General features: G+C 37.7%; 3 protein-coding genes across 4 annotated transcripts; 1 reads left to right on the top strand and 2 right to left on the bottom strand.

Moving 5' to 3' along the window:
• Positions 1–21,629: 21,629 nt before the first annotated feature.
• si:busm1-57f23.1 (uncharacterized protein LOC368621 homolog) lies at positions 21,630–43,418 on the bottom strand. The gene is made up of 4 exons (XM_039750833.1): positions 43,206–43,418; positions 42,904–43,055; positions 27,159–27,260; positions 21,630–21,795 (listed from the first exon to the last, which is right to left on the bottom strand). Exons 1-4 carry the CDS (start codon positions 43,297–43,299, stop codon positions 21,715–21,717), a joined length of 429 nt encoding a protein of 142 aa, XP_039606767.1. The 5' UTR covers positions 43,300–43,418; the 3' UTR covers positions 21,630–21,714.
• A 13,782-nt stretch (positions 43,419–57,200) lies between these two features.
• Positions 57,201–120,413, bottom strand: rassf6 (Ras association domain family member 6). Of its 2 annotated transcripts, none has more exons than XM_039750832.1 (11): positions 120,391–120,413; positions 113,136–113,225; positions 105,488–105,566; positions 94,293–94,435; positions 87,999–88,096; positions 86,313–86,506; positions 72,878–72,979; positions 69,836–69,887; positions 69,357–69,475; positions 63,796–63,893; positions 57,201–58,081 (listed from the first exon to the last, which is right to left on the bottom strand). In XM_039750832.1, exons 2-11 carry the CDS (start codon positions 113,192–113,194, stop codon positions 58,006–58,008), a joined length of 1,020 nt encoding a protein of 339 aa, XP_039606766.1. In that variant the 5' UTR covers positions 113,195–113,225; positions 120,391–120,413; the 3' UTR covers positions 57,201–58,005. The 2 variants fall into 2 exon arrangements, with proteins under 2 accessions (XP_039606766.1, XP_039606765.1); XM_039750831.1 differs by lacking the exon at positions 120,391–120,413 and adding an exon at positions 120,198–120,384.
• A 20,942-nt stretch (positions 120,414–141,355) lies between these two features.
• Positions 141,356–272,895, top strand: musk (muscle, skeletal, receptor tyrosine kinase). Its single transcript, XM_039750830.1, has 17 exons — positions 141,356–141,550; positions 180,338–180,464; positions 196,078–196,229; positions 198,818–198,945; positions 212,135–212,276; positions 215,092–215,216; positions 218,762–218,921; positions 225,563–225,569; positions 229,411–229,674; positions 230,337–230,509; positions 233,422–233,445; positions 236,112–236,200; positions 244,343–244,502; positions 245,742–245,922; positions 250,569–250,760; positions 263,850–263,998; positions 270,248–272,895. The coding sequence occupies exons 1-17, from the start codon at positions 141,472–141,474 to the stop codon at positions 270,928–270,930; spliced, it is 2,835 nt and encodes a 944-aa protein (XP_039606764.1). The 5' UTR covers positions 141,356–141,471; the 3' UTR covers positions 270,931–272,895.
• The last annotated feature ends 5,671 nt before the right edge of the window (positions 272,896–278,566 follow it).

The raw sequence follows: 278,566 nt of genomic DNA, 5'->3' as shown, positions 1-278,566 counted from the left end.
AAGAAAAGTATGAGAATTAGCAGGGAAATCTTGCTAGTGCTCTATAAGGAAGCACAAAAACTATATTATCAGAGAGGTGCATATGATATGATTTACATTGCTTTTCAGAAGGCTTTTGAAGATGGTTTTGACTAAACTAAAAGAAGGGGGATTTTAAGGTGCAGTTTGCAGTGGGAGGCAAAATTGGCCTAATCGTTGGAAGCAAACTGCAGCAAAAAAACTTTTTTTCAGAGATTAGTGTAGGGGTGCGGTGGGCTGATGCCCTGCCAGGGGTTTGTTTCCTGCCTTGCGCTCTGTGTTTGTGGGGATTGGCTCCAGCAGACCCCCCGAGACCCTGTAGTTAGGATGTAGCAGGTTGGATAATGGATGGATGGATAGTGTTGGGGCTAGTGCTCATTTTAGTACACATAAAATAACAAGCTGGTAAGTTTTGCAGATGATACCAAACCAGATGGAATGGTAGATAATTTAGAATCAGCCAAATCATCATAGATAAACCTGGACAGAATTCAGACTTATGTTAAGATTCATCTTATTTGAATTTGTAGTAAGTGTAAAGTATTATACTTCATATTATTCCTCCACTGTAAACATGTTACAAATGAATACACAATGGGAGACTTAAAACTCGACTCTCTTCTATGTGCATGATGTGGTGTGCGTGTACCTGTCGGACCTCATCTGTAACACTAGAGAAAGTCCAAAGAAGAATGGTTAGGTTGATTCTGAGACTACAATATATGACATAAAAAGAACATGAAACTTTCAGTTTAAGCAAACACAGATTAAGAAGAGACATGGTTGGCATGCTCAGAATTATGATGGGAATTTATATGGTCTTCAACAATAAGAAACAGATGACAACTGGTTACCAATAAACTTTACATAAAATTTAGAAAGTTTTCTTCACATAAAGCACAATAGACACATAGAATAATGCTCAAAACTGTTGTCAAGGAAGGTGTCGCCTCATCTGCAGGTTGAAATAGATGTTGAGGCTGAATATTTGATTTAAGACAACGGGCAGAAGGATATATGTGTTTACAGCTTAGCTCATTGGCATGGTTATACTGTAGTCCTGAGGAAAGATCACACATTGCTTTTCACAATGTACATGTTGGGGATGATTTACAAAAAACACTTGTCACAGATGGCTGGGGGGGCAACGAGGCCGGGACACCTTGGAGGACTGGAGGAGGGCTTACGCCTCCCTCAGACCATGCGGGGGCGATCACCCTGGTGCCTTTGGTGGCCATGGGTAAAGGGCTTTAAAGCTCAACCCTGTAGGGGCCCGTGGTCACCGCCATGGGGCGCCCCAATGCCTTGGGGATCCTGGACCTCAGCCCTTCCACCACACCTGGAAGTGCTGGGGGGAAGACGAGCAGGGACACCTGGAGTGCTTCTGGGGATGCAGCCGGCAATTCCGCCACACTGGGGCATGTCGGTTGGAGATTGCTGGAACACACCTGGAGCACATCCGGGTGATTATAAAAGGGGCCGCCTCTCTTCATTCAAGGCTTGAGTCGGGTGGAAGAAGGACAAAGCTGGAAGGCGAGAAGTGGAGGGGGCCTGAAGAGACAAGGCAAGAGTGTGAGGCCTGGACTTTGGGGGAGTTTAGGGTTGTGTGGCATTTAACTTGTAAACAGTAGTTTGTAAATAAAAGTGTGGTGGTGATTTACAATATGTCTGCCTGTCTGTGTCTGGGGCTTAGTCCACGCACTATTGAAAACTTGATGTGCAGGTTCAGAGAACACACCATGGGAAAAGGGCTGTGTTATAGCAGCTTTCTTCACCATATTTATTTTTCTTTGTTTTTGAGATGCCATTTTGTTTTAGCCTAATCAACACCAATTTGTCTTTTGGTTCTATGGGCATTGCCATCTTGTTAAGGTTTCCATTACCATGGCCATCCACATGACAGTGCACTGTTTCATCATAATATCATGTCTGTTACCCAGTAAAGAACGTGATTCTTTATTTTGGTTTGTGATTCTTGACTCTGTGTATTGTTTACACGTTTTGGTTTTGCTTTTGACTTTGTTTGCTACTGCTGGAAAATCTCAGCAATGACCTTTAGCCTCAATTTAACAACTATCCTTAAGCTTAACCCTCTCATTCTCTCAACTCTTAATCCTTCAAATATATTTATTCTATTATATTCTGTCTTTAAGGATATGACTACTTAATGTGTTAATTATTATTTTTCAAGCTTTTGTGTTATTTCAGTTAGTTTAGTTTATTACTTGTTTTTTATTATGTACTGTCTCTTTAAAATGATGTCTGCTCCTTGCTCTTCGTGGGTGGAGCCTCTGTAGGTGGGGCCAACCTGCTGTCACTCCTCCTATGGCGTTATAAGCTGGCCAGAGAGAACAATACAGTACTGGTTTATTGAGTGATGTAAGGAGTTTATTTGAAGCTACCTTATTTGGATTTACTTGTTTTTGTGATTATGTTGCGCTGGATTGTATTCTTCAAATTGTGTATTGGAACTTGTAAGCTTTGGATTGCATTTTCTGCAACTTTTTTTTAAATAATTTTTTTTGAATTGTTTATTTTTTTAAAACAATGTAGAGGAGAACAGGCTATTTAACCCAAAAAACTTGCCATTCCTATCTACTTATTCCATGTATCTATGGTTTTCTGTGTAAAGAAAAAGTTCCTAATGTTTGTGCGAAATTTACCCTTAACAAGTTTTCACCTGTGTACCCCGTGTTCTTGATGAACTCGTTTTAAAATAAAGGTCTCTATTCCCTTCGGAATTTTAAACACTACAATCATGTCACCACTTAATCTTGTTTTGCCTAAACTGACAAAACTCGTCTCTTTTAGTTTTTTCTACTATTTCATGGAATGTACCCTTGGAATCAGCCTGTTCTCTGTACTTTTTATAGTGCTGATCTGTCCTTTTTGTCTCCTGGAGACCAAAACTGCACACAGCACTGCAGATGAGGCCTCACCAGTGTGTTATAAAGCTTGAGCATAACCTCCTTGGACTTGTACTCCACACATTGTGTTATATAACCTAACATGCCGTTAGCCTACATATTAGCTTCTGAACACTGCTACGTATTATGACTCCTAAATCTGTTTCTCGATGTGTACTCTCGATTTTCAGACCACTTACTGACCACCATTTTTACTTTCTACGTGTAATACTTTACATTTACTTACATTAATGTTTATCTGCCACCAATCTGCCCAAGCCCATATGCTGTCCAAGTCCGTCTGTAATGATTCAACAGATCAGAGATTATCTGCCAATCCACCAGCCTGGTTATCATATGCAAACTTAATCAGCTTGTTAGTTATATACCTATCCAAATCATTTATATATATTAAAAATACCAGCAGCTCTAGCACTGACCCCTTAGAGACACCACTCTTAACATCATCCAAATACTAATAAGGTTCCTCGCATCATAACCCTCTGTTTCTTGTGTCTGAGCCAATTTTGCACTCATCTATAAACAACACCCTGAACTCCCACTTCTGACATCGACATTGTCAACTTTCTTGAAAGACCAAGCAAGAACAGAAGAAAAATATCGGGTTGCAAATGTATGCAAACTGCTGCATTTGAAGACACCGAAAAAGCCGTTTTCATGTGCTTCAGTGATGCTCGTTCAAGAAATATTCTTATTAATGAGGCACTCATTCAAGAAAATGTGAGGTTTCTAAACTCTCTTGGGACCTCCCCCAGCTGGACAACACGCCAAAGAGCATCCCAAAGTGCGATCACTGTGTCTGTGGAATACTGTTTATCTGTTGCAGGGGCAAAAGCAGGCTCACAGCTTGGCTGTGGCTCTTCACCGAAGCAAACAGAAAAGATCTCAATGGGTGATGCAAGGAACATTGTAAATGCACGGAACAGGATTACTTGGCTACTAACCAGGCCACGACCCTGCCTGACTGCTGTGTCTGAGTATAGGAGAGTGGCAGATTACACTACAATAAATAATCGTGCCGTTCTTGTTTCAAGCTGAATAAAGCTGGTTTTGATAAAGTACTGAGACTCAGCCTCATGTTTTGGGGTGTAAGACAGGGACTTATAGCGCCAACGATCTTTTAGGATTCACTTCTGTGGCGCTTCACTGAAATGTTGTGAGCCTGTTGTTGCCCTGCCCTGGCAATGGCACTTCAGGATGCACTTCAGTGTGACATTCCCTTTCGGTGGGGTGGATCCCAAACGAGTTCAGAATCTTCACAATATGAAGAAGAAAAAAAGGATGATTAGGCTTCTGATTGATAACTGTGCTGCCCACAACATGCTTCCGCATTTAGATAATGTTCGCGTTGAATTCTTCCCACCCAATTGCACTGCAGTGCTTCAGCCATTGGGTCTGGGCATCATTCGCACCCTGAAAGTGTATTATCACAAGGAAATGCTGAAAAAAAATTATCGTCAGCATAACTTATAGACAGGAGAAGATGAAAATTAACATGAAAGAAGCTATTGAAATGATTGCAAACACCTGGATGCAAGTTAAAGAAAGCACTATAGCAACAAATGCAAAATCTCATTACAATGAAATTTTCATTACAACAAAATATTTTTTAGGTCCCTGGCAGTTCATTGTAACAGAATATAACCTATATTTCATCCAAAGTGCCTCCTCTGGCTGGTGTACAAATTCCTTTTTTAATATCTTTTTGTTATTTTTTTTATTATTTTGTTTATGTTAATAGTGCTATTTATGTTAATTGCTTGCATTATTCTGTAGTTTTATTAGTTTGTTCATTATTTAATTTGTATTTATCTGTGCTTGTGTTGTTTTGTTCCTTGTATTTTTCATTGGTTCCTCACGAGGTGAGGCCACCTGTCCATTTCCATCAACAGACTGAAGCAGTACCCTGCGGTTCATTGAATGCACTTAGTGGCGTTGGTGACTTCTGTTTATTACTGTGCTTTTGTGGATTCCTGAGTTTTGTGACCTTTTTGCTCTGTGTAAAGCCATTTACAAGTTTTTGAAGTGGCTTGTTGAGCTTACATAAGGTACTTTCCCATTGCAGAAACTCAGAAACTTGTGTACCATTCTCACTGTAGCAACTGCAGGTTATTTGTAGTTCCTTGTACTTTTTTACCTCCTACTCCAGGGTATAGGCTTTTCATTTAACCAAGAACTATCATGGTTGGGGCTCTGGGAATGTGAATGGATTGTGTTGACAGGTTGACCACAAGCACTAGCTCCATCTATTTTTAAATCTGAATTTCATTACAGTATTACTTAAAGAATGAATGAATAAACATTTAAAGAGTATTATTAAAATTACCTTTTACCTTGAGTCTTTTTTCATCCTTTGAATCTTGAATCTCTGAAATCCAAAGTAAAAGTCATCTTCTTTTACGCTCCAGGTTTCCTTTGTTTTTTTTAACACTGTCAATTAATTTTGAAAAGCTATTCTCTGAAATACAGTAGCTATAATTTCACGTGCGGTAACATACAGCACAACAACTAACAACACCTTGACCTTCATTGTTTTAGTGGTACTGCTGTGAATTGAAATGATGTTAATAGTTTAACCTATGACCATTGCATGTTACATATTTTGCATGAAGGTTGCAATACTTGTGCTGTGGTAGGACTATAACACACACAAATGGTCCAGGGCCTACATCATATAGGAACTCATTGGTTCCCGAAATCAAAGTTCCTACTGTGGGAATGAGCCTATAGTCTGCAACTGGGGTGGAAAGTGAAGTCCTGTGACAAACTAAGATGAAAATAAAAGATGTTATTAGATGATTTGCTTAAATTGGCTGTTTATCTGGCTGTTAGAAAAATTGGATGATTAGATGGACTTTTAATGGTGCCATGCCTCTTGCAAAATACTCTTTTTGACAAGCCTGAGAAAAAGAAAAAACTCTTTAAATCGGTAGACTATTTTTCACTGGCTAGTGTCTCTTTGGATACAGTATGTGTGTCTATGTATGTTGCTATTGGCCAGCGACCTGTGGACATTCGGACAGATAGACATAAAGACATGGCTATTGCAATAGGTGCTTCTTGCATTATATACAAACGCACCTAAAAATGTAAAATTTAAATTTCTTAAAGTACAAAATCTCTAATCAGATGCATAATTATTAAATATCCTCCACGAAAAAGCTGCAGAATATTAACAAAGACTGCTAATAATGCCAATCCCTTGCTGTACAGGGGTCAGAAGTGACAGCACATTTGGAGATGCATAGGGGGAGATAAACAAATCAGACTCTGTGTATTATACTGTGCTTTTGTGTTGTAGTTGTTTAGTGTTGCGTTTTGATATATATATGTTGTGGACACAAGAGGACACTGTTGCTCCTCAAAGCCAACACAACAGACACAAGGCACAAGAGCTTATTTATTTTTAGAAAAACTGTTCAAGAAGCGTTTCCCACCGCCACAAGTAAACAACAGGCTCAGCACACAACTATTCTTCTTTCTCTTCTGCTCCTCCTAGCAAGCTTTTTCCACCTTCCACCCACCTCTGGCTCGTTTCTGTAAGGTTGGTCAATCCTTTTATACTGGCCAACCTGGAAGTGCTTCTGCTGTTCTACCCACATTATCTACAAGCACTTCCAGGTTAGGTGGAAACCTCATGCCATATGGCTGCTCCACTTTCACAGCACCCCCTGGCAGCACCCATGTTACCCAACAGGGCTGAGATATAGAACTCCAAGTCCCATGGTGCCCTTTCACTTATTGCTAGTTTTTGACCATTTGTTGTATTTTGCTTGTGGTTATTGTTTAGTTTACATCTTTTGTTTTTGTGGTATGGTGAGGAAGCACAGTTAGCACTGCTGCTTATAGCTCAGGTTACATTTTTTTGCCACAAAATTCGATCTAGCATAGTTGACAGACACTTTCCTTTCATCGAACTTGCAGAGAAGCAAATTCATCAGGGTTCACTTATCACTACCCAAAATACTCTTAATGGGCATTTTTTTCTAAGCATGTATTATGCTGCCTTGCAAGCTCCTTATTTAATTAACGTGGAGTGCAAGTGAAAGTGTCGTCAGAAAGTGTTTTTTTATTTGTTCAAGTGTATGTCTGTCACTCCTGTTTATTGTAAATTGGTTTAAATATATGTAATTGATTTTGTTTGATTTTTTTTATGAAACAATATTGAAGAACCTAATAATTTCCAATTTCTTTGATCAGCAAAAAAGTCTTTCCATGAAAAGAAAATTACTGATGATATATTTATTGACAAGAATATATACTGTAGCCTTGAGACAAGCCCAGTTTAATCGATTAAACATTATTTTGTCAAAGGTCAAATAAAAAATATCAGTCAAGAGAGCTTATTCATATTGTGAAACTTGTAACAAAACTTTAAATTAATTGAAAGTACCAGAATAGTATGTTCTAACTACACTGTATATTACTTAGCTAAAAAAAAAACTAATACAGTAATATAGCCTAGTTACAAATCTCTGCCTATCCGTTCTCAGCCACAGAAAATGTACAGTAGCATGCAAGAGACCACCTTTACTAGTGTTGAGCGAAGTCCCAAGCGAAGCCTCAGCTCAGATTTGAGGACCCACTGAATTTAAGCATTTCCTGTATTTCTTTAAAGAAAAGACAGTATATGCTACCACTATTCAGTTATAATGATGGCCATCTGACACATTATCAATCATTGCACGCACAGCAACATACTGCAATGGGAAAGTGTCTGTAAACAAGCACAATGTTAAAAACAGAATGACATCACTAACACCTTGATTACAAAGTATAAAAACAAAAAAGTAAATTTTCAAAGAATTAAAGTGTGGAAAAACTATTCATAACAAAGTAAAGTAAATTTAAACTTTAGAATATCCTGACAGTTTCAAAAAGTGGGTATATAATACACCAAAATTAATGTTTCATTAAATTGCAGTTAAGCTGATGTAAAATGCTATATTCTCAATATGACTTTTAAAAATTTTTTTTCTATCTACTTGAAAAATCACAGTACAGATTACTGCATATTTCTTGGTAAGTCTTTGTAGTTAGTGCTTTATTTTTAATGTTCCATCTATTTATTGTACAGTAAGGTAAACAGAGCTCATATGGCAAATGCATAGAGCAGTAAAAGAGATGTTAATAAAAAATAATTATAATTCTACTCAAAGTGCTTTGTATAGTGAATGGGGAGCCACATCAACCACCACAAATGGGCAGCACCAACCTAGATGGTGCGACAGCAGCCATTTTTTGTGCCAGTAAGCTTGCCACACTTTAGCTGTTAGGTGGTGAAGTGTTGAGAGAGATAGCCAGTCAGATTTGGGGGATGATTAGAGGGCAAGAATGACTGATTTAGCCTGGACATAGGGATATACCCTGCTCTTTACCAAGGATGTCCTGGGATCTTTTATGACCACAGAGAGTCAGGACGTTGGTTTTACATCTCATGTGAAGGATGGCGGCATTTTATAGCACAGTGTCCCCCTCACTGCACTGGGGCATTTGGATCTACATTGAGACCACAGGGTAAGTGCCCCCTGCTGGCCCTACCAACACCTCTTCCAGCAGCAACCCATGTTTTTCCTAGATGGTCTTCCATTCAAGTACTGGTTTAGCCTGAACATACTAAGCTTCAGGTGGATGACTTCTGCATGGGGTAAAGGTTTTGCTTATTAATTCTGCTTTTACTGCTCCATTTCATCACTTTATTTGTATTATGATTAATAATAATGTTAATCCAGCAGATTTATTCTGCACAGTATCTCAAAAACAGAAAAATTTCAGTTTGCTGCTACAAGATATTATGTGTATTTCTTAATCTATTTTAGAAATCATTTTAATTGTAGGTTCTCAAAAAAGCTCAACAGTAAAAAATTGAAAGGCAGAAGCTAACCGCGGACAGAAAGCCACCACTGCCGCCTGCCATCAAAGAGCCCTGGTTCACGTCCCGTGCTCTCATTTTTTTTTAGGGTAGAGTGGTGGCTCTCTGTGGGATCTAGGCTAGTAACTCGAAGGTTAACTGTTCGAATCCTGGCAGTGACAAAAGCAATGTTACTCCATTGGGCTCTTGGCTAAGGCCCTTAACCTGCAATTGCTCCAGAGGCACTGTACAAATAGCTGACCCTGCGCTCTGACCCCAAAACTCCATATGTTTCTGGAGACTGAGGTTCTGGAGTTGAGGTATGTGAAAAACAACAAATTCTTAATACAAGAAAATGTATATGGCGAATAAAGGACTAAAAATCACAAAAAAATCAAAAAACCCAGAACCATACACACCCACTCTCAGTAAGAATCACCAGTTACCCTAACCTGCATATCTTTAAGTTATATCTGTATCCAGACAGATACAGGGAGAACACACCAGTTCCACATGAACAGTGACAGAGCTCGGATTTGTTCCCAGTATTCTGGAGCTGTGAGGCAGCTGAGATAAATTGTGGGTCCGGGTGAATCCTGTCCTATGAAATATTAGAGAAGAAGTTAACAGAAATCTCTCTGGCAAACTGTTCTCCTATATTTATATCACTGTATTTCTCTGCCACAATTTTATCTCATTTCTCTTTCTGCTGCTTAAAGAATATAACCTGAATCTGTTTAATATGGGATGATATCAGATCATGTTCCTATTACTCTCAAGTATTGCTCACATTTTTTCTGTTTATAGATGAGTATTTTACTTTTATAGAAGCATGAAGAATATGCTACTTTTTATCTGAGTTAATTACAAAATACTAATATAATCAGTCAATTTTAAATAACTTTAATTGTTTTATAACTTCCATGATGTTTGCAAATTTTGTTTTGAAGCTGTCATATCATTACCACATGCAAAACTACCACATAAAGTTGACTGTGGGTTTGTATGCGAAAACAAGTGTGTGGGTGAGTATGCACTTTCCAGGAATTTGATCTGAACATAAGCAAACAAACAAAGTTATATAACTTATATAAAGTAAGGTCACTGACAGTGCAATGCTGTTGAGAGAGAGTGACACACTTTGAAGGACATGAATTGATTTGTCCTGAAATCTGGGTCATTTATTTTAACAAATGTGACATTTTCATTTCTGCCTGTGGTGTTGAGTATGTGATTCACAATTTAACTGAAAAAAATATGCAGCTTAAAGTTTATATCTTAGAGAAATTGGAAGACGTTGGATTTTGTCCCCTTGTAGCCTTTTTTCTTAAAATTAAAGTGGTTATAATTAACCTTATACTGCTAGGACAGGACAAATCTTTTAGGTATACAATTGGTTGCTTTTCCCTGCACAGCTTCTAAAAAAGTTTTTATAATGTGATGCTAGCAACTGCGTAAGGTACTCCAGTTAAATCTTATTTTAGAGCTAGTGTATAAGATCCTTTTATTTGTGAAGCCATCCATCCATTCACTATTCAACCCGCTATATCCTAACTACAGGGTCACGGGGGTCTGCTGGAGCCAATCCCAGTCAACACAGGACGCAAGGCAGGAAACAAACCCTGGGCAGGGCGCCAGCCCACCACTATTTGTTAAACCATTTTCACAATATAAACTAAACTGTTGTTTGGCACATAAATTGTTTTTTAAAATTATTCAGTTGCTCTTGTTTACATTGTGCCACTTTCTCAGTAACGTCATCTCCATTTTGTGAACCCATTTTTACAAACCCATATTGTTGACTGTTTGCTCTTTATTTATTTATTGAATTTGAGACTTTCAGAACAGTTTTTTGTCTAAATATTCAGCTCTTTGTTTAGTGGATATCTGAATCTTGTGCATGTTTAATGCATTTACTTGCAGTTTTTTTCCTTTAGTTGTCTAAATGTATGTTATTGTCTTTCTGACCTTGCCTGTTGTGATGCTAAGGATCTCCATTACAAACACAAAAAGTTATTTAGAAAATAATCTTCCCTTACATTCCCTCTTAATCTTCTCTAAAGGAACTTTTCAGAGCATTTAATAAAAGGAAATCATGAAGGACAAAGTGAGTGACAAGAAGGTTCAATGACCAGTGTAGCAACTTACAGCCTAAAGTTAATAATTTAAAATCTCAAATATCTGAACCTGACCTGACTGTACAACAATTAATGGTTTAATGTGGTGCTTTGCAGCAGAAAATAAAAGACAGTTTGAACAGGTCTATTATGTATTGAAGTGAGATTCCACCCAGGTGAATATCCTGGGAAATGTTTATTTTCTGAACTCTGTGTATTACAATTGTGGCAAAACATACATTAAATGACCAAAACCTAAGAGAAAAAAAAAACCCCTATTGGAATTATCCAAGAAAAAATCTGCTGGCAGGAACTAATAGTAGGAAATATATCACAGGGTCATTCACGAGTTGGAGAAATACAGCATCTGTGTTTCAATATTAATGATTTTAAGAATGCCAAGATATTCTTTCTCTGGCCAAATGCTATTAGACTTTTTTGAGTTCTCAATCCATGAGATGTTCACCTTTAGTTCATGGTGGTAAATCTTCTGGTCTAGGTGTTCAGTCCGGGCCTTAGCTTTGCTAGTATAGTTGGATCGATTAAAGAACTTTAAAACCATCTGGACCAGTGTGTGTGAGAACCTACCCTCTCCTAAAATGAAAGCAGGCATCTGGAATTCTTCGTCTTCTGCTTTTTTTGTACTCTCACCATGGACTTCATGCAGAGGTAGAGTGAACTGTGAAAGCCAGAAGTATTATTTTTTATTGACCATAGCTGATAATATAGCTTCATTGTTGCAGCAGTCATCCATTTTAAAAAACGATTCAGATTTTTATTTACGTATTTAAAACAGTGTGGTATGTTAATATTATGCTACAGCTAGAGAGTTCTGGGTTTGAACCCTAGATCCAGAAATGCAGAGTTTCCTTGTTTTCAATGTGTCTGTGTGTTTTTTTCTTAAGTATTCTGTTTTTCTTTCAAAACCATATTAGAAAGATTCATAGAATAGAGTTTATTGGTATCTTGAAGTTGACTCAGTATGAGTAAACGTGAGTTTTTGTGCCTCAGTGTTTACTTTGACATACCAAGTGTCCTGTTCAGAGATGCTTCCCTCCCTCTGACTGATGGGCACTGGATTCCCATGACCCTGAACTGAATAATCAGGTTAGAAACGGATAAACAAAAATAGATTTGTTTGGGCTAATTGTTCCTTTAATTGACATGTAATACTTTAATGTCCCCTTGGGGACAAATAAAGTGTAATCTATCTATCTATCTATCTATCTATCTATCTATCTATCTATCTATCTATCTATCTATATACAGAGACATGCATATGTGCACATAATTTTTTCTTGAAATTCAAGTTTGATGTAGTCGGTAATGAGAGAGGCGCCCCATTGTCTTAAATAAAAAAACAAACTTTCAATGAGTTTTCAAATGTGTGCATACAATTTTATGCACGTCTAATATCCATCCATCTATCTTCCAAACTCACTTACCCAGAGCAGGGTCACAAAGAAACTAGCTGCTATCATTAATTGTCTCAAGCTGTGAATTTACAATCCTCCAATTCCAATGAATAAAGTGGATTCTAGAATAAAGTTAAAACATTAACTTCTATAGCTCTTTTTTTTGGAAACCTTTATGCCTAGCTGGCTGGCATTTGTTTACATGACTTCTGCAGTACATTTATGTTGTCATCACAAAAAGCTATACTGTAAAGGCATATTTTAGAAGAAAACTTGAAATCATCCTTTTATTGAGTGATCTTCTATTGTGGTTTGAGATATAAACATTTATATGTTGGTTGTGTTTTAAAGTAACAAGCTTTTTATACTGTACAGTGGCAGAGGAATCTCTTTGCGACACAGTGTTAATTCCTGTACATTACATTGGAAATTCAGCAATATGACTGAGGATATGATTTTAAAAATGTGAACCCTAATCCTTTCTGGTCATGTTGTGTCACTTCAGTCCTTCAGAACAGTGAAGGCAATAAAATTTGGGAATACACAACTGATCTGTCTAATCACTTGTCTAACAGACAAATGTAACTGTACAAATTTGCAATATCATATTGACTCTCCACCCACCATCTCCTAAAAGCCAACAAAATGCCAGGCACAGAAACGTGTTCCTTTGAACCCAATAATAAGACAGTACAGAAAGGCCTCTAATGCTACAAGATGCTAAGGTTAACTAACTCTGGACAAATTTACAATATTCAGGCAGGTTTCAGGTTACGGCTGTCTCGAAAATCCATAGATATGAATGAACGCATTAAACCTAATGATTTTTCTTTTCATCAGAAATTCATTTATTTTACAAGTGACTTCCATTTATACTTACAAACGAAGCAAACTAGTTTTGAAGTAGTTGAATACCAAGCAGACATCACTAACACTGAGACATAGTACTTGGTCACCATTTTCAATCATTTTTTGCTTTCATTTGCATGAGTATCACTTTCATCATTGATGGATTTTCATGACATCAGTATGTATTTTGCGTAGCAATGATGCGGGATGTTGTACTTGTTTAGTATAGAGTAGAACAGTAACATATATAAAGAGAAGAGGACTGGACCTACAACAAACCCCTGAGGTACCTCCACAGGTTACTGAAGCAGTAGGAAACGCTGAACTACCCACATGTACTGAAAACGTCCTGCCTTTGAGGTAATCCACAAACCACTTAAGAGCAGTACCCCGAATACCAACCCAACACTCATCAAAGCACAGATGTACAATTGAAATATATAAGCTGCTTTTTCGCTATTTAGAGATTTTATTTTTAAGTGGAAATTACTCTGTAGAAAATGGGGTGTCTAGAATGATGTTTTCTGTCAGAACTGGCTTTTGTTGTTAACTCAGGTTCTCTTTTCCCTAGTTACACTTATTCTCCAAGTTACACCCTGTACTTGGCTGGTGAGTGACAAACTCAGGTCCACACTCTATGCAGTGTGTGAAAAGTAAACTTCTTAGCCAGTCAAGCCAAAGGAGAACTCCATCAGTTTTAGGTTTTACATCTGCACTCTGCCAACATGCTGTGCATTGTTTTATATTAAGGTCACTTGACCCTAACGGTTCAATCACCTCTACACCTTGAATTCTACCCTAGTTATTATAAAATGCTAAATCTAGATAGATTTTACCCTTCTTTGGTAATTTAACATACTGTGTTAAAAAAGAGTCAATAGTTACATCTAAAAAACATATGGATTAAAGGCCAGAAGTCCACGTGACCATCATCATCAAGTCCTTACATGAGAACTCTGAACAAAATAAGGACTGACCATTTATGTTACGTAGAATGCCTAGAGGGGGCCGGGTGGTCTCATGGTCTGGAACCCCTACAGATTTTATTTTTTCTCCAGCCATCTGGAGTTTTTTAAAAATTTTTCTGTCCTCCCTGGCCATTGGACCTTACTTTTATTCTATGTTAATTAGTGTTCTCTTATTTTAATTCTTACTTTGTCTTTTTTTCTCTTTCTTTATCATGTTATGCACTTTGATCTACATTATTTGTATGAAAATGTGCTATATAAATAAATGTTGTTGTTGTTGTAAAAACCCCTGCCCTTGTACGCCGCTCTTTATAAAGTTAACCTAGTTAATATTTTACTAATGAAAGACCCCCGTCACCATTTTATCCCCATCTAAACTTGTCCTTTTAATATTATTAAAATGCTGCACAGTTAAATTACTGTCTTCATTCGGCTGTCTGTAACACATTTCTAAAATAAGTCTCTGTACCTAATGCTTTCTGATTGAATGCAGAAATCCTCAGTAAGACGTGACTTTTCATCAAATTGAAAAAGCCATGCATTTAAATTTTGTTTTACATAAACGGCATACCCAGTGTTCCTTTTAAGTCTGTCATTCCAATCTTTGCTATTTAGAAAGGTTTAGAAAGATTCCAGTTATCGCTATACTATTTTAACAATGCTCAGCTATATGCTCCAACTCCAACTCACTTATTTTATTTTTGACTAGCAAAATACCTGCGCTTCGCAGCGGAAAAGTAGTGTGTTAAAGAATTTATGAAAAAGTAAAGTAAACATTTTAAAAATAACGTAACATGATTGTCAATGCGATTGTTTTGTCACTGTTATGAGTGTTGCTGTCATATACAGGTGCCGGTCATAAAATTAGAATATCATGACAAAGTTGATTTATTTCAGTAATTCCATTCAAAAAGTGAAACTTGTATATTAGATTTATTCATTACACACAGACTGATGTATTTCAAATGTTTATTTCTTTTAATTTTGATGATTATAACTGACAACTAATGATAGTCCCAAATTCAGTATCTCGGAAAATTAGAATATCAATTAAGACCAATGAAAAAAAGGATTTTTAGAAATATTGGCCAACTGAAAGGTATGAACATGAAAAGTATGAGCATGTACAGCACTCAATATTTAGTTGGGGCTCCTTTGGCCTGGATTACTGCAGCAATGCGGCGTGGCATGGAGTCAATCAGTCTGTGGCACTGCTCAGGTGTTATGAGAGCCCATGTTGCTCTGATAGTGGCCTTCAGCTCTTCTGAATTGTTGGGTCTGGCATATTGCATCTTCCTCTTCACAATACCCCATAGATTTTCTATGGAGTTAAGGTCAGGCGAGTTTGCTGGCCATTCAAGAACAGGGATACCATGGTCCTTAAACCAGGTACTGGTAGTTTTGGCACTTTGTGCATGTGCCAGGTCCTGTTGGAAAATGAAATCTGCATCTCTATAAAGTTCGTCAGCAGCAGGAAGCATGAAGTGCTCTAAAACTTCCTGGTAGATGACTGCGTTGACCTTGGATCTCAGATCTCAGAAAACACAATGGGCCAACACCAGCAGATGACATGGCACCCCAAACCATCACTGACTGTGGAAACTTTACACTGGACCTCAACCAACGTGGATTCTGTGCCTCTCCTCTCTTCCACCAGACTCTGGGACCTTGATTTCCAAAGGAAATGCAAAATTTACATTCATCAATGAACATAACTTTGGACCACTCAGCAGCAGTTTTGTCTTTAGCCCAGGCGAGACGCTTCTGACGCTGTCTTTTGTTCAAGAGTGGCTTGACACAAGGAATGCGACAGCTGTTACCCATTGCATATGTCTGTGCATGGTGGTTCTTGAAGCACTGACTCCAGCTGCAGTCCACTCTTTGTGAATCTCCCCCACAGTTTTTAATGGGTTTTGTTTCACAATCCACTCCAGAATTTGGTTATCCCTATTGCTTGTACACTTTTTTCTACCACATCTTGTCCTTCCCTTCGCCTCTCTGTTAATGTGCTTGGAAACAGAGCTTTGGGAACAGCCAGCCTCTTTAGCAATGACCTTTTGTGTCTTGCCCTCCTTGTGCAAGGTGTCAAAGGTCGTCTTTTGGACAACTGTCAAGTCAGCAGTCTTCCCCATGATTGTGTAGCCTACAGAACTAGACTGAGAGACCATTTAAAGGCTTTTGCAGGTGTTTTGAGTTAATTAGCTGATTAGAGTGTGGCACCAGGTGTCTTCAATATTGAACCTTTTCACAATATTCTAATTTTCCGAGATGCTGAATTTGGGACTTTCATTAGTTGTCAGTTATAATCATCAAAATTAAAAGAAATAAACATTTGAAATACTTCAGTCTGTGTGTAATGAATGAATCTAATATACAAGTTTCACTTTTTGAATGGAATTACTGAAATAAATCAACTTTGTCATGATATTCTAATTTTATGACCGGCACCTGTATATACACACACACACACACACACACACACATACACGCACACAGACACAAACACATATATACATATACATATATATACACATACACATACACACATACATACACACATATACATATATACATATACACATACATAAATACATACACACACACACATATATATATATATATATATATATATATATACACACAGACACATATATATACATATCTACATATATATATATATACTGTATATAGCAAAATCCAGTGCTTCAGCTTAAAGTACTGCTTTTAAATTTTATTAAGAAGAAAAGAAAACCTTTTTAAACTGAGGGAAAATATACCAATAACTATCTGTTAAGGATCTCTTTGTATACCACGTTGTTCAGCACTCTGGTTGTAATATGACCAAGCTGTGCACTGAGCTTACTTTTGAGAATGCAACGTATAGTTTTGTCCAGGAGAAAAGCAACATTGCCTCAAATCAATGGCAACCTTTTGTAGGGTCTGTCCCTGAGACTTATTAATTGTCATCGCGAAGCAGAGCCTTACTGGAAATTTGAGGCATTTGAATTGAAATGGGAGATCAGAGGGTATAACGGTGATGCAAGGAATACATTTAGAGTGTGGTGCTCTGCTGTTTTTTTGTGTAGCTGCCTTCACACAGCTTCTCCGCTGCTTTATAAACGAACGCCATATAAGGCCGTCCTTTCTCCTTGCTTCACGGTTCTGTACTGTTTTATTGTTCGTTTATTACGATTGCCATAGTTATTGTGTAGCTATTTGAGACTTACTTTACTATTCAGGTACCCATTTCCTTTATTTAATCCGTGGCTTGTACCCTATTTTTTGTTCGTTTATTACGATTATAGATATTTATTGATTCCCTTCTTTAGCTGACTGCCTGCTCATATAAGGCGCTCCGCTGGTTTTTTGTGAAGCAGCCTTTACACAGCTTCTCTGCTGTTTTATAAATGAACGACATATAAGGCCATCCTTTTTCCTTGCTTCGCCAAGGAAGCTGCCTTTTTATTTAATCCACGGGTTCTCCGCTGTTGTATTGTTCGTTTATTACGATTGTTATAGTTCTCTTTACATAGCACGTTGTCAGTTCAGCACTCCGGTTGTAATATGACGAAGCTGCGCGAGCTCACTCTTGAGAATGCAACGTATAGTTGTCCAGGAGAAAAGCAATCTTGCCTGAAATCAATGGCAACCTTTTGTAGGGTCTGTCCCTGAGACTTATTACTTGTCATCGTGAAGCAGAGCCTTACTGGAAATTGGAGGCATCTGAATTGAAATGGGAGATCAGAGGGTATAACGGGGATGTGAGGAATACATTGAGTGTGGAGAAACTCTAGAGACAGCGTGTGTATTAACTTGTGGATTTTTCTGTGAGTATTTGGTGGCAGCATGACGAAGTTGCTTCCGCAAGACCGTGTTAGCTGTGGAGCTCAGCTCGGAGCATATATTTTTCCAACCTTGTCAATTGTGTAATGCGTTTTTTGAACAGGTTTGATGCATGGAAGTGATCATTCGTACTGCATTCAGTCAGTTAACGTGAGCTGCTCTCTTGTGTGATGTTGCGATGTCCACGGCTTTATTTAATGTTAGCTAAGACTTGGCACTTAAAAGTTTCTCGCTACAGCAATTTTAACTCCGTTACAAAGTGATCCAAAGTCTCGTTTATACCTCGTGTCTCCTCATTAAACTTGTATCTCGCGAATAAAATATTCAACCAAGGCATGACAAACGGCAGCGGGAGCGTGTCCATAAACTTAATTTAAACTTACGGTTTACACCGTGCTTTGTTTCCGCAGTAGCTGCACTTATGAATAAGCTTGTATGCGTTTTTCTTCAGCGCTCTTTGGGAGCTCTTCCTTCTTTTCTACGTACGGCGTTCACAGTCAGTTCACGTGATTACGTGGAAGGCATGATGATGTGACACGCAGCTCCGCCTCCCACGGCCATCGAGCTAAAGTCCATTACAGTATATGGAGAAAAATATGTTCCAGTTATGACCATTACGCATAGAATTTCGAAATGAAACCTGCCCAACTTTTGTAAGTAAGCTGTAAGAAATGAGCCTGCCAAATTTCAGCCTTCTACCTACACGGGAAGTTGGAGAATTAGTGATGAGTGAATGAGTGAGTGAGTGAGTCAGTGAGTGAGTCAGTGAGGGCTTTGCCTTTTATTAGTATAGATACTGATTCCATTAAAGCAAGCAATGTTTAATGTACAGTATTATTTATTTTTTCGTATTTTTAAATTTTAGCTTGAGATTAAGGTATTATTGTTACTACAGTAGCAGCCAAAAGTTTTAGCAGTGACACAAATGTTTGTTTTGCAAAATTTGCAGTGTCAGTTTTTGTGGTGGCAATTTACATTGTTTTTACTGTATATTATTGTACAGATCAGATCAGATGCATATTAATTCATTGCAAAGAGCTTTATTAGCATAAGGAGTTAACTTTATCACAAAAACCCATTTTCACGTATTTTGGCCCTGGCACAAAATGATCAAGTAAAAATGACCAGCAAGCACCAGGACCGTCTCCTCCTGAGGAATCAGCTACAGAATCGTGTTGCCACCAGTGCAAAGTTTGCTCAGGAATGGCAGAAGATGGGTGTGAGTGCATCTGTGCGACACCTTTTTAATACCTTCTGGCAATCTCTAAGCCCATGTATATACTATTTATATGCTCTCACTTCTGCAAGCTTTCTTCCCCTTCATGAAATTCTAATGCACTTTACGCTGTCTGGTTAAACTTTCCCTTAAGAAACTGTTCCCCACTTCCTAACCCAACACAAATGTCCTCACCTTTAATCTTCTTATATAATACGCTACCATGGCTGTCCATTTGTCTGTCCAGGATTTTAAATCACCTGTAGCTTGCAAACTGTTTGAACTATTGATCTGAAATTGGTACACATTTAATATCCGCTTTCAAAGTGATGATTGACCTCCAAAGTTATTCCTCTTTTTATTTTTATTTTATTTAATTGTAGAATCAACTGTTCCCAGTGACCAGCAGGATGGCCGTGTGGCACATGCGTACGGGCACCATTCTCATTCTCTATCATCTTCGCCATCACTTCCCCTACCTCTTCGTATTTTAAATCATTCTTGAGGCAGATTGAAGGCTTAAGTGCCAGCTTAAGTGAAAAATTAAGGAAAAGTAATTGCAAAACAAAGACTGACTTAATCAGTTTTAACGCAAAAAGATGCAGATGAAAGAAGAGAAGAAGCGGGTCGCTAGGGTGGAGAAAATAAGAGCTGCTCAGGAAGCAGCAAGTGCATCAACCTCTGAGCAAACAAATGCTAAATGTACAGAAAAAGAGGATGAAAACTATAAATGCTCAAGTGAAGTGTATTCTCTGCACGTCATCGTACAGTGCCCTGTTACTGGTGTACATGATAAACTTGAGCTAACTAGTATTTCTTTACTTCCTTACTTATTGGAAATCCTACTCACTTATTTAATGTAAACAAATACAAAGCTGGATAATTATTCATTTATTATTCTACAGCCTCTTCACCTACATTCACTACCTAGATGCACACAAGATAAAAATGCAGATTTTTTCACAAGAGAAGACTTCACATGAAACTAAAAAATGAAGGACACTCCAATATGTTTGCAATTTCAGATAAATAATCCTTTCCTTTTTATTTATTGTTCTTTGTGCCATGGCTTTCCCTATGCAAACTTTTTTTGGCTGTGATACTGTTTGGAGCTATCCCAGGTGAGAGTAATATGAATAATCTGTTATTCTGTAACTTACAGGGACCTGGGTCATAAAGGGAGCACTCGGTGAGGCATTTCTCATGCATTAGTCTTTCCCATTTCTGGAAAACTTCCCAATCTTTTGGTAGGTTTGTTGTCATTTTTACTTTGTGTGTTTATTTTGGACTACATTTCGAGAGTAGCAATGTTGGGTACAGTGTGGAGTATAATTTTCTAGTTCAAGTATTTTTGGTGTTTCTTTCTTGTTTTCTCTATTTTACCATTATGTATTTGGACATCATCTTAATTTCTCTAGAGCAGTGATTCTTAACCTTCTTAACAATCACAGACCCCTTTAAGAATCTGATGAAAGCTACTCATAAAAGCTAAACATAAGTAAACAGCCAGTATATGAGAAGATAAGCTGTGATAAACCATGGAAAATGACAATTAGCACTTGATCTAATGGAGTGGCACAAGATGGCTATCGTGCAGAGAATGATGACACATATCTAAATGGCATACATGGGCCAACAGAAAGTCAAGAGATGCCAAGAGGCCGGTGCTGTAAGCAGTGGCAGGGTGCATTTTCTTTTATTTCTTTCAAAGGAAAACCATTGATTGGGATAAGTGGAAGGGGCTGTATGGTGACCACTATATTTCTTGTGTGATTTTTCTTGCACAACATTTTTCTCGCCGTTATTTTTCTTGCATATTACTTTTCTCACAATTATATAACTCACGCATTAGGTTTAGATGAGATAAATACTTGCAAGAAAAATAATGGTGAGAGATGTAACACGCGAGAAAAATAATGTGAGAAGCTTCACACAAGAAAAATCAACAGTATTGGGCTGTATAGTGAATATTAACATTCATTTTTATCTAACCCTCACGGACACCCTGAAACCCATCCATGAACCCCACGGAACTAGGTTTAAGAACCCCAACTATAGAATTTTTGTGTCTTAGAAAGCTCTTTATTTTGTACTTTATCACCTTATGTTTAAGTTTTTGAATTTATTATTATCATTATTATACAAGCAGAGGTACCCTGTACTGTCTGGGGATGAGGGCACCAGAAAAATTTGGAAGCAAAACACAACTTATGGTCTCCTACTCTACATATGGCTAATTTGTGCAAAATTAAGTGGAGATAGGCTCAACAGTAAGGATTTGCACTGTAAAACTATCAGATCTAAAAGTGTTTTCTATTCAGAACAAAAGAAGTAGAGAGCCAGTGTTTTCCTTGCATTAGTCAAAGATCTGCCATATTTATGATACATAGGCACATTTATAAAAATTGAGAAAACAGCAATTGTATTGATTTATGTATTTAATTTATTGATTGAGTGAGTAAGTAAATCATCTGTGTATGCTTTCATTTTCTCCTTAATTAGTTTGGTGTTCATCTCTTGCACTTCTGGTAGGTTAACTTATACTGTTCATCCGATGGGTGAAACTGTAGATTGAAGTCGCAGTTAAGAACCTGTGATCAAAATAAAAAGGAAGATATTTGTTTTTTACATTGACTTCATTTTTATAGAGAATACAGTTTCATGATCTATTGAAAGAAGGTAACCCTACCTCTGCAGGGTACAAATTTAAACATTATATACAGTATTTCTACACAATTACTATTTGCTAAATATAACAGATTGGAGGTGAATCTGTCAAAAATAAATACACAGTGAATGTGCCATAAGCAAAACTTTGGGCTCTCTGTAATTCAGCCTTCAGAAATACGTCATAAAGTTACTGTAAGAAGAAACAACAAAAACCAAGATGAAGGGTTGGGTTCTCTACCCTGTATTCTTGAAAAATACAAAAGTTATTAATTAAAGTAGACTTAGTGTTACATTTCTTCTCAAAAAACCATGAAAAAACATTGCAATTTTTGGCTTGAAAAATGACATTTTTATTAAATCTCATATTTCTACTGTAAAATGTGCAAATCCCTAAAATTACAAAGTCAGAAGTGTGGAATGTATAAAAATAATACAAATGATGATGATAATAATAATAATAATAATAATAATAATAATAATAATAATAATAATGGTATGGACTGCACACTACACATGTGCAAGTGACATGAGCATCACTTTCAGTTTCAGCAACCATTTCAATTTCACTACCTGAAGACAGATTCACCTCATCATCACTTCTGAAGAGTGGTGTTTCTTACAAGTTGCCATTATGAGGCAATACTCGGCCCTGACCATTACGTAAGGCACACCTATACCATTGCCTGAATAATGACTAACGCTCTTGGCATTTTACCCGAGTAGTCTTCGGTTCTTATGTGAGATGCGTCTTTACTGTTGCCTGAGTGACACTTTTAGCATTGTTTTTATAATGACACTTAGGTCTAATGTTAAGAAGGTCAACAGATCGAGTCCATGAATGAACTGAAATGCATAAGGCAATATCGTGGTTTTAGAGTGATTTGACAGGAAGGGATGTGTTTTGAGAACTGCAGCTGGAAGTGAGGTCACGGCTGGAATTGGAAGTGACATCAGGCAGGGTTTCCTTCTGAAGGTCTGCAGAGGAAAGAGAGAAGGTGGTCCGGTGTATAAATACATTTATTTAAGCCCACTGACTGGATCCCATGTGCATGTGTGTGACAGTGCAAGCACTGATAATCATATTTATGAACATTAGTGCTCCCCTTGATACTCTGCCATGGGTCAAAGGTTTGCCTAGTGGCTTTCTGTTTAGTGAGTGAAGAACACTCACTCTATCCATGGAGAAAGAGGCCTGCAGTTCCCTAGATTTTGCTCTAAAGTTCTTTGCAACTTAATGGAAAAAATATGACTCCCTCTTAGAGAGTTTTTGGCAGGAAGGATAAGAAAAAAGACAACTGTTCTAAATATTACCTGTCTGGACACATTGGCTCTAACTGTACTTTAAATTTTGAAATAAAATTTAGAGAGTACCATGCACGTTTTTCTAGGCATACATTTCTTGGAAATGCACAGTATTTTGAATTTATCATTAAAACATGCATATTGATAAATTGTTTGTAAAGACGACAGGATAAGTATCCTAGATTTATACTTAACAAAAGAGTGTAGTTTAAGCCACGGACTAGCCCTGGTTGTTTGAATTTAATGAAGTGTAAGCGTATCTAATAAATGGTGAAGACTGCATACATCAGGAATTAATTTCCCTCAGACAAGCTGCAAAATATTATTCTAAAAGCACAAGGGAAAAGGCAGAATTGTATTTCTTTTCAGTTAACAGCTTCTAAAGCTAACAAGTAATAGAATTTTTTTTAGATGTAAAACATTAAATAAATCCAATCTCGGAATCAATAAAGAACTCTTTAAAAATATGAATGCCATACATTCCGACTTCAGTTCTCTCCAGATCATACACAGAATACTAAGATGATTTTTGTTTTGAGGAATATTTATCATTCTATAAATAGAATAGCTGCCGTTTTACAATTGTTTATATAATAAACATTAATTTCAGAAATACCTAAAGCGCTAAAGTGCAGGTAAACAGTGAGTTACATTTTCATCAATTAATGTTAAACAGTTAACATGCAAATACTTAAGAAACTACATTAAAAATACAGAAGAGAAAAACAAACTAAATAATCCTTTCAAGTGCAATAGCTTATGTAGATATTAGAATCAATTCACAAGGAAATTAGGATTAAAATGTTCGTAATATAAATTAGAATTTAAGTTTGACTTAAACCAAAAAAAAGTATAATCAATAAAGAAACCTAGGGGTTTAAAAATGTTAACTCTGAATTGAAACTAAGCTTTAGCTTATTGAAGAATAAAGTTACAGTTTAAAAAAATGTTGGCCAAAGGACAAGGCTTAAACCCCACATTAGGTCAGTGTTCTCTTTTTTACTTCTCAAGCATAACCCATAATTATATTGTTTTAAATGTTGAACATAAACACCAACCATCTGGTTTCAGCAATGAGCAAACAACTACTAAACCAATCCCAAATTAAGTCCTAATTTAATTGGTTTCAAAAAAGAAAATCTCATGCAGTGCTTGGCTGAAATCCAAAAACAGCAATGAAGGTATAAGCTTTTAGAGGAGCTCAGGCCAAATCATAACAATTAGACAGCAATATTTTTTTAATGTGTCTGAAATATTTAATGTTTGATTATATTAAACACCAGCTGCATAAACATGCACCATATATGTGTCTTATCTCTCCTGTACATATTATTGCAACTAATTAAAAGAAAACTCACTGAGAAAAGTATACAGTATGTTGTAATAATATGGAAAGTACAGCAATAGGGCAACTTCTTTTGTATGGCACTCACACTACAAGAAATATTACACAACATTTTTAAATTCAAGTGTTGTCTCATGTCATGCACGTCGCATAGGGGACAGTGTAAGGACCTCTGATGATTGTAATTTCCCACCGCTCCAGGGGTTCGTGCTGTGTCCTAATGTCTTCTCTATTCCTCCCTCTATGCAAACTGAAAGATTGACAGCTATAACACCACTGATGTCATTTCCGGTGTCTGTCCACATGGACCTGCCTCTTCCTGCCAGAAGGATTTAAGACCAAAGATCCACCATCATGAGGCAGTTCAATTGACAACTCACATTTGGAAAGATGTCTCTGTTATTATTCCATGTTTGTTTTATTATTTTTTTTTTTTTTCAAATTCCAATTATACGGGATCACCAAGGAGATGTCCCCAACTTTTTATCATAGTCTGTCTAGCCTCTTACATTCAATATTATAAATCGATAAGTTGCAGTACAATCAGTGTGTAACAAATTGCTTTATTCTCTTCTATATATGGAAAAAAGTGTTTTAATTTGTGACAGGAAAAGTTTATAATCTTTTTTGTTTAGTCTTGTAGATGAAATGCTTTTCATGCCAATGAACTCTTTATCAAATCCAAAGCCAACACTTCTAGAATTGTGTTATCACTGTTTCAGAAATATAATGTGCCAGCTAGACAGGTGCAGATGAGCTATGCTTCATTCCAGTACTCAATAAATGGTGTTATGCAGGCGGCTTGAAGGAGTGGAGAGAGATCCAGCTGAAGGAGGACATCAATCGACACAAAGAGAGAATAATAAGAAAGGACAGGGTGAGACAGAAAGATCAGGGATTACTGCAGGCTTGCATTTTTAATAGCATAACAGCAGTAGTGTGACTGATCACTGCTGCAGAGAAGTAAATAAAAGTGACCTTGGGCTGAAATGAAAACTAGTGTTGTGTACTTCATTCAACTTTGCTACATCATAATCTTTTGGGTTTTTTTGGGTGGGGGGGGGGGTATTTTAGAAGCCTGTTTCTGATTAAACTGTTTGAATTTATTCTCAGAGACTCAACGACAGATATTGAGTGCTTATGGCAGTAACAAGATCATGGGTTTGTGTCCTGGGCCTTCCCTGTGTGGAAGCACTTTGAGTAGTGAGAAAAATGCTATATAAATATAAAGAATTATTATTATTTTTATGACACTAAACTGGGTGAAATATGTTTCTCCTTTTTTGTGATGAAATTTTTATTAATGAAAAATGCACACATGAAAATTGGGTTTAGCAATAATTATTTAAAATGTATAAGAATAAATACAAAAGGGCCAATGCTACTTTCTTCTTGTGTCCATCCCAACACATTTTCCCCCACCATGTTCCTTCTTCTCCTTCTATAATACATTACTCTGTTAATATTGCTGTTCTATCCCTCATTTCAGTACATGCTCATTCTGGGTAATGGTTGTTGAGTCCTTTTCACCTCCTTTTAATATGGTGTGACAAATCATCAAATTTGCAATACATATTTTCATGTAAAAAGCTGCCAATTGTTTCAACCTTACATTGACTCCAAAATTATCATCGTAACTGAACAACAGAGAGCACACTCAGCGCCTGCGACAACATATCATTCACTATGACCAGTAGTCAATAGATGTCTTTGAATGCCAATATACATTATGAGTGTACAGAAAACTTTTTCCCGTACAAAGATTTATTTTTAATAAGTGAAGTATACACACTGCACACACAAGACATACAGGGATATAATAGGGATCCTTTTAGGAGACCTTTTGGCTGTAGACTGTTTATAATAATCAAACGTTTTCTGTATGTTGGATCAAGTTAATGAGAACACCATTGCTCTTTGCTATTCAAAACCACTGCCCCTATTTTTAGCACCACCTTTATGAGGCTTTGTATTGGTTTAGAAATGTGACATTCAATTAGTTAATTGTTCCAGGGTAAAGTCATGCAGCCGCAGAGTGTTCAGTGGGGAAACTGGCTGATTGCTGGTTCATGTGCAAGTACAAACATCCTAGCCATTCCTTTTTGACTCTCCATGAGTCGTTAAGCCAAGCAGCTACACCTGCAAAGTTCATAAAAAACTTGAGTATGACAGATAACAGGAAAGCCTGAGACAGAAAAAGAGAGACAAAAAGGGGAAAGAAATCAAGCCTTTGCAGTGGACAGGAGAAAGGCATTTGGGTGGGCCTGCAGGGAATGGAGGGAACAGTGCTGCAGGGGCGGGTCGCTCCTAATGAGCAGTGGGTGAAGGGGGAGTGGCCAAAGGCTACAAGGGTCATTTGACGACTGCTGAGGGATAGTAGGTGGGAGCAACAGAACCAGGCTTTGGACTTCCCAGCCAGTTACCATCTGAGGTATAAAAGGTATTGAAGGTTGGCCCACCATAGGAGGTTGTCCAGCTAAGATGCAAACTGTGAAGTGGAACAACCAACTTTCTCTGCCACCTATCCCAATTACCAATACTATCAATTAATATTTTTATAACTGGTATCATAATAGTTTTGAAACATAACTTTGAAAAGCATTCACTTGTGTGTCAAAAAAAGCACATAAAAAATACCTTTTTTGTCAGTGCACAGGCTTCAAGATCAACTGCCTCCATTTTCTTACACCTGGTTTTTCCAATTCGAGCAATAAGTATATATTGGATAGCATTTGTCACCTTAAAATTAAAGTAAAAAAAAATATATATATATTATTCATTTGAAATACCAAAATGATGAAAATGTGTTAGTTAAAAGGAAAACATCACATTTAAAAGAGAAATATGCCGCAGAAAAAACACAAAATAATAACTAGTTGAACAGAAAGGAAAACCTATCACTTCTTAAGATTTTCTTACACCAGTCTAGATACTGCTTGCAAGAACAGGTGACTCATCCACTTTCCACAAAACCCCCAAACCAAACACTATGCCAAAAACTATCTTCTTCTCACACCTTATTCTGGCTGGACCATCTTACTGCCAGGCTGAACATCTTCAAACCTGCAGACAGAAGTCATTGGCCCTGAACAACTACACAGTATTGGACTGTACTCCTCCAAAACAGGTATAGGTTGCAACAGGAGGGTTGAACTGTTCAAACATGGGAACAAAATGTAATGAAAGGTTAGTAATAAGTGGCAACAGAGCCTTTAAAGTAGTTAAATATAAAAAAGGCAAGTAAACAAAACAGAACCTCTGACTTTTATAACGGTCATGGTTGGCCACTGTTTTTTTGTTGCATTAAAGTAACTTTTGTTTAATATAACAATACTTGCATTGGGCATCAACACAACACACATAAGCAAAACAAATTCCAGATTAATGTAACGTTGGCAAGTCACAAGTAAAAAAATGTGGACAGTAACAAACAATTTCAAATAAGGGCCATGTTCTAAGAGAGAAAATATGAATACCTCAATTTGTTAAAGGTAGTCATTGACTTATGACTTATGGGTCTTATGACCATTGGACTTATGACTGCTATCGCGTCTTAAGGGTAAATAACGGTTTTCGCCACACCAGCTACATATGTCATGACTCATTCATCTTGATATCAGTTTATTGCCTGATGCAGTTTCGACTATGGTTAGTTACATTTGTCATAAAATTGCAGGAAAAAAAGGTAATTGATCTCGACAGAAAAGTGAAAGTGATCAAGCAGTATGAGGGAGGAAAGAAAGCAAATGTGATCGCATAGGACTTTAAGTTATCCCAGTATGTAACCAGTATTCACCACATGCACTGTACTGGCTTTGAATCTGTGACTCATGATGTGCTGCTTCGTGTGACCGCCAAACTCTTTTACCTGTTAATGTTTATTATTAACAGGCTGAAATGTTAAAACAGAAATCATATGAGTGATCAAATTCTGCCGGTCCAATTCCTCCACTTACAGTTAACACAGCAAACACTGGGAGATGCTCACACTGATAACGTAACATAACAGTGAATCGCGAAGTTGTTAAAGGTTTGGCACCCATGGGAACAACAGTAATAACGAAACAAATAAAATAAAAAATTATTTACAAAAAAAAGATAGAAAATCTACACAATATGCTAAGAATGATGATAAAAAAGGATATAAAACAAACAATATGACTTATTACGCAGTACTATTTATTACCGGTCGGTCAGAACTGAACGTGGTTATAACTCGAACACTACCTCTAATTAGACACTCCTCTGACCTGAGGTTAGAATAACATCATCATCATTCTTGCCTATTGCAAAAAGACAATTAAAGGAGGTTGGTGTCAGAAAGGGCATCCAACTGTAAAAATTACTGTTCCATTACTTCCTTTAATGGGGATAAACAGAAAACCTGGGTCAACATGGAAACTGGCTGTTATACTGGCAGAAAATCTGTTACAATGTAAAAACTATTTTGAAGTACTGAAAATATAAAATCATTTTTTGGCATTCTACATATACAAGAATCTGTTGATAACTTGATCAAATCTACTTAGGGCTACCATGTTGCTGAATTATCTTAGAGATCTTGCTCATTAATTTAATAATAATGAAAATGATATACCAGAGTGAGTGAACAATTCCTTAAAAGTAACTATATTGTAATACCTGTGTGCAGAAATACCTTAAATGTCATATCCACTGAAGCTCAGACTTCCACAGGCACTTGCACTAGCCTTATATAAAATTGACAATTAACCACATAAGCACATTATAGAATGAAAATTCATTAAAAATATAGATCCCCTGGAACTTTGAAGAAGAAGTCCTGACACACTGTGCCACAGTACCTCCGTCCTCACCATTTCTGAATATGATTTTTTCCAATTGGCTTGTGCTAGCAATCACTGCCACCAAATTTCATGGACTGATTAATTGACTGATTTTTAATGTGATTTATTCTATTTATTCTAAGAGTCTGTTTACTCTTGCATTCATTTGACAACAATGTGATCATTTCAACAACAAATGAACTCCCTTTGCTTGTTACTGGAAGAACATATATTAATAGAAGAGCAAGTAAGGACTCTGTTAAAAGAACTCACTTCCTTGTCTCGCGTGACGTCAAAGTGTCTTCCGAGAAGATCACATCTTGTCTCCCTTGTCTCCCTCCCAAGATTTTTTTTTATAATAGAGAGATTGGTCTGGTATGAGTCACTGTAAGGAGGGAAGGGCACCTGTTCTCTATCTTACATCTCTTGCTGCCAAAATAAGATTAATTTATTTAAGGTTATTATGCAACATCTTAAAAAATGGAAGAGAGCAATGATAATTGCTGCAATTTTAAAAATGGGAGGTGTATAATGTACGCCCTAGGTATTATGTTTGACCAGAGTTTTTAAACTATGCATTCTGCCTTTCCCAGTTGTTTTTGCATAAATGATTAGGTACAGAAAGAGTCTCCAGTTCCACTTGTTATGCCACTTCTTAGCCACGTTATCATTGTATGCTTTAAACTTTTTATGTACACTGTTTCGGATTTGTGTTTGTACTAAAAAAAACGGATTTGGCAGTGCAAATTGAGCAAATAGTAGACACAGAGACATTACAGAGAATGGGTAAGTTTGAACAAGACTAATGTAAGACAGTGAGGACATATATAGCTGCAGGATATTTAACTGCAGTCAACATAATGCTAAATAAATAAAATAAGTAAATTAAAGCAGAATGCAATGATTTCCAAATCACATAATCCAATATTTTATTCACATTAGATCTCAGAAAACATATCAAATGTTCAAAGTGAGACATTTTATTATTTCATGGAAAATGTTAGCTCATTTTGAATTGGATGGCAGCAATACATCTGAAAAAAGTTGGGACGGGGGCAGCAAAAGGCTATAAAAGTAAATGATACTAAAAAGAAACAGCTGGATGAAGATTTTGCAACTAATTAGGCAAATTGGCAACAGGTCAGTAACATGATTGTGTATAAAAAGAAGACCTTAAAAGAGGCAGAGTCTCTCAGAAGTAAAAGTGGGCAGAAATTCATCAATCTGCAAAAAAATGTTTCTACATATTGTGGAATTGTGTGTAATGTCCCCCAAATGTAAAATTGTGTGGATTTTGAATATCTGATCATCTACAGTACATAATATCATGAAAAGATTCTGATTATCTGAAGAAATTTCTAAGAGCAAGGAACAAGGACGAAAATCAGTATTGGATGCCGGTGATCCTCGGGCCCTCAGGCTGCACTGCATAAGCACTCAGTTCAAAAGCCTGCGACTCTGATGGTGTGGGGGTTCATTAGTGCCTATGGAACTGGCAGCTTGCACATCTGGAAAGACACCATTGATGCTGAAAGGTACTGTACATACAGGTTTTAGAGCAACATATGCTTCCATCCAGATGAAGTCCTTTTAAGGGAAAGCCTTACATATTTCAGGAAGACAATGCTGAACCAAATACTGCATCTATTCCAACAGCGTGGCTTTGTAGTAGAAGACTCTGCCTGCAGCCCAGACCTTTCACCAATTGAAAACATTTGGCACATCTTAAAACGAAAAATACAACAAAGAAGACCCAAGACTGTTGAGCAGCTTATATCCTATTTCAGACAAAAATGAGACAATATTACTCTACCAAAAGTCCAGCAACTGGTCTCCTCAGTTCGCTGACATTTACAGACTGTTGTTAAAATAAGAGGGGATGTTACACAGTGTTAACATGGCCCTGTCCCACCTTTTGTGAGACGTATTGCTGCCATTAAATTCAAAATTACCTTATTCTTTTCTTAACATGGTACAATTTTAAACATTTCATATGATTTATATGTTCTATTGTGAATAAAATATGGTTTTATGATATTTGCAGACCACTGCATTCTGTTTTCATTTACATTTTACATAGCATCTCAATATTTTTGGAATTGGGGTTGTAAATGAATGAAGCAAGAATCAAGCTTTAAGCATAAAATAACTGTAATTAAAGGTCTGAAAATAAAAGGAATAAAGCAAGAAAACACAAGAAAAAGAAAAGTAACTCAGGAACAATGTAATGAATCAGTGCAAGGAATTTGCCCAAATAATTTGGGTAGAACAGACCTCAACGACAGTAATCACTTGTGAAACAGATGTGGCAGTGGAGCACATTATCACTGTTTGGTGTTTATCTTTCTCTCTGTCATTTAAACTTCCTGCCTGGCATTCCTCATTACAGGGGAGATTAAATTTCTCATATTTTTCCAAAACCCATTTTTTAATGGACATGTAACCAATAATATGGTCAAATCCAAATATATTTTATATCCAACTTACTGGAGAACAGTAAGTTGCTTAAAATAAATATAGTGTATAGAAATACAATATGTAGCATTTATGCAACATACTGTAGCTGTTAGTTCTTGCATCTACCTGTTTATTGCAGCCACTAAATGTTCAAACTCATAGTTTCATTGATTACAGTAAGAAATTACTAAAATGAGAAAATCTTTCCACTTTCCTTTTTTGCAAATAAGGCACAAAGAAGATAAAAAAAAGTTTTAAAAAATTTAATCAGTGGTTTGCACTATTTACCAACCTTTATTATGACTATGGACGTGTATTTTTTAAGCAAACTGAAAAAAATGCTTGAAAAGGGGAGAATAAATGTAAATATGTACCAGAGCAAGTTTACATACAGGGTGGGGTGTATTCTTAACAAAAATATCTGAATAAAGAATAAACTACTTGAAATAAGGTACAACCTTATTTGCCTTTTGCATGTAAAATCAAATGTTAGTTTAATCTGCCACTTTGTACACAGAGAGCTTTTGTGAATATAATTTTCTCACTACAGGGTTATAAAGAAGCCAAGTGTAAAATAATGAGAGCATGTTTGCAGATTTGAGTACAAAGGCAATAGGGTACACTCCCACTTTCCCTCATTCATCTTTACCAATGGAACAAATATGTAAATATTCTTTTTAATATATCATATGTTGTGGCCCCAGGAGGACGTGAGGAGGGCTTGTGCCTCCTCCAGACCGCGAGGGGGCGTCCGTCCTGGTTCTGTTGGGGGCCACGGGTTGAGGGCATGGAAGCCCTTCCCTGTAGGGGCCCGTGGTCACCGCCAGGCGGCGCCCGATGCCGGTTTATCCCGTCGCGGTTGCCGGTCGGGCTGGAGCCCGGCCGGACGCTTGAGGACTGGAGGAGGGCGAGTGCCTCCTCCAGACAGAGTGGGGGCGTCCGTCCTGGTTAGGCAGGGGGCCTCGGGTACAGGGCTTGAAGCCCAGCCCTGTAGGGCCCCGTGGCCACCGCCAGGCGGCGCCCCGGTGCCTAATTATCCCGGGAGCCCGGCACTTCCGCCACACCAGGAAGTGCCGGGGGGAAGACTTTGTGTGGCACCCGGAGTGCTGCCAGGAAGACAGCCGACAGTTCCGCCACGCTGGGGCGTGCTAAGGACGGAACACCTGGGGCTCATCCGGGAGCCTTATTTAAGGGGCCGCCTCCCTCCAGTCATTGGTGGAAGTCGGGAGGAAGCAGACGGAGCTGGAGAGAGGACAGGAGGCGACCAGAGGAAAGGCACAGTGACTGTGGGCCCTGGACTTTTGGGGAATTCGGTGCTGAAGGCACTGGGGTTACGTGAGTGCACGTGACTATATAGCTTGTATAGTGCATAATAAACAGTGTGTGGAGAAAAATATGTCGTCCGTCTGTCTGTGCTGGGGCCAGCGTTCACAGTGGCGTAGTCGGCAGGATACTCCGCCTGGGACAAGGCGGGGACCTGGGTTCAAACTATCAATTTCTGTGAACGGCCCGGCGCAGCAGCGGACCCCACACACTGGCACGCGAGCGCCCGCACAACCAGCGCTGAGCGTTTCACCCAGAAACCGCCACCGGACAGCGGAATGGCTTTCCCCGGGTGCGGAGGAGGACCCGACATCGCCGGGCGCAGCGGCTCGAAAGTCGCGCTGTCGGGGCGGACAGCCAGGCGGCGTCGCTACGCAAAAGGCCACACCGAGGCGGGGGCCTCGGCATGAACGGGATCCGGGAGGTGAGTGCCCTGCCCTGCAATAATCGGCCCTTCGGGGTCGGTTTTACTTTATTTCCTACAGGGAGGGACGAACCGGATCCGCGTCCGTGGCAGGAGCGCGCCGGGCCGCGGGCTGTCGGCAGCGCGGCGACGGCAGCAGCAGAGAAGGCTGCGGAATCGGAGCCGCTGCGGCTCAAGGAATCGCCGCAGCCACAACGCGGCGAAGAGGCACGTCTCCGCACTCGGAGCAGGGGAGGCAAGATGGCCGCGGGCGGAGGTCCCGCCGCTGACAGGCACGGGATTGGCCGGTGTGTCTTGCGTGCCCGCCGATGATTGGATAGAGGCGGGCCCAAGGAATGCCAGTCCCGTGTCAGAGAAGAACCCGATTGGGCCAGAGGGAGTGGCCCAGAGGAGGCAGACGTCGCGTGGAGCCGATCAGCAGGTAAGCTCACCGACGTCTGTCTCTCTCTATCCACCAGCGGCTCATCGCGTCTCGGAGGAGTCCCTTCGGCCCGTCGAGTCGTCATTTGAGGAATTGCTGCGTGTTCTCGTCGCTCAGTGTGAGCAGCTGATGGAGACGGCGGTCGCGTCGAGGGAGACACCGCGTGAGACGGAGGATCGGCGCGGCGCTGGACCCGGAGGCAGGCAGAACACGGCGGGAGTGGTGAGTGTTGCCGTTCCCGTAGAGCAAGTGGGGGGGTTCGCCGAACATGGCCGTGACCGATTACGGGACGACCGGCTCTGAGTAGGCAACCTCCCAACAGCGGACGCGGCGGAGCAGACGGCTAGCGAGGCTGGGAGTTCAAACACGCAAGGGCTGGTAGGATCGGGGCTGCTGAGTGCCCTGGGTCCTAGCGCCCTGTGCTCCAAGCCCGCAGCTGTCTCCTGTCGCTCTGCCTGGACGCAGACGGGGCTGGATTTGAGCTTTCGTTGTGCTCAGACCCAGACCATCAGCGCGTCCAAGAAAAGAAGGAGGAACCGAAGGGTGAATGCCGGTTCCTCCGATAGGAGAGACGCGCGCTGGGTGCGCTGCGTCCGGAGAAGGGCCGTCCTCTGGATGGACAGAGGAGATCCCCTGGGCGGCTGGGCGAGCTGCCAGCGAGAGCGGTGCCGAGGCCGACGAGCGGACGGGCATGGAACCTGCGGTGGAGGACTTCAGCAGGCAAGTTGGGGACTGTCGGAGGGGGCAGGAGCACGGTCGGTACGGAGACCGACGGGGCGCTCGGGTGAGTGTCCTGGCTGTGCTTCTGGCCCTCTGTTCCTTTATTTTACAGGCCCGAAGCCCCGACGAGCGCTGAGGCCGACGTCGACAGGGACCTGCCCTCCTGGAACGGGCCGCTCCGCGGGAGTGCTCCACGCCGGGAGGCCTACAGTGACCCGCTGGGGGGAACAGCGGGGGCGAGAGCGGCGCAGACCACAGGGGACGTTTGCGCGGTGAGGGTGCCGAAGACAGATGTCCCAGGGTGCCGTGTTGGACCCTGGGGACATAGTAGGACCCTCGCTGGGGACGTGCTGCCCTTTCGGTTGTGCCGCTCGACCCACGTGTCCTCGCTAGCGGTGGGCACTGTGGCCCCGGCCGGGCTGGAGCCCAGCCGGGGCGCCAGGAGGACGTGAGGAGGGCTTGTGCCTCCTCCAGACCGCGAGGCGCCCGTCCTGGTTCTGTTGGGGCCACGGGTTGAGGGCATGGAAGCCCTTCCCTGTAGGGGCCCGTGGTCACCGCCAGGCGGCGCCCCGATGCCGGTTTATCCCGTGCGGTTGCCGGTCGGGGCTGGAGCCCGCCGGGGCGCCTTGGAGGACTGGAGGAGGGCGAGTGCCTCCTCCAGACAGAGTGGGGGCGTCCGTCCTGGTTAGGCAGGGGGCCTCAGGTACAGGGCTTCGAAGCCCAGCCCTGTAGGGACCCGTGGCCACCGCCAGGCGGCGCCCCGGTGCCTAATTATCCCGGGAGCCCGGCACTTCCGCCACACCAGGAAGTGCCGGGGAAGACTTTGTGTGGCACCCGGAGAGCTGCCAGGAAGACAGCCGACACTTCCGCCACGCTGGGGCGTGGCTAAGGACGGAACACCTGGGGCTCATCCGGGAGCCTTATTTAAGGGGCCGCCTCCCTCCAGTCATTGGTGGAAGTCGGGAGGAAGCGGACTGAGCTGGAGAGCGAGGACAGGAGGCGGCCAGGAAGAAAGGCACAGAACTGTGGGCCCTGGACTTGGGGGAATCAGTGCTGAAGGCACTGGGGTTTGTGAGTGCACGAACTTAACTTGTAAATAGTGTATATATTAAACAGTGTGTGGTGCAAAATATGTCGTCCGTCTGTCTGTGCTGGGGCCAGCGTTCACAATGTTTTACTGATTTCAAAATTAGCTAGTTTAAACGTCTGGAAATTAACTATAGACTTGGGCCTTCTTTATGTATTTCTTCATTAAAAATTGAACAGTGCTTTTTCTCAATAAATTATAATTCCATTTTTTGTTTTTTAACAATTTTATAACACAAATTTTAGTGTACATAAAATGATGAAAATTAATTTGAAGAAATAAATGGCTTTCAATTGTTGTTGCTTTCATAAACTTTTTTTAATGAACACTTCTCATTCAAAGGCTATAGACAAGACAATCTCATTAAAGGCTATAAACGATTATTCATCTGTGTGCAGTGTGGCATGTTAAGAGCCTTTTATATGCTGGTAAAGTGGCTTAGGAATATAAAGAATTCACAGGCCTATTACAGAATGCACCTCTCACCTTTTCAAAATTATTTTTTTAGTAGACAACATTACACAGATGAAAATCCACTTTACTGGTGCTTTATAAATGTTATTAACAACAAAATATTTCTTATAGTCTTGACAAGTATGAGTAAATATGTAATAGATGCATTTTTGCAGTACCTAGACTAAAGTGTTATTCTTTTTTCATCATATTATTTTTCATTCAATTAGCCTTTATAAATCTCAGTAATCTTGTAAATGTGTCCCTCCCTGGCCTGGTCCAGCCACGTGGGTCCTCAACAATGAGGATCCTGTGAGCCGAATCACCCTCTGGGAATCGAACCACATGGCTGTGGTACCATATTTTATGCTTCCTCACAATGCAGGTAAAGTGCCTCATGCAGGACCATGTGAGCAACTGCTCGTTTGACACAAAGTCAAACCAGTTCTACCCAAGGATTCACTAAAGAAACACAAGTACCAAAGGAGTCCACTCTTCATCTCAGGACACTGGATAGCACACTCACAAGGCCAGACACTCAGACTCCTCACTCAGTCTCTCAAGAGCCACCATTGACTCTGCGAAGATCACAGCATCATCGGCAAAGTCAAGATCAGTAAATCTTTCTTCATCAATAGATGCCCCACAGCCGCTGGACCATACGACCCTGCAACACCCAGTCCATGCAAGCATTGAACAGGGTAAGAGCAAAAACACAACCCTGATGAATCCCAGAATCAACTGGGAAAAACGCAAAGGTTCTCCCTGCACTCTGCACAGCACTCACAATACCAGTGTACAGGCTGGCCATGATATTCAGCAGCCTTGGGAGGATCCTGTGAAGTCTCAGAATGTCCTATAGGCCAGCTGGATTATCTGAGTCAAATGCCTTTCAAAAATTGACAAAGGCTGTAAAGAAACTCTGTCCATATTCACGTTTGCAGATCCATGAGAACCCTCAGTGCCAGGATATGATTGATAGTAGAATTCTTAGGTATAAAACCAGACTTCTCTGGTCACTGGTAGGTGAGCAAGTGATCACGGATCCTATTGAGGATGACCCTAGCAAGGAACTTACCTGCCACCAAGAGCAACATTATCCCCGTGCAGTTGCTTATCTTGGCGATCACCCTTGCCTTTCCGGATAGGGATGACAAGTCCTGTTTTCCAGGGATGACACCCATTTCCCAAATGGAAAATAAGATTGTTTGCAATGCAAGGATAACAGCCTTACCACCAGCCTGGAGTTCAACTTGGATATCACAGATCCTTGCAGGCCTTTACTACCGCAGCTGGTTCACAACCAGTGAAATCTCAGTTAGATTGGGTGGTTCACAGCTAAATGGAGGATCAGCCTCAACAACCAGATCCAGAGATATCCAATGTCGTAGCCGGAGGATCAGCTTTAAACGGCTGCTCAAAGTAACCAGCCCAGTGGGTCACAATTGCAGTGTCATCTTTAAGGACCATTCCGTCACCCACCCTGACTGCAGGAACAGATTTGGATATGTGAAATGCTTTGATTCCTCTGTAAGCAGGACGTTGTTCACTAGACCATAGATAGTGTGTCACTTGCTCATAGATTCCTCTAACAAACACCTCCTTATATGCCCTCAGAGCCCTCGCAGCCATCCTTCTCAGTTCCATCAAGCCGTGTGTTGCAACTCCTCTCGATGATATCCAGGGTGCCCTGTGAGATGAAACATCTCCCTTTAGGAACACCAACACAACACAAACCTCAGCAATCTTCACTTTCTTGCCACGGAAGGTCTCCCACATTACATTAGGATCAGCAGTCACAATCGAGTTTGCTAGTTCCTCATGTAAATTGCTTGCAAACTCATTAGAAATGAACTGAACTTGGAGTGCGGCCAGGTCCAGTCTCGTTCTCCTAGTAGATGGTAGCCTACTGGACATAAGCTGGATCTTCAGAGTAGCAACAACAAGTCTGTGGTTAGAACTCACAAACTGGGCACTTCTTTAGACCCTGCAGTTCTGTAGAAGCCTCCACTGTCTGCCCAGAAGGATGTGATCAATCTCCTTCACCAGTATTGGGGTACGGAGTTCAACAATGCAGTTCAGGAGGCTAGGACCTGGCTCCAGCGATCCGCAACCCCTGACCCTTTACAAAGTCAAGGAGCATGGAGCCACTTTCACCATAGTCGCCAGACCCATCTGGACTGACACAAACCTCATAGCCAATCAGCTCGTGGGCACCCATCAACTACAGAGTGAAGTTTGCAAATAAAATGTCTCCCTGACGGAGACATCACTCACTGCGGTTGAAACATACACTGAGGAAACAGACGAGGCACCCAGAGAGTGTCTTAATCTGAGTTTCATAATATGCTTATTTATAGGAGTGACATCAGACAGCATTAGAAGGAACCAATCTGCTACAGCAACAGCTACTCCCTGACTATGACAGCCATCAGAGCGACCAGACCAATTAAAGGTGCACCCAGCTACAGAGATCTGGTCGATACCAGGTCTCTTCACAACAGAGAGTACTGCCAATGACATGCAGAGTTTAGGATACTTCTCCAACAGCAGAGGAAGATGGTCATCATGTTGGATGACACGCACCTACCCAGATGAGATGCCTCAAATTGGGACCCAAGTGCTGCTGTTCAGCGGGTAACACCTCAGCACCACACTAATTCTGATCCCCAACAGGCCTGACCCCATTGGCTCTCTGAAAGTTTTGACTGTTCTGGGGATGAGGCTTCTGAGGGCTTTTCCCCATCACCTTTATAGTGGCAGCAGCTTTCCTATGGGCAGTAGTGTCTGCTGTTTCGGAGCTGCATGAAATTTTAACTGTGGCTAGAATGCCAATCCTGCCACCAACCCCCAAGATTTCCCTGCAAGCTGGAGGACCGCTTGCAGGGCTAGATGCAGTTTAACTTCATACCTATACTGCAGTTTAAAAACACATTCACTGCACGGATATAATTGCTGCTCTACTGCCAAGGCCACTACCATGAAGGAAGTGCTAAGTATAACCAGGAGGTGTTGCATCTAATTTAGCTCCCCTTGTAAAGAGCAAAAATGTCAATCAAACCTTGAAATTAGTGAAGCTTCATTACCAGGACTTGCACAAAATTCAATACCAGACCTTGCCCTCCTCTATGAATCATTGCAAGCTCCAAAATCCATTAAAAAAAAAGTTATTCATCTTTACAAATGCTCCTCCTGAAATAAGGAACCTGTGAGATCATGTATTTCTGTGGTTCATTCACAGGTGACAATTATGTTCACAACGCTTGATTCTTTTCATATCATAGAACAGGAGCAATGAATAAAAAAAATGACTTGAAAATGACTGCACACTGCAAGAGACAGATTGCACCATGATAAAGTCGGACAATGCACCTCACTCAACGTAGTTTTCCTTTTTGTCACACCCCCTGGTGGTGTGGGCACCCCAGGGTGGGAATCCTTGGTTTATTTCTCTTCCCATGATTCACAGCTCACTTTGTTACATTGTGTAAATTGTATATTTGTTACAGTCTCCAAAGATGGTGATGGTACATTTTAGCAGATTGTCTGAAATGCTGAACTGGTTAGCAGGCTAATGTAGTGGTGTGATGCAGCCACTAAGTAGTGTAGAACATTGGTTCTCAAAATATTTTGATCTTGCCAAAGTCAAAAATATGAGTGAAAACCTATAGCCAGTAGTGAGTATGTGAGCACATATATTTATATAATAAATAATGGTGGTGGAATTCAGCCAGTGATCCTTCATGACTCCTCAGCCTTGAAGATAGTGTCACAATAGGCAGATTGACAGCATTCATGCAGCAGAAGTGGGCTGTATCAACAGCTCTGAAAAATAAGGGGTTTAAGGGAAACTGGATGCTTCAGGGTAATGTCAAGTTTTTAAAGAAACACCCATATAGTGGTAGAGTTGGTTTGACTACAGAGAGTTCAAGTCTAAAGAAGTGTTAAGAGCAAAAACAGAGAAAGAGAGAGTGAAAGAAGGTACTGTACGTTCACTCCAAGCAGGCAGGAGTGGAATAGAAATAAAAATTATTTTGTGCAAAAAAAGGTTAGCTTCATGGTGAATGTTTCTGAGATGTTCTATGTGGCTAACACAGAAATTAATTTCCGGGGTGCAAAGGTGGGAAAGCTCCTTAATTGTCATAAATAAGCATGCAAATGTAATACAGGCCTGAAAAAGGAATCTTGCATGGTGTCAAAATTCCACATCTTGGTGCTTGTTATAATATTGTTAGCTATATAAATTTCTTACATTACACTGCTGATAACCAAAAATGTACTGTACTTATGAAGGTAATTTATGACTGTTAAAATATAAAATAATCCAAACAAAAATAGCTTATGAATGGACTGACAGGCATTGTGGTGGTGTAAAATATGGATTAAGACTGGAGCTGATGCCATTTAATAAACTTTAACTGACAAAGCTGCAGCAGATTAATGCTAAATATAAATATAATAAATACTGCTTTGGCAGGCAGACAAATACAATATAATATGGAGTGGACTGTATGCTGCTGACCACAGTTCATGTCTGATCTTTTGTCAAATTCCAGTGTCATGCTTGTTATATAAATCGATGACTCTGAGTTAGATAAGTGTGAGTGAACATGGAAGTGTGAGTGTGCTCTACAATGAATTATCATGGCATTCAGTATAGGTCCTTTTAATTGAACTCTGTCAACTGAGTATAAACATGAAATACTCCTCTGATGTCACTCACATTTCTTAGAGAAGTAGTAAATGTTAATTAAAGAAAACAAAAAAACAGACAAAGACAGCAGTTTGACAGCTGGAGCAAGGGAAGCAAAAAGAAAAGAAACTAGAAACTGCATTACAGGACAACACCCAGCTGAATTGCACAGAGCCATTTTTGGTTTGTAGAAATAGATGAGTTGTTCATCCAATATGGAAAATTCCAAGAGGGCTAGGTTAATGAAGAATGACATTCTGTGGGCTGAAACGGCAGAGTCACGACATCCCCAGCAGGTCATCAGTAGGGTTGTAGCGATTTAAACCAGAGGAATTACCCACTGCTTGAGCATAGAAAGGGGGAGAGTGGAGAAATCCAAAGGAGGGAGAACCTAAGATGAAAGGGGGTCATGCACAGAGAGAATTGAAAAGAGATAATTGTCAAGATAGGAACAGAGAGGAGAAACTGCGGGACACTGTCAGAACATGTGGAAGAAGTGCATTTTAAATCACAGTATACAATGTCTGCCACCAAACCCATTAAGAGGGGGAGGACGGGTGATTATATGGTTGCACCTGATGCAATTTAGAAACTCTCTGATTGCCCATAACCCTGTACTAGAAAAAATATTCAGATGTAGATGAATGGATATATGAATTATAGTGAACTTCAGATTACTTTGCTCTCTGTTCACTTTTCCTCCTCAGCTGGGTTGAGTAGACCACACTTTCCTCAGCAACTTGCATGCCATTTTGTGACATACAATTATTCCGATGTGTCTTCATTCAGTGGGCCATGACCCCTAGTAAGAGGCACCCAGGGGAAAACTTAGTTATATGCTGAAACTAACTGGCTTTTCTCAATCAACAGAAGAAGTGTTCAAGTTTGAGGTCCTCATATATTGCTTAGCTTCTCATTCTTTCAGGAAAAGTGAGCCTAGCAACCGAAGAATAAACTTCATTTAGGTCATTTGTAATTTCAATCTCACTTTTTCAGAGTTTTTGAATGAGCTCTTATTAAACACTTCATTAATATCAACATTCATTTACCATACTGAATTGACAATACATGTTTTTCTACTAATGTATCAGTTCATTAGTTTTATAATCCTGTATTGCTAGAGGGTACTTAATATTCCATAATTACATTAAAAAAAGTTGGCAGATCTACAGCTACTGTAAAATTACCAGGCGTATTCTAAATTGGATTTGTGAGTGCATATTAATGTCTTTGAAGCCTCTGTGTTAGACTACTGTCCTGTCCGGGGTTGGTTCCTACTGTGTGACAAAAGCTACTGAGACTGGCTTTGTTCTCCTGAAATTCAGAACTGGATTAATCAAGCCAGGGAATTTTATGCCTTTTTAGTGATGAAAACTAATGCTCTCCGAAAATATTGAGAGAGAGAGAGAGACATGGAGTACATGGAAATTTGATTACCAAAGGAAACATCCATCCATTTTCTTACCCGCTGAATCCAAACACTGGGTCACAGGGGTCTGCTGGAGCCAATCCTAGCCAACACAGGGCACAAGGCAGGAACCAATCCTGGGCAGGGTACCAACCCACTGCAGGACACACACAAGCACACACTAGGACCAATTTAGAATTGCCAATCCACATGTCTTTGGACTGTGGGAGGAAACACGGGGAGAACATGCAAACTCCACGCAGGGAGGACCCTAACTGCGAGACAGCAGCGCTACCACTGTGCCACCGTGCCGCCCCCAAAGGAAACATTTTTTTTTTTTGAGAAATATGTATACTGAGGAAAATAAGTGGTGTGAATGAGCCAGTCATCATCTTTCAAATTTCTTTTCTTCTGTTTTTATGTTCATCCTTCCTCTGACTTCTATTATTGTCAAAACTGGTGTACAACCTGAGATAAATACAGTGGAATTTAGTACTAATTAATTTCAGTATAAATTTGTAAAGCTTGTATTTCTTTAACTATATATTTAACTTTGTGAGTTATTTGGTGCTGGTTGGACGATTTGATTACCTGAATGTTTGCTGACACAACCTCTGTGAGTCTAAAGTAGTTGGTGCCACGAAATATCCTGTTGAATTCCTCCACGGCCTTCTTGGCAGCCTTTTGAATTTCAGGGCTCTGTGGATCTGCCTTCACTGGGGCACCCAAGAGATGCACTTTTTCTGAGGGAATTTAAGAAAAAAAAATTTACTTTTTTGCAATGTGCATGATATAATTACCCATTTTTATTTTTCTGTTTTTCACACAAACAAAACATTTTTCTTCTAGTTAAGAAATTTTGAATAATGATTAAATAGAAAGAGAACACTTACCACTTTGGATTGCTTCTATTTCAGCCTCTTGTCCAAAAGAAATAGAAAGTACCAAGGTGAAAGAGAAAAGGAAAAGATACAGCTGTGTAGCCATGTTTCTCTCTTCTCAGTTGCTCTACAAGACTAGAATCAATTTAGGAATGTTTTATTGGGCTGTGAAATCCCCACCCATCACAAACAAAGTAGAACAAATGACTAAGTGTGTAACTGCTGCTTTGGTAGTTCATGGCTTAAAAGTGAGCCAACAGCCTTATGCCTGGTAAACACTCACCACCTATAATTAAATGCAGATTCCTAGGCAATGACGTCTGTTTTTCATTGGATGAAGAGATGAAGAGATTTATTTTCGTCTAAGGCACTGTAACAACAAATTATGAGCATACAGTATGTATTAATTTATGCTGACTAATAAAAAAGAACCATAAACTTTAAACCATTTGTGGAAATCTGTTCTATGAGTGATAAACAGGATCTTATATGTTAAATTTTCATGAATATTCTGATGCTTTCTCAGTCATTTTGTACTGATCTTTAAATGAAAAAACAAGCAATAATAAAATCTATCTATCTATCTATCTATCTATCTATCTATCTATCTATCTATCTATCTATCTATCTATCTATCATTATGCATGCGCTCCAGAGGGTCCCCTTCCAGGTTTGCCTAAAGTAAGTACTACCACCCCGGCATGAGAGGGGGCGCTGTCGCTAACAGTCTTGTCTCCTTCTTCCCTCATACTTTCAAGAAACCGCCCCTTCAGGGCACTGAAGCAAAGGAAGTCCCTAATCTTCTGATCCACCAGTTATAAAAGGAGATCACTCACAGAAGGTGGTGCCTCATTTCAACGCTGAACTTTCTTCTTAGCAGACAGACCTAAGTCAAAATTAATTAGACTGCACAACAAAGGTTTCGCACCTTGAACACTGTTGGGTGTTTCTTATAGATTTTTGGGGGCTGATCACGAATATCAAAACAAAATGTAAACATCACGTACCGTTTCAGAGAAATCTTCAGTTTTGTCATGATTTTTTCTTATATTTGTATCCAAACATTTTCGCTCCCGTAAGTGACTTATCAATAACGGTTTGAGCAGCCTGGGCATGTCCACGCATTGAATCAGGCCAGGCTGGAAGCTGTTCTGTGTAAGTTGACATCCTGGGCATGCCTGGGCAGGTCTGAACGAGCTTGACGCTGTCTCAGCATGCTATAAAGGTGGCTTGCATACACCGATCCTGCACATTTGGTTTATATAGATAGTCAATGTGTATGTATAGTATCAGTATAGTAAAGTATAGTATCTGTAGCATTATAACAGTATGTAAGCTTGATGCTATAGACGTTTTGGTGTCAGGTGATATGTCTGATCAATATCGTAACAGCCGTGATACATTCTGCTATATCTGTGGCGAATATACACTTGCGACTTAGAAACTTTGGATGACTGCTTTTGTGAAGAAAGCTTATCATCTGTATTTTGGCTGCAAAATTGGTGATCAAGACAAGGAAGGGGCACCTCACATTTGCTGTGTGACATTTTCTGTCAGTCTTAGAGCCTGGCTCAGAAGCACTTGAAAGACGATGCCGTTTGCTGTTCCGATAATATGGCTAGAACAGAAAGACCATGTGACGGACTGTTACTTCTGTTTGACTAATGTGTCTGGTTTCTCTGCCAAAAACAAGAAGTCAGCTGAATAGTCTAATCTTCCTTCAGCAATAAAACCCATGCCACATGATGACAGTCTTTCAATTCCGAAACCACCAGAAGATTGGACCTGAGACGAACCAGATGAAGAAACTGCCACAGTGACATTGACCGGGATTTTTAACTGTGTTCATCAGGCAATCCCCATCTGATAACACAGTCCGACTTGAACGATTTGGTCAGAGATTTGGGTCTGTCAAAAGCAAAAGCTGAGCTGCTGGGTTTGAGACTGCAGGAATAGTGTTTGCTGTCACCAGGTATGAAAATTTCTGTGTTTCGAGGCCGACATCACGATATAACCAAATTTTTTGCACAAGTCGACAGTCTCTGTTTCTGTGGTGACATTGAAGGATTGTTCTCAGCCTTGGGTTGTGATCACAACCCGGAAGTGGGGCGTCTCTTCATTGATTTATCAATGTTAAGCCTGAAAGCTGTTCTGCTACAAAATGGCAACGTTTATCCTTCAGTACCTGTTGGCTATTCAGCACACATGAAAGAAACATATGAGAATATGGAGCTGTTGCTGAAGCACGCCCAGTATAGCAGGTACAACTGGAATATCTGTGGAGATCTTAAAGTCTTTGCTCTGTTACTGGGATTGCAGCTCGGCTATATAAAGTACTGTTGTTTCATCTGTGAATAGGCTAGCTGTGCCAAAGAGTCACACTATTCTCAACAGAACTGGCCACTCCATAAAAGTTAGTTCCAGGACAGAAAAATGTGGCACATGAGATCGCTTGTTGACCTGGCAAAGATATTTTTGCCTCCTCTTCACATAAAACTGGGACTCATGAAAAATTCTGTGAAAGAACTGAACAAAGAAGGCGAAGGTTTTTGTTATTTAAGACAGATGTTCCCAAAAGTAACTGACGCCAAGATCAAAGAGGGTATTTTTGTTGGCCCCCAGATCAGACATGCTATGAGTGACAAATGGTTTAAAGATCTGTTAGCTGGGCCGGAAAAAAAATTCCTGGAAAGCCTTCAAAGACATTGTTGACCGTTTTCTGGGCAATTACAGAGCCCCAAACTACATTCAGCTGGTAGACAAACTTCTCAAAGCATACAAGACAATGAAGTGCAACATGTCACTCAAGATTAATTTCCTCCACTCACACATGGACTTCTTCCCTGCAAATCTCAGTGCTGTCATTGACATTGCTACGATGGAGAAACGATACCAAGGCAACTGGAATCTGTCAATGCTTGCTGATTACTGTTGGACACTGCAACGTGATGCACCAGATATTGAATACAAAAGAAAATCAGGAGCAAAATACTTTTAATTTTGCTAAATTTAATAGCTTATACGAAATATAAGCATTTGGCTTTGTCCTGCATCTTCATTCACCCCACTATCTATCTATCTATCTATCTATCTATCTATCTATCTATCTATCTATCTATCTATCTATCTATCTATCTATCTATCTATCTATCATGTAGTGTTGTTCATTTTAATGAATATTTCATACATACGATATTGCCTCAAATTTCTATCTACTGTATCTGTATTTGTGTCAGTGATGGAAAAAACTGACAGAACACAAACCTTTTTCTGACATCATATATGTATTCTTGGCTTCTGTTTTACACTTTTTTAGGGTCCTTGGTTTGATTCCCCAGCTTATTGCTGTACAGTATGTGTGGAGTTTACACATTCTCCTAGTGTAGCTTTTAACTTTCTGTAGTTTTTCCCAAAATCCAATAAATGTTCTGTTTAGGTTAATTATTAATTCTAAACAAGCCCTTTAGAGTCATCATTCAATGTAATGGACTGGCAACACATTCTGTGTCCAAAGCTCTCACGATAAGTTCCAGTGCATTACGGAGCTAAACTGAAAAGTGGGTTTAGAAAATGGATGGATATTTTGGTTTTAATAGTAGATATGTAATATGTATATATAGTAGACTAGTGTACACTTCTAGTAACGTTTGTAGGTATTCAAAGAAAGTTTAAGAGAAAAATGGTCACTGTTGCAGACAATGCCAAAATCAATACATTTCCAGTCACTAATTTTGAGGACGTTCCTTCTACATGAAATAAACAAATCAGTACAAAATATGAATGCATCATAAACCAAAGTAACACACAGTCAGTCTGACTGGTTTCCTCTTTATTTTATTTCCTTTTCTTTTCATCTTCACTCTAATGTCATAGAAGACAGATTGTTCAAAGATACTGAAATTAAATATTGGCACAAAGTGTAAGCACATGTTCTTCCAAAGCAGATGCTGCTAGTTAAAAAAGTTGGGGATGCATAATATGGCTGGGCGGTTCATGGAAAATATGGTCTAAAACAAGCTGCTAAGTTAATGTTCATGTAATAAAAAAAACATAAAATGACCACAATATATGAAAGGAGGAGGTAACTCAGCAACAAGATGAGGAAATTACAATAAAGTCATTGTCTCCTTGCAACCAAAAAGCAGTGAACACTATTAATAAAAATCGAATACTGGGATATATCTAACCAGGCATTAAAAATTATCATTCTTATTCTTATATAAAAAAGATTTAATTTCATCTGAACTACACAATGCTGTTTTTGTCACCACACTATAAAGCATACTGATCCCTTGTGGGTCTCCAAACATAACTGTTGAGTATAGCTTTTGTTCAATAAAAAGTATTATTATTACTAAGTGAACATACACTCCTCTATGCTTTGTCTATTAGCATTATCCACAATTATAAAGCAAAGATAACATTGCTTTACATAACCTTCTCAAACCTACTTCATTCAATTCAGGGCTGTTGGAGGGTAAAATTAAATTTTTTTTTCCAAACTTCTAGATGTATTTGTCTGACATTACAGACATTTATGCAAATAATAGTCTGGTGAATCATTTTGCTTAGAGCCTGAAAGATCATTTTATTCTTGGAGCCTCCTTAGCAACAAAGCAGACATTTTTTAAAAATATAGTATAGTGACAAATAAAGCAGGTTATTTTACTTTCTAAACCTTTGACTTTATGCTTAAACGCATAGACTCAAATAAAATGCTTAGAATAATTGTGGTCAAAAGAAAAGAAAAAAAAAATACTCAACAATCTGAGTGAACAGCTGAATTTTTTAAACAATACCAGTTTAGCTTCAAATGTTATAGTAGTGTAGTACACTGGAGAAAATTGTGGTAGTAAGAACAGAAACATTCACCCCAGAGTTTCAATAAAGACCCAGTCAAACGTGCCAGTTTAAGTAGCCTTTACTAGGCAGTCAAAGTGCCAGTTGTACAGCATAACTTACCAGTACCATTGCCAGTGACTTTGTAGCACTTCATAATATAAAGACTAGCAATTACAAAATAACACTAGTTAATTGAACATATTGTAACGTCCCAGGCAGGTTGAAGGCCTTTTGGACTGACTGTTGGGTCCAATTGAAAGAGGGTGGAGTACAGTGTGGAGGACTGACAGAGGGGGTATGATTGACACGGAAAGGGGGCGTTACCTGGGATGGAGGAGATGGGAGGAGGATTGGGGCTTGAGGGAGAAGGGGCTAGAAGGATGGTGTTGTGGGATTATGAAGTCGGCGTTTTTATTTTTCTGTTTTTGCTTTTCTTTAACAACGTCTCTTAGGACCACAACTATGACAGAATTATAGGAGACTGTAAATAGTTCAAAGTGAAAGATGTTCATTTTTTTTTTTGCTGTTACAACCCTGTGTTTTTTTTTCTTTCCTGTTCAAGTAAACTGTTCTGTGATCCTTACTTCGTCCTTCTGTTTTTTCTTCTTTTCGAACCTGACGCAGAGGTCACTACAATATAATAGTTGATAATTAAATAACAAATATTTAACACAATACACAATCTACTAAAGTTAGCAACTTATCTTCTAAAAATTTATTGCAGCTTTGGGCTTATATAATCTACAGCAATGAATGTTCAACATTTAAGAAAACAAAATCAAACATAATAATTTATCAAACATTATGAAATGGCATGTGTATAATATGAACGATAGCCAACATAACTTTTCTTTTTTGATCAAATCTTTATAAAGAACCAAGTATGAATTTAACAAATATAATTCTTAATCACTTTTGATGGAAACACCAATCTCCTCAACCTTCCCTATTCCTCAAGCCGTGCATATTTGGTAATTAATTGTACAATCAATACTTTGAGCAACAGATGTATCACTGGGGCGTTGTGTAATTAAGGAGAAGGATTTTGGCATTGACTACTGGACATGGGACACCATATCAAAGATACCAAGTTTTTTCAGTTTTTAGCAGTTTCTGGATGACTGTTTAGTTTCTGTTTAAAGCACATTTAAAACAACCAACGCTGACCAAAGTACTGTACATTAGAATAAATAAGGTAAACATAATTACATTCAAAGACAGGAGAAAGATAAACAAAAGACATAAAACACAGCAAAATATGAAAGGAGCCAATTGTAATTAAAAGCCAAAGAAAAATCATGCAAATAATTAAGTGACACTATCTTATTTCCTCCCACATTAACTGTTTCTCCCTGTCTCCCTCTATTATAGTGAGGTGTCAATTCTGTTTACCAAAGCGTAGTCCATCTAAATGTGCCCACCTATAACCATATTACAAGAGGCACTGAACCTGACTGACACATGTCATCTAGATGGTGTGGATCCTGAATGGAGTTTATTTAAAGCTTCTGTGGATTGAGTCTCATGGTTACAAGATGCTCCATGGTAAATACTGTCCATGGGGCCTAGTGTAGTCTATTATGGCCTGATATCCCTGTTCTCTGTGAGGTCCTATAAATTTTAAAACAAAAGCATCATGGATTGCACTTTCTCTGAATCTCCCACAGATCATTTTGCCAAGGTTAAGTCTACTAAGCGTGCAAGGCTCTGGACAATATTATTGTTAGACTTGCTGTTAGATGTAAAAAAAACAACCAATCAACCAACATTACTCAAACAATCATTAAGCTTTGAACGAGCCTATAAGGTAGAGTTATAGCAGTAAAGAAATTATGTAAGAGGTGAAAATAAATAATACAACAATAACATTTATTTTTATAGCATATTTTCATACAAAAGGTGTAGCTCAAAGTGCTTTACAAGATGAACACTGATACTCCTTAATCTGTAAATAAAATAGTTTATGATATACAGTTAGGTCCATAATTATTTCGACAGTGACACAATTTTCATAATTTTTGCTCTGTACACCACCACAATGGATTTGAGATAAATCATTATGTAATTGAAGTGTACACTTTCAACTTTAATTTAAGAGGTTTACCAAAAATACTGTACAAGCTGTTTAAGAATTACAGCCATTTTTCTGCATAGACCTCCAATTTCCAGTGACTCAAAAGTATATGTTTCATAGCCAGGTGGGAACAGTTCCATCATTATTTCATTAATTACTAAGCAAAAGGTGCGGAAAAAGTTCCAAGTGTGGAATCTGCATTTGGGAGCTGTCACTGTGAACTTTCAATATAAGGTCCAAAGAGCTGTCCATGCAAGTAAAAACAGTCCATCATTAGGCTGAAAAAACAAACAGACCTTTTGAAGAGATAAAAGAATCACAAGGAGTGGTCAAACCAATCATTTGTTACATTCTTCAAAAGAAGGAACACACTGGTATACTCAGCAACACTAGAAAACCGCAGAAGACAACTGACTGTGCTGGATAGCTGCAGAATTCTGTCCTTGGTGAAGAACTCCTTCACAGAATTTAGACAAACCAAGAACAGTCTCTGGGAGGCAGACCTATGATTCCCAACGTCTACAATCAAGAGAAAACTTCATGAAAATAAAGACAGAGGCTTTATTGCAGAGTTCAAAACACTAGTAAACCTCAAGCATAGGAAAGAGATATTAGACGGTGCCAGAAAACATTTTTTAAAAGACTGTCCAGTTATGGGACAATTTTCTTTGGACAAATGAAGCTAAGATCAATATGTACCACAATGCTGGAAAAACAAAAGTATGGAGAGCAGAAGAAATGACTCATGATCTGATGAATACCACATCATCTCTGAAACATGATGGAGGCAGTTTTATGATCTTGGCTGCGAATGGAAGTGGGTCACTGGTGTTTATTGATGATATGACTTCTGGCAGAAGTAGCAGGATGGTTTTTGAAGTGTACAGGGCTCTACTATCCAGTCAGATTCAGCCAAATGCTGCAAAAGACTTATAGGAGGACAATGGGTCAAAACATACTGCGAAAGCAAACATACTGCTTTTCATCACAAAGTAGTGGAATATTCTTTCAATGGCCAAGTCAGTCAACACAGTGACCTCAACCCAACTGGACATGCATTTCACTGACTGAAGACAAAAACTGATGGCAGAAAGTCCAACGAACAAGCAGCAACTGAAGACAGCTGCAGTAAAGGCAGAGCAAAGCATTACTAGGGTGGAAATGCAGCACTTGGAGATGGCCATGGGTTCCAGACTTTAGTCAGTCATTGACTGTAAAGGATTTTCAACCAAATATTGAAAATGATCATTATATTTATGATTATGTTAGTTTGTCCAAATACATTTGAGCCCCTGAAAATATGGGAATCTATACTAATAAAAGGCAAAGCCCTCACTGACTCACTCACTCACTTACTGACTGACTCACTCACTGACTCATCACTAATTCTCCAACTTCCCGTGTGGGTGGAAGGCTGAAATTTGGCAGGCTCATTCCTTACAGCTTACTTACAAAAGTTGGGCAGGTTTCATTTCGAAATTCTACACGTAATGGTCATAACTGGAACCTATTTTTCTCCATATAATGTAATGGAGTTGAGCTCGATGGCCGTGGGGGCGGAGTTTCGTGTGACATCATCACGCCTCCCACGTAATCACGTGAACTGACTGTCAACATAGTAGAAAACAAATAAGAGCTCCAAAAAGCGCTGAAGAAAACATGCATTATACAATTGAGAAGGCAACGAAACAATAAGAAGCGACCGAGTCACACATATAACCATTTTTATGAGTACAGCTACTTTGGAAACAAAGCACGGTGTAAACATAAAGTTTAAATTAAGTTCATAGACAGGCTGCCACTGGCGTTTGTCATGCCCACGGCTAATGCGGGATACAAGTTTAATGAGAGGACGCAGGATATAAACGAGAGTTTTGATCACTTTGTAAGTAAGTTAAAATTACTGGTGAAGGGCTGTGCTTATGCAAATTCCGAGAGACTGTCTTTGTGGGGGGATTGACAGTTAAGGTGGGTGGGAGAGTCACGTCATCATCTCCCCTCCCATTCACCTCATTTTGCTGTGAGCTGAGCTCCGCAGTTAACGCAGTCTTGAGGAACCAACTTTGTGACGCTGCCACCAAATACTCACAGAAAAATCCACAAGTTAATACACACGCTGTCTCCAGAGTTTCTCCACACTCAGAATCCTCCAGGCACTACTTACAAAAGGTTACATTGACAATCGTGTTACGTTATTTTTGAAATGTTTCCTTTTCTTAGCACAAGCACAGCTGAGAAGCTTCGATGCATGTGCTCCATAATGCGTTAAAAAATAACGCATTTAATCAAACTTTGCATTGCAAGCAAAGGGGAACTTCTGTCAATGCATGATTTCCTGGTACACCGATTACTTTGATGTCCACATCAGAGCCACAAAAATGTCGGAAGAAAGCGCGTTGCTATGACTGATTGGAGGTAAATTTCATTTCAAAAGACTACCCGACGGAAGCCTTGATAAAAGCGTGGTTTTGTGCACATATATATATATATATATATATATATATATATATATATATATATATATATATATATGTATATATATGTGGATGTATATGTATATATACTGTATATATGTGTGTATATGTATATATATGTTTATGTGTGTGTGTATATATATATATATATATATATATGACAGCAACACTCATGACAATGACAATGTCAATCATGTTACATTATTATTAAAATGTTTCCTTTTCTTTTTCATTACTTCTTTAACACACTACTTCTCCGCTGCGAAGCACGGGGATTTTGCTATATATATATATGAATGACCTCCAAAGAGCGCTGAGACTTTTGATCACGTGAACGTGTCTGCAAAAAGTGGCCTCTCCTGCCCTGCAAAAGTCGAGCAGCCGGCGTGCGTGCATAGCTGTGCCGGCCTTTGAGACGCTGACTGCGCTTCTGCCTTAAGTGAAAGTGAGCACTTTTAATTTTTTTCCTCCTCCCCCTGAGCTATAGCCCAGACAAGTGCAAACACGGGACCCCTTTTCTACACCGCGGCAACTAATATTAAGGCGCTTCGCACTTTCTTTTGCACATATACGATTATTAGGTCGTCACCTTGGATTATGAAGACATGCACGGGAGTGGAGGACCAACAGTGCCATCACAGCTGATTAATGGCAGAGACATCTCACCAGTCTACACAAGACCCACCGTGACTGTCCCCAAAAGGCGCTCATATCGTCAGCGATCTCTCTACACTATATAAAAGAAAAAGGCAACTTTCCTTTCTTTACACCTTTTTTCCTTTTATTCTAAACCAAAGCCTTTCTCTCTTAACACTGCAGAGGACACAAAACAAATTTTCTTTAATTGCTGGTAATGCCGGTAAGGCACATTACCAGAGGCAGAAATTTGGATGTTCACATAGCAAATGTAATTTCTATTCCACAGCCGTCGTGTATCGCCTTTCAAAAGGGATCTACTACCGAGAGATGATCCATATACATTTTAGCTGCTGTTAGTACTACTTACCTGTTGTGTTACACCGTGTTTAAAATGTAGTTTACCCGAAACCACTCCAGTAGTGCTCAATGTAGCTTTACTTCTTAAAACATTATTGTTTTACTGTTTAATAAATTATAGACTACATTTTATTATTTTTATCTTCCACTCAGTGAACAAAGCTATACACACACATATAGACACATACATATATATACACATATATATACCTGTGTGTATGTTTGTATGTATGTGTATATATATGTATATATATATATATATATACACACACACATACATACACACACACATATATAATTTGTGTGTGTGTATGTATATGTAGACTCAAACCAATTATGACAGCAGCAATCCAAGCTGTGAGAAAACACTAAAAAGGTGGCGTGTCAGACGTTGTGGTATATTTTCTGATGCAGCTAGACGAAAACAACTTTGTGACCCTGCCGCCAAATACACAAAACAATTACATTGACAATCATGTTACGTTATTTTCAAAATGTTTCCTTTTCTTTTTCTTTACTTCTTCAACACACTACTTCTCCGCTGCGAAGCGCAGGTATTTTGCTAGTCATGTATAAAAATGCTCATACACTATTTTTGTTAAACCCCTTGAATTAAAGCTGAAAGTCTTTTGCTTTGCTTTGATTTGTTTCCAATCCATTGCTGGTGGTGTATAGAACCAAAATTATGAAAATTGTGTCACTGTCCAAATACTCATGGGCTGGACCGTTTACAGCACATTGCAAATAAAGACCTACAACAAAGTACAAGAAACTGTATAATCTGGTGAAATAAATTTTTTAAATAAATCTGGTTATAAACTGTTACTATATAAAACATGCACACAGTCGCTCAGAAGGGGAAATCAGCATAAATAGTACGATTATTACTATGCCTCTAACCCATTCTTTTATTCAGTTTTGTCATGTTATTTTTTTAATATTTACCCTTATTTAGTTGTTATGAATTGTGGTTACTGTTTGATTTCTCTCTCTGCTCTAATACATTTTTGTGGGACTTTTATTTTTATCTTTAAACTATAGACCATGCTAATTTTTCTTTCACTTTCATTTTGTAATTTTGTTAGTACTGATTTTATTATTATATTTATGTTATATTATGATGCCATTTTTTAATCTTTGGGCACAACCACCTTGTGATCTCATTGCTTAGATGTTGTCTTTCTTAAGTTGTCGCAGGGGATGTCAAAGGGCCAACGCTCTTTAAGCAGAAGTTGCTGGTGTTGAATTATTCTTTTTTTGCAATTCTTTAGCAGTGTAAGTTCCAAAGTTCACATTATCCTTTAAGTGTCTTCAGCTAGTACATTTCCAGAGTACAGCTACCATCCTTGAGTGAGTGCCCAAAACCTATCACAGGGGTCCCCAACTCCGGTCCTGGAGAGCCCCAGTGGCTACAGGTTTTCATTCTAACCTTTTTCTTAATTAGTGCACTGTTTTTGCTGCTAATTAACTTTTATTGAATTAATTTTAATTATTCTTCATCATTCCTCTGAAATGCTTCATTTCTGTCCTTGAATGGCACCCAGACAGAAACGAAATGTGACGTGAGTGAGCCAACAGAAGACCAAATAAGTCAGGGCCTCAAACTCCAACCAATTTCACTCCAACTAGTTGCTTACTTACAGTAGGTTCTGATTCTTGTTGTTAATTAAACTTATTCTTTAGTTCCAAGGCGGGTTGCTCCTCTTGTTGTGCAATAGCATACACTTGTAAAATAGTTTATTTTCTCTTTTCTAAGAGCTAAGTTAAAATGTTTTGGGGACCTGAGCAGATCAGTATTCTTGAGACCTTCACCTTTCTTTATTTTCAGATATTGTATGATGGCTACAGCTGGTCATGTTTTGGCTCATTTTGTATCTCATTATTGTTTGGCTACTAAGTAAGGAAAAAGAACAAATTAAGAGGTCTGAGCCTTCAAGGGCAAGTCAAATATATTTTGTGGGTACTTCTTTATAGATTCCTCGATTTCTTGCTTTGAGACTTTGATTTTCAAATCTGTATTGGGTTTTATTACACAATTGCTTGTCTCTCTGGTTTTGACCACCACTACTTTTCTAGTTACATCTTCATCTATGCTACTTTTTCCCTTGCCTTTTTTGGCCTGCTGTTTCCCTAACATTGCAGTAGAACATTAGTCATCTAAGTGTGAGGTTTTTCAGCAGTTTAACACCTAAGTGAAAAGGAATTAGCTAAACAAAGTCTTACTAAAACAGCTTAAGCTGTAAACTGCTTTGCTAAACAAATAAGCAAGCATGCACACAGTGTCCCCTGTGGGCAGACCATGGCCAGTGTGAATTTTGGGGGCTACTACAAGGGAACCCTTAGCAAAGTTCCCCTACTCGACTAAAATGGGTTAATCAATGGCAGTACAAGTTCAGTAACTTCCTTTTTGACCCAGTGATGATTTGGTAATGCTGACCAATGTAATCACTAACCCATAGTATCCTACTTTTCAATGTTGCCGCAGAAAAAGTAATACATTGAATTATTATTTTCAGCAGGTTTTAGATTTTGATTGTAGAAGTATACATAATTTAAATTACTTCAACAAAGTATTCTTTTTATATTGGCTAAAATTGCAGAATTGTTTATATATTATTGGTAAAGTTCACATATTCAGTGTTGTAACACTGCAAAAAAAAATACAAAGGCACTTTGTGTTTTGCAAGTATAAATAGTTTAAAGCCACATTAGGATTGTGTTTTATTGTTCCTTTTCTTATTAATGAATGCATTGTAAATCTTCATAATTACACATAATTTCATTGATAAAAACCAACTAAACCTTAAAAAAAAGTTTCAAGAAAAGGACCAGTAAGTGGCATTGCAGTTCTAGTGCTACTGCCTCACAATAAAGGGTTCATGTTCCAAGTCCTCCCTGTTTGGAGTTTGCATGTGTGCGCTGTGTCCATTTTGATTTTTTCCAGGTGCCCTGATTTCCTCCCACAGTTCAAAATCTCGCAGGTTAGCTGGACTGGTGGTGCTAAATTGGTCCTATGCCCCTATGTGTGAGCGTGTTCACCCTGGGATGGATATGGTGCCCTGCCCAGTTGTTGATCCTGCCTGTGCCCATTGCTTTCTAGGGTGCCTGGCAACACTACCCTGGTATAGAAAATAGCAGGTTGGACTAGAAAGGTATGAACTTTCTTCAGGTTCTTGGCCAAATTAGGGCTCCCTGCCTTTTTGCCCACACTGGGCTGGTATTTTAAGGCCAATGTGCAAATCCCATTTGGGCCACTGTTGGCTGCCTGCATAGGGCCAATATGTTTGCCCACACTAGGCCTACTCTGGTCCAATGTCATTTTGTTTGTTATGTACCTTCCTGATCCGGTGATAAGAACCAGTTATTTTGCTAAAGAACCTCCCTGAAGTTAAATATGTTGACTTTCTTACTATTTATATACTTAGCATCTAAATGGTAAGAGCAAAATCAATATCTGTTGAATTTATGGGAGCAGGTGATCAAGCGGAGAGAATTTTTAATTACCCTCAGTGCATGCTCCTAACTTATCTCTCTCTTTCACACCATGAGTATGTGTGCCCCATGTGGTAGTGTCATATGAACACTCCTTTATACGTTTTACACAAATGGTGGCATTTCGTGTGTGGATGCTATAAGAATGGTCAAGTGTGTTAATTACACCATTTTTCTTGTTTTCATCATAAATTATGTTTGCCACCAGTAGTGAGGTAACAGAAGTGGTCAAATGGTACGGTGTAGCCAAAATAATATTGAGTTACGTGTCAAGAAAACAGCATGTGTTGAAAGATAACTGGGGAAAAATCATTACATCAATGGCTATGTTGCAGAAGCAGAGGAAAATGTCAGGCTTCTGGGTATCTTGACAAGAAAGCTCAGTGACTGTTTTTCTTTATGAGACAGTTTTAGTAATTTCAGCATGTCATAGGAAGATTCAAATAGTTTTTTCACTTTCTCCATCACAGCGTGATATGGCAATAACTAGGTAAAGGTGATATACAATACAATAAACAATGAGAGAGGGTAAGAGAGAGTGTAGTATGTGACCTCCCAAAATCTACAGTAGTCACCTCCCCTTTGTGGATTTTTGCAGACTGAGTGGAAAGGTGAAACCAATAAGATATTTTCTGACTGTTACAGTTGTGACCAAAGGAGGGCGCTCCGCTGCCCAATCTTGACACAGGCAGGCGCAGACACATATTATTTGGATATATTTCAATGAAAATTATTTAAATATACAAAATGTAAAAAGTAAAACAACTGTAAAAGCAACCAAAATGACTTAAATTCTTCTTTCAATTGCTGCCATTATTTAAATAACACAATCTATTTTACAATAAGACTGCTACTTTAAAGAAGCTTTGAAATAGTATATTACAAACAATTGTCACAGAATTATCCATCTTGCTTTTTGATTGCAGACCATCCTTTATACAGTTGTTTCAGTCTTTGAAATAATTTTTAAATGAAGATATTGCCTGATGACTTCCTTTTGCTGAGTGTACCTACAAAAAATGATATAAAATAATTATTATGCAATGTATAATATGACGTAACACATTCCATAATGATATACTACACCTTCATAACTTCACATACATAGAAGTATAATTTTATAATTCTTTTGGTTTTAAAAAAGTTCCACTTTTATAGAAGAGGCATTCAAGGACCATAGTTTCCATATTGATAGTTCCACGCCCAGTTAGACAATTCATAAGTCTGTTTTGCGTGAGAAAATGACTTAGGTGTGACACTTCACTTTGAGCTATTTTTCTTTAATATTTATGTGGTTTTGATAAAGACTAAAATATCTATTTGCATTTCCATGTCCCTTTATCCTATGAAATTTCCTCTTTTTTCTTTCCTAAGAAATGTCAGTGAAATGACACATAGCCCCTTTCTTGTAAGTTTATAACCTGCCAGTTGTCTTTGAGATAATACCAGGGTAAAAAGCTGCAGCATAGTTAGCAAGTAATCCTTTCTTATCTGAATGCCATATTTATCTGTATCATAAAATGCTAAAGTCTGTATGTCCAGTCCCTCAGAGCAATCTGACTGGTCAGATTCAATGTGGCAGCTGTCAAATGCAGATGAGATAAGAAGTGCAGGGGAAGGGAGGCTGACACATAGGGGGATACCAAAGAAAGGGGTAGGAGAAATGTTGAGAATCACCTTGACACATGGGAAGTGTCTGTGAGAATACATACAGTATGATGTTTTTACAGCGGGTAATGAGGGCCATGTCTATAATTTGGGGTAGCCAAAAAAGAGAAAGGAGATGAGCAAGGCATTTAAAATGACAGATTCTGAGGAGTAGGCCTTATGGGAACATGACAGAAAGAGGAAGTTCCAGCCAACACAGGATGAAACACACAAGGATACTGAAGAAAGGCACACATAAGTGTAAGAGATATCAAATATTAAGTATTTTTAAATGTATTCGATCACTTGATATCATCATGAAATGTAGCTAGTTATAAATAAAACAAAAACCTATAGCAATATGTTTTTAAAATGATGGTTCCTTTGTGAACAAAATGTGTTGTATTTCAGCACAATGTTTGCAGTTATTACTTTTGTTTAGCAATATTAAATAGTATTTCCTTTCTGAAGAAGAGTGAAAATAAAAGACAAAACATTCAGTAAAACGTCTGATGAAGCCAATACAGCTGACATGTTGAGTCTCTAACCTTCTTTCCTCTTGAGGGTAGAAATAACCTTTAACTTTATTTCCTTTGCAGATATATGCTGACACAGTCCTTCACTAAATTTCTGTTATGTTGTTTCACCTGAACAAAAAGGAAGGAAGATGCAATAGATACAGCCAAATAGGAAATGGCATCAAAAATTGGTCACTAATTAAGAAAATTGTTAGAATGAAAACCTGCAACCACAGTAGCACTTCAGGACTGGAGTTGGAGAGCCCTGATCTAGAGATCATAGTGGAAACGTACTCAAATATGTTTCTCAAATATGGCATAAAAAGTATAAAACATTCTTATCACAATAGTTGAAATTGTATCTATAATTGTACCTCCTGGTCTATAAGCATTTTAAATAATTACTTTGAATATTTGTTTGCAAAAGAAAGGAATCAAGGCTGTGCAGTTTTCAATTGCAGGTTTCCAAGGGTGTTATGGAATTACTAAAGAAGAATTCATTGGCTTCTTTATTGCCATGAAAAGTATTTGCTTCCTTAGTGAGTCCTTTTATTGCAAATCATTGAGAATGACTGTTTTCAGGTCTTTAACCAAAATCTAATATTAGATTAAAAAGGGCACTTAAGGAAACCAATACATCTTTTATTTAAGTCTCTTACTGCATGAATACAGTATTCAAATATCAAGTGGCACAGTGTGAAAATGTTATTGGCCCCATGTAGGGGAAAATTATTTAAAAATTCCTGTTTGTTTGACTGTTGTAGGACATCCTGACTTCATTTGTACTAGCACATTTAAATTAGAAGATGAGGTCATAAATAACATTTAACATTTGTATTTTGTTCTCTGACAAAGTTTACATATAAGAAATCTTATTTTATGAACCAGATATTTACTTCTGACTTTTAATGATTAACTATTTTGGGACCTTTGAATGGTATTTAATGGCAGAGGAGTCTTACTAGTATAAAACATTTATGTATATGCTGATTGGTATAACTGAAATGCTTCCTAGCTATTATATATAAATGAATCTAACTGTTAAGGGAATCTTTTCTGTTAAATTTCTTCTGTCTGTCGTGTTGCATTGAACAAGAGCACATGGGGCTCTATCAGTTGCTGTAAAACAATAATGTCTGTTATTGAGTTAATTTTTAACAATGACTCAAGGTTTTTCTTAATATACAGAGTATTTTTAGCAACAGCCCCTTGGTCTAAATAATAGTTGGCACCCACCTTTAGCTGCTCAGACTATAACCAAACATTTCTTTAAATTCAATATGAGTCGTTCAAATTTCTTGCAGAAATGCTTTAACTGAGAACCACTGGTAGCTTTTCAAGAATCAGCTCTTCATTTCCGTTCCTGTTGCTGAATCTGTATTGTATTAGGTCTTAACATTGACTAGACCAGTCCTAAATTTTAAAGTGGTATCTTTTCAGGCATTTTGATGTGGACTTGAGTCTGTGTCTCAACTAGCTACATGACCTAACTATGCTTCATCTTCACCTCACAAACAGACAGCCAAAAAGTTTCCTGATACAGAGTATAATTTATGGTTCCTTTAACTATGACACATTGACTCTATCATCATGGTGTTCACTATTGGCATGATATTTTAACTGTGAAATGCGTTATTTGCTTTTATGCTGGAGAAAATGTGACGCATGTCAACCAGAAAGTTTCCTTTTTGTCTAAAATGTCTATAAAACTTTCTTTCTAAAGACGGGATCATACAACTGTGTCCTGGAAAATGAGCAAAAGCAAAAACCTCACAATATGAAGAAGAAGAAAAGGATGATTCGGCTTCTGATTGATAACTGTGCTGCCCACAACATGCTTCCACATTTAATGTTTGCGTTGAATTCCTCCCACCCAATTGCTCAGCAGTACTTCAACCATTGGATTTGAGCATCATTCGCACCCTGAAAGTGTATTATTGCAACGAAATGCTGAGAAAAACTCTCATCAGCATAACCTGTGGACAGGAGGAGATTAAAATTAATGCGAAAGAAGCTATTGAAATGATTGCAAACACCTGGGTGCAAGTTAAAGAAAGCACGATAGTGACAAATTCAGAATCTTATTACTATGAAATTTTCATTACAACAAAATATTTTTTAGGTCCCTGGCAGTTTGTTGGAATTTTACCTATATATATATTGAGCAGGGTTAGCCATAATCAAGTCTCCCTGTGTTCAGTCACCTAACTATGATTACCCTTAGTTGGGTTTATCTAATAATCAGTTTTTTTACAAAATGTTCATTTGTTAAATTAAATAAGCTTTAAAAAAGTGTTCACGTAAAGATCCGAAATCATTCAGTGTTAAATGATTGCAATAATAGAGGAAATCAAGAAGGGGCAAAGACTTTTACATAACAGTGTATATGTGCTTTAAATAGCATTTGCTTGGTTTCTTAATACAGAGTACCTTCAATTTTTTTATTTCTCTTCTCTTTAGCAACCTTTATAACGTTAAAAATATGACTGTATTTTTCATAATTAAATAGCTCTTGCAGACATTTGTTTAAACTGCAGTTGCTTTAATATTTTAATATTTCAGTAAGTTATTCTGTGCATGTGCCATATTTTGACGTATTTGTTTCTACTTTCAGTCAACAGCCGCTCAAACACCAGAAAACATTTCTTGCATGAAATTCATATTTTGAATAAGCAAACACACACAGACATGCACATAAATCAATGGCTTTGAAATACCATTTGTTTTTTAATTTGATGAAGGATGATGTAGGTGCTGAAAAGGGCAATGCAGAGTAAACAAAGTATAGAGAAGGACAGCATGGGAATTGCAAATATGATCTTTCAAAAAAGTCTTGTACTGTAGGCAATTTAAAAAATACATTTATGACTGTGGATGTGTGGATAATTGTGTTCTGTATGTTCCATTGTTGGTGTTTGTCTGGCAAATGGCACTGCTAGGATATGCTTCAGTAGCCTCCGCCTTTTAATTTGGATTCAGTGAGTTAGAAGATGTGTGAATGGATAAACGTTATTTTTTTGTCTTCATAATGAACACTGATTGGTAAAGGACTGTGATTAACCAGCTATTTTCATTTTAACACATCAAGTAATTCTGCATTTCTCAACTTGTGGGACATGACAGTTACTGCTGTAAAGGCAAAAAAAAAAAATTGACGGGGAATCTTTGCAAAAACACAAGCATCCAGTAGGTGGCAGCAGATCACAATAAAGTATAAAACAGCTGCAACATCAGTTAATCACAAGACTACAGTCAGATAATTAGAGGCGATGCATGCCGAGCTTAACACTTGCACTGGAAACATGTTTATTAAGCATGCTGATGTACAGTACTTCTGCTTTCAGTGTTTGCTCATTTAGTATGGAGACATTATTCTGGTATTTAGTGGAAATAACTGTGGAAATTAGTAAATTACATTATTTCCTTAAACATTTCTCTTAATGGAAGTTATGACACACACAAAATGAAATAAAAAATGAAAAAGATAACAAGTTAATATATATTTTATATATACATTTTTTATATAAATGGTCTTTATTGTTGTTTATATATATCCATCCATTATCCAACCCACTATATCCTAACTACAGGGCCATGGGGATCTGCTGGAGCCAATCCCAGCCAACACAGGGTGCAAGGCAGGAAACAAACCCCGGGCAGGACGCCAGCCCACCGCAAAGTTTACGCACACACCCACACACCAAGCACACACTAGGGGCAATTTAGAATCGCCAGTGCACCTAACCTGCATGTCTTTGGACTGTGCTCAAAATATAAAAAAAGGTTGGTATTAAGATAAAATCTGCTTTGGCTTGGCAACCTGATACTAAAGTAACCCGTTATCAATAGTTTTAACTCCTTTATAATAGGCATTATAAAGGCATTATAAAATGCCTTTTTTCACATATTTGACTAGAGCAAACTGGTTTTCTACAGACTCATTCTAATTTAATTGGTGCATCTTCCTTTAAAGTTGCAATTTAAAGGCAGCAAATACTAAGTGACTTCTCTTATTGAATCAGAAATATAAATAACCCTCTCCATTTCTTTTTCTTACTTTTATTTCTGATATGTTTATTAATTCATTTTCCAATACCAGCTTATGTCCAAGCTCAAAACTCATTTAACTGTAGCTCTGTATTCAGCAGCCAAGTGGGAAGTTCAAGGCCACATGATAAAAAAGCTAGAAATGTGTTTGCAGAGCAAGTTAATTATATGTCAAAACAGGTGTAGTACAGCATATCTAAAAGGCACTGAAGACTGACAATTTTTATATTTTCTACATTTACAAATGATTGTTTCAAACTATTCCTAAGAGTTTAAAAACTCTCATTTTTGTTCCTTCGCTATATGTTTCTCCTAAAGTTTAGAAAAATATGATCATTCTGTCCTTCATTGTATTCATTCAAACATCAATTCAGCGAGTGTGCCAGTATTTACTGCATAATATGTTTTTAAGGGCTGTAAAAAAGATCAATTTATTTCAGACTCATTTAACTTTGTCTTTTTCTGGGAATTTTGATTAGGCTTAAACTCTGTATTTAATATATTTCTCTTACTTGCTGTAAACCTTCTGAATCTCTTTAGTTTCTTCCTCTTTTAGCTTTTCAAGAAATTCCTTTAAAAATGGAACGTCAAACCTAATGTACTGGGCCACCTGAAAAAATGTACAGTTAGAAAAAAGAATTAGTTACATTTTTGAAAGAAAAACGAGAAATTTATTCCTGATGCTATATTGGTAAAGAAAATCTATTAATAAAGGTAAATAAATATGTCATAAAACTGAATGTATAAAATATTTCTCAACATTTCCAGTGCATCTTTTAATAAATATTCTGTTAAAAAAAGGTTTGAATGATGTTACTTAAAAAGAGGCATGACACTGCACTATAAGTCACTGTTTAGAATACCTGCAAAAATTTAGAAAGAAGGATTCTGAGTCAATTTAAAGGCAGACAGCATATGTTCCATTGGCAGCAGTTACTGGTTAATAAATGAGTTAATGGTTGGAACACTGTGGCCCTTCAGGATCTGAGTTTGATATGTTGCCATAGACGCTACCTGTGTTACTACTAATGGCAATAGCAACATTAAAAGAAAGAGGAATCATTTTCGAAAAAATGTAACGCTATGCCCCACCTCACCAACAGTCACCTTCACAAGGCCCTAGAGAGCTCCAATCCTCATATTATTGCAAAGCCTAAAGACCCACAATTAACTACTAACAAAAGTTTACCATTTACAAAAAAGCATGTATCTAGACATCTCTATCTAGACCTCTCTTTTAGGTTTTGTTGATGTAGAGACTGAAATGAAAACAAAGCAGGTCATGTGATGGTTAACTACACTGAAGCTCCGCCCTTCATTCTGCCCTTTCTCTCTTATTTTGTTGCAGTTAATTCCTCAGGTGTGTTTCTAATTATGGTGGCTAACTAAGGTTTTGAGGAAAGCTCCGTTCTAGCTCTTAGTCTTCACTGAGGCACTGAGTGTTTCCACATTCTGAATTAAATAACAGAAGTTGTAATAGATTATAAAAATGGGTCTTTGGGCAAATGAGGCAAAATAAGTATTAGAAAATTGATTATCATTGGAATAAATATTGTCAGTTACGGATTCTTTGCAAACAAAAGTCCAATGAAGTTGAAGTTAAGAATTAAAAAACAATGATTACTATTACAAATCTTCAAAAGCTATAATATTCAGTACAGATGCACATATTTACTTCCGTAGTAAGAGTGTTTTTTTAAAATACCTGAAAACTGAATGATTTAGTATTAGGACAAATTGTTTCTTTAAACTAAAGTGTTTTCATCATGCATCAAACATATAATAGTAACCCACTTGTATAGTTAATGGCTGCAATACCATGTCATAGGGAAACTGTTTCACAAAGGAGAAATACCCACCTGCCAGGAACAGTCTCTTTCTTTCACTGTCTCTCCCTTTGTGTTTAAAATTGGCAATTGTAACCCTGCCGGTCCTGTTCGTCAAGTATAAAAATCTATGATCATCTTGCTTAGCAATTCAAGAGCTGGGAGACTTTTACCACTGTTAACTGTAGAGTTGCTGACAATACACTGATGGGGAGCTTTGTCATATGCATAAAATAATCTTTACTTTTTCCTTCTTTTGTTTCTTTTAATGTTTTTTCACTATTAATATAAACAGCTTATTTGTATTATTTGAATTGACATAAAGCATAATCACAACAAGTAGAAGACTTGCCAGTATACATTATCATGGCACGTTTTGAGGTCCTGTGTGATAAGTCCATTTTTCCTCATTAACACAGTAATAATATTCTTTAACTTTTTTTGTCATTTCACCTCAATCTCACATTATTGGAGAAGGCAGGATTTTCAATACAATCAGATATCAATCAATAATGATGATTAGAACCAAATATCCATCCATCCATCCATTTTTCAACCCGCTAAATCCGAACACATGGTCACGGGGGTCTGCTGGAGCCAATCCCAGCCAACACAGGGACAAGGCAGTAACCAATCCCGGGCAGGGTGCCAACCCACCGCAGGACACACACAAACACACCCACGCACCAAGCACACACTAGCGTGTAATTATATCCGGCCCGCGAGATCATTTTATATACTGTATTATTGTTATTAAAGCCCGAGTATATGAAGTGCTGGTAACACAATAAACTACAGATCCCATAATGCAGCGCTTCAGCTGCCTTGCCGAACACTTACCGCGTTAATCAAGTCTACCTTATGATGCTGCAAGTTATTGCGAAGCTAGCTCACACGATGCTGAAGAGAAAAGTTGATTCTGAAAATAGAGCCTTTAAAAACCGATGGGAGGCTGAGTATATGTTTACTGAACCCGTGTGTCTCCATTACAGAATTTAATCTAAGACGGCACTATGAGACAAAACATCAGGGTAACCTGAATGCAATGCAGAAGATACAGAAAGCAGCATAATTAAATAAGAATCTGACACTTCAGCGGACGCTTTAACCCGTGCACAATCACAAAGTGATTTCAAGTGAAGCTGCTTTTATGGGAGACACAAATGCACCAGTGCAATTTGCCCCACTTTCCCTGTTGCCAAGTAATGTTAAACCAAGTCGTCACTACGGTGTTCCCAAATACGCACTTTGCTGATAAACTGAGCGCACTGAGTTTGCACGGCGCTTTGGTGACTTCGAAGAACAAAAAAAGTCCGTCTACATGCGGCTCGAACCTTGTTTTGTGCATGTTTGGTAGCACATATCTGTGTGAGAAGCTCTTCTCAGTGATAAAGACTAACAAAACAGCACACAGGAGACGCCTCACTGATGAGCACCTGCAATCCATCCTGAGAATCTCCACAACACAGAACCTCACACCAAACAGAAACGAACTTGTGGCCAAAAAGATGCCAGGCGTCCAGCTCTAAAATGACATATGAGCAAAGACAACTGAATGATTTGATTTGTTATTGCTGAAAGGAACACATTTTATTTATATTTCTAGGTTTTGTTATGCAGCATGTTCATATTTGAATTTGTATAATTTTGAAAGGATATATTTTATGGAGAGCAAAATCTTTGGGATATTTAAAATCTAAGTTTATTTTTATATAAAATTACATAAGAGTAAAGAAATGTGAATGTTTGTTCTTTTAACGTTTACTTTATTTCTAACTTGTATAATTTAGACAGGATATATTTTTATGGAGAGCAAAATATTATAAGTTGTTTAAGGTTTGAGTTGATTTATTCACGAATAATATTCCTGTCTGTTTTTACCATTCCTACCAAAGATATTTCTGTCGACTAAATAAAAATTCCTTCTATTTAAAATTTAAATAGAACTTGAACAAATACGATAGTTCATAATATCCACGCAGACTTGCACGTAAGAGCAGGAGTCATCCGTTTTAACAAGCAGCGTATTGCACTGATACGAAATAGCTGTGTGTGTATATATGTAGATATGTATGTATATGTATATATATGTTTATATATGTGTGTGTGTATATATATGTGTATATGTATAGATATGTATATATATATGTTTATGTGTGTGTATATATGTGTGTGTATGTATGTATGTATGTGTGTATGTATTTATGTGTGTGTGTATATGTATGTGTATATATGTAGATATATATGTATGTATATACAGTATGTGTATATGTATAGATATGTATATATATATATATGTTTATGTGTGTGTGTAAATATATATATATATATATATATATATATATATATATATATATATATATATATATATATATATATATATATATATGACAACAACACTCATCACTCACAACAGTGACAAAACAATTACATTGACAATCATGTTACGTTATTTTCAAAATGTTTCCTTTTCTTTTTCATTGCTTCTTTAACACACTACTCTCCAAGCGCGGGTATTTTGCTATAATTTATATACTACATTTTATTTTTTTCCCTTGCACTCAGTGAGCGAAGCCACTGGGTAATCAGCTAGTTTTATATATTGCAGAAATGCTGAGTCCTCGATAACTGAGCAATATTTTTTCCAGCATAGAGGAAGGTACGAGATGTGGAAAATCGGACAGGTTCTGTTTAACAAAGTTTCTGATTTAAAGATAGTGAAAGAAATGTGTTGCTGGAAAGTTAAATTTGGAATATAATTGTTCATAGGATGCAAAGATATTGTCCATATAAAGATCTCTAAGCAATTTAATCCCCAATGTTTTCCAGATATTAAAAACTGTATATGTTTGTGAGGGTTGAAAAAGGTGGTGCTCATGCAGAGGTGCCACAGAAAAAAAATTCTCCATCTTAAAATACTTCCTACATTGGTTCCATATTCTGAGTGAGTGAAGCACAATTGGGTTATTAGTATATTGGCGATAACTTACATTTATTGGGGCACAAAGCAGGGAATATAAAGAAGTACTGCAGGATTTTATTTCTATTACGTACCAAGCCTGTGTATGTTCATCTATTTGTGTCCAGGTTTTTATAGCTTGTATGTTTGCTGCCCAGTAATAAAACTGAAAGTTAGGTAGAGCCATGCCACCTTCTGCCTTGGGTCTCTTTAGGGTCGCTCTTTGGAGACATGGATGTGTTGAGTTCCAAATAAATGAGGTTGTGGTTGAATTTAATTGCTTCAAAAATAATTTATTGATGTATATTGGAATGTTCTGAAATAAAATGAGACGCTTAGGAAGGATATTCATCTTAACAATGTTAATTCTTCCAGCTAGAGTGAGATGAAGGGTTGATCATCTATGCAAGTCTTGATTCATTTTTTCCATACAGAGGGTGAAATTTTGTTGATAAAGAGCTTTATGTTTACTTGTGATATTTACCCCTAGATTTTTGAACTAATCTGCAATGATAAAAGGGAAGGTGTCCAATCTAATATTGTATGCTTGAGAATTCACTGGAAAGAGCACACTTTTATTCAAATTAATTCTGAGACCAGAGAACTTTTGAAATTCTGGAAGTGCTGTTAAGACTGCTGGCACAGTATTTTGTGGCTCTGATATATACAGCCCTTTGACGTATGCATGTAAGTACACAATTATTTGTTTGTCTAGAAACAGGACTTTTATTAAAACCCGAGTATTTATTTAGCAGCTTAACAAAAAAATCCAGCTTTTATTAGAAATGGTCAGCATGCCAGCTGTCACACAGTTTCTGACGCTGACTGTCTGTCTGATTTATTTTACACATATATTAATTCTACCATCTTGACTATATCTGTGTCATGCATTTAAGATTATATGACATTTTGTTGTATTGAATTTACCTGCTGTTTATGTAAGCTAAAAACTCCACACACTTTTTCCCTTCTTTGCTACATACATATAGTTACGCCGTCTATAATCTCTCATACTTCATGGTATTTTCTCCTTTCTCCTTCTGTACATTTTTCACCTTTTTGTTTCTGCATGCAAGGGTTGCATCTTTTGTCTTTTTTATTATTATCATCACTATACCCCTTCTTCTCTTCCAAGGCTAATGTGAAACAGATTCTTTACAATACTGCTTTACCATTATTCACACTACACAAGTTCATTACTAATATCAATGATGCTTTCTGCATTCCGGTAAGAGAAAATAAGTTAAAAGATTTAAGCAGTTCTGAGAAAAATAAATTTTATACATACATCAGTGCTGATTTCTTGTTCATCTGAATCCATTAAGTACATTTTATTAATAGTCCCTGATGGCCCATTGAGTAACCTTTCCCACAAAGGATAATCATATTTCTTTATCTTTCTACGTTCTGTAAGTGACAAAATGTCAGGAGAAGGTATTATTAGGAAAAAACAATGTTACATGCTCATTTATTATCAAGAAACACAGTAGCATACTGTAAGTAAAAATATCATGATTATGATTTTTAAATTTGAATTAATGGTTGTTTTCTGATTATGCATTTTATTCTACTTAAATGCAATAACCAAATATTTATGTAAAGGAATGTATCTTTAAGCACTTTTTTAAAAAAGTGTTAAACTGCTTGATGCTGTTACTAAAATTTACCAAAACAAAAAAGCAGCAATTTTAAAGAAAATAAAAAAGATGAAATCTGTATAGGCTATAATTTTAAAGAGATGGATGTGCTGTTACTACTGGTACTTACCACCACTTGCGTGAATACAATACAGTGCAAATTCAATTGGATCATTTTCAACCTGCAACGAATAAAAGAGAGAATTTTTTAAAGTGAGTTTATACTACTATATGCTATCAAACATATGTAATGGGTATTTACTTTGCTAATAATGGAAATGTACGTGTGTTCCATGTATTAAATGAGTTCTTAAATTCTTAATTTAAGATTAGTCTGAGTAAGAATATAGTATTTAATCTAGTTCTGCATGTCATCTCAGATTTTAACATTCCTCTTTAATTGCGCCATATCGGTTCACTTATTTAAGACCTACAAACAGTGGTTATAGGGTTTAGAGTTTTCAATCTAACGTTTAATAATTACATTTAATTAGCTCCGTGTGTCTCTCTCGCACCGACCTGCTTCCTCTCTCACTCCCTGTAACCTCTGTCCGTCTTTTTTCTTCTCTTTTCTCTGATCTTTTACCAATTTGTCTCCCAACCGACTCGCGCTTCTTTTAAACAGCGAGGGGCCATAGCAGCTGCAGCACATTAGCCACAGGAACAATCACGGATGTGGGCAGTCCCTCACCTGTGCACTCGGTGGGAAACGCCCACACCGCAGATCGCCCCGTGGCTTGCTATGGCCACTACGCCCCCTCATGAAGCCACGAGCGCGGTGATTATTTAAAAAAATGGCCTTTGCTCAACGAGCTGTGGACCCATAACTCCACAAGCCTTTTTTTGATGGTAGAAAGGTTTGAAGGATACTACTGCTATGATGATTCCTATAGCCTCATTTAATTTAGGACTATTTATACATAAGGAACATTGAACCACTTCATCAGAATGGCCAAATTGATGGTCTTTTGTCTTTGGGATCTGTAGAGGTTTATTTTCTCCTCCCTTCTGAGCATGGCATATGTTATCAAATTAATGCTTCCATTTCACCTCTTGTATAAGTTTACTTTTCCTGTTACTGTTTGTAAATTAATTTAAACTACACTTATGTATAAAAATGTGCTATATAAATATTGGTGTTGCCATTTGTACTGAAACTTTCAGAAACATTGATAGTACTAAAATATTTGCACCCTTGGAATATATTGGCTCAGATACCTCATACACTAAAATATTTTTCAACTACATGGCTGGCTTTTACATACATTGAAAATGTTTTACTCTGCAGTTGTAATACAGCCACAGAAAGTACCTTAAAATTATTAGAACTTTTAAAACAATGAACCCTTAGACATTTCTTTTCAAAGTCAGCTTTAAATAAATATACTCTTCTTCATTATGTGAGACACATAGTCATAAGATTTATGATACAAATGAGTTGTCATTTTCACTGCATTTCCTTATTTGATCATATGTGTCACCAAGATATCTTATTATCTGTATGCAAATATTCCAAAATCCTAAAATATCCAAATTCTGGTCCTAGGCATTTCGGATTAAAGATACTCAACCTCTACTAGTCCTTTTAAAAACATTACAAATTCTTTGAGCATGGGAAAGAAATGATAAAAATAGCATATATTATTATTATTACTGTTAACCATAAACACTGACAGTTTCCAGCAGCCTGGGTGAAAATCAGCGTGTTCCCTGGTGAAATGCTGAGGTGAGCATTATAAATGAGATATGACTTAGCTTAGACACAAAGAGAGTGAGAGTGACAGAAAACAGGTGACTACATTGTGCCTTTCCATAGCCTGCAAACCTCAGACACAATTTTATTTCTATTGTGGTATCATGAATAAACAAATCTTTATGTTGCTAGTGCTCAATTAGGAACCTGATGGTGAGGCCATCCCTAGATTAATTTCTTTACATTTAGACTTTGTGATTATGGCAGTTGTGTTACAAGTAACTGACTTAGTTTCCTAGATAAAACATCCAACTTTAGGGCAGTATTTGATAAGTTAATGTCACATTCTGAGGTCCTATTTAGTGGCAACAGGATATGAGAACATCTGTCAAGCTAACCAGCTAACTTCAACATCCTGTGGCGGACTAAAACTGAAAGCTCATTAAATAGTATGTTGGATACAATAATTTTGTATTAACATGTAACAGTGATCTTCACAAACAAACTCAAAACTCGTCTCATACTTTTTGATTGAAACTTGATGAACCAAAGTCTGATTAGAGCTGTAGTCAGTCAGTTGAATTGAATATGATTGTGAAAGTGTATGTTTAATCAAAAGTGAATAGAAAACCATATTTAAATTTAATAACCAAGACTATATTTAGATTACACCAATGAAAACAACAGTTCATTTTCTGTAAAGCTCCTTTTCAATGTATGTACCAGACAATTTAAGAATTCCAATAAACCCTAATCATTTGGATTATATTACACTACACTGTTAGCACATCATCTCAGTTTGCTCATTTGGAAGAATCCCAATTCACCTACCATAGTGCAAAAAATCTATGGTGGTCAGGATGAACCATTCCATGATCAAGGTGACTGCTAAAAAACTACAGTTAAAGGCATTTTAAATGGGGGAAGCTCAATTATAAATACTTACTGATGGTTCCCTCCAAGCAGAAATTAAAGGTTGCTATTCAAATAACTCATAATCCTAAAAGTCATCCCCAAATTTGTGGGTGATTTAGAATAAAATGTATCTGCCAAGATAAAGATGGGAAAATATTTATAGAGTAAATATACACAGAGAGAAAATGAACTGATAAGAGGCTGACTGTCTGCTTAGTGGAGTTGGGTACATACTACTCAGACAGAGCTTTTGCTGTTTTGTAGTTCCTACTTCCTTAATACTTCCTAAGAACTGTAAATACAGATATTGTCCGTTATATGTAAGTGGCATTATTTTTACTCTTTATTCAATATGTAGTTGATTAATTCAGATTTGAAGAAATGTGTAAGATTTTTTTAGAATGGTTAAAATAACACAATGGACAATATGAACATAATCACTGCTTGGTGCAACTCTGCTAATATTCTTGACAACCAAAAGTAAAACTGTAGTCTACTGGTATATTCCTCTGTCTGCTACGGTCATTAATAAAGTATTAGGGATAAGAAATATTAAAAATGTACCTTATATTTTTGAAGAAGCAGGGCAATAACCTCATGTGTTGTCATGTTGCTGTTGATTCTTACATTGGTCACACATCCAAATGTCGGAATAAAAATAGAGGTCTTAAAAAAGGAAAGGAAAAATAAAAAAATACAGTATAACTATTGAAATAACTGTTCACTTAAACTGTTCTTAAATCAAAAATCTATTTTAATGTCTTTATATTTGTATATTTTAACAATGTAATATAATAATTATTTTAACAGTGTTATACCATTCTAGGAAATTTCTCATTCCAGAGTGCTGGGCTAATACTACAATAATGATGTTGAAAGCAATTTTGAATCTACTTGTGCTTTTTTCCACCTTAAACTACTCATTCATTATCCATTGACAACTTTCTATGTTTAACACAGTATCTCTTGCAAATTTTATGTTCTAGTTCAATGAGTATTCAGTTACATAGCAAGATACACATAAAACTTCCACTAACTGCATTTTCTTCTGACAGCTTTACTCCACATAGCAGGTTTGTATAAGAAAATATATATATATATTCTACAAGCAAAAATACCAGAAATACATGACCATTAATGCATTTCTTAAAAAAACATTTATAGTATTAAAGGTTTATGAAATATACATTTGCTTATACTGCTTAATTATAAATCAATTCTAAAAAGCAGTTTTTTTAATATTAAGTAGAATCACTTTTTATGCTTCTTAATGCAGCCAATATTATAATTTTTCAAACTGGAAGGATACAATTTATGAAACAAATAGCAAAACATAAATCAAATTAATATCTTTTTCTTTTTTTTCTGATACAGATGGAGCTTCTTTGTGTAAACCAAGAGTAAAGTATGTGTTTCTTTCCAATTCACATACAATAAAATAGCTGAATTAAAATTCTTCAAGATATTCTCAATGATATTTAATACAATGAAAAAAAATTAAGGACAAGAATTCTTTTTTTAATGCAATGGAAGTGATTGGTAAAACCATTTGCACAAAACTGAACTTGGTGAGATACTAAAATGCAATTTGAGCCATTTATATAAAGGTGTTTAGGTCCATCCTGCAAGCACTTAGATGAATTGATTCCGCATGTGCCAGTCTGTCATTTAGTACTTACATAAGGATTTCTAGTGGAAAAAACAAAATGCATACAACCTCAACTAGGATAAGGCAGTTGCTAGGTAGCGGAGAGTTTGGCAGTGGTGACTTTCCATGGAGTTACTTTTCCTGTGGAGAAAACTCAGTAATCTGCACAATGGCAGTGATGTAAATAAGAGGCATAAACAAAATTGATTTTAATCTAGATTAAATACTTTATGCAGTTGCAGAAAACATCACATGGAAAACACAATAGTGTGAACATAGCTTTATAGAGCAGTATTCCTTGCTTTCCACCACCCCCAAAAAACTATAAACTTTTAACCCATAAAAAATAATCCCGAGTGAGTTTCACTTGACACAATTTTGAAATTACCTGTAAAACAAATTTTTAGTGTCAGTTTAATGAAATTGTGTGCAAATTGAAGCTGGTCTGTTTCGCTAATTAGTCTTAATGAATATTGATTTTTTTATAGAAATAGTAAAGCAGCGTTTCTCAACCTTTAAGTATTTGCGACCCGAGTTTTCATAACAGTTTTAATCGCGCCTTCCCCTAACATTTTTGTTGAAATGTAGATGCATATTTTATTATACCTACTTAACTTTTATCGACATTTATCTAACTGTATTTTCTAACTCTATTTATCTAACTATATTTTTTGTTCTAGTATCAGAATGTAGTTTAAGTTAATTTGTTTTGGTTTCAACAGATGTTTTTTTCATATTTTTGATTCTTGTTTTCTTTTATTCAAATCTTCATGACCCCCTTTTTGTTACTTTGCGCCCCCCTAGGGGGGCCCACCTCACAAGTTGAGAACCACTGTAGTAAAGCATATACATATTTTTAGCAATATTTCATTTTCAGATTTGGCTCAATAACGGAAATCCATCCACTGATTCAGTTACTAAGTTCCTTAATTCAAGTTACAGGCTCTGCAGAAAAATTGATTGTGATAAGTCATTAAAAAGAAAAATATTTTGGTTTTGGTTTTACGTGTTATTAATTTATTTGCTAACTGTCATATACGCAAATTTGAATAAGCAAAGAATATCCCGGATCTAGAGAATAATTTAACTAATTAACCTTGAATTCATCAATCAGTTCTCCTTACCTTGTTTTATTTTGAATTTAGAATCATTAAGTAACTGACACACATTGCCAACAAAAGATATGGAATATTCAAATAAATTCTATACAAAGATGGAGTAGAGGTGAAATGTTTTGGTTATAGAGGGTTTATAAACAAAAACTTGCAATAATAGAAATGAAATCCTTCCATAAAAAGACATGACTTTCAGTAATCCTTTACAGATTATTCGGCACAACAAAAGTAGTTTTGGAAGATGAGACTTAATGGATTATTCTGAAAAACAGTGTTAAAATCAAATACATTTTTGCTAAGTATCTATTTTGTGAATACACTGTATCAGGGGTGTAAAGTATCAGTCCTGGGGGGCTGCAGAGGCTGCAGGTTTTTGTTCCAACCCAGAAGACTCATAAGACACCACTCCTTGCAGATAGCAAATCTTATTTAATGTCATGGTTTGTTACTATTTTAACTCTGTATTGTCAAGTCATTCTTAGATTTTGTCCTTTCCAATTATACCATCCAAATGACTTACAGCAGTGGTGCCCAAGACATCGATCGCAATCGACTGGTAGATCGGAAAGGTAGTGTAGTGCGGAGGACCGCCGGCTTCTCATGCCGGTCCTCACCCCCAGGCCGCCAGGAGGAGCCCTTCCGACAGCAGGATAGTGCCCCGAGGTCCAGCAGGGCCTCATGGACTTTGTAGTATTTATACACAGCCCTGCTGGATACCTTGGGGGCCACCAGGAGTCGCTGTGGGGGGGTTTATGGGCTCTTTTGTGCCTTATGACCCGGGGGTACGTCACGGTCATGTGACGGGAAGGAACGACGTGCTCCCGGGTTGAAGTAAAAGACTGATTGCCCTGACCCGGAAGGAAAAAGGAACTGTGGACTGTTGGGACAGAAACACCTCCGGGTCAGGGGCTATTTAAGGGCGGTGCCTCGCTCCAGACAATGAGCTGAGTTGGGAGGCAGGGTGGCTAAGCGTCTGGGAGAGTGGAGGATTATTATTATTATTGTTGTTATTATTATTATTGGAGTATTTGGGAGTGGAGGGTGCTTTGTGCACATTATTGATATAATAAATATCATTATTGGACTTTTACCTAGTGTCTGAGGGTGCAAGGGTGCGAGAAGCATCTTAATCTGTTACAGTAGGTAGATCGCATTGCATTCAAAAAAAAATTTTTTAAACGTTAGTCTATCATACAGTGGTGTGAAAAACTATTTGCCCCCTTCCTGATTTCTTATTCTTTTGCATGTTTGTCACACAAAATGTTTCTGATCATCAAACACATTTAACCATTAGTCAAATAAAACACAAGTAAACACAAAATGCAGTTTTTAAATGATGGTTTTTATTATTTAGGGAGAAAAAATCCAAACCTACATGGCCCTGTGTGAAAAAGTAATTGCCTCCTTGTTAAAAAATAACCTAACTGTGGTGTATCACACCTGAGTTCAATTTCCGTAGCCACCCCCAGGCCTGATTACTGCCACACCTGTTTCAATCCAGAAATCACTTAAATAGGAGCTGCCTGACACAGAGAAGTAGACCAAAAGCACCTCAAAAGCTAGACATCATGCCAAGATCCAAAGAAATTCAGGAACAAATGAGAACAGAAGTAATTGAGATCTATCAGTCTGGTAAAGGTTATAAAGCCATTTCTAAAGCTTTGGGACTCCAGTGAACCACAGTGAGAGCCATTATCCACAAATGGCAAAAACATGGAACAGTGGTGAACCTTCCCAGGAGTGGCCGGCCGACCAAAATTACCCCAAGAGCAGAGGCGACTCATCCGAGAGGTCACAAAGACCCCAGGACAACGTCTAAAGAACTGCAGGCCTCACTTGCCTCAATTAAGGTCAGTGTTCACGACTCCACCATAAGAAAGAGACTGGGCAAAAACAGCCTGCATGGCAGATTTCCAAGACGCAAACCACTGTTAAGCAAGAAGAACATTAGGGCTCATCTCAATTTTGCTAAGAAACATCTCAATGATTGCCAAGACTTTTGGGAAAATACCTTGTGGACTGATGAGACAAAAGTTGAACTTTTTGAAAGGCAAATGTCCCGTTACATCTGGCGTAAAAGGAACACAGCATTTCAGAAAAGAACATCATACCAACAGTAAAATATGGTGGTGGTAGTGTGATGGTCTGGGGTTGTTTTGCTGCTTCAGGACCTGGAAGGCTTGCTGTGATAGATGGAACCATGAATTCTACTGTCTACCAAAAATCCTGAAGGAGAATGTCCGGCCATCTGTTCGTCAACTCAAGCTGAAGCGATCTTGGGTGCTGCAACAGGACAATGACCCAAAACACACCAGCAAATCCACCTCTGATTGCTGAAGAAAAACAAAATGAAGACTTTGGAGTGGCCTAGTCAAAGTCCTGACCTGAATCCAATTGAGATGCTATGGCATGATCTTAAAAAAGCGGTTCATGCTAGAAAACCCTCAAATAAAGCTGAATTACAACAATTCTGCAAAGATGAGTGGGCCAAAATTCCTCCAGAGCGCTGTAAAAGACTCACTGCAAGTTATCGCAAACGCTTGATTGCAGTTATTGCTGGTAAGGGTGGCCCAACCAGTTATTAGGTTCAGGGGGCAATTACTTTTTCACACAGGGCCATGTAGGTTTGGATTTTTTTTCTCCCTAAATAATAAAAACCATCATTTAAAAACTGCATTTTGTGTTTACTTGTGTTATATTTGACTAATAGTTAAATGTGTTTGATGATCAGAAACATTTTGTGTGACAAACATGCAAAAGAATAAGAAATCAGGAAGGGGGCAAAAAGTTTTTCACACCACTGTATATACTCCCTATGGCATTTGCCACTTGATTGACATACAGGGCGGCCAGTATGAGATCTCTTTTCTTTTAACACACTGGTCATCCCGCACGCACGATCAAATGCACAAGCTACTGCAAAACTTAAGCTGTGATCTAATTAGCCTTACAATGTATATCGACTAAAGAAGTGATTTTAAAAAAAAATTGTTTGGGGAGGGTATGAGCTGGATGTGGAATTAGAAGTGGATTTTTTTTCTCACAATGTCACAATTGAAGTGTGTTTGTCTGATCTGTCAATCTATCACTGCTATGCCAAAGAAGGAAAATGTGGCAAGGCACTTTTGAACTGTTCATAAAAACTACGAAACTGACTTCCTTCCAAAAAGTGATCTGAGAAAGAGAAAGGAGAGGGAACTAAAATCGCAGTTAATCGGACAGCCGTCATTTTTTACTCGGCTGAATTCAAAAGCAAAGGCAGACACACCGAAGCATCATTCCGGGTGAGTCATTCAATCATTAACCATAAGAAGTCCTTCCAAGAGCTACCTCCTTGACTGCATTATTCGGCTCTACTTATTTTAGTCAGCCTTTTCCCCCATAAAGATTATTAAATCCAAATACTTTAGTGACCATAAATGTATTAAATTATTATTGTGCCATAAAGGTTATTCAGTTATGCAAGGTACGACAACATATATTTTATGTATAAAGTATACTCAGTGTACAGTGGCAGGGAAGTGGCTAAGTCAGTGTGATCAGGAGGGGGTGGTATCAGGTGTAAAGTTTTATTTATTGTGAACATGTTCTTCTTAAGTTTGCATATGCTGGATTTATGTCAAAGTGCCTATTACCTTTGATTCTTGTAAGTATAAGCATTATGCTCTGATGAAGGCCCCTGGCAGGGGTTGAAAGCTCAGATTAAAAACTACTTTATGATACGTGATTCATTTTTTCTCCTTTTGTGGATCTCCAGCTGCAAATATGCAACTGTATCACAGACCTTCTTTTCCATATATATATATATATATATATATATATATATAAACTGCTCAAAAATTAAAGGAACACTTTGAAAACACATCAGATCTCAATGGGAAAAAGAAATCCTCCTGGATATCTATACTGATATAGACTGGGTAATGTGTTAGGATCGAAAGGATGCCACATCGTTTAATGGAAATGAAAATGATCAACCTACAGAGCCCTGAATTCAAAGACGCCCCAAAAATCAGAGTGAAAAAATTATGTGGCAGGCTAGTCCATTTTGCCAAAATTTAATTGCAGCAACTCAAAATTGTACGCAGCACTTTGTATGGCCCCTGTGTTCTTGTATACATGCCTGACAACATCGGTGCATGCTTCTAATGAGATGACAGATGGTGTTGTGGGGGATCTCCTCCCAGATCTGGACCAGGGCGTCACTGAGCTCCTGGACAGTCTGAGGTGCAACCTGGTGGCATTGGATGGACGAAAACATAATGTCCCAGAGGTGTTCTATTGGATTTAGGTCAGGAAAGTGTGGTGGCCAGTCAATGGTATCAATTCCTTCATCCTCCAGGAACTGCCTGCATACTCTCACCACATGAGGCCAGGAATTGTCGTGCACCAGGAGCCACTGTACCAGCATAGGGTCTGACAATGGGTCCAAGGATTTCATCCTAATACCTAATGGCAGCCAAGGTGCCTTTGTCAAGCCTGTAGCGGTCTGTGTGACCCTCCATGGATATGCCTCCCCAGACAATCATTAACCCACCACCAAACTGCTCATGTTGAATGATGTTACAGGCAGCATAATGTTCTCCATGGCTTCTCCAGACCCTTTCACTTCTGTCACGTGCTCAGGGTGAACCTGCTCTCATCTGTAAAAAGCACAGGGCACCAGTGGTGCATCTGCCAATTCTGGTATTCTATGGCGAATGCCAATCGAGCTGCATGCTTGCTGGGCAGTGAGCTCTGGGCCCATTACAGGACATGGGGCCCTTGGGTCACCCTCATGAAGTCTTTCTGGTTGTTTGGTCAGAGACATTCACACCAGTGGCCTGCTGGAGGTCATTTTGTAGGGATCTGGCAGTGCTCATCCTGTTCCTCCGTGCCCAAAGGAGCAGATACTGGTCTTGCTGATGGGTTATGGACCTTCTATGGCCCTCTCCAGCTCTCCTAGAGTAACTGCTTGTCTCCTAGAATCTCCTCCATGCCCTTGAGACTGTGCAGGGAGACACAGCAAACCTTCTGGCAATGACACGTATTGATGTGCCATCCTGGAGAAGTTGGACTACCTGTGCAACCTCTGTAGGGTCCAGGTATCGCCTCATGCTACCAGTAGTGACACTGACTGTAGCCAAATGCAAAACTAGTGAAGAAACAGTCAGAAAAGATGAGGAGGGAAAAATGTCAGTGGCCTCCACCTGTTAAACCATTCCTGTTTTGGGGGTCATCTCATTGTTGCCCCTCTAGTGCATCTGTTGTTAATTTCATTAACACCACAGCAGCTGAAACTGATTAACAACCCCCTCTGCTACTTAACTGACCAGATTAATATCCCATAAGTTTCACTGACTTTATGCTATACTCTGATTAAAAAGTGTTCCTTTAATTCTTTTGAGCAGTATATATATATATATAATTTTTAATGTAGGTAGATCATTTCGGCCTGGTTATTTTAAAAGTAGCTTGCAAGCCGAAAAAGTGTGGGCACCCCTGACTTACAGCATTAATTGAATTAGTAATTCTCAGTCCTTCATTTTTTTCTCATCTGTTTCCTTTCAAATATTTTATTAAACCAGATGATACACGATGAATACACAAAGTTGTAAATGGAAGCTTTTTAGACGGAGAACTGCCAGCTCCCTTGTCATTTGCATCTTATTGCTAATAAGAAGCAATTAAAATCAGTGAATGCAGCTGTTTATGACTAAAATAAGCAATTAAAGGTGGGAAATCTGAACAAGTGAGATAGCTTAAATGAAGCATAAGAATGTTGCTTGAGCAATTAGTGCTTCATCAGCAATAACTGACTTCTCATCAGCAGCAAAGCAAAAGCCTGCAGCCTTCCAAGACCAACACAGATCACTCCTGCCATACAGTATATGACTTTAAAAGTATGACTGTTTAAATTTTTCTATTTGCATATTTGCACTGTTTGCTGGAATAATAAGCAAAAGTGCTAAAACTCACAAAAGACTACTCTTAAATGCACTTTTTAATATTCAGATTCAGACAGCAACACATTATTTTCAATGATAAAAACTTATTTTCAGAACAAAAACAGAGAACAGAATTTTCATATTTTGGACATACCCGTATATATTATACTATATGTAGGTAAATCTCCAGCTCAAAAGAAAATATAGAAATTAATCAAAACAGAAAGTTTCATATAATGATACTTCTAGACCTGCTAACAAAGTAAAATGTTGTTCAGTTCTGTCAGCACAAAATCAAAAATCATCCTTGTAGTTAAAGCACACCCTGTTAGCGTTAAAATATTAAAATATAAACAGAAAATACTGAGCAAAGTTCAATCATAATTTCACATTATAATTAAAAAAGGTACCACCTAACATTTAGTGCACTATCAGCAAAAAAATCCATACATTAGCGTGCTTGGTGAATTTATGAAATTGAAATTTGAAATACCAGGTACAGGTAATTGTTTTTTCTTGAAGCTGGCATAAACTGAGCAGGATGGTAAGCACTGATTCATTAATTTTAATGGAGTAACTTCAGTGGAACATGACTGAAAAAGATAAGTTGGTAAAGATTTAAAGGTTGGCCACAAATGACAGCCGAGGAACTCCCAATAAATAATATTATGTGCATCAAATTATAATCTGGTTTTATACACGTGAGAATGAATAAGCAATTTGGTAAAATTAATAGATTAATGTGTTGGGAACACTTGGCAAGGATGGGTGAAGTTATTATTTGGCCAAAAAAAGTGATTGGGAAGGTGACAAATACATAGTCTTGTAACAGACTGGGGTCAAGAAACCATAAGAAGAAAACCAAATCAAAATAATACAACTCGAAAGCTAAAACAAAAGTCAAATGAAAAACTTGAACAACAAAGTGATTATTCCATTTTACCTGTGAACATCTTACAACACTCTCTGAACTTATTGAGTATTTTATGCAAATATAAATTGAACTCAAGCTTAACAGTAACCCTGGATTCTTACCCCTAACTATCACTAATGTTCTTTGGTGATTTCTGTATTTTTTTGAGATTACGCAATACTCAGATACAATAAAACCTTGATTATCCATCAGGGGTCGGGACCGATGCCATGAAAGATAAGAGAAAAGATGGATAACAGAACAACTACTTTAAAAATTATATACAGTACATTACTTACTTTGAATAGTCACATTTAACAAAATTATATTAACAAAATACAATAGAGTATTCAAAAAATTAATTAAGTCACATAATATTATAACAACTTGCGCAATAACCAAATACAACTCAGAGAGTCTGGAGTTTTCTACATTTTCCTTGGAGTGTTCATTCAGTAACAAATGATGCTCAGTCTTTTGCTCAATTATCTGGGTTACGGAGCACACCTCCAAAACAACAAAAGAAAATTTTCCCTACCAATCAGTTTATCTTGTGCCACTTACATTTTTTTTCAATACTGCAAAGATTTCCTGTTTAATGTCTTCTGACTCCCTACTCAATCTTTCTTCTGCTACAAAATGCTATTAAAACTGAATGTATGTAACTGACACTGTGATTTAAAATTGCGACACATGATGATGGGGAAAGAACAGTATGCACTAGCACAAGGGACAGTTATTCCGATGTGCAAAGCTCGGGGATATTTTTGTAACATTTTTTTCCCCCTGATGGTTAACGGAGACTGACGGTTAATCAAGTGATGGATAATTAAGCTTTTACTGTAATGACATGCACTGTGCTACCATTTTAAATAGACAGGGAATAATAACTTAATACATACCTTGCATGTCATATTACCCACAACAGGCCATGTGACTATAAACAATATGGCAGTAGCTACATTCAAAACACTACAAAAAATGCACCAATCACAGCAAAAATCCATCATCTGTAATGTGACATAACTGTCATAATGGTAAAATAAACAATGAAAAAACACCTATACAAAGTGAAAGTAAAATTAAATATATCTGAGGCTGTATTTGGAAATCTATACTAATAAAAGGCAAAGCCCTCACTCACTCACTCACTCACTCATTCACTCACTCACTCACTCACTCACTCACTCACTCACTCATCACTAATTCTCCAACTTCCCGTGTAGGTAGAAGGCTGAAATTTGGCAGGCTCATTCCTTACAGCTTACTTACAAAAGTTGGACAGGTTTCATTTCGAAATTCTACGCCTAATGGTCATAACTGGAAGGTATTTTTCTCCATTAACTGTAATGGAGTAGAGCTGCAAAGACGTAGGGGGCGGAGTTTCGTGTGACATCATCACGCCTCCCACGTAATCACGTGAACTGACTGTCAACGCAGTACGTAGAAAAGCAGGAAGACCTACAAAAAGCGCTTAAGAAAACATGCATTATATAATTGAGAAGGCAGCGAAACAATAAGAAGCGAGCGAGTGGCATATACTACCATATTCATGAGTGCTGCTACCTCGGAAAGAAAGCAAGGTGTAAACCTAAACTTTAAATTAAGTTCATAGACAGGCTACGCTGGCGTTTCACATGCCCACAGGTAATGCGGGATACAAGTTTAATGAGAGGACGCAGGATATAAACGAGAGTTTTGATCACTTTGTAACTAAGTTAAAATTGTAGGTGAAGGGGTGTGCTTATGCAAATTCTAGACTGTGTTTGTGGGGATTGACAGTTAAAGGGGTGGGGAGTCACGTCATCATCTCCCTCCCATTTACCTCAAGTTAATACACACGCTGTCTCTAGAGTTTCAACACACTGAATCCTCCAGGCACTACTTACAAAAGGTCACATTGACAATCGTGTTACGCTATTTTTAAAATCTTTCCTTTTCTTAGCACAAGCACAGCTGAGAAGCTTCGATGCATGTGCTCCATAACGCGTAAAAAATAATGCATTTAATCACACTTTGCATTACAAGCAAAGGGGAGCTTTTGTCAATGCATGATTTCCTGGTACACCGATTACATTGATCAGCGCATCCCGATTCATTTTACCCTCGCACCACCTTAGTTTGAGAAGAAGTATGAAAAATATGAGGTTAACACAGAAAAACAGATCACCAATTCAAGCTTTATGAATAATCGATTAGCCATCAATAATTGTTTTGGTAAAGCCATCCTCCTTCCATTTTATAATTTTTCCGCCACTAGCCATGATTAAATGAACGGTAAAAAGTAAGAGCGGCGAGGTGACTTATTTAGGCAGGAATATATATGATAGCAACACTCATGACAATGTCAATCATGTTACGTTATTATTAAAATGTTTCCTTTTCTTTTTCATTACTTCTTTAACACACTACTTCTCCGTATTTTGCTATATATATAATATATGAATTACCTCCAAAGAGCGCTGAGACTTTTGATATCATGAACGTGTGTACAAAGGGGTCTCCTGCCCAGCAAAAGTCGAGCAGCCAGCGCGTGCATAGCTGTGCCGCCTTTGAGACGCTGACTGCGCTTCTGCCTTAAGTCAAAGTGAGCACTTTTAATTTTTTTCATCCTCCCCCTGAGCTATAGCCCAGACAAGTGCAAACACGGGACCCCTTTTCTACACCACGGCAAAATAATATTAAGGCGATTCACACTTTCTTTTGCACGTATACGATTATCAGGTCCTCAGCTCGGATTATGAACACACGCATACGAGTGGAGGACTCACAGTGCCATCACAGCCGATTAATGGCGGGACGTCTCACCAGTCTACACAAGACCCACGACTGTCCCAAAAGGCGATCATAACGTCAGCGAACACATCTCTATACTATATAAAAGAAAAGGCAACTTTCCTTTCTTTACACCTTTTTCCTTTTATCCCAAACCAAAGCCTTTCTCTCTTAACACGGCAGAGGACACAAAAATAATTTTCTTTAATTGCCGGTAAGGCACATTACCAGAGGCACAAATTTGAACGTTCACATAGAAAATGTAATTTCTATACCACAGCCGTGTGTAGCGCTTTCAAAAGGGATCTACTACCGAGAGATGATCCATATACATTTTAGCTGCTGTTAGTTACTTACCTGTTTTGTTACACAGTCTTTAAAATGTAGTTTACCCAAACCACTCCAGTAGTGCTCAATGTACCTGTACTTCTTAAAACGTTAATGTTTTACTGTTTAATAACTTATAGACTATATTTCATTATTTTTCCCTTGCACTCAGTGACCAAAGCTATACACACACATATAGACACATACAAACATACACACAAGTATATGTATGTGTATATATATGTATGTATGTGTATATATATATATATATATATATATATATATATATATATATATATATACACACACACCCCTATCTAGATTATATATATATATATATATACACACACACACACACACACACACACACATACATACATACATACATACATACATACACACATATATATAATTTGTGTGTGTAGATATGTATATAGATATGTAGATATGAAGATATGTATGTGTATATATATATATATATATATATATATATATATATATATGTATGTATGTGTGTATGTGTGTGTATATATATATATATGACAGCAGCAATCCAAGCTGTGAGAAAACAGTAAAAAGGAGGCGTGTCAGACGTCGTGGTACATTTTCTGATGCAGCTACGAAAACAACTTTGTGACGCTGCCACCAAATACACAAAACAATTACTTTGACAATCATGTTACATTATATTTAAAATGTTTCCTTTTCTTTTCATAACTTCTTTAACACATGACATCGCAAGCGGGGTATTTTGCTATATATATATATATCACAGCGACACTCATAACAGTGACAAAACAATTACATTGACAATCATGTTACGTTATTTTCAAAATGTTTCCTTTTCTTTCTCTTTCCTTCTTTAACACACTACTTCTCCGCTGCCAAGCGCGGGTATTTTGTTATATATATATATATAGATAGATAGAGATATATAGATAGATAGATATATATATATATATATAGATAGATAGATATGAGAACAACATAGATAGATAGGTAGATAGATATGAGAACAACACTCATATCAATGACAAAACAATTACATTAACAATCATGTTACGTTATTTTTAAAATTTTTCCTTTTCTTTTTCGTACCTTCTTTAAAACACTACTTCTCCGCTGCGAAGCGCGGGTATTCTGCTAGTGTAATAATAAAAGACACATAAGGATTTAACAATTGCTATTTTGCAAACCTACTAAATAAAGCTACATTATATATTAAAGTGGCCAAATATTTATAAAAATATTGTGTTTAGACAAATAATATGTAAAGGAAGAAGGATATACTTACCTCATAGTTATAAAAGTGTCCATTAATTGAAACTCTGTGTTGCTGTGTTTTTTGCCTTTCAGCCAGGGTATTTGTTTTGACCCTTTTTTTCACCAATGAAGCATCACTCATTGTTCGATACAGGCCAGGTGATTCAGGAATAAGCTGTTGAACTCTTGTTTGTTTTAATGTTGCACACTCATAAACTGGGGGTCCTTTTTAAGAAAGAAATGAGTGTCATTCATAAAGAGAATAACTTTTATTTGAGATAAGGAATAGCAAAGAAAATACCACCACATTGCTTCAGCTCATTCTTTGGCTGGTTCACGAGCACCTCTTTAATAAGGTGAGTTAAACTGGTACCAAAATCCACCAATAGAAATTTCTTCATTAGTTTACTTTAAGATAGCTAAACTCTCATACTACATTATCCAATTACTTATATTACCATACTATCTTTCCTTTAATTTGCATTAATATGAATAATTGGAGCATAAACTTTGGTAGTAAAAATATTTCTACCATTGTCAATGAAAAGCTTTTGTTCAGCTTTAGGTGCATGAACATTTGCCCTTTTGTTCACAGGATTAAGACTTAATCTAAAAACTAAAAATTAAGTCTCAGAAATACAAATACAAAATATAAATATCGCCCATTTTTTCCCGAAAAGTAGCATTAGAAAATCAGGTGCGCGTCATACACGAGGAAAAGTAATTCTTTAATGTTTACTTCTTCTGCTTGGGCTCACTCGCTTGTTCTCTTTCTCTCGCTCGCTTGTTCTCTCTTTGGCTCGCTTGCTCATGCTCTCGCTCTCACTCGCGCTCTCGTGCTCTCTGGGTTTTCATAAATCTACAAAATTTATCTTGAAATACTTTTGAGGGTCTAGTATGAAGATTGCTTTAAAAAAACTACGTCAAGGCTTTTGTGAACTGTAACAAAGGTAAATCAGTCAGTTGTTGAACAGACAAGATTGCATTATTTATCTGTTCTGGAATGTGCCTGGATAAATTTATTAAAGAACTTTGCTGCTAATGTGCCTATTTATTAGGGTTGCAATACCGCTGTTGTAGTAGTTGAATACTTTTTGTAATCTGTATATTTGATTCCATTGAAAAACTATACATAGTTGAAGGATTAGTGAAAGTCTTAATTTCTAATATCACCTAGAAACTTGCTTTCATGCTATAAATGCTTACTCTGTCTCATGCTTTTCTTAATTAGTTACACACACCCTTTTTTGAAGTTTGGAAGATTTATTTTTATTCTAATTTAGGTCTCATAATTAATTATCAAGAGTTATCAAGTCTTTATAGCCTGTAATGCTGTCTGTTTGAAAAGTTTATTGGGTTCTAGCTTGTAAAAATATGCCCACTGCTAACCATTGTATGTTATTTAAAGACACTTAGTATTGTGTATTGTGACCTGTAATCTTGTCCATACTCCCTACAAATTGCACATACAGTACACATGCCTTCTAGATCTCATCAGCAATAACTTTAATTAAAATGTTATTTCTGGTTGAGGAGTCAGTTTCTGGTCAGGGACTTGGAATACCAAATAATCTGAACCCTCAATTTATAATTTGGCAAATGGCTAACACTTCAAGACTTCTATGAATCCATAACTCTTTTAAGTATGAGTGTATGATATCTATAATCCATAAAGATATTTAAGTAATTGTTTTATTTACTTTATTTTGAAATTAACCTTTAGTTTTGGGCACTTCTTGATCATTTTCCTCATTTGATTCTTCTATTTCAGCAATTTGGTGAAGATCATCAAATTCACCCCATCTTGTCATTCCTCTAGAAGGGAATTAATACTTAAAGTCAAGTGAGGGCCAGAGTATAACAATCATATTGAACTATTAAACATTTTACTTAATTCAATTTAATATAACTCATTTCAGATTATTCTTATATAGTACTCATTGAGAACACAAGTCAGCGTAGACATGATTTACAAATGTAATACAGCACAAAAGTACACAACTATGCAACATTAATACATAAAGCACTTACATCTAGTTAAATGAGCTATAACATAGAACAAGATTAATAAACATCAGTTAAAATGCAAAACATTATGTTGAAAAGTCCACCTTTACACTAGAATTACCAGAGCCTACGAAAAAATTCGTAGATCAGGCCCACTTTAAATCCGTTTGCACCTCTCCGCCAACGTCTTTTGTCCTGTAAATGTGCCGATAAAGACAAGCAGCAAGCAGCTTACTATTCCATCCCCCCACCGCCGCAGAACATGCACAAATATCTCCTAGTTCATGCCTTGATTATCTAGAAGTGAAGAGCTGGAGTTTTAGAGTGGAAATAATAGATCATTATTTGGAACACATGCATTTCATGTGTGTTCCATTTTTACAATAATCTGTGTAAACACATTTTTAAAACAGACATTTTTTTTATATATTTTAGTAATAAATGACAAAATGTAGGTGTAAACTATATAATGTGTGAAGCCTGAAGTGCAAAGATCAAATACACACTTTCACAAAAGGTTCAAGGCTAAGACAGCAGCTTCTGTGGTGTAGCGGTAAGATTTGCTGACTTGTGATCAAGAGTATTGTTAATATTATACAGTAAACACATACATTTGTTTTGTGTCTGTAAAGGCAGCTGTACATTTATAGGACTTGTAAAAGTTACAGTTTTTTTTTTTCACTTTTATTCTCTCAGTCACCATCACGATACAAACTACTGCCCCACCCCCACCCAGTGATCTGATGCTGTTACTATTTATATGAAAATGCGAATGACTGAAGATGTGAGTGGTGTTTTGAGGCAATGGAACTGGACATTCTCTAAATCTGGATGGATAAAAGACATAGGTATATATGGTATTTGGAATAACTCATTTTATTATTGTGGCACGGATACATTATTCATATTATTCATATTCATTCGCATAACATCTTGTGGTTGTAATCAGTGACTTGAGTGTTTCGCGTGTTTTTTTTCCCCTGATCTTGCCAGTGTCCACGTTGCTGTGTGGTGGAGTTTATTTTGTACTCCAGGACATGCAGAGGAACACATAGTACAAACAGGTCAGTTCAGCGCTATATGCAATCATCAGATTCAAATGTTAAGAGTTCACACACACGCAAGGACTGTCTTTCCAACATTTACGACATGTGAACCTGTTGCAGTGGACTTCACACATTATATAGTTTATGTCTACATTTTGTCATTTATTACTAATATATGAAAAACGTTTTTCTTTTAACAGTATGTTTACACAGATTGTAAAAACGGAACACACATGAAATGCATGTGTTCCAAATAACGATCTATTATTCCCACTCTAAAACTCCAGCACTTCACTCATAGATAATCAAGTCATGAGCTGGGAGGACTTTGTGCATGTTCTGCGGTGATGGGGGAATAGAATAGCAGGCTGCTTGTCTTTATTGGCACATTTACAGGACAAAAGACGCTGATGGAGAGGTGCGAACGGATTTAAGGTGGGCTGGATTTACAAGTTTTCTCATAAGCTCTGGTAATTGTAGTGTTAATAAAAGGACATGTGTCTGTGTGTCATCTGTGTATATGCCCTGTTGGTAAGTCTGTGCTATCCAACAAACATTAGCACTACTATTATGAATCCTGTTACATCAAACATTAGCATTGCTTTCATAAATCTTGAACAAAACTGTGTGTAAAAAGAAATATAGAAACTGGAAGGACACACGTTAATGCTGAAGTCTGTGTTAATTATGTAGATTTCCACCCATCTTAGATAGGCAGCATAGCTAGTCAGGTAATAAAAGGTTCGGTATGGAAGGCTAAAAGTTGAGAATAGCAAAACAAAACTTGGTAGCTTTCCTGAACAAAATACAATCTTGTAACTCAACACAGTCTCTTACAATAAGCAATTTTTAATTTCAGCTGACCTAGGTCAAATGGCCTGGATATGCCAAAATCTAGATTTAAAGTGGTATCAGTAACTGCTATAATGCTTATAGATTATGCAATTATTTTATTAAGCAATTATTTTTATACTGCTCTGTGCATCATTTTACAAAGTGACTGTCACGATGCCAAGCTATTTTTGACCTCATCAATCACATTTCATGGTCATGGGAAGACAAAGCTTATTTTGGCAGCATCACAAGCAGAACAGGTGCCAGATCTCAATAGGATGACTCTCACAATGTACATTAAAATGATGTATCATGTTTTTGTAGTATCAATAAATGATTTTAATTTTTACATCCAAATGGCTAAAAAGTTTAATAAAACTTGATAATGCTATGAAGGTGGGACTCACTGTATGAGCCTACTGATGTTTGCTTATTAACTAAGCCTACTGAATTTTAATTATTAGCTCAATGAGTTGATTATACCTGGCATGCAATCATACAAGTTAACACTTAAACCAAAGACTACAAAATTTTTACCTGGAGCCACAACTTCAAACATTAAGTGATCAATGACATTCATAATAAGAATTTAGAAGTCCTACAGCATTGTTAAAAATGCATGGTACTATAAACAAAAACGTTAAATAACTGTAATTATATTAAAAATATTCATTTATTTTTTTAATGAAACAATAAACACCCATTATCGGCAATACACTAATAACCCAATTGTGCTCCACTCACTTAGAATTTGGAACTAATGTAGAAAGCATTTTAAGACGGAGAAGCTTCTATCTGTGGCACCCCTGCAAGAGAACCACCTCTTTCAACCTTCACAAACATATGCAGTTTTTAATATCTGGAAAAAATTTGGAATTAACTTGCTTAGAGATCTTTATATAGACAACGTCTTTGCATCCTATGAACAATTACATTCCAAATTTAACATTCCAGCTACACATTTCTTTCACTATCTTCCAATCAGGAACTTTGTTAAACAGAACCTTCCAAAATTTCCTCATCTTGGACCCACATCCATGCTGGAAAAAGTATTGCTCAATCTCAAGGACTTAGACACCATCTCTACAAAATATAAAATCATTTTACAATCCCTCCCTTTCAAAGATCCAAGAGGTCACTGGGAAAAAGATCTCTCAATTAATATATCAGAAAAGGAGTGGAAAGTAGCAATGCAGAGAATTCACTCGAGCTCCATATGCGCAAAGCATACAATTATACAACTCAAAATTATATATCGAGCACATCTGTCTCGACTAAAACTCTCCAAAATGTTTCCAGGGCATGATCCAACCTGCGAACGCTGCAAACTAGTTCCAGCCTCACTGGGTCACATGTTCTGGGCCTGCACCAAATTAACATCATTCTGGACGAAAATTTTAATTACCTTTCAGACAGCCTTGGTCTCAAAATCCCTCCTAACCCATTAACAGCTGTGTTTGGGGTTCTTCCAGAGGGGCTTAAAGTGGAGAAAGACAAACAAATTGTGATTGCATTCACTATACTTTTGGCACGCAGACTTATTCTGATAAACTGGAAGAACCCAAACTCTCCTCTTTTAAGTCAGTGGGAAACTGATGTGTTATATTATTTAAAATTGGAAAAAATCAAATACTCAGTTAGAGGATCCGTACAGACTTTTTTCAAAACATGGCAGGATCTAATCTGTAATATTTTAAAATAATCTCATAAAGCACAGATAACTTATTAATTTAGGTATGTTTACAGGTCTTAAATTTCATGCCGTTTGGCTTGCTCTCTCTCTCAGGGATGGGGATCGATTTGCTCTTAACTCAATTTTTCTTTTTGTAAAAACTTGATTAATTTGTATGTAATGCAATAAAATTAATAAAAAGGAAAAAAAAAATATTCATTCATTTTTTTGATAGATTGTTTTTCCAAACAAAAGGATAGATGCTGTATAATAAAATGTCAGTATTAGCAAATTTATTTAGTTAACTTTGCAAATGGTCAGTAATGTTCAACACTTGTGCTATTTTCTAAAACTAAAAGTTTCTGACATGCATGAGGTGAATTTAAAGCAGAAGCCAGGAAGCACTTCTTTATGCAAAGAGTTGTGGGACTCTGAAACAAACTACCAAGACATGTAAAGTAGTTAAAGTAGAAACCTTGATAACCTTTAAGGAGAACCTGGAGGGAATATTGGGGCAGTTTAGATACTAGCTAATCAAATGGGCTTGATGAACTGAATGGTCTCCTCTCATTTGTCAAATTTCTTCTGTTCTTACGTTCTTATGTCCTTATCATCACCAAAGCAGGGCTATGCTTCTTATTGTAATGTGCATTTTACATGTGATTCACTGGCTTCAAACATCACTAGCTTCAGACAGCCTTAAAAAGTTAAGTTAGGTGATAAGGGAATGTGGAGATTTAGACAATGCCATTAAGAGAAAAGACACACATCTTCAGTAAGTGGTGAGACTATCAAGCATTTCAGGTCAGATTAAGGGTGCCAAAGTAGCACCACAAGCCTATTATTGATTTTTTTAAACCAAACAGATCAAAGAAACTCATATTATAGAATGAAAAAACTGGGTCATTGCTATGTACTTGATCAGTTCATTTACAGTGGTTTAATGATTTAATCTGGTTAAACTTGTGGGAAACAAAATTAAAATCTCTTTGAAGCTTTGACTCTACAAAAGCAGAGCCTGCATTTAGTTCAGGCAATTCCCAAAACCAAAAATTTCCAGAACTTCATAGACAAGCCATTTCTTACCTTAAAACACAAAAAGCCATGCTGAAATTCAGTCAAGAGATGCTAATCTAACATCACCATCATTTTCGTTCCGGTTTTCTTGGTAGGGTACATGGTACAAAATACACTAAGCTGGGCTTATAGAACCCAGTTATCCTCAGAAACCTCCTTCAGCCTTTACTGGGAATGTGCAGATGGTCCCAGGTTATGCAGGAGATATAAATTCTCCTGCGTGCAAGGTCTGCCCCACAGTGTTTTCCTAGTCTAAAAGGGCCAGACATATAATATTAATGTTCAGGGACAACCAAGAGTAAATTTTGCTTAAAGTTGTGTGTGATGGCTCATATTTCTAAACCTCATGAAGGCAGCGTTCAAAGTAGGGAAACTGATTTTGAACTGAAAAGAGCAATGGTGCTCTCGTTAACCTGATCTGAAAGATAGAAAGCTTCTTAATACGATAAACTGTCTACAGCCAAAAAGTCTCCTTGAAAGACCCCTAATAAACATATAAATGTGTGTTATATGTGCAGAGAGCACATTGCATGTGTTAAAAATTAGCATAACTTATTGCAAGTGAAAAATCTGTCTGTAAAATCAAATTATGCATTAGTACAAAGACATTAATAGATGAGGGGTAAAAGTGAACAATATGTTGCCGTAGGTGCTGCTTGTGCTCCCTGTTGTTCACAGTTACGATGACAGTGTGGGAGTCGATGTAAGGTTGACAGAATTTGCAGTTTTGTTTGTGAAAATATGAATTGCAACATGTGCAATCAAAGTAAACAATGTGTCACACTTCATCATTAAGAGTGGAGTTGGGGCGGCTCTGAGACTAAGGATCTGTGCCAGTATCCCAAAGGTTGCCGGTTCGAATCCCTGTCACTGCTAAAAAAAGATCCTACTCTGCTGGGCCCTTGAGCAAGGCCATTAACCTTCAATTGCTCCAGGGGTGCTGTACAATGGCTGACCCTGTGTTCTGACCCCTAGGGGTATATGAAAGCTAACAAATTCCTAATACAAGAAGTTGTATAAGGTGAAATAAAGAAAAAAAAAGGACTCCTGTTAAAAGAGCTTATAATATAGAGTCAAAAATAGATAGATAGATCTTTATGTATTCCCAGGGAGAAATTTTTTATTGAAGCTTTTTAAATAAATAAATACATAACTAAGTAGATAAGTAAGTAAATCATGTGAAAAGAATTTTCAGACTTACATATAAAAAAAATTCAAGGATGGTACAACATAATCTCTATAAACTTGTCCTTTTTAAACTCTATTGCCCATTTGATTCCCATATATTTTCAGACCGTATGTTTAATAGATAGATACGTATACGTTTTTTTTTCCTTACTAAAAAGTCCATTTATATAACTCTTACAAATATTACCTTATGCTTGCAACTGGGCTAACAGGCTCATGTGATTGAATATTTGCCAGGGTCTGTTTCTCATCCTGAGCCTTTAATCTTATATGTTGACGGACACCCCAGAAAACATTCAGTGCTCCCTCCACAGCAATATGACCCTTTTCCTGTAAAATAAAAATGTGAATTTTTCATGATCTAAAAGTTTTATAAAATGTGTATTATAATACAATATAATGTGTTATTTTATTAAAAGATTTTTGAAATAAATAGCGTTTTACTTCCAGCTATCAAAGATATCTTAAGGTTGTACTGATAGCGATGTCCAGTTTACTGATTATGATGGCAGCTTTGGTGATTGCAACTGTAAAGATGCATCGGAGACAAATGAAACTCAGAGTGTGTGAGTCATTATCTTTACAAAGCTGCAAAAATTCAGGTAAACACAGATGGGATGAAAAGTCTTTAGCGAGCTATATTCAGTGTTTCAGATCCCAAAAATCCCTTAAGCCAACCCCCTACCCCCACCACTTCCAAACCATTCTTTTAGTGAGTTGCGTGTTTCTGAGTTTTTTTTCAGCCATCACACGATATTACATTTGTACTGATAGTGATGCCCACTTTGCCAATTGTGATGTTCTGGTGCTGTAGAACGTATCTTGACTCAGAACATCACCTTCTCGTTTGGGAACAGCTTTGTTCTGGATAGTAAGGAACTACAGAGAGTGATCTGGGCAGTGTCTCTGCAGGATATGTATACCAGGAAAGGCAAGACCAGTGTAACTAGGATATTTAGAGGCTCATCTCACCGCAGTAACTATCTGTTCAACCAGCTGAAATCAGGCAAACAGTTTAGGAGTACTATGGCCAGAACAGAGAGGTTCAGGTGGAACTTCTGTCCACAGGCTATAAGACTTCTTAACCTGGACATGACACCACACTTTTTTTTCAAATGTTCATTAACACAGACTGAATTCTCTACCTCATCGTTTCTTAGCTGCCACCATGTCATTTAGTATACTGTATTTAACAATCAAACTAGCACACTGCACCTTACAGTAATACTGTAGATATTTTATTCTGTTATATTTGCATACAGTATTGTGTTTAAAATTGTAATGCTTTAGATATATACTTTTTTCCTATATATTGTATCACCTTAGTTCTACCCTTTTAAGTTTCTTTTTATTAATTTAATTCATTTTTTATTTACATTTAATTTAATTTAGATTATCCATCCATCCATCCATTATCCAACCCATTATATCCTAACTACAGGGTCACGGAGGTCTGCTGGAGCCAATCCCAGCCAACACAGAGCATAAGGCAGGAAACAAACCCCAGGCAGGGTGTCAGCCCACCGTAGTAATTTAGATTATCAATTTGTTAACTTATTGCACAGTCCCATGGGCCGATTCAGGGCACATTTCACTACATGTTGTACTTTTATAACTGTGTATGGGACAAATAAAGAATCTTGAATTGTAATGGCAGCTTTGGTGATAACAGTTGTAAAGATGCATCAGAGACAGAAATGTCATTTTTTTACACAGCTGCAGAAAATACAGATAAACACATCTGGGTTTAAAAGTCTTTAGGGAACAATATACCATGTTTTCTGTACCAAAGATCCTTCTTTTAGTGTTTTGAACATTTCTCAGGTTTATGCAAATTAATACTTTTTCACTCATCACTACATTATACATAACTCATTGATGAATTATACTGCAAGAAAAAATAGCATTTCATGCTAAAACCATTCCTTTTCTTCTACATTTATTCATTCTGTAATTTTAGATTAATTATATGAAGATGCCTCATTTCTTTCATTTTGGTTGCATATTTTATTTTGTGATTTATAATGTGATTCTCGTGGAGTACTTAGTTTTTTTCAGGTTCCAATTACGAATATGGTTTTAGAGTATAAATAAGTACATTTCATTATATTTAATTTCAGAAACAAAAAATGACTGAATCAAAATCAGATCTAAACAAAAACATCTGTTACCAGACTTAACAACCTCTCTTGAATAATCTTGAGTTTTGGAAACTGGCATTGCAAATCTTTATTAATAAAAATAAAGATTATTAAAGAGCAGACATATCCATCCATCTATATCCTTGTCCCTCTGACAACCTACTGTAATATCTTCACAATAAATCTTGGCATGACTTTTGATAATGTCTGGGAATTTGACAAACTCCATTGTTAAAGCCTGTTTCTATCAGTTCAGGGTTTTAGCCAAAGTAAACCCTTTTATTTCCTGCAGATGATTTTCAAAAACTAATTCATGTTTTTTTTTTCTCTTCTTGGCTTGACTCACACTGGAGCTAATCAGTCATCTCTCGCTCATTTTCAACTGGTCCAGAATGCTGTTGCCAGGCTCCTAACAGGCACTCAAAAACAGAATCACATCACACTAATTTTAGCTTCTCTTCACTGGCTTCCTGTTCACTATAGGATTGAGTTTAAAATTGTATTGTTTGTTTTGAAGTCTATAAATTGTTTAGCTCCCACTTATCTAACTGACTTCTTACACCATTTCTCTCCAACACGGTCTCTTCAGTCCTCTGACCAGAAGTTACTGGGTTACTGGACTTGCGGAGGACTAGGTTTAAGTTTAGAGGGGAATGTGCTTTTGAAATAGCGGCCCCTAAGCTTGGGAACAGCTCTTCTTTATTAGGTCAGCGCCAACTTTGGACACTTTTAAATCCAATCGGAAAATCTTTTTGCCTTAGCTTTTTAAACTTGCATGAGAGTACTGTTTTTTAATGTATTTATATATTTGGGTGTATTTATTAATCTGAATATTTATTGGTTTATTTATAGAAAATGTGCAGCACTTTAGTCAACTGCTGTTGGTTTAAATTTGTTTTATAAATAAAGCTGACTTGACTTGACATTCTCCTAACACATTTATCCACAACTAGAATATCCATCCAGCTATATCCTAACTACAGGGTCACAGGGGTCTGCTGGAGCCAATCTGAGCCAACACAAGGCAGGATACAAACCCCGGGCTGAGTTCCAGCCCATCGCAGGGCACATGCACACCAAGCACAATTTAGGACTGCCAATGCACCTAACCTGCATATCTTTGGAGTGTGAGAGGAAACTGGAGCACCCAGAGGAAACCCACGCAGACACAGGAGAACATGCAAACTCCACGCAGGGAGGACCCAAGAAAAAAACCCAGGTCTCCTTACTGGGAGGCAGCAGCGCTACCACTGCACTACCGTGCCGCCCCAACTAGAATATAGTTTAAATTATTTGTTTTTTATTAGAGAGAAACTAAGCAATAAAGTCAGTTGACTGAAAAAGTAAATTCTGTGAAATTACAACACATTATAAAGTACTGTACAACCCTTTAGTTTCAGGATAAAAGTAAACTAAGAGTATAGTTAAAATGCTATAAGGTGAGTTTGGGTGGATAATTACTTGTCTGCAGGTCCTAACAAATCAGAGAAATGCTTTACATTTTACAAATGAGATATGTTAGAGAAGGAGGGTAAATTCTTCTCATTTTTGTGAGTGTTCATAATATAATGCAGGTAGTTGTCTTCCTATTTAATAAATAAATCATTCACAAGTAGAGGAATGGGTTTTATGGCTACAGTGTCATTTTAGATAAATAAAAAGTAACCAGCCTGATGGTACAATCAAGCTTGATTTCCATAAAGAAAATAAAAAATAGCAAATAGAGGAGGAAGAGGAGGAGGAGAAAATCAAATTATGAATGGCCTGGAGGTGCAGTACTATGTGGCAATTTTTAGACCAAGGATAGCAAATGTCTTCTAATTGACCAGAAAGAGCAGCTACTTACTAGGGGATGGTGGTCCCTTTGATATAGTCACTGTCCTTTCCCTTTATTGTAGGGGCACTTAACAATGTTTGAGGAGAAATCTCCCTTTCTGAAGAGCAAACTATTTTTATCTGAGCTATAGTACTAGGATGTTGTACCGTGTTAGCCATTATGAAGGTAGTGAGAAGTCAAGCAAAATGACACTTTGTATTGGCTAAATAAAAAATAGATTACAATATGAAAGCTTTTGAGGCAACTCAGGCCCCATCTTGCCTGAAGAAGGAGCCTGAGTTGCCTCAAAAGCTTGCATATTGTAATCTTTTTAGTTAGCCAATAAAATATGTCATTTTGCTTGACTTCCATCTGAACTATACAAACAAAAACATTTTGGAAAATTAACCAGAATGCCTCATTCTTTTATCAGTTTTAGAGTAGGTTGGGGCCAGCAGAGGTCAAAATTGTTTGGATATCCCAATAGAATCACCAAACAGAATATACTGTAGTTGTACATTGAGTGGAAAAATATGAAGTTATAGAAAGAGGAAAGGAATCTGTGATTGGTGGAAAGTGATTGATTTATATAAAACAGAGAAAGAATTAAGGAAGATAATGTGGACATAGGGAAATGCAGACTACTGTAATTCCAAATATAAAGGAATCATGGCACCTGATTAGGTAAGTCGTGTGGGGCTATTTTGACTTTGTTATTGTTTTCCACCTCCTTTTTTGGTTCATTAAAGCTCTTCATTGTGCATATGACTATGATAAAAACAAACTCTAATATTTATGCTCTGAACAACATTAAGTGGGTGGTGCTATTTTTATACTGTGCACAGTATGTTGTATGTGAAGAAATCTACACAAATAATACAAAATAAAGAAAGTTATATTCTGCTGATTTATGCAACAGCTATTAGCGGATTTGACAGTTCACTGCTTACTGTGTTCAAATCCCTGCTTGGTCAATAAGGAGTTTGCATATTGTCATTTGTCAGCTCTACAGCATAGATTTTTCTCTGGGCACTGCAGTTTCCCTCACATATCCCAAAGGTATTAATTTGCTAAAGGCAGTCTGTTGTAGTGTCTAAGGCATCTCAAGGCTGATGATTCAATCACTTCATCTGACATACTGTTTGACCTTCAACTATTCAGTTAACCTGGTTATGCACCAATTGTAAAAATAAATAAACTACTGTATCTGTACTTTACCTTGTAAGTCAACTTGAATGATGGTGTTACCAAACTACAGTATACAGCAATAATAATAAATTGGCCTGATGGTATGTGCATTATCAGGCTTGAATGGCGCTCTGTTTAGATTTGTTTCTTGCCTTATGCCTGATTTTATGCTTGATTTTAGGCAACACTTGCTCATTAATTAGACTAAATAAATTTGAGAATGTTATGTTATACTGATAAAAAATTCACTTCAGGAATATTTGTAATTGGGACCTGTCTTGGGTGGGTACTAGTTCCTATGTTATACTTGATGTATTCCCTAACTGGATAAAGTGAGTTTGAGAATGACATGTTATACTAATAATAAAAAGGCCCTTTGGGTGTGTACATAACTGGATCCTGCAATGGACTGTCACTGTATTAGGGATTTGATCCTGAAGTGAAATACTATCCCCAGTGATAATAACACACTGGATCTTGATGAACAAAATATTGAAAAGTGAAAAATCTTTACTGATGTAATACTGTGTAATTTGTTGAGAACAAAATGATGTAACAACGGTCAATGGAAACCAAAATCACCAATCCATTGAGGGTTGGATTCAACATCACACTGATGTAGTAGTAGTAGTGTGGATGGCTCCTACGTACCTGTATGCTCTCCCATCAATGGCTGGGTATGCTCGTGATGAGATGATGGATGGTGCCTTGGGGGGATCTCCTCCCAGACCTGGGTCAGGGCATTAGTGAGATTCTGGACATCTGTGATGCTACCTGGTGGTGTTGTAGGCATCAATATATAATGTCCTAGAGGTTGTTAATAGGATTCAGGTCTGTGGAATGTGCAGGGCAGTAAATGGCATCAATGCATTCATCATCCATGAACTGCCTACACACTCTGCCCACATGAGGCCAGGCATGATCCTGCACCAGGATGAACTCAGGGCCCACTGCATCAGCATATGGTGTGACAGTGGCTCTGAGGACTTCATCACAGTACCTAACAGCAGTCAGGATACCATAGCCTACAACATGGAGGTCTGTGCGATACCTCCAAGGTATGCAACCCCAGACCATTACTGACCTACTGCCAAACCGGTCAAGCTGGATGATGTTACAGGCTGCATAACTTTAACCACGGGGTCTCCAGACTCTTTCAAGTCTGTCACATGTTCTCAATGTGTACGTGGTGTCATCAGTGAAGAGAACGGGGCGACAATGCTGGAGCTGCAAATTATGTATTCTCTGGCGATTGCTAATTGATCTGCACAATAATGGGCTGTGAACACAGGTCCCACTAGAGGATGTTGGGCCCTCATGTTACCCTCATGGAGTCTATTTCTGACAGTTGGGTCAGAAACATGCTCACCAGTTGCCTGCTGGAAGTCATTTTATAGGGTTCTGACAGTAGGGACAAGGAAACTAGCAAAACACTAAACTAGACAAAAATCAGTCAGGAAAGATAAGGAGAAGGCAATTATCTGTGGCCACCACCTGAAAAACTATTCCGTTGTCTCTGCAGTGCAATGTTGTCACATTCATTTGCACCAAACCAGGGGCCTAATGTATAAACGGTGCGTACGCACATAAATGTTGCGTAAGAATGTTTCCACGTTCAAACCTAAACTTGGTATAAAGCCACGCACATTTACACGGTACCTCATACCCTGTCGTATGCAAGTTCTCTGCTCGGTTTTGCAGACTGGCGGCACCCAGCGCCAAAGCAGTGCTACTATTCCTGTGTGGTTATCCTTTATTTTCCTGATGCAGCTTTATAAATACACTGAAATTAACCGCATATTGTTTATTAGTTTAATAAATCTGATTGTAATTAACCAGTAACAATATAATGGTCCACAGAATGGTCAAACTATTCCAAATACCATAGCTGCTTTAGCATTGTTACTCTCACTGCACTTTCTTTTTCTTCTTTCATCTGCTCCCATTAGGGTTACCACGGCAGATCATCTTTTTCCGTATTACTCTCAATGCACCACACAGCACCAAGCACACGCTGCCTCAGCCATGCTTCCTATTTGAACTGTTTCTCATATGGCAAACACTTCAAAACTTTCCTGTACGGATTGCGTGGTTCAGACAGAGCTCTAAACACACTCAATCTACTTATAAGTAGAATTACCTCACTATAAACTTGCACTACAGTTATAATATTGCACAACCTGAGCCACTTTATAAAGCACTATTTACATATGATGACAATATCATTTTTATGATGAAATGCAGCAAAATATGCTTATTATATTATACAGATAAAACTTTAACTTCATTTAAATAATCTACATTGTTAATAATTAAAGGTTGTTCCTGCCTCGCACTGTATGCTTTACTGGGACTGGCGTGAAGGATAGAATAATTAAACATTGTGACGGTCAGCTGGGTCCCATGCCCGGCTGGGACGCCCCTGCTGCATATGTTCTGGGGGAGCCACCATGGACAGCTCAATACCTCCCCCGGGACGCTTGGTGGCAGCCTCCCCGGCCGTTATTCGTTTCCCTGTCTCCCACGTGGCTCTATGGGACATGGAGTCCTCCACAGCCTGGTTGGGAGATGGGGTGGGTGCTAGGGGGTGCTGCCGAGAGCCAACAACCCGGTTGGACGAGTTATCAGCCCCACCTGGAGGTGCAATCAGGGCCAGCTGGTCAAGCACCTGGAACACTTCCGGGTGGGCTATAAAACGGGCCAGCCTCCCTTCATTCGAGGCCAGAATTGGGAGGAAGAGGACGAGGTTGCCTGGGAGGAGTGGTGGTGCCAGGAAGGGTTGTTTGTGCTGTATTTTGTGCTTTTGGAACTGTGTTGGGCCTGTGGGACTTGGGGAAGACGTGCCCCACGGCTGAAGAGAAAAATAAAAGCCCTGTTTATTTTACACGTGCCTCTGTGTAAGTCTGTGCCAGGTCGGGAGCTATATAGCGCCTTTTACAACATGTACTATGAAGATATTTCAATATTCCTTATAGGTTTTGAAGAATCGGCGCTCGAAGCTTACAGATGGCTTAACGTCTATTACAGAGCTGATAGTCTGGCGATCGGTTACTTGGAGAAAGAAAACGAAGGACAGGAATTGGAGGTTAGTACGTTTGAAAGAGACAGTACTACAGGGCCGCCAAATCCCAGGGGCAGCCATGCCAATATATATTGAATATAAAACAGAAAGAGAAAATAACAACACAGCTAAAAATGCAGCGACAAATTTCAACAAAAGTTAGCTTGTGTCATGAGCACGAGGCGGCTATACAGTGCCCACAATGGACGTGGCAATCTTCCGTGCATAAGATACCATATTGACATTGGCGGGCGAAGGGACCACCGATTCTTTCTCTGCCCAGGGCCGCCTAGAGCTGCCCCTGAGTACTGCTGCAATAAATTATTTCATCGAAGGTCAAGCACAATCACTGTACCACCATGTTTCCATGTTTAATAACATGCTTTAACTCCTATCATCATGAAAATGATATCACGTATACATCTCAGTATTTTAGTTATTCAGAGAGCTGTAATATCACGAATGTAATGGATTCTGTGTCCTGTCGGAGGTAGAGAAAGCCAGTTTAAGAAGCATGTAGTGATGCATAAACATAGAGCACATACAGCATTTAACGTGCTACTTTAGTTACGATGGGATTTTAGAAACTAGTAGATTAAACGATTTTAAGATGAAGTTTATGATGTTCTACTTTAATGACAAAATAAACTACGTGATTAAAGTGGAAATTTTGAGATTGAAGTTGACATTTCATGCTTTTTTCCCCACTGTGTGCCTTTTTTTTTCTGTACCCTAATAAGCTTTCATTTGACACTCAGACAGTGCGCTACGACTCGCCTTTTCACGGTGACTTTGATATGTGACAACTTCTTTTTTATTTCCGGCACTGTGTGACTTTGTGAACTGAGCTTTCGAGTTTCTCCAACACGCCATGTCACTTGATCAGCTTCCTTTTGTTGTTTATACCACTGATTAAACCACCAAATAGTACGTTTTTCCTTCCTTCCACTTGGTATTCGCTGAAATTCTTCCATTTTCCCTCTTTCTTTTCCCATTGTCTTTTTACAGAACGCTGCGCTTAAGGGCTATTTATATTAATTTGCATATTCAAAGAGGCATAATTCTTGGAGGAGTTTGGGCAGGACAACACGCGCATGCACGACAGTTACTTTTCACGCTGATCGGGATTTATGTAGCGGAAGAACGCGGAAGTTGGCGAACGCACAGATTCCTGCATCTGGATTTTTTTGTGCGTAAGCACATTTCGGTTTTTGTGCTTATGTCATGTTATAGTGCGAATTCTACGCATGGTGTCATCCATGAGGCCCCAGGTGAAGTTGATTCACAATCGGTTATGCTTCCTAACTGGACAGATTGATATACCTTATGCTTAACTGACATGGTGTTAGGCTATGATGATTACGTGTTCCCTTAATTTTTTTGAGCAGTATAGATTAAGCAGGACTGTGTAATTATGTTACCTTAAAATTCTGCAATCTTAAAATGTGATGTACATTATTGTTGTTTAAAGCAACATTAGTGTTTAAATTAGAATCCCCATCTTTCACCTTCAAACTATGTTGAACAGTTTGTTTTTATATTATTTGATTAAGCCACTTTCCAGTTTCAGTTCTGCTACAATTTCAATGGCAGGCCTTCTTTTGAAAATTAATAAAATAAAATCAAAAAAGTACATTTTTGGACTTTTGAGAAGGTATAGTATCTGAAGAAAGGAGACAATTTTAAAAAACAATAAAAGCAATAATGGAAAATCTCAGATAATGCGAAAAGAGAGTAATTTGGAATTGTAGGCTGGAATGGAAGATTTTAATAAGTTTCCACAGGCTGTAATGCAGATAAGTATGCCATAGAAGTAGCATGATGTATTTTTTTATTAGTTACATTATTTTGTTTTAAATATAAGAAAACAGGTTCTATGTACAGAGGGTCTCTGGTTACAGTGGTTTTAACTTGTGGCAATTCTGCAGATATAAAGGGACACATAATAGCCAAAAAACCTTGACTTACTAATTAAGAAAAGTACTTTTGGCAAGGCTGAATATGTAGCAGCCTTCACTAACACTGAGAAATAAATAGCACAGTATGGTATGTAATTTGTCACCATTCTTAATCATTTTGTATGTGTCACTGAACGTAACTGGTTGCACACACAGCTGCTCAGTGAGCTCTGTTAGTGATAGCCTACTACATCAACAACTGTGTGCTTATCTGAGGGGTACAACCTACTGCTGGTAGTTTTTAGCATCCTATGTGCACCTCACAGTCATACCAGCTCAGGGTGTATACGGTACCTGCTGAGAGGAGAAGGTGACACTCTGAGTACATCTTTGCTGAGGGATCAATCCTCAGTTAGTGATGGATTTTTGTGCATTATTATGCATTTTTCAACTTTATGAGTTACTGTATCATTATCAAAAACTGCAGTGTTTAAACACAACTCCCATAAATTTACTTAAGTTTATATTGTTTGCATTTTGTGATTTAATACACAGCAATATTGTTTCAGTGTCATTTTACTTAGAAGTTTCAAACATATTTCAGTAAAATGCATTTTATTCATTTTTTTCATTAATGGAAATATTGTATACAAGTTCGTACTTGCATACAAAATTGGGTTTTGAATGACCACAGGGACAGTGGCTCGCTTCTACTACAATTTTTGAAAGTGGAGTCCTTAAATATACTTTCCTTTGTCATTTGACTAGAACAGCTTAAAGTGCTTTCCAAGTTAAGGTAAAATCAGCATTTTTATAATTCTGAATTTCTCCATGTGATTAATAAAATTAAGCTAATACAAAATAATCATTTTAATGTGCCAACGCTTAGCAAACTGGCATGTTATAACAGCTCTATATAATCGCTTCATTTGAAATTTCATTAATATGCACAACTCACATTTTGAAGTGTTGAGAATTAAAAGATGGCGAAAACATTCGTTGTGCATGAGTGGCAACATAAGAAAACTGAAATGTTGTCAAAAAGGCATTGAAGAAATTTAAGCAAAAGAGGAGAAAGACAACAAAATTTGAATAATTCAAATAGACCTGATAAACTTTCAAAACACAGTGGCAACCAGTTTACTGAGATTTTTGTCCTTATGGAGCAAATCAAAGCTCTTTGACATTAAATTCTCAGCATTAATAACATTACAGAAATTAGTTAAATCCACTTGTTTTCGTATGGAAAAGTTTTATAAGTTTGCCTTCTTCACTTACCTCATGGAAATTTAGCTGTAGATTTGGACTGTTATTCAAATAGCAGTTATATGTTTTTATTAAAGACTGGAACTCAGTCCTGCAAAAGAGAGAAATAAATGCTACTAATATCAACATTAAGAACTTACATAAACCAATATAATTATTACATTTCTCTATCTGAGATTTGCTATAGGCCAGGTATAAGAGCAGCATGCAGTATGGTACAATAAATAGCTGCTCATCATTCACAAAGATTCTTGCCAGTTCCACAAAAAACATTAGCTTGATTACCGATTTCTGCAACAATTAGGCTTTTGATGAAGCTGCAAAGATATTAATCTAAATTTTACTGTATCCTTTACAGGGATGCTTATGGTTTCAACTATGTACTGGAATTTAAGGTTTCAGAAAATGAACAGATGAATGGTGGCAAAGCAGTGCATTGGTGATTATTACTGCTTTACAGTCTTACAGCTGCAGGTGTCTACTGTGTTTGCTTGGCCACTGTCTGCGTAGAGTTTCTTTAATCTTCCTTTACATGTTTGGTTAATTCCTGAACATAATTTTGTCTGTTATAAGTTAGTGTGTACCAGAATATGCATAGCCTCTCTTTCAGGGCTGATTCATACCCTGAACTCAATGTTGCTGAGACAGGAATAGGCTCATCAGTTTGTCTGGAAGGGAAAATGTAAGTTTGAAATTTGCAAGGAGCATGTTGCGTGAAAATGTGAAGCCCAACTGAATTACTGTAGGTAGAATTTACCACCAGTGTACTTTCCATCCATCCATCCATCCATCCACTTTCTAACCCGCTGAATCCGAATACAGGGTCACGGGGGTCCGCTGGAGCCAATCCCAGCCAACACAGGGCACAAGGCAGGAACCAATCCTGGGCAGGGTGCCAACCCACCGCAGGACACACAAACACACCCACACACCAAGCACACACTAGGGCCAATTTAGAATCGCCAATCCACCTAACTCGCATGTCTTTGGATTGTGGGAGGAAACCGGAGTGCCTGGAGGAAACCCACGCAGACACGGGAAGAACATGCAAACTCCACGCAGGGAGGACCCGGGAAGCGAACCTGGGTCTCCTAACTGTTAGGCAGTGTACTTTCCTGTTTTACATATTGTGAACAAAACAGTGATCACCGTGTCAGGTTCATCCTGTGATGCTAAACAGGAGAGTAACAGTGAAGCTAATATAGCATTTGCTCTGAAGTTTTCATTTTCCTGAGCACTAGAAGCTGCCAGAAGCTCCAATAAAAGATGTCAGAGAAAATGCAATGCAACTGGAAGTTGCTGAACTGCAAGCTTCACGCAAGAAATAAAATTCTTCATAAGACTGTCCCTCAACCAAATGATTGCCTAACTGTTATGAGTAAAAATACATCTGTGAGGACTTTACTCCCTCTTTTGAGATCAGTTGGTCATAAAAAGGCTAGCACAGCAGAGGACTCCAAGGCTGACATAATGAATTGCTGTGTCTAAGTACTACTGTACTGTTCACCCATTTAACCGGAATCTCCATTGCCTGACCTGAAAAGGTGCTGCGACCAGCTTCTTTTTACATTTTATTTTATTTTATTTTATTTGTGAGATGTTATTAAATGTCTTTCCTGTAGAAATTCTGAGGCCTCTGAATTCATTCAAGAAAGCAGAGGATAAGTTGCAGAGACTTATTTGAACTCTGAGTTCATTTGAATGAAGCATATACTTTTCAAAAATAAGAAAATGGGGGGAATCACATGACTCACATCGCAAAAGTATATTCCCTGATCACTACAAATTGTTTCTTTGCTTTGAACATTACTGAATTGGTAGAGATAGCTATATAATGAATCAATGAAAAAGGTCAGGCAATCAGCAGATTATATATTTCCTTGTAATGGTAGGGAGTGCTCTTGCAGTATTCTCAACACCAAACTGACTACAGAATTAAAATAGCAAGAATATTCATCACACAAATAATAAATACTAGAGAGTACTCAACAAAAGACTAAACATAACGTACCAAAGAAACCAACAACAAATAAATCTTACTCCTCTGGACCTTATACAGTATATGGTTCTGAGGTGGCTTTAAATTCAACTCTGGGGCTAATTCTAGGGCAATTTTCAGAAAACAACTTCTGAGGGCAGGAATGTTTCAATTTGAATTAAGTCTGCCTTTGCAATGCTCTCTCTGGCAACTACGGGTAGCCTTGCTCCTGTGAACTCTAAAATTTAGAAGACAAGGCACTCATAGTGTTTCTTACTTTCCCTGTTCTTCATGACAAAATACAGGTGTACATCAGTGCACTAAGTCTAATCACCAATCATATTAGGTCTATTTAAAAAAAAAAAATAAAATCTGACCTTGGAATTGAGAAACTAATGTTCATGTGCTAGTGAATGATTGTTACAAGTGCAAACAGGGATGATCAGCCCAGCACCTCCTTTGCAACTTGCAGCAAAATTGGTAAATGATGCTATCATTAACATTACTGACTAATCTCTCTATTATATAAAAAAATCTTTCAACACGACAAGACTTTTTAGAAGACAAGACTTTTTGGAAAAGATTTTTTCCAAGTCCCACGAGATGAGAATATTGCCATGAGAGTCTATCAAGTCACGCCCTCCTATCAACCATTTTTAAACAAGACCACAGTACTCTCACCTCTCAGTCTTGTGAATGCTTTTGTCAGACACAATTTCTGCTCTCTCAGCTCTTATAAATGTTAATGTTTTCCTCACTTTAAGTTCCCAATTAAATAAGACATGTCCAAATCTTATTGAAGAATTTCATCACAAATGGTTATCAACACAAAAAATGAGTACACAGGCATTCCTAGCACCTAGAAATGAGGAAGTCAAACGAATTTACACCAAAAATGTCAATTGGTAACATGGCAAAATGGTTAAATGTGTATCAACAGACTATGCTGAAACAGTTGGTGGTGATCATGCGGAAGATGAAAACAACAACTTACAATATCACATAATTAGAAAGAAGGATGTATCCAAGAAAGGTAATGTAGTACATCTTCCACAGATAACATTAGGCAACAAAGGAGATCTTGATATGCCATTCGTATTAAAACGTTAACAGTTTCCCGTAAGAATAGCTTTTGCAAATACAATTAACAAATCTCAGAGCCAAACATTCAAAAAAGTAATTTTATTTAATAGAGAGAAAGAAACGAAATTCAATCACGGGCAGTTATACGTATGATGCAAATGTAACACTTCAAATGAAAATTAAAATCTGAATAAATTGTACATCCGAAACCCTATATTCGAGTGGCAGAATCGCAAAGAGGCTAGTGGGTAGCGCTGGCACAAGGTTGGCAAGAAAAGAGAGCAGGGGGCAAAGCCCCATAGCTTTGATTTAAAAAAATCTAACACATTGTGTTAAGAAGTCTTGCATTCAAGGGTTAGTTTCTTTTTTGAGTTGTCATTGCTTGTTTTGTCTATAGTGCATTAATGACTAGGCTGTGGATTTAATGGCTATGTAGGACCTGGTCCTATGTAGTCCTTATATGTGCGAGAAGCATCAATGTAAAAATATAATTAGATATGAGTTAATGTAAGTAATCCAACTGTAAACCACCATGCCAAACTTTTCCACACTTTTCCATCACAAAACACCTCTGAGTCTTTGATTTGAAGAGAGCACTATCATCATATAGATAGCACATGCTTCTACAATATATTTCCAAACTAGCAAAATACCCGTGCTTCGCAGCGGTGAAGTACTGCCTTAAAATGTTTATTAAGAAGAAAATTAAACCTTTTTAAACTGAGGGAAAATATACCAATAATTATTTGTTAAGGATCTCTTTGTATACCACATTGTGAGTTTGGCCCTCCGGTTGTAATATGACCAAGCTGTGTGCTGAGCTTACTCTTGAGCATGCAACGTACAGTTGGCCATGTGAACAGTAATCTTGTTTCATATCTCACAGGCTGGATTGCTGCTGTCATAATCGGTTTGAGTTTCATGGTTTGTTTCAGCTATGACAGTATTTGTAGGACTTGTGTTGAAGAGACATTCGGCATCTGTCAAGCATTGTAAGTATACAACCGGTTTCATCGATAACTTTACATCCAGCTTTTGAGAGTTTAAACATTCATAAACATCAAAGTGTCCGCTACTGAAATCTTCACCTGTCAATCTAAGATGTTTAAGAGGCATTGGCAGTTGTTGAAAGGTGTAAAATATTTGGCCATTTCGGTACACTTGAAAGCGACAAACCGAACAATTCAGCGGCAGCCATCAACTCACATGCAGATGCATAGGTGAAGGGCTTAAGCATTTCACTTTTATAGTGCTCCTGTGTAGTATAATTATCTCCTGTACCATCATCAGTCCACACAATGAACCTGTCCCAGTCATTCAATACATAAGACACAATGTTCCTCCGGATATGAAGAGTGAGCCTGATATGTCCGTGCAATATGTAACACAGAGAAAGGAAAAGGTAGGTGCCATCTCCGGGCATGGAAACCACTCGGTAAGTGACAGTTCTTTGATCGATGGTGATCACCTCGATAAACATGTTAATGGGGGTACGGTTGGAATGATAAAGGAAATGGGTACCTGAACAATGTAAAGTAAGTCTAAAATACCTACACAATAACTATAATCGTAATAAATAAACAATAAAACAGCGGAGAAGCCATGGAGTAAATAAAAAGGCTGTAGTTATCAGCAGGGAGACGTGAATCCCGTGGCGAAGCAAGGAAGGGAATGTAGAGACTGGAGCGACGGACGGCCTTATATAGTCAGGCAGCCAACAACGTGGGAGGCGTTGTGATGGGGGACCCAACGCCGCCTCACACGGTGACCGAGCTGCAGGCTATGGACGTATATATGTACGTAAGTAGAATTCAGTTAACGTTGGTAACCCGCGTACCAAATTTCTTGAAGATGGGCCCATAAGTAACAAAGACTAAAAAGTTCAATATGGCGGCCGACAGTGGCGTCATACAACCGAAATAAGTACGTACATTGGTTTTGGTTAGCGCAGGGAAGCCACCTACCAAATTTCGTGAAGATGGGGTCAGCCTTCTACCTACACGGGAAGTTAGATAATTAGTGACGTTGGAAAGTTCAATATGGCGGCCGACAGTGGCATCATACCATCGAAATAAGTACGTACATCTGTTTCGGTTAGCGCAGGGAAGCCGCCCACCAAAGTTTGTGAAGATGGGGCCATAAATAAGAAAGTTCAACATGGCAGACGTTGTCGACCATTATCGACCGTTATGACCGTTACGTGTAGAATTTCAAAATGAAACCTGCTTAACTTTTGTAAGTAAGCTGTAAGGAATAAGCCTGCCAAATTTCAGCCTTTTACCTACACGGGAAGTTGGAGAATTAGTGATGAGTGAGTGAGTCAGTGAGGGCTTTGCCTTTTATTAATATAGATGTAAATAATGATTAAGGGAATTGTTTTTACATGGTAAAGACAATTTGCTAAAACAAATTGTATTCTTTCTAAAATAAATAATTATGCACATTTTATCTGCACTTTAAAATATGTTTAAAATTCAAGAAAACATTAAATTCATATATAAAACCTATCATATTAAGATGAAATAATAAGATGAGGGTGTCTGCATCACTACGACTAAAATAAGGGAATATCGCAGCCAAGCAGAAAACCTAAAGAGAACATTGTGAACTGAAGAAGAAAAGCCAAAAAGAGTGAATGGTGTACAGTAATCTATGGCTGATGTTGGACACAGCTAGCAGTTACCTGTCAGAAAGACTTGAAAGTATTATCAGTTTTATCAAGTGTTCAAGTCATATCTAATTGTAAATAAATCAAAATGACAGAAAAATTTTGCAAAAACTGTAACTTCCCAATCGATGATGTCCTCTTTTTATCTTCAAGTCCTCAGTCCATTTAGCAAGGAAATAAATTAACAACTTCAGAGTTTTAAGCTGATGCTGTGTTAACGAAACCCAATAGTTTTAGTGTAATAACCATCCATCCATCCATCATCCAACCCACTACTTCCTAACTACAGGGTCACGGGGGTCTGCTGGAGCCAATCCCAGCCAACACAGGGCACAAGACAGGAAACAAACCCCGGGTAGGGTGCCAGCCCACCACAGGGCACACACACACAAACCAAGTACACACTAGGGACAATTTAGGATCACCAATACACCTAACCTGCATGTCTTTGGACGTTTTAGTGTAATATTTCAAAAAGAAATTGATTTTATGGATATTTATGGTAGTACTGTCCAATGAATCCTGATGATGAGTTCAACCTGCTGATTCTGTCAATTCCCTGTTAGCAAATGTCATCTTATGGCAGGTCTTTACCTCCATTTGTATTACATATTTTTTCTTTTTTGTTTATTATATTACCTTGGGCTGTTTTGTGCATATAAATTTGTACATTGTAGTATCCTCTTTCTTCCAGTGCCATGGTCTTTATTATGTGCATTTAAGTGCTTGGTGGTTGAGTAGCCACTTACTTCTGCTATAGCCAGATGAGCAAAGTGAGCATTTGAAGTCTCAACTATAACACTTCCACTATAGCTACTCTAAATTCAAGCTAATGTTCAGGTCTTTTAGGGATCTGACCCTTTTGGTTATTTCCCTTTCGCTGTCTTCTTGTCCTTGGTCAGTAAGCAGCACACTTTGTATCTCCTGGAATACCTTCCTATATTCATGCTCATAAAGAGAAGATATGAAAATAACAAAGTGACAGTACGCAGGCTGGTATGCAAAGTCCAGTATCTTAGAAATAAGAGCCTGCTGTGCTAAACTTTGTACCACTGTGCCACATCAAGAAAAACCCTGTTCAGTTTTCTAGCTTTGCTTCATACACTGTTTTCCTTATTTTAACATTTTAATTTTACCTCTTAAAAAATCAACAATAACTTTCAATTTAAAATTAATGTTTACTATATAATATAATTAGCCATCCCCCGATTTAAAAATCAACAAACAAAAGGGGCATCTCTAGCCAAGGTACACTCCAAAATGCAAATGTTGACCTACTCAGCACTCCTGGCTTCATGCCTCCCCCTTCCCTTGGCCTGCAGCCTCTGTCTCAAATTAGCGTGAATATATTGCTTCTGCAAGCTATAATTCTTAGCATGATAGAGAAGTCACAAAATCAGCTGGAATGTTCAAGCAGATTATAGAAAAAAATGATCTAAAACCACTATGTAGTTCTCTTGTTCACTAGCTAAGCGGATGTAAGGTACACCCCGTAAGTGAGGAGGTCCCCACCCACCTCCCCTCAGGCGCTGCGTGTCTCTCAGATTTGAGCAAATAAATCATTACCACAAACAAACTATGATACTTAGAATGATGAGAGAGGTTGCAAAATTAGCTGGAATGTTCAAGCAAATTCTAGAAAAAAACCTAAACTAAATCCGCTACATAGTTCTCATGTGAAAAGTGGACAGATAGACTTACGTTGGATTTTATATACATAGACATGATTGCTTTACAGTATTTGAGATTGTAACACCACAGAATAAGAAATAAATAAATTGTCCTGTAATAAACTGGAATTGACCTCTGTGTTAGTTGCTGTATTACAACTCCCAACAATCATATACTGTAACTCAGATAGATGGATTCTAAAATGAATGAATGTATGGATACAGTAAAGTCCTTTAAAAAGGGAATAAAAAAATCCATACCTTGTGATGAATCTCTTTTCTCCAACGCGTATGAAGGGAGATTGGCAGTATGATTTCATTGCATATATTTTCAATTAAAGAATGTGTATCCTGTTAATTAAGAATAAAAGTGTTAGTCATCAGTATCCATTACAGTACGTGCTCATTCATTTTTTATTCAGTATCTTATTCCACTTATTCTAATACTGGGTTGTTTGGATGGTGCCTAAATCAGCAGCATTGACTGGGAGGAATGAACCAGTGCTGTAACTACAGGCATTGCAGATGTGGCAGTTACTGGGGCTGCGATGGTGGGGCAACAGTTTCTGTCTTCAAGGCTTTATTATTTATTTGCTTTCCAGTTTGACATAAGAATAAAAAGGTTAATAGTGTCTGAAGATTAAAGCTTAATTATGACTGTTGACTTTTTAAATAGCTTATATGCTTCATATATCTCATTGATAGTGATCAGTTTGTAATCGGATTTAACTTAAATTCAGATGGTGGGGTGCAGTCAGGCTAATTTGTTTTTCTGCACTAGGTCCCATCAGATTCTAGAAAAGTCACTGGCAGGAACCAATCCTAGGAGCATGACTGCATCAAAATTCAAACTTGATCACACAATAGTCAACTGATTTTGAATCAACAAGCAAACTAGTATTGAGAGGACACCCTGAGAAGATTAATACTGTCAATAAAGAACATGCAAAATTAAAATGGAAAGTACTTAAGATTTGGACCATGAATTCTCGATTTATGGTAGCAGCACTATCCACTGCGCCAGAATTTTGCCAGAATATATTTAAATGATCCTTGACTAAGTGTTTCTGCATTAACATAGTTAAAGAGATGATTATGGTTAGGGAAAGTAAAGGAAGATAAAACTCCTGAAGCAGGGCTCCATTAGGTGGGAAATTTCCCCTTTTGTATCATCTGCATCGCATAGTTTGGAATTTTAGGGGTTAGAAAAAATAAATGACACCCTGGAGACATTGTAGATGTGTCTGCTATTTTGCTGAGGTTGAACTAATTAATTTTTCTCTTGTCTCCTTTAACTAACTTTGTTTATATAGGAACAACTTAATCTTAAGTATATCTCATAAGTGTGCTGTAATTATTTTAAAATGACATCTATCTGGTTACATAGCTAGGATTTGAGATACAAAATATATCTTAAAATTAGTACTTATGTTGTGGAATACAAGGTCAGGGCAGAAACTACTGGCAGTACAGAGAAAGGGCAGTGGTCTGCAAGACTCCAACCAAAAGGAGGTCCAACTAGAACAATACATATTGCTACTCAAGTATTACTGGGGGCAGTAATTCATTTATGTATAGATACTGTACAGTCCCAGAAACAGTTATTCTAGTGTCATTCAACTAGCAGAATGGTGAATGGGTGGTCTCAGAGCAACAGTTGGCCCATCATGTACTGACTGTTAAATGTGGTGCATGGAGGTTGCCTATGTATTTAAATGTAAGCTGATTTACAGTATTGTTTAGACACCGGTACCTGGCAGTAGGAATGCTTGGGATGGTCAGGGATGGTAGTAGTTGCAGGTGGTAAAGTGTACAATACACATTAGCTGTCAGGTCAACTGCCTAATCTTCATGTCTTTGGATTGTGGGACAAAACCGCAGCACTCAGAGGAAACCCATGTGGACACAGGGATAACATAGCATAACACACATTTACATTAAGTCTCATGCATTTAGACATTAAGTGAGTTCAATTGGCAAGGGCAACAGACATGGGAGATAAAGCAATTGACAGGATGAGTTAAATTGCACTGCTCTGACTGTCAGCTGCCAGCTTAATTTAATTAAAAGCAGACAACAAGTTAGGAGAGTGAAAGAAGGAGAGATTTGTGACCTATAGGAAATGTACAATATTCCAAGAGTACGAAAGGCGGCACGTGACTCATCATGTATCAAAACACTACATTTAGGTTGCCTGTTCAAGGGAAATGCCAGTAAGATTGTCAGAAAGCTAGTAGGCTCCCTACAGTGTTATAGAGAGTAACACAGGATTGTCCTGTTTGAATTGAATCAGAATGTTTTGTAATATTTGTCTCGCCATCTGTTACTTGAGTCAGCAGCAATGGACACAACACAAGAACCTAATTTCATTTATATTAATTTATTTTGTGGCAGTTTAAAGCTGATAATTGAGTTTATATTTATGCCTTTTGGATGTGAGTAGAAACTAGAGTAGCTATGCGCAGCAGATCTATGTGGGCATGGGAATAACATGTAAATTCCACAGACACAACAATTCCTATTAAATACAGACAGTAATTACTGCATGACCATGTTACACAGTATTCTAAATATTCTCTTTTTACAGAAGAATAAAACCTTCTCATTAACACATTTAATTTTTAATTACAGATGGAACATCTAAGTCAAAGCAATTGAACCTTCAAATATTAGACTGTAACAAAACTTATTATGACTTAACTTACACATTCTAAAATAAATCAATGTTCTGTGTCTATCAAATTTTGTTTCTTGACCTACAAACATTTGTGATGTTGTCCTCACAGGTGGTGCAGTGGTAGTGCTGCTGCTTTGCAGTAAGAGGATTGTGGGTTTGGTTCCTCCCTGTGTGGATAGCGCATTTACTGAGAAAAGGGAAATGTAATGAATTATTACTATTATTATTATTAATGTCATTCTGTATAAACCCAAATAAAACACCATCATGAGTTTGTGATTTATCAGGAGTTAGGTAGTAAAGCTGCTGTCATGCAATATGGAGACCTGATATTTCCATCCCAGATGAGATTAGTATTAGAAGCTTGGCCAATGTGTGTTCAGTTTGTGATGTACTGGTGTCCTGTTCAGTTGTTGCTCCTGTCATATGCCTGATGATTATTGAAAAAGTCTCCAGCTCCCTTTCAACCCTGCCCAAGATAAATGATATATGAAAATATATGATTTTTTGAATTTATCTGTTATAATCAATTGTTTCTAGACCCAAGATATTACCAGGCATTTTGATGCCGTCCTTTGCAGGGTTTCACTTGCATTCTTGCTTCAGTTAAGCACATAATGCTAGAATATGCATGTCAGTACAAGTTACTCATTACAGATTACTCTCTAAGTATGCAACACTGCATTTCTGAAGACATTCCATACTCTTTCCCATCAGACAATGTATACATTTTTAGTTGAAACTGTAAAGTACACTGTGCTATCAATTATAAAAAGAATGTAAGATACTCTTTTAATTTTAGTGCTTAGGAAAAGTGTACTATTTTAATCAATTTTGTGCCACTGTAGATGCTAGGCAGGTATTAACCTTATCAATGAATGGACCAAAATAATCATAAGAACTGCTTTGTAAAGTAATGGGGAACTGGCATTTTGGGTTACCCATTTGTTTGTGCAAGTATTAAACCTTGTATGGGGTTCTCAAAATTTCAGAGGTTTCCCCATCACCAATATCGCAAGAATGGCCCCTGTCCTATCAAGCTGTATATCTTGGCCTTTATGAAATGTGATGGTCTGTGCACATGGATGGTTGTTCCGGCCTGAATTGGGCGAAGTTCCTTACCTGGAAGGGAGACTAGTCCATCAGAGGCACGAGAAGAAAGGCAAGGACAATCCTGTCTTGACAGAAGTAGGCAAGAGATGTAAGTGTGGAATTGGAGACCAGTATAATGTAGAAACAGGTGGAGGCAATTGGCTTGGATTATCTGCTTCCGCGGTATGGTAGATGGCAGCATCCCTGGCCTTCATCACTAGACAGACAGAGAGCATGTAGGGAGTAGTAGTGCTGCGGAGCAGCCCTGTTGGGTCCTGTGGGTGCCACCTAGGGGTGCTGTGGGGATTCATGATCCTCACTCTTGTCAATTTTTGCTTTACCCAGAAGCGCTTCTAATGGGTTATGTCCTGGCACTGGAAGTACTACTGTGTCTGGTTTAAAAGAAGCTGCTGTGCTTTTCCTGTGGAGTCAGAATTGGGAGGCAGAGGACAAAACTCTTTGGCAGAGTGGGAGGAGAGATGACAAATTGTACTTTAATTGTGCTTACCTGTTTGTCAAGATAATATTATTACTAAAAGGGACAATATTTAAACATGTGCCTGTGTTGGGTGAGATTGTGTCTGAGGTTTGGAGCTTGGATTGTGCCCCATACTGGTTAAAATAAAGAACCAGCTTTATTCACAATGTTATTTACCTGCTTAGTATCTTTAAACTAGTCTGAATGAAAACAGTACCTGCCAGTTGTAAAAGTGTGTATAGTATAAAGCCTTAAATATGTACAGTACATACTAACACAAGCTTTAAATTTTTATTGCCAAAATTAACAAAAAAGCGTGTTAATGTTAATAAAACCAGTTCAAAAGAAACAGATATTATATGTGGCAACAATTTACATCCATTATCCAACCCAATAGTTTTAGTGTAATAACCATCCATCCATCCATCATACTATATCCTAACTACAGGGTCACGGGCGTCAATCCCAGGGCGCAAGGCAGGAAACAAACCCTGGCAGGGTGCCAGCCCACTACACACACACCAAGGACAATTTAGGATGGCCAATGCACCTGTCTTGCAAGTCTTTGGACTGTGGGAGAAAACCTACGCAGACACGGGGAGAAAATGCACACTCCATGCAGGGACGACCCAGGAAGCAAACCCGGGTCTCCTAACTATAAGGCAGCAGTGCTACCCACTGCGCCACCTTAACCATATACATTTGACTTTAAAATTAGATAAGTAAAATTCAAATATAAAAACGTTCAAGCTTAATCTCCTGCTAGGAAAATTCAAAACAAGCAAAATCTTTCACAGTGAGCAACCCCAAATAGATGTTACTGTGTTCAGTGAGGATAATGAGATCATCTGTTAATTGTTAAAAAAAATTGCTTATAAGAGATAAATGTTCTTCTTCTTACATCAAATATACTTACTGATATTATTCTATTAGTTCCTTGCTTTAGAATACTGTGATTAAATTTGGCACATAAACCAAAGCTGTTTACCTTACAAATTGACATGATGTTGTAGTTACAGCTACTGTAGATTTTAAATTCCCTCATAAACTGTTGATACTATAATATAATAAATATTATGTATTTATAAGCATAATTGAACTGCATAACATAACCTTCTCAGGCTTGCTTATTCCAGTTCAAGGTCACTAGAGTCTACCTCAGGATTACAGGATTTGAACCCAGAAAGCTGAATCCTTCAGGCAATATTACTACCCCATTACTAGACTCAAAACAAAAAATAATAATATTATAAGGTTTTTTTAATACATACATCTCAGAAGGCTTAAGAAGAAAAATGAAAATATTAAATGTAAAAACAAAGCCATATGTATTCAAATTAAAATCACAAAAAAGTCTGTTTTAAGAACAAGTTTAAGAGAAACCAAAATATGGGAAGGTTTAAGTTTATTCAGGCACCAATACTTGGAAAAGTTCCTTTGGGCTCAAAGGGACAAGTTTATGCAGAACCTTATATTAAGCATTTTTAAATCAGTTCTTTGTGTTTGATTGAAAGGTAGTGTAGCACGTAAAGCACAAAGGTAGCATGGCCTTGCTTTCATGTTCTTGTCAGTATCCTAGCAGCACTACTCTAGATATTTGTAATTCAGCTCTGGAGATGGTCATGAGGGATCCTCTTAAAAATGCTGGCAGTGATAATATAAAGGCATCAAAGCTGGACAAAGATCTTCAAATAAATGATCATTTACATAGGTGTTATAAGTGAGTCAATGTATATTTTAAATTGAGTCTGACAATTGAAATGCAATAATGCATGTCTGTTGCAATTTTACTGTATATTCAGTTGGCACCTGAATATTTTTCATGTATGCATTTTTTAAGGCTACTTTGCTCTGACTAGTCTTATACAAACATAGAGATAGAGAGTAGTTCTTTCAAAATACATTTCAGAAAATGATATACATTTCAACATGTATAGTATGAAATAGCTTATTCTCCTTCACTTCTTTGTATATATGTATATATATATATATATATATATATATATATATATATATATATATATATATATAGATAGATAGATAGATAGATAGATAGATAGATAGATAGATAGATATTCATATATAAATATATAGATATTCACACATGTCTTACTTTCAGTACTAATGTATAAAAGAATAAAAAAGTTTCATTTTTTCTTACTACCTTTTAAACTGTGTTTATGCGACTTGGCCTTTAGATACACATTTGATATATCTTTTAGAAGGTGTAAACAGCTATATGTGGCTCACTTTACATATTGAGACATTAAATACCTGCCCTTTCAAAACCCCCACCCTTCATGAACAGAAAACAGCTGATTGGCCAACAGCCATCTTTGTTTGGCTGAAGGGCCTTGTCCAGCTTAATTGAAAGCGATCAGCACCTCGACAAAGGAGTGGAAAAATAGTAAAGCTTTCCAGAGAGCCAAGAGGGCCCATAACCGTCAAGTCAGCATAATCAATGACAGCCAGACTCCTGCTTTCTTGTGGAATACTGAATGAGAAATCATCAAATCTGTGTTTTGTGATTCAGGCTGCAGTTACTGAACAAAGAGTCACACCTCTTTTACCTGTCAAAAGCTTTAGGAAAACTCCATTGTCCCTTTTATATGGGTGAGAGGAGGATGTAAGTTCTTTCGCTTTCTGAGTTGCAAAAACAACTTTTAAAACAGCCACAAGGTTTTTTCTTTTTGAAGTCAATGGACTATGTGGCATAATGCTGTTCTGTTCTGGCTATCTAGATATTGCAGGTACTCTGACATATTCTGATGATCTTACACAAGAACATTTTAACCTGTTTTGAAAGGTATTATTTTTTTCATTTAAATGTAGTGAGACATTCTTCAATTAACAATACAATTTTCTTTATTTTACATGTCTAATTAGTTAAATGAAAATGCCGCATTCGACTCAGAACTTTGTAATTTGTCAGATAGCACTTACTTTTCACCACTTATCAATCATTACATATAGTAAAAACAGAAGAAATGTAAATATTATGCCATGTTTTGGCTTCTAATTTTTATGTGACCTGTATGCATTGATAATAATGCAATGTAAAGAAAATTATTCTTACCTTCTTTATAAGTGTAAATAGCTCGGCTCTACAGCAAAATTACAACTTCCTTCAGTAGCAAAATAATCCACATGACTGAGTGCAATGTGCTAAACAGGTAAATCTTAAAGCTTAAGCAACATCTTGAAAGTTAATAATTAATGTACTGTTCTAAAAGAAAGCTGTAAAAGATGTGGCAGAAACCTGAGCCTACCTGCCTAGCGTCAGTGCGTGGAGGGAGTGTTTTCTTTGCTGTTAAGTGGCTAGTATAAACACATCTAAAACCATTCACCTTTCCCAAAACAGGTAGGACTTACATTAACCATTAAACTGCTGGCGTTATGCAATATATAACAGTGCAGCATACTTCGAAGATAAAGTAAATCTGAAACCAAGGCTGATTTAAATTACTCTAAAAACAGAAAATGCAGTATCATTTGATGTGACTGTATAGTGAAGCACATACTCAAGGAAGCATTAAATGATCTTCACAAATCATTTTATGTTGTATTCAAGTTTTGTTTTTTGCCATATGCTTTATTTTTTCACAAAGTAACATTTCACAGTACATCATCTATTAAAAAATCCATTTACATGTATACTTTAGTTGTTTTGTTCTTATCAGTTGCTTTAATTAATCTGTGGAAATAATAAAAAAAAGTCACTGGCATTTTCACTGTGAGAAGGAGCAAAAACATCTGAGGCTGTTGTCTGTTTCTCTTCTGCATTTAAGGAAACACTCCCAAAAAAGTCACCCAGATATAATGCCTTGTACTTACCTCAAAGGACCACTAAATAACAGATAGTTGCACATTTTGTAAAATCTGTTTGTTCCCCTTCTCTGCTAAATGGACCTGAGAATACATGGAAGACTCACCAACAGAAGAAGCAAGAATTTCAGTTCTCAAAGAAACCTCCTAACAAATGTCCAGATAGTCTCTACTGGATATTAATAGTCAGCTCTCAACAGGGACAGAGCTACTCAGGAACTCATTTCAAGACCAACCTCAGAAGGAGTAACTAATAATCATAAGCTTAACAACAATTGATGCACCACCAATTTTAACTAATATAATACATGTCTCCCATAAGACTCAACAGTTACTGCAGACTGCCAGAGAACCCATAAAGGTTAGTCTTGTGTAATAGCAAACTCAACTTGCAGCAATCCACAGGTACTGAATTTCAATTAATTTTTTAACAATTTTCATTTGTTAGATACAAATAAAGGAAGCTAATTTAAATGTGAAGGCATTTCTATCAGCTATAATTAACTCTGAGGTGCAGTATAGTTCAATACACACTACTCGATCACCACGTTCAGTCACTTTTTGCTTTTGTTTGCATGTTTTGCACAATCACTGATTAGAGGTGGACTAACTGACTTGATTAGTACAACTGCTAAGTTAAAATTCACCATTAAAAGAGTTGAGCTGGTTGAGTCTGGGAATTGAATCTCTGCATCAACCAGGTGATCAAAATTAGCACATTTTTATGATGTACATTTAAATTTTGTAAAACACATGCATTAAATTCAAATACATCAAATATATTATGTGAACTGGGGGTCCCAAGCACTAAACAGTTCCAAAGCACATATTTTCAAAAGCCTTTCATAATGTCTACTAGAGAGGAATATCGTCACCAAACCCTAACTAGTAATAAGGGCAAGCACCAAAGCTTTATTCAATAAAAAAGTTTATTTCACAAAATGCTCTGTAAATAATTGAAGCTCCGTAGAGCACTCTAGGTAGAAAGGACTTGCCAGCAAGGACAATCCAAGGCTAACAAGCCCCAATGCGAAAACCCAAGAGTAGTTAAAATACAGAGGAAAATAGTCAAAAATCCAATGAATCACATAAAAGCATAGAACTAAACTAGAACCCAAGCAAATTCTAAATAAACCACGAAGACTGCTTTCGGGATTTATAGTAAGTAGATTTGCTTAAACTTTTTTGCTAGAAAATATAAATTATACAGATAGTTAAAAATTGATATTATAAACAATGTAAATGCTCCAGATTAAGTATGCATTTGCATATGTTTTGCCAGCAGAATGAAAAGGAAATCATAATAAACAGCATGGTTCCATGGTTGGCATTACCATCTTGCAACTTCAGGGTAACGAGTTCAAATCCTGTCCCTAATCCTGCCTTTGAACAATTTGCATATTAGTTTTATCCTACATTCATCTACATGTACGTAGTTCAGGTTGACTCGTGATATTAAATGACCTGGTGTTAGAAGTAATGGATGTGTATGTGCTTGCTCCCTTTGACAGATTGGAGCTCCTTCCAGTGTTGGTTTCCAGCTTTTACCTGATGCTGTGTTCTCTGCTCCGATAATCCTACATGGGACAGGGCATGTCTGGAAATTGAATGGTTGGATAAAGTTGTTTTGCTATTAAGCCTTCAAAATTGTCAAAATAATACCTTTGTGCATGTGAAATTTCCTATCATAGATTTATTTAAAAATTACAAAATGGTATGTTGCACACTAACCTCTCAGATATACATAATATTTTCAGAGCAATACTGACCAATCCAATGCACATTCACTGCTTTGATGTTTTCTCTCATTGTGCACCTGCATTCCCTTTCTCTTTCTAATATACAGTGTTTCTATTACAAATACATAATGAGTGCACCTAGTCTTATCTGTCAAAGCTTGCTTTAGGTGTTGTTTTTCACTTTCTTTTTAAAGAACTCATCCTTATTATTTTGAGATAGACCCAGATGCCATGAATGGAATTGGCAGACAAAATAATATAAATAGTACATATATGTGGATATTGATTTTCACTACATGATGTAGGATGCCTATGTAGACAGGTGGAGCTGAAGGCAAAGGGTCAAGGAAGTGTTTAAACACCTTCACATTACTGTGAATGTGTGATTAAAACAAAATATAGCTGCATTAATTATGCTATTTAACAGATGGATGAAGCATTTTTTTTATTTTCTTTTCCAAATGATCCCATGTAGTAGTTTTTTCTTTTTTCTCGGGCTTACTTTGATTTCCCTTATGTATGAACCTGCAAGCAGTTATTTTGCATATGATTTCAATGCCCGGGTAAGAAATGGACAACACTTTGCATGACTAGAAATATAATGTTAAAAAGAGGGGAGGCACCATAGAACTTGGACCACAAATACAATTTGCATAGACAAAAAAAAATAAGACTCAGAATGGACTCGGAGAAAAGATGTGGCTGGAGCAGGGTAAATGGTAGTAAGTAGTGAGAGGTCAAAAATAAAAATTCTGTGTCTTCCATTTGCTATGCTATCGAGTTATGCAACAGCGACTTGCCTCTAAAAGGAAACGTGCTATGGCTACACATTGAGAAGAACATTCCAAAAGTGTGCCATCAGCTGCTTTATTACATCCTGATCTCTGAAATTTAAAATGTGGCCAACATGTAAGGACGCATAGAGTAAAGGCGTGGTGCAGACTAAAGATACAGATTCATAGTTTGGCTAAAAAAAACTGAATATTCTACATACAATTGTAAGTGCATATATACCTATACAGTATATCGTAGACAGGTACAAGTTACAGATTGGCACTAGAAGTATTAATGGACCCAATTTATTATGAACAAAGTTCTATGTAACCATGACAGTATTAAGAAATAGCAAGGGCAAAAAATGTATTTAATCCAAAAGCACAGAAATATAGAAAGGAGCAGGAGAGATGTCTCAGTCAGTAAGTGAAAATGAGCTCAATTGAATTGCAGTTGAGATGTTTGTCCCAGTGTGCTTCACCTACTGCTATGTATTATAATAGTTAGGCTACCTGAGCATTGCCTAAATCTTTAAGAGTATGCTGGACTTCAGCAATCAGAATTTCAGGGACACATGGGGTCAGTAGGGCTGTTATAAGAGGATGGTGTTCTAGTTCCAGTGAGCAATCATGACCCTTGAAGTGGTCATAGAGATGACCGCTGAAGTGGTTAATGGCTGGATCCCAATACTTTAACTGGTAAACCTAATTTCTGCCCTGTGCTAAGCTAAATATACTTAAAAATCAAGTTCAGAAAAGGTTATTAGGACTTCAAAAGATAAATAGAAGTTTACAGTTTTTTGCTTACATTCTATGAATGAAGAGTGCAGAGGGTACAGACCTATAAATACCTGGAAGTGCAGCTGGATGATAAATTGGACTGGACTGCTAATACTGATACTCTGTGTAAGAAAGTCAGAGCCGACTATACTTCCTTAGAAGGCTGGCATCCTTCAACATCTGCAATAAGATGCTGCAGATGTTCTACCAGATGGTTGTGGCGAGTGCCCTCTTCTATGCGGTGGTGTGCTAGGGAGGCAGCATAAAGAAGGATGCCTCACACCTGGACAAACTTGTGATGAACGCAGGCTCTGTTGTAGAAATGCAGCTGAACAGTTTAACATCCGTGGCAGAGCGAGCACTGAGCAGGCTCCTGTCAATCATGGAGAATCCACTGCATCCACTGAACAGTGTCATCTCCAGGCAGAGGAGTAGCTTCAGCGACAGACTGCTGTCACTGTCCTGCTCCACTGACAGACCAAGGAGATTGTTCCTCCCCCACACTATGCGACTCTTCTATCTATCTATCTATCTATCTATCTATCTATCTATCTATCTATCTATCTATCTATCTATCTATCTATCTATCTATGAATACATCCCATGAGTTTTAAATTGATATATTTATTTTTTTACTCCTAATGTATTGTGGAATATAAATGTAACTTTCGCTTCATTTCTTTCTCCTTAATGAAACTGAGACGTACACAGCAGGATTACCTTGATTGTGCTGTGGAAGGTAACTGAAATATGTAATAAATGAAATAAGCAATAAATCTGAGTTTTACCATCTTGGATTTTAGTTCATGCTATTTTAGGACTGGTTGCTTTCATTATTGTTGATATGTCTTGCCATTCTTGCAGTGACATCACCATAGCACTATTTTCTATTTGCTCTTCATTTTCCATAACTAGCTGCAGTAAATAGAGTTCCACCTGTAAGATAGTACCAGACAATTGTTTAAGGAAGTGCCATTGATAAATGTTAATTATGCTGTTATAAAGTCATTAATGAGTAATGACAAGTATTTAAGTGAATACCCCCAATTCAATTGATATAAACAAATATGTAGTAAGCCACCATATTCAAGTCTATCACGACACTTATATTTTATAGTATAACCAATTTTTTAATCAGAAGCTAATTCTTTTTTTATCGCACACTTTGCTTTCCTAATATGACATTATTAAATTGAATTGTAGCTTTTTGATTTGAAAGACTTTCAGAAAAATCTTCACATAAAAATAAGAGTAAATACCAATCATGTATACTATTGTTCAATTATATGCACTTACACATAGATCTTAAAAGTGAAACACATTTGTGCAAGTTTCACGATTTATTTATTAATGTTTGACTGCATTGTACAAACACATACATTCTCCCCAAGATTGTCCTCACTGTCAATATTTTGTTAAATTTTTTTTTATCTAACAATAGGGGGCTTTGCCCCCTGCTCGCCAAAACCAAACTCTTCCAAAGGTTGTAAGTATGACGTAACTTGATCGTCTCATGGGACGTCAAAGTGTCTCTCTTGTCTGTCTATCTTCAAAAGATCACGTCTCATTGCAGGAAAAAAAGTCATATCTCGTCCCAAGATTTTTTTTTTTATAATAGAGAGATTTCTCAAACTCTGTGTTTTTTGGATTGCTATTCAGTAAGTCAGACTGGCAAAGGTCATTAACACAAAAAACAAAAGACAAAAAAAAGATCCATTAAAAATGAAAAGCATGAGTTTAACAAAGCAAAGTCATGTCATTTACTAACCCGCTTAATCCAGACCATTAGTGGGTGCTGGCAGGGCACCAGTCCATTATATAGAGTGGACACACAAACACACTCATGCACACACAATAAGGCCAATTTATTGTCACCAAGTAACCTAACCTGCGTGTCTTTGGACAGTAGGAGGAAACCAGAACACCCAGAATAAACCCATACAGAGAAGCAAACCCTGGTCACCTTACTGTGAGGCAGTTAAGCAATATAAAACATTAAAAATTCCTTACCAGAACTCTTTTTCTGTTGCATAATACAGTCTCATAACTGACATCTAAATAAGTGAGGCTGTTTCTTGTTATACTTTTTAACAATGAATTAAAAACATTTCATACTTTCATATAACGTTTTTTTAAAATGGTCTATACTATGGAAGCATGAAGCCATCTAAAATACCAAGAGAATAAATCTGAAATGCAAATAACACAGAAGAGACATATACAGTATATCCCTAGTAGAAATTTTGACTTGTCCTCTAGAACATTATTGTTTTGTATGAAAAATGAAAATGATGGACTATTTTCCCCAAACACTGAGAGTGTTATAATCAGCACTACTATAAAATGGATTATTGCTGACAGTTCAGGACCTACACGCAGACCTAAAGGTTTCAGAAGTGATACATGCAAGGAAGAATACAATTACAGTCTTTACAATGTATTAAGCATATCCAATGCTGCACATTTCATTTCATCTGTAAAAATGAATAGCAGTAAGATTACTTCTTTAAAGATGTTCCTATCCTGGGGCTTCAATTATAAAACTTTGCAAGGATTCGAGTATGAAGACAGGAGTACAAGAAAATGCATAAATCAAAAAATACCAGATTTATTAAACCTGCTGTACTCACATTTCTACACAATGTACTCCTTATAAATCACCATCACCTTATAAAAACCCAAACAGGAGCACAACCCTGAAACATCCATATATGGAGTATGCTAATCAACCTCATACCTATGCAATTACAATGCTTCATTTACATTTATTTATTTGCTTAACATCTTCATCCAAAGGTTTATGATACAATTAGTTATATATCTTTTTGGTTTTCCAATTGAAGTACAGGGAAGTCAGGGGACTTTCTCATGGTCACACAGTGTCAGTAGCAGGGTTTGAGCCCACAACCTCATGGTTTGACATTTAAAGCCTTAAACACTATACCACACTGCCTGCCTGCTTGAAGATTGGCAGAGCAGCCTTCTAGCTGATCTGTCGAGACCCCACCACCTTCATTAATGTTTAAACTAGATTTGCCACAGTGATTGAAAAAAATATATTTAAAGAGGAAAAATATTAAATTTCTCTTACTTTCCATAGATAAGAAACACACATTTAAGTAGTATAAATTGATGAAAATCAAATAATTAATTCTATCTAGGAGATTATACTAGTGTAAAACTAAATACACCAGTCTTACATGTTGCTGCAAGTTGAATTCCAGACAAAAGTGCCAAAATTAACATCCTTTAAAAAACAAACATGGCAAAGAGAAATGCATTAAAAGCTCAGAAAAAAACTCAGCTTGGCTGAATACATAGAAAAACAAATAAATACACAAAGAAATAAGGCATCTTTGTTTGATTAGAACTTCTCCATTTGTATTTGTTCTCTAATTGCCTTTAAGCTTGAGGCATAAACTTATAGGGAAGTTAGTTTGCTATTGTTTGTCAAACAAGTATTTTTGCTCCCATAAAACCATCAATCGAGATAAGTTAAACTGACACCTAAAACTCTAAAGAAGACAGCAAGGCCAAGGTCCAAAATGATTGTATAATATGCAAATAAACCTTTTGTGTTAAGCTTCTTAATTGAGTTCTACACATTTTATGATTGATGAGGAAGACACAGATACATGAGCATGTGCTTCTTAGGCTTAATTTTAATTTGCTCCTATAACTTTCATGCATTTTCCCCTTCACCCAAGTTACATCCACTGCAAATTGTTATTTTACCTTTTTATTTAAAAGCTAAAAAGTTTAAATTGGACCAAGTTAATTGAGGAAATTTTGATTCTGTTTTCATTTGAATTTCACCATTAAATTGCTCCTATTTAGGTAAACATGAAGCAACTGAAAACCATAAGTGTAGCTGTTTCCAGACTAATACGAACAGTTAGAGGAAGTTGAATCTTAACAAGTGCATAAAGCATTTAAAAGTATTGAGTTGTGCCACCTAGATAAGAACAGAAAAGTTGTGACACAGCATAGGTGCTTCAACTAAGTGCCCAGAGATATATTCTGATTAAAACATATGGATGGGTGTTCACTGAGTGCTTTTAATCACTGAAGGAGAGAGAGAACAAAGTAACAAGAACCACATACAGAGATTGCTCAATGTGAGAAAAGAAGGGATGCCAAACAGAGACTGAGAGAGATAAATAGAGTGTACAATATGGTTAAATCAATGTATACAAACAGCACTATAAAAATTAAAATAGGGAACAGGAAAAGTGATATCTTCTCCCTGGGCTGAAGAGTGGGACTCCACCTTGATGAATATTTACAATAACTGACTGCAGAGCCACCTTGGTCCTGGACTGATACTGGGTGACACCATAGTCAAATACCATCTCTATGAAAATGACCTGGGGCCTCATGTATAAACGGTGCGTACGCACAGAAATGTTACATGCGAACGTTTCCATGTTCAAATCGCGATGTATAAAACCTAAACTTGGCATAAAGCCACGCACATTTCCACGATAGCTCATACATACCCTGTCGTACGTAAGTTCTCCGCTCGGTTTTGCAGACTGGCAGCACCCGGAGTCAAAGCAGTGCTACTGTTCCTGTGTGGTTTATCTTTATTTTTCAGATCCACATCCCTGCTGCAGCTTTATAAATACACTGAAATGAACAGCATATTGCTTATTAGTTTAATACATCTGATTGTAATTAACCTGTAACAATATAGTCCACAGAATGGTCAAACTATTCTAAATATCATAGATACTTTAGCGTTGTTACTCTCACTGCACCTTCTTCTTTCAGCTGCTGACGTTAGGGGTTGCCACATCGGATCATCTTTTTCCATATTACTCTCACTGCACCACTCAGACTATTTATATCACCGTATCTTAGTGTGAATCACAGCTGTACAGTAGATGATCGGAAAGAGAATTATCGGTATACAGCATCAAGCACACGCTGCCTCAGCCTTTCGCTATTTGAACTGCTCTCATCCAACAGACGCTTCAGAGTCTTTTCTGTAATGGCCTCGTGCTTCAGAAACAGTTTCAGCATAAGAACTCTAAACACACTCTATCAGTCCATCAAGTGCTCCTTGTAGAACTGTCTGTACTTATAAGTACAATCACCTCACTGTAAACTTGCGATACAGTTATAATATTGCACAACCTGAGCCACTTTATAAAGCGCGTATTTACATATGATGATGATATCATTTTTAAGATGAAATGCAGCAAAATATGTTTATTATATCATACACATCAAACTTTAAGTTTAAATACACGGTGCCGCAGCGCTAGCCAGGAGCTGGAACTTCGTTCACAGATTGTTCCTGCCTCACTCTGTATTCTTGCTGTGGTTGGCACGACACTGGAAAGATAAATGGATAGAATAATTAAACATCCATCCATCTTCCAACCCGCTATATCCAAACACAGGGTCACAGGAGCCAATCCCAGCCAACATGGCAGGAACCAATCCTGGGCAGGGTGCCAACCCACCACAGGACACACACAAACACACATGTCTTTGAACTGTGGGAGGAAACCCACGCAGACACAGGGAGAACATGCAAACTCCACACTGGGAGGACCCAGGAAGCGAACCCAGGTTTCCTAACTGTGAGGCAGCAACGCTACCACTGCGCCACTCAATAATTAAACATTACAAAGATATTTCAATGTTCCTTAAAAGTTTTAAAGAATCTGCGTTATAAGCTTACAGATGGCTTAACATCTATTACAGAGCGGATTGTGTGGCAATTGGGTATTTGGAGAAAGAAAAGTAGGTACAGGAATTAGGGGTTAGTAGTACGTTTGAAAGAGACAGTACTTCTGTAATAAAGTATTTCATCAAAGGTTGCGCATGGTGCAGCAAGCATCTTGCGTGAGACATGAACAATTACTGCGCCACCGTGTTCCTATGTTTAATAACATGCTTTAAATTCTATCATCATGAAAATGATATCATATATACTTCTCAGTAATTTAATTATTCAGAGAGCTGTAATATTATGAATGTAATGGATTCTGTGTCCTGTTGGAGGAAGAGAAAGCCTGGAAGTAAGTAGTAATCAAATACAAAATAAAGCATTTAACGTGCTACTTTAGTTACAATGGGATTTGAGAAACTAGTAAATTAAATGATTTTAAGATTAACTTTATGATGTTCTACTTTAATGACAAAATAAACTATGTGATTAAAGTGGAAATTTCGAGATTAAAGTTGACATTTCGTGCTTTTTCCCCACTGTGTGCCTTTTTTTTCTCTGTACCCTAATAAGCTTTCATATGACATTCAGAAAGTGGGCTACGACTCGCCTTTTCATGGCAACTTTGATATGTGACAACTTCTTTTTTATTTTGGGCACTGTGCAACTTTGTGAACTTGAGCTTTTGAGTTTCTCTGACACGCTATGTCACTCGATCAGCTTCCTTTTGTTGTTTATACCACTGTTTAAACCAACAAGCAGTAAGTTTTTCCTTGCCTCCACTTGGTATTCGCTGAAATTCTTCTATTTTCCCTCGTACTTTTGCCATTGACTTTTCACAGAAGGCTGATTTTAAGGGCTATTTATATTGATTTGCATATTCAAATAGGCGTAATTCTGGGAGGAGACAGGGCGGGACAGCAGGCGCGTGAACGTGCGTTACTTTTCACGCTGACTGGAATTTATGTAGCCGAAGAACATGGAAGTTGGCGAACGCACAGATTTATGCATCTGGATTTTTTTGTGCGTTAGTAAATTTCCGCTTTTGTGCTTACGTCAGGTTATAGTGCGAATTCTACACACGCCGTTATGCATGAGACCACTGGTGTAGTCCATTGGGGCAGGGACTCTAGTAACGTCTGGTCAAACTATAGCAAAGAAGAATATGGGAGAGAATCATGGACAAGACAAAAATATTAAAAATACTTTAGAGAAACTAGACAGCTGAGCAAACAACCAATTACACCTATCCAGGCCTGCTGATCAGCTGCTTTAGGAAACAGCAGTGAAATCTCTGGGCTGACAAAACCTAGCACATCATCAGGATCAGTCTCAGTACCCTCATCTCCATACAACTGTGGACAAAAGCATTTGGCATCCCATTCTCCTGAAGTCTAATGGTCTCTTGCCGCTAAAGTTATATTACGATAACTGAAGCACATTCATTTTAAGAAACAGAATAACATAATTTATTGAAAACATGTGAGTTATAAAAATATGAAAACTACATATATATTGACATAAAAAAAGACAGTACAAAAATATAACACTGTTTAGTAACAATTTAGAATTCTAATTTATCTTGGCACAGATGAACAGTTTTACGATACCACATCTTAAAGGATGTCTGATGCTGAGTGGTTTTGAGGGTTGTTGTTGTCCTGGATTCAAGTGGAGGTCTTCTCTTGTATTGGAGTACACTCTTTCTCTTTCTCTTTACTATGAGGCCCTCTGCCTGTGGTGTGAAGCTGCCTTCCTCAGCTCTCAGGCTCTTTGCTGTGCCCTCTGCAGCTTCACAGGGAAAAGCATTACTCTTTCTGGTACAGGAGTGTAGGTGCTGAAGTTTCCTTGTGCTTTTCAGTCTTCTCGGGCTGGACTCGGGCACAGAACTTGGCTTGGCAGGGAGGATCACAGGGCTAGGTCAGGGCATCTAGCTCCAAGGCAGAGAGTGGATAGCTTGTCACCCCAAAGGGAGCATCTCATCAGCTCTCAGCTCATGCACAGAGCAGATTTTCAGGTTTCTGCTCCCCTAACGGAGAGTGGCTCATCAACCTTTAGGTCCCCAAAGACAGCAGATAGTTAGCTTTAGCTCCACAAAGAGAATGAAGAGATGAATGAAGCTAGTTGGAAGGTGTAACCTTTGGTGATTTAACTAAAGTCCCTTCCAGTCACAGATAAACTGTCTGCTAATAGGAGCTTTATTTTGTCCATTACATTCAGACAGGGTTCAGTTCAGACCACAAACCTAAAATGAATGTCCATTCGGGCAACTTTTTGTCTGAAGATGCCTCTGCAAAGATGTCAACTCATCTCTGATTTATACCTGTGTTATCAGAAGAAGTACAGGACTGGCCAAAATATTTGCTTGAGCTGCAGTTCAGCCACTCACCCAGGGAGGCAGGATGGTGGGGGGTGCAACTGGATTTCTACATACCTTCTATATTTGCTGTCTTAACAGGCATTGCATGCCACTAAAGCCTAACAAAATGAGCAATGTCCACTTTCTCCTACAGCTGGAATTCAAGCGAGTTTGGCAGGCTTACTTTTTTACTGATTACCATATGCATGATGGATTGGCAACTCATACTGTTGGTGACTCATTCCCAGGCTGATACAGTTTGTTAATGCTTTTATCTAAATAAAAAAAAACAGGCAGATTCCAGAAAAAACATTCAAACCTAAAAACCAATGTCTAGATATGAGGCAGAATAAGCTAAAAATTAAACACATACAATCTTTTAATGGAGTATGCCCTAAGCAAATATACTTTGCATAAAGAAGGTGACACAATCCTTGGAAGGTTTGAATACAGATACTGATCATTCAAAAAATTGCAGCCCATAGAATATAAGTATAATTATTTCATGTGTGCCAGTTCCCACTTAAATTTAATCTTTTCTTTTGGATTTTTTTATGTACTGTCTGTTCTGCCTACATATAAAAAGAGAGTTGTTCAAAAGAAACAATTATGAAGCTTTCACATTAACTTTGAAAAGACACTGCTATATTTTCATAATACATTGCACTAGTGGTGGTGATCCCTGTACAATTGTTTCCAAAATAGCAAAGTAATGAAACACAAGGACGTTTTTCCAGCCATGAGAAAGAAAGTGCGGGCAATGAGTCTCTGGACTGGAAGTGATGTCATTTGCAGTGAAGAGTTTGGTTCCTGAATCTGTAGTGCTAAGGATAGGATAAATGCAATATGCCTTGGCATGGGGTAGAATTACAAGTCGAGAAGCGCAAGTGTGTGACAGTGGATTGAATTTAGTAAAATTTGCACAAACTCATTTCTAAGATTATTGTTTTTCGAGTTTATAAACAATTTCAGTAAAACACTGATACTAAGGAATATTTCCAATAGAAATTGTCAAGGCACAATTATTTTGTATCAGGAAATAATAAGGGTTGAAATATGATTATTTATATAAGCACATGCACTGTAACATGGTAAATTTTTTTTGTTACGAATGACTACAAGGATGCAAGGGATGCAATGTGAATGTATACGAGGGTGCAAAATTCTCAAGAGGTTAGCCAGGGACTAGGTCACCACCAGGAATGAAGGAAGATGTCAACAACAACAACGACATTTATTTATATAGCACATTTTCATACAAAAAATGTAGCTCAAAGTGCTTTACATAATGAAGAATAGAGAAATAAGAGACACAGTAAGAAAATAAAGTCAACATTAATTAACATAGAATAAGAGTAAGGTCCAATGGCCAGGGGGGACAGAAAAAAAAAAACTCCAGACGGCGGAGAAAAAAATAAAATCTGCAGGGATTCCAGGCCATGAGACCGCCCAGTCCCCTCTGGGCAATCTACCTAACATAAATGAAACAGTCCTCTTTGTATTTATGGTTTTCACGGAAGGACTTGATGATGATGATGATGAGGATGATGATGATCACGTGGACTTCTGGCTTTTAGTCCATCAATGTTGGAGCATCATGATGCTTTAAGTAGGTGGTGGGGGCGCAGGCCGCCACCACAAAGAAACATGTCAGACAGAGAAACATACACAGTGACAACAGCAGATGGCCTACATATATCACTGTGGGAGTACTGGTGATGGTAAGCACTGCAAGTGTGCTGCATGTTCTGGAAGGGCATTAGGCCTGGACACTAGTATGGTTTCCTGGGTGGAAGTACAGTATGCAATGCTAGAATATTGGCAACACAGCAAATGGAAGACAGGCAGTGATCTTCTTGATACAGTGGTGGTGGGCTAGTGGGTGAGGTACCCCAGGTATAGTCGGGAGTTCAAAATGTGTTTAGGTAGGCCCACAGATGAATCATGGGGTTTATCTTTTTGTCTGTTTATTTGTAATTTGCGTTCTGTCTGTCATTATCACTCCCCAAAGTTTGTTATGTTTTTTAGACTTACAGGTTAGGTTAAATGACACTTCCAAACTATGTGAGTGCCAGTATGTGTGCATGATTTGGACCCATACAATAGACTGCACCCCATCCCAAATTACCTGTGCAACTGGGCTATGTACTAAAATAAAACTAATTTCAATCAGTAAGATGAAAGTAGAAATTCAAATGCTTTATTAAGCTATAGGTAACCTATATATATATATATATATATATATATATATATATATATATATATATATATATATATATATATATATATATATATATATATATATATATATATATATATATATATATATATATATATATATATATATATATATATATATATAAAAAATAAATGCTGAAGAATGACGTTTGGACAACAGATGCCTATGATCTGTTATGGGTGAGTTATTGTTATTTTTATAATTATATCCATTCACATATGTATATCATTAAAACTTGTGAGATTTCTGAACCTTTCTTCCTTGTTGTTTCCTTTAAATTTGCAATTTTTCTTTATTGCTATGTCTATTGCTTTATACAGGCAATGGTACTTACTTACAAACAAAATTAAACAGGCCAAATCCAAATTTGCTTAAGCATCGATGAATATAAATGCATTACATATTTGTGTAATGTGTGTTGCTTATTTAATTAAGTTTAAATATTCCAAGAAGTTATCAGTATTTCAACAATTTACAAAGAAATGATTTAAAGATTTTAGAACTATAATGCCATCTAGTGGTATTTGTAAAATATACCCTAAGCAGAGCAGGTTTTTTTTAGTAATGCATACAATCTCAGGAAAATAAGAGTTACTACACTTTACTATTATTACTATTATTTTAATTTTTTAATATTTTGAATCTTGCTACAAGTAAACATATTACAAAGAAGTATTAAATAAAACTTGTGTTCCTGTGTATGACCACATTAACCAGAATAAAAATGAGTGATACAGAACAGACCAGGAGATGCCAGGTCTGGAGGTCTTGTGACAGAGAAATAAGTATAAACATCCTTTATTTTATATAAAACCTCTCTACAGTAAACCGTCACTATAAAAAAATATGTGCACTGAATGGCCATTTTATTCAAGTACAACTACCTAATATCAAAATAGTCCTCCATTTGCCCTCAATTTTCTGCTTCTGATTTTTAAGACTAGGACTAAAAAATACTCTGCCATCTGTACTTCTTGGGATTAGATTCACACACTGTAAAATGCACTTTTTGGAGATACCATATTAAAAGGTCTTAAGTTACACAGCACATTTTTCTGATGTGTCACAAAAGGACAAAACACAAATGGTTCTTTGTAGGTTGTTTGGTCAAAAAATGTGATGGGATTATGTATTTTTTTTTTTAAATCTAACAAGATAAAAAATGTCACTGGTTGCTGTAGCCAATGCGAAAACTTGAATATGCTTCAATATGCTCTGCATGAAAAATAAACTGGTCTTGGCCAGAGTAGCAATTTCAGACAAGGCAGCAGTTATTTCTAGTTCTGGACTAAAGTTGTTAAACAAGCTAAGCCCCACCTTGTTTGGTAAGAAACAAAGGTAAGAAAAATGGTACTAGATGTCTGCTGTTATATTGTTCACATATCAAAAAAGTGGAGATGCCTGGCAAAATAGGTTGTTTTTTCCCCAGTTTGGGTGTATTTTGTTAAATTGGGAACATCTCAACAGGGAGAATTTGTCAAAGAAGGGAACTACATAATATATGAGAAGCTATTGTGAATGCCAAAGCAGATGGACTGGCATCCTAACTGGGATGAAGAGTGATATCTTACCATAATGGATGGACCCTGTGGATTGAAGTGATGTAAGAAAAAATAATGGGTGGAGTGGCAGAAGCAGATGACACAGTGCCGTTTATCCCCCAACACAATAGGTGGTGGTGCTCCTCTGGCATGGCCCCAGTTTGGACACCTGAACATTTGCATGGAACGCATAATTAACAAAGGCTGCACTGTTGGGCTACCTGGCAGGGGGTGCTGGAGGGAGAAGACTTATCTTTTTCATGGTGGTTGATGTGGAGGTGCTTCCTGGTGCAGTGTTTCGGCACCAGAAGTACTCCCAGGTCCAGTATAAAAGACAAGGTGGACAAGGCTTACATTACAGGAGAGATAGGAGACTTACATCAGCGTTTCTCAACCTTTAAGTATTTGCGACCCGAGTTTTCATAACAGTTTTAATCGCACTCCCCCTAACATTTTCTTGAAATGTAGATGCATATTTTATTATACCTACTTAACTTTATCGACATTTATCTAACTCTAAATTTATTGTTCTAGTATCAGAATGTAGTTTAAGTTAATTTGTTTTGGTTTCAACAGATTTTTTTTCATATTTTTGATTCTTGTTTTCTTTTTTCACATCTTCGTGCCCCCCTAGGGGGGCCCACCTCACAGATTTAGAACCACTGACTTACATTGATTGGTTTTTATTAATCTTTGGCATACTATTGATTTGTTATTATTCTTATCTAAATTTAATTTACTTTTCTTTTCATGTAACTACTTCTTTGACATGTTGTAAAGCACTTTGAGCTACACACATAAATGTTGTTGTTGTTGTTGTTGTTCTACTGTGTGCTATAAGAAGGAATCTGTGCATTGTTTCTGTTGTGTCTGGGGTTTTTGGCTCAAGTGACACTCCCTAGGAGATACATTGACTGTATGCTGGAGCCCAGAAAGTTACACTACAAAAGAAGTGCAACATGGAACTAGTCAAAGATATACAACACAATCTCGGTCTGGCCATCTTTGCATGGCCATAAAGGAAAACAAGATGCAACAGAACAAGAGGGGGACACTTGGGAACAGACAGAGACTTGTCCCAAAGACACTGTAGCATTATTTTGGTTCTGTGCTTTAGGTCATTTTCATGCTGAAGGCTGAACTGTCACCCAGTCTAAAGTTGAGTGCAGGTTTTCTTCAAGGACCTCTCTGTTTGAGTGATTGTTTAATTCTTGCTCTCCTCCCTGACCATGGCCCTTCTTACTCTTTCCTCAGTTTGGTTAGATAGACAACACTAGGAAGAGTTCTAGTAGTTCCAAACTTCTTCCATTTCACAATTTTTGAGGGCACTATGCTCCTAGGAACACTCAAAGTTTTACAAATGGTATTATATCTTGTCCTGATTTATGCCTCGCCACAAATTTATTGTGGAGGTCTACAGAGAGTTCCTTGGACTTTATAGCATGGTTTTTGCCATGACATGCAATGTGAAATGCAGGACCTTATATACGCAAGTGTTTGGCATTCTAAGCCAATTCCAGTCAATTCATTTTGCCACAGGTAGACTCCAATCATGTTCCAGACACAAAGAAAATGAAACAGGATGTGCTTAATCTCAAATTGTATTGCCACAGCAAATGGTCTGAATACTTATATAAAGGGGATATTTATCCATCCATCTTCTAACCTGCTGAATCCGAATACAGGGTCACAGGGGTCTGCCGGAGCCAATCCCAGCCAACACAAGGCAGGAACCAATCCTGGGCAGGGTGCCAACCCACCACAGGACACACACAAACACCAAGCACACACTAGGGCCAATTTAGAATCGCCAATCCACCTAACCTGCATGTCTTTGGATTGTGGGAGAAAACCCACGCAGACACAGGGAGAACATGCAAACTCCACGCAGGGAGGACCCGGGAAGCGAACCCAGATCTCCTAACTGCGAGGCAGCAGCGCTACCACTGCGCCATCGTGCCGCCTGGGGATGTTTATGGTTTTGATTATTAATCATTTTTGCAAACCTTTCTGAAAACATGCTTTCACCTTGGGATTATGGGTTATCAAGTAAAGATTGTATGGCTAAAATGGCAAATGTATCCATTTAAAATTAAATCTCTAACACAATAAAGTGTGAAAAAAGTGAAGGGGGTAGATCTCCCTATACTATGGAGAATACAATGTCTCATTTTGCTTAGAAATTGGACTTAGTTTGCCTGGCACTACTGTAGCCAAAGACACCCAACCAACATGTCTCATACCTAACTCTAATGAAGCTAGCACCCCAGTCAGTAATTGTCATTCATTGCCATGGTCAAGAATAACAGAAATTCATTCATCATTCTCATTCTTTACCCCCTACTAGGTATGATGTATCAACATAACATAAAACCAAAGGCAATACAGAACAGACTATTGCAGAATTTATAGGTTTGATAATTGGATTGAGGGAAAGGGATTAAATGAGATTTCCTCAACCTGAGAAGTGGTACGGTTTTGTCTGAGGCCTGAAATGATTAAGATCAATTCTTACTTTGAAAATTGTCCCCATCAAAAAGCTGGAGAAATTAAAAGGAGACAAATGACAGAGTCAGTGTATTAGAAGCACTAGCTGAACTATGTGAGGATAAAATTATGGACTCTGAAAAAATAAAATATTTTGAAAATAATCAGAATAATATTTTTCTGATTTTATCACTTTTGATGCCTGGGTTGCCTGTAACTGGCATAATATTTCATGAATCTGATAGTCATGGACTGAGATGGACTATGGCAAATAAAGACATACAACAACAAGAGTAGGAGTAAGTCAATGCAAAGTGCTTTTTATTTCAGCCTCAAATAAAATAAAGAGATTCTTCCAAACAAATAACAGACATAGAGAAAACATGCAACCTCTTTACAGGGAACACCTAGAATGTGAACCCTGGCATCTTACCACTGTGCCACCGTTTCTTCCCCATAGTTTATTAATCTCCATACAAAGTGAAATTTTTTTGAAACTTAAAACTCGTGACAATTCGTGACAAGATACAGACGTTGCTCTAAAGTGAAACAATCAAGTGGACCCCTAGTATTAAAAATAAATCTCTCGATTATATAAAAAAATTCTGGGACAACATGAGACTTTTTAGCCTGGGATGAGGCTTGACTTTTTCAGTGAGATACTTTCAAGTCCCATGAGATGAGACTTTGTGCCAAGAGATTTAACCACACCCGGGGCCGGAATTAAAAGACAAAGAGTAGATGACAAAGTAGAATGTTGTAAACAGTTCAAAAATAGTGGCGTGATACACATGCACAGCAGGTTAGAGATAATGAAAGTACTAAAATTTGAAAGTCTCAAAAAACTATAGTAAAGATCACATTAGTGCAAAGAAATGGAAATTATTACACAGTGAAATAAATGTGAAAAGAGATTGAATATATTGTTCGGTTTTTTAAAATTTAAGTCAGAGACTTGTAGATCGTCTAACTCGTGTTGCCATCAGGGAAAAGTAGTGTTTTTTCCCAATAAAGAGGCGTATCTACAAGAATTAAAAGATTTGTTGTTTGGTGAAAGTGAAATCCACATACGCGAGTGGCAGAGACGCAAAGTGGCTGGTGTGTAGTGCAGGCTGGGGGGTTTCACTTGCCAACGAAGCGTAGCGCAGGCCAGGGGGGTTGGTGAGCGAAGTGAGCAGGGGGCAAAGCCCCCTAGTAAATAAATAAATAGATAAATAAATAAAATAATGTTTTGTTTATTACCTATATTATTATTATTATATTATTATCTGAATATGACGTAGTACCTAGACTTACTGATGTGTAATTTGTTAACTGTATCACAGTCCTTAAATTCAATAAAAAATACTGAAAATGAAAAAGAAAGGCTATACTTTTAGCAATGCCAAAGGGAGGAGGATGCTTCTTAAGAGCATTAGTGTGAACTGAAGCGTATGCATGAAGATGGTCAGACTCCAAAAATGAACAACACAAGTTCCACAGCAGCAGCCAAGTGTTTAAAAGTCGATAAAAATTATTTGTCAGTTCTTATTTACTGCCTCCAGCCTCATTCTCTGGCTTGGTTACAGTTTCAAAGACACGATCATTCAGGCATCCAGAGAAAAGGTTATTTACATCAAAGCCACAAAAGACGTAAGACAGCTGTCATATGTTGACAAGCCTAGAAAAACTAGACAGCAATGTACTATGAAATTAAGGTAAGGACATGGACATGAATGGTATTGTATTGCTTTTAATTTAAAAACATGGGTATCAAAGATGTTGAAAGAATCATTGTGAATTTAAAGTAGGCATAATTAAATATTTAGTAAATATTCACAGTAATTATTTTTAATATTCTTCAGAGTGCTTGTACATTAGTTCTTTTCTGCCATGCTTCTTAACACACAGATAGTTTTCAGCTTTCCCTAAATCCCTGAACTGACGCAGACATAGATGCACATGAATTTACATGTCAGATTTCACTTCCTGCCTGTAACATGAAATCCATATACTGACGTGTATGAACGTCAAAATTAAAACAACAGATAAATTAGAGTGCTAGATATTTCACAGCAACAGCACACAGAGCACAATTCCCCTGACAGCCAGACATGTGAAATTTGTACATTCTCTCTGAGTGGAATGACTTACTCCAATTTTCCAATGATGTGTTCCCTTAAATGCCATCTCAGCATTGTCCTATGCTGGCATCCCATTTAAGGCCGGTTCTTGAAGTGGCCCAGATAGCGTCTGGCTTCCCAAAACTCTGTTTTAGACTTAGTGAGCTGAAAAATGGCTAAGGGTTATAGTCGGATAAACTTTGCAGTGCATCATTTTTAGTTAAAACATTGCTTGCCACATATAATGAAAAATGTAATATTTACCATTTTCCTATTTAAAAACAGTGTCATCTAAAAATATTGTGGTAGACTCTAGACTTGTAGTATATGCAGTGTGTATGTGCTATTTGCTTATACTATTCATAAACTTAACCTTTTCTTTTGTTTTCCTGGTACCAATGTATTTAATAGCAATTCTTAAGTATCATTACATACAAATTGCTGTATAGTGAGTACAAAAAAAATAAAATAAATCACTTTGTCACAGAGTTCATCCATATAGTTACTTCCCTTACTTCCTTGCATAGATTAAACATGGAATAATACAGAAATTCGGTCTTTTATTCATTTTGAAGGTAATGGAGCTCAGATGTCCCTTGTTTAAGAGGACCTTAAAGCTTTTAACTAGAACAGCACCAGCTGCTCCTGTCAATCTTTTCTGCCTAGTTTGAAAATTCCTGAACATAAACTTAGAGCCAGATGACAGGCCTACAACAGAGATGGTTAGCTGTTTCAGAAGTCTGTTGCAAAAGATGAATTTAAAATGAATGTTGCCGATGCTATGAATCTCTTTGCTAAGCGGACAAACTTTTATGTGGACTAAGCATGAAGCTTATTGAATACATTCCATTACTACAAATGCTCTTTTTGGCATTAACGTACAGCACTGAAAATCTCCAAAAAGGTAAGTTAAATTACTTTAACTTTATTTTACACAGTGACATCTGTCCATTAAGTTGTAATATCAGTTAAGAAGGTAATAAACACTTGCAAATGCCAAGTTAAATTAATAGAGTCATATAGATGTCTAGTTCTAAATACTACATAATGAAAATATTGTATTGAAAAATATTAACATTGTAAAAACCATGATTAAAATAATTAAAAATAATGCTTAATCCTTTATTTCAATTTAAAAACTATAAATCATGAGTTACTATAGAGATTAACTACTCTACCAGTGATCAAAACCTTAAAAGATGCTTTCTAACCGCACAGTTATGACATTTCAGATAAAGGTTCTAGTTGTAAATCAGAAAAGACTCATATGATCAGGTGAAATTAAATGCTTAAAAGCAGAAATACTGAGAAGTATTTAATTTTTCAAATTTTCATTACCATTAAATGTAGATTAAATATAACATCTGAAATGGTAATTTAGTTTCAGTTAAAATATAGCAACCCCTGCCCCCTACGAAATAACTCTAAAATAAGCAGAATAAAGAATTTAAGTTGGTAAGGTTTCACAAGATTCATAATTAAATATATATATATATGTATTGACTAATTTAAATGTTTAATATATTTAAAAATAATTTGCAAGAACATTAGAATTAAATAACAACCAGTACATTTCAAAATAATGCTAAAATGCATACTGACTACAGTGTATCAGTTAGTATATCAAAATATATTATGACCTTATTAATAATATTATTATCATTTTTTAATAATCCAGTTATAGATTGCATATAGTTGATTATTGAATTAATAATAGACAGTTAACCATTCATATATTATCAGAATAAAAGACAAAATTATAGTAAATGGCCAAGAAAATAATATTGCAAAGATAAACAAACACAAATAAACAAAATTCACTTAATTCTAGTGGAAGTTTACTAGAGATACTTGATCAAACCAGCATCTTTAATGTAGAATTTTTTCTATTTCTCTGTGCATTCTCTAGGGCTAAAAAAAATAACTGCTTCTGGGTATTACTAAAATTTCAGTTGGTTAGTAATGTGAAGTATAAAGCATCTTTACACTTCTCGCCCCAAAATTATAAGGTAACTCACATTCTAGATTGATGGCAAAACTTTTAACAGCATTTTCTGGAGTTTCTAGAATAAAAAATAATTATGCAATAACATTTTACAAAAATTCTAGTCCAATCGGTCCATGTACCCACTTTCTACACATGATTATCCCATTTAGACAGAAAATTAAGAAAACAATTTTTCATTGTGGCAGCACTGTGATAAGCACCACTTCTGCTGAGCTCCATGAAACTGAGTTCATTCTGCCTAGACTGCTGTCAGTATGGAGCTGGTGTATTGTTCCAGAGTCTAGGCGATTTTTTATTTTCTAAAATTTTTTCTTTGATACTCAAGTGTTAGGTTAACAGGGGTCTAAATTTTAAGATACTTGATAAGGTCAAACAATGATTTAGATGCAAGGAATAAACCAGCAGAACAATAAAAAATACCAGAAGAGATAAATGTATGAAGATATCAATATATGTTGCACTGAAAATATTTATTCTGGTGTTTATTAGCATTGTTATACAACAATAAAAGATCATATATGCATCTTAATGTAAATAATGCTAATGATCTTCAAATATCGTAACATCTCCATAACCCTAACATCAATTGTTTGTCCATAGCCCTTAATATTCTAAACTCTAAGGCTTGTAACTATAGTAAATCAGTCATGTCATGTCATTGTCCAACCTGCTATATCCTAACACAGAGTAATGAGGGTCTGCTGGAGCAGGCGGGAATAAACCCTAGTAAATCTAAACGTTGTAATACCAGCTTTCAAAAGACATATAGTCATTATTATATTGCATACATAACTAATGAACACTATACATGCCTAGATTCTCATTTATAAACTTTTGTATGAAATTGAGAGTGAAAATATACATACACCAAAACACAGGAAAATACGTAAGCCAAAAATTAATCTGATTTATAAAATTTGGCATACACACATTTGTATGCAATTTACCCTTTATAAATTCAATCACCTTGTAAATTTGCATATGTGAATGCACCCTGCCCAGTTGCCACCCTGTAACAACCATATATGGTTTATTATAATCAATCTCACACACATATAATGAACAGACTTATGGTGAAGCAATTGCGTCAAGAGAAGAGAGACAAAATGTGAAATTTTAAAGACTGTGAGACAGAAGTTTGCATCTCTGAAGTAGAGGCATGCAAAGAGCCTTTATTTAACAGCCTAAGTACAGGTATTGGCAACAATCTTAAATGGCAACATGTTATTGCTGCTGTAAATGTGATGACCTCTACTAACCACACTATGCTTGAAGTAAAAAATAAATCTAATTAAATTAAAAAATAAAATGGAACAACCTCAAGGTAGAGGCAAAGGAGATCGCTCATCACTGGCAAAGTGTGTGAATGCAATAGGAATGGGAAAAAACACATCTGTGCTCTTTGATTTTGATCTGTGAATGGTACCTGCAATCAGAGATGTCTTATTATGCAAAATTATGCCATAGCATTCAGATGTGGCAGATGAGTCAGGTACAGAAAAATCAGGTAGAACATTTAACATATGCCTTTAAGGAAAACAACCACAGAATGACTTGTATGTTAAAGGAGTGTAGCTGCTCACGATTAATAGCAGCTTCATTCTTGCTAGCTGCTCTTATTGCAATATGAGTTCCGTCAATTACGTTGCTACTGATTACATTTTTATGTTGACCTGTACACCTACATCATAAGGAAACTGAATGTAGCACCTGGGCAGTCTATTTACAGCTTCCAGCAGTGTGAGTATGACAGAGCTGAAGCTTAGCCGAGAAATTCTTGACCAAGCAGCCACTTACCTCTGGTAGGTGCCTGTTGCCAAAACGCCAACCACTGTTAAAACATGGACAGGAAAAGGTGCAGCCAGATTTCAGGTGTTTTGTTTTTCTAATACGCTCAATTGAGCACATAGTTCCATGAAAATAGCTATTGGAAGTCTACATTGGCTCATAAGCCAGTCATCATCATGGGCAAATATAAAATCCCTTCGTATATGAAGCATAGCAAAAGAAGCCATGTTGAGTCAAACCATTAGGCTATAAATAGGCTATAGGGTGTGTTATTTATAGATTTCAGTATGTAGGGAGTGAATTATGTCTGTGTTATAATTTAATGCAATTATTGACAGCAAGTGATCGGATTGATTTCCAATCCTGAGAAGTAACAACAGGAACCTGATATCAACTGAGGAAACACAAAGTAAATTCTTCAGTGTAAATGCTCAGCATTGGCCTTCTGAAAAACATGCTACACTACAGTCTATACATCATATTCATTACATTTGAGGTTTAATATGTTTGTCACATCATTGCACATTATAATAACAGCTTAGTCATATGAATCATTCTACGTGTGAGTCGTCACTTAGTTTGGCTGAATTTTCCTACCTTATCAAGGATGTCATCATTTCCCGGTGTCTCATCAGAGTTGTAATATCCAGTCAACCCAAATATTTATATGTGTGTGTGTCTGTGTGTAGTTACATTAAACATATGTAATGTTGCACAGTTGCACTTTATTTAAAATAATATGCTATTCATACTTTATTTGTAGATGTGGTGGGTGTCTTTACCTCAGAAATAAAGCTAGATGTTATTTGCAGTAACACAGTGCTATACTAATCACTGCTTAACAATGTTAATTACTCGGTAGACACGGGGGTCTGTCTTCACATACAGAGGCAGTAACAGGTGTAAGATGTGCTTCTAAAATGGGGGCATTTTAAATGTACACAAATGGCTGTCTTTAAAGTTAGTTCCTGTCAATTTCCACCAGCTCAGAAGTATTACTTGTTTTGAATTTAAGCTGCATTTCATGACAGCCACCTGTTTTTCAAGATTTTTTTAAACTGGCTATAGTGTAGCATCATAAAGGATGATGACAGAATTTTGTTAGATGTGTAAATTACTGTGAAAGATGAATGTCATGCAAAGACATTGGGAGAATAACTTCTGTTTTGGAGAAGTTGAAATTGTTTAGGATTTCATGATAACTATCATCTGTGGATTATGAGACTGACTAATGAATTGGAACAGAGGATGCTGTATCACAGATCCAAGATCTTGTAGTGTACCAATAATGGATCCCTATGCTGATTTTTCAGACGAGTCTGCCTTTTATCGGGTTAATCTACAGTATGTCTCAAACTATAGAGAGGTATTGTGAGAAGTGATGTAAAGATATGACTGTAAGAAATAACGGGACAAGTGACATTTTGAGGAAAAGTGCAATCCAGCTTGATTCAAAGTGGAGTCACTGCTCAGATACAGTTTTAAATAAGTCATTGTCTAACCCATTTAGTCGTTTTGTTTTCGCATTTTACACTAATGAACCTTGTAAACTCTAATCTAAAAGGAGTGATGCAGAAAATTACCATCCAGGTCATTCACAATGTTTACGGGATTTACCTCAATAAGATGGTTGTAAAACATAATGGGAATCATTGCAATCAGACTATAAAAACAGTACCAAGATCATGAAATCTGTCATTAGTTTTCAAGTTGACAAAGTGTAACAGTGTACCTTAATGGTCTGAATGAGGAGAAAAAATCTTAAAACTTCGTTTCAGCAGTTACTCAGATCAATGAAAAAAAACTGGTCAAACTGAACTGTTTAAAAAGCTATTGAAAAAAATGGCATTTGTTGGAGTTATTATGTAAAGCAACCAGGTTTAGTGTGGAAAGTAGGGTCTTAAAGTGGTGTAAATGCTCTTTCCAGATACTGGAACAAATGATAATATTCTAAATAGGCAGCACTATAAACATTAAAGGAATGGTGGGGTCTGGTCACCAGACATTAGAAAGTGGAAGTGCTCTGTGAATCCAGAAAGGAAAAATTCAGTAATTAGGACTGCTAAAAATCATCTTTCCTATGTGGAATCCATCAAAGAAATCTGAAAGTGCTCTTTGGTCATGGCAAAAGTAGTTAAACAATGGGTGTCACCAAGGCACTCAATGTGTTCAACTACCATGCATAGAGCAGGCATCAAATCTAGAGACCTGAATGAGTAATTGCAGAATTCCCACATGCCACATGTATTGTATTCAAGCACAATTGGAGTACAGCATGGACAGTGGCCTCTTTCAAAGATGGTGAGATATATTTTGAGATAATCACCTGCTATTAGTTTTTAAATTGCACTAGTTGAATTTACCATGTATATACATGGTTTAGTTGGTGTCTGTTTAGTTCTTCTTTTTTTAGAAGTAATTTCTGGTAAATTGGTCTGCTGGTTCAGTTGTGGGACTTGCTCTAGTTACTTTTTCAAAACATCTGAAGTTTTGGGTTGATACGAAGAATTGAACCTTTTATCCTGCTGGCTACGCCACTGTAAAAGCTATGTCATATTAGGTGACATTTTCAGTGATTTTCAGTCATAGCCATCATTTACATAATTTTAGCAAGTCAGAGGCAGTTGGTGACGCACTCCAGTGATTCGGATTGCCTAATGTGACCTGCCCAATGACTGACTCCAACTAGAATATGACAAAAACATTTTGTCAGGTGGGGCTGTGTGTGCATTAGAGCTAACAACCAATGAATGCTTATCTGGAAGTATAATGCATGGAATGTAGCAATAAGTAATAAGAAATATGCATGTTTTGAACCAAACAGAACCGAGGCTTATCTTTCTGATGTCTTGTGTTTTACATACTAAAACTGAATGGAAACATTGTGTCTGAACTCACAGACTTGATTAATCCCTCATACAATGCCAGCTGCATCAAGCAGCACAAAATCAGCTGTCCGAAACAGGGGTGAGCATGATCGTGCTAGAAAGGTAGCACTCAGTCGGTAAACGTGAGATGCTCAGCAATTTTCAGTCATGTAAATTGACATGGTCCAGTGATAAACTGAGCTAATCTGATCAGCAAATCTGACGTATTCCATGACTAGAAGTTACATAATGTGACACCAGCTTAAAAGAAAAAAACGAGACAAATGGAAAATACCAACATGGAAAATCCCTGTGTAGAGAATCGGTATTCTGATTACTGAAATTTATGAACATATTTTTGTTTCTGTTTGTATTCTGTATTATTTGTTATGGGAATCATTTTTTACTATTTTTCTAATGACTACAGCTATATGTTTTAGTAGTGACAGCATTCATTGTTGGTCTCACGATCAGACACCACAATGACAATTTTACATCATGACGCAGATAATGACCACAACAACATTTATTTATATAGCACATTTTCATACAATTAGTGTAACTCAAAGTGATTTCCAAGATGTTAAAGAGAAAGTTATAAGAAAAGAAAAACAAATAAGATTAGGCAATAATATTAAAGATTAAGTAACAAAGAAAGAAAATAAAATAAATGGATCTAAATGCTTTTAAAAACAGCTAGAAGTGCAGCATCCTTATATACAATGTCATGATGTAAGTCTCTAAAGGTGAATCCTGTGATAAGTTCAGATAGCCAGGAAGACAGAAATAACAAAAAGCCCAGTTAAGTTGGAGAAAAAAAAACAAAATCTGCAGGGGTTCCAAGACCAAAAGACTGCCAGCCCCCACTGGACTTATTTGAACTATTGGTGCTTAGCATTTCCTTATCCAATACTATTATCTGATACTTGCCTTAAAAAAACTTAAAAGATTAACACAATTAGGGGAAAATAATACTGTACCATATAATTGAAGGAAATACCAAAATTCCTTTCAATTTTGGTTTTGGGGGTAGTGATTTGGCATTGGCAGTTTGGTACAGACAGATTATTTGTTACTGTCTTCCCACTTTTGCATTAAGTGTGCACTTTGAACATCTCCTTTAGTGACTGTCTTCCAGTCTATTTCTCTCTCATTTAAATTCCCCTTAAACTCTTACTCCTTTACCAGACATTTAAAACATACTTTTTATTGTAGTGGTTGTTGATTTGAAGGTCCACGGCCACACTGCTGGCAATGTCTGTTGCACTTGAAGCTGTAAATGAAAAGATGGTGTCATCTGGTCAACCAGTGTGAGGTCAGTGAAATGGCACATCCTTTATAATGTTCTACTGATGGGCAAGCCGGTAAATGGAGTTTATTGAGGACGCTTTTCTTCATCCAGATTTGCATTTTTTTTTAAATGTGGAGGAAACAGGCAGGCATGATAATACTCTGACATTTGCTACAAGCCTTCCTGTGTTCCTTTACATTTATTCCTGTAAGTTTAGCCAAATGCTTACATTCATGACTATATATGTAATATATGTCCTTTACTTTTCAAAACCATTCCCACTCTCAAAAATAAATACATTGTAATACAGTCTAGAAGTCACTAGCAGTGATTATCTGAAGCTAAGCACCTTCAAGTAAAAGAAACTTTAATAATGCAAAACACTATAAACTAATTCTCAAGCCATTGTGCTAGATTAAATTTCAACATAAAAAGTTCAAATACTGTTATACTGCATGTTCTAAATCAACATGAATATTCAATAGAAGTATTATTTTGAAAGGTGTTTTAGTCAATCTTTTGAATATTCATTCAGTTGTTCAGTTTTACTTTTAGAGTTAACAGTGGCAGCCATTACAGAGATTAATTGCCTTTTTTTTTTCTTACACCTTTAACTTATGCTATAATTTTTATTAAATGATTCAAACATGGGTGGCGCTGCTGCCTCACAGTTAGGAGACCCAGGTTCACTTCCCGGGTCCTCCCTGCGTGGAGTTTGCATGTGTGGGTTTGCTCCGGTTTCCTCCCACAGTCCAATGACATGCAGGTTAGGTGCACTGGCAATCCTAAATTGTCCTGTGTGTGTCCTGTGTGGGCTGGTACCCTGCCCGGGATTTGTTTCAGCCTTGCTTCCTGGGATTGGCTCGAGCAGACACCTTTGACTCTGTGTTAGAATATAGTGGATTGGGCAATGACTGATTTAAACATTTTCTATCAATATCAAAATTTAACCAAAAATTTTTAACACACCATTAGTATTAATGATCCTTGATATTCTTAACTGGTGGAGTGGTGGCACTGAGGCTAGGGATCTGCACTGACAATCGGAAGGTTGCTGGATCGAATCCCGTAAATGCCAAAAGGGACTCTGCTCTGTTGGGCCCTTGAGCAAGGCTCTTAACCTGCAAGTGCTTTGAGTAGTGAGAAGAGCGCTATATAAATGCAAAGAATTATTATTATTAATATTAGTTTGCATGTTAGAGTATATATAGGCTCCAGCAGACCCCCGTGACCCTGTAGTTAGGATATAGCGGGTTGGATGATGGATGGATGTCAGAGTATATTCTGGGCTTGCTCCACTCATATTCATTTCTGTCTTCAAATTATGGGCTGTTCATTCTACATTCTCCCAAAAATATTCACTTCTTGTTTTCCAACATTTATTCATTGTTCTGTAGTATAAAGATATTAGTGTTCCCAAAAATTACATTTACGTAGCTTTTGTTATTAATTTTTGAGCACTGACATTTGTAACGTTTGAATCTTTCAGCCATTAAATCTTACTGCTTTTTTCACAAATTTAAAGGAAATGTTCTCTGCTTGTCATTTTTTGGTTTATTCATAGCCAAGCCAGTTCCTTCCAGAAATGTGCCTGCTACTTAAAAATAATATTTTGAGTGTGGCACAGTAGGCATTTTGAAATTTAATCTGCTCAGATCTTTCTGTCTCTGGAGTCACTCAAATATGAAAACATTTCCCAGCACTTTAATATAAATTAAATATCATGGCTAGTGTATGTGTTGAGAAGTCATAGAAATGTACTTGTTTTCTGAAAATAAAATGACAGCAATTGGCAAATAACAACAACAACAACAACAACATTTATTTATATAGCACATTTTCATACAAACAGTAGCTCAAAGTGCTTTACATATTAAAGAATAGAAAAATGAAAGACATAATTATAAAAAAATAAATCAACATTAACATCGAATAAGAGTAAGGTTCAATGGCCAGGGGACAGAAAAACAAAAACTCCAGACGGCTGGAGAAAAAATAAAATCTGTAGGGATTCCAGACCATGATACCGCCCAGTCCCCTCTGGGCATTCTACCTAACATAAATGAAACAGTCCTCTTTGGATTTAGGGTTCTCACGGAAGGGCTTGATGATGATGATGGTCACGTAGACTTCTTCCTTTTAATCCATCCATCATTGTTGGAGCATCATGAAGCTTTGAGTAGGTGGAGGTGGCGCAGGCCACCACCACAAAGAAACCGGAAAAAGAAACAGAAAAGAGAGTAGGGGTCAGTACCGATTTTAGAGCCACCATGAATAGTTGTTATGATGAATTGAACATACAGAGTATCAGGATTAAGTTAAATTACGATTAAAATGAAGTTATAAAAGGCCATGTTAAAGTAATGTGTTTTCAGCAGTGTTTTAAAGTGCTCTACTGTATCAGCCTGGCGAATTCCTATTGGCAGGCTATTCCAGATTTTAGGTGCATAACAGCAGAAGGCCGCCTCACCACTTCTTTTAAGTTTTGTTCTTGGAATTCTAAGGAGACACTCATTTGAGGATCTGAGGTTACGATTTGGAATATAAGGTGTCAGACATTCCGATATATAAGATGGGGCGAGATTATTTAAGGCTTTATAAACCATAAGCAGAATTTTAAAGTCAATTCTGAATGACACAGGTAACCAGTGTAGTGACATCAAAACTGGAGTAATGTGTTCTGATTTTCTTTTCCTAGTTAGGATTCTAGCAGCTGCATTCTGCACTAGTTGCAAACGATTTATATCTTTTTTTGGGTAGTCCTGAGAGGAGTGCGTTACAGTAATCTAGTCGACTGAAAACAAACGCGTGAACTAATTTCTCAGCATCTTTCAGTGATAAAGAGGTCTAACTTTACTTATGTTTCTTAAGTGAAAAATGCTGTCCTAATGATCTGATTAATATGTGATTTAAAATTCAGATTACAGTCAACAATCACCCCTAAGCTTTTTACCTCCGTCTTGACTTTTAATCCTAATGTATCCAGTTTATTTCTAATAGCCTCATTGTATCCATTATTGCTGATCACTAAAATTTCAGTTTTCTCTTTATTTAACTTGAGAAAATTACTATTCATCCATTCTGAGATACTAGTCAGACATTGTGTTAGTGAATCAATAGAATCGGGTCATCAGGTGCTATTGATAAGTACAGCTGTGTGTCATCAGCATAGCTGTGGTAGCTGACGTTGTGCCCTGAGATAATCTGACCTAACGGAAGCATGTAGATTGAGAATAACAGCGGACCCAGGATAGAGCCTTGTGGAACACCATATTGGATATCATGTGTCTTGAGTTGTAATTCCCACAACTAACAAAATATTTTCTCCCTGTCAGGTAGGATTCAAACCAATTTAAGACACTGCCAGAGAGGCCCACCCATTGACTAAGGCGATTTCTAAGAATGTTGTGATCAATGGTGTCAAATGCAGCACTCAGATCTAAGAGGATGAGAACAGATAAATGGCCTCTGTCTGCATTTACCCAAAGTCATTTACTACTTTAACGAGTGCAGTTTCTGTGCTGTGATTTGTTCTAAAACCTGACTGAAATTTATCAAGAATAGCATGTTTATTTAGGTGGTCATTTAACTGCATAATGACTGCCTTCTCTAGAACTTTACTTAAGAAGGGCAGTTAGAGATGGGTCTAAAATTTTCAAGAGCGAGGGTCAAGATTATGTTTCTTAAGTAGGGGTTTAACTACAGCAGTCTTAAGACAGTCTGGGAAGACCCCAGTATCTAGTGACGAATTTACTATGTCAAGAACATTATCAATTAGCACGCCTGATACTTCTTTGAAAAACCTTGTTGGTATCGGGTCAAGGACGAGGTGGAGGGTTTTAATTGAGATATTATTTTTGTAAATCAGGTAAATCTATCCTAGTGAAAGAGTTTAATTTGTTTATAACAGGATGTTGGGGTTTAGGGGATCCTTAGTGTTGGGGAGATATACTATGTTATTTCTAATATCATTAATTTTTGATTGAAGAATACAGCGACAGCCTCACAGGTTTCACTGGAAGCACTTAGGAGGCATTCCTTTGAGCTACCTGGGTTTAGTAGGCGATCAATTGTTGAAAATAAGACTCTGGGATTACTAGCATTGTTATTTATAATATTAGAGAAATAGCAGCGTCTCTCAAGACGGACAGTGTTATTGTATTCTGTTATTTTGACTTTTAATATTTCGTGGTGGATAGTAAGTTTACTCTTCCTCCATTGACGCTCAGCTCTACGGCATGTTCTCTTTAAATCAGACACTCTTTGGGTCTTCCATGGTATACCAATGCTAGAAGATTTTTCACTGTCTTTTCAGGTGCAACTATGTCAACAGCAGCTCTCACTTTAGAATTAAATCTTTCCACCTTACTATTTACATTGTCCTCGCTATTATAGCTGGCACTATAAACGGACTGATTGCTTAAAATGTTTGTAAGTTTTAAAGCTGCTGCGAATCAAAGAAGCGTTTTTAACAATATGCTTCTCATGAGTGTTTTTATCATTATTTCTATATTAAAAGTAGAAGAAAATGGTCTGATAGACCAATATCAATGATCTGTTTTATATCAACTTTCAGTCCTTTAGTAATCACTAAGTCTAATGTATGACCTGCTTTATGTGTAGGCTGATTTATGAGTTGTCTCAAATCAAAAGAATCCAGGAGGTTCATAAATTCTTTTACTTTTAGATCACACTGATTATCTATATGAAAATTAAAGTCGCCAACTATTAGGAGTGTGTCATAATTAGTAATTAAAATTGACATTAAGTCAGAGAATTCCTCAAAAAGCGCGTTATATTTAGGAGGTCTATACACGGATAGTATTAGAACTTGAGAATCTCCATGAATAACAACGGCGAGATACTCAAAGGACTTGAACTTACCAAAACTGACATCTTTACATTTTAATCGCTCGAGTAAATGTTAGCCAATCCGCCCCTTCCCCCTGGCGGTTTGAATGAGTAAAACTGTAATCCGGAGCGCAGATTCGATTAAAACTGACGCGGCATCTGAATTCAACCACGTTTCATTTAGTGCAATAAGATCTATTTTTTTATCACTAATAAGATCGTTGATAAAAAACGTTTTGTTAGTTAAAGCTCTGACATTTAATAGTGCCATATTTAATGTTTGGAGGTGCAGAGATGAGTACTATGTGCGTTATTGTTATTTGGAATAGGAACTAAATTATTATTATTAGCGCTCTGTGTATATTTTTGTTTAATCTGTGATCTGTTTTATAGTTTTAATACATTGTTCCTCTAAAATAGTGATTTTAATTAGATTATTGGAGTTTATGCCGTATTTCCTAGGTTTTCTACGTGCATTGAGATTGCTTATTACAGTATTAATGGTGTGAACTTTAACGGAAGACTCTATTAAACATTCATCATGTCCTGGCACAGCAGTATTATTTCGGAAGGGGTTAAGAGCAGAGATAGATAGTCAAGAAAAACGAATTACCTTCGATATGTTTTCGGAGAGGACCGGCGCGAAACTGTTCGGATGCAGGCCATCACGCTTGAAGAGACGCGCCTTTCCAAGAAGAGATTCCAATTGTTGATGAAGCCGACATCCTTCTTCTTGCAGAAACCCTGTAGCCAGTTGTTCAACCCTAGCAGACGACTGTAGTACTCGTTGGATCGTCTGACGAGAGGTAGTGGACCCGAAACAAAGATCTTTGCCGATGGGGTCCTCTCCTTCGTGTCTCTAATCAGAGCTGCGAAGTCAGCCTTCAGGATTTCTGATTGTCGGTGCCTTATATCGTTTACGCCGGCATGCAAGACGATTGATCCAACTGCCCTCTCCTTGTGTTTCTCGTAGACTGCTGGCGCACGTTTCATTACATCTCGGACACGAGCACCGGGAAAACAAGAAACAAACGATTTTGCATTAGGGCATGCGACATTAAGGTTTCTAACGATGGAATCACCTACCACTAATACATCACCAGGTGCTGAAGGCGAAATGGGGACGCGTAGAGGGTCAAACCGGTTCTGAGATAAAATGCTCGCCTGTGCCGATGGAGGTGCTCTGGCCTTGAACCCCCGCCTGCATAGCTGAAATCCACCGAGGTCAGCAGCGGCGTCCCTACGAGACGCGGGGGTGAGGTCGGCACAACGCGGGGTTGATGTTTCGCCGGTTCCAGATGGCAAGGACGGTTTATCCAACAGCCGGGCCTTCAGATTTCTCAGGTATTTCCGTCGGGACAGGAGTTTCTGAATCTTTTCATCAAGTGCTTGGAGTTCCTCAATTACGATTTCAACGCGAGTTACCCCACTGTCGGCCATTTTCTACTTCGTGCCCTAGGAAAAATGAGAGAGAGAGAGAGAGGTTAGCTGAGAGAGAGCCTATCTAATAAGTCGACCAAGTGTGAACTCTGATTAAGTATGACACGACAATACGGTATAATGGATAAGAGCATTTGCCTTTTTTATTCAGCTTTTGGCAAGCTTATTGTATTTGCTTTAAAATTCAAGTATTTAATCGTGACTTCATCAATAAAGCTTTTTCCTGAGTGAAACAAAAATATATGTTTTTTTTAGAATATCTTCTTCTTCTCTTGGCTGCTCCCATTAGGGGTTGCCACAGCAGATCATCTTCTTCTATATCTTTCTGTCCTCTGCATCTTGTTCTGATACGCCCATCACCTGCATGACCTCCCTCACCACTTCCATAAATCTTCTCTTAGGCCATCCTTGTTTTCTCTTCCCTGGCAGCTCTATCCTTAATATTCTTCTTTCAATATACTCAGCATCTCTCATCTGCACATGTCCAAACCAACACAATCTCACCACTTTGACTTTTTCTCCCAATCGGTCAAATTGAGCTGACCCTCGAATGTACTCATTTCTAATCCTGTTCATCCTCGTCATGCCCTGTGCAAATGTTTTTAGAATATAGCAAACATAATTCTAACTCGCTGCTGCCTCGCAGTAAGGAGACCTTTGTTCGCTTCCCGGGTCCACCCTGTGTGGAGTTTGCATGTTCTCCCCGTGTCTGCGTGAGTTTCCTCTGGGTGCTCCGGTTTCCTCCCACAGTCCAAAGACATGCAGGTTAGGTGCATTGGCAATCCTAAATTGTCCTTAGTGTGTGCTTGGAGTGTGTGTGTGTGTGTGTGCCCCGCGGTGGGATGGCGCCCTGCCTGGGATTTGTTCCTGCCTTGCGCCCTGTGTTGGCTGGGATTGGCTCCAGCGGACCCCCATGAGCCTGTGTTAGGATATTGCGGGTTGGATAATGGATGGCTGGATGGATAATTCTAACTATAAAAACTGATGGAGTTATAAAGGACTTTGCCTTTCAATTATAGTTGTACTGGTCCCTAAATGTGTAACAGCTGTCCCATTTTTCTTTTTTTTTTTTTTTTACTATAACTGGTTCAGTGATTTCATCACCCAAATTAATCTGTTTAACCTTTTGTTACTTTGAAATGATCTTCATTGTTCTAATGGAGTCTCTCTTCTAGTACTTGGCAGGGTGCATTTCTATTTTGAGTTTATTTTTTAATCTTGTGCTTACAGTTCTGTTTCCTCCGCAAAAGGGAGATTAATCTTTAACATCTGCTTATAATGAGAATTGATGTAATGCACATATGGCTATCCGGTGTACACCCTAAAGTTAAATCTTCCTATATTCTGAGTTTGAATGTAAGGATTCCAGGTCTACTACATTTTTTAAATTTTACTTATTTGGATGACAGCCTTATCCAAGGTGAATTACAACACTTGGAAAATACAATTGGGTACATATTTGTTTTCCATGTGGACCACAGACAGGTGGGATTTGAACCCACTGACTCTGCTTTTGAAGTCCAAAGCCTTAACCATTGTACCACACTGTAGGTAAGCATTATGTTTTGAAGAGAAGTTTTATTGTGCCACTAAGAAACTTTCTGGTGCTAGGTAGAGTCTGCATGATTTTGTTTTTGTTTTGTTTATTTATTTATTTTTAATGAATCTCTATGCCTTGTTGATTAATGTAAAGACATTGTCACTAGGATACAGGCAGATATCTTCTCTTTTTACTTTACAGATTTTATATGACATTTGGGTGTTTCACTAAAGGAAATAAATTGTCAGAGTCATAACTTCTGCAAATGTTTAAAGTTATGTATTGACTTTTTCTTCATGTGGCCTATATAATATAAGCAGTTACGAGAGACAGCATATAATAATAATAATATATAATCTTGTTCCTTTACGAAGGACAGCACAATTTGCAAGGTGTCTTGAAAGGTTCAGCAGAGTATAACAAAAGCAGTGACAGTAATAGTGGTATTGTTACATGTACAGAGCACAGTGAAATTCTTGCTTCATGCTCAAAGAACACATGACATATTGCCACTGTTTGGTACCACTTTGAATAAGAAGGTTTTCAAAAATTCTATTCACATTTTAAATTTCATGGAAATGAATAGAAAAAAACATCTTACAGGGTGTTTTCCTTACTCCTGTTTATATGTTCCTATTACCTGAAACCTTAACATAACATAACATGTATTTGGTATTGAATGCATAGCATAAATGATCTTCATAAGAATATAAATAACAAACTGGTTTAGTTTGCAGATGATACCAAAATAGATTAAATGGGGGATACCCTAGAGTCAGCTGAATCATTACAGTATGCCTTATGAGAGGGACCTGGAAGTTTCTGTGTACCAGACGGTTATGATATTGTCTGACAAAATAGAATATGATCATGAGAAAGGAATGTATTTTTCCTGTAAAATTATAAGCTGAAACAGACAACATAGTGCACTAGTGACTGCTTAAGAGAAGATAACTATTTTTTCTCATTTCATATACTGTAATACTAGTGATAGTGTCACAGATGTTAATAGTACATGGTATATGTCAACGACATTTCTATTAACAGGATTCTTTTTTTTTAATTTTATTACAATCCATACAAAGCAATCAAGATTTTACAAAAAGAATAACTGAGTTAAGAACAGATCGATCCCTACCCCTGAGAGAGAGAGCAAGCCAAATAACGTTAAATTTAAGGCTTGTAAACATACCTGATTTTAAAAAAAAATTCTCTGTGCTTTATGAACTTATTTTAAAATATTACTGATTAGATCCTGCCATGTTCTGAAAAAGGTCTGTACAGATCCTCTAACTGAGTATTTGATTTTTCCAGTTTCAAATAATATAACACATCGGTTTCCCACTGACTTAAAAGAGGAGAGTTTGGATTCTTCCAGTTTATCAGAATGAGTCTGCGTGCCAACAGTGTAGTAAATGAAATCACGATTTGTTTGTCTTTCTCCACTTTAATCCATACTGTAATACTAGTGATAGTGTCACAGATGTTAATAGTACATGGTATATGTCAAAGACATTTCTATTAACAGGATTCTATATGGCCAATTTTCAGTAATTACTTGGTGCTCTGACACCTTAATTATCACTGTGGATTAATATCTTGGCAATATCTCCGTGATGTGCATTAAAAAGGGTACAATTAAGGTATAAACTATTCTTGTACATTTTAATAAAATATGGTTATTGCCCTGAAATAAAAGTCCTGAAATATTCATTTTTGATTTCTTCCTTCCTACAACAAACTTTCTAATATTTAAAGAAATGTTATTCTACTTTTTGTTATATTTTTTATTATTCTCCTATTGCATGAAATAGATGTATTATCTTTCACTTGTCTCCTGCTGTTTTTATACTTTTCAAGGAGTTTCATTTATATTTACCTGCAAAAACATATGTTAAATATCCACCTCCCATTTAATGTAAAGATGAAATGATCCATCCATTTCCCTATTCTACTCAATCCATTTTAAAGGCAGACAGATTCATAGTCAGTTGAATGCAAAACACACAAAGTCAACACTCAAATGGTTGACAACTGAAGAATATTGTAGTGTCATTGAGATTGTTATATAAAAACATGACATACTCATGATGCTTACATCAAAGACAGGTGCTAATCACTGGGTATGGCAGTACTACCCAAGCAGGACATAAAACTGATCCAAGTAGCAATTGAACACTGTACACATACCATTATCAAGTTTTGTGTGTTGAACTGCTAGCTTTGGCAAACACATTATGCAGATTTGTGTGTAAACCAGTCACTGGTAGATCAAACTGATTATAGTAAAAAAAAGTGCTATGCCTAGGTGTTAAATGGCTAGGAAGAATGTTTTATTTTAAGATCAGAAGATGGACTAAACAATCCTCATGAAGAAACAGACTGAGGTCAAAACAAAAAAATGAAACTAACTGCCTAAGTAGCAAATCCAATACCTGATTTTCATACTCACAATCTTGGGTGGTGAGAACACTATACCATCAGCTTATGAACTGCTGCATTGGTAACATTACTCACTGCAACTTCCTGGACTACACCCATTAAATATATCTTGAAGTGTAATAGCAGCATTGCCACAAAAAGGGTGGTAGCATGAAAAAAAAAATGGCCACAAAAAAATTCAAAAATAACATAAAACAAATTTAACAATGTGAAATGTATTATTTAGAAGTCAAATTTGTAAATATTTAAATCCATTATATTGAAAACCAAGAAGAGAATATTTGGGCTTAAAGAAAAATGAATGCTGTGTCCAAGTGGCGTTGGCTTTTGACTCATTACTGCCAAAGTCAAAGCAGAGCCAAATGTTGCTTAAAACATTTTCAGTCTTGCTCCTGACACCAATGTAATGACCTGATATAAAGGGAGATTGCTGAAGAGACCCAAGTGATTGTTAAATGCTTTCTTTATTGTATGTTCTGCTGAATGCTTACTCACCGTCTGAAACTCCCATTGTATCGCAATCGCTAAGTTTCAGTCGCTGTTCGGCAGTGCAGAAATAGTCCCTTAATCTCACCTTTGCAGATACTAGATTTTTTAACACAATATGCACTGTTCTATAGACTTGATCTAACAAAAGATATGATCCAGAACATTTGAGAACTTCTTTAAGAGTATCAGACAATGGTTTCCATCATTAGTGTAGCTAAAATTTAATTCTGACATGTGACTCATGGAGGTAAATAAGCAAACAGAAGATTATTTGGTCAAGATAATGATCAGAATAGGGCATAAGCAAAGCACGATGAAACTAATGACGTTTAAACTTCATGGTTCCTAAGCTGTAATGTTATGTGTGAGGCTACAGCTTGACACTCAAAGAAAGTGACTCTGTCACCAAAGTGAAACTCGCTTAGCTGCTAATACACTAGCAAGGTGAGCACATCAGCAAAACGAAACTGCAGAGGAAAGCAAACCCTGCTTAGCCACTAATGCAGAACCAATGCGGTTGATTGATTGAAATGCAAGAATTCATGGTTTCTAGGAGCCTGGGCTTTGTACAGCACAGGCTTACACAGCTAGTTAAAGTATAATTTAGTCTAACCATAAATGAAAAAACATTCAAATTAACTTTTTCCAGTTTCTTCCTCAAAGAAGAATTTTGTCTAGTACAGTATACCAGATTAATTGGTTTATCAAGACTCCTATGGACACTTCTAGGGCTGCATCCACATTACTCATTTTCCTTTTAAAACTTTTTTTTTTTTAAATGAGAATAATCTCTGTTTATACTAGCATTTTTCGTACTGTTTACAAAAGTATTTTTACCCATGCTAAAGTGACTGAAAACGCATATGATGTAATTGCAGATGTGCAATTTTGTCATGATTTTAATCCCAATTTTCAGTAGCTTTCTGATTTTCTGAATTGCCCTAAATTTCAGTTTCATTGGTTGTTGTTTCATGTGCAGTTTGAGGGTGGTTGTGATACCTGATTGTCTCTTAGGATTGGGCTGTCACACAATGAGAAGAATTTCTGTCATACAAAAAATTTCAGTCGGCTATCTTGTAGTGTGAGCAGTCTCACAAGCTGATTTTCTGATCCCACCATCAAATTTCTCAAAAATAATTATAATAATAATAATAAGAAGAATTATTTATGGAGCGCCTTTCACAAACCCAAGGTTGCTTTACATACAGAGTAAAAAAAAAATTCATTGTGCACTGACCACAGTGAGTGTGCATCATGCATATACAGTCTGTGTACCTATGTTTTGGCATTTCAATTTGATCAAACATGCTGGTGCAGAATGAGCACATACACGACTAGAGACTCTATTGTGCAGTAGTTGCTTGACCATGACTTCAAAAAATTTCACAAAATGAAATTTAGCAATGCAACAAACACCATGAAAAACAATTCTTCTATGCCTGCTTGTGATGCCTGGTTTGCCCGCAGCTGCTATCATTACCTCCTTGAACGCAGACATTGATAATCATGAGCAGGATGGCTAAGGCAAAGAGGATACATAACAACAAAGATTGGTGAAATAGTGCATTGTGCTAATTATTTTCCAACTAACAGGCAATGTCCAAAACAAAGTGTGGTCCATGTCAATGATGTGAAGAAATTAAAATTAATAAATACACCCAAAATATAATTCACTAAAAACAAGGTTAAGCCCATGATCAGAAAAGGCTTTCAACTCCTTTTCCCAGTGCTGTTGCATCCTTTGTCTCTCTCTCACTCTCTCTCTCCCTCTCCCTCCTTGCTCCGCTCACCTAACTCAGCAAAGGCAAGTCATCAGCTACAGCAGCGCCCAAACATCTCCTGTCCAGGCCATCTGTCTGTTGGTGTCCCCTTGTATGGGCTTAGCCCAACTACCTTGTTCTGCTGCCATCCTTTGTTATCTACAGGACCGCTGGAGTATTTGATCATTCCTAATCTCTGCTGTTCATCAGGAGCACTTGTCACTCTGATGCTTAGCATGGCTTACCTGTCTGCTTTGCCATTTTCTATTCTTGCTGGCTCCCAACCAAGTTCTGTTTTCTCTCTTTTATTGGCCTTTCCTCCTCAGTTCTGTTGCTTTTTCTTTTCAATCTCTCCTGCTCACACACTATTTATATTTACGAGTGCAGATGTTTTCATTGGAGTTACAATAAAACCAAATAAGAAACTGGACAATCAGACACACAAAAGGTGGGAGAGATATCTAAGAAAATACAGAAGAGTAGGTTGAAATGGTATAGACATGTGATGATGAGAGACAATGAATATGTGGGCAAAAGAGTGATGGGAATGGATGTACAGAGGAAGATAATGTGAGAGGGGCCAAAGAAGATGGGTTAGGATAAAGTAAAAGAAAATCTGAAGGCAAAACTGGTGAGGAGGTGCAGGACTGAGCAGTTTGGAGAAGACTGATCAAGCACATCAACCTCATGTAGAAGTTGGAAAAAATTAAGAAGAAGAAGAATATATCTGATGAGTGTTAATTGTTAAAAGATAGTTATATTTTTTAAATTGAGATTAGGCATATTTTCTTTTATAATTTACTCAGCCTTGAAATACAATCCGGTTGATATTACTGCAGTAATTCAGTAATTGCTCAGACACTCCAGTCTTGTAAATCCACATGCCAGAACACAACCTTGAGTGTCTAATGAGGACAGAACACCTCTGAATTTCACTGTCTACAACTTTCAGCCCTATTAAAACAATGTGTATGAATGTATCTACAGCTGGCTTTTTTATATCTCCATATGTCTCACATATAAAAGGCTGTCATATTTGACAAGCACTTTGCCCAGGATGTATCTGAATAACCAGTCTGTATTTAAGGCATAATCATACAGAAAAATTTACTGATTCAATATCCCACAATGACTCAGTGTGTATCCATGAGCATATCATTAATTGGTCAATATTCCCACAAAACAAAAACATACTGTATGTAATTACAGTATGCATTTATGATTTTAAACTTTGACGATACTGTTTCTTTATAGCTATTATTATGGATTTTTTTGAATTAGCTAATTTATTGTGTTTAAATGTGTCATTTAAAATGACAAAATGAATAAATATTTTTATCTAAAAATCCAAAGATTAAAAAAAATATATATATATTCTTTCAGGTTTTGTACATTAAGATGAATGTATATTTATATTACGTTGTATATTTGGCAGTGTGTTTAGACAAGTCATTGAATAATTTATAGCCATCATAATCAATGGCTTTACTAACCTTTTATTTTTAGTGTAAATAAATTACATCTACTTTTTCTTTTTCTTCTCACACTAGTGGCATGCTTTATACAACTTTTGCCTATGCTTATAAATACTAAAAATTTTATAAATTACTTATACTTATGTCTGCCAAAATCTGGGATGTTGTTGTTTCATTTTATAGCTTTCTTTCTGAAGCAGTAATACATGTTTCTGCAGGTATATTGCATCTTAAAAATCTTTTTATTATTACTCAAGAAGAAGACATAATAAACAGCAAAACTTTTATGGTTACACAGTTGTTAGCAATTGCTACCTATCATGTGCAACCTCACTGGTCTGAACCATGCACCTCATTGTTTGTGTGACCTCAACATGTTTGCATGAGGTGTTCTCTAGTCACTCATGTCATCTTCCCACCCTAAATACATGGGTATTTAGGAAGGATGGAAGGAATTAATAAGGGGAAGTTTGAGCAACACATGGCAAGGACAGGAGTTTTACTGAACAGTCAAGCATAGGTTCGGAAGATGGAGGTCATTTTTGGTCAACATGCTGGAATTCTATGAGGAAGCAACACAATGATATGGTCAAAATGGAGCATGTGATATTGTTTATCTTGATTTCAGAAAGAATCTGATAAAGTGTCATATAAAAAGGTCGGGTATCAAACTAATAGAAGTGTGAGTTCAGGGTGTTGTTTGTAGATGGGTGCAAAATTATCTCAGACACAGGAAGCAGAGGGTGATGGGGCGAGGCACCCTATCAGAACTGGCTGATGTTAAGAGTGGTGTTCCACAGGAGTCAGTGCTAGGGCCACTGCTATTTTTAATATATATAAATAATTTGGATAGAATATAAGTAACAAGTTGGTTACATTTACAGATGATACCAAGCTAGGTGGATTGGCAGGTAATCTAGAATTCATTGAATCATTACAGAGGGACTTGGACAGTGTACAGGCTTTGCCATATTTGCCAGGACTTGACACTATGAACTGCCCACAGTTTGCAGAAGCCATGAAGAAGACTAACATAATGTTAGGCTATATAGAACAATGTGTAGAGTACAAGTCCATGGACTTATGCTCAATCTTTATAATGCACCTTATCTGGAGTTGTGTGCACAGTTTTAGTCTCCACACTACAAAAAGCACATAGCAGTGCTAGGAAAAGTTCTGAGAGAAGCATGACTAGAATGATTCTAGAGCTATAGGGAATGAATTATGGAAAAAGATTAAAAGCTGAGCTAAGCCTTTTCAGTTTTAGCAAAGGAGATTAAGAAGAGACTTGCAGCATTTACAGTCATGAAGGAAATTAGTACAGTAGATTGAGACTGTTATTTTAAAATGACGTTCATGAAGGACATGGGGACACAGTTGGAAACTTGTCAAGAGCAAATTTCGCATCACCATTAAAAAAGTTTTTCTTTACAAAGAGAACCATAGACACATTAAATAAGCTACCAAGTGTTGTTGTACACAGTAGGGCTTTAGAAGATTTCCAAAGCAGACTTGATTTTATTTCAGAAGAATTAAATGGATAGGACTGTCAAGCTTTGTTGGGCAGAATGGCCTGCTCTCATCTAGATGCTTTAATATATTTGGTTGATGAGCTATTATAATTTGGCCCTTTAAGTGTATGTGTACATGTGTTAGTGAGCTCTGAAATTGGATTGAAGACTGGTTCATGGTTCCTTTCTAACATCCATGCTTTCTGCATAGGCTATACTGATGTTGTATCAGATAAAGAGAATTTCAGTGATAGGCAAGTCTTCACATGTCATTCTGATTTAATTTAACTTAGCACTTCAAAAGTTTTTTGGAAACTTCATCAAATTACAGTCAGTCATTACATTATTATTTATGTAGCAAATATTTTTCTTCAATTCAGTATAATAGGATACTTGCCAGGGATGGATATTGCAAACAGGAAAATGCCTGCTTTGAATGGTAGGGCATTAAAAGACACAGACTGGTAACACACATTGTCATGGCAGTGCTTATAATTGGAGTCTGCTAAATGCAAAAGGCTTTATGGTTTTGTGGAGTCTCACAGAAGTTATGACTCCATGGGGATATGAGAACTGTTATAGAAACTTTTCAGATACTTAGAATTCTCCATTTATGAGTGGGTGGCAAGCCACCTTCTTAGGGATCATGTGAGGATCTCCTTTCTATTATGAAGGGTGACCTCACTGTTGTGATTGGAGTTCCTCCAATCAAACAAAAATCTTTATATATAAAAGATTTATTACAAAAAAGTATAAATGCTCATAAAAAGCAAAATGAGGCACAAAGGAGTTGCCAGATAGGCAATCCACAGTAATCAGAAGTTAAAATCCTTAAACTGAGCCTAAAAATGCCAAATAGATGTAAAAAACAAATAATAATGATAATTATGAAAAGGAGATCCCACCAACTACACCCTTATACTATGTACTGTGAGTGACTGTATTTCTCATCAGCATTTAGTGGACTGGAGCAGTCCCTCAACTGTGACAGAAAAATGACCCTGCCTCTTGGGGAAACACCAACAAAACACAAGGAACAAGCCAGAACACACTCTTCTGTAGAGAAACTAAATCGTAATCAAAACTCACCAAACATTCATAACTATACAAATAATAAACCTAATATACTTATTTAAAGGGTAAAACATGAAGGGGTACAGAAATAACTGGGGCCACACTGGGTGCTCTGCAAACGTTAATACTGATGTCTTTGTTTAATACTTTGATTTCAACCCATCTTAGTTAGGTTGCACGGCTAGTATATGCTTAAACAGCAGCAATGGTGAAACAAAGACCCAGCAAACAATTTTACAATAATATTAAGTGAGAAGTCAAGAAAAATGACACCTTTTATTTTAATGTAGCATCTTGCCTGAAGAACGGGCCTGAGTTGCCTCGAAAGCTTGCATATTGTAATCTTTTTAGTTAGCCAATAAAAGGTGTCATTTTGCTTGGCTTTTCTCTACATTCATAATGGCTAACACGGTACAACACCCTAGTACTACAGACAATAATATGAAAGAATTCTTGCCAAATTCTAAAAAAGCTCTTAAACTGCAAGTTTTTTCTTTTTTTATTAGTGATTTTATTTGAAGAAAATAACAGTCTGTACCATCAAGTTTCTTATACTACAAAGAAAATAACATTGCATAACATCAAGTCAAATTTAAAATAAACAGAATTCATTCCCCATCTGAGAGAAAGAGAGAAGAGCTATCGACAAGAGTAGATCTTTAAAAATAAGGAAGAAGTGAGAGTATCCTTTTCCTTGATAAAAATTCTTATTCTAAATTTTTCTTAATTAGATCCTGCCATATTTTTTTAAAAAGTTTTGAACAGATCCTGTAAGTGAGAATTTGATTTTTTCCAATTTGAAATAGTATACAATATCAGTTACTCAATGACATAAAAGGTGGGCTGGGATTCTTTCAGTTGGGCAAGATAGGTCTACATGCTAGTAGTGTGGCAAAGGCAACTACAGTCCATTTGTCCTTCTCCACTTTAAGCCCATCTGGGAGTTCAATAAAAACAGCTTTTAATGGATTGGGAGTGACTGTGACACCAACGCTATCTGATAGACATTCAAAGATTTTTTAACATCCAGAATGATTTTAATTTGTTATGTGGATGCTGAAGTCAGAAACAACGGGAGACAAACACCAGTTTAAAGTAAAAAGCAATTTCTTTATTCTTGGTGAGTCAAAGAAACTGCCAATCCCCTAAAAACTTTTTTTTGCAACTTCACAACAGCAACATAATGTATAGCCCTGTATTTGAGCCACTGAGAAAAAAATAAAGGACACGGTGAAAACGTATATTTTGTGATTAAAGTGGAAAATTTAACTTTAATCTCGAAATGTCCACTTTAACCTTGTAGTTTACTTTATCATTAAAGCAGACCATCGTAACCGTCATCCCAGTTTTTAAGCTTCTTGGACCTGACAGCAGCGGCAAGCAACAATAGATCACCACACAGAACAAATTAAATGTCTGATATTCCAACTCTCTGCACATTTAGAATCTTGAGATTCATACTTGATATCACTTTCATTTCAATGAAATGCATTAAAGTGTGTATGTTACATTTTACATATAATTTTGTTTAAATAATGAATACTGTTAATAATTACACACATGGGGTGACGGAGCAGTAGCACTGCTGTCTCGCAGGGAGTTATGTTGCAGGTATTTCCTGCTTGTATTCCATGCTGTGCTCCGGTTTCCTTCCAAAGATATGCAGATTTGGGGATTTGGTGCCGCTAAAATAACGCTAGTGTATGTGTGTGTCTGTATTCACCTTGTGTTGAGCTGAGGCCTCATCGAGGGATTGTTTATCACTCGTGCCCAATGCTTGCTGGAATGGACACATCCCTGGATTGATGGATTTAATCAATAAACATCCTTTTCAGAGATATTGCGGTAAGGTGTCATCGGAATTTAATAGGTGTTCTAGGCAATTCACAACACAGAGTAGCCGAACATGTTCTCACCGTGATAATATCTTGCACTGCCACCTGGTGGATTCCTCCAGATTTACGCAAAGTACGCACACAAGTATAAACACTACAACGCTTGCATAGCAGGAGTGTCCGCTACAGCATGCATTGCGTCGCGTGAAGTATAACTCCGTTCTTACGTGAGGCCTCCCTTTATATACCCAGTTCATGTATTAATAAAAATAAAATATATATATGGCAGTTCATTTTGAGGTTAAACATAAATTATAATAGCTTGTGACTGCCTGAATTGGAATGTGTACATTGCTTCTTTCAGATAAAGAGGTTATCAGGGCACTCACAGTTTTAAGAAATATGCTCAAATAATTTTAAGCAAGAATTCAGAAACTGTCACACTGATTTATAATATCACAGGGTGTTCTGTTAGTATCAAGATGTCAGCATTTTCTCATAAAAGAATGCTAGTTAGTCCCTTATCCTGTGCACAAGCTTAATTCTTTTTCTACCTAAATAAAGAACAAATCATATAGAAATAATAAATCATATAGCTCTCTGCAGCATGATTAATGCAAAATACAGTACTTGGTATTGTGAAGTAACTACTTAGATAGATAGATAGATAGATAGATAGATAGATAGATAGATAGATAGATAGATAGATAGATAGATAGATAGATAGATAGATAGATAGATAGATAGCTTATTAATCCCAAGGGGAAATTCACATAATCCAGCAGCAGTATACTGATACAAAAAAAAAATTAAAGAGTAATAAAAATGCATGTAAAAACAGACAATAACTTTGTATAATGTTAGCATTTACTCCCCCGGGTGGAACTGAAGAGTCGCATAGTGTGGTGGAGGAACGATCTCCTCAGTCTCTCAGTGGAGCAGGACAGTGACAAAAGTCTGTCACTGAAGCTACTCCTCTGCCTGGAGATGACACTGTTAAGTGGATGCAGTGGATTCTTCATGATTGACAGGAGTTTGCTTAATGCCCGTCACTCTACTACAGATGTTAAACTGTCCAGCTTTATTCCTACAATAGAGCCTGCCTTCTTAACAAGTTTGTCCAGGCGTGAGACGTCCTTCTTCCAGCACACCACCGTGTAGAAGAGGGCACTTGCCACAACCGTCTGGTAGAACATCTGCAGCATCTTATTGCAGATGTTGATGGACGACTGATCAATATTTCTTCTGAGATAGAAATGGGTGGGAGGTAAGGAAAATTGGGCAGGTTCCGTTTACCAAAGTTTCTGAATTGAATGTTGTGGAAAAATTGTGTTGATGGGGTGTTACATTTGAAGCGTAATTGCTCATGAGATACATAAACATTATCTATATTCTGTACAATCTCTAAGTGTTTGAATCCCAGACGTTTGCCAAACATTAAACACTGCAGGTTTGAGTGGGTAGAAAATGGTGATTATCATGCAGATGTGAAACAGATAATAACTACACTGCCTTAAAGTGGTTTCTGGATTGGTTCCATATTCTGAGTTACTGACGGACAATTGCATTATCAGTATATTGACAATTATTTGTATTTACTAGGACACAAAACTGGCATATAAAGAAGTACAGCAAAATTGTATATCTATTACAGACCAGGCTTGTGTATATTTACCAGTTTCTGTCAATTTCGGGTCTTTATAGCTTGAATATTTGCCACCCAGTAATAAAATTGAAAAGAATGTACATTTTTACAGTTTAAGGTAATATGAGAAATCACTTTCCCATTTAGGTTGGAGAGCTGGATTAGGATAATTCTAGTTAAGAATAACAAGTGTTCACGCAAGTAATGTTTTAAGGGATTCAAAGACTGATGTTTCCGTATATGTTATTAGCCCATTTGGTGTTACCACAAATATTGTTGCTATGGGGTTAAATGAGATTTTAGAACCCAAGATGCATGAGAAATATGCAAAAAATGTAAACTAAAAAGGTCTGAGTGCAGAGAATTCCAAACCATATGATCTGGGCACCTCTTGACAGGGTTTACAGTTGGATTTGGCACTGGATATATTTCACACAGTTTAAAATTAGATATGTGTGCACAATTTACAATTTCTAGATGAATAATTTGCTTTACACAAGTTGAAGAAAAATGCATTTCATGAATCACTGAGATCAAATTCCATTCTGAAATTTTAATTGAAAGATCCTCTTTCCATTGAAACCTGAAATCATCTGGGCATACATTTACTAAAAGTTTTAGAATCTAAATCTAAATATATTATCTGTACTTTCACTCAAATTTTGAAAATGCTAGGAAAATTAAGCATATTATTTTTTTACTACATTTCTGACCTTTATATAGAAAATATAGTGTGCTGCTGGGAGATTATATTTATAATATGGCAGTTCAAAATATGCATCAACAGCTTTATAAAGATATCTAAAAACTAGATACCTAGTCACTCCCATAAGCTGAATATTGAAAAAGATAAAAGAATCTGGAATATATGGTCATTATATGCAGTCACAGCTGGTTAGTGTCCTTGTCTTAAAGGATGTTCTATGGTGATAAAATATTTCAAGTAAAATGTGCAATTGTGGACCACAAAGTTGCCATTAAATTGATTGGCATTGGAACTGACGCACATAATTTCAAGGGTCTTAGTGTGTGTATGTCTGCAGCCCAGTAATACAACAGAAATTTAGGGCATGCTCTGCAATACTCCTCTTTTTTAGGTCTCTATTAAATAGTCTTTTAAAAATATGGCTTGTAAGAATTTTGAATAAAGTTAATAATTGAAAGTAACTTAAAACACACACACACATATATATAGGCTTCAGGACCTAACAATCGGATGTTGTCAGGAAGGCCTCCGGGGGATCCAGTTATTGATGAGGTGCTTGTATCTGGAGAAGTAGGAGGAGGCCGTGGACATCGCTGCAGATATTTCGGCAGTGGTGCTGAACGAAGATGTTTCCGGTTTGATCAACTTGGTCACTTGGCAAGGGTATGTCGCCTGTTTCCAGCTCAACCAATGGAAATTAGATTGGCTGAGGTTTGTTGCTACCATATTCCCTATTCATCAGAAAAAAAGATGGCTTTTTGATCTCGGTGAAGTTGGGGGACCGTGAGATCTCTGCATTATTGGACTCAGGCAGTGACCTTTGTGTTGTCAGATGGAACTGTAACACTGAGACTGTAAAGATATGTTATGTACATGGAAATGTTAAAGACTATGAGACATTGCTTCTTCCTTTGACTTATAAATGTCGTCACTTTAAAGTTTGGTCTGCCGTTTCAGACTCCTGCCCCTGGCCATTACTGGTAGGCAGAAGGAATGCCCTTTTTCCTTGACTAATTACTGAATGTCGGGCACCAATCGTCGAGTCCCCTGTTGAGCTTAGTAGGGGGGAAGAAGAAGAAGACCTGGTTGCTGTCGGGGAAAAGCTAGAGCCCAACTAGATATTGAACCTGATCTCTCCAGCGAGACTGAGGGAGACATCGCCCTCCCCAATTTCCCAGAGTGGCAGGGAGACCCTTCTACATCTTCTCAGATTGCAAATGCCTCCGAACTCAAACCGAGTACTAGTTTGCAGTTGGATTTTGTGCACTTGCAGCATTCTGATAGCTCATTAGAATATGCATTTAAACAGGCTTGCTCAGCCAATGACTCCTATTACCAAAAGCATGAATCCGGGGGCCTGATAACTCCATACTTTCTAGAAAAAGACAGTTGCCTTTTCAGAGTGATTTCTGATCATTTAATGGGGGAATTTATTGAACAACTAGTTGTTCCTGAAGTACATAGGGAAATTCTTTTGCAGTTGGCCCTCTCTCACATCTTGGGAGGGCACCTGGGGGCTGATAAGACAAGAGATAAGACCAAAACGATTTTATTGGCTGAATATGGGAAAAGATGTTGAACGGTTCTGTACTTCATGTCCTGACTGCCAGATCATCTCCACTTATAAACCTCCTCAAGTTCCCCTTTGTCCTATGCCTATTTTGGAAGTCCCCTTTCAGCGGGTGGGATTAGATATTGTAGGCTATTTGCCTAAGATTAAAAACAGATATCAATATATGCTGGTGTTGGTTGACTATGCAACACAATATCCAGAGGTGGCTGCTTTGAAAAAGGTCAACTCCTCCACTGTAGCCAAAGCTCTATGTGAGATTTTTACTCATATTGGCATCCTTAGAGAAATGTTGATGAAACAATTGTGTGACAGCTTTGCTATTAAGAAATTGAATACCACTGTATACCATCCATAGACGAATGGTTTGACTGAACGATTTAACAAGACATCAAAACAGGTGATCAGGCGAGTCGCTCATAATGATCCCACATCCTGGGACTCTGTCCTGCCTTTTGTTATGTTCGCGGTGCGTGAATCGCCACAGGCGTCCACTGGCTTGAGTCCATTCGAGTTGTTATTTGGCAGGCACCCATGAGGCATCCTGGATGTTGTTTGTGAGGAATGGATAGGAAACGAGACAACAGCTCTTGGACCGAGCTTTGCAGATTGGGTAGTTTTTGTTGCAAGATAGAATTTCTAAGCTTTCTTCTATTGCTGTGGAGCATCAGCGACGTGAGCAGGAAACTCAGAAACGTCTTTACGATGAGCACTGTAAGCTCCGTGAATTCAAACCTGGTGATCGTGTTTCGGTACTGGTACTGTCGGACCCGCACAAATTCCTAGCTAAATGGTAGGGCCCTGCCATTATTGAGGAGCGTATAGGACCGGTAAATTACAAGGTTAGAATACCAGGCCGGTCCAAACCATTCCAGATTTTACACGTTAATCTCTTGAAGCAATAGCATGACCGGCAGGGGGTTTACACTTCCTTGGCTGCTGTTTGTCAGACTGATGTTGCCATTGGTAACGATTTGACTGACTCACAAAAAACAGAATTGTTATCTTTGATAGAACGGAACACGTCTTTTCAGACTTGCCAGGCGTGACTAACCTTGCAGAACATAAAATCACTACTGAACCCGGTGTTAGGGTACAGATGCGGCCGTTTCGGATCCTGGAAGCGCAACAAAATATTGTACGTGAAGAAGTCAGGAAGATGCTGGCATTAGGTGTAATTCGTGAAAGCAAAAGTGACTGGTGCAGTCCGGTTGTATTAGTTCCAAAGGAAGACGGTTCGGTTCGCTTCAGTATCGATTTCAGGCACTTGAATAAGGTCTCTAAATTTGAAGCTTATCCAATGCCCCGTGTTGACAAGCTATTGGAAAAACTGGGTCAAGCGTCCTATATCTCCACGCTAGATCTCATGAAAGGTTATTTGCAGGTGCCTTTAGAGGCTGAACGTTGTGAAAAAACAGCATGCGACTCCTGACGGACTTTATGAATTTACGCGTCACAAAGTTGTTTTCGTCTAGCTGCATCAGAAAATGACCTTTTTACTGTTTTCTCACAGCTTGGATTGCTGCTGGTGGTCGGCCTTATATGGGCAGGCAGTCAATTACATGGGAGGCGTAGGGATGGGGGACGCAATATAGGCAGGCAGCCAACTATGTGGGAGGCGTGGTGATGGGGGGGCGCAACTCCGCCTCATACGGCGACTGAGCTGCAGGCTAAGGACGTATATATGTACATAAGTAGGATTCAGTTATGACCGTTACGTGTAGAATTTCGAAATGAAACCTGCATAACGTTTGTAAGTAAGCTGTAAGGAATGAGCCTGCCAAATTTCAGCTTTCTACCTACACGGGAAGTTGGAGAATTAGTGATGAGTGAGTGAGTCAGTCAGTCAGTCAGTCAGTCAGTCAGTGAGGGCTTTGCCTTTTTAGTATAGATATACTGAGTATTCTTTATACATAAAATGTATGTTGTCGTACCTTGTATAACTGAATAATCTTTATGGCATAATAAGAATTCAATACATTTATGGTCTCTACAGTATTTGGATTTAATAATCGTCATGTGGGAAAAGGCTGACTCGCATTATCCAACCCTCTATATCCTAACTACAGGGTCACGGGGGTCTGCTGGAGCCAATCCCAGCCAACACAGGGCGCAAGGCAGGAAACAAACCCTGGGCAGGGCGCCAGCCCACCGCAGGTCACACACACACCAAGCACTCACTAGGTACAATTTATAATCACCAGTGCACCTAACCTGCATGTCTTTGGACTGTGGGAGGAAACCGGAGTACCCAGAGGAAACCCACGCAGACACGGGGAGAACATGAAATCTCCATGCAGGGAGGACCCGGGAAGCAAACCTCTCCCATATACTGTATGGATTTTCCAACAAAACAAATAATACGGTCAGTGATATGACTTTCTTTCATTACAACAGACATCATGTGGTGAAGGGACCATTTATGGGGTGGGACCGGAAACTGTGAATGGAATGCTGGGAAGGAACTGAGGTGCTGTATGGGAGCCATGTCATTAACATGATGATGAAATGCGGAAGTGGTAGCGCGTGGTTTAGGGAATCTGGGCAAAGTTATCAGGGTGTTGTTTCTGTCTTTCTGTGGGAATAAAAGAATGAAAGGTTAGTACCCTGCCTTTGTCCCCTGGCATGATATGTTACGTTGCTCATCTAGTCTTTACACGGCTCCCTATGCGTGCGTGCGTGACATGACCCCCTTAACCAAGAGGTTGTAAACCCGGGAGAGAGAATCAGTGCTGGCTTGTAGGTTACCCTGGCGATAAGTGATGGCAAACTTGTACGACTGAAGGTCCAAAAACCACCTGGTAACTCAGAAGTTCAACTCCTTGTGCACAGCCATCCACTGGAGGGCGGCATGGTCCGTCACCAAAGTAAACTCCCAACCCAACAGGTAGTACCTCAGGTGTGTTACCGCCCACTTGATGGCAAAGGCTTCCCACTCCACCGCTGCACACCTTGTCTCTCGATCCAGCAGTTTCTGGCTCAGATAACTCACAGGGTGTTCGACACTGTCGATGCTTTGGCTCAGCACTGCGCCTAGTCCTGTGTCCGAAGCATCGGTCTGGAGGATAAAAGGGAGAGAAAAATCAGGGGTTATCAATATCGGTGCCATTGTCAGGGCCGTCTTTAGGTTACTGAATGCTTGTTCCATTAAATCATCCCATACCACATACTGTAAAAAGGGGCCCTTTTCTTTGTCAGATTTGTCAAGGGTGCAGCCCTCTCAGAGAAGTGAGGCACAAACCAGTGGTAGTAACCCGCTAACCCCAGGAAAGCTTGCACCTGTTTCTTGGTTATCAGATGGGGCCATTCCAGGATGTCTTTAATCTTTGAACATTGTGGTTTCACCAGTCCTCCCCCCACACTTCCGCAGATTAATGCGGAGGCCCGCCTTCACTAGCGTTAAGAGGACGGCGTATACCTGCAAGATATTTTTCCTACTGGAAAAGATAACTAGGTCATCAAGGTAGGCGGCACAATAGGACTGGTGGACCTTTAGCGCTCTGTCTACCAGATGCTGGAAGGTCACAGGCACCCCATGCAGCCCAAATGGGAGGACCTTATATTGCCAATAGGGATGCTGAAGGCTGTTTTTTGTTTAGCGGATGTAATTAAGGGAATCTGCCAGTATCCCTTAGTCATGTCAAGAGTAGTCAGGTAACGAGCTATACCCATGCATTCGATGAGCTCGTCCACCCGAGGCATGGGGTAGGCATCAAATTTGAAGACCTGATTAAGACGCCTAAAGTCATTACAGAATCTCTTCTACGATGTCCATATCTAGCATTCGTTGGAACTCCAGCTCCTCCTCCACACGTGTTGCCACCACTGCCGGGTCTGTCACAATGTCGTGCTCAATCAGCGAGGTGCATCCTGGCATCTCACTGACTACTTCCGGGAAAGACAGGATTGCACGTTCTAGCTCCTGCCTCTGGTGGGACGTCAAATTGGGGCTGAGGTTAAGGACTGATTTTTCTGAGAAAAGTTAGAGGGTGGCCTCTGTGCAAGGGCGGTCCTCCCGATCCCTCCACGGTTTCAGCAAGTTGACCTGATACACCCTTTCGCTCGGCCGGTGACTTGGTTGTTTCACCAAATAGTCAACGAGCTCTTTCCTCTCTTTTACCTCATATGGGCCCTGCCAATGGGCTAACAATTTGGAAAGGGAAGTAGGCACAGGCACTATCACATGGCCTCCCAGCTGGAATTCCCGGATAGAGGTGTTTCCGTAACTGCGCAGCTTGAGCTCTCGACATATGTTCCTTTAGAAAGGGTCGAATCTTTTCTAACCTATCACACAGTTGCACGATATATTCCAAAATATTGGTGGAGCAAAGAGCTTCCCCTTTACATACTTCTTTGAGAACGTCCAAACTACCCTGGGGATTGGCGGCCATATAGAAGCTCAAAAGGTGAAAAGCCCAAGGAGGCTTGTGGCACCTCCCGATAAGCAAAAAGGATAACAAGTAAAAGTTGGTCCAAGTTCCTACCGTCCACGTTGACTACCTTGCGGAGGATCTGTTTAAGGGTTTGGTTAAAACATTCCACTAACCCATCCATCTGAGGGTGATAAACAGATGTTTTCAGCTGCTTAATACAGAGTAACTTGGCAACTTCCCTGAACATATCCAAAGTAAAGGGCGTACCTTACTTTAGGTATTCCCACTCTGGAGAAAAGGACTGCCAATTCCCGTGAGATATTTTTTGTAGTAGCGGAGTGCAACGGAACTGCCTCTGGGTATCGGGCTGCGTAGTCTACCATGACTAATATATATTTATGACCACGGGGTGAAGGCTGCAGGGGCCCTACAAGATCGACTCTGATCCTTTCAAAGGGGACATCAATAAGGGGAATCAGAACGAGAGGAGCATGGTCCCTACTAGGTATCTGACATAACTGACAGGCAAAGTTACGGCGGTGTTGTTTCTCTCTTTCTGTGGGAATAAAAGAAAGCAAGGTTAGTACCTAGTCTTTCTCCCCAGCACGATATGTTACGTTGCTCGTCGGGTCTCCATATGCGCGCATGCGTGACAGTATATATATATATATATATATATATATTGTGGCCCCGGCCGGGCTGGAGCCCGCCGGGACGCCAGGAGGACATGAGGAGGGCTTGTGCCTCCTCCAGACCGCGAGGCGTCCGTCCTGGTTCTATTGGGAGCCACGGGTCGAGGGCATGGAAGCCCTACCCTGTAGGGGCCGTGGTTGCCGCCAGGCGGCGCCCGATGCCGGTTGATCCCATGCAGTCGCCGGCCGGAGCTGGAGCCCGCCGGGGCGCTTTGGAGGGCGAGAGGAGGGCTTGGCCTCCTCCACACCGCGAGGGCGTCCGTCCTGGTTCTATTGGGAGCCACGGGTCGAGGGCATGGAAGCCCTACCCTGTAGGCCCGTGGTTGCCGCCAGGCGGCGCCCGATGCCGGTTGATCCCATGCAGTCGCCGGCGGAGCTGGAGCCCGCCGGGCGCTTTGGAGGACGAGAGGAGGGCTTGTGCCTCCTCCACACCGCCAGGGCGCCCGTCCCTGGTTCTGTTGGGGCCACGGGTTGAGGGCATGGAAGCCCTTCCCTGTAGGGGCCCGTGGTCACCGCCAGGCGGCGCCCCGATGCCGGTTTATCCCGTGCGGTTGCCGGTCGGGGCAGGAGCCCGGCCGGGGCGCTCTGGAGGACCGGAGGAGGGCGCAGTGCCTCCTCCAGACAGAGTGGGGCGTCCGTCCTGGTTAGGCAAGGGGCCTCGGGTACAGGGCTTTGAAGCCCAGCCCTGTAGGGACCCGTGGCCACCGCCAGGCGGCGCCCCGGTGCCTAATTATCCCGGGAGCCCGGCACTTCCGCCACACCAGGAAGTGCCGGGGGGAAGACTTTGTGTGGCGCCCGGAGAGCTGCCAGGAAGGCAGCCGACACTTCCGCCACGCTGGGCGTGGCAAGGAACAGATGGCGGAAGCACCTGGGGCTCTTCCGGGGCATTATTTAAGGGGCCGCCTCCCTCCAGTCAGGTGGTGGAAGTCGGGAGGAGACAGACGGAACTGGAGAGAGGACGGGAGGCGGCCAGGAAGGCACAAAAGACTGTGGGCCTGGACTTGGGGAGATCGGTGCGAGAAGGCACTGGGGGTGCACGTGAGGAAAAACTTTGTAAATATTGTATATAATAAATGGTGTGTGGTGAAACAACGATGTCCGTCTGTCTGTGCCGGGGCCAGCGTTCACAGTGGCGTAGTCGGCAGGATGCTCCGCCTGGGACAAGGCGGGGACCTGTGTTCAAACAAAATATTTCTGTGAACGGCCCGGCGCAGCAGCGGACCCCACACACTGGCCGCGGAGCGCCCCCACGCACCGCTGAGCGCGTTACCCCGAAACCGCGCCGGACTGAAGAGAGGCCATCCCCGGGTGCGGAGGAGGAGCGGGCCTCGCTGGAGCGCAGCGGGCTCCGAGAGACGCGCTGTTGAGACGGACAGCCAGGCCGGCGTTGCTTCGCTGAAGGCCAAACCGAGGCAGGGGCCTCGGCACGACGGGATTCGGGAGGTGAGTACCCTGCCCTGCGGGGTTGGATGTACCTTGTTCTCCGCAGGGAGGGACGAACCGGATCCGTCTGTGGCAGGAGCACGCCGGGCCACGGGCTGTCGGCAGCGGCGACGGCCGCTGAGGAGGCCGCTGTCGGCCGCAGCTGCGGTGCGGCGAAGAGGCACGCTTCGCAGCCAGAACGGGGAGACAAGATGGCCGCGGGCCGGAGGTCCCGCCCGCTGACAGGCACGGGATTGGCCGGTGTGTCTTGTGTGCCCGCCGATGATTGGATAGAGGCGGGCCCAAGGAATGCCAGTCTCGTGTCAGAGAAGAACCCGATTGGGCCAGAGGGAGTGGCCCAGAGGAGGCAGGCGCGCGTGGAGCTGATGAACAGGTAAGCCCACCGACGTCTGTCTCTCTCTCCACCAGCGGCTCGGCGTGTGTCGGAGGAGTCCCTTCGCCCGCCAAGCCGCTTTAGAGGAACTGCTACGTGTTCTCGCCTCAGTGTGAGCAGCTGATGGAGATGGCGGTCGCGTCGAGAAAGCCACCGAGTGAGACGGAGGATCGGGCGCGCGCTGGAACCGAGGCAGGCAGAACACGGCGGGAGTGGTGAGTGTTGCCGTTCCGTAGAGCAAGTGTGGGGTTCGCCGAACATGGCGTGACCGATTACGGACGAAGGCTCCGGTAGGCAACTTCCCAACAGCGATGCGGGCGGCGCAGACAGCTAGCGCGGCGAGGAGCTTGAATATGCAGGGGCTGGTAGGATCGGGCTGCTGAGTGCCCTGGGTCCTAGCGCCCTGCGCCCAAGCCTGCAGCTGTCTCCTGTCGCTCTGCCTGGACGCAGACGGGCTGGATTTGAGCTTTGCTGTGCTCAGACCCAGACCGCCAGCGTCCAAGAAAAGAAGGAGGAACCGGCGGGTGAATGCCGGTTCCTCCGATAGGAGAGGACGCGCGCTGGGTGCGCGTCCGAGAAGGGCCGTCCTCTGTGCGGGCAGAGGAGATCCCCTGGGCGGATGGGCGAACTGCCTGCGAGAGCGGTGCCGAGGCCGACGAGCGGACGGGCCTGGAACCTGCGGCGGGGGACTTCGCAGGCAAGTTGGGGCTGTCGGAGGGGGGCAGGAGCACGGTCGATACGGAGACCGACGGGCGCCGATGAGTGTCCTGGCTGTGCTTCTGGCCCTCTTTTCCTTTATTTTACAGGCCCGAAGCCCCGACGAGCGCTGAGGCCGACGTCGACGGGGACCTGCCCGCCTGGAACGGGCGCTCGCTGGAGTGCTCCACGCCGGGAGGTTTACAGTGACCCGCTGGGGGAACAGCGGGCGAGAGCGCGCAGACCACAGGGGACGTTTGCGCGGCGAGGGTGCCGAAGACAGATGTCCCAGGGTGCCGTGTTGGACCCTGGGGACATAGTAGGACCCTCGCTGGGGACGTGCTGCCCTTTCAGGTTGTGCCGCTTGACCCACGCGTGTCCTCGCTAGCGGTGGGCACTGTGGCCCCGGCCGGGCTGGAGCCCGCGGGGCCCAGGAGGACATGAGGAGGGCTTGTGCCTCCTCCAGCCCGCGAGGGGGCTTCCCGTCCTGGTTCTATTGGGAGCCACGGGTCGAGGGCATGGAAGCCCTACCCTGTAGGGCCGTGGTTGCCGCCAGGCGCGCCCGATGCCGTTGATCCCATGCAGTCGCCGCCGGAGCTGGAGCCCGCCGGACGCTTTGGAGGACGAGAGGAGGGCTTGTGCCTCCTCCACACCGCGAGGGGGCGTCCGTCCTGGTTCTGTTGGGGGCCACGGGTTGAGGGCATGGAAGCCCTTCCCTGTAGGGCCCGTGGTCACCGCCAGGCGGCGCCCGATGCCGGTTTATCCCGTCGCGGTTGCCGGTCGGGCAGGAGCCCGGCCGGGCGCTTGGAGGACCGGAGGAGGGCGAGTGCCTCCTCCAGACAGAGTGGGGCGTCCGTCCTGGTTAGGCAAGGCCTCGGGTACAGGGCTTTGAAGCCCAGCCCTGTAGGGAACCGTGGCCACCGCCAGGCGGCGCCCCGGTGCCTAATTATCCCGGGAGCCCGCACTTCCGCCACACCAGGAAGTGCCGGGGAAGACTTTGTGTGGCGCCGGAGAGCTGCCAGGAAGGCAGCCGACACTTCCCACGCTGGGGCGTGGCCAAGGAACAGATGGCGGAAGCACCTGGGGCTCATCCGCATTATTTAGGGGCGCCTCCCTCCAGTCAGGTGGTGGAAGTCGGGAGGAGACAGACGGAACTGGAGAGAGAGGACGGAGGCGCCAGGAAGGCACAAAAGACTGTGGGCCTGGACTTGGGGAGATCGGTGCGAGAAGGCACTGGGGTGCAATGAGGAAAAACTTTGTAAATATTGTATATAATAAATGGTGTGTGGTGAAACAACGATGTCCGTCTGTCTGTGCCGGGGCCAGCGTTCACAATATATATATATATATATATATATATATATATATATAAAGAGAGACAGAGAAAGAGGGATGCTCTTAAAATGATGTATGGGCTTTAAAAAGATATTAAATGTTATGAAATTCACTGAGCAGATTTTGTACAAATGGTATTAATGAGTTTTGATCCAAGATATTGGGTACCATGTCATCACCCTAAAGTGATATTTTTGATCAAGCCCTTCCTTTATGGAAGTTTTAAGGGAAAACAGCTTGCTTTCTGCTGAACAGCTTCCTTTTAACAAATGATGAGACTACAGAGTTGTTAAAGGTTAAGCTGGAGCTCATTGCCAGTGTAGCTAATGCTTCTCATTGTTTAACATATTTACTCTGTGGTATTGACCTTCAATATATGTAGTCTATATTTGTATAAACAATACACTGTAGGCATTTATTAATTACATTTGAATAAGAATATTTAATAAAGTATCTGAAGTTTTTAATTTTTGTTTTCTTTTCTTAGCTCCACGGATCATCACTCCCCTGGAAACAGTGGATGTAGTAATGGAGCAAAATGCTACATTTGTTTGTGAGGTAAATTCACAACCTCTTGCAGAAATCACTTGGACCCGCAATAATTTTCCAGTCCAGTAAGTAAAGTTAATATATAATAATATCCTTAATTACTACAGCCAGCTAATGTTCTACCATGGTAATCAGTAAAAGGCAAAAATTTCCTATTGTTTTGCTGAAGATTACAGAAACAACATGATTGTGCACTCTGGAATATCACCTTCTATTATTTTGCTTAAAGTAATACCCATCCTCCTATAGACCTGCCACATCTGTATTCACTTTCTATTCACCATCCCCATCTCTCCCAGACTTTGCTCCAGTGTGTCTACCTAATGTATCTGATCTTCTCCATTATGTCATGCCTACTGTATGTTTTTTATTCTATTGAACCTAATCTATTTAGGTGCTGTTGTGTTGACTTTGCTTTTTTCATTACACCTCTTCTTGTATCCTATTCACAAGATTTGTCCTTCTGTCATTAGCCATAGATTTACTCTGTTGAAAAATACAACATATACTATCAGCTCTTGCCAACGTTTGATCCATTCTGTAATCTGCTGTTGCTATTCAAATCTTGTAATTTGTTTTACAAAATAAGTCTGTAGTTCATCATTTTGAACATTGTCAGTCTGGATATTAATGTCAGCTTATCATAGAAACAGCTCTTTTCTGTTTTTAATAATCTTCTAATCTAGTTTTGGAAATGTATTTTGTTTATTGTTTGCACAATTTGAAGATCCATTATATTTTATATTGAAAGAATTTTTCAATTGCTGTGGTGCCATTATGAATGGGTCAACCTGTTAAATAATATGATAAAGCTAAGGCTTTTCGGATACAGACATAATTAAGCATAACTTTTTTCAAAATTGCATGTTTACAGTAATGCTGTTATGATTACTATTTGTGCTTTTGCCCAAACGCAAAAGTTCACCCGGTCAGTCAAATCCTGATTAATCTAGGGTTACAGTTCCAGTCTTTGTACTAACCTCTGACAGCCAAGTAGTGAGTAGTAGTATTAAACTTAATTTATATTTAATTAAACAAAGCTACCAGCAATTTGCTCGTTTATGTAAAGAAGTTCACACTGGTTTACTTTGGCATGTCCAGGTTTCTTAACATTGCCCTATTTTCAGTTTTTATGTCGATGACACAACCTCCACATAAAAATTACTCCTGGATACATGGCAGCAGTACAGAAGCTAACTGCATGCCTGAAAGACATCAGTGTTTGGATGAATGTAAACCTCCTTTTACCAAATACTAACAAGAGGGTCTTGTTTCTTGAAAGGTATCAATCACTCTGCTTTTTTGTGACTAGCTTTAGTGCTATACATAATGTTAATTCTGAGCTACAGTGTGAACTTCATTCTTACATCTACAAAACTACCTCTTAATGTGGAGTCTTCAAATCCTTTTTCACACCAAATTTCATATTCCAAGTTTTTCTTCAATAGTCTTCCTTTACAAAATATAAACAGCCAATAATTTAAAAATGCAACTGCTAGGTTCCTGATTTAGACCAGACACACTGGCCGCTTTAAACTTCACCTTGAACATTTACATTGGGTTTCTGTCATCCATGCAACATTTATGTTAGTTTATAAAGCTGTCATCACGAATAGCCAATGTTTAAAATGAGGGCAGTTGGCTTGTGTGCAAAGTGAAGAAAATAAATTTGCATCAACTTACTGTAAATGTATTCTAAGTTTAAGTTGCATCAGTGCTTTGCAGCTGCTCATCTACCTTTGTCACTTTGTGTACCAAAATAAATAAACACTTAATCAACTTAGTTCTAATCCAACTGTTCACAGGGCTAACTTCTAAACAATTTATTGTCTTTATTTATATCTGGTTCATGAGACTCAATTCTCCCTTACAATAAAAGTTCAATTTCTTAAAAACTCACATCAGTGTTTAGAAAAAATAATTGTTTGTTGAAATTATATGTAGAGAAGTGATGCTTTTTGTTGGACGTATTTTTAGTAACATTTTATAATATCATTTACTGATTATGCTGGTTTTTCGTAAATTATTCTGTTGTCTATTTCAAATTTATAACACATTGCTACATACTCTACTTACATGATCTTCTACAGTATTTGTAGTTGCTAATGTCAGAATAAAGTTATTTACTGTAATTTCTACCCAGAGAAAAAAATAAATAAAAAGACAATGTGAAATGGATTAAATGCTTGTTCAATAATTCAAATCACTGCTCTAATGTCTCCAAAAGGCTGAGATAATAGAATTAGATATAAAATGCATCAAGAAGACTATGCAAGGGCAGTGTAATGTTATTACTATGCATAAAAGTAATTATAAAAAGTAGAAATAAAATCGGAAAATAGACTACATCTATGCATTCTTTAGCAATTCCAATAATAATTCCAGAAACCTGGTGCAAGGAACAGTTCTATCATGCATTGGAAGTCAGCCAGTCAGAGGACACAATTATATTATGCTCACACTAATGTAATGCTAGAGTCATGTACTGACATTACATGTGTGAATGGCACGCATATAAGTTGAAAACATAGACACAAAGTTTCCCAATCAGAAATAGATGAGAGTCTAGGCAACTATTACGACAAGTTAATAAAAATATAAGTTTTAAAGAATGTAATTATTAATTTATGATGATTCAAGACAAGGTTACCTGCTGGTTCTAGTACACTAGACATAAAAGCACTCTAATAGAGAGTTCAGTTTCAAGATTGGTGGTTTTTAGCAATCAACCCATTACCCAAAATCAAGAGGCGCATACATGCATGTACAGATTTATTTTCCCCTTTCCAAGACCAATGCATAATTTTTTCAATGAACTGCCTCTGACCTTTAGACAAAATGCAATAATAGAGAAAGAGTACCAGACTGTATACAATTTTATATCATTGCTTTCTTTATTCAAGGAACAAAGTTATCCAAACACCCCTATGAACCAGATAAAAAAATTAGGTTTAGTCCTTTTTTATCACACCTTTAGCAACAACAACCACAACTAAAAATTTCCCCCAACATAAAATGGCTTCTCTTAATAGAGCCAGGAAGATGATTCCCCTGATGCACATGCATGATGCCATCTTTACCTAATTTAAGTGTAACTGTATATTTTCAGAATAAGCTTCTCCACAGTTTTGTTTTTAAAATAACTCTGTTTCCCAACTAACTTACTCATTGACCTTTGCATGTATACACAAAACCATTGTAGTTAACAGACTAAAAGAAAAAGATGATCAACAAAAAAAGGATGAAAGAGTTCAATGGATTGTAGTTCTTTTGCCTGGAGTTTTACTTAATGGTATACATAACAGGGTTTAAAAGAATATACAAGAACACATCTGAAAGCATTAACTATTGTATACTTAGCTAGCGAACATCTAATATGATTCAATACCCTTTGCAACAAATTACTTTGTGTTAACATAATGTCATTTTAAAAATAAGAGTTTATATGGACTATGAAACATTGGTGTTAATGCCATATACTTTGCCCACAGATGAGCATTTTAACAATTATTAAATTATTATTATAATATTTATTAAAAATAATTTTTATGGCACACTTGGGCAACTCTCATGACACACCACTGTGCCGTGGCACACTGGTTGAAAAACATTAAATTAAACCAAAGATTCAGTATTATTATTATTATGTCCTTTATTTGGGGGTATGTATGTGGTGAACTTAGCTGCTAAATGTAGTTCAGAAACATTACACTGTACAGAAAAAAATATTTTTCATGAAATGGAAAGCAAATGTTTGTTGTCCCTTTCAGTGGATTTATACAAGACTAGTAGTTTAGTGTATGGATGTTATCCTCCTGTTCAAGTTTTATGGAAGGAAACCAAAAATATGTAATGTAAAATGTACTACCGAGCGAGAATACAAAGTCCTAAGACAGTGGCAAAAGATGCAAAGCCCTAGCTGCTCCTCAGGTAATTATCTGGTGAGGTAGCTAACCCACTAGTCTCAAAGCCTAAAGCATTATTCTTCCTATACGTCCATCTATTTGTGTGTCTCTCTCACACAACTCTGAACTATCTTCTTCCACCAACCTTCTCCTTAACTCCTATGCAATGTGTCGCTCTTAAGGAAATCAATTTTGTGCCACCAATCCAAGATTACTTGTTGAACGACAGGGCAGTTCCCTTTGGCTACTGGGACATCAGGATATGGCTGCCACTGAAGCATTCCCTATTGTCCTTAAATTAAAAATGTAAAGGATGGATCTTAAAGAAGTACATTCCCAGTCAGGAACTATGTACTTTCTCTTAATGCTGGTAGAGAAAGTATTAATCTACTGCTAATCTCCACCCCCCACCCTCCCTTACCTTCATTCTTAAATGGGTAATACAGCCCCATCTTCTCTAGCTAGGGACCATATGTTACCACCTAAAAGCTTGGATTTCTTTTGGCTTCTTGCCAAGTCTCATTCTCTTGCTCTGTGTTTAGCTAAAAGGTCAGGCATTGCTATGTTAAGTCCCCACCAATAATTTGGAGATATGTATTTGCACTCGCTCTCTCTCTCTCTCTCTCTCTCTCATGCTCCTCCTCTCTTTCTCTCAATTTACATCTCTCTGCTGTGCTGGTATGTTGTGCCATTAAGGAACCTTTCTGTGCCATTGTTATCTCTTTCCCTCTCTTTCTCTTTCTCCTTCACAGAAGTATCTGTTGTAACTGTACGTTTCTTTCCTTGACTTGATAGTGCCTACATTTATGTATTTTTTAATCTTTATTATATAATATTTAGTCACACTCCAGATTACATTGTGAAAAACCTGATATTTTAAATGAACAATTATTTGGATTTGAAATTTTTGTAATAATCCATCTGGGATTTAAAACAATAATCATCTCATATGAGCTGCTGTTTTTGACATCTACTGTCCCAGCCACAGCTAGTGAGAAAGAGGTTATTATGCACTGCAGTAATTAAAATAGCTGAAAATACATTGTATATTTATTATATATTTATATTATATTTATTATAATGAGACTTTTGAGAGTTATAGCCAAAAGAAACCCAAGAGAAGGGCATGTCACAATTCAGGGGGAAATGGAGTTTATTCAACTCACAAATTATGTCAAGTATTTTTTAATGTAAAAAATAAAGTAAATTTATCTTGTACTGTATTTTTATTACTTTTGGTCAAGAGTAGAAAACAGAAAATTATTTTGACTTCCAGTCATGGCATTTAACTGCTAGAAATTTGAAAAATGTATTTGTACTTGTAAAAATCTCTCCCTGTTTTTCCTCTCTGATGATTTATGATTGCACTTTTAAAATAACAGAGCAATAAAAGCAGAAAAATAATAAACTATCAAATAAATCAATATAAGTTTAAATAGGTCATTATGTATGTGACCTAATGAGTAAATGTAGGTTTGCTCACATCATTACATTTTTATTAGTGATTTCTACTATTAAATTGTAGAAAATGCATATAAAAAAGTAATGCATGATTAGAAACACTAACTTGATATATGTATATTTCTGATCTAGATTATATGTGCATGGAAACTATAGCTAAAAACTGTAGATAAGAAAAACACAACAGACCTCTCAGGATTGCATTGGCGAGAAATGGTAAACCACTGATAGGGAAAGGTAAACAGGGTACATAAGAAACATAAGAAATTTGACAAACGAGAGGAGACCATTCAGTCCATCAAGCCTGTATGTTTAATTAATAGCTAAGCTGTTCCGATATCTCATCCAAATTTTTCTTATAGGTTGTCAAGGTTTGTTTTTCATCTAAATGTCTTAGTAATTTGTTCCAGAGTCCCACAACTCTTTGTGTAAAGAAGTGCTTCCTGGCTTCAGTTTTAAATGCACTTCCCTTAATTTCCACTGATGTCCTCAAATACGTGAAGAATGTTGTTGGATCTACTTTATAAATGCATTTCAGGATTTTGAATACCTGGACTAGGTCGCCACACATTCTCCTCTGCTCGAGTCTAAACAGGTTTAATTCTCTGAGTCTGTTAGAGTATGACATGTCCTTAAGTCCTGGGAAGCACTTGGTTGCTTTCCTCTGAACAACATCAAGCATTGCTATGTCTTTCTTGTACCCTGGTGACAAGAATTGCACACAATACTTCAGATGTGGTCTTATGAGTGCATTATGTGGCTTGAACATGACGTCCCTTGACTTAAATTCAACTGATTTTATGATATAACCTAACATTGTTGCCTTTTAAATTGCTTCTATGCATTGATTAGTTGATGAAAATGTTGCATTAATGTATACAGTGATCCCTCGCTATATTGCGCTACGACTTTCGCTGCTTCAGTCCATTGCGGATTTTATATGTAAGCATATCTAAATATATATCACGGATTTTTCGCTGGTTCACGGATTTCTGTGGACAATGGGTCTTTTAATTTATGGTACATGCTTCCTCAGTTGGTTTGATTTCATACAAGGGACGCTATTGGCGGATGGCTTAGAAGCTACCCAATCAGAGCATGTACTGTATTATGTATTAATTAAAACTCCTCAATGATATACGATATGCTTCCCAAATAGCACCTATTGATTTTTGATTGTTTGCTTTTCCCTCTCTCTCTGACATTCTCTGCTCTTGATGGAGGGGGTGTGAGCAGAGGGGCTGTTCGCACACTGGCCTAGAGGATACGGATGCTCCTCTAAAAAATGCTGAAAGACTACCTTCACATTTTTCCCTCTCTTGTGGCTGCTTTGTCGGGCAGTGCTTCGCATACTTAAATGCCTGAACAGCCCTATTGATTTTTGATTGTTTGCTTTTCTCTCTCTCTCTCTCTCTCTCTGTCTCTCTCTGTCTCTGACTCTGACATTCTCTGCTCGTAATGCGCACTCCTTTGAAGAGGAAGATATGTTTGAAGATATGAATCACTGTATCTACTAAATGTACTAAATCCTTTTCAGAGGTTGCTTCCTGTATGACACTGTCTCCCATCTTGTATTTATAATTGTTGTTCCTTTTGCTCATGTATAGCACTTTGACCTTTTCTACATTTTAACTGCATTTTCCCGGTGTTTGTGTCTTTTTAATTCTTTTTGCTGCCTTCAAATTGTCTGTCATCCCTCCAATTTTAGTGTCATCTATGAATTTGTCAAGTTTACTAACTGTACCAGAATTAATATCATTAATATAAATCAGAAAAGTGAGCATACAACTAATGAGCTACTCTAGTTGGTGAAATTTACAAGGAACTGTTAATTGAGATAGGGTAGGTACACTAATTCAGAAGCTGGAAAAGACATGAGACTGAAAAATATTAAAAGAAGTTAAGAAATAAATAGTGACAGGTGAAAGGGAAGGGTGGCTATTATATAAATGATGGGATCCTGGGATTACATTCAAGACTTAGAAAAATATACATTATGTTTGGAATCCAAAAAGAGACCTCAGACATAAAGAACCCTTTGAAGTTGAAAACTAAACCATTAGCTTGTTTGGAGTTTACTGCTGAAATGCAAGTGTAACTCTCTCACATCTTTGCTTTTCAGCTGTCTCTTCAATGATGATCTTAGGCCAACAGCACATTACAAAACTTCTAGTCAGACAGCATATTAAACTTAACGACTGCAGTTGTTGAATCTTGTCCCCTTGAAGATATCAGATTATTCAAGTAGGAATCACAGGGGAAGACATGACTGTCTCACAAGTTTTCTTCATAGTTTCAAATTTCCATAGTATATGAGCTTGCCACATTCGGATAGCTAATTAACATGCTGCCTGACTATGCCGGTGCCTGTATGAATGCTTTCCAGGCAAGACAAGTTCAGCTGTGATCTCTGTCCTTTCTTTTTCATTTTTCCATTCTGTCATTGTATGAAAAACATTGGACAAATAAGCCTCTCTTCTGTTTGCATGGTCCAGGACACCCATTTTCTCCATTTCTTTGTGGTATCATTGTATGGGATTTACTGTACTTCCAGATGACTGTTCATTTGGTTGTCATCTCTCATACACATTCAAGCCCACTAGTACAACTTAAGACACAATCAAACTTGATGGAAGTGGAACTGCATGACTGGTTTTCAATAAAGCATGCCACAACTACCTCTAACTCGCTAAGATTCTCAATGAAATCTATGACTAAAAATCTATGAGTTTTCCAGGAAAGGTTGTGTAATGCGACAAGACTTTAATTACAGTATACAATCAGATACATCTGTCCAGAATGTTTCTGCTACCAAACAGCTTTACTGTACATTTGTTCAAAGGAACATATGTCATGGCCATGAGTGAACCAAAATAATATAAGATATAATAGATACAAATGCTGAGAAAAAATGAAATAAGTTAAAACAGATAAAAGTGAACTTATGGTAAAGTCTACTGCTTTGAAATAACTATGGTGATGAGTTTTTGTAGACACCCAATATGCTTTGTGTAAAATAAACACTACCACTTATCATATACAGTGGTGTGAAAAACTATTTGCCCCCTTCCTGATTTCTTATTCTTTTGCATGTTTGTCACACAAAATGTTTCTGATCATCAAACACATTTAACCATTAGTCAAATATAACACAAATAAACACAAAATGCAGTTTTTAAATGATGGTTTTTATTATTTAGGGAGAAAAAAAACAAACCTACATGGCCCTGTGTGAAAAAGTAATTGCCCCCTGAACCTAATAACTGGTTGGGCCACCCTTAGCAGCAATAACTGCAATCAAGCGTTTGTGATAACTTGCAATGAGTCTTTTACAGCGCTCTGGAGGAATTTTGGCCCACTCATCTTTGCAGAATTGTTGTAATTCAGCTTTATTTGAGGGTTTTCTAGCATGAACCGCCTTTTTAAGGTCATGCCATAGCATCTCAATTGGATTCAGGTCAGGACTTTGACTAGGCCACTCCAAAGTCTTCATTTTGTTTTTCTTCAGCCATTCAGAGGTGGATTTGCTGGTGTGTTTTGGGTCATTGTCCTGTTGCAGCACCCAAGATCGCTTCAGCTTGAGTTGACGAACAGATGGCAGGACATTCTCCTTCAGGATTTTTTGGTAGACAGTAGAATTCATGGTTCCATCTATCACAGCAAGCCTTCCATGTCCTGAAGCAGCAAAACAACCCCAGACCATCACACTACCACCACCATATTTTACTGTTGGTATGATGTTCTTTTTCTGAAATGCTGTGTTCCTTTTACACCAGATGTAACGGGACATTTGCCTTCCAAAAAGTTCAACTTTTGTCTCATCAGTCCACAAGGTATTTTCCCAAAAGTCTTGGCAATCATTGAGATGTTTCTTAGGAAAATTGAGACGAGCCCTAATGTTCTTTTTGCTTAACAGTGGTTTTGCGTCTTGGAAATCTGCCATGCAGGCCGTTTTGCCAGTCTCTTTCTTATGGTGGAGTCGTGAACACTGACCTTAATTGAGGCAAGTGAGGCCTGCAGTTCTTTAGACGTTGTCCTGGGGTCTTTTGTGACCTCTTGGATGAGTCATCTCTGCACTCTTGGGGTAATTTTGGTCGGCCGGCCACTCCTGGGAAGGTTCACCACTGTTCCATGTTTTTGCCATTTGTGGATAATGGCTCTCACTGTGGTTCGCTGGAGTCCCAAAGCTTTAGAAATGGCTTAATAACCTTTACCAAACTGATAGATCTCAATTACTTCTGTTCTCATTTGTTCCTGAATTTCTTTGGATCTTGGCATGATGTCTAGCTTTTGAGGTGCTTTTGGTCTACATCTCTGTGTCAGGCAGCTCCTATTTAAGTGATTTCTTGATTGAAACAGGTGTGGCAGTAATCAGGCCTGGGGGTGGCTACGGAAATTGAACTCAGGTGTGATACACCACAGTTAGGTTATTTTTAACAAGGGGCAATTACTTTTTCACACAGAGCCATGTAGGTTTGGATTTTTTCTCCTAAATAATAAAACCATCATTTAAAAACTGCATTTTGTGTTTACTTGTGTTATATTTGACTAATGGTTAAATGTGTTTGATGATCAGAAACATTTTGTGTGACAAACATGCAAAGGAATAAGAAATCAGGAAGGGGGAAAATAGTTTTTCACACCACTGTAGGCATCTGTTGGAGTGTAAACCAATGTATACATAAGTTTACAGTGGGTATGAAGAGTGTATTAAAAATAACATTAATTTAATCTAAGTCAGGGGTGCCTAATACGTTGATCGCGATCGACCAGTAGATCGGAAAGGTAGTGCGGGTAGATCACATTGCATTCAAAAAAATTGCCACTTGATTGACATAAAGGGCAGCCAGTCTGAGATCTCTTTTCTTCTAGAACACTGGTCATCCCGCATGCACGATCAAACGCGCCAGCTACTGCAAAACTCCTGCTATCTAAGTGATCTAGTTAGCCTTCCAATTTATATCGACTAAAGAAGGGATTTAAAAAACAATTTGTTGGTAATGGGCTGGATGTGGAATTGGAAGAGGATTTTTTTCTCTCACAATGTCAGAATCGAAGTGTGTTTGTCTGATCTGTCAATCTATCATTGCTATTCCAAAGAAGGAAAATATGGAAAGGCACTTTCGAACTGTTCATAAAACTACGAAACTGACTTCCTTCCAAAAAGCGATCTGAGAAAGAGAAAGGAGGGGGAACTAAAATCACAGCTAATCAGACAGCCGTCATTTTTCATTCGGCTGAATTCAAAAGCAAAGGCAGACACGCCAAAGCATCATTCCGGGTGAGTCACTCGATCATTAAGCATAAGAAGTCCTTCCAAGATGGAGAGATGATAAAAGATGCCTTTGTTGAGGCAGATGGCTAAGGAGAAATTCCTGCTGAGATTTCAAGACCCCTGGCACGAGAAAAAGGAGTTTCTCCTTGTCATTAAACATGCAGAATACAAGCAACTTAATAACAATCAATGGCCGCTAGACTTGCCATTTTTTTTCCGATCTGTCCAACATGTTGAATGAGCTTAATTTACAACTGCAAGGAAAAGAGAAAGCCATATATGATTAGCTCAGTTAATGCTTTCAAATGAAAAATGCAACATCTGTCCTCAAAGCTGCAGTGCTTTGATTTGGGCAACATCCAAAACCTCGCGTCAGAGCTGGAGACGCAATGGAAGGCGTGTGAGCAATTTGACTGCATAAGCTACACAGAGCAAATTGAAAATTGTCTGTCAGACTTTATCTAATGAAAAAAAAGTAACGATTCGAGTGTTGCCCAATGTAGTGGAGTAAGAGTAGCGTTTCTAATTCACAAATGTACTCAAGTAAAAGTAAAAAGTAGGGTGCAGTAAAACTACTCTTAGAAGTACAATTTTTTTTAAAAAGTTACACAAGTAAATGTAATGGAGTAAATGTAACTCGTTACTACCCACCTCTGATACTCTATATATATATATACATATATATATATATATATATATATATATATATATATATATATATATATATATATATATATATATATATATATATATATATATATATATATATATATAATTTTTAATGTAGGTAGATCATTTTGACCTGGTCATTTTAAACGTAGCTCGCAAGCCAAAAAAGTGTGGGCACCCCTGATCTAAGTCATAAAAAATAAATCCTAACCCTTAAGAACAGTGTGCATGATAACACGAAAACATATCACTAATCATATGGATATAACATGCTGTAATATAACTCTTGTCATTACTCTTAAAGATAATGGTTCTTTAATAACATTGTATGGTTATTAAATATGTTTGTTATGTGGTTTCTCATAGAACCATTTCTTGACAAAGCACCATTTCATTCTGGAAAGGGTTCCCAGCATATGAAGTTGGTTCTTTATGCTTTGAGAAGCTTCCTGACTTCTATACTTTATGGTAGACTACATACAAAGTAAGAAAACCTGGACTTGGCCTGTGGTATTTTATTAGCCAGTCTTATTGTATGCAGGAAAAGTCTTTTAAAATCAGGACCCACTGGTATTTCACAAATCTGTTATCTATTCATTGGCCATTTACTGTATGGAGCTTGTTACAGATCTAAATAAATAAACATTCTTTATAGAACCTTCATGTCGATGGGTCTTTTTGAACCAAAAATGGTTCCCCTTTGGCATTGCTCTGAATAACCATTCTGGCACCTTTCTTTTTAACAGTGTATTACTCAATAGTGAAATGAGATTATCTTCTTATTTTCCTGAGAGAATAAAATCAGGTGCCATGCATGTTCATTAGAGGGTCTCCAACCGCATCCCTCACAGGTATGTAAAGCCATTGTGGGCTGAAAGGGGATGCTGCTACTAACTGTGTTGTCTTACTTTTCCTCTGAAGTACCAGGGAACTGCCCAGTGGGGACAAATGACTCTACCTCTTCTTGTCCTTGGACTGAGAGAGCGAAGAGAAAGAACTCCTGCTTGACCTGACCTTGTCTATAGTAAATAGACCTTGAAAGGCAGTATTTTTGTTGATCTTGCGCCTTTGTGTGTTTGTTTTTTTTAACCATTGAAATAAACTGGGGCAGCAAGGTTGGTGCCTCAACATTTGTCACTTGTCACGAGCTGTCACTCCCTCCGACAACCACATAGGGAACTCCTTCTCCTCCATACTCCTAAAAAAAGTTCACAGAGACATATGTAACAGAATTCTACTGGGTTATCTTGTTAATTGTATCAGAACTCCATATTTTGATGTAGGAAATGTTCAAATTTGCCATTATTTTTTAAGTATGTTCTAAGGTCTTTATTTTTATTTGAACTCTTGATAAAAATAAATATGTAAATTAAACTGTGGCAGTAAATGATATACTGTACATATTTATAGCACTTTGAAAATAAATAGTAATACTTTAATAAAACATAATACCATTTACGAACTAAAATTAGTAAGTGAGACTCAATACAACTTGGTCAGAAAGTCTGAAGCAGCTGTGTATTTAAAAAGCCTTGTGTATTTTGCAGTGACAAGCACATTCTTGCAGAATGTAGTAAAATCAAAGAATTGCAGCACAAAGAAAGAATTGACTTTTTACAATCTAAAGGTTTATGTTTTTGTTATTTCACACAGGGGCACGTTGGCAAGAATTGTAAAGAAGAAATAAAACATCAGATATGTTCTTTACAGCACCCAGACGTCCTGCAGGATTTAGGAAATTCATAAAATAATCTATGTTAACTAATGTTGTCTTATTTTAATTTCTTATTTTGTCTTTTATTTTTCTTCATTATGTAAAGCACTTTGAGCTACTTTTTTGTATGAAAATGTGCTATATAAATAAATGTTGTTGTTGTTGTTGTTAATCATGGTTCTGGTGCCAAACTTAGATAATTGAGGGTTTTTGTAATAATTGTGGCATTTTCTACAGATTGATGTCCACACAACACCACTAGACAATTAACTAATACAAATTAAGAAAAATACAATCTGCTTCATGATCCTTAGGACTCATTCACACGTAAGCACTTTTCTAGTGTTTTAGCGCTAGACACAAAACTCTCCTAAACCACTTGGAAAGTTATTTGGTATTGTTTTTAATAAAACTATTCACACCTAAGCATTTTAGCAGCGAGTGATTTAGAAAACTTGTGTATGCAGCAGATTTTGTTTTCAGCCAAATGCTGATTCCATTGAAATCAACTGTAATGCTCATAAGATGCTGGTACAACATTTTTACAGGGCGCCACTGCAACTACCTGGGTGAAGCAGCTCATTGAACCTAAAAAAATGACAATGTAAACCAAATGATGAGAATTCAACAAAAATGATAGTTATACATTTAATATTAATCAGCTTAAAATTTAGTACAGATGTTTTAACAAATAGGGAGAGGGGTAGCACAGAGCTGGCATTCCTTCCTCACTGGGTTAACTGAATGAGGTTTGCAGGTTCTGCCTAAATTTCTGGATTTATTGATATTAATGTATTACTACCTATTTTAACACTGAATACTGGAAATGTCTCTAATACTTTTCAATTAAGAAAATACATTTAGTCCTTTGTGAAGTAAATAACATCCATCTACTTTTTCCATCGCCAATGTAAGCCTCAGGGTGAACATTGGACCCTGCACCCTATTTCAAAGTATCTTTAGCAAATAATTGTATTAAAACTAAACAGATATTTTAATAATTGGTTTCCATTGCTGGATCTCACACAGGACAATTTTTATGCTTCTCTGCATGATTGAGCACTGAAAAGAACTGGTGCACTGTCTGCCAAATTTGTTTCTTGCTTGTCATCCAGTGTTGCTGTGATAATCACTGACTCCAGTGACCTTAAACTGGGCAGATTAATCTCAGCCCTAAACACATTCAGGATAATAAATCTGCCTCTTGACATGCTACATTTGTTCTGTATGGCTTTCTGTGCTGAATATTTTTTATATACTCTTACATGTTATATTATCTTCATATTAACAATGGTATAATTTATGGCCTTTTAAGAGCAATAAAATGACAACTATTTGAATAAAATCAGGTAAAATAATGTCACCAATTTGCTTTGAATATTCTTTATACAAATTTTGTTTTCCTTTGCACCTGTAATCCTTTATTTTACTGCCAAGAATATGCAAAATGTGGACACCATAAGGATGACAAAGGTTAAGGTAAAATCATGTAGCAAGCCCCTAAAGAAGGTAAAGGTAGCGATGCACAAGTATGAGAGATAAAATAACAGAGCAGGTCAGTTTGAACGCATTTTTTGGCTAGATTACATTTTCTATCAATTGTTTTTAAATTAGTAATGTATTGTGTGCACAGCTTCTGATTGCCTGTGTTACCCAGCTTCGCCTGGCAAATTTCTAAGACAAAAGATGTCATTGTAATGATACTGGTTAATCAGGTGTATCAAAAGAACTATGCAAGTACTACTTTTCTATATACAATATTTATTTATTTATTTATTTTACCAAGGGCTAATTTTAGTGGTTAAGACTTAAGACTCAATTTGTGGGTTTAAACCCTGCTATTGACACTGTTTGACCATTTTCTCCTGTCTGTGACACTGCACTGCTCCTTCTTCAGTTGTGCATAGATCCTTTTGGTTACTGATGCTATTCGCGTGGCCCATCAGCCACTTTTGCTGGGTCCTACATTTGCATCAATCATGTTCTCCATGGAAGGCCAAGCATATAAGAAAGCATAACATTAATAAATATTAACAATATAATAATCTTCTTTCTGTAACATCACTGAATTTGAATCAAATTTGTCAAGACATTTTTAAGATTTTGGGGTATTCATCTTTTTTACTATTGATACATCAAAGTGTCCCTGTTGATGAGTGAGTAAGTGAGTCAGTCAACTGACTACTGTATAGATATTTAGAATTGTGCAAAGTGTCAGGAGTTATCTGAGTAACAATGCTAGTAAAACCCTTTAATTTATGTTCTTCCCTTCAGCACTATATATCACATTTTTGTTTTAAGATCAGAAATACATACAGTACATTCAAATGTGGATGTATTGTATAGTTTAAACACCTTGTTGGTTAACATAATTTTGGTTCAATTTTATCTTATATTATCTCAGTCTGCTCTCTGCAATATGTTTCCAAGACAATTATTCAGTGAAGTGACATTTAGTTATGAATACAATTATAATAAAGTTGAGTATAATTCATTGTTCCTTATTAATGTTTCTGTGTAGAAAAAGGAATAGTGTACAAGTAATTTTATAGTTTGGTTAAAGTATTAAACATACCTTGTTTTAAATGTAATTTAAAGTTTGGTACAGCACTTTCTGCTAATTTTAAAAGCATATATTTTTTATATTGAAACAGGTCTTTCAACAGACGATACATTGCAAGAGAAAATGGCCAAATGTTAATAATTCCTAATGTTAAAGACACAGACAATGGGGAGTATTGCTGCATTGCTGACAATGGAATATCAGAGTCTGCTAAAAGCTGTGGAGCTTTGCAAGTCAAAATGAGTAGGTGTACACAGTTTGTGTATGTATGTGTGTATGGCAAACAGTATAGATGTTCGTACTGTATGTAAGCTTTTCTGCCTTAAGGACAATTATGTTTTTAAAGTGTTCAAAATAACATCTGCAAAAACAAAATCAGTTGTTTTGATCTGAACGAAAACATAACTATATTTTGCTGACAAAAGTTGGAAGTTTTACTTCTGTTTTGTTTTTATTATGCAGGAATGCCTAGCATGGCAGCTCCACACTAACACAAACTTTAGATTAACTATTGATTTACAAATATCCACACATATATATATCTCTCTATTACAGGGGTGGGCAAAGTCATTCCTGGAGGGCCGCAGTGGCTGCAGGTTTTTGTTCCAACCCAATTGCTTAAAAAGAATCACTTATTGCTCTAGAAACACTTATGCTTCATTTTAGTTATCTCCCTCACTAAGATTTTGAACACTTATTGCTTATTTAAGTCTTAAACAGCTGCATTCTCGGTTTTTAATTGCTCTTTATTAGCAATAAGATGCAAATGACAAAAGAAACCAGCATTTCTCCATTTTGCTTGTTCCCCTTTACACCTGTGTGTATTTATCGTGCACTATTAGGTTTAATTAAATACTTGGAAGGAAAGTGAAGAGAAAAAAGTGAAGGGCTGAGAATTACCCATCTGTTTTACACTTCAAAGTATTTAGATGATATCCTTAGAATGGAAAAAAAAATCTAGGATATGAGAATGACTTGACATTGCAGAGTTAAAGCACTAACAAGACAAGAAATGTAATTATTTGCAAGGATCGTTTTCTAATTAAGCAACTGGGTTGGAACAAAAACCCGCAGCCACTGCGGCCCTCCAGGAATGACTTTGCCCACCCCTGCTCTATTATGAAAAAAAAATCCTGGAGAGAAGCAGTAGGGCAATGAGACGTGATCACAGGAGACTAAAGAGATTGGCCACGGAGTGTCTCGTGAGGACCTTGAACATGAGACTTTGTGCAAAGAGATTGACCCAGGACCGTCTTGCGATGACGTAGAACACGAGATTCTTGTAAGTCACGCCCTACTTACAACCAAATAATAGCACGGGCAGTAACGCACTCACTGCCACTCAGTCATGTTTTGGCTTTGAGCACACACGGATCCAGGGCTATCAGCGCATATAAAGCGTATAAGGACAGTACGTTATAAATGAAACGTAGATGACTAAGCAAAGAAAAAAGCAGAGTGGAGAAAAGAAACTCAAAAGTGTTGGAAAGACAAAAAAGAAAAGAATAATCTAGGTGCAAATTCAGAAAATAAGGAAAGTAATTATCAGACCAGAAATAACGAAAAGGCGAACAGAGATTGAATATATGGACATGGGTGATATGTCAGAAGTATGTAAATATTGTAAGGCTTTGAAGTTTAAGTCAAGAGAATTTCAAAAACGGAGTTTACCTCACATGCATTTATTGGTTACTTTGCAAAAAAAATGATTAACTGCTGATGATGTAGATTGTTTTGTCTGTGCTGAAATTCCAAACAGAGAAGCCTATCCTGAATTATGGTACAAAGTCATTAAACACATGTCTCACTGACCTCATTAAAAAGATTCAGCACGTTGGGACTCAAAAGATTCCAAATACTGTTTTTACAGAAGTTCTTAAATAAAAGTGAAACTAATGAAATAGCAACAATTCAAAGAAAAAAAAATCTTAAAAGTGATTATCAAGAAAAACAAAAATGGGGGTTGGCGAGCGAAGCCCCCTAGTATATATATATATAGTTGGGTGAGCTTTCAATTGAATTGCACAGTGCAAGGATTATGAATGTTTTAAATGCAATGCTGGACACATGCTAGAGGGCAATTGAGAGTTAAAACAATAACAATGTTTAATGAACGCATACAAGCTTAATTACAAAATTTAAGTAAAAATGTACAACTGCATTCAAAACAAACACTGCTTAACATAAAACAGCCAGAGACAGGATCAAAGATACACAATGGTATTTTGTTAAAATGAAGAATCACCAGAATACCATTTCACATTGGTAGTGTATATCAGTTTGTATCCGATATGCTGCTTTAAATCACGTTTTTCAGGGTAGAAAAATTAGAAAAGACCCAATATTTAATTGTAATTCAATACATAATGTTAATAATTTGATTTATTACTTCTAAGAAATCAGCTGCTATCTGTATTTAAACAATTTAATATTTACAAAGTTAAGGGTTAGACTTTTTTTATATACTGTAGTACTTTTAAACTCTGCCAAAGAAGTGCCTATGGATATATGAGGCTGCAGTCTCGGTAGTTACACTGAAATATTGCAAAAACTTTAATAAGAAAAAGAGTCAGACAAGTAATAAGGGTGTTAGGTATTTGTTTATTGAATCAGGTTTAAGGGCCTTTCTGATTTCTTTAAGAACTTAAATAAAGACTGATTGATTAATTGATTGATTGATTGTGTAATGTGGTCTTCATATAATTAAATAATTTATTTTAACATTTTTTTTTCTAGTATCTCAGTGTGATACTTTTCCTTAGTTTATTTTCTCTAAATATACTTTTAAGGTAAAATAGCTTAAAAGTAATGAAGTTTTATGTTACCTCCAGGGCCTCAGATCAAACGACACCCCTCAAATGTTACATTACTAAATGGCTCAAAGGCAGTTCTTCTTTGTGGAGCAGTGGGGAATCCGAAACCAGACATTTCCTGGCTAAGAGAAGACATTTTGATCAAGGTAATTATATTATATTATCCATTCATCCATCCTTCCATCCATTATCCAACCTGCTCTATCCTAACACAGGGTCATGGGGGTCTGCTGGAGCCAATCCCAGCCAACATAGGGCACAAGGCAGGAACAAACCCTGGGCAGGACACCACCACAGATATTATATTATATTATGCAGAGTAATCCAGATATTTACAGTATCTATCTATCTATCTATCTATCTATCTATCTATCTATCTATCTATCTATCTATTCTTTGAAAAATTAAGATTCTCAATGGTAGCTAATTTACTTTGCTTGTTGGAGCCTGTACAGCTTATTTTAGGATGTGCATGTTAAAATTAAAAAATCAAGTGCAATTTGCTGTTCAAATTGCAATTTAGTGTGCAAAAAGATACGTCTGTTAAAAACCCTTTTGTGTGCTTAATGCATTGCTAACAAACAAAAGAGACCATTAACTTAAAAACTGCAAATCAAATTAAGTTACCTATAAAAATTTTAGCACACTCAATTTCCACTAAAGCTTGCATATACTTGCAAGACAAACAGCAGTAGCTTTGATATTGCAGTATTTTTGATCAAAAGTGTTTTTCCAGTTAGCTGGTTTGGCTGCTCTGAGAAAGACAAAAAAGCACAGAACTAGAAAATGGCAAACAAATGTGAATGGTAACAATACAGCTTGGGTAAACATGGAATCTTTACTATAATTACAGTTAGGCTCAAAGGACTGCAACACAGAATATATACAGTAAATAACAGTTGTTTTCAGCTTTGCAATCCTAAATGGAATTATTTGTGTGATGTTCCACTGTTGAATTATGTCTACCAAAAAGCTTCCAATCATCTTCTTCCTTTTCAACTGTCCCCACTTCTATTGTAAGTCGATGCTTTATAGGTTTTACCAAAATTCTACAAATCAGTGATTTTATTAATTTTCAATAGTATTTAAACTCACTGTTTGGAAAATTTGGTTTAAAAAAATAATTAAAATTATAGACTGTTGGTGACATCTTTGTTCAGATGAGCATGAAAACGGTACTGATTAGCTATATTCACTCTATTTTTTTCACCATTTGGATTCATTTCATATATTTTTTGTAAGAGATACTTGCAATGATGGATTTAACTTCATCCCAGGAGTGGCACATTGGCTGCAGGCTTTTGTTCCAGTCATTTCCATAATTAGAAGCCAGTTCTTAATTGGATGCTTACATTAGCCCTTTCTTCATTTTCAGAAATTCCTAAAGATATGGGGTATCATTCTGGAATAAATTCAAGTCAAGTCAGTTTTTTGCTTTATTTTATTCATTTTAGTTCATTTTCTTGTGAAAACAAGGTGTTTTCTTTTTCTCCCTCAACAATGGTTATACGTAAGCAGCAAGGAAGAGAATAGTGAAACAGCTAATCTAATATAGTATTTTTTCTACTTCTGTTTTTATCATGCAGTACCTGATGTCAAAATTTTGAGATCAATATTAATGTTAAGCAAAGGATCGGAATGGCACTGATGTGGCTTAGACAACTAAATATTTCATTAATTTGTTTTGTCCCAAAAGTTATATATATATATATACATAGATGGGGATTTCCAATGGGGTAAAAAGTACAGTGTGGTATAATGCTTAAGGTTTTAGACTTCAAACGCTGATATTGTTCAAATCCTTCTTCCGGTAATGTGTGTCCATGAGCAAGTCACTTTACATACATGTGTTCCAATTGGAAAAATAAATAATCACCAGTTATATCTCAATTGTTGTAAGTCGCCTGAAAAAAAAGGTGTCAGCCAAATAAGTAAATGTAAAACAAAGTGCAAAATGTTAAAGTAATGACATTTTCATCAACAGAAAGTTGCTTGGGCAAACAATAGCAGCATGCAAGAACTGGATATGAGAAGCCTGCTGTAGTGCCTACAATAGGGATGTACATTCAAGGTCATATATAAATATGAACTCAGAGCTCAGTATTTCTTTGATCTTTTAGTGGGAAGGTGATTCCTCTCAGTAACCAAATGTCTGTCTGAGGTAGAGTTTCCATTTCCTAGCATGCCCACTTTGACTGTAGATTATGAAAATAAAATTTGTATATTTTTATATGTTGTGGTCAGCAGTGCTACTTCATAGCACCTAAGGCAGCATTAGAGCCAACACTACACAGTTTGTTGCTTATTCACTGTAAAGTAGGGCTGCCAAAACAGGCAAAAATCAAGATAGTAGTTAACTAATTGGATAGAGTAATTGCTCTCCTCTTGGCTGATAAACCATTTATGTTCTTATCTAAACAAGTAAATTACCATGAACCCTCTTAATCTATAGCCAGCACGGAAACTGTATCATTTCCCCGCACTGGCTTTCCTGGAGATGCCGAGTAATCATATCTATACTAATAAAAGGCAAAGCCCTCACTGACTGACTGACTGACTGACTCACTCACTCACTCACTCACTCACTCACTCACTCACTCACTCACTCACTCACTCACTCACTCACTCACTCACTTACTCACTCACTCACTCACTCACTCACTCACTAATTCTTCAAGTTTGCGTGTAGGTAGAAGGCTGAAATTTGGCAGGCTCATTCCTTACAGCTTACTTACAGAAGTTGGGCAGGTTTTATTTCGAAATTCTATGCGTAATGGTCATAACTGGAAGCTATTTTTCTCCATTTACTGTAATGGAGTTGAGCTTGAAAGCTGTGGGGGGCGGAGTTTCGTGTGACATCATCACACCTCCCACGTAATCACGTGAACTGACTGTCAATGCAGTGCGTAGAAAACCAGGAAGAGCTCCAAAAAGCGCTGAAGAAAACATGCATTATACAATTGAGAAGGCAGCGAAACAATAAGAAGCGAGCAAATGACATATACAACCATATTCATGAGTGCTGCTACTTCGGAAACAAAGCACGGTGTAAACCTAAAGTTTAAATTAAGTTCATAGAAAGGCTGCCGCTGGCGTTTTTAATGCCCACGGGTAATGCGGGATACAAGTTTAATGAGAGGACGCAGGATATAAATGAGAGTTTTGATCACTTTGTAACTAAGTTAGAATTGCACGTGAAGGGCTGTGCTTGTGCAAATTCCGAGAGACTGTGTTTGTGGGGGGATTGACAGTTAAGGCGGGTGGGGGAGTCAGGTCATCATCTCCCCTCCCATTCACCTCATTTTGCTCTGAGCTGAGCTCCAGCTAACGCACACAGTGTTATGGAAGCGACTTTGTGACGCTGCCACCAAATACTCACAGAAAAATCCACAAGTTAATACACACGCTGTCTCTACAGTTTCTCCACACTGAATCCTCCAGGCACTACTTACAAAAGGTTACATTGACAATCGTGTTACGTTATTTTTAAAATGTTTCCTTTTCTTAGCACAAGCACAGCTGAGAAGCTTCGATGCATGTGCTCCATAACACATTAAAAAATCACGCATTTAATCACACTTTGCAATACAAGCAAAGGGGAACTTATGTCAATGCATGATTTCATGGTACACCGATTACATTGATCAGCGCTTCCCGATTCATTTTACCCTCGCACCCCCTTGGTTTGAGAAGAAGTATGAAAAAATATGAGGTTAACACATTAAAACAGATCACCAATTGGAGCTTTATAAATAATCGATTCGCCATCAATAATTGTTTTGGTAAAGCCATACTCAGTGTAATCCTCCTTCCATTTTATAATTTTTCTGCCGCTAGCTATGATTAAATGAACAGTAAAAAAGTAAGAGCGAAGCGAGGGTGACTTATTCAGGCAGGCAGGCGACAGCTCAATAGCTCGAATTTGGATATAAGTAGGTTCTATTTAGTCGCCAGAAATATCTTTGTTAGGAATGGAAGTTGAATTTAGTCTTTAAATTTCTATGGTAAAGAAAAAGTTATGCAATGATGACTACATTTAACTATATAAAGTCAAAACTTGAATATATAAAGTCAGCGTCAGTATATATAAGGTCAAAACTTGAATATACTGTATAAAGTTTGCGCTGGAATATATAAAGTCAAAACTTGAATATATAAAGTCATTCCCAAATATATAAAGTCAAAACCTGAGTATATAAAGACAGCGTTGGAATATTTCGGAATATATAAAGTAAGCGTTAGAATATATAAAGTCAAAACTTCAATATATAAAGTCAGTGTCGGAATATATAAAGTCAGCGCTGGAATATCCATCCATTTCCCAACCTGTTGAATCCGACCACAGGGTCAGGGGGGTCTGCTGGAGCCAATTCCAGCCAACACTGGGCGCAAGGCAGGAACCAATCCTGGGCAGGGCACATGCATCATTTTCAAAACAATAACCGAACACTGTTTTTTTAAATAATTTTTCTGAATATGTTTTTGTTCACTTAGTTCAGTTCAGAGTCGTTTCAATCAATAGATTTTGACTTTGACGTTATATATTCAGGAATGAGTTTATATACTCCGATGTTGACTTTATATATTCGGATTTTGACTTTATATATTCCAGCGCTGACTTTATATATTCTGACGCTGACTTTATATATTCAAGTTTTCACTTTATATATTCCAGCGATGACTTTATATATTCAAGTTTTCACTTTATATATTCAGAAAAAAGTTTTGACTTTATGTATACCGACGCTGACTTTATGTATATATATATATATATATATATATGTAAGGACCGAGGAGACAGTAGCAAGGGTTGGGGTTTTCCGGCCCGTATATTGTAAACACACAAAAAACTGGTCAAAATTATAAACAAAACAGTTCATAATCGCGCCGACTCCTGGCGTCGCGGCCATTTTATTGGGGAGGAGCGGAAGTGGAGGAATGTCGGGAAGGACGCAAGGGAGGATGGGAAGGATGGCGTCAGGGCAAGATGGCGGAGGAAGGGCGGAAGTATCGCACTGCGGTCAATCCAGGCCTATGGTGCAGGAAGGTCTTTCTTTCTATGAGGAAGCAGAGGGAGAAAGTTAATACCCCACCATTCGGTGGCGAGTGGTTTCCCAGGTGCTATCGAATCAATCCGCGGCCTCCTACTCGCGCGTGCGTGACACGATCCCCCCCTTAGCCCAGGACCGTCAGGTCGGGCGGACCTAACCGAGAGGTCGTGAATACGAGAGGGCATCGGCATTGGCCTGAAGGGTGCCCGCCGATAAGTGACAGTGAACTTATACGGCTGTAAGTCCAGGAACCACCTGGTGACCCAGCGGATTCGACTCTTTGTGTAGGGACATCCACTGAAGTGCAGCGTGATCAGTCACCAGAGCGAATTCGCGACCCAGCAGGTAGTAACGGAGGTGGGTCACTGCCCACTTAATGGCCAAGGCCTCCCTCTCCACTGCAGCGTGCGGGTCTCCCGGTCCATCAGTTCGGCTAAGGTACATCACAGGGTGCTCGACACCATCGGCGCTTTGGCTCAGCCGCGGCACCCAGGCCTGTGTCCGGCGTCGGTCTGGAGAATAAGCGGGAGCCCAAAATGGGCGTCCGTAACACAGGTGCCGGCGTTAGGGCCTTCTTTAGGTCACTGAGCAGCGTGTTCTGCTTTGTCGGTCCACACCACGTATAGGGGAGCGCCCTTTTTTGTCAGGTCAGTCAAGGGTGCTGCTCTTTCGGAGAAGCGAGGAACAAACCGGCGGTAGTAACCCGCAAGCCCCAAGAAAGCCTGCACCTGTTTCTTGGTACTCGGACGGGGCCATTCTAAGATGTCTTTAACTTTGGAGCTCTGTGGCCGCACCTGTCCTTGTCCCACGAGGTAGCCTAAATATTTGGCCTCCTTTAATCCAAAAACACTTCCGGGGTTTATGCGGAGGCGGCTTTAGCCAGTGTTAGGAGGACAGCTGCGACCTGCAGTAGATGCTCCTCCCAGGTGCGGAATAGATGACAGCGTCATCCAGGTAAGCGGCTATAGGACTGGTGGGGCTTCAGCACTCTATCTACCAGGCGTTGGAAGGTGCGCGGGCCCGTGCAGCCCAAATGGGAGGACCTTGTACTGCCAGTGCCGCTAGGGGTGCTAAAGGCCGTTTTCTCCTTTGCGGATGCCGTTAAAGGAATTTGCCAATACCCTTTTGTCATGTCAAGGGTAGTCAGATGTCGAGCCGTACCCAGCCGCTCAAGGAGGTCGTCAATGCGGGGCATGGGGTAGGCATCGAACTTGGAGATCTGATTCAGGCGTCTAAAGTCATTACAGAACCTCCAGGAGCCGTCTGGCTTGGAGGCGAGGACAATAGGGCTGGACCAGGGACTATGGCTCTCTTCAATTATTTCCATGTCCAACATACGTTTCACCTCCAGTTCGACCTCTGCGCGTTTTGCCTCCGGGAGTCGGTAGGGCCTCTCGGACGATTACCCGGGCTCCGTGACTATATCGTGCTCAATCAGCGGTCCGGCGGGTGACTCGCTCACTACCTCGGGGATGGCTCGGGTGTTTGGGCTAACTCCTGCCGCTGCTTGGGGTCAGCTCTTCGCCGAGGTTAAGGGCAGTTGTGCTTGCGAAAGGGAGAGTGACCTACGGGGCTGGGAGCTCCTCTCTATCTCTCAGGGCTTTAACAGGTTGACATGATAGATCCTCTCACTTTCGATCGGCGATTGGGCTGTTTCACCAAATAGTCGGCGAGTCCTTTCTCTCCTTAACCTCGTAAGGCCCTTGCCAGTGGCGAGCAGCTTGAGTGGGAGGTGGGGCGAGCACCATAACTTCGGTCCCAGGCGGAACTCCCTGAGGGCGGAGTTGCGGTTGTAACACCGGGCCTGCGCTGCTTGCGCCGAGTCCGTGCTCTTTTAGGAGGGGCCTGATCTTTGTGAGTCGGTCGCGCGTTGCTCGTACTCAAAATGTTAGAGGAGGGAAGAGCCTCGGCCTCCCAGCCTTCTTTTAGGATGTCGAGGATTCCCGGGGTTGTCGCCCGTATAGTAATTCAAAGGGGAGAAGCCTGTAGAGGCCTGGGGTACCTCCCGGTAGGCAAAAGCACGGCGGGAGGAGCTGGTCCCAGTTCCTGCCGTCAGCGCTGACTACCTTGCGGAGCATCTGCTTAAGCGTCTGATTAAATCGTTCGACCAACCCGTCAGTTTGCGGGTGATAGACTGGCGCTTTCAGGTGCTTTATCTGCAGTAATTTGGCTACCTCCTTGAGCGTATCCGAAGTGAAGGCGTACCCTGGTCGTGAGGACCTCCTTGGTATGCCCAGCGTGAAAACAAATTAACCAGTTCCGTCGCGATGCTTTTAGTATTAGCGGGCGCGGGGAACCGCCTCTGGGTACCGGGTGGCATAGTCCACCATGACTAGGATATACTTGTGGCCACGGGTTGAGGGCTCCAGGGTCCCACCAAATCGACCCCTATCCTTTCAAAGGGGATGTCCACGAGGGAATAGGGACTAGAGGAGCACGGTCCCTCCTAGGAATCTGGCGGGTCTGGCACTCCGGACAGGATTGACAGAACCGCGGACCTCCTCATTGATCCCAGGCCAGTAAAAGCGGGCTTAATCCTCTCCAGTGTTTTTGGCCCGAGGTGGCCTAGGAGGTGAGCATGTGCCAACTTCGCATATCTCCCGCCCGGAAGGTGCAGCGGAATTAGCAACAACTTCCGCACCTCGCCCTCATGGGTAGCCACTCGGTACAACAGATCATTCTCAAGGACAAAGAAGGGTTCCAGCGGTGTGGATCCGTCCGCTGTTGAGCTGTTAGGCAGAACGATCGCATTCGGGCAAAGCGCGGGAGTCATCATTCCACTGCTCCCTCTTAAAGGAGGCGGCGTGGACGAAATTGATGGTCCAGGCGCGAGGGTCTTGGGGCCTGGGCCGGGAAGAGTTCCTGGCTAGTCCCTTCTCCGGCGGAATCTTCGGGTCAAGGTCCGTAGCCACGGAAGGTCCCCGAGACACCAGCGCCCATAGGGCCTGCCCTTGTGCGGCGTGGAGGCCGCGGGAGGGGTGCCTTTTCCCCTCATGACAAGATCCAACGAGGCCCCGGGAGCGGCGAATGGCTTACCGCTGATTCTTTTAGACCAGTCTTGTCCCAGAATCACTGGGAAGGGGGGGTCAGGTAACACAGCGACCGTCATTTGGATTGGTTCCCCTTCCAGGTAACATAGCAGTGGCGGAGCGATATGACCTAGTCCCCCATGCACACAGGTAACCAACAAATGCTGTTTTAACCACTGTTGCGGTAAGACAAAGCGGCGAGCAACAATGGTAATGTTGCTGCGGAATCAAACAAAGCCACCACGGCGTGCCCATTTAGCAACACCACTCCCGTGTTGGACTCGCCAAGGGATGCGGCGGGTACAATACCTCTCCGATGATGTCCAGCTGCAGTCCATAGGCTCGGGCGTGTGATGGGGCAGTTTGGCAGCAGGTGGCGGTCTCGCCACACTTGAAACAGCGGCGGACCCGGCCTCTCTCTGGCTCTGGCTGGCGCTTCTGCAGCGCGTCGAGGGGCTCGGGGTGGCCGCCCGTCCCTGCGGTTCCAGCGAGCAGGCTTTTCTGACCCCCAAGTCGGAGGACCGCCAACTGGCGCTCCAGGGCGTCGAGGAGGCCCGACATGTTCTGATAAGCGTGTCCCGGACCTGCTGGGCGAGGGAACTGGGCATCGCATTGACCAGGCCTTCACAGGCCACCCGCTCGACCACTTTCCGCCCGTCGGGGCTCTCTGGCCGTAGCCAGCGGCCCATCTTGCCCCAGAACTTCGAACGCCTGGGCGCGCGGGCACGGGGTCAAAGACCCAGTTCCGCCATTCGCCGCCTGCTGGCCGGGCTAATGCCGTAGCGGGCCAGTATTTGGGCTTGAGGAGGTCGTAATTAGCGGCCTCCTCCTCAGGAGGTCATAATAGGCCAGCGCGTCCCTTCAGGTATGGCGCCAAGATGGGCGCCCACTCGGACCGCTGCCACTCGTTCGGGTGGCGTCCTCTCAAACATGCCCAGGTAGGCATCGGCGTCCTCGAAGGGCCCATCGGACCATAGGAGGCGGCTGCCTGGCGGGTCTGGTCTCGCCCGTTGGGCTTCCACTAACCTGGCCGTGGCCTCCAGCTCCCGGTGGTAGCGGCTTGCGCTTGCTGCAGGGCCTGGAGCTGGGCGTTCATTCCTGCAGCACGGTGTTCAGGTCCTGTCCCTCCGTCATTCCGGGATCTCTCTATCCTGCCGACTCGCCACTTGTAAAGGACCGAGGAGACAGTAGCAAGGGTTGGGGTTTTCCGGCCCGTATATTGTAAACACACAAAAACTGGTCAAAATTATAAACAAAACAGTTCATAATCGCGCGCGCCGACTCCTGGCGTCGCGGCCATTATTGGGGAGGAGCGGAAGTGGAGGAATGCGGGAAGGACCGCAAGGGAGGATGGGAAGGATGGCGTCAGGGCAAGATGGCGGAGGAAGGGCGGAAGTATCGCACTGCGGTCAATCCAGGCCTATGGTGCAGGAAGGTCTTTCTTTCTATGAGGAAGCAGAGGGAGAAAGTTAATACCCCACCATTCCCTGGCGTGAGTGGTTTCCCAGGTGCTATCGAATCAATCCATGACCTCCTACTGCGTGCGTGACATATATATATATATATATATATATGTATATATATATATATGTGCCAGCAACACTCATGACAATGACAAAACAATTACATTGTCAATCATGTTACGTTATTATTAAAATGTTTCCTTTTCTTTTTACTTCTCCGCTGGTAAGCGCGGGTATTTTGCTATATATATATATATATATATACTGTATATATAGATAGATATAGATATATATATAGATATGAGAACAACACTCATTTCAATGACAAAACAATTACATTAACAATCATGTTATGTTATTTTTTAAATTTTTCCTTTTCTTTTTCATAACTTCTTTAACACACTACTTCTCCGCTGCGAAGCGCAGGTATTCTGCTAGTCTGTTAATAAATGGAACCTTCCCTTTGGTTGTACATTTTTTAAGGTAGGAGAGCATTCCATGGTGCCATTCCAGAGCTCTTCCACATAAAACTGAGTAGACAAGTCAATGAAAACACCAAATCATCTGGCATCTCAAACACTTCTGGCAGGTCATTACCCAGCTTCCACCACCTTATCTTTACCCATACAGTGACCTCCTTCATGGTAATAGACCCATCTTACCAGATGCTTCTCAAGTTGACTTGTCACTTCTTCTAACAATAAAGGCCATTCATTCTTCCTTAAAATTGACAGGATGATATCACATCTATCCTTTCTCAGCCTTCGAACAGTTTGCTTGAAAATTACACAACTAAACTACCTTCTTACTCAGGCCTTCAATTTAGCCACTGACGTAAACTGCTTTCAAATGGGTTATAAGGCTGACTCTGTGACTGCCATCAATAGCGTTTCTGCCAACACTCTTTGCAGACATCTCCAGTAGTGCACCTTTGAACCTGGGTTATTCTGTTTCAATTGTCTGACCTTCCCTGCAGTGCAGTGGAGTAATTGAGGTGAGACACACCTGCTCGTGATGGTGCTTGACACAGTGCCCTCTCAGGCTACAGGGGCCCTAGCATAGCAGTAGCGATGAAGGTGGGCGGAACTACCAGTTAGGCAACTCCTTGGTTGCAAGGACCTGCTCTGGGTTAAGCCAAGGAGATGTCTGTTTATAAGGAAATGCACCAGGGTTCTTGCTTTTAAGGACAGCTTCCTGCACTATGTTTTTAACCTCATTTTAATGGATTCATTATTTTACCATTTTAAGCTCCACATAGGTTTTTTATTAATTTAACTAAGCACTGCACTTTTTGAACACTGTTTGTTTGGACTTGTTTTAATAAAAGCACTGAGCACTTTACACCTTCCCCTTGCTTTGTGTGAGTGTCCTCATTTGGTGACTAATCCCTCGGAAACGTTATCAGTGGTTGTTGATTCTAACTGTGATCAGACCCAATGATTTTCTCAGCTCTAAGGCACTTGTTGTATGCCAGCATCCCCCTGTCTTGATGTAGAAACTGATCACTCTGTCTTCTTTAGCTCAGATTAATTTTTAAATTGTCAACCATTATTAGATCAATGTGACAATAGATAAATTTATCAAGATGGCAGTTGCTTAAGTTGCCATTAAAAGAAAGAAAGAAAGAAAGAGTCAGCCAGAAATATTTTTGCCATATATATGTGAACAGCTACACTATCTCACATCACTTATAGCAAAAGTATACTATGTTAAATAATGCAATGCATATTTAATCTTGCTTTAAATGCTGAGACTCGGCAGAGGGATCATTCCTGCACTTTACCTATGGGCTAAGCCCTTAAATAACTGTATTTATCTTAAGACTTTCAAGAAAATTTTTATTTTATAATTATAGTGTACACTCCGAAACATAAACATTTACATGCTTTGTAATTTAAGGGGTCTATTTAATTTATGAACGTCAGTAGCAAATGAAAGAAAGTTAATATTATGCTTCTAAATTACATTTCCCATGGAAATATATATAAAGAGACAATAATAGGGTTAGAAAGAGCTGGAGCCTTCCCTAGGACTACTAGATGGAAGGAAGGAATTAACCAACCATGTTGTTTGTCACAAAAACCATCTGTGCACAATCCATGGCTCACTTAGCCACAGACAATTTATGGTCACTAACCATAGTTATATCTATGGTATTATCTCATTGGGATTTGGTAGGAAACTAAGGAGAAAACAATTAACATAAAGAGAACATGCATATTACTGTACCTACATGACTATGTCTGGCACAGGAATTAAACCTTCCAGTTTGCTGGAACAGAGAGCTAGCACAGCAGAAAAATACTGTATACAATGCTGTCCAATACTGTGTATCTAGTATAATAAAAATATTTGGAGCAGTAAATTTACTCACAGCAAGGTATTTTCATTTCTTATACACTGAAAGATTAGCTAAAGATTGAATTAAACAAGACCTAGTGGTCTTCTATAAACAAAAAAAATGTGGCTACTTCAGATACAGTGAAAAAATTATTTTTCCTTTTTTCTAAAATAAATACCTCAAATAAATTACAAAATGACTAGAAGGAAAGAACTTATAAGGAAGACAGTGGTGTGGGTTTTGCATTGTTTGATGCTTGGTCTACATGTGAAATGTTTCATGTCATTTTGGCAGAGATTGGTAAATGTATTATAAAAATAAGTCACATTCTGAAAATTAATTGCAGTAATGCTGTATTTTTTGCCAAGAGAACATCTACTGGGGCACATTAAATAAGCTAACGGGCCTAATTATTCTATATGTTTCACTGGGGCCTATTAAAAGTAGTTATGGTACATGTGCCAATTTCATTTCTCTAATAAACAATGTAAACTATATATATATATATTTTTTTTTTCTATGTATATATTATACATTCTAAAAAATGCTTCCACAATTTTTTTGTCCTCCTATACTACAATTACTCTTGATTGTTGTCCTCCTTCCTTTTCAAGCCTTTTCTCTGTCATGCATCACCCTAACATACTTCACCTCTTTTGTTCTTTTGTCAGTTGTTACCTGCACATCACAATACTGGATAATTATGGTGATGCATTCATTTATTTTGTCAGCTCACTTATTCCAGTACTAGATTGTAACATATAACCATGACACTGCATGAACTGTAGAGATCATTTTTGGATTGCATCACATATTTGAGCATGGGAAAGGTGCTATATAAATAAAATGTGTTATTATTATTTACATATTTACAGTGGAACAACTTAATCATCTGTTGGTCTAACCCTTATGTTGAAAGTGCGAGGAAATCAAGTATCCAGAGAAATTACACAGAATAAGGTGTAAATTCCAAATGGTCAATGACCTGGCCAGAGTTTGAGTTGGAACCTTATACTTTAAAGATATTAAGTTGTAACACCAAGTACTGTACATTTATGCCACCCTATGGTCAGTAAATACAATAGCTAACTAAAACAATAATTGTAATGTAAAAAGACTCATTTCTTCCTTTTTATAATTTTCTTGTTTTTGTGTATAGATGAGGGACGTTCAAAACGTTTTCACACTTTTATATTTTCGTTGGAAATGGTGAAGGCGGGAGGAGACGTAATTGGGCATTAAAAAGTTGGTACAACGCTGGGAAAATTGCATCACAAACGAAGATGACTATGTTGAAAAGTGATGTCATTTTGTTTTTGAAATTCTTAATAAATAGAGTTAAAAAAAGTGAGGAAACATTTTGAACGTCCCTCGTAGTATCTGTGATATTAAACTCTAAAACGTTAAAATATGAGTTTAACTAATGTTTCATGTTATTTATGAACTTTCAGGTTAATGATCGTATTTCCATTCTTGATACTGGAACTTTAAAAATCCATGATATTCAAAAAGATGATGCAGGGAGGTATCGCTGTGTCACAAAAAACAGCTTAGGTGTGGAATACTCTAGACCTGTTACAGTGGAAGTTCAAGGTTTGTGATTTTCAGTTATAGTTTGATTGATGATTGATTTCCTGAATGCAATCAGTCAATGCAACAGTTGAAGATGTTGCAGTTCCATCCATGCTTACATAAAGTTGTGTGTCATCGGCATAGCAGTGGAAGCTCAGACCATACCGACGAATAATCTCCCTTAATGGGAGCATATAGATGTTAAAGAAGATTGGACCGAGAACTGACCCTTGAGGGATACCTTGTGTGAATGAAGTAGTGGCAGATTTGGATTCCCTAATGAAGACGTAATAATGGCGATCACTGAGGTATGATGTGAACCAAGAAAGGGTGGGACCAGAGATACCAATAGCTGAAAGTCGGGACAGTAAAATGTCATGGTTAACTGTATCAAACACTGCACTCAAGTCAAGAAGAACTAGAATAGTGGCCATCTCAAAATCTGCGGTTATCAGTAAGTCATTGGCTACCTTAAGTAAAGCAGTTTCAGTGCTATGTAGGGCTCTGAATCCAGATTGAAAACGCTCAAGCAGGTTATGTAAATTTAAATAATTATTGAGTTTAGCAGCGACAACCTTTTCTAATATCTTAGTCATAAATGGAAGATTAGAAATTGGGTGGTAAAATATTAGCTGTAAGGGATCTGAGCCAGGTTTTTTTTAAACAGGGGTTACAGCAGCATTTTTTAAATCACTTGGAACAACACAGGTGCGGAAATTACAGTTGATAAAGTGAGAAACAGGGGCAGAAAGTTTGCCAGTGCAAGCCTTAATCAGTAAAGTAGGTGCAGGATCTAGGTGGCAGGTAGATTGATTTAATTTAGATATTACTTCTATATATTACTTAGATATGTATTCAGTGGGCTGAAGACCAAAGCTTGTAAATGCATATTGCAAAGATGTCTTTTCTAAGAAAACAAATAAATTTAGTTGAAGAAGTCTGAAGAAGTCTACAGCTAGAAAATTTCTATGTTACGTGTGGCAAAAGTGCTTGTTTAAATCAGCTGCTACAAACTATTCAGCCTAGATAGATAGATAGATAGATAGATAGATAGATAGATAGATAGATAGATAGATAGATAGATAGATAGATAGTGTGGTGGATGGCCGGCTTCATATTTCAGCCCTCACCCCCAAGCCGCCAGGAGGAGCTCTCCCGACAGCATGGATGTGTCCCGAGTTCCAGCAGGGCATCATGGACTCTGTAGTGTTTATACCCAGCCCTGCTGGATACCTTGGGGATCACAAGGAGTCACTGTAGGAAGGCTCATGGACTCGTATATGCCCTATAACCCGGAAGTACGTCATAATCCCGTGACAGGAAGAAACGACGTGCTTCCGGGGTGAAGATAAGGACTATTTACCCTGACCCGGAAGGAATAAGGAATTGTGGACTGTTGGGCAGGAACACCTCCGGGTCAGGGAGTATAAAAGGACTATGGGAGCTCCCAGACAGCGAGCTGAGCTGGGTGGTAGGAGAGCATCACGTCTGGGAGTGGAGGATTGTGAGTTATTGGATTTTTTATTGAGTATTGTTATTTATGAGTAGTGTGGATTGGAGGGTGCTTAGTGCACGTAATTCTTATAAGAAAAAGAATAATTATTGCACTTTTACCTGGTGTCTCGCGTGGCACCTGAGGGTTCAAGGGAGCGATAGCGCCCCCTACTGTCACAACAGATAGATAGATATTATGTGTCCATAGAGTGAAGTTTGTGTTATAGAAGCACTTTAAATAAATACCGATAGACAAATAAAAATATATACACAAGCACTATGGTCTGACTGGGCGGTCACAGTGAGGCACTATACAGACATATTGTTGATGGTATAAAAACCCCAGTACCATTTCTTGACACACTTCTGCTGAATAATTCTTTGGTTGAAAGTCCTCAGTGTTAGTGTGTCAGAGACCTCTGTTGATGTGTAGCATTGTTCATAATGGCACTCGGTTTTGTTCTAACTCTCTCCTTTGCTACGACTTCCAGGGAGCCCAGAGTGCAACTCATAACTGAGCCTGCCCTTTTAAGTAACTTGTTAATTTATGGGCCTCTCTTGAAGTGACGTTACTAGCTCAGCACATCACATTATAGAAAATTGCACTGGACATCACAGAGGTGTAGAAGATGTGAAAGATGAACACTGTCTCCTAAGGAAGAAGATCCTCTCTTCTTCTTATTATAATATACAAGAGTTGAAACCATTTAAATAAATGATATTCTAGTATGGTACATCATGTATTCAAAAACAGATGAATAGTTTTTTGACTGGTTTTTGTTCAGTGCATCTTATCAAAATATCCATTTTTGTATGTTCGACTTAGCCATCAAATTATATCTACAATGCTATTACCAAATAAATTGATAAATTACTGCTCAGTTATTTTATGTACAGTAATAATTTTTTCTGTATTCCATTATTATAACAGGTTACTAGGCCAACCTGATATGAAATAAGAATGACAATGTCTGTATTAGAATGTATGTATGTGGGCATGATTGGCATTTATGAATTGTTTTCAATTTTGTTTTGTGTGAAATATATATTATAACTAAAATGCATATACTATTTTAATATTAAAAAGTCAGTTTAACATTAACATATGTTATGTAAATAGAATTCTTAAACCCACTTAATTCAAATCAGGTTAGCAGAGGCCGGAGCTTATTCAAGTGCAGAGTAAATATTATTAAAAAAAAAATTAATGGAAATAAATACAAAAATGTCCCCAAAATTCTAGATGTTCTGATAAAGTATTCCGTATTTTAAAGACAGATAGACAATTGTGTCCATTTTAGCTGTGTCTTAGTTTTTGATTTTGCATATTGTTTTCGTTCAGTTCCCTCTAGAATACAGAAGATTTCAATGAATAAAAGAGTTGCGTTTGGCTCTGAAATTACCTTGGAGTGTAATGCATCTGGTGATCCAATTCCTGCTATCACGTGGCTGGAAAATGGTAACTCTGTAAGTAAATACATCTTGTCAGCCATTTCATTAAATGCATGAGAATTTAGCAAATATATACAAATGCATCTGTTCAAAGATACACCGTTAATAAAGCAAAGAGTATAAAAATATATACAGTGTCACAGAAGGCTGGGGTTCTTACCCAGCCAGGACGCCTGGAAGGACCGGAAGGTGGTATTTATGTCCTCCGGGCCACAAGGGGGCAACCACCCTGGATTAGGAGAGGAGCAAGGAGATTCCAACCTGTTGGGACCCGTGGCCCCCACCAGGGGGCACCTCAAGCCTCATGGAGTCCGGGAAACATTTACTGCCGCCACACCTGGGAATATGAAGGAAAATCCTTCCAGGGACGCCCGGAGTGCTTCCGGGTGCAAGGGCAGCACTTCCGCTACACCAGGAAGTGCTGCCGGAAGGACATCATCAGGCACCTGGAGCACATCTGGGTGGGAATAAAAAGGGGCCGCCTTCCTACAATCGAGGAGCTTGCGTCGGGAGTGGGAGCAGGACAATGCTCCCATGAGGAGAGGGAAGGCGGCCCCAGACATTGAATTTGAAGCCCAGAAGAGGGGTGATTGATGCTGGGAGCACTGTGTGTTGTGTATGGAACTATATCTGTGTTAAATAAAAAGTGTGCTTTTCAAATGGTGGTGTCCGGGCAAGTCTCACAACAGCATAATATGAAATAAATTTTATTTGCAAGGAATCTCTGTCTTTCTTGAGATGGAATTGGGGACAACCTGGCACATAAGAGAGTTATTCTGAATTAATTTTCAAGAAACGTAAAGGCAGAGATGGAACAAGAATGCAAAGTGGAGGCAGAAACTTTGGTTAGAATTTAACAGCTACACTAGGACTCATTGAGTGTGATGTGCTCATCATGAATATATTCTTAATAAGAACAATTATAAATAGGCAGTTTCTCCATTGCATGTGACAGCTGGTGTATATGTTTAAGGAAATAAACAAATACATATCAATTTCCATAATCCAATAATTAATATTGATGTATAAAGTTTAGAACAAATTCTGTTGATTTATTCTCACTGAAAGGTGTATTTTGAAAATAAATTGTGCCTGACTGATCATTTTCTTTTAACACTAATTGTTTATACATCTACAGATACATAACGTGTTCAACATTTATTTTGCTAATATTTTCCCTTAATAAGTAAATCTAAATATGTAATGCACTTTATCTAGCAATTTTTCTTTTTAATATTATTGTCAACAATACTACAATCTAAGGTTGTCATGTTTATTATTCTATAATGTTTTGGAATACTTTAAGCTGATTACTTCATCACATTACGTTACTTTTTCCTTTTCTGCAGCTTATGATTTATACTATACCAAAATCGACTAAATAAAAAAAAAAATGTGTGATAATGCACTTTTCTTTCTTTCTTTCTTTCTTTCTTTCTTTCTTTCTTTCTTTCTTTTTAATGGCAACTTAAGCAACTGCCATCTTGATAAATGTATCTATTTTCACATTGATCTAAGAGCAGAGTCCAGTGAAAGAATGATCCAAAATTGACTCTTTCTTATTATAGTCTTATATTTGGGTATTTTCAGTAATTGTATATTGTAATTTTACATTCAAAAAAGTATGTCCTTTTAGATTTAAAATTAAACACTCCCAGCAATGAGAAACTGAGTTTCCAAAAAAACATATTTGTAAACTACTTTGAATATTTTTTTGATATACTGATAAACTTTATTACTTATTGATATTATTTTAACTCGCATGCTCTGCGTGGCTCTGACAGGAGGTTCTTTGCAAATGAAGGACACAGTAGAAACGATTGACAGCAGCACTAGCTAAAAGGGTGGACGGATGACTGAAGAAGAGGCCATGTCCTGTACAGAAAAGGCCACATGTATCATGTTTAGCATGCATTCTTCCGTTTTGTGTTCAAATATAAAGTTCAGCAAAGCTCAATGAAGATGCAAATCTCGTTGGTTACCAAACACTATTAAGCTTGAGTGACTGTGCCAGATGCTGCAGTTGTGTGGTTGTGCATTGGGTTTAATTTGCCTTAAGCAAAAAGGCAAGGAGGCAGAAGTAGAGGTGAAAGTGGAGTCCTTGAATTCAAGACAAGAGTAGAAGATGACATAAGTTTGAACTTAATGGGTCTCCCATAAGCTACTTTATTGCAATATACATTCACATCTATGGATTTTGAAAGAGGACCCCCACACCATCCTCCAAAATCATTTACATACCCACCTTTTTACTTTAAACAGGGATAAACCCCCACTGTTCTCCAAATTGTTTTACGTACTCATTTGCATCTGCAGACTTTAAACAGGGTCCAACGATTGTTTAAGAAGCTTCCAAAACTGGCAATTATTTAATCCATTTCAACCACAAGAGAAAACATCTCCAAAAGTAAAAACATTCAATTCATTGAATGAGCCGCATAAATGTGCGGCTTATAAGCGTCATTGCTGCCTGTAATAAGTTGAAGCTTGAAAATACAGCTGATGAAATACACAAAAAGAAATAATTGAGAAAATTACAGGAACAAGTGAAAATCATAAACATCTAATAGTGATAATATACACTTACAATTTACATTATTTCTACTAATTACCCAGTTTAATTCAATAGCATACACTTTCCTTTAAAATGTTGTTTTTCAGTGGCCAAGTCAACCAAAGCCAAGTCCCTAAGAAAAGCAGGAACTGATTTAATACAGTAATGGTTTACCTGCGGTGGGCTGGTGCCCTGCCCGGTGTTTGTTTCCTGCCTTGTGCCCTGTGTTGGCTGGGATTGGCTCCAGCAGATCCCCGTGACCCTGTAGTTAGGATATAGTTAGGATATAAATTGTCCCTAGTGTGTGTGTGTGTGTGTGTGTGTATGTGTGTGCACGTGCCCTGCCTGGGGTTTGTTTCCTGCCTCCTGCCCTGTGACCCTGTAGTTAGGATATAGCGGGTTGGATAATGGATGGATGGATGGATGTTTAACTCATGTATAATTGTTTCTAGCATATTCAAGAGTAAGCAGCTCCAGTGACCTAATAATAATATTATTACTAGACTGACACCTTTATCCAAGGCGACTTACGACATTTAAGATATAATTGATTACATTTCTTTTGTTTTTCCAATTGGAGCGCAGGCAGGTGAAGTGACATGCTCATAGTCACACAGTGTCAGTAGCAGGATTTGAACTAACACACTCAGAGTATAAGACCCTAGGTTCAAAGCTTTAATCGTTACGCCACGTTGCCAGCTAATAATATTAGCTTTTGATAAAAACCGTAAAAATACTGCATACATTAAAGAACTTTAAGTTTTTTAAGGTACATAGTACTTAAAATTCATACATCCGATTAACTACTTGCACCATAACTGATGCCCATTAACACATGTATCTTTGCGAAGGCAGGTAAAACAACGACTATTTTATATAAATGTAATTAAACTTGGTTACATTTACTTGGTATTGTTTTCTGTTCCTCTCTGTATAGTATTTTTTTGTATAATTCCCTCATCAAATGAAATGTGCTAATTTTAGTTACATTTTAATGTTTTTTCAGATTTCTGCTGCCTCGGTGGAGGAAATCATTGTTGGAGATGCTATTAATTCTACACTTAGAGTTGTTGTTAATAAACCTGCCTTATATACCTGTTTGGCAACCAACAAGCATATCGGAGGAATAACTAAAGCAAAAGCCACAGTAAAGGTTTCCATTTCTGGTAAGAACCTATTTATTTTTAGTTAATAGTTTGGTGCACTTCTTCCACAGAATATAGACATTGTGTATATAATAAATGTTTCTTATTTTTCCACAGTAGCGTATAGCACTGGAATAACGTTCCAGTCATTTCCCTTATTTCTGTTTCATCAACATGTGACATAGGGAGATTATCACTGTCCCATACTGAATAGTGTATTGCATGCTAGAAATAACTGATCTCAAGTTTCTTTTACAGAGTCCAAGGGTACAAGAACTAAAGCTAGTATGTGTGTTTATTGCTTTAAATTTTCTGGTGTAACTTGATAGTTTTTAGTTTTCTTTTAATGTTTTATAACGTCTTTCAAAGAAAAGTTTGGTATAGCAATCTTTATACTCTTTCTCCTGGTATTTACAATTTCATTTTCATACCGGGGACGGCACGGTGGCACAGTGGGTAGTGCTGCTGCCTCGCAGTTAGGAGACCTGGGTTTGCTTCCCAGGTCCTCCCTGCGTGGAGTTTGCATGTTCTTCCCGTGTCTGCGTGGGTTTCCTCTGGGCGCTCCAGTTTCCTCCCACAGTCCAAAGACATGCAGGTTAGGTGCATTGGCAATCACAAATTGTCTCTATTGTGTGCTTGGTGTGTGTGCGTGGCCTGCCCGGGGTTTGTTTCCTGCCTTGTGCCCTGTGTTGGCTGGGATTGACTCCTGTGACCCTGTAGTTAGGATATAGCGGGTTGGATAATGAATGGATTTTCATACCTCAAAATGAGAACTATAATTTAGTACCATTTTTAATTACTTGTAAAAATGTATTTAGTGATCAATCAGCGTAAAGCAAGGATTCATCCTACTTTAGTGCAAACTACTTAATTGTGTGTATAGTAAAACACCCTACCCTAAAGAAATAAATTAATGGAAAAATGGTCTCCGGCACTTTGTCACAATAATAGACCCTCTTATACATAGTAACAATCTAAGGGCTTTACTGCCAATTACCTCGAAGAACACTTTCAAATATGCCACCTTTGCTTATGTGTGAAGAAAGCAGTAAAACTTTCAGTGCAAGTATGCATAATGGCACGAGAGTTAAATTAATGATGTGTTTGCATTGATTTGGCTAAGCTTATTATCAAAGATGTATGCATTGCTATATATAACTATGCTATCAGAGTGAAAGGTTCCATAAATAAGCACAAATGTTTGTTCTACAACATTAGCTATTTGAAAAAAACTCATCTTGAAAACTGATTAGCAGTAAAATAAATGAAGTTAAGAGAGTGTCAGTCACGGCTTATTACATGAAATTTACATGAACAATAATAGAGGCAGCAGAACACACCTCGGATTCTTGTTGCCTTGAATTTGCCTCTGCTTTTCTCAATTTCTCATCCTTGCTTTTTGATATTTAGAATGCGTCGTCGTGTTAATATATTATGCAAAAACACACATTTTTCTAGAAAAAGAGTATATTTTGTTTTTAAAAAAGGGTGATAAGCTAGTCATTGCTATTGAGTTTAATAAATTGCCAACAGTGACACATATGTAGATTCAGCATATAGGGCTTTGAATTCTTGCCACAGGAGAGCTCTTATACTCAATAATGCATTTAATTCCCTTACACAAAATATCAATTGTATAAGATAATGTAGGAAAGCGGAATATGATTGTTTCAAAGTGGAATAAATAGTTGCATTTCTTCTGTTTATACTGCAAAGATTTATCTGCAGTATTGCTGTACTCTGCATAACTGCAATAAATGCTGCTTGAAAAATACCAATGGAGTCCAAACCTGAAAGCATTTGACTTTGAAGCACAAAGTTGATGGTGTGATCTCCATCCCCAACATAGTGAATATCACTTTGGTACAGGGGCAGCTTGGTGGCGCAGTGGGTAACTCTGCTGCCTCGCAGTTAGGAGACCTGGGTTCGCTTTCCAGGTCCTCCCTGCATTGAGCTTGCATGTTCTCCCCGTGTCTGTGTGGGTTTCCTCCCACAGTCCACAGTCAAGACATGCAGGTTAGGTGCTTTGGCGATCCTCTCGTGTGTGCATGTGCCCTGTGGTGGGATGGTGCCTTGTCTGGGATTTGTTCCTGCCTTGCCTGCTGGGATCGGCTCCAGCAGACCCCCGTGACTCTGTGTTAGGATATAGCGGGTTGGATAATGACTGACTTTGGTACAGTTGTGAAGTTTTGCCTTTTTTGTTAAATTTTTTCATATTACTCTGCTCATACTGGGGATGGTAGGACATTTATCTTCATGGTCCCTCAGAACTACACCAAATAGTTTCAAAGCATTTACTAATATATGTAATAATTAGGTCTGTCAAACTATTCAAATTTGTATCTCAATTAAGCATAAAACCTCACTAGATTTATCTTGACTAATCGCAAGTTTAACAAGATGGATCAGCAATGTCCAGTGGTCCCTTATGAATATGACTGCTGTACAATGTCTTAGCTGCTCAAACTGCAATATCTGTCATTTATATAAATCTTTAGTGTGTGACAAATTGTCCCATGTGAAGGTAATATGAAAGAACTGTCAGACTTCACTGAATGACTTCTCTCAGCCCTGTATCTTTAAGTAAGTTTACAGTTATGCAGTCTGATGCTATCCATTTTGCAAAAAATAACAGTAGGTAATGCTTTAGATATTGTTTCACTTATGGACATACGATGAACTGTATATTCATTGCTGCAGATTTTACTGCCTAACATTAGACTTTTTAATGGTGGTATCATTCAATTTTTGCTCTTAAGTGATAAGCCAAGAACGTTGAACTTACAGTATGTGAAATTTGCTTGCACTATGTGTACAAATATCATCATTTTTGCCCTTTGAACCATCTGGGGGAGTTCTAAATGAAAAGCAAGCATCATAAATTCCACCATTTTTGGCCACTGTTAATGGAATAGCTTAGTTTAGAGGGTCCCAATGTTTAGGTCAAGGCCCTCCCAATTCTAGTACTGTCTGGTCAGGGCCCCCACTAATATAAACCCAAAGCAATAAATCGCAGCCCGGATCTTAGATTTTGGTTACTTCCAAAACACTATTATATTATAATAAACGACCTCCTAATCTATAGCAGAATATTGACAATAAAAGTGAGTTTTCTTAACTCTCATCCATTCCCCCTAATATTGCACTTTGGGAATTTTAACAAGGAGTTATTTGCATGCTCCTGTTTGTGTTTAAGTTTTTCTTATGCACATGAGATACTTTTTTTAATTAATTATTCTTTAATGTAAGAACGGTAAAAATAGAACACCTAAAATGTTGTGTGGTAGATAGGGGGCGCTCTCGCTCCCTTGAACCTCTGTCCACGACTCCAGACACCAGGTAAAAGTCCAAATGTTCACTTTATTTAATCGCCACAGTGCACAAAGCACACTCTCCACCACAATACTCATATAATCAATCACAAATACAATCCTCCAGCTCCTAGACGCGTTCCTACCCTTCCACCCTGCTTAGCTCACCATCTGGTAGCTCCCACAGTCCTTTTATATTCCCTGACCCGGAAGTGTTCTCAATCCCCAGTCCATGTGATTCTCAATCACTTCCGGGTCAGGTAAAAGTTCTTTTCTTCAACCCGGAAGCCCGTCGTTCTTCCTATGACGAACTTCTGGGTCATAGGGCACGAAGAAATCTTCGGTCCTCCCTGCAGCTCCCTCTTGTGGCCCCCATGGCATCCAGCAGGGCAGTGCATAAAAACTCCATTGTCCATGATGCCCTGCTGGTCTTCTGGGGACCTCCATGCTGCAAGGAGGACTCCACCTGGTGGCTTGGGGGTATTGGCCGGGATAAACGACCGGCCATCCTCCACAGTTGATATTTTAATGTACAAAAACGATAGTTACATAAGAATCTAGATCAAAAGAAACAGAAAAATAACTCAAGTTACTTATAACTTAAAGGCAATAAAGAGGCAAATAACTCAAGTTCAATTGTGAAGATTGAATGTTTTTTATGTTTTTGGGGTCTTTATTGACAATGTCTGGTTCCAGTTTTGATAACCTTAAGCAAAATTCAGCTTCATCCTTCAGCCAAATTTCCTCCTGGGGTCAAATAAAGTTTGATCTGTCTATTCCAGTATTTATTTTTAAGGGAAAAGTGAAGGTTACCGAACACTGGTAATGCTGTCTGAAACAAAAGCTTTCTACGAATGATTAGTATTAATAAAGCTGATATGAAATATTATATGTGTGCATTTTATTATTAATTAAATTTAAAAAATTTCTGCCTTAGTCTGCCACTTTCTAAAATCGTGTTCTAAAAATGATGGTAAAAAAAAAAGCAAGCAAAACTAAAAATCTTGTAATGTTGGTGGACCAGACCTAAGAAAGTGAGACAAACACACTTTGCAGCCTGCTTGTGCTGGCGGTGGTGGTGTTTGGGAGTGCTAGTGTAAGAAAGAGAGCACTCTTCTGAGATCACTTACCTGAGACGTCCACTTTCGCTGAAATCCATCAGTCTTGGTGTGAGGTGTGAAAGTAAGACCGGACCAATGTGAGCACTGAAAGATTTTAATTTGGAAAGGACAGCAGTCCTTACAGCACAGTGAGAAAAAGCAGTGGAATTGGACCACTGCTGAGCATGGAGATTTGTGTCTGGCCACTTTGTAATCAATGGTCCTTAAAAGTCCCACTTTATACCTTTTTTGTTCCCATCTGACAGCAGTTTGATGCTGAGGACTGTTACTCCTATGCATTGATATATTCATACATGTCAACTTTTATGTAACAACTGAAGATCATATTTAGATAGCTCTATATTGGCAATTTAAACTCAATCTTTAAAACTGAACTTTATGTTTTACATAATGTAAAGCTGCAGTCCTCAGTTTGTAAACCAAAGGCGTAAATAGCAAGGGATGTTGATTAATACAATTAAAGAAAAATAATGTGATTATACCTTTGAAAATTAAATGCATGCATTACCACATTAACTTTGCCTCCCCTAATACTAATGTATTGTGTAAATAAGTGTTTTCTGTCTTAGATCTTAGATCCTTCTCTTAATTTACTCCCATGTTCTTCACAGTTTAATTGAAACAGTCCTAATGACAATTGTTTATCACATTTTATCAGAATTTCAAATACTTGAATTAAGTAGCCATGTACTCTTTACTATTGAAAAGGAAAGATTTTTCATTATCTTAGAATGTCAAATGAGTGTGTGTAATATATTATAAGTTTATAACATTTTTAATGCACGCTAATCATTTTCAGTAGATTTTCTTAAGTGAACATTCACACAGTAAGTAGGTTCACAGTGGCTGGTAAATGTTTAGGTCTAACAGTCTGTGTTCAAATTCTGTGTTCACTGTATGCATACAGTTTGTATCTCCAAAGATATATGAAATAGGCTAATTAATGATTCCAAATGTGCACTTTATTAGTATGAATAAGAGGCTGTGTGGACCTCTGATACAGTGACTCTTCATCCAGTGCTGTTTCCTGCCTTTTACCTGGTCCTGTTGGGTTAGGCCCATGACCCTGTGCTGGAGTAAGTGGGTTTGAAAATGTTATGTCATTATGACATCTGAAATGACAGTTTATGTTAAAACATAACACAATGGCATTATAAAATACAGATGGGCTAATATTTTATATTAATTATTGTTTTTCTGGCTTAGTTAACAAGAATGAGACCTGGGTATAGCTGGATCAAGGAAAGAAGAATGGCATTTATTTATTAAACTAACTGCTTCTAAGCAGAAAATCGGAAAACACTCTAATTTTAGTACTGCAAAAATGAATCAATAACTCATTTACCATTATATAACAATACCTCGACATACACTTCTTTGGGTTTGCATAACACTTACAAAGCATCAGTAAAGTGCTTATTCATCTCTGCAATGTGACCTGCTAATAAAAATTCACTTTGGAGTGTTCTGAGGTGGCTTATTTGAGACCCATTACTCTTGATATTATACATTTAGCGTAAAATCAGTGAATCCTTCACATTAACAAGTAATTTTACCATCAAGTCAATATGTTCCACTAAGATGAATAACCTACGTACTGATGCTTGATAAGTGTTATGGAGACCAAAAGAAGCCTTTGTTAAGGTCTTGTTACATGAGAGTAAATGAGTAATACATTCATTCATACCTAGAGCTTTTAAATGATAAAATAAATCCTATTGTTTTGCACAATTTAATAACACATCTTTTTCATGAATTAAATTCATTCAATTATATAAATGAACACATTTTTTGTTAAAAACCCAGTTATGAGTTTGGGACTTAGCAGTATTTCATAGTTACACACAAATGTGTGCTTAGATGAAACTTTATTTTTTGCATTTCAACTAACATTTTGCTTCTATAACAGTTTGGGTTTAGACATGTTCACACAGAACAGAAGTGTTAACTTTTTTTGTTTTCCCAGATTGTGGTAGGGTGGCCCTTCACCACAGTTTCCCAGTAACAACCCTTTGCCTGTGAAACTCCCGGGGTGCTCACACCTGTTCAAATTCCCACCTGTTCCTTTTTTATGGCCTCAGCTAAGATTGCTAAAAATCTCTGCCCTTTAAGTTGAAATGCTCTGAGCTTAGAAATATTCTCTTATTCATGGATGAACGCTTAATTTTCATTTTCTCTTTTTCTTCTTTTCTGTTGTCTGTTGTCATGGGATCTTGCGCTTTTCAAATAGAATGGAGGTAAGTGTTTTTTTTAACCATTTCATCACATTATTTAAAAAATAGATTTCAGCAGGGTTATTTAAGAGGCCCTTCAGATACTTTTATTAGTGCAAACGGCAGTGAAGAATGCTGACAGTTTCTACACTTCCTTTTCTGATCTGAATGTTTTGTTTGTAAACACCTCATAATGGGTTTAATTTCTGTAATTTGTGTTGCAATAGCTTGTAAATATTTTACATTTGGCTGTCTGTAGAATTATAGGGCAGTTGGTAGGCATGGAACATATCTAAGCTGACTTACTATTAATATACTGAATAAGTGAGAGTGTAAACACATAAACAGTTGAAATAATGTAAAAGGTACGTGCTAACATAATATAATGTTGTGCTTTTTAGCTATTTTTTAAATATGTTGATGGACTTTTATGGAGACAAAATAAGGAGGGCGCTGGTCAAAATATGTTTTATAAATGATGTCAATGTAAGTTGTTTGAAAAACCTCTGTTAACTTTCAGACATTGCATACTTGGATTAAATTGTATGAAAAGCATTTCAAATTGTCATTTATTTCTGAACATCACGGCTATTAAATAGTTCTTAGATTATATACTGCATATGGAGGACTCATTTTTAGGATGTCTGAGGCTTTGTCAGTCTTGTATACACAGTGTAAGGTAAACTGTTTAATTTTACTGAAGCAGTGCTTTGTAATAACACGACAAAGTCATATTTGTTAAGACAGAAATGTGGGATGGCTGTCTAATGTATTTATGTTATGTCTAACATTCAGTTCTTATGATTACCAACACTATAAATAGTACAGAAAAGAAAAAAAAGGTATGTAAAAAAAAAGCATTCTTTCATTATGTGCTAAGCTGCTTTCAGGTTGTCAGTGAGATTAGCTACAAAACTGGGTCGACTTTAGAAAAGTTTCATGGTCAAAAGTTCAACAGTAAAATGTTTAACAATTACCTCACAATGTGTTAAATGAAGGTAAATAAGGTATGGCATCTTTAAAATAAACAGAATAAGGAAAAAATAAAAGTTGTTGAGTATCTAATAATATTTCTTATTGGATGAACACTGTATTATCTTAAATGCTGTGAGCTGATACAACACAAAATAAAAAGGCACTGAATATTTATAACAGTAAACTACAGAGATATGAAAAACAAATATGTTTCGTCTATCTAGCATCACATGTACAAAACCAGGCACATTTTTTATTTTTACACAACAGGCACTCAAGCACTCTTCTGTAGTTTCTAAATCTGATAGGTAACCTCTGGGTAACTGAGAGTTAGGGACAAGTTGCATTGCTTTCCTCTTTCCAGACTCTGACTACAAAGTCTTACTCACTTTCCTTTAACCGGCTGGTCAACTGTCTCCCTATTAAACTTGACAATGCGTTTGAACTTTCCTGATTAGGTGAAAGCAATGTATTCTACCCCTGGTTCAAGAGTCAATACCAGTAGCTTAAAAACATTAATATCTCTTAGGACACTTTGGAGACAGCTCATTATATAATAGTCTTAGGTGTTCACTATCCCCACTGTATACCTTCTCCATCTGATTCCAGAAGTTATTTTTTCCCAGAACCACTTCCATGTATTATAGGAAGTGCAGCAAGGAGCAGCATGGAATGTGAGGCATCAGCACCAATGTAGCTCAGAGAATGCCTTTTAGTAGAATTATAAATTATAAATATAGATCACTACTAACATCAACTTGATAGCTCTGTTTTTAACAGCTTAATTTCTTTTTTTTTTGGTTAGTTTAGTTTTTAATTCCTGTAAATTAATCATATTATTTTAACATAACTTTGTCAAACCCATCTTGATCTAACATTGTGGAGCCATGCCCTGCTGTACTATTCCTTTATTAATTTACAGAAAGAAAATAAAACTTGAAATGCTTAAATTTCACGTTTCCAATTGTTCTCACTTTGAATGAAAAGCGAATTGATTTACTAGAATTCCTTTAGTCTAAGAACACAGTTGTGGTGTTCTCATCCTGAAATGGAGGAGGTCAAGCTGCACTTGCAAGGATATTTTTTTATGTGCAATGTATGCTTGTAATGGTCTGCATAACATCGTGTTTACTTCTACGGTTTATTGGGCATACAACATATGGTTGATCTGATATTATCAAGTTTCTTTTGCTCTGGGAACCTCATCAAAGCTTTCGTACAAGGACAATCATTCACCTTTAAGCAATCTGCTTTACTTTTTGCCCTTGATATCATAAAACATAGGGCTTTATACATGAAGGAACACAATTTTGCATCATTTAATAATGGCTTATGACAGATTCTTTTTCCAGTCTCAGAGGATTTTATATGTTTTTGCGAATAACAGATGAATGGACTTTTTCTTCAAAGGGTCGATGTTGTGAAATGTTTCATTCAGTTTAGATATTAGAGGCTGACTAAACTATGATTACTTGAGGTGAATAAAAACAATAATGCTCAAATTAAAATATTACAGATTTATTACATCACTGAAAAAGGTTTTCCTAAGACATAAAAATATTATATCCAGTATTGCTATATGCAGGTCCAGAAAATGGACTGATGGTAAAATTGGCTTTTAACAAAATATGCAAATGATATAATAAATTTAATTTTTTATATGTAAAATGTACAGATTTTTGACTGCCTCACACTCTTCAGACTCTGCACCATGGGGTGTACCATTTACTTTTAATAATTAATATTCTAATTAATTAGTTAGTTAGTTAGTTAGAATTAATATACTAATATTCTGCCCAGTAGGGTTAGGGTTAGGGTTAGGGTCTCGTGGCCGGATTTTGTTTTTTTCTCCAGCCCTCTAGAGTTTTTTTTTTTGTTTGTTTGTTTCTTCTATCCTACTGGCCATCGCACCTTACTTTATTATTTGTTACTTAGTATAGCCTAATCTTATTTTTATATTTTGATTTTTTATAAAGTTTTCTTTCTTCATCTTGTAAAGTACTTTGAGCTACATCATTTGTATGAAAATGTGCTATATAAATAAATGTTGCTGTAGTGTGGCTGGGTGAGATGTAAAATTATGTAATCACAAAAAAGTGGTTACATTTTTGTAAGATATGACATCAAAAGTTTAAATATTATGTCCATTTTGTATAAAACAACTATGTTGTGTTCATCATTTAAGGAATTATAACATTTTCAAAGCCTGGAAATCTTTTGATGACATTGCTTTAATATTCGGATTGCTTATTCATTCATACATTCATAATACAAAGTTATTGAAAGCATACAGGCAAAAAGTGTTCCTTTTGCATTCCGTTTAAAAAATAAAATTATTAAAGTAATTCAAGTATAAATTTTAAACTTTTGTATTTTCTTTAAGAGACAAATGGCTTTTTCCTGCATCACTAATTCTTGTTTATGGACTTGTTTTTTTAGTTACTGCTGTCACCGTGCTTCCTGTACAATAAGACAGCTGCATAGTAAATAGTTTTTGATTTACTCATCCTGCTGTTCTAATCCTTAATTATTGTAACCTTGTATAATGAAGGCATCAAATTACGAAAAAACAAAATACATATTTACAACTCCTGGTGACTAATAATAAAAAACACAATTTTTATTTTTTTTTATATCATTTAAGTTAAATGTTGATAACCTTAGGGTAATGAATATCCTGATAATCATATATTCATTCGTAATATTTACACATAAAAAAGATATAGCAACTGAACAGTCTTGTACTGTGATGTGCTAAACATAACAGTTAATGTTCATTGTCTTGGGCACTGACAAATTATACTTTCTACATCAAGCAATCACCACAATATAATATTGATGTAGCTAAAAAGATGGTGTTGATAATATTTTTTATTTGTCTTCCCTACAGGCTTTACAAAAGTAATTTAGGTTATTGTGGCACATACCAGGGTGATGTGTGCAAAGGATCATTACCAAAAGATGCTCTTGTCTTTTATAACTCTTCAAATGAGGACCCAGAGGAAGCCCAAGAATTTCTTGCGCAGAGTGTTTGGGCTCAGTTAGATGCAGTGAATCCTTTTTGTCGTCCTGCTGCTGAGTCCTTGCTTTGCCATTTTATATTCCGAGATTGTAATCCAACTGGTTTAGGGCCAGCTCCTAAACCAGTGTGCAGGTAATTTACACTACATTTCTTCCTTAGTATATTAAGACTATAATTCTTTCATTATTATTTATCAAATCTCAAAAACCTATATTAACCAATAGCATTATATATATATATATATATATATATATATATATATAATGTTGACATGACGAATAGCATTACTGTTTCAAATTACTTGGACCATGCTTTGGTTTGCTGTCTTTTGTATTGGGTTTATATGGTCTTCCTCCAGGTACTTTGGTTTTCTTCCAAAACTGAATTTGATTGGTGAATCTAAATTAGTTGCTGTTGAGATTTGTTTTAGCTCACTTGGTAAGAACAAATGTGTAGAAAACAGGCAAAGTGTGCTATTTATCTTCTTTATTGTCAGTATAAATTCGGGAAGCTTTGTAATTGAACAGACCTTTCATGACAAATATTAAAAATGACAAGGTTGTTTCTTTTTTCTGTTCCTTAAATGACAGATAAAATTTTGTCTCATACCTACTATACAGTACATTGTGACCATGAACTGAACAACTGAGTTAGAAAAACTGACAGATGGGCTATTGCAACTAATAAAACACATATATTCCAAATATTACCATTAAACAATTAGTTTAAGAATTGAATTTAATATTCGTTTGCCTTGGACTTTTATAAACAGTTATTTTGTTGTGTTGTTTCAGAGAACACTGTTTGGCTGTGAAAGATCTGTATTGCTACAAGGACTGGCTTTCCATGGAGGATAATTCACAGAAGGGCATTTACTCATCTGGGTTTAGACTTAAGCTACCTGATTGTAATCAGCTGCCAAGTATAAATAACAACCTTACAACCTGCACTCGAATTCCTTACATAGGTAAAAATAAGTCTATCTACAAATAATACAAATAATAATGTATTGTTCACAATTGATAGAGAAATGACATAGACATGCTTAGCTTCTTACATATGTATGCATAACATTTACTGCATATAGTAATTTTAAGCATAGCCGGTGAAACAAATTTTCGGGAGCCAATGCATCAGAAGCATTAAGAATAATAACAGATCTCCGGTAGAAAGGAGCAAAGGATAACATTTGGAAGCTCTATAATGTATAAAAGACGATGATCACCATTCATTATGAAATTATGTTAAAGAGGAAATTAGAAAAAAGCAGAAGACAAATGAAAATGAATGTAGCCAATAAAGCAAAATAACCCTAAGAAGTCAATTCAAAATGCTTAGAGATGCTTAAAGAGCTAGGAAGATGCATTAGATAGATAGATAGATAGATAGATAGATACTTTATTAATCCCAAGGGGAAATTCACATAATCCAGCAGCAGTATACTGATACAAAGAAACAATATTAAATAGTAATAAAAATGAAAAAAATGAAAAGAAAAAAAAAACATAAAAAATTAAAAACCTTAAAAACCATAAGAGGAAATAAAATATACAGAAAAGATCATAGCTAGTACTGTGGTACATATTCTTCATTGGTTTTCATTAGTTCAAATGGTCAGTAACATGTCAGAAGTTATTTTTACTATTAAATGATTTAACATCTGTGACAATGATACACAATTTTTAGAGTGCACAATTTTACTATCATTAAAGAGGGCAAATCAACAAGTATACACAACACACAATATGGTATGCACAGAACTAAAATTAATATCACTTCTCTTTAGTTTTCCATATAATGGGCTTTAGGGACACAGGGGAGCAAACTCAAAATGATGACCAGATTGATTTATGATTTACAATGGGGTGGCCAGTCCACTTCCCTACTGACTTCACTATAAATTGCCCTTCTCCTTAATCATCTGGCCTTTCTTTCACCTGCCACTTGAGTCCTTGTCACCAGCTACCTCTCATCTCCAAGCTCATCATCATACTGGCTAGACAGACTTTAAGGCCCAGGTTCAGGAACATTACGTAGCTTGCATTCAGAACACTGCTGGTGACCTTGCAGGATTCTCTTAGTGTCATCAGGTTTTCTAGAAAGTTCTCCATAGCCATAGAGTTTAACTGGAAAGTTCCAGACTGGTTGTCCTCCCTAATACCCTCTTATAATTTGAAGAACATCTACAATACTACCAAATAAGAAATGCATGTCTGGCACAACATTTGAATACATTCACTATTGTTTTGAAAGTAGTAGCATTGTTAATTCTTGTGCATTTATTTGATCAAAGGGATTATTTATTTATTTATGATCCAATCATTTATTTTATCATTTATTTATTATTTGTCATAAGATGTACTTAATTATTTATATTACCAAATCAAAATTGATTAAACCTAATGTCAGATTTTTGTTTATTTTGTAACTTTGAGTCAGTTGCAGAAATAACAGTGGTAACAAAATGGAATTACACATATTAACAGGGTACACATTATTAATGGTATTTTTCAATATTTAAAATCTGAGGCCAATCATTTCCTTCTTAAGTAGTTTCTGGATTAGTTAATTGATTTTTTTGCTTTCCTTGCTTACAATTCTTTACTTTTATAATAGAAAAGGTTCCTTAACTTACCTCTTACTTCAAAAGCCATGTTATTGAGCTTGTGCTGCAGTGGTTTGCATGGCATACTGATGTGACGACCTTTCTGACTAAATCTGTAGGCATTTCAATAACTTGTATTGATGATTTGCTCTGATGTCAGGAGCGGCTGACAGAAGTCTAAAAGAGGAAATGTGGTGTTCTGTTGTTTTTCTCTCTCCATCTTCATTTACTGTGTGATTTGAGTGTTATGTTTCACTCTATAAATCACATCAAGAAATCAGCCTCCACACTTTATTATATTCTAATTAAGGCTTCATATCAAGCCCTTTCTATTTGCTGTAGAGTCTTTATATATATATATATATATATATATATATATATATATATATATATATATATATATATATATATATATATATATATATATATATATATATATATATTGTTACAACCTCTTGGGACCACATAGAGGAAAGGAATATACACAATGCTGCCCTAATTTGGATCCCCTTCAGGTTGTCTGAGAGAGTATTCACAGAGCACACTGCCTTTTCTTCTATGTATTGTGCCTACGTGACCACACAGAAATACCCAAACTATTCTGAAGCAGCGTTTGCACTGTTTTGTGTGTCTCACACCCTCATACACCCTTATCTAAGATGGAGCTTAATCTGAAGAAAATATGAAGCTGGTTTTAAATTAAAAGAGGCGAAAGAAATTGGTAACTGCACTGCTACAAGAAAATTCGATGTGCCTGAGAAACTGGTGTGTGATTGGAGGAAGCAAGAAGATGTGACAAAAAAAATCTTCGTGTTGTATTCTTGAACGGGTTTACAAGTCGGGGTCTGATTTTATGATCGGTTTTTCGAGTTTCAAGACCTGACTTATACACGAGTATATACTAATAATATGCAATATTATGTGAATATCTATTTATCTTGACAGATCTTCATTTATTGTGCATCAATTGACTGCTTTCTGTGTACTGTGTATCTAGAAAACAAGTCTTTGTTATTGCCATCAATGCAGCAATTGCATAAGTAAAAAATCTCAAATTTAAGCTAATTCAGTGAAGTATTAATTTCAAATAAATAAAGAAACAATCAATATTTATTGACATACGTGCATTTAGAGTAATACAAACTAGAAAGAATATGTTTGTATTCATTTGTTGTTAAATAATATATTGTTTTCACATTTTTGCTTTTAGCAATTAAAAAAAGAACCTTAACATGATTTTATGTTAAAATAAACACTTTTTTTTTCTTTTTCAGAAATGAAAAAAGATAAAATCACTAGTAAGTCTGTCTTATGTTTTCTTTGTATTTTTTGTATACAATAACTTAAAAGCTGTTGGCAAGTATTATAAGTTATGATGAACAAACCAGAAATGCACTAAATATATAGTTCTTTAATTATTGTAAATCTTTCTTGGGTCTTTTACGAACAATTTCAACAACACGCACATTTTCATACAAATAGTGTAGCACAAAGTGCCTTAAAAGATAAAGAAACAAAAATAAGATTAGGCAATACTAACTAACAAAGAATAAAGTAAGGTCAGATGGCCACTGGAGAAAGAAAAAAAAATCTGCAGGGGTTTCAAGGCCAAGAGACCGCCCAACCCCAAACTAGGCATTCTACCTAACATAAATGATCTTAATCAGTCTTCTTGGTTTTCAGGCTTCACGTGAGAGAATTTGATGATAATGATCATCCATCAATGTAAGGACAGCATGGTGCTTTGATCAGATGGTGGTGGCACTGATCACCACCACAGAAAAGACAGGAAAAAGAACAGCAGAGAATAGTAGGGATTAGCCTGGATTGTGGAGCCTTGAAGAAAATAATAATTTAATGCACATATAGCTTAACAAGGATACATTAAAATGTAGCTGTGAGAACACCATGTTAAAATATTGGGGTTTTAGTAGTTTTTTTCTTTAAATGCTACACCATATTAGTCTGGCAAATTTGTATTGGTAAGCTGTTCCAGATTTGAAGTGCATAACAGCAGAAGGCTGCCTCACTACTTTTAAGTTTAGCTCTTGGAATTATAAGCAAACACTCATTTGAAGATCTAAGGTTACAATTTGGAGTGTAAGGTGATGAATGGAGTGAGATTATTTATGCCTTTTAAATCATTAGCAGTATTGTTAAGTCAATTCTAAATGGCATGGGTAACCTATGTAATGACATCAGAACTAGAAAGATGTGCTCAGATTTTTTTTCCTAGTTAAGACTATTACAGCACCATGCTGCACTAGTTGCAATTGATTGATGTCTTTTTTGGGTAGTCTTGAGAGGAGTGTATTACAGTAATCTAGTTGACTAAACACAAAAGGGTTAACTGATTTTTCAGCATCTTCCAAAGTTATAAGGGATCTAACTTTTCCTATATTCCTTATGCTGAAAAATGCTGTCCTGGTAATCCGATTAGTATTTGATTTTAAATTTAGGTCAGAGTCCTATTAATTATAATTATCCTAAATTCTTCAGCTCCTTCTCGACTTTTAAACCTAATGGATCAAGTTTTATTTCAAATACCCTTACTATATTCATTTTTGACAATAACTGAGATTTCTCTTCTCTCCTTATTTAGTTTGAGAAAATTACTATTCATCCATTCAGAAACACAAATAAGTCATTAGGTCAGTGAACCTAGAGAGTCGGGGTCTTCAGGTGCTATTGACAAATGCAGTTTGTGTCATGAGCATAGCTGTGGTAGCTCACTTTATGCCTTCAGATAATCTGATTTAACTGAAGCATGGAGATCGAAAAGAGCAATGGACCCAGGATAGGTTTTTGTTGAAAACCACATAGAATAGCATGTGTCTTCCAAGTATAATTACCACAACTAACAAAGAATTTTCTACCTGTTAAGTAAGACTCAAATATTGCCAGAGAGGCCAACCCACTGATTAAGGCGGTTTATAAGAATATTGTGATCAATGGGATCAAATGCGGCACTCAGACCTAAGAGGATGAGAACAGATAAATGTCCTCTGTCCACATTAACCCTTGTGTCATTTACTACTTTAACAAGTGCAACGTATCAAGAATAGCATGTTTAGCAAATTTATAATGATCCATAGTTTCCTAGGAAGGAGATATGATACCCTTTAGATATCACATTGTAAAACATATATTTCTATAAATAAAATATGAATAACATGAAACACAGAATATTTGTACCTTTGGCTCCAACTTATTGAAGCAGGCATTATTATGTAATTGTTTTAAGACTGTGGTGATTGTGTTGTGTTGGTATGCACAGATGAAACTTTAGTACTAAAAACTAGACTAAACTAATTCTAGATTTGAGTGTGATAGAATTATTCTAGTCATTAACAAAAAAATAGAAAAAAAAATTGTATGAATGTTAAAATTGCACAGTGGGTATGCATTGCCGACTTGTGTCCTTGGTTGGAATGCCACTTCTGGTGGTTGTAAATGTGCAGTTTACAAATTCTCCTTTTTGTCTTCATGGGTTTGCTTCCAGGGCTGGTTTTATTACTTTACAACCCCAAATTGCCACCCGGTGGATGTTTCAGTGAGCGGACCATGAGATGAACTGACATTCTGTCAGGATTAGGGTTCTTTCTGATGCTCAGGTCTGCACCTGGAACCTGGATTGGATTAAGCTGCATTGAGAATATTATGTTATATTATGACCATATAAGAATAGGCAAGTGTGTGCATTATACATTATTAAGGTTTAGGCTTGTATTTTCTAAAGTAGAAGTGTATATAAATGCAAAGAATTATTATTATTATTATTAAAATGCACATTTGTAGCATATTGTGTAATAAAGGCTTTATCAAGCTAGTTATATATATAAAATACACTCAGATTAGATGTTTTCTGTTTTGACTTCCTTTTTGATTACTTCCTTATTGTCATGCATTCTTAACATTTTTGTATGTATAAAACATTTTTTATCAGTTTTTCTTTTGCTTATAGAGACATGTTACAATGAAAATGGAAGATTTTATCAAGGAATAGTCAATGTCACAGCTACTGGGATTCCATGCCAAAACTGGAGTAAAAAAGTAAGTAATGTAATGACTGATTGATAAGTTAATGGGCTCTTCTGACAAATGAGAATGTTATATTATTGAATTACTATGTAATAGTTATGAGACAGACAGATAAAATATCTAAACAATTTTGATGAGAACAGGCTACTCAACTCAACTCAGCTCATCAATCTGAATTCACCTTACTCTTGTAAATAAAAAGCCAAGTTCCGAAGGTGCCCAAAGTACAATTGTCTACCACACCACTCAGTGACCCTTTTCCACATATCTGTTATTTCCTTTGTGAAAAAAAACTTACATTTCTGCAAAGTTTACCTTGTGTGTCTCCATGTTCCTGTTGAAGAATCCATGTTAAAGTGACAGCTGGAATTCTATGTAATAATTCCATTCATAATTGTGAACACTTCTATTATGTCACCTTTTAATCTACATTTGCTTAAACTGAAAAGGATCGATGTTTTCAATAGTCTGTCATAGGCCATAGCCATGACATAGCCATGCTCAAAGGCCCAACACAGTAGGATTCCTTTTGGGAGTAATTGGATTTGAACCTTCGACCTTCCAGATATCAGCACAGATCCTTAGCTGGAGAGCCACCACTATGCCTACTAACTCACATAAAATATAAGCGTAAGTAATTGTCTTTGTCTGGGTATGGAGAGTGGCAGGTCCACTAGCTCGTAGCTACTTCACACAAGGTCCACTTCCAGGTTACAGACCTTTCACGCCATATTTAAACCTAATATTTTTTTCTTGCTGTGTGTGATAAATTACATTCATTTAAATTAAATTTATTCTTCAACAACCTGGCCAAGTCTTAATTCTCTACAAGTCAATCTTTAATGATTTGGCTGATGCACATTTAACCAGCTAGTTATTTATAGTTTTATAAAGATCATTTATAAATATTTGGAAAGGCAACATCCCCAGCACGGATCCCCAAAGGACACACTATTACATAAACTAATTTAGAAAATGCTGCAAATATTACAGTTTGAGTCTGGTGTTTAAACTAATTTAACACTATATGCCTCGTGCTTCCACTTATTTGAGTTTGACCACCAGCCTGTCATCTAGTATTTTACCTGCTGTAATTCTTTCTAAAACTCTATATACATATAGTATGTTTCTCTCTGATCATGTGCTTTTGTTACTTTCTTTCTAGCATAACAGTGAAAAGCAATTTTCTGAACTAAAACCATTTTCACTGTTTCCTGTTATACCTGTTTTTGAAATGACTGTTGGATCCCTTCCTTGATGAATGCTTCTGTTAATTTACCACTGTATGTCAAACTCTACATTGTAATTGGCTGACCCCACTGAACACTGCAATCTTACTATAGACTACTGTTTTCCAACCTTTTTTTTGTGGTGGCAAACTTTTTTGTAAGCAAAAACATCCCAAGGCACACCAATATTCTACTAACCTCGAAAACATTGCATCTCATACACATCCTGACTGTGAGACTCGGTGGCAACCACACAACCAGCCAGATGGACTCTAGCAGACTATAGATGCATTCAAAGTGCTATAAGTGCTATGTCTACAACATAGCAATCACTGAACTACTTTTATGCCAGTTTTTCTAGGAGTTCTATCCTCCAATAAAAGGTCTTGAATACCTGAGGAGCTTGTCCCTCTCAGGTTCAGACCCAAGTGCGCTACCATATTATTTCCACGGCATACCTGGGTAGCTCGCACAACTGTGCCGCGGAACGTGGCTATAGACTATGGAATATACAATAAATGAAATACAGACAATGTTGTCAGTGAAGATATGCATATCTTAACAAATACCATTATACACTGCAGTCTGCAAGCAAACATCACACCAGCATGACATGGAATATCCACTTTTCATGACATATATACACTCAGGCACTGTTTGACTGCTGTAGCTCAGCTCTGACCATTTCCATCTGAACAGCAGCTCCATGCAAGTTATTAGCTCAAAGTTTTTAATGGACTACTCTAATATGCAGGATTATGGGTGTCAAATTAATTTGAAAATATCAATATGTCATTGGTATAAATCAAAACGGAAATGCTTAAAAGATTCCTAAAAAATAAAAAGGCTTGAAATACTGAAGGGGAGTTGCCAAGACCATATGGCATTACTAAGCACTCATAATGTCCAGTGGTGCTGTCTTTCATTCCTCAAGCTCTTGTATTCTTATTCAATTTATTATATGCTCCATAACTCAAATTTCTAAACATTCCTGAGCAAGTACTCAGATTAAGTAATTCAGAGATGAGAGGGAGAGTACAATTGCTTCAAAATTATTTTGTACAGCTCATGGTAATTAAAGCAAGGTTGAAGACAATTTTCTTTTTATTTACAAAAAAAAAAATCCTGCACTAATTGAGCTATTAGGCATTCTAATGAATCCCATTTTCAAACTTTCTTTAATGCACTCATCCATAACCTGGCTTTGGTTTCACAACCAAAGAGACTTGATTTTCTTATTTTGCATGGTTTCCAGTCAATAATTGGATTATATTTCTTAAGCCACGGGTCCAAACAACCTTAGTGGTTTAAATACTGCTGCAATTTATATTGAAATAGTGAGACCTCTCAGTAAACGCACCCTAGCAACTCATGAATGTGTCTTAATGACTAGAGTTCAATCTGGCAGTGTTCACATGAAATTGGCATCATTGAAAAAAGTGGCAAATAGTAAATTAAAAATTCTTATAAATTAATTATAGATCTATATTGTAAGTTTTCTAAACTCTTTTGGGACTCCCCCCAACGGGACGACATGCTGAAGAACGTCCCGAAGCACAATTGGCGCGTCTGTGGAAGACAGCCTATCCATTGCCGGGGCAACTGCAGGCTCCCAGAACTGGAGCGGCTTGAAGCAAAAGCAAATCTGAGCCAACTGTGTTCGCGCTATAAGTGCCTGTCGTTGATGGGTGTTGCAAGAAACATTATAAATGCAGGGTACAGTATTACTTGGCCACTAAACTGGCCATGGCCCTGCCTGCTTGCTGTGTCTGTGTATAGGTAAGTGGTAGATCCTGCTACAATAAATAACCATGCTGTCCTGATTCAGACTAAATAAAGCTGGTTTTGCAAAAGTACTGAGACTCAGCCGCGTGTTTTGGGTTTCAAGACAGGGACTTACAAGGCTTAATATGAAAATGAAATAATAATCCCTTAGTTAAAAGGAACCTAGAAAGTTTTATGTTTAAGAGACAAATCTCTTGAAAGAGCAAGACATGTATGTATAAGTTTAAGTACTATTGTGACAATTTATTAGTTTATCTACAGCATCTGATGGCTATATAAATCTCTGGTAGCTGCATACGTGCAAGTGGCATAAGATTGACATTATGGTTGTCTGGTTGTGGAAGACTGCCATCAAGGTCTCTCCTATCACTTTGAATCACTGTATTCAAGAACAGCAGAATGAATCCTAGTAAATATTATATATTTCAAGTAATGTTAACGATAATAAAGATTTTCAAGTGTAATTTGTGCATGTTCAAATGAATACCTTTTAAAATGCAATGGGTATTTCAAAATTAGTCTTAAGAGATAGGAGATAAAAAACAAGAAGGACAGAAAAGGAATTTGTATGTCTTGACTTCATTGCAGTAAACAGAGCATATGGATGTGTTTAACTCATGTGGCAAATGTAGAGAAAATACTAGGTTTTAATGCACAATGAGATACAGACACAGAAAATCTACTCATTGTATGTATATACCCACTTTATTCAAGTGAGGTCTACAAGGCCTGAGGCATCCTTGGCAACGTTGGCTTGAACAGTGTGCAAGTTCACCAAAGGACACATCCACATGCCTAGTCACAGTAGGACAGTTCAAAATTGCCAATTAACCTAGCACACATGTCTTTGGAATGTGGTAAGTTAAACCAAAGTATTCGGAAAAAAAAACCCAGAGAGACAAGGGAGAATGTGAAAACCACATAAACATTGACATTGGCCTCAGAATATGAACCTAGTGTTCTGAAACTATGTGGCAACTTCACTAACCACCTCACCCTAAACACTAACCACAAAAACAAAACTGCATATATCCTCTAAATGAAATAAAAAATGATTGATGTTAAAAGAGGAGAATCCTTTAAATACTATATAAACTGTTAATCTTATTTTAACAGTTACAGAGCAATTATATGCATTACATTAAATTACAAAGAAGAAGATAACATGAAAAAGGATATATTAAAGGTACTGTAGATCATTCTAAAATGAGCATTTCTTCATATAGGAGTCAATGGGGTCAGAATTACAATGAAGAATAGAAGGGATGGCTGAAACCTGTAAATAAAGGGATACCACACAAAACAATACAAATTCGATCAAGTTTTGCAAGCAGATCTTCAAAAGCAGAACTAAGATGATAGTTCCAAAATTATAAGGACCACAAATTTGAATGAGCTTTTGCCAAGAGTTTTGAAACTGGCCCTGAAACAGTATAAAGGCCAGAGCCACAATATCTGGCAGGTTTTTATGGTGTAAGTAGCTTAGTTAATTTCCTTGCAATACTGAAGAAAGTTGCTTTCTAAATTAGTAGCTGATATAATATTGACAAGTAGGCCAGTACAGTCTGTACACGAAGACCATGGAACTTCAGTAGTCCAATCTAGAATAGATAAAAGCTTTGCAATGTACTTCAGAAATAAGGAAGAAGCGTCATCTGATAAAATTCAGTTCTTGGTACATTAATCTGCAATTACTTCATCCTCGGTTTGACGTTAATCTGCATCCATCCTTGCTAGTGGATCCTCCAACTTACAGGGAAAACTTGGGAGTTGGTGGTAGCCACCATAAAAACCTCACACAGTGTGGTGCTGAGGTGTCACCCACTGCATTCAGGTCCTTACTTTTTCAAAAACTGATTCTTTCAAAGATTTGTTACGAATAGTAAGGAACAAACATTTTCTGAAGATTGTGGAAGTATACAGTGTACAATGTACAGTATCTAGAATTAACCATAGTGCCAGCCTATACAGCAAAATTTCTAATTGCTGTAGGGACAATTATTTGCATTTCTTTTTAGAAGGTTGTCTATGAGGAGCTTTTATACATTCTGCCAATGTATGCACAGATTATTCTCTGGGTACTCTACTTGTAATCCAACAATATGTATGTTAGGTTAATTGATGATTCTATAATTGGACCCTAGGACATGAGTGTTCCTAGCAATGGATTGGCACCTCATTCAGAGTTAGTTCCTAGTTTACACCTGGTGGTTTCAGGCTAGGGTTTGACTTTCCACAACCCACACTTGGATTACTGTATATGGGTTTCAGAATGTTATGTTGTTTTACAGTAATATGCTTGTTCACTTTAAATTACATTTTTCTATACTTTTGAAATACTGTTTACTGCACATTTAGCATAAACAAGGAGGAAGAATGATTCACTGGCTCCTCTAAGTCTGTGTTTATCAAGCATAGACTGGTTTTGTGCGGGCTAAGATAAATTACTTTTTTTAGAGCTGAAATCCAACATAATCTTTAGAGACACAATTAAATGTTAAACGAAACAACTACATTAAGACATCAAAAAGTGCTAAAACAAGTTGTACCAGTCTAGAATTAATGTTTCAGCATAGCACTGCTATGATACATCACATTTTAAATCATAGTTTTGCTTTCTGATACCTAAAACTACATTAAACCCTAATCACTTTATGAAGGTTTTAGGTGCACTCATAGCAAAATGTCTATTTAACAATAGCGGCAGCATTTCTAGGCAAGCATAACGTTTATGTCAAATGACTGCTTTTCCCGTATTAGTTGAGGGACATTGAAGAATAAAGCAAAATGAAAATCCAGTAAAATAATTAAATACCATGTATATGGAAAGAATTTCTTCTGCTTTTGAGTTAAATTGAGCAAAAAGAATTTGTGCATTTTTCTCCTGCTGTTCTGATAAAGTTTATTTTTTAATTAATAACATTGTCATATGTTTGCCAACCAGAATATCCATTGCAATTATGCTTTTTGCTGTCAGGTCAGGTCAGGTTGGGGACCATGCACTGGTACAGCGTGTTGCTAAACCCACTACACAACGAAACAACTCGGGATCCCAGTTGGCAACCCCCCAGGGAAATACAAGGTCCAGTCCCAATCCCCGAAAATGACTTTCTATCTGCTACAGCCAGGTGTTATGTATGAGTCCCTTTGGCCTGGTCCAGCCGTTCAGGTCCTCAACAATGAGGATTCTGCTAGCCAGATCCCCCTTAGGAAATCAGGCCACATGGTCGTAGTACCGTAACTGACACTCCCTCACAATGCAGGTGATGTGCCACATTCCGTGAGCGATCGATTGTTCAACACAAACTCTAACCAGCGGTACCCACGGATAACCTGAAGAGTCCAGGCTTCATTTCAGGTCACTGGATAGCGTCCATGTCTCGCAGTCATATAGCAAAAAAGGAAGCATATAACAAATTACAAAAATGCTCTGTTTATTGTTTGTATTATTTATCACTTTATATATTATTAATAATGCTAGTTTTTACTACAAATTTTCATGTTTGCAAATGGGTTGCACTATGGTAAAATGCTTATCAGGCCCAGGAGATTATATTCAAATGCCATCCAGGTCACTGTCTGTGTTCTACTGTCTGATTTTACACTTTCACCCAATTTTTACAGTATGTGGGCATATTCTTTGGCTACGTGGGCTTTCCTCCTAAATACAAAAGACATTTATGGTTCAGGTGATTTGTTATAGTGCCCTGAGATGATTAGCATCTCCTCCAGGGTTTGTCCCTCTCTTGCACTGAATGATGTCAGGATGGAGTAATTCTCCCTCCAAACCTGAACTGAGCAAACAGGCTTTCAAAGAAATATGTTTTAGTGTGTAGAAAGCAGCCAGCCCACATGCACTTCAGAACAGGTAATCCACCTGAAGCTAAGCATGTTTGGGCCCAGCCAGTACTTGGATGACAAATAAACCAGAAAAAGCTTAGGTTGCTGCTGGAGGAGGTGTTGGTGAGGCCAGTAGGGGGGCGCTTACTGTGTGGTCTGAATATGGATTCCAATACACCAGTGCAGTGATGGGGATATTGGCACTTTCCTTCAAATGAGATATAAAAATCAAGGTCGTCACACTCTGTGGTCATAAAAGATTTCTTGCATCCTTTGTTAGGGTGTATCCTGATGTCCCGGCTAAAATGCTCACCTCTGCCTAGTTATTCAGCCACCCTAATCATACCCTGTTTCTATCTGGCTAACTATCTCTTGCCCCTTCACTACATGACAGCTAATGTGTGGTGAGCATATTTGCACAAAATGGCTGCCATTGCATCCTCCCTGAGGATGTTGCATAATAGTGGTGATTAAAGTGGCTCCCCACTCTCTGTGTAGAACAGTACTATATAAATGTAAAGAATTATTAGTACTACTAACCACACATCCTGTCAAAGACAGGTAATAGCAACATTTTAAAATATTTGCAATCTCTTGCCTAAAGTGTACCTTTCTCACATTTTCTTGGTATCCGCATTGTCTGAACCTCTCTTCACCAGTGCTTCCTCTCTCAAGCGTGTTCCTGTAAATCCTACTTCTTAGACTCTGTTGTTATTTTCAAGGCACCTTTCCTCTTTCCTGTCCTCTTTTATACTTGCTGACTTTGAATCAGACTCTCTCAGCATGCCGCATACGCCTTTACTCTTCCTACTGTGTCTCACACTTCCTGTTTCGTTGCATTATCAAATACAAAATGACCAATCAGAACAAAGCCAAACTGACCAACCAGATTGCACAAAGGGACTGGAAACACAGAATAAAGTGTTTTATTATATAGTAGATGATATCTGTTTTCTTCTACTTCAATTAATGGCATAATAAGCAAACCTTCAGATTTTACATTTGAAACATAAAATTGAAAATTCATTATACAGTATGCTTGTTCAAAATTAAAGACTCATTTCTATTCACTTGCATTTCGTGATATTCAGTAATATTGATGGTTTTCTCATTGTGATTATATAACATTACTTCTATTTATTATTTATTTTATTTATGTTCATATATTTTATTTCTATTTATGTTATTTGTTTGTTTTATACTATTATTGTAAAGCACTTTGGCCCACAGCATTCCTATGTTGTTTTAAATGTACTATTTAAATAAATTGACATTGACATTGACAATGTTTCCCCACAAGGTTCCTCATTTTCATAGACTGTCACCAGATAATATCCCAGAACTTAAAAACTCAGAAAACTATTGTCGCAACCCTGGAGGAGAGAGTGAAAGACCTTGGTGCTACACAACAGACCATTCAGTCAGATGGGAGTACTGTAATATTCCTCGATGTGGTGAATGTGAGTATAAAATGAAATAATCATGACATTTATTGACAGTAGCACAATCATTAAAAAATATATGCAGTAAAATCAGTTTTAGGCTTATTTAGATGTTGCATTTAGTCTAAGTTAAAACTTTTGCAATTGCCTTCTTGTCTGCTATAACTTTTTCCATGAAAACTAATAAAAAAAAGCTGCAGTAATTGAAAAAAGACACCAAGAAAACTTTTTCCGTAGCAGTTTCATTATAGCTGTGGCAGTTTAAAATGTTTTAGACCTTTAAAACTACCAATAATGGTTTACTTTCAAGATCTTTAACATCTTTAACACGTATGTGCTCTTTCTTTGAATCCTTTGCCAGATACATTTCAGCTCCTCTTTAGTGTTTTAGATTAGAAACACACACCCTAATCCCTTTAGGAGAACATTAGTAGTACTCTCAGAAAAAATGTCACTTTTACAACCGTGACACTATTTCTGAGTAAAACAAAACTGTTTTATTTACTGCAGCCAACAGAGAAAATTAGGAATACTGGAAAATCTGCTGAACACCAACATTGTTATTCCCATTCTAATTATGTTATGTTTATTTCAACTTATTGTATACTATGATTGATGAAAATATATGAGTTACTTAGAACACTTCTGGTCTGTTCATGTTTTATGAAGATGTGCTTTTCAGCAGTAAAATTAGCCTGCATCTTGGAAACTAGATTGCTGTGCATATGAAACAGTAATATCTGAAGGATAAGTGGGAAAGAACACTGTGGAATTGTTCTGTGCTACCCACTAGTATTCAGATGAGTGTACTTATTGTTAGGACTATTTTTGAATGTTTAGAAGTGCTTTTAAAATATTAAAGCATGTCCTTTTTTAAAATCTGGCTGAGACAGTAACAGAACAGATGAGATAAGAAGGCTATTATTAATAATGTGAAATAAGTTTTAGTAAGACCTTGCGTGTCATAGAAATAATTAACCCATTAATTTATTTTATTTGTCATTTTGGCATATACAAGTTTGAACTAATAGAAATAACTACTGCTTTTTTAATTTAGTAAACCATTTCACATTACATTACCTTACATTAACTTTACTTTACCTTTAAAAATAGACAGACTTTTACCTAGCTGTCTATAAGTGCCAAAAGGGCAAAATATTAAAAGAAAAGAAAAAAACAATCAGAAGTATGGTTTTGGTACTTATTATGAAGTGAGTGTTTCAATAATGTGCTGAATGATTTTTTTTCTCCTTTCAGTTTCAGTTCCTGTGTCCACATTACCAAAGCATGCAACTCCAAACCTTCCATCCTCAGTTTCTCCTGCATACTCCATGACTGTAATTATATCTATAATATCTGGCTTTGCGGCTGCAGTATTCCTTATCATATGTGCACTTGTATGTCACCGCAGACAAAAGGCCTGGAAGAACAGAAAAAGGTATACAATGTTTGTTAGAATCACATTAATATTTATTTTTTAATAAAAACCTATGTGTCACCCATCCATTATCCAACCCGCTATATCCTAACTACAGGATCACAGGGGTCTGCTATGTGTCAGTATTGCTTATGCAATTTAAAGCTGTCTGTCTCTTTGAAGGATTCTAGAATCTCTTTATTGTAGAAATGTATTTGTAAATAGCTGAGAGGGAATTCTTATTACTAACCTTTGTAGAATTATGTGTTAACAGTTGTCACACATTTATGTATTAATTCATATACAAATACAATACATTTTCTCTTATATTTCCATCAAAATGGGAAAATTATTAATTTCTTGGATGACAGAACAGTGAAGAGATCTGTAAACTGGTGCAAATTCACATGAATCAGCTTTCACTTTCTCTGTTTTTTTTTTCAGCAAATAACCCAGACATGCTTACTGCAATAAACCAAATACAGATTATTCATAACGTAAGGGTAATAGAAAATGAGTATATGCAAATATATGCAACCGATCAATAACAACATAAACCACAAATCTATGCAAGCTTTGCAAAATTTGATCTTTTTCTCTCCTATAGAAACATGCACATAATGAATCCTATTTCCTTAGTTCTTATCTGAAGAATTAGGCAGGAAAACACATTCTTTCCAGGCTTTAAAATATTTTTTTTCACAGTTTTGGTCTTTTGGACAGTTGGATGGATACATTCTTAACTTGGTATGAGATTTTTAATGCCTGCTCTTTGATGGCGGGGTCGATTTGTTCACAAGCTGTTTGCAGAGAGCTTCTGTGCATGAGTATGAGACATGTTGCTCTGAATGTTCCTGTTGAATGAGAAAAGAGAGAAGGGAAAGTTGTAACAGCTAAAGACTTTACTTTCACACAGGTTATTACTTTCAGTTGCAGTAATGCCAATAACCAGAAAACATTAGATGGGTTTATCTACAAAGTTACAGTCAATATTTCTTGGAATCAAAGTAGGTATATGATTTGGTTCCTGTTGACTCTGCTTGTAGGTGTTACTTTATTCAGGCACACCTGTAAGGATGTTCATTGCACTTTTTTTTGTTCTAATGCTCTTCTTTTCTTTAGTCTCACCTTGTGATTGTGAGTAGTACTGCAATTTGTTTTCAGGTTTCACATACAGTGGTCCTGTTTTGCTAACCATATAAGTTTCCAGGGCAGTCTGCAGTCAATTGACTCTCTTCTTCAGCAAGACTAATACATTGCTTTAAGTATGATCTCTCTCTACCTCCTGTAGGAAGTCCCTGCAACGCATAGTGGATGTGGCTAGTAAGATCATTGGTGCCCCACTGCCCTCTCTCAAGGACATTTTCCACATCTGCCTCACCCGTAGAGCCATTAGCATTGCTGGGGACTTTTCCCACCACTTACATTCCCTCTTCAGCCCCCTCCCCTCAGGAAGAAGGTACCGGAGCCTCTGGGCCCACTCCACAAGACTGTCAAACAGCTTCATCCACCAAGCTGTTACAATGCCGAACTTTGTCCACTATCTTCCCACTTTGCCCCCTGCCCCTGGACCATAACAAGAGTCATTATCTACCAAGTACCCTACTTCAGCTGGTATTATATAAAGACTCAATATTACATCTGCTGCTAACTCTCTGTCTTTTTGTACATCTCATAAGCTACTCTATAATGCACCTTCTCACATTTTACTATAAGTGGCTTTTGCACTACTGATTATTGCACATTGTACTTAGGTTTACTTTACAAGGTCTAATTTTATTTATCCTATATGTTATACTTATACACTTTTTTTATATTTTATTTTATATTTTATTGTACTACGAAGATGAGAGCGAAACAGTACTTTGATTCTTCTGTATGTTCTGTACATATAGTGAATTGACAATAAAAGGCTACTTGATTTGATTTGATTTTAAACAGGAAAGGAGACAGGACAATTCCCTGAGGTGCTCCAGTACTGCACATCACCATTTCTGACACACAGCCCCTCAGTCTCACAAACTGCTGTGTGTTGGTCAAGTAGTCCATGAACCAGGAGATTGTGGGGGCATCTAGATTCAAAACCTTGAACTTTTTCCCAAGTCGATAAGACAAAATGGTGTTTTAAGGGGCTGGAAAAATCAAAGAACATGATCTTAACTGTGGTGCCGGCTTTGTCCAAGTGGGTGTAGGCTCTGTGGAGTATGTAGATCAGATCATCCTTCGCACTTATATGTGTCTGTTAGGCAAACTGCGAGGATCCACATGTTCTGAAATTAGCAGATAGAGCTGTTACAGAACCAGATTCTCAAACATCTTCATGATGTATGATATAATAGCAACTGGTATGAAGTTCTTGGAATCAGTGGAATGCCTTTTATTTGGCACTGGAACCACAACAGAATGTTTTCCAAAGCTTCTACAAATTTAGAGAAAGTGTGAACAGGTGCTGAAGGACCCTGCAGAGATGTCTGACATATGTTTTCAGCACCCTGGGGCTGATTACATCTGGCCCTGAAGACTTGTTTTTTTTGCAGAGTTTTCATAGCTCTCTCCTCAATTGATCACCAAAGACACCCAGTCCTGTAAGTGGAGGAGGACTGGAGACCACAGATGTGATGTTATTGTATGGTAATAGACTTCAGAAATGTATGGATGCATTTGGCACCTATATCCAGCTCCATTACAGATGGTGGTCCACTCTTATGGTCCATCTCCAGCTTACCCTCTGGAACAGAGGGATTCACTCCAGACTTTGTTGCAGCCACACCTTATGCAGTAGGGTGTCCTGCTGCAGAGCAGAAGTTAAGTTCGGGCGCAGAATAGCCAGAAAACATAAAAAGCATAGATCTAGTGTTTGCAATGGGTTATAAAGGAAGGAGTGGACTTTTTGCCATTGGTTTCATGAGCACACATTAACTCAACCTTTTGGTTGACAATTGATACAAAGTTTTGTCTATCTCAGATGGCAATAGTTAAGTTATGACTCTTCGTTCACTGATCAAGTGTTTAAATTGTGTTGATTCTTGTCTTGTGACCAGTGTGGCTGGGATTGCTTCTGGTTCCTGTGTCACTAAAATGAATTCAACAGGCTTCAGACTCTCAAGCTACATTATACTGTGCTGTGCTATATGTTTTGTACTGGAGAGTCCAGGGTTAAATTCATTCAATATATAACCTGAATTAGTTTGAAGGTTGACAGACTGTTCATACTCCATGTTCTAACTGTATCTATCTGCATTGCATTATGCCATCCAATATATTTTTCTTATACAATAATAAGTTATAATGATTTACCATACATTTAATTGTCAATTGACCTGATGTCACAATAATTATTGCTGCTCATACCTGCATGAGACTGGCTTCTGATCCTAGATGAGTAACTATATGGGGTCAGAACTTTTCATTGTGTTTGAATGGATTTCTTGCATATACTCATCATTTTCTTTTTAACATGCCAAAATACATGTTACATTATTTACCTAATGTTTAGTTCAGTTTAGGTGTGAGCCTGCATTCTTTACTGAACAAAAACCTCAGCTAGGGATCTTTCCTTCTTTGCATACATGGTTCTCACAGAACCTAATTTGGATTAAAAAGAGTAGTGTATAACCTACTTATGTAGCATAAGGAGCAAGTCTACTATATTATTTTATATACATACATTAAAAAAAGGGGTGGCATGATGGAGCAGTGGTAGCCATAAGAAGATTAAGGTTGTTGACCTGAGTGCTCCCTATTTGGAGTTTAAATGTTCTCCCCATGTCTGCACAGATTTCCTTCCACATGCCAAAGACATACATCCATCCATCCATTTTCCAACCCGCTGAATCCGAACACAGGGTCACGGAGGTCTGCTGGAGCCAATCCCAGCCAACACAGGGCACAAGGCAGGAACCAATCCCAGGCAGGGTGCCAACCCACCGCAGCAAAGACATGCAGATTAGGTGAATTGTTTTTGTTAAAGTAGCCCTGGTGGGGGAGTGCATATGTTCACCCTGTTATGGACTGGTGCCCAGTTCAGGTGTTTTTCCTGCCTTGTTCCTGCAGCCCAGTGATCTTGCCCTGTATAACCAGGTTAAGGAAATGGATGGAGATTGAAAAGGGAATTACACAAAGTCACTGTTTTATCTTCTTAAACACTCGTTCACATCAATTTTTAACAGAGTTCTTCTGTAAACAAAGCTTTGAAATAATTAAATATTTATACAGTCTACATTAAGAAAAAAATTCTAGAGGACCTTCTCTGTGAAGTGTGTTACATATCAAGCAGCTGTCTCTAACTACATCTTTACGTCACTAACGTTTTTATTATAACTTTACAAAATCGACAAATAATTTTCAGTTATGCAAGAAATCTGCTAATGTAACAATATGCCGGTCAACAAATTTCACTTTATGTATGGCTGTTCCATGATCAAGATTAGAATTGTCTAGGATTCATTTCTAGTAGCATACATCGAAAAGGTGCCTGACCTGCAGTACATGAGGGTAAAGATCTCTTAGTCTAGATGTAAGAAATTTGAAGATTCGAGCAAAAAAGAACAAATAGTTTATTAAAATGAGCTATGCTGAAAATATATAGTATAGGGTAGCTGTCTTGAAGAATCTGTAACAAATTCTATTAACTGAGGGTTTGATTCAACATTTTCTCTATATTTTAGGGAGATGGAAACCCCAACATTAACCACACTACCTTCAGAACTGCTGCTGGATCGTCTTCATCCCAATCCCATGTACCAGCGTATACCTCTCCTTCTCAACTCCAAACTACTTAGTCTGGAGTATCCCAGAAATAACATTGAATATGTGAGAGACATCGGCGAAGGGGCATTTGGAAGGGTGTTCCAGGCAAGGTACATTTCCTACTTTGGCTTTCTGACAAATGCTTATACACTTATAATGTATTCAAGATTAAAAAAATATATATTTTTTTAATAACTCTGTGTAAAATTGCTAGTAAAAGCTTTGATATTTTTTTATAAGCTGACAGTGTGCTGCATTTTGTGAGATGAATTATTGGATCATTTGTGGCATTATTTCCATCTATATGTACATTTTTCTTTATTTTTTTATTGTATTACATGAAAGTTTTCCAAGCAGTGGTTTGTTACATAAATGTACATTTTTTACTTTAAATATATTCTTCAAGCACACTAATCCACCTTCAATTGGGTAACTATTTCAATATTATCATTTTCTTCAGTCACTAAGCAGCATGTCAAATTAACATTACTTTTGTCTGTCTCTGCCAAGCTGCAAGCTCTGCATCCTTAGGTTATAACTGTATTTCCTTTCTGCATATCTTCAGGGATTTGTGTTTCTTGTGACAACAATCTGAAATATGTTCTAAAGTATCATTGGGCTATCTTTTAAAGAGCTTCAAGCTGACAAATTATAAAAAGGTACCGCATTCTAGCCATCTATGGTAACTAGCTTTTTATGGAAAGCACATGGAGGAACAAGCATGCATACATTTTGCAGTATTAAACATAGAAAGATTAGATTTTTTTGATTTACCGTGCTATAAATCTATTTATAAACAAATCAGTTTTACTAATATATGCACTCTGTAGTAACAGCTTTGTTAATTCTTTGCTTAGTCTAAGTACGGTCTTTTAATTATTGTCTAAGGCAAAAATTGTTTTATTTTATTGTCAATTTCTTTCCAGTAATATTGTTGTTTACTACGCTGTGGTCGTATTTTAATGCCAATAACTATTGAATATTGTGTGTTTTTTTGTTCAACACTTTCACAAACCCCATATTTAAGTAGTCTAATGTTATCTGAATTTATACATTATCATATTTTTGTCTCACAACTATTATTAGCATTCTATATAGCATAAATTTGTGCTAGAAGTGAGGAATAAGCAGAACAGAAATACAGTAGATTATGTATAGTTGATATTGTAAGTAAATGCTGTCACAATGACATTTTCCTCAGATAAATGGACCACAAAACAGAGTACATGTTCCCAGTAATAAGCACAGTAAATTCCTGCCAGAAAAGGGGGTGAAACTGGATACTCTTGTTAAATAAACTTAATAGAAGGGAGATGAAGGTGTGGGGGGTGTGCTCCGTGCTCCAAAGGTGCTGCCCTGTGTCTGGCCTGTTTAGATTATAGCAAAGAAGCAGAAGTTCTTATATCAGCATTTCTCAACCTTTAAGTATTTGCGACCCGAGTTTTCATAACAGTTTTAATCTCGCCCCCCTAATGTTTTTTGAAATAAAATGTATTCCTATATTTTTTGCTGCCGATACACTGCTACAAGTTGTATTATACCTACCTAACTTTTATCGACATTTATCTAACTCTGTATTTATTTTTCTAGTATCAGAATGTAGTTTAAGTTAAATTGTTTTGGGTTCAATAGATGTATTTTTCATATTTTCGATTCTTGTTTTCTTTTTTTGCACATCTTTGCGCCCCCTTTTTTGTTACTTACTTACCACAGGTTGAGAACAGCCACCTTATATAGTTACTCATTCCTGTATACCTAAGATTCACAAGATGATGAGAAACTATTTGATATCTCACCTATGACAACAGTACACCACTCCAAAATTAGCAGGTGGCATTAGGGAACCCTGAAGAAAACTAATGGTATCTTGCTATTTATGAAAAAGTACAGACAATCCAGGAATGGATATTATGCAATGACCCATTCAAAGAGTGTCGGGGTTGCATCAAGGCCAAATGACTGTTGTTTGTGGACTTGATTGCTTTCTAAGGTGGCTTCTGAGTCTAGACCCTAGGAGTGCGCTCAAAAGACAATTATGGTTAAATGGCCACCTTCTGCCAGATCACATTAAGATTGGAGTTTAAAAGAAGAGGTGAGGAACACGAGTGCTTAGAATCAGAAAACAGAGTCAGGAAAGACTTCTGTTAAGAACCTTACAGGTGTTAACATTTTGGAGAGTGAAGTAAAAGTAGGTACCTTGTACCTTACAATAAATTAAATGCCCTATGCCTGTATAGTGGAACCAACACAAAGCATCTAGATATCACATTTAGCCTGTTGCATTTATTCTGTTGCACTCCATTTGTTCCAGTTTCTCTTATAGAAATAGACAAAGAAAGATATTTAAAGACTATGTTTCAGACTTAGGCTCCATGAGTAAGGAGAATCCATGATTTGCGACAAATGATACCAGTGTAAAATTTCACATATCGTTCCATCTCTTCAATGAACCTGTAATGTCCCACAAAAAGATTAAATCTATTCATGCATCTAAGAGGCAGTAAATAGCTCTGGATAGAATACCAAACTATTTCAGGACACGTAAAAACTTCTCCAGTTTATGCATGTCATTATATCATAACACTATTTGGACTATTAAAATAAAACAAAAAGCATTTCTTGTGTGCCTTTGTCTGAATTCTTCACCTAATCCATAAAGTGTGACACATGGTGTAGTTAGAATAAGACTGCAGATCAACTGAAAACACACTTTAGTATCAGTATTCTTGATGTCACTAAATAATTATAATAATTATTTATTTGACAGACCTCATTACCTGGGAAAATGACAAGATTAGGATATATTACAGCTGTTTATATAATTTTTTTGAGTTGAACCACAGGCAGGATAAATGGTTTAGAGAGTGAGCCGGAAAAGAAGATTACATTGAACTGCCTAATCAAAGATTTGGACTATTATTTGTATAGACAGGCATCTGCAGGTTTGGTCAGTGAATCTTTGTTTTGTTTAATCTATACATATAAAGGAGAGTTGGGATCCGAGAGACTGTGTTTGTGTGTTTGTGGAGGGATGGAGAGTTAAGGCGGGTGGGGGAGTCACGTGATCATCTCCCCTCCCATTCATGTCACTTCATTTCGCTCCGAGCTGAGCTCCACAGCTGACGCGGTTTTTCCGTTCTTTTTCCTTAGTGTTTAGTCTTCTCTCCTTTACTGATTTATATAAAGGAGAGTTGGCATCTGAGAGACTGTGTTTGTGGAGGGATTGAGAGTTAAGGCAGGTGGGGGAGTCACATGATCATCTCCCCTCCCATTCACGCCATTTCATTCACTTCATTTCGCTCCGAGCTGAGCTGCGCTGAGCTCCGCAGCTGACGCGGTCTTGCCGTTCTTTTTTCTTAGTGTTTAGTCCTCTCTCCTTTACTGATTTACCGTTTACTAGACGCAGTACTTACTAAATAGTATTTTTTCCTTTAGTGTTTCTACTTAGTGTTTCTTAGAATATTTTAGCTCCAGGAGGACAAACCAAAAATGTTGTATATAAAGAAGCTCTATAAGTCGCATGTAGATACATAATTATTCCAACTACAACGACTGCAGCGAAGCGCACGAGGTCTGCTAGTTACTGTATAAGTTTTCAGGATTTTTTCTTCAATAAAGAATAGGTATTGGAATTTTTAAGAATTTAAAACTGAAAATGTGAAGGAAGGAGAAGGAAATAATACTGGAGCTATCCATCCACCCAATCATTATCCAACTCGCTATATCCTAAATGCAGGGTCACGGGGGTCTGCTGGAGCCAATCCCAGTCAACACAGGGAGCAAGGCAGGAAGCAAACCCCGGGCAGGGCGCCAGCCCACCACAGGGAACACACATACACACACACACACATACCAAGCACACAGTAGGGACAATTTAGAATCGCCAATACACCTCACCTGCATGTCTTCAGACTGTGGGAGGAAACCGGAGTACCCGGAGGAAACCCACGCAGATACGGGAAGAACATTCAAACTTCACGCAGGGAGGACCCAAGACTGGAGCTAGTCCATAGCAATTATAGTAAAAGTAATTTATATTATATAGCATTATTTGATTTGTTTATTGCTGCAATACACTATTTAAGTAGAATATAAATACAATTCTGAAATTATTCTTACTATATGTAACAAAAGTACCAAATACCAAAAAAAAAACCTAAAACATAAAAGAGGATTGAAAATAGAAGCTATTTTCTTAAATTCTAATGACAGTTTTGGTGTATCTAATTTGTATCTTTACAGATTGTTTATTTGAACACTCACTTCTGATAGCACATTAACATAATACACCATGCAATTCTTTAATGAACACACTACAGTTCAGTTGTGATTTTTCCTCAAAATAATTGCCCTTCCTTCAGAAGGTGAAGACTACTGATAGCTGGAGTTTAATGATACCCCTGATACTGAGACTCCTGGGAACATAACTGAGATAAGCTATATCTCTTACCATCTTCCAGGTTTAGAAATATTAACACTGTAATTAGAATGTCTACCTCTGGTTTCAGTATAAAACTTCCTCGCAGACATAACTGTGTCAGCAGCAGCTTGCAGGATACCTATTTTTAACAGAGCAACAGTGTTTACTTGCTCAGTGAACCACTAGGGATCCTGCAGTGTTCCAAGACAGGAAGTGTCTGCTAACAGCTTGCTAAGCCTGCTTTGAAAGGGCATATTCCAGGCATTGCACATTCTTTGCACTGCAGTTCATATGACAAAGTATAGTACATGCACAAGCCCCCTTTCAAACTTTTTCATAACTGTAGTGCTTTTTTAAACAGTCGTGGTTTAAAGTATCACTGCAGTATGCAATTCAATAGAATTTGAATTATTTAGTGGTAAAAATAAATGTTGGGTAAAACGAAACTCCAGATGCAAGAGCATAATAAAATTCAATTGAATGGACTACCTATATGAGTTGCTGATAAATACTTTCTCTTTAGACTAAGAGTGAAACTAAGCCATTGGTTTATCTGTGAATGCAGTTAACTGTACCCACGACAAAACATTTACAGTAATTCTTTAGCACATTTTCATACAAACGATGCAGCTCATAGTGTTTTACAAAATGCATAGATACAGTAAATAACTTTTAAAAACAGATAAGAATAATAATGAATAAATAAAGTACAAAATATGCATAATGACTCAGACATAAGATAGGTATATCCTTACTAGAAACAGAGTTCTTAAATATAATCTCTAAATGACCGTCTGATGATATGGTCAGTAGGCCTTAGGTTAGAAATTTTTTTAAAACTCCAGTTAAGATGGAGGAAAAAACAAAAGCACTAAGCCCTCCAGGCCAAAAGACAACCTACTGGGCATTGTACCGAACATAAATGTTGTTAAGTAGCTCCTTATTGCTTTTCAGTTCTAGTGTTAGAGGATCTGATGCAGTGGGTCTTGTGGCATGTTGGGGTATCCACTTTCATTCAAACATTCAAATATCACAGGTGGCTGCACAGGACTTAGATCAGGTGGTGGCCTTGAACACCACTACACAGGAGCCAGAAAAGAAAACAGAGAAAAGTAAAGATGAATAATGATTGCAGGGTCATTGAAGAGCACAATAATTCTATTTATATCCAGTTTATTAAGGATAGAGCTGAAATGTGCCTATGAAAATGGCAAATTAAAAAAAGTGGGTATTTATGAGTTTTTTTTTAATATTCATTGTTAAATGACAGTGTTAGACATGACAGTGTCAGACTGGTGTATCACTATTAGTAAAGTATTCCAGTTTTTTGGTGCACTACAGCAAAAGGCTGCCTCACCACTTCTTTTATCCTTTGGCTCTGGCAACAAAGAGCAGACTGCTATTAGAAGATCTAAGTTTACAGCTTGGAATATAGGGGGACAGGCACTCCAAAATATAGGAAGGAACATGATTATTCAAGGCTTTATAAACCATAAGTAGTATTTATTCAATACTGAATAACATATAATGTTCATGTTTGTAAAAGCAAACACATTTGATGTTCAAGAAGGAGTGCACTCAGACTTGTACAGAAAAAAAACTACTGCACTATCAGTCAACCTAAATGTTTAACTTTGAGATCACTATAAGCAACAACCATTTAGGTTTTAACCAGGTATTTACTATTACATCATATTAAAATGTTGCATAATTACTGTTAAATCATGACATATCTTTATATATAATACGCTACCGTGGCAGTTCATTTGTCTGTCCAGGATTTTAAATCACCTGTAGCTCGCAAAACATTTGAACTACTGATCTGAAATTTGGCGCACATGTACTACATTACGTTTACTATCCACTTTCGGGGTGATGATTGACATCCAAGGTTATTTCTACTTTTTATTTTTATTTTATTTTATTGTAAAATCAACTTTTGGCAGTGACCAGCAGGTGCCGTATGGCCACCGTTTTCATCCCTTCCACCTTCGCTGTCACTTCCTCTACCTCTTCATATCTTAAATCATTCTTGAGGCAGATTGAAGACTTAAGTGCCAGCTTAAGTTATTGCAACACAAACACTGTCTTAATCAGTTTTAACGCGAAAATATGTTGATGAAAGAAGAGAAGAAGTAGGCCACTAGGGTGGAGAAACGAAGAGCTGCTCATGAAGCAGTAAGCGCATTGACCACTGAGCAAATGAATGCTAAACGTACCGAGAAAGAGTATGAAAACTATGAATGCTTAAGTCAAGTGTATTTACTGCAGTGTGCCGTTACTGGTATTGTATATTACAGGTACTAGAGCTGCACCTTGAACATGTCTAAATACTTTGTGATAGTATTTGTGATATTTTAATGAAAATTACAAATGGAATTCCAAAGGAGGCTTTTGATTAGTAGTTTCAACAGGTTTACAGAACTATAAAATTACATTAAATGGCAGTTATTACTCCATAGCACAAAAGAATACATCAATGAAAGTTTCTTCAAATGTATTTCCTCCTCTTCCCAAAAAGGCTCAATCCACTGAGAGATGTTAACAAACAACATGTTGAGAAAAACAAAAACTATAACTGACCGTGTAACAGCCAGGGTGTTGAGGGGGTCTGGTTTGTTTGACTCTGGATTGGGTCACTGCTTTTTGCAGTTGATGTTGTCCTGTTTGCTTCATCAGGCCGTGATCTTCAGCTCTCTCTGGATCGGTTCGCAGCTGAGTGTGAAGTGGCTGGGATGGGAATCAGCACCTTCAAATCCGAGACCATGGTCCTCAGCCGGAAAAGGGTGGAATGCCCTCTCAGGGTTGGGAGTGAGATCCTGCCCCAAGTGGAGGAGTTCAAGTATTTTGGGGTCTTGTTCACGAGTGAGGGAAGAATGGAGTGTGAGACTGACAGACGGATTGGTGCGGCGTCTGCAGTGATGCAGGCGCTGCATCAGTCTGTCGTGGTGAAAAAGGAACTGAGCCGTAAGGCAAAGCTCTCAATTTACCAGTCAGTCTATGTTCATACCCTCAACTATGGTCATGAGCTATGGGTAGTGACTGAAAGAACGAGATTGCGAATACAAGTGGCTGAAATGAGTTTCCTACGCAGGGTGTCTGGGTTTTCAATTAAAGATAGGGTGAGAAGATCAGTCATCTGGGAGGGGCTCAGAGTAGAGCCGCTGCTCCTCCGCATCGAGAGGAGTCAGATGAGGTGGCTCAGACATCTGATCAGGATGCCTCCTGGACGCTTCCCCAGGTGTTCTAACTGGGAGGAGGCCCCGGGGAAGACCCAGGACACTATGTCTTCCGGCTGGCCTGGGAACACCTTGGGATTCCCCCGGAAGATCTAGAAGGTGGCCGGGGAGAGGGAAATCTGGGCATCTCTGCTCAAGCTGCTGCCCCCGTGACCCGATCTCGGATAAGCGGAATAGAATGGATGAATGGATAACTGACTGTGCCTAGTGGCAGCCCCTTACTCCTAGATCAACACAAAAGTGTCAAAAGGTACATACAAAACATGAACTACAGAGAATGGAGATCACAGTGAGTAAATAATGTACATAATAAACAGCACTGAAACAAACCATCAGCACTGCTGGAACAAAGTTCTGAATTTTTAATTAACTAAGAAATTAATACAACACAGCTGATAGAAGATGACCATCTAATTTCATTCATTAATTTCATTCCATTCTGATAGCTAATGCTTATTTGTTGTGTTAGGCGAGCTGTCTCAGTTTTGAGTGTACTCTTTCTAGCCAAATTTTGATGAAATCAGTTTTTTGGTGAGGATATTTAACAGGAACATAGACAGAAAAGATGATTTAATATAATGGCATTCATTTGAAATTAAAGTTTTCAAAAGTTTTTTTTTTCTTGAACAGGATGTTCTGATGATATGGAAGTGTTAATTACAAGGACTCCTTTTAGTTTGCTAAGCAAGGAGCACTGAACAAGTGGTTCATAAGCATTCTCTTAAAAGAGGAAGGAAGCTACTGTAGTAGAGTATTTGTCACATGTTGTGCCAGATCATTTCCCTGATTAGGGGCCCTGCATCTAAAAATAGAATTTAGTAACATTAAAAAGGTTACACCTTGAGACTGTAGAGAACATAATAGTGTACAATAAAAGGAGATGAATTATATAAAGTTGAGCTAAATCTTTATAAACTTTATTAACTGCACAGGGTGCCAGCAAAATATTCAAACTATTGCAGTTATTTCTGTTTTTTTTTAATATTTTGAAGATTTTTATTGCTTTATTTTAGACAGCCTCAAACCATGAGATCTTAATTTTGCCTAGGAAAACATTGACAAGCCTTACATTAAATGTACCATGCATAGCCTAGTATTATTTCTTGATTGTAAGATCATCAGAGGTGACTGTGTGCAGAGGGTGCAGACCTATAAATACCTGGGAGTGCAGCTGGATGATAAATTGGACTGGACTGCCAATACTGATGCTCTGTGCAAGAGAGGACAGAGCTGACTATACTTCCTTAGAAGGCTGGCGTCCTTCAACATCTGCAATAAGATGCTGCAGATGTTCTATCAGACGGCTGTGGCAAGCGCCCACTTCTATGCGGTGGTGTGCTGGGGAGGCAGCATAAAGAAGAGGGACGCCTCACACCTGGACTGGTGAGAAAGGCAGGTTGTATTGTAGGCACGGAGCTGGACAGTTTGACATCCATGGCAGAGCGAAGGGAGCTGAGCAGGCTCCTGTCAATCATGGAGAATCCACTGCATCCACTGAACAGTATCATCTCCAGACAGAGGAGCAGCTTCAGCGACAGACTGCTGTCACCGTCCTGCTCCACTGACAGACTGAGGAGATCGTTCCTCCCCCACACTATGCGACTCTTCAATTCTACCCCGTGGGGTAAACATTAACATTATACAAAGTTATTGACTATTATACCTGCATTTTTATCACTCATTAATTTAATATTGTTTTTTATCAGTATGCTGATGCTGGAATATGTGAATTTCCCCTTGGGATTAATGAAGTCTATCTATCTGTCTGTCTATCTATCTATCTGATACTACACACTTGCCCCACAAGAAAATAACTTATAGCTCAGTAAAGGGGGAATGTCCTCATTACTCATTGATGTGAATTTCCATTGTAGGCTGCTTATTTGCTGGAAGTATCATTTAAAACTGTGTGGTGGGTTCTTTGGTGTGAAAAGGGTTACCAGACAAGAAAGGTTGGTGCAGGATAGAGATAAGGCATTGGCATTAAGGGGATATCATACTGGAGAAAGGATATCACAAACAGACAATATACAGTGTGAAGTGCACCAGTGATTGAAATTTTAAGACAAAAGGAAACTTTTCTCCAGGACGGTACCAGACAAAACCTCTAGGCAGATGGTAGAGTTCCTTTCCCCTCCTCAGGGTGAAGGTGAAACCATTGAATGTTGTCAGGAAGTCCAAACTTCTTTTGGTTGATAAAGGGCAGTATATAGTCATAAGTCAGGTGTTTAATTCACATCTGGACCCCTGGAATTTTCCTCAACCTTGTCAGCCTAGCCACAAACTCAAATGAAAGACTTCCTACATGAACAGGTCCAACATGAAACAAAGGCTTTTAAATAACAAAAGGGCCCTAAATAGAAAACTATAAAAACTCTCGACCAATTTAAAATTTAAACAAAACTTCTTTTATAATCAGAGAATTTATTTTATTTAAAAAAAGCCCAAACTCCAGGAGCAAAAACAGGACTTTTTTTTTTGGTGAGGATGTCCAAGAATTAAAATCCAAAGACGGCAACTTTAAGGAATCAAGGTTCAAAAAGCCAGGAAATCCAATTTTCAAAAAGAAAAGAAAAAAAGCAACGATACAAACAGAAATCAAAAAACAAAGAAACTTAACATAACACACAATTGAAAAAGTGACAATTTTGAATGAACACAGCATAGACTAAACCAAAAATATAACATACAGAATTAAATTTAAAAAAACAGCTAAAAGGTTATGTAAACTAAAAAGAAACTTTAGCCAGGACAAACAAACCTGGCTGGAACATAACACTAAGAGAATGGAGGTGAGAGAAGGAGGTGCTTTCCACTGGACAATCTAGTTAGAAGAGCCATTTCATCACAAAGATAATGGTTGCCTCCCATTATTAGTTGTTTTGCCCTCTGTTTATTTTTCAAGTTTGAATTCCACTTATAATCATTCCTCTGTTGGGGTCCTGGTGCTCTTACGTCCTGTCTGTAAAGTGACAATATAGTTCGCATTACATAATTTCAGATCCACCCATAGAAAATGTAGAATAAATAGTTCTTCATAGAAACTGAGGCCTATACTATGGGACATGTGTTCTTGATTCACGGCATGACATAAAAGAAAATGTAATTCATCTATGACCATCTTATTAAAGTACTGGGATGGAACATCTGCAGCCTCCAACAGCTTCTGAGCCACTTTAGCACATGCTTTTTTTCAGCAGTGTGGCTAATTTTGTTTTGTTCACTTTGTGTTCATTTTTGTTTTTTTTGACTTTTTAGATTTTAGTCCTTTGAATTGAGAAGGTTGCATTTTTGACATTTACTCTTTTTGGATTTTTGAAATCCTGTTTCCTTTCTTTTGAATTTTAAAAACTTGTTAAATATTTAACTTCAATTATGACAGCTTTGGACACAAACCAGAGACCCAGCGTGCACGAGTCACCAGTCAAATTAGGTATGAACAGGAAATAGGTGAAGGTATAGATCAATGGAAAGGTTAATTTTTGCCTGAGGGATAACTTACATGGATTAGTCACAGAACTGGCAAACTTTATAGAGAAAGTGATTTGACTAGTGTTTAAATCCATTTGCACAGAGGTGTGAGGCAGTGACGCTAACTGTTTTGCCATGGTTTACTTTTGTATAAAATTTCATACAGATAGTAAATGCGGGGTGGTGCAGTGGTAGCGCTACTACCTCGGAGTTAGGAGACCTGGGTTCGCTTCCCAGGTCCTCCCTGTGTGGAGTAGGCATGTTCTCCCCATGTCTGCGTGGGTTTCCTCCCACAGTCCAAAGACATGCAGGTTAGGTGCATTGGCAGTTCTAAATTGTCGCTAGTGTGTGGATGTGTGTGTGTACGCCCAGCGGTGTGCTGGTGCCCTGCCCTGGGATTGACTCCAGCAGACCCCTGTGACCCTGTAGTTAGGATATAGCAGGTTCAATGATGGATATTAAATGTATTATGGTATACTTTAGCCAAGGGTCACACATACTGCACTGTGAATAAAGTTTTGTCTTTTATGGAAACAGATTTAAGCATTATGGTTCCTTTTCGTTTGCACATTTTTCTATACAGGCTATACTACTGAATATTGCAAATTTGACTACAAACTGTAATAGATCAGTATGCTTCTTTTTGTTTAATGAAACTGATCTGATTACATGTTACATATTGTAACAGTGCAGGAACATTTGTCAGCAAAAGGCAGCAGTATGAGCTAGAATTCCATTTTCCAAAATAGCAACTTCAATTCCTGCCACAGGGGAACCTAAAAACAATAACAACAACATTTATTTATATAGCACATTTTCATACAAAAGTAGCTCAAAGTGCTTTACATAATGAAGAAAAGAAAAATAAAAGACAAAATAAGAAATTAAAATAAGACATTAGTTAATATAGAAAAGGAGTAAGGTCCGATGGCCAGGGTGGACAGAAAAAACAGAAAAAAACTCCAGACGGCTGGAGAAAAAAAATAAAATCTGCAGGGGTTCCAGGCCACGGGACCGCCCAGTCCCCTCTGGGCATTCTACCTAACATAAATGAAATAGTCCTCTTTGTAGTTAGGGTTCTCACAGAGTCACTTGATGTTGATGGTCATACAGACTTCTGGCTTTTAATCCATCCATCATTGTTGGAACATCACTGTGCTTTGAGTAGATGGTGGTGGCCTGCCACCACCAAAAGGATACCGAAAAAGGAAACATAAGAGAGAGTAGATGTTAGTACAGATTTTAGAGCCACCATGAATAGTTATTATAATGAGTTGGATATACAGAGTATCAGGATTTTGATTACAGTGAAATTATGAGAAAGCCATGTTAAAATAATGTGTTTTCAGCAGTGTTTTAAAGTGCTCTACTGTATCAGCCCGGCGAATTCTCATTGGCAGGCTATTCCAGATTTTAGGTGCATAACAGCAGAAGGCCGCCTCACCACTTTTTAGTTTTGTTCTTGGAATTCTAAGCAGAGACTCATTTGAGGATCTGAGGTTACGATTTGGAATATAAGGTGTCAGACATTCCAATATATAAGATGAGGCGAGATTATTTAAGGCTTTATAAACCATAAGCAGAATTTTAGAGTCAATCCTGAATGACACAGGTAACCAGTGTAGCAAAATCAAAACTGGAGAAATGTGCTCGGAAAAAAATGCAATCACACCAGTATTCTAGTATAGCAAAAGTGAGCAGTCCTAAGGATAGAAAGCCACCTAAGAGAGAAATAAATTGTCAATAATCCATCAGGCCAGTACAGCAATATAATTTGTTCTGGTGTCTGATTCCTTTTGTTTATCCATATTACAAATCAAAACTTCATTATGGCAAATATTTAAACAAGGGGTTTCAATAAACAGATAATGCTAAATGAGGAGATATATTTTGTTTTTCTTTATTTAGTAGCATTTTAAGTGTTAACATTTAAAATTTTGTGTTGATTTGAAATAGCCATGTTTTACATATTGTATTATTACTCATAAGTTCAATAAAGTTAAACAAAAACTTAAAACGGAGGGAATACCAGCTACAGTAACATCATTTGCTTATTTGTTTTCTTCTAGAGCTCCTGGATTACTTGTTTATGAATCCTTCACTATGGTGGCTGTGAAAATGCTAAAGGAGGAAGCTTCAGCTGACATGCAGGCAGATTTCCAAAGAGAAGCTGCTCTAATGGCAGAGTTTGATCATCCCAACATTGTGAAACTTTTAGGTATTATCATTTTGTTTAATATATCAATAAACTTGATTTTCAAATGTATTTACTACTAGTAGTGGTAGTAGTATTAGTATTGTCATGTGTACAAATTACTGTGAAAATTTTTCTTGCATGTCTGGCCAACATGCAAATGTCTTTTTCATGAAATGTAAAGTTATAATGTGAACTGTCATTCACAGACTTTCATTTCATACTTTGTGTAACTGAAATGTTCCAGTAGAACATAACCTGAATTTATTTTAACCCAAGACTTTCACCAATACAGCAGTGGGAAGTAGCAGAGAATATATATGGGACAGAAAATACAAATTCATGTCCAAGTGATGGTAGAGTAGGTTTAACTGCCCAGTCATTAAACTGCTGTTATTTGTCAAATGACTTTGAGTTAACTGGTTCAGTTAGCATTATGATTTCACCAAAGAGTGAAAATGCCCCTTTAAAATAAAAATGAAATTTTCAGATTTTCAAATTCAGTTCTTCTTATAATTTTGTTGTGCATATAAATTAAAAGAATACAAAAAGTGATTAGTGTTTTTATATTTTGATTTTACACATTAAATAGTGAGTCAGTGCTGCCTGACAGCTCCACAGTTTGTGTACAATCTTCTCCCATGTGATGATGTGAGTAGGGGTTCCATGGCAGTATGCGAGTTTCAAAATAAAAACCATGTGGTTCAAGCTCTGTGTGGCATTAAAGTGGAGCTAGGCAGGTGCAGGGTTCTATGTGTAGGTGAGATGATTACTTGATCAGCTCAGTTGTTCTACGTTGGCACTCTGCAGATTGCTGCACCCATAAGATTACAAAAGGAGCCTGAGTAGGCTAGAAGGATGGGCATGAAAAACCAAGGTGTGAGAAAAGAGGAAACATCAGGAGTGTGAGTCAGCATGGTGGAAGAGAGACAGAGCAGTCAGGGATCCCATGAGAGAGCAAGAAGAATAGCACTTCAGGAGGGGATCGTCCCCTGTTGAGCAGTATGGAGGACTGGGGAGCAATCGAGTGTACTCCTAGGGATCCTGTAAGCGCTGAAAAGGATGTATGGAAGACAGAGGTCTGACTGTCCCAATAGATGCAGAGAGGATAGTGATCAGAACAAGAGCCAGAGAGAGGGACCATGGCTGTTGGTGTTTCAACTCAGCAGCAAGACCTGCCGTGTGAGCTGAGGAGACAGAGGGAGAAATATGCTTTGGGCATGTAGGAAAGGAAAGGAAATCCGACGACTACATGGTTTTATTCTTGGATGTTAGTGTCTGATGGAATTTATTTTTTGTTAGTTTTTAACACTGTTTATTGCATTACTTATTTATTGAACTTCGCCTGCACTTTGCTTTTGGACCATTGCTTTCTTTGAAAATAAAAATCACTGCGCTGTTTTGCATCAACTCTGAATGTGAATATTTGTTTTCATTTTAACTTTATCTTCTCATCTATCCTAAAAATAAGAATAGTGATTTAATAGCAACTCAAAATCTGCCCTGTAAGGATGGGTGTAAGAAAGTGTGATCTGCAAGCACCCTGTCGGAGGTTAGTTACTTCCAAAGTACTGTTAGGATAGCTAAGCTACCTAAGACCTTATATAGGATAGCTCTGAGCTTTTTCTTCTTTTTGAGTTGTACTTTAACTTCTGTGTTTTCTTATTTGACTGTTTTGTTTTAAGAGCAAGGGGATGGGACTAATAATTACTGATGTGCTGAAACTTTGGAAATAATAGAACCTCGTTCCAATGCTGAGGCATTATTATTTCTAACAGTGCTCTTTTCTAGTCCTCGTTTGAGTTCAGTTTGTGATTTAATGCTGTTTCTTATTTATTATTTATTTCTGTATTTTACAATTAAAATTTTATTATTCAGTTTCCAGGATTTGGATTTTCCATTCTTTTTAATAAATGATACTTGTTTGGGCAGTTACATACTAAATTTTTGCTTCTCTTCATAATTTAAGTTTAGTTTCTAGTAAGTAATGGCATTAGCCGGTTATAATGACCTTATATATTTTGATTACTATTTGGGTTTCAAAATAATTTAGTTTATCTTTATGTTTTGTTCCATTTGTTGCATTTATTCCCTGTTTCAAATTTTTTATTTATTTTTTTTTAATGAATTAAACTTTATTGCAACTTTTTGGCATTAGTTTTGGGTTATTGGTGCGGGTTTTAATTGCCCGGCCTTCCCTTTTGGAATCTGATAACCTGTACTGAAGCAACAGGGTTTACAAAATAAAGGACCATGATGAAGTTGGAGTCATTGGTTAGTTTCAGCCCATTTTGTTACACTGATGACAAAAATGTAGTCAATGTATTATTTATCTGGGCTATGTTCTTAAGCACTTTGAATGAATTTGTTTTGATTTGTGATACCCTTACTTTTAATGTAAACTAGAGCAATGGGTGTACTAGACTGAAGGTAAAATGCAGGCACACATAGATAGCATTTAAAGCCAACATTTAAAATTTGATTTACAATAAACTGCTGCATATTCAGGCATGCGTATGAATTAAAAAGTTTTGTGGGTTTTTTTTTCAACTACTGTATTCTTATTTTTGCTGCCATGGAATTTTGTGTGAACCGAATCAGCTGCAGGTCAACTCCAATAAAACTAAAGCACTGGTGGTGGATTTGAGAAGAACACGATCTCCTGTCTATTAGGGGTGTGGATGTGGAGATCATTCAGGACTACAAGTATATGGGGGTGCATATGAACAGTAAGTTAGACTGGTCTAAAAACTCACGGGCCTTATATAAAAAGGAAGCACTGGTCAAAGTAGGCTGTATTTCCTATGCAGACTTAGATCCTTTAGGGTCTGCAATACTGTACTGCAGATATTCTATGAGTGTGTGGTTGCCAGTACCATTTTTTTTTTGTTGTGGCATGTTGTGGGGGAGCAGCATGAAGGGAGCAGACATTAAGAGGCTTACCAGACTGATTCAGAAGGTTGGCTCTGTGGTAGGAGAAAACTGGACTGCTTGGAGACAGTGGCAGATCAGAGAATGAGGTCTAGGCTCCGGTCTATTATTGAAACTGCTAATCACCCCCTTCATAGTGTTGTGGTTGGACAAAAGGGCGTTTTTAGCAGTAGACTGACTAGCATAAAATGTACCACTGAACGTCACAGAAAATCCTTCCTCACCACAGCCATTAGACTATATAACTCCTCTTCCGGTCACTCATCCACACAATAATCTGTACTCTCTATCCTCAATGGCTCTCTCAGTACATTTTTTTTCAACTACTGCAATAACTCATATGTTGCTTCCCATGTGAATAAATTTGTTTTTTTTTCAAAATGTGCAATATTTCAGCTATATGTGCAATATTAGTATTTGAAGTACTTCCTGCTCGGTGTGCTATTCTGTTTAGTAAGCTAGGGATCTGGTAAGAGACTCAGATGTATAGTATCTATTATATTTAATTGACCATATACCTGTAGAGCATAGTAAATGAGTAGTTTATTGTGATATTTTGTATTCTGTTTTACTTTATATGCTTATTTTTTATATTTGCTTTTTGTGTTACTTGTGTCTTTGTCTATCCATACAGTTGTAACAGAAGTGATTTCCTTTGGGATTAATAAAATATTCTGATTTTGATTATGATGCAGTATCTGATTTGGCCATTCTGATAATAGAAAATCACCTTCAGAAAATGGAAAGACTGTTATATTTTGGCATATTTTATTATGCTACAGACACCTAAACTAATAATCACTCTTCAGAATTATCAAACAAAGCACATTTTAATTTTATATTTGATTTTGGGCATTCTCCAGACAAAATTCTAGCTCTAGATTTAGTCAATACATTCAGACTCCACAGAAGTGATGGAAGAAAGACATCCTTGAATGCATACTATATACATCATCTTCTTATTAATCTCTGTGAAACTGCAAACATATAATTTAAACTATGTAATTTATGTTTTTTTAATGGACAACCATATTCAATTTTCTTGCATCTTTCAATTACAGACTTAACTATATCTATGAATAAAAAACACACTAAAAATATGAGTTCACCATGGTTTCCAACCAGACATAAATTTTCCACAGTAAGCATCTAGATAAGTCATTTATTAGACAACATTAAAACTTTGTAATGCAAAATTACAATAAACCATATGCACTCCAAAGCAATGGGCAGTCTATCAAAATATAACTATATTCATATATAAATGTGACAGAAGACTAAGTGAACTAAATACTATTATTTACTGTAAATAAAAAAGTCAAGGTTATTTTGTTGCTGTGGTTTTTTAAAAAATTATATTGCAGATTTAAACTGATCTTGAATTTTTCTTTTCAGAACACAAATGCATTTATTTTACTCATTTTACCATTCAGTCTCTGATTTCCATCTAAAAGTTAGAAACAAATTTGAGTATCTAACTTCAGTGCAGCTTTCATTGGCAGCTGGTCAATTCTAGTCACATACATCACATCTCCAGGCAAATGAATAGCTAAAAATCAACAATACTATTTACAGTTCTGCTAGGTCTGCTGCTGAAACATTACTGCAGATCAGTACAAATGCATGACTCTTAATGTAAAATGTAGTTGAATATATAGAAAAAGTAAGTAACTTCAATGTAATTGTCTCGCTTGTTAAAATTGTGAACCCTTATTGCTTATTTTAGTCTTAAGCAGTGGTATTCTTGGTTTTTAATTGCTCCTAATTAGCAATAACATGCAAATGACAAAAGAGACCAGCATTTCTCCATTTAGCTTGTTACCATTTACACCTCTGTGTATTTATCATGCATTATTGGGTTTAATTAAAGGAAAGTGAAGAGAATAAAGTGAAGGCCTAAAAATTACTCATCCATTTAGCCTTCAAATCATTTGGATGATATCCTTTGAAAGGGGAAGAAAATCTAGGATATGAGAATTACCTGAAATCACAGAGTTAAAGCACTAACAAGCCATGAAATTCAATTAGTGGCAAGAATTGCTTTCTAATTAAGCAACCAGCTTAGAACAAAAACCTGCAGCCACTGCAGCCCTCCAGGACTGTGATTGAGGACCCCTGGTCTATGGTCACATAAGAATGATTAAAAAGAAAGAAAAACTTCTGACTTGGCTGTCACAGTTAGACTGAGGTGTGATGTAGGTGTATTTATGTTGGCATAAAGAAGTCCCAGTAGTGTTTCTTGACATACTTCTGCTGAATAATTGGTTAGTGTGTCAGAGAGAGGATGTACAGCTTTGTTCATAATGGCACTCAGTTTTGTTTTAATTCTCTCCTTTGCTGCAACCTCCACAGGGTCCAGAGCATATCCCATAACTGATCCTGCCCTTTTGATTAGTTTGTTGATTCGGTGGGCCTTTCTTGAAGTGATGTTACCAGTCTAGCACACCACAAAGTAGAAACTTGCACTAGCCATCACAGAGTTGATGAAGATGTGAAATATGTCACTATCCACATTGAAGGAATGACTAGTCCAGTATGTCATTATTATGGACCCCCTGGTACTTGTAGGAATATATGACCGCTTCATCCTTTCCCTGAATAGAGACCAGTCTTAGAGGCTCTTTGGTGCGACAAGGGTCAATAACCAGTTCCTTGGTTTTGCTGATGTTGAGACGCAGACAATTCTCTTTGCACCAAGAAACAAACTTCGCCACCTGACTCCTATATTCCATCTCATCCTCTTCACCGATACACCCCATAAGCACAGAATCGTCTTGAGACTTTTTGCAAGTGACATGACCTGATGTTGTACAGTATATGTAGTGCAGAGTGGTGCGCCAGTGTTGCTCACATGAATATAACACACAACAAATTCAAGATTTGCATATACATAGATATATCCTGAAACCTGCTTAATCCACTTGGTGCAAGACAGAGAACAGTCCTGGACAAGGCACCACTGCATCAAAGAATCCAGATTTAGTAAAACCTATTATATTTTCCTATCTATCTGACCACTATGTAATTCCATATTTTCCCAGTAATGGGAAAGTCTGCAATTAGATCCTGAATAGTTGCTTATACTGTATATGCACTTTTTTTCCATTGAATTCAGGCATCTCAGAATATCAAATTTATATTCTAAATATTTTTCAAAAATGTAAATGCTGCTGTGCCATTTATTTATCATGTTAATCTGTTTTTTGCTAAACTATTTTTTAATTTCATTAATGTGTCTTTTACATATTTTTTTAGATTATTTCTGCCGTCTAATTTATTTTAAACTGTAAATGAAAATCCCGATTTTACTAAAATGGTGTCTTTTCTTCTTTGCAATTTTAGGTGTGTGTGCTGTTGGGAAACCAATGTGTCTACTGTTTGAATATATGGCTCATGGAGACCTAAATGAATACCTGCGAAGACGTTCACCAGGCCAGATGCACATCCTCAGTCAGTGCAATCTCTCTAGAAAGAGTTCGATATCTGAATCAGAATCAGGTTCCCTTACCTGTGTGGACCAACTGTACATCTCAAAACAAGTGGCAGCAGGCATGGCTTACCTGTCAGAGAGAAAGTTTGTGCACAGAGATTTGGCCACAAGAAATTGTTTGGTAAGCGAAAATCTGGTGGTAAAAATAGCTGATTTTGGACTCTCCAGAAACATATACTCTGCAGATTATTATAAAGCCAACGAAAATGATGCCATTCCTATCCGATGGATGCCTCCAGAGTCTATATTTTATAACCGTTACACCACAGAGTCTGATGTTTGGGCTTATGGGGTTGTATTATGGGAAATATTTTCATTTGGTTTACAGCCATATTATGGAATGGCCCATGAAGAAGTCATCTATTATGTCAGGGATGGCAATATCCTTTCATGTCCTGAACATTGTCCACTGGAGCTTTACAATCTAATGCGCCTCTGCTGGAGCAGTCATCCTACTGACAGACCCAGCTTTGCCAGCATTCATAGAATTTTGGAGCGAATGCACGAGCAGACAATACGTGCCAGTGTAGCCTGAAGCAAAGTTGTGTTAACTTATACTTTGAGTTTCATAATGCTGTGCCAAGATATAACACCTTATTAAGACATAAATGGCTTGGGTATACAGTATTACTAAATGGGCAGTAAATGCTTGGAACGTGTGTCTAATATGGAGAACAAGCATTTGTTGTGGTCTGTTTGTGGTGTCGAATGTCTTCTTGAAAATTTACCTTTCTGGTTCCTTTTTGTGCAAACTAAACAATAATATAAATAACTGAAACTAACAGCATTTGCACAAAACCTCATTTGAATAAAAAAGTTGGAATATAACACATGTAGCGCAACATTTGCAGAAGAAACATTACCATTCTAAATTGCCAGTTTCAGATATTTAACCTAAACATATTGCAATCAGTTTTAAATCTATGAAAACGTATCACCCTGTTATAACGTAACACAAGTGACATGTGGCAAAGAAACCGTGCCCCATCTTCAAGTAAACGGCACAAAGAAAGGTTAAAGAAAAAGGTTGGACCCGCAGGTGTGGTTTTACACTGTAAAGAATTGTTTTCAAAATGAGCAAAGCATTTTAAAAAAGTATGAGGAGAGTACCATGGGACTTTGAAAATGTAATACACGTAGATATTACAATAAAAAGAAACACCAAGCGTAAATAAAACAACTGTCCTGAAAAATGAGAATTCTTTTGAAAGAAGATTTTCTCCTTGTTAGTTTGAATTGGGTTTGAAATTGTTATACATTTTTCTGTCAACAAGTAGATAAGAATTGAAATATATCCAAATCTTAAAAGTACGGTACTGTACAAAAACAATTTTGAAGCAACAAATAATTAATTAGAATACAGTATACAAGTAACTTCATTTATTTGTCTAAAGGCCAGTAGCTGCAGTGAAGAACAGCACCTTAAATTATAATGATTCAAACTGGAATATAATTATTATATAATGAATTTAATAACTTTAGACTCCTACGATAAAAAATAGGTATATAAAGATGGTGAAAGTATCAATATAATTTACAATTAGATTAGTTTTTCAAGTGTTGACATCCTAAACAGTGAAAAACACTTTTCTTGAACATTTATTTTGACATCTTATTTGCTGGAATAACTGTCTTCATGTGCCCAGCAATAATTTAAATCATGTAGCAATCAAATATTGGCCACATATTGTTAATTTCTGAATTTTTTGAAATGTAAAATGTTTAACAGAGAAAGCAACTTATAAAATGAACTTTTAGAGAAAACAAGTAAGAAAAAGATATGTCATTTGGGATTCTAAGTTTTTTACCTGCTTTACATATACAGTATTCCTGGAAAATATGTAAAATGCTTTTTCCTGCACATTAGGTCTAAAATAGAATGTTTCTATGTAAATTAAAATGATTATCCCTTCATTATTTTAAGTGTGTCTCATAATAAGCCTTCTTTAATGAGATCTGTTTGTAGGCTGACAGGAGAGTGATGATAAAAACTGGATTAATGTTTTCAATGTTAAGCCAAAGATAAAAAAGTCTGGGCAGTTATACTACCATTTCCTTTAAATGTTCATAAAATAAATACTTAGATTGTAAGATAATAATTTCATAGACATTTTGTAATTGCATTTTTTTTAATACATATATACATTTTTTGTACCTTTTTCATCTTGGAAAACCATTCTTTTTAAATGATGATTGAAATTAATGAGGTTGCACAATAAAACTGAAGATTAAAGGTTACCTTCAGTTAATTTTACAATTTTGTTTTATTTTTGTTCCCACCAAAATGGCATGTGCTCTTTCAACATCCTGGTTTGAAATATAATTGAAATAGTTTACATGTTTTAAAGTCACCTTATGTATTATTGTGTTCAAGTATGTGCATGCTGAAGCATACATTTCCACCCATAATTATTAAAGAGTTCTTGTACAAGAATATTTTTATTACACTAAATTGGGGCTGTACTTAAGAAAAACCAAATAAACCAAAGAAACAACCAACTGACTGAGAGTTTTAAGTGTTTTGGTTGCATGACATTCTTTCTGGTTCCCTTTGGTAATATGGACGTATTTCTTTTATGCCTGTTGTCAGCGGATGATATTGCTCAAATATCGACAGATCTCAGATTGAGGATGCAGCACACATATTAATGGGATGAATGCTGAATGATAATACAAAGAAAGTAAAAGCCTCTTATTGGAAGATGTTATCACAGCTGAACAGAAAAATATATTTTTAATCTCAAATCAAGGGGTAAAAGTGAGAATAAGAACATATTATTATAGTTAGTGTCATAACTACAATCTGTGGAGACCAGCCTTATTTGTTGTCTTCATTTAAACTCCAAACTTTATTGATGACAGCAGATTTTTAGAAAAACACAAAGGTCTAGATTAAACAGAAATAGTTTATAGTCTATTTTACTTTATTGTTTAACTTAAGAGTGACTACACAGCTAATCAAATAGTATGTGAGGATTAAGAATACATTACATGTTAGTGGTACAACCATCTGAATTCACATAGCAAAACATTTCATTATTAGGAAGTAGCTAACTTATTTTATTTTTAGTGAGAGGGTTTAGGAAGGAGGGCAGCACAGTCCTCAGTAAATGGTGCTGCTGCTCCTGTGTCCCACTTTCAGACCCTGTACCTGGACATTATCTGTGTGCAGTTGCATGTTCTCCTGTGTCTGTTTGTCTTTTCTTCTAGTTATTCAGTTTTGCCCAACTCAGAGACGTGCAGGGTAGTAAACTGAAGCGTGGGAGTGTGAGTGTTGATGTGTGCATGAGTGCAATGGACCTGCTTCCTGTCTACAGCTGCCAGGATAGACTTTAGCCCCTTTCAAGCCTGAATTCGATTAAGTAGTTTTGAGAATTTTATGTTCCAGGATGCAGTGTGAGTTAGTGACCTAATATTTAGGGCACATCTAAATATTTCAGGTTTGTTTGAAGTGCCAACCAGACAAACGTTATGTATGATGTTTGAATAAATCAGATTGGCAATGGTTGAATCTATTATTGTCTAATGGAAAAAAAATACAAAACATACTTTATTATTTTATGTTATTTTACATTGTGTAAATGCAGTTGCAAAGAATGAATGTCATATATTATCTTGCTTTAAAAAATACTGAGTGCAATACAATAACTGGCTATAATGAGTAGAACAACAGCCGTTCATCTTCTTAGCCTGTTTAATTCCATAGCAGGAAACAATTCTGGATAAGTGCTGGCAGATTATTCTCAAAAAAGTATATTCATAATTGAGAACACAAAGGTCAAAATAACAGAAAACACTGATATTTGGGGATTCAAGCTGGCTTTTCAAAAAACCGATGTAAGGAAGTAAGAAAAAACATACCAGTGATGCCAGGAACCTCTGCTTTTGCTCAGGGGCACTATAATCTATTGAATCTTTCTATCCAGCTAACCAATAGATACAGCATGTAAGTGATTTTATGTTATGCCTAAAACTAATTGTACCTTATGTTTTAAAACTGCACGCTTTATATTATTTTTATTCCATTTTTTAGACATTGAAACCAGTACCCAGCCATCTCTATATATATAAAATCCAACGTCTGTCTATCTGAATGTCTGTCGCTTTTCACAAGCGAACTACTTAACGGATTTAGATTGGGTTTTTTTCTATAATTTGCTTAAACATAAAGTTGCGTGAGTCTGAGAGAGACGCAGTGGGCTGAGGGGAGGGGGGCAGGGCCCTCCTCACTCACGTGCCAGCTTCAGGGCACATCTTACATTCGCTTCGGTAGTGAATGAGAGAACCACTTAACGGATTTAGATCGGGCTTTTTTCTAGAATTTGCTTGAACATTCTTGTTGATTTTGTGACTTGTGCTAAGAATAATAGTTCACTCAGAGGAGTGATATATTTGCGCTAATCCGAGAAAGAGGCTATGGGCCAAGGGGAAGGGAAGCATGATGTCAGGAGTAGGGAGCCAGGCGGGATATTTCACTATTACCGGGGAAAAGCCATGAGGGGCATCTAACAATGAATAAATATAAATTTAGAATCTATACATTGCACAAAACATGGATCTAATCTCTATTATAAATTCACTATAATGTATATTATAAAAAGGTGAAATACAAATACACCTTCCTGATAGATGTAATCAATGTGAAATGAAATCTATTGAGCTGAGTTCATCTAAATAAATAAGAAGTGTACGTTCATCCTGCTGCCATTATAAAGGAAAAATTTACAACCTGGATTAAAGTGATCCTCGTGATCCTTCTTTTTCCAGATATCTGGCTTCCTGCAGCATCAAATCTGTTACAACATGGATCCTGTAAGGATCATGAACCATCTTTTTCAAATAAATGCCTCTGTTTACTTACATGGCTTTAAACACGCTTCCTCAAAAATACTCCTCTATCTCATTTTCCGCCTCCTCCTACTTCTTCTTCTTCTTTTTCTTGACCCCATGTTTCTATTTATTATGTATACTTAGGAGATTTAGAGAACTTCCTATGATGGTCATGTTGTACCAAAATAATGGGCAAAATACAATCTTTAAAGCAATTTGCCATTGTATTTCATTTTTGAAAAACACATAAAAATTGCATTTTAATTAAACAATATATGTTGCATTTTGATAGACAGGCAAATTAAAAACATCAATGTATGAATAGACAATTCTGTAATGTATAAGCGGGAACTGCCCAAAACATTTCTGCAAGTTTACTTTAGCATTTTAATAGACATTGTAGTTTATGTTGTTAAAGGAAACATTTGTTGGGAAGAAATGCATTGATATTTTAATGTCATTTTAAAATGTAGTAGGCATGTTTTTAAAAGCTTATGTGGTTTAATATATATGCTATTACATCGTGATATTGTTTTTACCAACATACGTATAAGTAGTTACAATACTTCTGTACATTTAATAGTTTATTTACTACTTACTTGGTAATTACGTAATTTGCTTTATAGCACATGAATTACAAAGAAAGAAGGTTAACTACTTAGCAAGCTAAATCTGTTTCTGTCTTCCAAAATGCTTTTGTCTAATTCAGTAGTTTCCAACCTTTTCTATGCCCTGCACCACTAGAAAATGTTTGATTTATATTAGCACCCCATGCAAAAGTATTATCACATTTGAAGAAGAAGTCAAATTTCTAATTTTTGAACCACAAACTGACTGAACCACATACTGTGAATAAACTGAGGTAAAAAAAAAAAGCTTTTAGCTCAGTTTATAAAATTTAAATATAAATTGAGCAATTAACCTTTCTTAATCTCAATAATTTTGGAAATGTGTCCCCTGTGAAGCTTAAACACTCAATCTGGAAGTTGGGGTTTCCCATGAAGCACCAAGCGCCACGAGGAAGTGACACATGATGGGAAACTGAGGACTCCTGTGAAACAACAAGTGCACCACTAAGAAATGAAACACAGTTGACAAGTTTCGTCCCCCAATAACACCTGTACTGCAGTTCAAAAACAGTTGTAACACACAGTTAAGATTGCTGCACTACTGCTAGGACCACCAGCAGGAGAGATGGGCTGATTATAAGCACCAGGTAATGCCTCCAATTCAGTCCCCCTTGCCTCCCATGGCAATAATGTCAATAAAATCTCAAATTAGTATCGTTTTACATTCAGGACTTGCACGGAAATCTGTAGTAGACTTCATTCCTTCTCTACAGATCATTGCAAAGTCCAAATTCCATTCTCTTAAAAAATGTTAGTTGCTGTTACCAACGCTCCGCTCGCAGCAAGGAATCCGCGAGAATGCACTTTTCGACAGTTTGTTCACAGCTGACAATCGCACATGCAATGCTTGATTATTTTGATATCATAGAACAGCAGTACTAACTAATAAATGGCCTACAGTACAAATAATGGAACACTGCAATACACCTATTGCACCTCACTCAGTTTTAGCAAATTGCAACTCAGCTTTTCTCTTTGTTGCACCCCCTGAAATTACATCTCGCACTCCTGGTCAAATTTATGTGAATTATTATACACTTCAGTAAAAAAGTCAGTTTCTTGAGCAGATCCTACTTCTTTCCTTTTAAACCAGTTTTATGTTCATAGCTCACCTTTGTTAGTTTTAGGAAATTTGAAAAAAACTCTACAGCGGGTTAGTAAAGATGTAAAAAAGAAGCTGCAAAGGGAAAAAACAGCTGTATAAGGTGTATAAGAATAATAACTCCAATGTGAATCGTAGGGCATATGACAACATGAGGGCAACCATAAGAAGGTTATTAGGGAGGCTAAAAGAAAGTTGGAGAGAAATATAGCAGATAAGGTGAAAGAAGACCCTAAGAGATTCTTTCAGTATTTTAGTAGTAAAAGATCAGTCAAGGAGGAGGTGAAGTATCGTCAAGAATAGTAAAGGGAAATTAAAAATATAGCGAGTGAAATAGCAGTGTCTCAAATAAGCATTTTTCTGAGGTCTTCACAAGTGAGGAAGTAGATAACCTCCCATCAGTAAATGGGACTACAAAGGAGGTACTGATTGATTTGAAAATTGTAGAAGGAGAAGTGCTGCTCAGATTAAATAGGCTGAAATCAAACAAATCTCCAGGACCAGGTAATATTTAACCTAAAGTTCTTAAAGAGATTACCGATTACATATATAAACCCTTGACACATATTTTTAGGAAGTCACGGCACACTGGAGAAATTCTGAAGGACTGAAAGATGTTAAATATTATTCCATTATATAAAAAGGGTGACTGGGAAGATCCAAGCAACAATAGTACAGTAAGCTTAACGTGCATCACAGGAAAATTAATAGAAGGAATTATGAAGTATATGATTAAGCAGCACATGGCAAGTACGGGAGTTTTTCTGAACAGTCAGCATAGGTTCAGAAGAGGGAGGTTGTGTTTTACTAACATGCTGGAGTTCTATGAAGAAGCAACAAAAGGTATCATCAAAGTGGAGCTTATGATATTATTTATATGGACTTTCAGAAAGCATTTGATAAGGTGCCACATGAGAGGCTGGGCATTAAACTAAAAGAAGTGGGAGTGCAGGGTGATGTTTTCAGATGGGTGCAGAATTGGCTCAGACACAGGAAGCAAAGGGTGATGGTGTGCACAACCCTATCATTAATTGGCTGATGTAAAGAGTGATGTTCCAAAGGGATCTGTGCTAGGAATGATGCAATTTTTAATATACATAAATAATTTGGATAGGAATATAAGTAACAAGCTGGTTAAGTCTGCAGATGATAGGTGAATCAATAGATAATCTGGAATCCATTAAATCATTACAGAGGGACTTGGACAGCATACAGGCTTGAGCAGATTTGTGGCAGATGAAGTCATTTGTCAGCAAATGTAAAATATTACACATAAGAAGTAAAAATGTTACGTATGAATACACAGTGGGAGGTCTGAAAATCAAGAGTACACCTTATGACAAGGATTTAGGAGTCATAGTGGACTCGAAAGTATCAACTGCCAGATGGTTTTCAGAAGCCATTAAGAAGGCTAATAGAATGTTAGGCTATATAGCATGATGTGTACGGTACAAGATCAAGGAGGTTATGCTCAAGCTTTATAATGTACTGCTATGGCCTCATCTAATGTATTGTGTAATCCAGGGTACTTACTCCCTAAACCCCAGACACAACAGACACTGAGGTCAAATCTAGCACGCAACACACCTTTATTAAGCATGGGAAACATT

The sequence above is a fragment of the Polypterus senegalus genome, chromosome 4 (genome assembly GCF_016835505.1).
Source record: "Polypterus senegalus isolate Bchr_013 chromosome 4, ASM1683550v1, whole genome shotgun sequence".
Taxonomy (NCBI): domain Eukaryota; kingdom Metazoa; phylum Chordata; class Cladistia; order Polypteriformes; family Polypteridae; genus Polypterus; species Polypterus senegalus.
Note: the sequence above shows the minus strand (reverse complement) of the source record. Positions and strands in the feature narration are given on the sequence as shown.

Coding starts and splice junctions, on each gene's coding strand:
- si:busm1-57f23.1 (XM_039750833.1), bottom strand. CDS start 43,299: ATGGCTACACAGCTGTATCTTTTCCTTTTCTCTTTCACCTTGGTACTT. Junction 43,056..43,205: donor AATAGAAGCAATCCAAAGTG/GTAAGTGTTCTC, acceptor AAATTCCCTCAG/AAAAAGTGCATCTCTTGGGT. Junction 21,796..27,158: donor CCTGTGCACTGACAAAAAAG/GTATTTTTTATG, acceptor TTTTGATCACAG/GTTCTTAACTGCGACTTCAA.
- musk (XM_039750830.1), top strand. CDS start 141,472: ATGAAGCTTATTGAATACATTCCATTACTACAAATGCTCTTTTTGGCA. Junction 229,675..230,336: donor GCTCCTAAACCAGTGTGCAG/GTAATTTACACT, acceptor GTGTTGTTTCAG/AGAACACTGTTTGGCTGTGA. Junction 233,446..236,111: donor GAAAAAAGATAAAATCACTA/GTAAGTCTGTCT, acceptor TTTTGCTTATAG/AGACATGTTACAATGAAAAT.
- rassf6 (XM_039750832.1), bottom strand. CDS start 113,194: ATGAAATCATACTGCCAATCTCCCTTCATACGCGTTGGAGAAAAGAGA. Junction 69,888..72,877: donor TGCTTCTTCAAAAATATAAG/GTACATTTTTAA, acceptor TATTCGTTGCAG/GTTGAAAATGATCCAATTGA. Junction 69,476..69,835: donor TTGTATTCACGCAAGTGGTG/GTAAGTACCAGT, acceptor TGTCACTTACAG/AACGTAGAAAGATAAAGAAA.